General features: G+C 38.3%; 2 protein-coding genes and 1 long non-coding RNA gene across 12 annotated transcripts; all 3 read right to left on the bottom strand.

The window, feature by feature from the left end:
- Positions 1-39,912: 39,912 nt before the first annotated feature.
- On the bottom strand, positions 39,913-84,666 carry FMR1NB (FMR1 neighbor). 9 transcript variants are annotated; one of them, XM_031944434.1, is made up of 5 exons: positions 82,052-82,292; positions 70,085-70,195; positions 68,311-68,454; positions 65,700-65,796; positions 39,913-40,681 (listed from the first exon to the last, which is right to left on the bottom strand). In XM_031944434.1, exons 1-5 carry the CDS (start codon positions 82,170-82,172, stop codon positions 40,630-40,632), a joined length of 525 nt encoding a protein of 174 aa, XP_031800294.1. In that variant the 5' UTR covers positions 82,173-82,292; the 3' UTR covers positions 39,913-40,629. The 9 variants fall into 9 exon arrangements, with proteins under 9 accessions (XP_031800294.1, XP_031800301.1, XP_031800297.1 ...); XM_031944437.1 differs by lacking the exons at positions 39,913-40,681; positions 82,052-82,292 and adding exons at positions 61,335-61,506; positions 84,460-84,666 and having other exon boundaries at positions 65,688-65,796; XM_031944432.1 differs by lacking the exon at positions 39,913-40,681 and adding an exon at positions 61,335-61,506 and having other exon boundaries at positions 65,688-65,796; positions 82,052-82,289.
- Positions 84,667-86,079: 1,413 nt separating this feature from the next.
- LOC116420326 lies at positions 86,080-87,832 on the bottom strand. The gene is made up of 3 exons (XR_004230617.1): positions 87,208-87,832; positions 87,004-87,032; positions 86,080-86,255 (listed from the first exon to the last, which is right to left on the bottom strand). It is a non-coding gene; the product is annotated as an uncharacterized LOC116420326 (long non-coding RNA).
- Positions 87,833-94,139: 6,307 nt separating this feature from the next.
- Positions 94,140-153,113, bottom strand: FMR1 (FMRP translational regulator 1). Of its 2 annotated transcripts, none has more exons than XM_012553278.3 (15): positions 153,062-153,113; positions 132,795-132,847; positions 127,745-127,838; positions 124,280-124,351; positions 123,828-123,976; positions 120,652-120,745; positions 120,449-120,565; positions 118,523-118,693; positions 118,351-118,429; positions 114,246-114,355; positions 106,469-106,555; positions 102,180-102,375; positions 99,857-100,036; positions 97,949-98,031; positions 94,140-96,091 (listed from the first exon to the last, which is right to left on the bottom strand). In XM_012553278.3, the coding sequence occupies exons 4-15, from the start codon at positions 124,292-124,294 to the stop codon at positions 95,930-95,932; spliced, it is 1,443 nt and encodes a 480-aa protein (XP_012408732.2). In that variant the 5' UTR covers positions 124,295-124,351; positions 127,745-127,838; positions 132,795-132,847; positions 153,062-153,113; the 3' UTR covers positions 94,140-95,929. The 2 variants fall into 2 exon arrangements, with proteins under 2 accessions (XP_012408732.2, XP_012408733.2); XM_012553279.3 differs by having other exon boundaries at positions 94,140-96,040.
- Between the last annotated feature and the right edge of the window lie 114,429 nt (positions 153,114-267,542).

The raw sequence follows: 267,542 nt of genomic DNA, 5'->3' as shown, positions 1-267,542 counted from the left end.
AATTGAAGGATTGGAACAAAATTTCCTACACATTAGATAATTTTTTTTAATGCACAAGTTTTTTTTCTCCCTTCTCTAGAAGTTTAAGTACTTTCTCTTTTCTTTCTTTGTATTAGAATTTTCCAAAACTGAAAGGACAATGAAATCTCCTGTCACTATTGTATCTTCTTATAGTTTGGTTAATTTTTTCTTTATGAATTTAGGAACTGAGACCTTTGGAGCATATGTTTAATACTGAAAGTATCAGAAAAAAACATAAAGAAGCATTTAAAACATAAAAAGGGATAAGAAAGGAAACTATATTATCCTGAAATGAACCATAGGTAACAAATCAATATCAGAAAGAACTTGCAGAAATTATATTGAATTCTCCTCCAATTTGCATTGTTATACCCAAAGGATACAATAATTATGAATGGCAGTCAACTATCTCAGGACCACCAAAGCCTGTCAAGGAAGGAAGGGTTTTCTTATTTTATATTGTCTCCTCACCATACTACCCATTTAAATGCTTACCTGACTAAGCTACATTTTGGACAACACTCTATCACTACAATTGTAACAGCCAAAAACTGATCTGTTTGAACATTCTCAGGCAAACTCGGACAGACTCTAGGACCACTAAATCATACAGAAAGATCCCTGCAAGCCACATACTGACTTAGAAAGTCACATATCACCAGGGTCTCATGTCTGACACCTCTGATCTAAGGGATAATTGGACTCCAGCCCTAACCATTTCTAAGGTTTCTGCTTTCCATCTGCTCACTTCTCACAAGTAGCAACCCTGCTGACCTCTTGGTGGGAGGTATTGCCACATGACCAATAAAACAGAACATGAGAATGGCCATTATAGCAGACTAAGAGGTATGTGACATAGCAACCTACTATTAATGATTCTGGACATCTACAAGCATATTCACCAAGCACGTCAATAGCCCTTCCTTCTAATTCTTGTTTATTATTATTTTGAACCATTTTGTGACAATATATTGTCCTTTATTTTCATTATTTTTTAGTTTCCTTTCCCCTTTTCAGCTTCATTAACTTGAAAACTGTTTCCTTCCAAGCAGACAAGAGTTTTTTATTTATTTTTCCAGTGCAAAAAAATGTTGGCTATGTAATAGTATAGACAGCTTTGGCACAGTTTTTTATTCATGTGTAGTTTTTTATTTCCTTTTATATAGTTTTTGGGAAACAAAACAAATTCAAAATTGTGTTTTGTTTCCACTTCAATGTGCTATTTAGGTTGTTTTTTTTGTTGTTGTTGTTCTGAAATGTTTAATGGTAAGTTCGTGCAACCAAGAAAAATTATTGTACAAAAGTTCAAAAAGTTTAAAATCACTGTACATTACTAAAATTCTGTTTATCATCATTCTTCTCTCTCCCACAAAAAAAGTTATTGGGCTGGACAAAATAATAAATTTTCTGACTTATTTAAAATGCTTGTAAATTTCTTAAGGGCTTGCCACTTTTGACTGGGAATCCATTGATACACATTTGTATTATGAAAGCACTCAATAAAACACTGTGACTGATTTTAAAAACCCACTTATGGCATCTTCTAAATTGAACTGCTATATACATAGTATGTATAAATATACATATAAACACACATATATGTGTGGAGATATATGTGTGTATACATATTTTATTAGCATGTGGAACTTTTACAAAAACTGACTATATAGTAGAGAACAGAGATAGTGCAAAATATGTAAAAAAGCAAAAATAGTAAACATATCCTTTAAATATCCTGAGGGGGGGAAATCTTATTCCTACAACTATATATAAAAATAGACAAAGAAAATTAATGAATTGAATAGCTTTTTAAAAATTAGAAAGCCAAAAAATAAATGCAAAAATAAGTACAAAGGAAGAGATATTAAAAATTAGAGGAGAAACAGGTTGACTGCAACATCCCCCACCTTTAGAAATGATAAATAAAAATGAAAATTGACTCTTTGAAAAGACGAATAAAACTTATGTCTTTAGCAAACATGATTAAAAATAAAAGGGCAGAAAATCAAATGAACAAAACAACATGTGAACAAGGTATGTATTAATTAAGTATAATTATATAGCTCTTAACAAAACAGAACACAAAAGAAATATTTTCAAAAATATAAGATACCCAAAGTGACAGAAAAAACAAGTAGAGATCATAAGGAACCCATTCTCAGAAAAGGAAATTGAATTAGATAATGGGATAACCAAAGGGGAACCCCCCCCCAGGTTGACAGAGTCACAAAAGAATTCTATCAAACTTTTTTTTAATTATATGAATAAGATACAAATCAGTCTCAAAACATGAGCAAGAAAGCAGACTACTAAATTGCTTTTATGATTCAAATGCAGGTAGTCCTAGTATGTAAATAAAGGAAGGATAAAGCACAAAAGGACTATATCAATAATGAATACTGACTAAACTATTTTAAATAAATTATGTCTAACAGGCTATAGCAAATCATCAAAGAAATCATTCAATATGACCAAGATGCATTTATACCAGGGATGCAAGAACATGAAGAAAACAATTAACATTAGTCCTGTTAAAAAACAAAATATCCCCAAACCATATGATTATTCCAATACATGCAGAAAAAAGTTGATAAAGTACAAAAGTCATTTAGCTAACAATCCCACACACATCCACAAACCTGTAAGTTCTGTGCCTATACACAGAAGAATCTTCTGTGAATCACAAAAAGTATATATCTAAAAAACAACCAAAAGCAAATATCATATACAATAAGGAAACACTAGAATTTTTCCCAACAAACACAGCAAAAACCCAAGGATTTCCAGTGTTCCCACTGTTATTTGATATAATTCCAGAAATGCTGGCAACAGCAATCAGAGAAAGAAATTTAAGTTATAAACCTAGGCAAGGAGGTTTGAAAAAAAGCATACTTCAACAATCCTAGGAAATCAAGAAAGACTAATCTAGATAATAGCTTCAACAAAGTTGCAGGTTATAAAATTAACTTCAAAAGTCAATTATATTTCTATATGAAAACAACAAAATCGAAGAGACAATAATATAAAGGGAAATTTCATGCCATATAATTACAAAATTAATAAATACATGGGGATCAACATACCAAAGCATGCAAAACATTTATATAGATTGCCAAGTGTTTTTTAGAAATAACTTAAACAGGTAGACAACTATTCGGTGTTCATTGATGAGCTGTGCCAATGTAATAAAAATGACAATGCTGCCAGCATTAATTTATACCTTTTTAGCTATGCCAATTGTATTATCAAAGGGATAATTTACAGAACCTGATAAAATAATAGCAAAATTCATTTGGAAGTGTGAAAGATCTGGACTATCAAGAGAAATCATGAAAAGAGGTTAGGATGAAGGAAGAAGTCAAACTACATTATAAACTACAAACTATATGGAGATTTACAAATGTCAAGTTATATTTCAATAGCAGCAGTCATCAAAACCATCGGGTATTGGTTAAAAATAGAGAGGTGGATCAATGGAATAAACTAGAAAAGGGAGAATCAGAAACAATGGGACTCAATAACCTAGTGCTCAATGAACTGGAAAACATAAATTACCTAGGAAAGGCCTACCTATTTGAGAAAAAGTCTGGCAGAAAATAGGCTTACACCAATACCTCAGAGTATATTCCACAATATGTTCTGAAGAACTATATGACTTTAATATTAATTATCACACTATTAAAAATGGAAGAAAAACAGATCAAACAACATTTCTCAATGCTTTTGAGTAGATGCATTCTTAAATATACAAGAAATAGAAGGAATTACAAAAAGTAAAAGAGATAACTTTGATTATATGAAACTGAAATCTATCTATACAAACAATTAATGCCCTTAGAATAAGAAAGAAGCCAGTCTAATGAAAAAAAAAATTCTTTGTATCTCTGAAAACTATGTGGTCCTCCAGCTATATAAATGATTAGCAGAAAAATATAAAACCAAAATCATCCCCCCCCCAAATAAGTAGTCAAACTATAAGAATGTTCTCAAAAGAATGACAAATTAGTAACAAACGACACAAAAAATGCTACAAATCACTAATGACATATACAAAATATTTATAGATCACTTTTTGTGAAATGAAAAAAAATTGAAACAAAGTAGATGCCTCTAGGTAAAGAAATGGCTAAATTATGGTACCTAAATTTGACAGAATAATACTCTGATGTAAGAAAGTGAGTTTGAGTAATATAGTAAAACATGGTAAAATCTATACCAATTTAGTCACAAAACAAGAGTGAAGAAAACAATATACATAACAACTACAACACAGGGAAAGATTTTACATGCACATGCACACACACAAAAGTGAATATTGAAAAATTATAAAGAAAAAGCCTCGCTCAAAAAAAAGAGTATGAGAAGATACTCCTATTCCATCTCATCAAGACACACATTTTGAGATTTTTCCAAAGTATTCATCAATGACGTTTATTTTTTTCTTTAAAAATGCTTGTTATTATGGAATATGACTCTCAGAAGGGGAGGGGAAAGAAACCAGGGAAAATTAAGGTGATGTAAAAAATAAAATACAACAATAATAATTTATCTTGAAGAGAGAATGGAAGTGGGAAGAGAGTATACTAATGTAAGCAAAGACAAAAACTAGAAAAAAGGCAGAGAGTATTTGGGTGACAAGCAGCAGAAAAAAACAAAAGCGACAACACAGTATTGATCAAGGCTTCTTAAACTTTTTCCGTTTTGACCTGATAAATTTTACATGGTCCCAAATATAGAGGAATATAAAATAGGAATACAAACCAAACATTTACTGATAATAAATCATAATTTTGTGACTCCCCCACATTCAGTTATATGACCCCATATGGGGTCACAACATACAGTTTAAGAAACTTCAGTATAAATCACTTGTCCAAAAAGGAAAAATGAAACTACAAAACCAGCAGAGAAATGGGGACACTAAATTTGGGGGCATCAGCTAAAATTCCTTGTCGTTCTATCCAAAACAGGGCAAGTGAAGAAAAAGAATTCTTGACTTGGCTTACTGGTTAGCCTTCAAAATGTAGAAGATGGAAAAAGGGCTATTATCCTGGAATCCATTGCTCCATTGATAGTTGACAAAATAGAAATAACAACAGAAATAACAAAAATATAAATAACAAAAAGCATGAAATTTAGGAAGCATGATGGGCACTTACATTAAAGATGTAGGGTCTAGTCCTCCAGGCCTCGTGCCTGATCACCTGGTAGCCACCTGGGACCCCAGGCTAGCTGGATTCAGCTAGGCTGGGCCTCAACAATTAACCACTGGCCAGTCAGCCAGTCAGCTATGTCCAAGTGCTGCTCAAACTGGACTGGCCTGTGCTGGGCCAAGAAATATCCCTCCTGCCAAGGACTCAGCTGCTCATGCGAGAGCTGAAGGATCGTTGGGGAGGAATGCTGATAATTGCTCCCCCCCCCCCCATTCTCATTTTACATATTACAGACCTGTTCTCACCAAACTGCAAATTAAAAAGAAATGAAAAAGGTTCCAAAGGAGAAAAGTATTAAAAACTAACTGGGAAAAAACCCGACAGATTTTCAGGAAATAGAAGAGGGGATGCAGGAGGGAAGAGAAAAAGAAGAGAGAGAGAAAGAGAAAGAAAGAAACAGGAGAGAGACAGAGACAAAGACAGAGAGAGACAGAGACAGAAGAAGGGAGAAGGGGAGAGAGGGAAAGGGAGAAGGAAAAGGAGAGGAAGAGGGAGAGGAGGAGGGGGAGAGGGAGAGGGAGAGGGAGAGATGGAAATAGGGAAAAGGAGAGAGAAGAGGAAGGAAAAGAAGGAAGAAAGAGAAGAGAGCAAAGAGAGGTGAAAGAGAAGAGAGACAAAAGGAGAGGAAAAAAGAGAAGAGAGAGGAAAGAAAAGAGAAGAGAAAGGACAGAAGGAAGAAAAGAGAAGAGAAAATAGAAAGTAAAGGAAAGAGAATAGAGAAAGAAAGAGAGTGAAAGAGAAAAGAAAGCGAGAGAAGAAAGGAAAGAAGCAAGGGAGGAAGGAGAAAGTGAAGCAGAGAATAGAGAGCAAAGAAAAGAGATTAAAGAACAGAAGAGAGAGGAAAGAGAAAAGAAAAGAGAGAAAAGAGAAGGGACAGGAAAGAGAGAAGAGAGAGGAAAGAAAAGAGAAGTCACATGACAAGAGATAAGAAAGAAAAAAGGAGAGAGGGAAGGAAAGAAAAGAGAGAGAAAAGAAAATAGAAGAGAGGAGAGATGAAAGGAGGGAGAAAAGAGAAGAAAGAGAAGGAAAGAAAGAAGCAAGGAAGGAGGGAGGAAGCGAGGGAGAGAAGAGAGAAGACAAGACAGACAAGAGGAAAGAGAAGACATGAGAGAGGAAAGAAAAAGGAGAGAGAACAGAGAAAAGAGAAAGAGAAGAGAGAGAAGAAAAAAAAGAGAAAAGAAAGAAAGAGGAGAGAGGAAATACAGAGAACAGAATTGAAGAGAGAGAGGGAAGAAAGGCAAACAGAAGAGAGAAGAGAGGAGATGAAAGAAGAGAAGAGAGAAGGAAGCAAAAAGAATAATGAAGAGAGAGGGGGAAAAGACATGAAAGAGAAGAGAAAGAAGAAAAAGAGGAGAGAGAATAGAAGAGAGAGGGAAGGAAAGAGAAGAGAAATGAATGAAGAGAGAAAAAGAGAGGAAAGAAAAAAGAGAAGAGAACAGAGAAGAGAGAAAGAAAAGAGAACAGAAAGAGGAGAAAAGAAAGGAAGAGAGAAAAAGAAAAAAGAAGAGAGAAGAGTGAGTTAAGAAAAGAGAAGCAAAAAGAGAATAGAGTGGAAAGTGAAGAGACAGAAAATAGAGGAGAGATAAGATAAAAGAAAGAAGATAGAGGAAAGAAAAGAGGAGAGAGAAAGAGAACAGAGGAAAAGAAAGAGAATAGAGAAAAGAGAGGGGAAAACAGCAGAGAGAGGAAAGAAATGAAAAGTGAAAAGAGAGGAAAGAAAAGAGGAGAAAAAAGTAAAGAGAGAAAACAGGATAAAGACAAAAGAGAGAAAAAAGAAAAAGGAGAGCAAAGAAGAAAGCAAAAAAGAGAAGAGAGGAAAGAAAAGAGATGAAAGAGAAGAGAGGAAAAAGAGAAGAGAGAGGAAAGAGAAGAGAGAGGAAAGGAAAGGACAGTCATGTAGTGGGTGAGAACTCTGAAAAGGTATACTTGAATCACAGCATGGTACTTATGGCTGCGCATGCTTAATGTAATGTAGTGAGATACTGAAGGATTTAAAGGCTGAGGGAGGGACAAAAAGTTCTCTGAGCCTCAACACTCTTACTCACAGCTCTCTGCCAGAGAAGACTTCAGGCTCCCTAGTTCAGAGTCCAGACTCCATATTTGACCAGTTACATATGGTCTCTCCTGCCTCCTTCATTTCTCCACTTGAAGACCAAGGACTTTTCCTGGTCCCAAGATGTTCTAGAGAGCTAGCCCGGACAGTACAAAGTCAGAAGAAAAGAGAGAGGAGAGAGGAAAGGTAAAAGAAGAAGAGAGAGGAAAGGAAAGAAAAGTGAAAAGAGAGAAGAAGGAATATAGAGAAGAGAGAAGAAAGAGAAGAGAGGAAAGAAAAGAGAAAAAAGAAGAAAGGAACAAAGGAAAGAAAAGAAAAGAAACAAAAGAAAAGAAAGAAGAGAGAAGAGAAGAGATAGGAAAGAAAAGAGGAGAGAGAAGAAAGCAAGGAGAGAATTGTGAAGAGAGAGAAAAGAGATGAAAGAGAAGAGAGAAAAAAGGAGAGAGAGGAGAAGGGAAAGGAAAGAGAAGAGATAGGAAAGAAGAGAGAAGAGGAAAAAACAAGAAGAGAGAAAACAGAGAAGAAAAAAGAAAAGAGAAGAAAAGAAAGAGAAAAAAGAAAGAAAGAAAAGAGAAGAGAGCAAAGAGAAGAGAAAAGAGTATAGAAGAGAGAGAAGAGAAAATAGAAGAAAGAAACAAAAGAGGAAAGAGAAGAGAGAAAAAGGAAAGAAATGAGAAGAGAGGGAAAATAAGAAAAGAGAAAAACGAGAAAAGAAAAGAGAAGAGAGGAAATAAATGAGAAGAGAGAAGAAAGTGAAGAGAGAATAGCAAAGAAAGAGGAAAGAAAAGAGAAGCAAGGAAAGAAATGAGAATAAATAAGAGAGGAAAGAAAAGAAAAGAGAGGAAAGAAAAGAGGAGACAGAGGAAAGAAAGAGAAGAGAGAAGAAAGCAAAGACAATGAAAGAAAAGAGAAGAAAGGGAGAGAGAAGAGAGGAAGGAATAAAGAAGAGAGAAGAAAGAGAAAAGTGGAAAGGAAAGAGAAAAAGAGAAGAAAGGAACAAAGGAAAGAAAAGAGAAGGGACAAGAGAGAGGAAAGAAGAGAGAAGAGAAGAGAGGAAAGAAAAAAGAAGTCAGAAGAGAAGAGAGAGGGGAGAAGAAAGGAAAGAAAAGAAAGAAGAGAGAGGAAAGAAAAGAGAGGAAAGAGAAGAGAAAAAAAAAGAGGAGAGAGGGGAGGCAGAAGAGACAAGAGCAGAAAGAAATGAGAAGAGAAGAGAGAAGAAAGAAAAGAGAAGCAAGGAAAGATATAGAATAAAGGAAGAAATAAAGAAATGAGAATAAATAAGAGAGGAAAGGAAAGAGAGGAGCAAAAAGGAAGAGAAGAGAGGAAAGAAAAGAGAAGAAAGAAGAAAACGAAGAGAGAAAAGGAAAGAGAATAGATAAGAGAGAGGAAGGAATAGAGAAGAGAGGAAAGAAAAGAGAAGAAAGGAACAAAGGAAAGAAAAGAGGAGACAAGAAAGAAGAGAGGAGAGAGAAGAGAGGAAAGAAAAGAGGAGAGAAGAAAGTTAGGAGAGAATTGTGAAGAGAGAGAAAAAAGATGAAAGAGTAGAGAGAAAAAGAGGAAAGAGAGGAGAATTGAGAGGAAAGGAAAGAAAAGAAATAAGAGAGAGGAAAGAAGAGAGAAGAGGAGAGGAAAGAAATGGAAAGAGAAAAGAAAGAGTAGAAAAGAGAGGAAATAAGAGAAAAGAAAGGATGAAAGAAAAGAGAAGAATGAAAAGAAAAGTGAAGAGACAGCAAAGAAAAGAGAAGAAAGAAAGAAATGAGAGAAAAGAGAAGAAAAACAAGAGAGGAAAGAAATGAGAAGAGAGAAAGGGAGGAAAGAAAAGAGAAGAGAAAGGTAATAAGAGAGAAGAAAGTGAAGAGAGAATAGCAAAGAAAGGGGAAAGAAGAGAGAAGAGAGTAAAAGAAAAGGGAAGACAGAAGAAAGCAAAGAGAGAAGAAAAAGGAAAGAAAAGAGAGAAGAGAGAGCAAAGAAAAGAGGAGAGGAAAGTAGGGAGAAGAGAGGACAGAAGAGAGAAGAGGAAAGAAAAGAAAAGGAATACAGAAGAAAGAAAAGAGAAAAGAGAAAGGAAAATAGTGGAAAGAGAACAGAAGAGAAAAGAAAGAAAAGAAAAGAGTTAAGAGAGAGAAGATAGAGTAATAAAAGAGGAGAGAGAAAGAGAAGAGAGAAAAAAGAAAATAGAAAGAGAGGAAATAAAGAAGAGAAAAGAGAGAGGAAAGAAAAGAAAGAAGAAAGTGAAGAGCGAAAAGCAAAGAGAGAGGAAAGAAAAGAGAGAAGAAAACAAAAAGAGAAGAGAGGAAAGAAAGGAGAAGAAGAGAAGAGAGAGAAAAGAAAAGATAAGAAAGAAGAAAGAGAAAAGAAAGTGAAGAGAGAAGAGCAAAGCTAGAGAAAAGAAAAGAGAGGAGAGAAGAGAGAAGAAAGCAAAGAAAAGAGATGAAAAAGAAGAGGAGAGAAAAAGAGGAGAGAGGAAAAAATAGAAGAGAGAGGAAAGAGAAGAAGAGAGGAAAGAAGAGAGAAGAGAAGAGAGCACAAAGAAAAGAGAAGAGAGAAAAGAAAAGAGAAGACAGAAGAGAAAGGAAAGAAGAAAGAAGAGAAAGAAAAGAAAAGAGAAGGGAGAAGAAAGAAGACAGAAGAGAAGAAAGAAAAGAGAGGGGGGAAAGAGAAAAGAAAAGATAAGAAAAAAGAGGAGAGAGAAAAGAAAAGATGAGAGAATTGTGAAGAGAGGAAAGAGATGAAAGAAGATAGAGAAAAAAGGATAGAGGAGAGAGGAAAGAGAAGAGAGAAGAAAAGAGAGAGGAAAGAAGAGAGGAGAGGAAGAAAAAGAGAACACAGAGAAGAGGAGAGAGAACAGAGAAGAGAAAAGAAAGGAGGAGAGAAAAGAGTAGAAAAGAGTGAACAAAGAAAAGAGAAGAGAGAGCAAAAAAAGGAAGAAAGTGGAAAGAGAAGAGAGGGAAAATGAGAAGAGAGAATAACAGAAAGAGGAAAGAAAAGAGAAGAGACAAAAGGAAAGAAGAGAGAAAAAAGCAGAGCGGAAACAAGAGAGAAGAGAGAGGAAAGAAAAGAGAAGAGAAAGCAAAAAGAAAAGAAAGGAAAGCAAAGAGACAAAAGAGAGAGAGAACAGGGGGAAAAAGGAGATAGGAAAGAGGAAAGGAAAGAGAAGAAAGAAGAGAAATGAAAAAGTAGAGACAAAAGAAGAGAGAAAAAAGAGGAGAGAGAATAGAAGAGAGAAAATAGAAAAAAGAGGAGGGAGAGGAGAGAGAAGAGACAGGAAAGGGAAGAGAAGAAAAAGGAAAGAAGAGAAGAGAGAGAGGAAAGAGAAAAGAGAGGAAAGAAAGGAGAAGAGAGAGGAAGGAATAGAGAAGAGAGAAGAAGAAAAAGAGAAGAGAGGAGAGAAGAGGAAGGAAAGAAGAGAAAGGAAAGAAAAGAGAAGAGAAGAAAGCAAGGAGAGAATTGTGAACAGAAAAGAAAGGAAAAGGATAAATGAAAAGAGACAGAAGAGAGAAAAAAGGGAGAGAGAAGTGAGAAGAAAGGAAAGAGAAGAGAAGAAAGAGGAAAGAAAAGAGAAGAAAGAAGAGAAGAGAGGAAAGAGAAGAGAGAAAAGATCGAGAAAAAGAGGAGACAGAAGAGAGAGGAGAGAGAAGAAAGAAAAGGGAAAGGAGAGGAAAGAAGAGAGAAGAGAAAAGAGAAGAAAGAGGAAAGAAAAGAGAATAGAGAAGAGGAGAGAGAGAAAAGAAGAAAGAAAGAGAGAAAGATTGAACAAAGAAAAGAGAGAAGAGAAAGCAAAAACGAAAAGGGAGTGAAAAGAGAAAAAGAGAAGAGGAGAGAGGAGAGAAGAAAGAGAAGACAGAGAAATGAAAAGCAAAAAGAGAAAAGGGGGGAAGAAAAGAGAAGAAAAGAAAAAGGAGGAGAGAATAGAAGAAAGGAGATGAAAGAGAAGAGAGAGAAAAGAGGAGAGAAAGGAAAGAGAAAAGAAGAGAGCAAAGAAAAGAGAAGAGACCAAAGAAGAGAAAAGAGAGGAAACAAAGGAGAGGAGAGAAAAGATAGAGGAAAGAAAACATGAGAGAGAAGAAAGAGAAGAGGAAAGAAAAGAGAACAAGAAAGAGAAGAGAGAAGCAAATGAAAAGAGAATAGCAAAGTGAGAGAAAAGAGAAAAAAGAGGGGAAAAGAGAGAAGAGAATAGAGAAAAAAAGAGAGAGAAGGAAGGAAAGAAAAGAGGAGAGAGAAGAAAGAAAAGAGAAGAAAAAGAATAGAATAAAGGAAAGAAGATAGAAAAAAGAAGAGAGAAGAGAGAGAAAAGCAAAAAGGAGAAGAAAAAAGAAAAGAGAAGAGAAAGGAAAGAAAAGGACAAAAGAGAAGAGAGAAAAAAGAGGAGCGAGAAGAAAAGAGAGGATAGAGGAGAGAAGAGAGGAGAGGGAAAATTAAAGAGAGAATAGAAGAGAAAGAAAATTAAAGAGAAGACAAGGGAAAGAAAAGAAAAGAGAAAGGAAAAAGAAAAGGGAAAGGAAAGAAGAGAGAAGAGAGAGGAAAGAAGAGAGAAGAGAGAGGAAAGAAGAGAGGAGAGGAAAAAAAGGAGAGAAAAAAGGAGAGAGAAGATAAGAGACAGAGGAAATAAAAGAGAAGATAAGAGAAGAAGAAAAGAGAAGAGAGAAGAAGAGAGAGGAAAGAAAAGAGAAGAGAGAACAGAGAGGAAAGAAGGGAGAGGAGACAAGAAAGAGAAGAGGAAAAAAAAGAAAAATAAGAGAGAAGAGAGGAAAGAAAAGATGAAATAAAAGAGAAAGAAGAGAAGAAAAAGAAGAGAGAAGAGAGAGGAAAGGACAGAGAACTTCTATTCTCAGAAAAGAGAGTAGAGAGGAAAGAAACGAGAGGAATGTGGAAAGAGAAGAGAGCAAAGAGGAGAAAAGTGGAAAAAAAGAAAGAGAAGAGAGGAAAGAAAAGAGGAGAGAGACAAGATAGAGGAGTGTGGAAAGAGAAGAAAGCAAAGAGAGGGGAAAAAGTGAAAAAAGAAAGAAGAGAGGAAAGAAAAGATGAAAGAGAAGAGAGAAAACAGAGGAGAGAGAACGGAAGAGAGGAGAGGAAAGGGAAGCAAGAAGAAATAAAAGCGAGAGAAGAGAGGAAAGATAAGAGAGGAAAGGAAAGAAAAGAGGAGAGGAAAGAAAAGAGGAGAGGAAAGAAAAGAGAAGGGAGAGGAAAGAAAAGATGAGAAAAGAGAGAAGAAACAAGAGAAGAGAGAAGAGGAAATAAAGGACAAGAGAGGAGGAAAGAGAGGAGAGCAGAAAGATGAGAAAAGAAGAAAAAAGAAGCGAAAAGGAAGAGCAAGTGATGATGAACAGCCGCCGCGGGGGCGGCTGTGAGCTAAAGGGCCGTGGCCCCTCCTCCCTCAGGGAACCAACGGCCGTTCCATTGGAGAAACAACGGTCGCTCCCTGGAGCTGCGCTGGCAAGCGCGCGCACGCCCTCCCAGAGGGAGGGCAATCTCGTTACGGCTTCAGGTGGAAGCCAGGTGTCAATCAAGGGGCGGGAGGAACGCCTCGGGCACGTGTGGGCGGGGCGAGAGGTGGGCTGGCCCTGCGACCGCTCCCCTGCAAGACCTCCCTCCCTTTCAGAAACGCTGGGGACCCGGGCCGAGAGGATGCTCCTAACGGAGCCTGAACTAGCGCCGAAAACCTTGCTTTGAGCTCGGAGGAAGGGACGCTCGGGCGCTCCACCTTCCTCCGGTGACCCGGGCTCGGAGACTGGGGGCCGGGAGGGGGGACTCTGGGGGTTCCTTCCGACACCACCCCCTCTATTTTAGGAACTGCGATTCCTTTAGCGCCTCGAGGTCCATTGGTAATAGCGACTGACCTCGAGCTGGCCATGGGCTTTTTCTTCTATTCTGATACAAAGCTTTTGACATACGTCATCTCATCTGACTCGGCCGAGAAGCCCGGGGAGTAGGCACTGCAGACAGCATCCCTCTCGCGGCAAATTAAGTGATTTTCCCATGACCATATATCCAGTAAAGAGGATCAGAAGGTCACCATTTGAAAGCTTGAAGGTACCTTAGAGGTCATTTTACACATCAAGAATCTGAGGCCCAGAGAGTTCAAGTGACTTGGCCAGTGTCACACAGTAAAGCAACCTAGATTGTCAGGTTCGGGTTGCTTTCCCCTAAGCTACTCTACAGCTGGTTTCCTGTAGGAGCAAATTAAGGACCCGTAGATAGTTAGGGGGTTAAAAATGGGTCAGAAAATAAGGCCTTTAAGATTAAGGACCTGGGATTATTATTTAGGTTTCAGAAAAACAGCCTGAGAAAGAATCGAATTGGCTCAAAGGAGATAAAGAGTAACTAAATCAAGGAGAATCAACTTATTCTTCATAGTTATTTGGGACAAAACATGTGGGAGTAGCGGAGAGGAAGAGCTTTAAACTACACCAAGGACTTTTAAGGTCCAGCCAAGGACGTTGGGGTACATTTTTATTTTCATATTGTGAAGTGGAGGCTGAGGAAGATGATAATTACTATCCTCCTACAGGAATGTTAAATCACCATGAATCAATGCCAAGGAAAGATGGCCACGCTGAGCCACCCGGTGTATCATGTTAAGGGTTATTTATGAGTCAATGAAGGGAAATCTGGAAATGTGTTTCCCATTCTTAGCTCTCCCTCAAAAGGTATATTTGTACATCAAATCAAACAAAAAATAAATTTCTGCCTATAGTTTTGTATTCATAACAGCTATTGTGGAAATACATTTTACATGATGGTACATGTTTAACTTCTCAGATTGCTTGCTATCTTGGGAGGGGAGGAGAAAGGAAGAGAGAAAAATTTGGAACTTAAAATCTTTCACATTTTGAATGTTGAAAACTGTCTTCACGTGTAATTGGAGAAATAAAACACTATTAAAATTTCAAAAGAAAAAAAAAAAACATGAAAAAAAAGCATGGTAGGTTCCACTCCATATCCTATTGAATTTAGCTTGTAAACCATTTATAAATCCATCACTGGAAGTTTGGAAGTTACCATAAGTGCCAAGGTGAAGATGGGCTGGTTTGTGACTATGGTGGCTCGGAAAGCTGATTGATGGCACCGTAACTCATCAACCTGGTCTATACCACACGCTTTATGAAATCTGGATTGCTGAACAAGGAACCAAATAATCCCGTTAAAGGTCAGAAGAATGCTGTGAAGGGACTGTGATCACATTCTTGGCTTGGGAATTGAAACTGTGTTTAGGCAGCAGCAGGTGGGCCGGTATAAAATAAAATCATTAGGTAAAGATTTTTAAAGAAATATTTCAGAGAATACCTGCTAATCAAGTGTGAACTGATGTGCTCTAGAGAAAAGAGCTGGGCTTTTTTGTTGGAAGAGTCAGGTGGAGAATGGCAGTGGTAAATAGAATAGGAAAATGAATCTCATTTGAGGTTTTGATACAGTCTTTTCAGGCCTTATCTCAATTTCTGCAAATATGCCTGGTGAAACAGCTGTGTCGAAGGATAGCTCCTATCAGCATCCTCCAAGTGAATGTTCACTATGACTTGATTACAGTCAGTTTTTATCCAAGAGGCTTATAGGTAAGGGGACTGGGGAACTCTGCAAATTGCAGTACAAGTCCAGGCTACCAATGGGTTAATCGTCTACCTCAATCCAAATAAGGGATTGTTGATCTAAGACTGGGGGGACCTTACAGGCTATTGAGTCCAAGCTTCTCAGTTTACAGAAAAGGAAATTAAGGCACAAAGATATTAAGTGATTTACCCAGGTTCACCCAGCCACCTTATATCTAAGGCAGGATTAGAATTCAAGTCTTCCTGACTCCAAGCTCATTACTACCATCTAGCTGCCAGCTCGTAAATGCCCATTTCCCCTGAATCTTTCCAAACAACCCTAAGGAAAACCTGTGACAAATAGGACAAAGGCCATCGGCTTAAAACGATGCAAAGTAAATAAGGAAGAATCCATACCTCTCCTCTTTCTCCCTTCCGCAACAGATACACTAACACCCCTTACCACAGGTTCCCATATCACCAATGGGAGATAAAATACCGGTACCCTCTCTCAGGGCTAAACCCCTGCTGGAACAGTCACCAACTCCCTGCCAGCAGCTAGTGCCATCTGCTGGGCTGCTTCCTCCATTGAGTTGGTATGTGCCACTGCTGTCATCTGCTGGTTTTTTTGCTGAATTGCAATCACTCTTTTCCAGGGGAGACATGAAGAGCTCTCCTGTGTCTGGGCCACATTTCCAGAAACTGTGGCCTCGGGGCTACTTCAATTATTCTCAGAGTCAGACCCCAACCAGGGCAGCAACCAGAAGACACAGCACAAGCCCTAAGATCGTCTAACATTTTGACAAACAACACGTATCCCACCAAGAAGTCCCCTAGAGTGCTTTATTTGGGGGTTGGGGTGGATATATCCTTTTCGATTCCCAGAATGCCACTGGAAGCTAGATCATAGGTGTGCAAATTAATCTCCAACTGCTACTGTACACCACTGGATATATAGGATGAAGGTGGCAAGCTTGGTCCTGAATTCTTACAACATTCTTGCACTCAGATGGCCACCCTCCTTATACTGTTTTTCACATGTCAGTCACAACTGGCACTATTTTGCAATCCACTTATACGGAGAGTGGCAAAGAAGACCTGGTAGTTTTGATACTTGGGTAAGTTGGCTTTTTTTTTGGGGGGGGTGCCAAGAACCAATGATGACAAGAGCATATATAAGAGACTTCAGGATATCAATCTATGGAAATGAAATGAGAGACCCTATAAAACCACTGCTAGGAGCAAGGGAGCAGGGGTAGGAAAGAAATACACAAATGACAATCCCTAAGTGGAAACTGCTAGTCCTTTTGATGTCCCTTTACTTTACCTATTTATTTCTTCTAGCTAAACTTTGCTATTTTTATGCCACTGAAGGTGTACAAGTGATATGAAAGGACTCTAAAATTATGCATCCTGTGCCAGAGCTACAAATAAGTAAATGAGTCCGTGAAACCATATCCATAAGAGAAATTGAGCATGTATAGCCTAGAAGACAGAAGACTCTGGGGAACCTATGCTAGCTATCAGATTTGAAGGGCTGATATATAAACACATATGATTATAAGTGTTCTGTTTGGTCCCTGGAGGACAAAACCAGGAACAATGGTTGGAACCTGCAAAGAGGCGATTTGTGCTCCACATAGAGGAAAACTCACTAACGATTCGAGCTGTCCACAAGTGAAATGGGCTGCCATAAAAAAGGGTGGATTCCCGCTCCTTGGAGGGCTTCAGGTAGAGGCTGGGGGACTACTTTTCAGGAAGTTGTAGTAAGGATTCCTTTCTTGAATGGGTTGAACTAGATGGCCACTAAGATCTCTTGCAATTAAAAATCTGATCTGTTGAAATACTAGGTAATTTGGGGAAGAAAGGCACCATGGGCTTGTGAGAAATAACTCATTTGGACCCTTACTCTATTCCAATTGGTATTAATCAGTTTGATATTTTACATAAAGTATATAGGAATAATTAGATGACACAGACTCTTATAGTAGTTCACTAGGTTATGAGGGGCACTTGCACTTGCACAAACACAAGAATGCTGACAAACAAATCTCCATTCTGATTGCTGAATTCCATATCCAAACCTAATATGGCTAGAATGTCTTGATTCTTTAGAAAGTCTCCCAACTTATTTTAGTACCTCTGGACCGCTCTCTTGTCCAACAAGAGCAGGTGACCATTTTATGACCACTTAGTCAGAGATGTCCTGTGTTTCATCTGAACTGTGGCACACCCTTCCCATGCCTCCCCCCCTCACACCGATATGTCATTTTTGGCCTTCAAGGGTAAAGTCTATCAACCAATGTAATTCTGTAATTTACCACGCCTTTTTTACACATTTGGTTATCAAACCCTAGAAAAACAAGGTGCTGGGGACCATGTATATCTCACATTGTGAGGAAGATCTGAGGTCCCCTTCATTAGAGAGGACCATGACTCTTTAATAAAGTACCCCTACCTCTGTTTTTTCCTTGCAGATTGGGCCACAGGCTTAAAAGAATAAGGGAAGGCTTCATGGATAACAGGTGGTTCTTGAGCCGAATCATAAAGAGAGCAAGGGATTGCAAGGGGTAGAATGGAAGGAATACATTCTCGGCATTGGGGACAACCTCTCCAAGGACACACAGGTGGAAAATGCAATGTTATATGGGAGGGATGGAGAAAAGGTTGGCTTGGAGGCTGTGTGAAGGGTAACAATGTATGATAAAGCTAGAAATGGGTTGGGGCCATGTTATAAAGTGCTTTTAAAGCTAAACAGGAGTTTATATCAGATGTGAGAAGCACTAATTAGTCACTGGAGTTCATTAAATCAAATAGTGACATGGTCAGACCTACAGTTAGGAAAATCATTATGGCAAGCTGTTTTAGAAAGGAGAACGACTCAAAAGAAAGAAACCAATGTAGGAAACTATTTCAATAGTCCAAGTAGTCATCCATGCAACATGGAACTGGGTGAAAAAAAGGAAGTACAGTGGACAGAGCACCAGGCCTGGAGTCGGACATACTCGTCTTTCTGAGTTCAAATGTGACCTCAGACCCTTACTAGATGTGTGACCCTGGGCAAGTCACTTCACCTTGATAGCCTCACTTTCTTTATCTATAAAATGAGCTGGAGAAGAACATGGTAAACCTCACTAGTATTTTTGCCAAGAAAATCTCAAATAGTGTCATGAAGAGTTGGACATAATTAAAAAGCAACTGAAGTATAAACAAGCTTCATAAACAAATTAGAGCAACGTGGAAGAAATTACATCAGATCTATGAATGGGGATAAGTTCATGATGAAACAGGAAACATAAGTTCATAGGGGGTAAAATGAACAATTTTGATTACATAAATTAAAAAAAAACTCATACAAACAAAACCAATGCAGCTAAAATTAGAAAAGGCGGGAGAGGGGTGAATCTTTGCATCAAATTTCTCTGATGAAGAGTCAGCCTAAGAGTTGGAAGGACCTGAGTTCAAGTTCCATATCTGATACATACTAATTTCATGAACAAGTCACTGAATTTCTTAGTGCCCATAGGTACTTTCTAAAACTAACTTACAGATGATTTGCCAGTTATATATATATATATATATATATATATATATATATATATATATATATAATCACACATCTGAAACAAAGTGCTAGCTTAAAGTTTAGAAGGATTAGCTCCAAATCCTGACCCTGATAATAAAGTTTAGAAGGATTAGCTCCAAATTTTGACCCTGATAATAAAGTTTAGAAAGACTAGCTCCAAATCCCAACCCTGACAATTTCTAGCTGCAGCCACTTTATAAACTATTTTGCCTCAGAAAATTCTTGAGGACTCATCTACTAAGAAAGACATAGATAGTTTATGATCTAAACCAATAGTGATTTCACACATTTCGTTTATTCTATATGAGCATCTAAATAGGCAAAAGGCTCAGTGCATTTGGGGTGGGGAGTGTTATGTGAGGTCACTATCTGTGTTCTACTACTGGCTCACCAAGGAAGAAAGAGCAAACAAAAAATAGTCATGATAATGTACCTAATTTCAACTGGAATTTGGACTCAATTCCTGCTTCCCCATTCTCAATTTTCATATGATTTGGCAGTTTCCCCTGTGAGAGGTGGCAGGTACTTGAGGCAGCTGGGTGGGACAATAGATAGAGCTCTGGACCAGGAGTTCAAATCCATCCTCAGACACAATCTCTATTTGCTTCAGTTTCTTCATCTTTATATTGGGGCTAATAACAGCACCCATTTCTCAGAGTTGTTGTGAAGATTAAATGAGATAATAGTTGTAAAAACGTTTCTGGCACATAGAAGGTGCTTAATTATATTTATTCCCTCCTCTGCTGGTAGGACTCAGTGGTTCCCAGAAAGAGCAACATCCTTTAAACTCCCATTCTTCTCCACCTTTCCAAGTAGGAAAAGCACTTCTCTAGTCCAATTAATATCTAATTTAAATAGTTTGGAGTGGGCATGGGGTTATGAAATCAGAAGAAAAACAAACTTTTTTCAAGTTACAGACATGAGAACTCATAAGATCCTCCTTTCCAATTCGATACTATTCATAGGGATTCATCGTTTTTTGGTAAAAGAAAAGGCTAATTATGGAAATGAAATTAATTTCTATAGATGCCCAGCTTCAGCTAGCTGACTTACTAGATAAGGAAAAGGAGGAGAGCACCTGATGGAAGATTTTCACTGGAAAAATAGACTTCTGAGCAATCCTGAATCACTGATTCAGTAGCCAGCTATCAAAACCTCAAACTGGGTAAGTATACCTCTTCAGCTTGGCTTTTTCTGAGCATACATGTGTGGAAGAGCAAATTTCAGCCAGATTCTGAAAGAGTATGCTTTCGTTTTCCTCTCAACTAAGCCCACCAGGAGGTTATTCTTTCTCCCCCCACAGCGTCTTCCCTATAATGATGCTGTTGCCCTTACTCTAACTCTGGTCAGTCTACTAAAGTCCTCTGTGGATCTCACCCACCAATCAATGGCACGCTTAGGCCTCCTGGAATATTCCTTTCATGGATGCTTCCAAATTCTTATCCTTTCTAACTACATGCTCTTCCAACTCTATTTCATATTTGCCACTTCAGGTGCCTATTTTATATCTATTTTGTAAACTCTTCTAAAAAAAACTTTCCTTTTGGTAGAGAATAGCCGCTGTGTATTTGTCACATGTTGATCCTGAACCTGGTCTTGCTTCCTCAACCTCATTGCTGGTTGTTTGACCTTGGGCAAGTTCCTTAATGTCTCTTTGCTTTGGTTTCCTCGACTGTAACAATAGCACCTATTTTTCAGGATTGTTGTGACTTAGCTTAGCATCCCATCCTTAAATACTCCTTGAGAGCAAGGACCATCTGACTTTTCTATTTGTAACCCCAGCACTTAGCACGAGGCTTCGCATGTAGTTGATACATTTTCATTTTTCATTCATTCATTCACACGGTCTACATCCTGCATCTTTACCTTTAGACAGGTGATCTCCTGTATATAGAATACACTCTTTGTGTTTACCTCCTGAGACCTTTAGTTTAAGAACCAGCTCAGACATTAAACCCATACATGAAGCTATTCAGAAATTCCCTTGGTCATTAACATGTTCTTCATCTTAAAATTATCTTGTGTGCATTTTATATTTACTTCTCTGTGTACATATGTTGTCCCCTTCAGGAGATTCTTAAGTTCCTTAAGGGCAGAAACTGTTTTCTCTCTTTTTTTAATACTCAGGGCCTAGCATAGGAAGTGCATAAGAAACATTTGCTGAATTAAATAGTGAGCTACAAAATGCTACATAAATCTGAGTTCTGTTAAATACACAAAGAAACACATTTTACTTTAAAAAGTAGTTTTTTTAGGCCTAGACTTAAAACTTTATTGGGCATATGTGAAAATTCTCGCATGAAACTTGTTCTGTGGATGTGAATTGGAAATTTGATTGCAACTTGTGGTCTTAGAAAATTGCCTAGGATACTAAAAAAACAAAGTGATGTTGTGGTCATAAATCTAGTATGTATAAGAGCTGATCCTGTTGAGTCAGAGGCTGTTCTTCTATACATTGTATCACCTGCTTAGGAGACCTGTTTTACTCCCGCTAACACCAAAGTAAATTGGTGCTCCCTGAGCACAGGCTTCCTAGGCAGTAACAATAGAAAATCCAAAAATCTTACGGGCAATCCAAGTTCTGAACTTAGAAACTGACAAGATAATTTGCAAAATTGAGACTATAAACCCATGGATGATCAAGAATTGACTTTATCTAGAATGGTCTAGTAAGCTTCTGCTGCAGCTAGCCAGAAATAATCTCTCCACTGAAACAATTGATTTTTGATTCAAGTGTGCACCATAAAAAATGGCACCCCACTACTGTCCTAGAAAATCATCAGTGGCTTGATATGATTTATTAAAAAAAATTTTGATCATTTCCATATTATTTCTATCACCTTTCAGATCTCAGCAAGGCCAGTCCCAGTGCACTCAAATCATGGGGGCAGATCCATCCATCATCAATGTTGGGATGTCACCTGAACAAATGTAAATGACAAGTTCTCAGAAATATGGCTTTTCCTTCCTTGCCCCAAATCCTAGGTCTTGATGCCTGACAGTCCCAATATCTCTGGAGGAAGAGGACTTCAAAGGTCCCTTTCCATTCTATATCATACTTATAGTTGCAATTATATTATTAATTATAATGATATAGTTGGAATTATATTTAATTATAGTTGGAAAGATTTGCTAATTGCCCCCATCTGAGAGATGAACTTGTTTAGAGCGGCTAATTCTAACTATGCCTGCTGGGAGTGCAGAGATATTAGAAGGGTAAATCTGAGCAAATTTTCTAGGAATTTTATTTTTAGAATTCGCATTTCCCCAACAGTTAAATTCTTCATTCTATTTCCAAGAAGGATAATGATCCAGAGTCTCTAATCTACCAACAGAAGACTGAGAATCAGACTCTGAGCTACCAATAGATGGCTGAGATATACTAAGTCCCCAGAGGGCAATTCTCTTCGGAATTATGTCCAAGTGGGAGAATGTGGAAATCTGACTCTTGTGTCTACCTAGATATGTACAAGGCCTTTCTCCCACTGAACTATAAATTCCTTGAAGGCAGGAGCTGTTTTCCTATTGTCTTCGCATCCCTAGCGCTGAACCCAGTTCCTGGAACATATAGATGCTTAATAAATATTTGTTGATTGATTTACTTAACCTGAGTCTTGGTTCTTCATCTGTAAAATAAGGTTGGTGTAGGTGATTTCTAAGATCCTTTCTAGCTTTAAATTGATGATTTTTATGGAGCCTCCTTTTCTTTATGTTAAGCTCAGTCTGTGATAAAGTAGCAGCTCAGGGATCCTTTATGCCTGTTTTTGTGATCATGAAATCACATGACAGAGTTGCACAGAGATAGGAGCTTGAAGACCTCTACCATTAGTTGATAGCACTACTTGAACATATTGCTCTCTCCCCCAAAGTTTTGATGCACAAGAAACATCAACATCTGTTTCCCTGCTTGCTGCTGGAATTGCAGCCTCCCACAGCCAAATTGCCTCAGCTTCCACCAAGAAAAAGGCTATTTATTTTATGCAGCCATATGGGCTCTTACTACCATGTTTTCTCATTTGTGGTCTTGTTTGGGGGCTATTTCTTTTAAGAATAAAATTTTCTGACTTCCTAAGTAATCACTTCTGTCAATAACATATTTTTTTGCTTTTGTTTTTGTTTTTAATAATAAAAAAGAAAGATAAGTACTTCATACCATCTCTATGGTGGTAAATACTGCCATGAGAGTGGGGTGAGGAGAGGCGTTCCATCCATCCTTTCACTTTCCTCTTCTCAGCTCTTGCTCCCCCACCTTGGGATGGGCTCCTCTAAAGAGACACTTTTCTAAGAAAACAATTTAATGAACTTTAAAGGACCTATATAGAGTTGCCTAAAGACTTTCATGTGAAGTAACTTCCTCTGGATGAAGCAGTTGGGTCTCTATCTGCAATCCAAATGGATTCCCCCACCCTCCCCATCCCAATCCCCCCAAACACATATACCCACCCACTATCTGCAGAGGTAATGCTTCTCCTATCACTTGTAGCCTGGTTTTCTCTCTCTCTCTCTCTCTCTCTCTCTCTCTCTCTCTCTCTCTCTCTCTCTTTCTCTCCCTCTTTCACACACACACACACACACACACACACACACACACACACACACACATTTCCTGCTGCTTTTGTGATGGTTTCCCCCCAAAATGAAAAAAAGAACAGAAATAGATTACTTTGAGAAAAGGAGGATAGGAAAGAAGGAAAGATTCATAACGGATGACTTTTCTGTAGCACATTAGATATGCACAGTACTAATAGTAGCTCTGGAGGAGAATATAAGCTCTGTTGAGCCAGACACTGAACAGTTTTTGCTTTGTATTCCCTTAGCACCTAGAACAATGCTTGGTTTGTAGCAGGCAGTGAGATGGTTCAGTGGATAGAACTCTGGGCTTAAAATCAGGAAAATCTGAGTTCAAATGTGGCCCCAATAACTTACTAATTATGTAACCCTGGGTGAGTCACTTAACTCGGTTTGCCTCATTTTCCTCATCTGTAAAATGAGCTGGTAAGGGACGGCTAGGTGGCACAGCTGCAACACTGGCCTGGAGTCAGGAGGCCCTGAATTCAAATTTGTTCTCAGATACTTACTAGCTGGGTGACCCTGGGCAAGTTACCCAACCCCAATTGCTTCTAAAAAAGAAAAAGAAATGAACTGGAGAAGGAAATGGCAAACCACTATAGTATCTTTGCTAAGAAAACCCCAAAAGAGATCACAAAGAGCATTGCATTTCATGTTTGACCTATATTGGATTACTCGCTGTCTAGGGGAGGGGGTGGAGGGAAGAGAGGGAAAAAAAAAATGTGGAACACAAGGTTTTGCAAACTTTGTTGAAAATTTTTTTCCAAGTATTTTGAAAATTAAAAGCTATTTAAAAAAAGAGACACAAAGAGAGGGAGGGAGAGCCAATGAGCACTGAACAGTACAATTATTTTTACATATGAGTCTATGAAATTTTTTACTTTTAAAACCCCCCAAAGTGGAGGGACTTCCCTTTGAGGCTGACTACAAAGAGAATCATTTCCTTCCTGGAAGGAGTGGAGTCCAGCCCTTGCTGGACCTGCTCCAGGGATTGGGGCAGAGGCTGCTATGGGGTACTCCTTTACAGCTGAAGGCAGGTTTGGGGCAGGAAGGGGCCATCTGGGCTTCGTTGGAAGGGGATAGGTGATCATACAAGATCATATAGCAGTCTAGTACAGTAGAAAAAGTTAGGAAGACCTGAGTTTAAATGGGTCTCTTACATATACTGAGTGCGTAATTCGGTAAAAGTCACTTCTATTCTTGGTCCTCTAGGAAACTCTTCAAGGCCACAGGTGTCAACCTGCATTGGCAGAGAGAATTTCCTCATTGGGAGCTTCCTTTGGTCGATGCCATCACAGATCTTTCACACGGTCTACAAAATTAGTTTTTGACAGTCAGAACTAGATCGAGCTTTTCTTCTTTGGGTTAAAGCCTACTTTTGCAAAGTACTTTAGAACCTCCTTGGGATTCTATTTCCTCAACTATAAAATGAGAAGCTTAGACTAAGCCTCTGAGCTCCTTCTAGCTCTAAGTCTATGATACAATTGTTATCTTATCTTCAAAATCTCAGCATTTCCCAAATCCTATAAATTCTTTTAAATAACTTCCAAATATCTTCCTCCCTTCACATTATCACAAGGTGCTCTCAATATTGTCCAGGGACTTCTCACCTCACAGACACCCTGCCGACGCCCTCGTCATTGGCTTCCCTGCTTACAATGTCTCTGTCCTTGAATCCCCTTTGCTTTTGTTAAATGATCATCTTTGCCATAACTCAAAATCCTCCAATGGCTCCCTACTGTCTACAGGATCAAGTCAAATTCTTCAATCTGACATTTCACAGACTTTCCCTCCTGGCATTCTTTTCCACCTGTCTCCTGTGATCGTCTCACTCATTCAATTTTTCTTTACTCACTATTCTCAAAATATACCTGCTGTTTGTCTGTCCTTTTACCTTGTGGTAGTTACAACATCCTGCACCTCTCTAAGGCCTTCCCATCCACCCACATTGTAATCATACTAAAATAATCTCTCCATCCATAAACCCCTCCTCAATCTCTCCATGTTGATGAGAGATCCTTCCTCACAACTCCAAAGGGGATCATTTTTTGGGTGAAAAAAGTTGCCCCAGTTCCCTCCTGCCTTGACATCTTTTTTTACTATTGTCGTGAATCCTTAGGCAAATACTTGGCACTGGTTTAACTCTTGGGTATTTCTTTCTTGTTTTTGCAGTAGACTGTAAGCTCCTGGAGAATAGGACCTATTTTATCCCTAATTTTTTTCTTGTGGTTTAGTGTCCAGGAGCAAGTTCCCAGGACACACCCTACATTCATTATAGAAGTTTGAGATTTGATTCATATTTTCAGAGTAACACATTCCTCCCCCCTAGCACACACTTGTCCCCTTCTAGCGGGGCCCAGATGGCTCTCCCTCCCTCCAAACTTGCCTTCTCTTGGACCTTCAGCTGTGGGGGAACAGTGTCTCTCGGTTGCCTCTGCCTCAATCTCTGGAGTGGGTTTGGCGGGGGTTGCCATCCATTCTTTGTCCGTTAGCCTCTAAATTACTTCAGTGAACTTATTTCTTTTCAAACTCACTCACCTGAGGCAGCACAGAAACATTTAAATTTACTTTATCTGCCCAGATCCCATATCTACCCATCAATTCCCTTTCATGACATATTGTCTGCCTTTCAGTTGCCTACTCCAACATAGATCCCCATCATCCCACTCCTGGTATTCTACTTAGCGAGTATTTCTGGCTAATTGAATACCATGTAGTAACATATAAACAAAAGCTATATCTTACACAGAGCAAGTCCTTAATAAATAATTGAAAAATTGAAAAAAACAAAAGAGTTGCAAGTGACTGAATAACAACAAACACAGTAGGTACTTAATAAGTATTCAAATTAAACAATCTCACTTGATTCTCATAATAATGCTGCAGGTAAATCTTTTATTATATTATGATTTTTATAATTTTACAAATGTAGAAGATGCGGCTTAGGGTTAAGTGACTTATCAAGTGCCAGCCAAAGAAGTAGTAAGTGTAGAATGCAGAAGTTGAACTCAGATCTCTATTTCCAGGTTCAGAACTCTTCCCATTATAATAATGACAAATTTATGGAGGACTTTTGACTTTGCAGATAAGTTTACACATATTATCTCATTTAATAACAATATGTTTTTATGTAGCTCTTTAAAGTTTTCGAATTCATTTTACGTATATTGTCTTTTGATTCTCCTAATTCTGTGAGGTAGGTGGCTATTATTGTTCCCATTTCACAAATAAGAAAACTGAGGCTAAGAAAGCTTAAGTGACTTACTCAATATCACAGGGCTAGTCAGTTACTAGTATCTACAGGAACTGAATGAAGGTCTTTCTGACCACAAAAGCATTATTCTACCCTACCATCCCATCTAGTTGCTTATTGGGAGATAGTTATTATTGGTATCATTATCCTCATTTTAGAAATAAGAATACTGAGGTTCAGAGACATTAATTAGGCAGTTATCTCCAAACTGCCCCACGGTAATGTAAGCTTGTGAAGTAAGGCAGGATTTAAATCCTTCCCTCACCCCTATTAAATCCAGTGCCTTCCCTCAATTAATTATTTCCTATTCATCCTGTATATAATGCTTGTTTGTCCATATCTGTTTATTTGTGATCTTCCCCATTAGATTGTTAAGCTCCTTGAGGGTAGTGATATTTTTTTGCCTTTTTGCTCTCCTCGTGCTTAGTATTAGTACCTGGCATATAGTAGGTGCTTAATAAATGTTGACTGAGTAAACCCTCACCTTTCTGACTCCAGAGCCAGAACTCTGTGCATTATAATATGCTTCCATTACAACAACTGTCTATTTATGTAAAAATGCTATTCCTTATTTCAGATGACATGTATCAGTCTGGACCCTATCAAACTTTAGGCGCCATCATTACTAAGAGGCAGAGAGTTTACTCTGGGTTTATTGTATACATGATATGCATGCTTAAATGGTTAACTCCTAGAAGGTAAAGGATGTTGCAACATACTTCAGACTTCATATAGTCTTCAATACATCTCATGATCCAGTAATAAGTACTTTTTATTTTTTCTTGAATTCAAAATATACAAGTGACCAGATCAAGAAAGTATATATTTATATACATATATGTATGTACGTGTATATATATATATATATATAGAAGAAATTATATTCATGAATGTCCCTTTTTTTATTCTTTGTAAATTATTCTTGGGTTATCTGCTGTGACACCTTATTTATTTTATTATTTCCCCCTTTTCATTTCTACTACCACCCCCCCCCCAAGGAAGCTACACTTAAGAAGAGATATATTTATCTATACATATGAAGATATACACACTCAAAAACCCCATATAAACACATCTTTCCTATCCCTACCAATTCCTTAATTAAATTCTGCTCCATAACATGCCTTGCTATGAAGCTTGTGCAGCCTCATGGTCTAGAATAGTCTTCCACATCTTAGTATTATAAATCACCCAATGTTCCTTGTCTTGGTGTCCTCGATGCCACGGCTTCTGTGGCCTGGTGTCCTGTGTGGTCTCGTCATCTCAAACAGTTTGCCACAGTTTGGAGTTCCAGATCACTTGGTGTCCCTTGTCTTAAATTTTGGGAACACGTTGGAGACCCCCATCTTAAGGTTCCAGATCACTTTGGAGACCCCCTCCCCAACTAGGGCTTCTGGATCACTTTGGAAACCCTGGTCTTAATGTTCCAGATCACTTTGGGGACCCCCCATCTAGGGGTTCCAGATCACTTTGGAGACCCGCCCCTGGCTAGGGCTTCTGGATCACATTGGGTTTCGGATCACTTTGGAGACCCCCGTGTTGGGGTTCCAGGCCACCTCCTGCCTACCATCTGGTGTCTTTGTGTCCTGGGTGCCACGGCCTGCTGTCCTGCATCGCCTCGTGACTTTGAAAAGCTAGCTCAAGGGCGTTTCCCTTTCAGACAGGACAAGTGCCAGCCGGGGGTCTTTCTTCATATAGTCTCTTCTGTGAGGAAAACCCCTCTTCTGCCCCAAGGCCTCTAGATTTTTTACCAGTTTGTGTTCAACCTGAGGTAGAAATTTGATCTCATTGTGGGGGAAATCCAGGGAGCTTGGAACTTACCCACCTTCTCCGCCATCTTTCCAGACGCCTCCCCTGGTACTGTGTGACAAAAACCATTTGAGAAACAATAGTCCCTACCCTCCAGGAACTGATTGCTTAAAACCCCAAAGACACTGAAACAATTTAGCAAAATCGTAGTCTATGTCATTTCCCTGTCCCCGCCACCCCCCCTGTACCCCACCCAAAAATACAAAACAAAACAAAAAAACACTTCCCTAAACTGTTGAGGATCCTCTCCTTCCTCAAGGGTAAAAGCCAATCCATCTACATTGCATTTAAAGCTACCTAGAATGGGGCTCAACTATAGCTTCCCAAACTTATTTGATACACACTGCTAATAATAAGAAGGCCTAGTAGGTTCTTTACTAATGTTCAACATTGCTAATCAAAAGAGGACTTGAGAGATCACAGTCCAAGGTCAGATGAGAGACCCGGGGATTCCAGGGTCTCAGTGTCATGTTTGATGGGGCCTGGTATTAGGCGTGGACTCGTGATCTGGGACACTTCTCCACTCTTTGGGGTTGCAGATCCCTTGGTGCTCCCCGTCTGGTGTTTCCAGATCACTTTGGAGAACCCCTGTCTTGTGGATCTAGACCAATTGGAGACCCACGTCTTGGGGTTCCAGTTCACTCTGGAGACCCTTGTCTTGGGGTTCCGGATCACTTTGGAACTTCAAGACAGGGAGTCTCCAGAGTGATCTGGAAGTCCAAGTGATCTGGAACTGTAAGATGGCGGGTCTCCAGATCACTCTGGAGATCCCCCATCTTGGAGTTCCAGATCACTTTGGAGACCTCCGTCTCAGGTGGGGGAGGAGGGGAGAGGGCTGAACTCTGAACTTGAAACAAGGATGCTCACAAGGTACTAAGTGGAATTGAGGAGACAATGGTTATCTAGTTGAGCATGGTTGAGTATGACTGATTTAATCTGATGACAAAGATAATGGCTCCCTAGTGATAGAATAATTGGTTTATACTCTCAGGGTAGAACATATAAGCTAGAAGCCTTAGCCAGGATTCAGTGGGAGAGATTGAGGGAGCCAGAGAAGACGAGCAGAGAGAAGGCTGTAGCCCTTGGACTTAAATCCATTCATCCCATCTCACAGCCCTTGGTGGTGGGCTCTCCTCTGTGTGTTTCTCCACGAAGACCAAGGCCAGACTGAAAGGCTCTCCAGAAAGCTGCCCAGCCCCAGCAAGGAGACAATACAGAATTTGCACCTGACCTCCTGGCTACTCTTCTGGCTATCACTGAACTGAAAGCAAGGCTGCCTCAAAGACCCCCCAGAAACGGAAACAAAGAAGATGACAGGTAAATACTGACATTTCCCTACTGCCTACTGTGTGAACGTCACAGTGCTAAGGGATCTATATTGATTAATATGAATAAGCAGCATTTATGGTACTTATTATGGACCAGCCAGTGTAGAATGGAATTTGCAGAAAGTCATCCAAAATGTTAGCATTTCTATACCTCCTGTGTGCCAGTCACTGGGGAAAGCACTTTCCATTTATTGATCATAGCTGGGATTGATGGCACCTACTATGTGCCAGTAATTGTCCTACTCAATGTGCTTTTATGAATAGGAACAGGTTCCAATTATACTACATACTATGGGCCATTCATTTTAGAAAATCTTTCCAGATTTGGCCCCAATGCTATATAAATTATTTGATAAAATAGGGAATGAAGGAGTCCTACCAAATTCCTTCTATGACACAGACATGGTACTGATACCTAAACCAGGTAGGCTGAAAACAGAGAAAGAAAATTATAGACCAATCTCCCTAATGAATATTGATGCTAAAATCTTAAATAAGATATTAGCAAAAAGACTACAGAAAATCATCTCCAAGATAATACACTATGATCAAGTAGGATTTATACCAGGAATGCAGGGCTGGTTCAATATTAGGAAAACTATCAATATAATTGGCCATGTTAATAACCAAATTAACAAAAACCATATGATCATCTCAATAGATGCAGAAAAAGCATTTGATAAAATCCAACATCCATTCCTATTAAAAACACTTGAGAGTATAGGAATAAATGGACTTTTCCTTAAAATAATCAGCAGCATCTATTTAAAACCATCAGTAAGCATCATATGTAATGGAGACAAACTGCAACCATTCCCAATAAGATCTGGAGTGAAACAAGGTTGCCCACTATCACCGTTACTATTTAATATTGTATTAGAAACGCTAGCTATAGCAATAAGAGCTGAGAAAGAGATTAAAGGAATAAGAATAGGCAATGAGGAAGCCAAATTATCACTCTTTGCCGATGACATGATGGTATACTTAGAGAACCCCAGAGATTCTGCTAAAAAGTTATTAGAAATAATCCACAACTTTAGCAAAGTTGCTGGTTATAAAATAAACCTACATAAGTCATCAGCATTCTTATATATCACTAACAAAATCCAACAGTCAGAGTTACAAAGAGAAATTCCATTTAAAGTAACTACTGATAATATAAAATATTTAGGAATCTATCTGCAAGGAAAATCAGAAACTTTATAGAGCAAAATTACAGACCACTTTTCACACAAATTAAGTCTGATCTAACCAATTGAAAAATATTAAATGCTCTTGGATAGGGCGAGCAAATATAATAAAGATGACAACATTACCTAACTAATCTATTTATTTAGTGCTATACCAATCAGAGTCCCAAAAAGTATTTTACTGACCTAGCAAAAATAACAACAAAAATCATATGGAAAACAAAAGGTCAAGAATTTCAAGGGAATTAATGAAAAAAAAATCAAATGAAGGTGGCTTAGCTGTATCAGATCTAAAATTATATTATAGAGCAGCAGTTACCAAAACTATTTGGTATTGGCTAAGGAATAGATTAGTTGATCAGTGGAATAGATTAGGTTCAAGGGATGAAACAGTCAACAAATATAGCAACCTAGTCTTTGACAAACCCAAAGATCCCAGCTTTTGGGATAAAAACTTACTGTTTGATAAAAATTGCTGGGAAAATTGGAAACTAATATGGCAGAAACTAGGCATTGATTCATACTTAACGCCGTACACCAAGATAAGGTCAAAATGGATTCATGAACTAGGCATAAAGAATGAAATTATTAATAAATTAGAGGAACACAGGATAGTTTACCTCTCAGACCTGTGGAAGGGGAAGGTCTTTATGACCAAAGCAGAACTAGAGATCATTACTGATCACAAAATAGAAAATTTCAATTATACCAAACTGAAAAGTTTTTGTACAAACAAAACTAATGCAGACAAGATTAGAAGGGAAGCAATAAACTGGGAAAATATTTTTACAGTCAAAGGTTCTGATAAAGGCCTCATTTCCAAAATATATAGAGAATTAACTCTAATTTATAAAAAATCAAGCCAATTCTCCAATTAAAAATGGTCAAAGGATATGAACAGACAATTCTCAGATGAAGAAATTGAAACTATTTCTAGTCATATGAAAAGATGCTCCAAGTCATTATTAATCAGAGAAATGAAAATTAAGACAACTCTAAGATACCACTACACACCTGTCAGATTGGCTAAGATGACAGGAAAAAAATAATGATGAGTGTTGGAGGGATGCGAGGAAAACTGGGACATTGATGCATTGTTGGTGGAGTTGTGAACGAATCCAACCATTTTGGAGAGTAGTTTGGAACTATGCTCAAAAAGTTATCAAACTGTGCATACCCTTTGATCCAGCAGTGTTACTACTGGGATTATATCCCAAAGAGATTATAAAGAAGGGAAAGGGACCTGTATGTGCACGAATGTTTGTGGCAGCCCTTTTTGTATTGGCTAGAAACTGGAAACTGAATGGATGTCCATCAGTTGGAGAATGGCTGAATAAATTGTGGTATATGAATATTATGGAATATTACTGTTCTGTAAGAAATGACCAACAGGATGATTTCAGAAAGGCCTGGAGAGACTTACACGAACTGATGCTGAGTGAAATGAGCAGGACCAGGAGATCATTATATACTTCAACAACAATACTATATGATGACCAGTTCTGATGGACCAGGCCATCCTCAGCAACAAGATCAACCAAATCATTTCCAATGGAGCAGTAATGAACTGAACCAGCTATGCCCAGAAAAAGAACTCTGGGAGATGACTAAAAACCATGACATTGAATTCCCAATCCCTATATTTTTGCCCACTTGCATTTTTGATTTCTTTCACAAGCTAATTGTACAATATTTCAGAGTCTGATTCTTTTTGTACAGCAAAATAACGTTTTGGTCATGTATACTTATTGTGTATCTAATTTATATTTTAATATATTTAACATCTACTGGTCATCCTGCCATCTGGGGGAGGGGGTGGGGGGGTAAGAGGTGAAAAATTGGAACAAGAGGTTTGGCAATTGTTAATGCTGTAAAATTACCCATGCATATATCCTGTAAATAAAGGCTATTAAATTAAAAAAAAATCTTTCCAGATATTGATAATAATAGGTAGCATATACCCCTACTACGTTCAAGTTACTCTTGCAAGTAATATGTAGAAATGACTACTCATCCCTAGCCTTTGATGCCCCCTACTGTGTGCCAGGAACCGTGGGAATCCCCCTCTCTCTATTCCCCTAGCTAGGATTTCCATACTGCGAAATGGGCACTTTCACTCTTTTAAGCACTTTCCCCAGATACATAATAGCTAACATTGGCGTCCTGCTGTTGTGGTCAGGGAGCCTTGGGGCTGATCTCTGGCTTTGAGGGGATGAGGATGCTGCCAGGAGACTGAGGGGCAGTTGCTGTTGTCTGTGGTCTCCACAGAGCGGCAGTTGAGGTCTCTCTGGCCTCCCTGACCTCCTCACCCCTTGGGCAGTTGCCCATCTCTAACTCCTCCACAAGGCGGCAGTTGCGGTCTCTCCCACCTCCCCCCTACCCCCGGGGGCAGTTGCCCTCCCCTCCCCTCCCCATAGAGCCGCAGCTGTGTTCAATCACCTCCCCGCTGAGAGGCAGCTGCAGACTCTCTTCCCAGAGAGTCACTTGTGTTCCCTTAGCTCCCCACCGAGAGGCCTTTGCGTTCTCTGGCCTCTCTCCTCTTCTCTCTGCCTCCATTTGATGTCCTTCACAGGCCACAAGCAACACTGACTGCCTCAGGAAAGGCTGCCCCACAACCCCCTCAAGGCTCACACCCCACAGCTGCTGAGCCTCTCAGGGAATTGGCCTGCCCTTTCCCCCAGCCAGGCTCCATAGCATTCATAGCCCTTTTTTTATTTTCCAGGCACTCTTCCCATCATTATATACAACTGACTCCGTGTACCTAGCACTCTATCCTACCTACTATGTGCCAGTAACCCCGTGAAACACTACCCATATATTCCAAGATCTAGACTTTACCTGCTGCCATATTGGTGCCTGTCACTCTTCTCAAGATTTTTCTTAGAGAAATAATAGCTAGCACTGACATCCTGCCCACCGTGTGGCAGTCATTGTGCTACGGGCTTGATATTTTTGAATAATAATAAGTACCACTTATGCTACCTACTCTGTACGGTCGTTCTAGAAGGGGATTCAGAGAAAGTCATAGAAAGTCACCTGCTGTGAGCCATTCACTCTTTCAGACATTTTCAATATTTGATTTTGATTGGGTTTATCACCCGGTGCCAAGAAATTCCGGAAATGGACATTTATTCATACAAATAGTTTACATTTATAACCTACTAATGCCAACATTTTGAATGGACATTCCAATATAAAAAAATATCTAGCATTTGTAGATTTATTTGTGATTGTGCCAAACATTATACAGAAAAGAATAATCATAAGTAGAATCTGATACCACCACTTAGGAAAGGCCCGGACAGTCTCTCTTTTGTAATACCTGATTTATATACACCAAAAGGTGCCTTTCCTTTTAAGCTTTCCAATATATAAAAATGCCTTAATTGAAATACTGCCACTTGTGAAGCATTGTGCTAAGACTTTATACTTTATTAATAATAATAATTAGCATTTAGGGTCCCTACTTTTCCAGCTTTAGAAGGGAATTACGAAATTCATCAAAAGGTTAGCATTTATAACCTGCGGGCCATTCTGCACAAAGCCTTTACAATTGATCATAACGATTGATGGCACCTGCTAGGTGCCAGTAATTTCCTATCATGCAATTCATTCACAGTAAGGTTGCAATGATCCCACCTAGTATGTGCCAGTTATTTTTTTATAGTTTTTTATTTACAAGAATATACATAGGTAATTTTTCACATTGAAGTTGCAAACCTTTTTCAATTTTTCCTCCTTCCCCCGTGTGGCAGGTTCCCAATACATTTAAATATTTAAAGGAGAAGAAAACAATATATTATAATGTCCAAACCATTTTTTACAAAAGATTGGACTTTGAAATGGTATACAATTAACCTGTTGAAGGAAATCAAAAATGGGTACAAAAAGAGGGTTGGGAATTTTGTATCTTCCATGTTTCCCCTGAGTTCTTTCCTGGTGTATGTAGCTGGTTAGTTATTCCTCCTTGGAAATGATTTGATTGATCCCATTGCTGAGGATGGCCCAGTCCATCAGAATTAATAATAGTATTGTTGTTGAAGAAAATGATCTCCAATTCCTATTTCCTGGCATCAGTTCATCTAAGTCTCCAGGCCTCTCTGAAATCCTCCTGCTGGTCATTTCTTACAGAACAATCATATTCCATAATATTCATATACCACAATTTATTCAGCCATTCTCCAGTTGATGGGCATCCGCTCAGTGTCCAGTTTCTGGCCACTACAAAGAGGGCTGCCACAAACATTCTTTGTGCCAGTCATTTTGAAAAAAATCTTTCCAGATATTAATACTAAGGGCTCGCAGTTATAGTCTCTATTACGTTCCAGTCATTGATCCAAGCATTATACACAATTTAGTCATCATAGCTACCATTTTATAGCACCTACGATGGGCCACTCGGCATGTGAAAAACACTATATTAGTAATAGCTGGTAATTTACATGTTGCCAAATATGTGCCTGTCCATAAAGAATGAGATCATAAATAAATTGGAAGAGCATAGGATAGTTTATCTCTCAGATCTGTGGAAGAGGAAGGAATTTATGACCAAAGAAGAACTAGAGATCACTACTGACTACAAAATTGAAAATTTTGATTATATCAAATTGAAAAGTTTTTGTACAAACAAAACTAATGCAGGCAAGATTAGAAGGGAAACAATAAACTGGGAAAATATTTTTACAGTCAAAGGTTCTGATAAAGGTCTCATTTCCAAAATATATAGAGAATTGACTCTAATTTATAAGAAATCAAGCCATTCTCCAATTGATAAATGGTCAAAGGATATGAACAGACAATTTTCAGATGATGAAATTAAAACTATTACTACTCATATGAAAGAGTGTTCCACCAGCTATGCCCAGAGAAAGAACTCTGGGAGATGACTAAAAACCATTACATTGAATTCCCAATCCCTATATTTATGCCCACCTGCATTTTTGATTTCTTTCACAAGCTAATTGTACAATATTTCAGAGTCTGATTCTTTTTATACAGCAAAATAACATTTTGGTCATGTATACTTATTGTGTATCTAATTTATATTTTAATGCATTTAACATCTACTGGTCATCCTGCCATCTAGGGGAGGGGGTGGGGGGTAAGAGGTGAAAAATTGGAACAAGAGGTTTGGCAATTGTTAACGTTGTAAAGTTACCCATGCATATAACCTGTAAATAAAAGGCTACTAAAAAAAAAAATGAGTGTTCCAAATCACTATTGATCAGAGAAATGCAAATTAAGACAACTCTGAGATACCACTATACACCTGTCCGATTGCCCAGAATGACAGGGAAAGATAATGCAGAATGTTGGAGGGGATGTGGGAAAACAGGGACACTGATACATTGTTGGTGGAATTGTGAACATATCCAGCCATTCTGGAGAGCAATTTGGAACTATGCCCAAAAAGTTATCAAACTCTGCATACCCTTTGATCCAGCAGTGTCTCTACTGGGCTTATACACCAAAGAGATACTAAAAAAGGGAAAGGGACCTGTATGTGCCAAAATGTTTGTGGCAGCCCTGTTTGTAGTGGCCAGAAGCTGGAAAATGAATGGATGCCCATCAATTGGAGAATGGTTGAGTAAATTGTGATATATGAATGTTATGGAATATTATTGTTCTGTAAGAAATGACCAGCAGGACGAATACAGAGAGGATTGGTGAGACCTACATGAACTGATGCTGAGCGAAATGAGCAGAACCAGGAAATCATTATATACCTCAACAACGATACTGTATGAGGATGTATTCTGATGGAAGTGGATTTCTTCAACAAAGCCAAGATCTAACTTAGTTTCAATTGATCAAGGATGGACAGAAGCAGCTACACCCAAAAAAGAACACTAGGAAATGAATGTAAACTGCTTGCATTTTTGTTCTTCTTCCCAGGTTATTTATACCTTCTAAATCCAATTCTCCCTGAACAACAAGAAAACTGTTCGGTTCTACACACATATATTGTATCCAAGATCTACTGTAATCTATTTAACACGTATAGGACTGCTTGCCATCTGGGGGAGGGGGTGGAGGGAGGGAGGGGAAAAATTGGAACAGAAGTGAGTGCAAGGGATAATGTTGTAAAAAATTACCCTGGCATGGGTTCTGTCAATAAAAAGTTATTTAATTAAAAAAAAACAAACAAATATGTGCCTGTCACTGTTCAAAGCTCTTTCCATAGGTAAATAAGAGCTGACATTTGCAAACTGCCTACTTTGTGAAAGTCATCGTCCTAAGAACTGCATATTTATTAATAATAATAGTGTATATTATACCTACTATGTGCTAGTCATTGTAGAAAGGAACTCACCAAAATTCATAAAAAGGGTCTGCAGTTACACCACCTTCATGTGTGAAGGTCATTGTACAAGACACTATATTTTTATTGATCATGGCTGGGACTTATGGCACCTACTATGCGCCAACCATTATTCTAGGCAATGTCCGTATATTAATAGTAATACTTTGCATTTCTAACACCTACTATGTGCCAGTAATTGTCCTACTCAATGTAGATTTATGAATAGGAACAGTTTCCAATTATACCACATACTATGTGCCATTCATTTTAGAAAATCTTTCCAGATATTAATAATAATAGCTAGCATATAGCCCCTACTATGTTCCAGTTACTCTTGCAAGTAATAAACAGAAATGAATACTCATCTCTAGCATTTGATACCACCTGCTGTGTGCCAGGAAGCATGTGAAACACTCTCTCTCTATTCCAATAGCTAGTATGTAGAAAGAAGGGGTGAAACTTGCTCTTTTTCATAATTGGCTTACATGATAATATAAAAACATGGAAAAAGGCATGCAGATAGGGGACATCAGTTGAACTTCTTATCTGGAATTTACCAAGGGAAATAGAATATGGATGTAATCTGGAAAAAGCAGTGATAGACAGTTAAGAGGGAGGATAATATCAGGAAGGGAAGAGTCTCAAACAAAATAAACTTCCTGATCCTGAAGGGAAATTGTAAAGTTCTTGGTTCGGTTTGCTTGGAGGGTCTCTGGACAGCCGTCTTTTCAGTTCAGTAATTGTGGTGTTTTTCTTCTTTAGAATAATAATGGTTCTCTCTGTGGGAGCAGCTTTCTTGGGGAGGTTTTCTGGAGGCAGCCTTAGTTTCAGTTAAAAGTAAATAATCACTTAAATGCAGCCAGGTGATAAAAGTTCAAATCTTTTATTGCGTCCTCCAAGATAGTCCAGTTAGTTTTTCTTAGAGGCCCATCTTTCTGCTTGGTTCCAAGAGCTCTTGCAGCTAGCCCTTTGCTTCTGCCTTGGCCTCAACTCCGACTCATGGCAGTCTTCCAACTGACGCTCCTCCACTCTGAATCTTTCAACTGAACTACCTTAACTGGGCCTCTGTCTGCTTCTTATATATGATCTTCTCTGAGAAAGTGGGATTATGGGTTTCCTCCCAGAGTGCTCTCTGGCCCTAAGAACTTCAAGGGAGGTGTGAATTCGGATATCTCATACTAAACCCTGAAATCTCCCAAACGTGTGAACTCCAATGAGTACTTAAATACTTCGTGCTTATATGAGCTCTCTAAAGGTGTGAACACAAGCATTGTTTCTATCAGTTGTACTTAGTACCTTGTTTCTTCTGGCCCGTAACATCTCCTTATAAGATCAAATCAATCATACTGAACCATGCTAAATTAGATAATTATTGTCTCTATCAACTCTGATGACTTAACACTTTGTAAAGATTCCAACCAGTAATCACCACAAGAGTAGTCAGGGGTTAAAGTCCAAATGCTTTATTATCTCTTTCAAAGTCTTGTCTCCTTTCCTGGGGCCTGGTTAGCTTTCTTAAAGGCCTTCGGGAGTCTTGGTTTCAGTGGAGAGGACAGGCCTGCCACCACAGGATGTGAGATGGGATGAATGAATCTGAGTCCAAGGGCTTGTGCTTCAGCCTCCAGCTTCTGTCTGCTCGTCTTCCCTAGCTCTGAATCTGGCTGAGGCTCCCAGTAGTTTATATGCTCTACACTGAGTATAAACCAATCATTATATCACTAGGAAACCAGTATTTGTTGTCAGATTAAATCAGTCATACTGAACTTAGAGAACTATTAATCACTATGTTAAACTAGATAATCATTGTCTCATCAATTCCACTGAGTTAGTACCTTGTAGGAATCCTTGTTTCAAGTTCAGAGTTCTGGCCCATAACAGGAAATTAAATATGGAAGTGCAGAACAGAACTATAATATATGGGAATGCCTCAAATTGCCTCATAGACAACTGGGGAATGAGTGAATAAGCTGCTGTATATGAATGTATGCTGTAAGAAAAAAAACAAAAGAATTATGTTGGAGAATTCTGAGTGGTATGTATTGATGTAGAGTGAAGTGAGCAAAACCCGAGCAACTTACATAAGAGAAGTAACGTTGCAAAGAAAAGCAATGTTAAAAAAATAAAAAACAAAAAACTTAGGCACATACAGCTACTAAGTCTGCCTCCCAAAGAGATCAAAGAAAAAGGTGTGATAGGCACAAGCATATTTAGATGCAGCTCTTTTTGTGATGGCAAAGAATTGAAAATTATGAGGATGCTTATCAATTGGGGAATGGCTGAACAAGTTATCCCATGTGACTGATGGAATACTTTTGTGTTATAAGAAATGAAGAACAGAATGATTTCAGAAGTAACTGGGAAGGCTTATCAACTACTGCAAAGTGAAGTGAGCAGAAACAGAAGAACATCGTACCCAATAACAGCAACATTTTATGATGATCAAATGTGATTGACTTGGCTATTCTGAGCAATACAATAAACCACAATTCTAAAGGAACTGTGATGAAAATCGGTAAGAAAGTACTGATGGTGTCTGAATGCCAAGCAAGGCATATTGTCTGTCTGTCTTTCTGTCTCTGTCTCTCTCTCTCTGTCTCTGTGTGTGTGTGTGTGTGTGTGTGCCTTTCCTTTCTATTTCTCTCTGTGAATTTTTTACAACATGGTTAATATAAAAATGTGTGTTGCGTGACCATATGTACAATCTATATAAAATTTTTTGCCTTCTCATGTGGGAGTTGGGGCAAAGAAGAGAGGAGAAGAATTTGGAACTCTAAAATCAAAAAAGGTATTTATTTTTTCATGAAATTGAAAAAATAAAATAAATTTAAAACATTTTTAAGAAAAACTTAAGTCACTCTGATCAATTCAATGACTGACAATTTCTCCAGAGGACCAATGATGAAGCATGTTACTCAATTTCTGATAGAGATGATGAACACAAGGTATAGAAAGAGATATGCATTTTTGAATATATCTCCTGTGTGTGGATTCATTTTATCTGACTATACCTATTTGTTAAAAAGATGGAAGGAGAAAAAAAAGAGTACAGACCAAAGTATATTTTCTTTTTCTTTATTTTTTTCTCCTTCTTTTACAAGACTAATAGAGACATGTCTTGCTTCATTTGTAACAGAATTCTTTTCTTGCCTTTTCAGTGGGTGAAAGAACAGGAACTGGGAGGGAGAGAATTTAGAATTGAAAATAAAATTTAATTTTTGTTAGAAAAACAAAGTATATATAAGTGGAGTGATTCTTATATGTGTGTTTAATGAGCTCTCCCAATACATCTGATCTTCCCATGAAGGTCTGTAAACATGTGGCCGCAGCATCTGTCTGAGGCTCCATAAAGAACTTCTTTGGTTGGTCATCTGTGACTGCTTCTGGACCAACTAAGACTTACAAAGGAAATCTTTTTCCTTTTTTTCTTCCTAAAGAGTAGAAAATAGCAGGAAAAAGAAAAAGCACCTGGATAACTCTTTGCATTTGCCCAGGTGGCTCCAAATAACTGGATCTTAGGTTCTCAAATGTCTTTTCTGAGTTTGTGGTTCCTTCTGAGCACATGTCAAAGTTCCCAAAATGTACTTTCCATGCAAGCTTGGGGATTCCCAAATCGTGGGAGCAGATCGAAGATTAAAGGAGAGTACCATTCAGTAGCTGTAAGTTTTTTTACCTTCTGGGAAGGGGGAGGAGAGCATGGTATGATGAGCTGTTTGATGATGTGATGAGCTGTTGCTTAATATTTCCGGATTTGATCATGGATTTCCATAAGTACCTCACATCTTATTCATCTTCTGTATTTTTTATGAAAGGTACAAAAACAGCTGTTCTATACCTGAAAAAAAAAAGCAAATGGTATTAATCGAATATTCATGTTTTCATATAGAAAGCTATTTTTGTATTCTCTTAAGCATATAGACATGCTTTTTGGGGGGTGTTTTAAGTTCAGAATAATTTTTTAACTATAAAGAATGTAAGATCCTTAAGGTCAGAGACTGTCCTGCTTTTTATATTTAAATTTGTATCCCCAATGGTTAGCAGAGTGCCTGGAATATAGTAAGCATTTAATAAATGCTTTTTCATTCATTCAAATTGAATGTACAATCAACATTCATAGCCCTATCAGATGCACAGTTAAACTTGGATTACTTGGATCAAGATCTCCTGGGAGTAAAATGCATCAAACAGTGTAAGTAACATGAATGTCCTTCAGGAGCTATTATAATTATTGTACACTTCAGGTGGCCTTTCAAAGTAATTACAAAAGGGCCCTAAGTCTGTAGCCCCCTCCTCTGTCTGTGGTGACAATAACAGAATGGCAGAAAAAGTAGGCAGGAGGGTCCTAAGAATCATTATTTTTAGAGCATGTGGCAAAATGAATTTAACTACTGATACTCTAATCCAGTGACCAATGAATGGACACATTACTGGATGGCATAAATCATATGAATGTTGACATTCTCACTAAAAAAAAATGGATCCAGAGGAAAAATGAAGTTTCAATTAAATAGGATAACTCACGTGTTCTCCTTGGAGAGGAAAATAAAGGAGTTAGTGTTTTATCGTGAAGCCAAAGGCAAAGAGAAACATCATTTCATGCAGCAATTGGTCATCACCTATTGCAATCCCCAAGATCAACATTGGCAAAAAGATTATCATTAAAATTATTACGGCTTATGAACTAACATCTCCCACAGAAGATAAGGAGGTAGAAAAAAATCTATGGAGAATTCATTAAGATTTTAAACTGTTAATACAAAGAGATTTCAAATACGGGCACACAGAGGAATTTAGCAAAAAAATATCGTACAAGATAAGGTCAAGATTAAGAAACACAATAGGTCCCAAATCTGTAGACTATACAAAAGCCTCACACATGTATATCCCACATACCTCCTTTCAAGAAGACTACTGAAAAATGCTAAACATGACGAGCACTGAATAACATCACAAAAAATAAAGCTGACTCTCTGAATAGATAGGAAGTTCAACATGATCTTTTTAAACAAGCTGTTAATACAGGAAAATTGTAAATAAATAAAATAACAAGTGACATTGACTATTTCCTCAGAAATTTTATTGGGTCACCACAATGGAGAGGCCAAAAGAACCTAGAAATTGCCTCTGCCAACAAATACTTGATCTCCTTGCTGAGTGGAGATATGGGGCAACCAAGAGAAACAACAGTTTAGAATTCGAATTCATTTGTAAAATTGTATGAAAGAGGATGGTGGACAGTAAGAAGCAAGATTGAGTCATAAAACAGCAAGAAGTGGTAGAGGACAAAACACGTTTCAAAAAGTTAAATATAAATTCAGTATAGCCATATTCCCTCAAGAACATTAAAGATGGAAGTACAGTTACAAGAAATTAAAACAATGAAAAGATCTGTCAAAATTTCTAAAATATATTTTCTCCTTTACTAGTTGTGGATTTGCCACATTTAGATTAATATAATAGTACCCCAGAAGCAGATATGCTCTTAAAGAAAGAACAGCTGTACCAGGATAATTATGTACAGATAGTTTATGCTGAGGGCAACATCATTTTGAGGCCTTTGAAGGAACAATTCAATAATTCAATTTACATACACACACACACACACACACACACACACGTAAAATTAAGCATCTACTTTGTGTCAGGTACTGAAGATAAAGAGAAAAAAAGTGAGATCATCTCTCAAGGAGCCTATATTTTAATGGATCCATTCCCAATAGATCTGAAAGGAAAATATTAAACACTTAGAAAAAAATTATGAACAACACTTCTCCCAAAACTACAATTGAGACCACATCAATAATTGCTGATCCATATGCCTACTTACCCCTCCTTTTAAAATCTTTATAAGAAAAATCTACATAAATATCAAAGGCATTTAGTTAAATACAGGAGAAGAGAAGGAACAGGCTTTTGAAAATTACTTTTTACAGTAGATTATCTCTTTAGTCATACAACTGAAAGAAAGAGAATTTAAGATCTCACTGTGTTTACTGTTTGTTGATAATAAAAAGAAGTTGATGGAGTTTAGGAAACATCACTTTTAAGGATTGTAAGATGTTTCCAGTGCCCGTTACAAATAATATACAAAATTCTTTAAAAGATGAAGAACTATGGTACAGTAGAAAGAGAACTGGAATCGGAGAACCTGAATTCAAATTTTACCTGAGATGCTAACTACCTGTTTGACCCTCTGCAAGTCATTTACCCTCCATGATCTTCAATTTCTTCTTCAGTTTAAAAAATGTGAAATTGGACTAAATGGCCTCTAAATCTATGGTCCTGCATAAACAAGAGAAATAACTTTTGGGAATAATCCTTTGATCTTTAACATCGAGAGCCATAAAAGAGAACTTAGCTTCTTAAACTGTAGTTCTCTCAATCCCATATGGTCCTGCATAACCGAAAGTGTGTGTGTGAAGTGCAAAATTGTTATTTATTATCAATAAATGTTTGATTTGGATACCTATTTTTATATACCTATATATCCAGAGTCATGTAAACATTTTTAGATGAAAAGTTGTCTCTAGTGGGAAAAGTTTAAGAAACCCTGAAATAGAAGATGATTGCTGACCAAAGGTGTCTGCCATCATCCTACAGGATGTCTAGTATCGATTCCAAATAGGAGAAGTGAGGTCCTCCAGATGCTCCTGTTTGCAAGGTGACTCAAGTCAATGAAGAATATCCGGCTTCTTCAGTGAGATCCATGATTGTACCATGATTACACCAAGATTAGCTTGGTTATCCACAAGAAAAAATGAACAAAACTGATGGTGGAAAGGGATAGCATTTGAAAAAGCACAGGAGACAGCTATAGCAATTGAGTTTAAATGCTCATTTTGCCACTTACTACTTATGTGATCTTCACCAAATTATTGTTCCTTATCACTGCAAAGTGAAAATTGGATCAGGTGCAAATTCCGGCCACAAATATCCTATTCTAATGCTAAAATGTTTATCGTATGGACTAAGATCTAGTAATAACAATATTGTATGATGACCAACTGTGAATGACTCAGCTATTCTCAGCAAAGACAATGATCCAAGACAATTTTGAGGCTTATGATGAAAAATGCTATCCATGTTCAAAGAAAGAACTGATGGCATCTGAATGCAAATTGAAGCAGACTTTTTAAACGTTACTATTTTTGAGTATCTGGGGTTTGTATTTTCTTTTGCAACATGGCTAATGTGGAAATGTTTTGTGGGACTACAGATATACCATTCTATATCAATTTGCTTGCTTTCTCAATGAGGGGGAAGGGAAAGAGGGAACGGACATTAACATTTTTGTTTACATGTAATGGAGAAAAACAAAAATAAACAACATATGTAAAGTTTTCTAAAAGTATGTACCATTTTCAAAAAGTACCACATATATAAAATGGCATGTGCTTGAAGCAGCATTGTATTTCAGGATGCTGAAATCAAACAAAGAAATCCAGAAAGCAGAAGGGAAAGGCTCAATGGAGAGAGAAACATGAATCATATTAGTGTAGGAGTATACTACAAACAACTTGGACAGAATGCAGCATGGAGGAAAGAAGGGAAGGCACCTGGACAAGCAAAAGAAATGAGACTTGGGGGATGGAGTGAATAAGGTGGGGTAAATGGATACATAGAGACTTGTGCTATCCTTAGGTATCTTTACAATGAGGGAGACTGTCCAGAGACTAGTATTGCTCTGTGATGTCCTGGGGTGGGGAGGGTGGCGTTGAAAATGAATAAGAATCAAAAGTCAGAACCCTACAATATGTTGTTTACAAGAAACACATTTAAAGCAGGGGGATACATATAGAGTAAAGGTAAAAGGCTGGAGCAAAATCTATTATGCTTCAGGTAAAGTCAAAAAAGCAGGGGTAGCCATCCTTATCTCAGATCGAGCAAAAGTAAAAATTGATCTAATTAAAAGAGATAAGGAAGGAAACTACATCCTGCTAAAGGGTAGCATAAACAACGAAGCAATATCAATATTAAACATATATGCACCAAGTGGTATGGCACTCAACTTCCTAAAGGAGAAGTTAAGAGAGTTGCAAGAAGAAATAGACAACAAAACTGTAATAGTAGGAGATCTCAACCTTGCACTCTCAGAATTAGACAAATCAAACCACAAAACAAATAAGAAAGAAATTAAAGAAGTAAATAGAATATTAGAAAAATTAGGTATGTTGGATCTTTGGAGAAAATTGAATGGAGATAGAAGGGAATATACTTTCTTCTCAGCAGTTCATGGAACCTATTCAAAAATTGACCATATATTAGGACATAAAGACCTCAAAATTAAATGCAAGAAAGCAGAAATAGTAAATGCTTTCTTTTCAGATCATGATGCAATAAAAACTACATTCAACAAAAAGTTAGGGGGAAATAGACCAAAAAGTAATTGGAAACTAAACAATCTCATCTTAAAGAATGATTGGGTGAAGCAGCAAATTATAGATACAATTAATAATTTCACTCAAGATAATGACAATGATGAGACATCATACCAAAATTTGTGGGATGCAGCCAAAGCGGTAATAAGAGGGAATTTTATATCCTTAGAGGCTTACTTGAATAAAACAGAGAAAGAAAAGATTAATGAATTGGACTTGCAACTAAAAAAACTAAAAAAAGTCCAAATTAAAAACCCCCAATCAAATGCTAAATTGGAAATTCTAAAATTAAAAGGAGAAATTAAAAATATTGAAAGTAAAAAAACTATTGAACTAATTAATAAAACTAAGAGTTGGTTCTATGAAAAAGCCAATAAAATAGATAAGCCTTTGGTAAATCTGATTAGAAAAAGGAGGGAGGAAAATGAAATTAGTAGTCTTAAAAATGAAAAGGGAGAACTTTCCACCAATGAAGAGGAAATTAGAGAAATAATAAGGAGTTATTTTGCTCAACTTTATGCCAATAAATTTGATAACCTAAGTGAAATGGATGACTACCTCCAAAAATACAGACTTCCCAGACTAACAGAGGAAGAAGTAAATTGCTTGAATAGTCCCATTTCAGAAAAAGAAATAGAACAGGCAATTAAACAACTCCCTAAGAAAAAATCCCCAGGACCAGATGGATTTACATGTGAATTTTACCAAACATTTAAAGAACAATTGGCCCCAATGCTATATAAATTATTTGATAAAATAGGGAATGAAGGAGTCCTACCAAATTCCTTCTATGACACAGACATGGTACTGATACCTAAACCAGGTAGGCTGAAAACAGAGAAAGAAAATTATAGACCAATCTCCCTAATGAATATTGATGCTAAAATCTTAAATAAGATATTAGCAAAAAGACTACAGAAAATCATCTCCAAGATAATACACTATGATCAAGTAGGATTTATACCAGGAATGCAGGGCTGGTTCAATATTAGGAAAACTATCAATATAATTGGCCATGTTAATAACCAAATTAACAAAAACCATATGATCATCTCAATAGATGCAGAAAAAGCATTTGATAAAATCCAACATCCATTCCTATTAAAAACACTTGAGAGTATAGGAATAAATGGACTTTTCCTTAAAATAATCAGCAGCATCTATTTAAAACCATCAGTAAGCATCATATGTAATGGAGACAAACTGCAACCATTCCCAATAAGATCTGGAGTGAAACAAGGTTGCCCACTATCACCGTTACTATTTAATATTGTATTAGAAACGCTAGCTATAGCAATAAGAGCTGAGAAAGAGATTAAAGGAATAAGAATAGGCAATGAGGAAGCCAAATTATCACTCTTTGCCGATGACATGATGGTATACTTAGAGAACCCCAGAGATTCTGCTAAAAAGTTATTAGAAATAATCCACAACTTTAGCAAAGTTGCTGGTTATAAAATAAACCCACATAAGTCATCAGCATTCTTATATATCACTAACAAAATCCAACAGTCAGAGTTACAAAGAGAAATTCCATTTAAAGTAACTACTGATAATATAAAATATTTAGGAATCTATCTGCCAAGGGAAAATCAGAAACTTTATGAGCAAAATTACAGACCACTTTTCACACAAATTAAGTCTGATCTAACCAATTGGAAAAATATTAAATGCTCTTGGATAGGGCGAGCAAATATAATAAAGATGACAATATTACCTAAACTAATCTATTTATTTAGCGCTATACCAATCAGACTCCCAAAAAACTATTTTAATGACCTAGAAAAAATAACAACAAAGTTCATATGGAAAAACAAAAGGTCAAGAATTTCAAGGGAATTAATGAAAAAAAAATCAAATGATGGTGGCTTAGCTGTACCAGATCTAAAATTATATTATAGAGCAGCAGTTACCAAAACTATTTGGTATTGGCTAAGGAATAGATTAGTTGATCAGTGGAATAGATTAGGTTCAAGGGATAAAACAGTCAACAAATATAGCAACCTAGTCTTTGACAAACCCAAAGATCCCAGCTTTTGGGATAAGAACTTACTGTTTGATAAAAATTGCTGGGAAAATTGGAAACTAATATGGCAGAAACTAGGCATTGATCCATACTTAACGCCGTACACCAAGATAAGGTCAAAATGGGTTCATGACCTAGGCATAAAGAATGAAATTATTAATAAATTAGAGGAACATAGGATAGTTTACCTCTCAGACCTGTGGAAGGGGAAGGTCTTTATGACCAAAGCAGAACTAGAGATCATTACTGATCACAAAATAGAAAATTTCGATTATACCAAACTGAAAAGTTTTTGTACAAACAAAACTAATGCAGACAAGATTAGAAGGGAAGCAATAAACTGGGAAAATATTTTTACAGTCAAAGGTTCTGATAAAGGCCTCATTTCCAAAATATATAGAGAATTAACTCTAATTTATAAAAAATCAAGCCATTCTCCAATTGAAAAATGGTCAAAGGATATGAACAGACAATTCTCAGATGAAGAAATTGAAACTATTTCTAGTCATATGAAAAGATGCTCCAAGTCATTATTAATCAGAGAAATGCAAATTAAGACAACTCTAAGATACCACTACACACCTGTCAGATTGGCTAAGATGACAGGAAAAAATAATGTTGAGTGTTGGAGGGGATGCGGGAAAACTGGGACATTGATGCATTGTTGGTGGAGTTGTGAACCAATCCAACCATTTTGGAGAGTAGTTTGGAACTATGCTCAAAAAGTTATCAAACTGTGCATACCCTTTGATCCAGCAGTGTTACTACTGGGATTATATCCCAAAGAGATTATAAAGAAGGGAAAGGGACCTGTATGTGCACGAATGTTTGTGGCAGCCCTTTTTGTAGTGGCTAGAAACTGGAAACTGAATGGATGTCCATCAGTTGGAGAATGGCTGAATAAATTGTGGTATATGAAAATTATGGAATATTACTGTTCTGTAAGAAATGACCAACAGGATGATTTCAGAAAGGCCTGGAGAGACTTACACGAACTGATGCTGAGTGAAATGAGCAGGACCAGGAGATCATTATATACTTCAACAACAATACTAGATGATGACCAGTTCTGATGGATCAGGCCATCCTCAGCAACGAGATCAACCAAATCATTTCTAATGGAGCAGTAATGAACTGAACTAGCTATGCCCAGAAAAAGAACTCTGGGAGATGACTAAAAACCATTACATTGAATTCCCAATCCCTATATTTATGCACACCTGCATTTTTGATTTCCTTCACAAGCTAATTGTACAATAATTCAGAGTCTGATTCTTTTTGTACAGCAAAATAATGTTTTGGTCATGTATACTTATTGTGTATCTAAGTTATATTTTAATATATTTAACATCTACTGGTCATCCTGCCATCTAGGGGAGGGGGTGTGGGGGGGGGGTAAGAGGTGAAAAATTGGAACAAGAGGTTTGGCAATTGTTAATGCTGTAAAGTTACCCATGTATATATCCTGTAAATAAAAGGCTATTAAATAAATAAATAAATAAAAAGAAAATGAATAAGAAAAGAAGCTATGGCAAGGGGACTGTCTCTGTACTGTCACTATTACCTATCTCTCATCCTGCCGATTTGGAGGTGGAAGTGAGCTCAACTTGTTTAACTTTTGCCAGCCCTGAAAACAAGCATTATATCCATGAAGAAACCTTGCCACAATTGACAGAAAACTATGAAAAAAATCTGAGCTTTAATCATGGAAGACAATAGACAACCAACAAAAAACCATGACAAATCTGGGCTTGAATCATGGAAGACAATGAATAATAGCCTAGATTAAATATGAGCTGCAAACATGGGAGAAGGAGGCTATGACGTCAGAAAAAAAGGGGGATGTGATAAGAAGAAGCCAAGCTATGAAGATGAGAAAAGCAAGGCTTCAGGTGCAAAAGAATCCACTTTGTGAGCATGGAATGGATTACTTTCAGGGAATGGAGAAAAGTCAGAGCCGCAGCTGCCCAGACCATTGCTGTGAAATAGTGGCTGTCTTTGTATTCAGCCGGGAGAATAGAAATGTCCTTTTTATTTTAATCCTTTTTTCCAGAAAGCTAAGTTAAAACTTGCTTAATTCCCCTTCCACTCTGCCAGGTGAATGTGGCCTGCCCTTTGAGTTCATCAAGGCTGTGAGGCTGTAAGCGCAGGGGAGAAATCGAGTCAGGCAAGACCTTCAATTATTTCAGGAGGGAAAAAAAATCCTTTTCTAGCTAGGCCCTTTCCTTCATTCTACTTTGCCTAGAGCCCCCTCTTGTGATGAGACATGACAATTGCACCAACATTGACAAGTGGGATCATCAAACTTATCTGCAGCAGATAGGATGAAATAGTCCTGACACAGTTGGGTTTGTTGTTCCAAGTCAATCAGCACTGATTAAGCTCCTACTATGTGCTAGGCATTGGCCTAAGCTGCAAGGTCCCAGACCTGCCGTCTTGTTTTACTTTTTCTAACTCCAGCTCCCAATGATCACCGGATCTATGTTCTACCTCCATTCATCACTCAGTTCAATGCAACAAGCATCTATTGTGTGCCTTCTATGAATAAGGCCCAATACTAAGCATTAAGTCCGCACTGACAAAAATTAATCCATACTTGCCCTAAAGGGATTTATCTTTCATTGTGATAAAAAGTAGACAAATAAATACAAAATACAGACAAAATGTGAAATATATAGGGGGGCAGGCTAGAGAGCAATAACAGTGGAAAAAATCAGGGAAGACTCTTGTAAGAGGTGGCATGGGGAGTGAGCCATATAAGGGAGCAAAAGACAGAGGGCAGAAAAGGAAGCCAAGGAAAGACCTGCTAGGATACACCTGAGCACAAGAGAGGACACACGGATGAGGATCTGGCAAAGGAAGCTGAGAAGGACCGGTCAGACAGGTAGGTGGGGAACCAAGAGGTTAGACTAAATGGTCTCTAAGGTCCCCTCCAATTCTAGATCTACGATATTAAGATTTCAACTGTCTTGTGGGCTGATTAAATTAGGTAGGCAGAATCAGAACAACAATATAAATGGTGACTACAACAATTTAACCAAAAACAACAAGATAAAGTTAAACCCTCAGTAATCATAACAACCAAGCTTGGCCCCCAAAGAGATGAGTAAATGCAGTTTTCCCACAAGGCAATGGTGGAAACGATGGGCACGGAGTTTTGCTCATATTGACGAGATCGATGATAAATCCACCAGAAAATATTTATTAAGCACCTACTATGTGCCAGGCATTGTGCTAAGGATTAGATGTATTGGTTAGTTTGGGGAAACTTATTTCCTTTTGTATTTTAGACTTCGTTTCAACTGATAGCTTACTGAGTAGGGAAAGGGAAGAGACATTTGAAATGATGTGATGTAAACACAAAAGGCAGAAATAAAAATAATATGATTTTCTTAAAAAGAAAAGTCCTATACCTCACACACACCCAACTTGGTTGCAACGTCTTGTTGATTCTAAATCTACAACATTACTTTATTTGACCCCTTCTCTTTACTCACACTGCCACCATCCCAGTTCAGGGCCTCATCATCACTCATCAGGATTACTAAAATGCTCTCTTAATTTGTCTTCCTGCCTCATCTCTTTCTCTCTCTAATCCATTCTTACAATACATGTCAGACCTTATTGTTCTCATGCTCGGGATGTGTCACTATCTCCCTACTACCTCTAGTATAAAACAGAAATTCTGCTGTTTGACATTTTAAATCCTTCATAATCTGGTTCCCATTTATCTTTCTAAACTGACTTTATCTTACTCATATACTCTATATTCCAGACAAAGGGGCCTATTTGTTATTCCCCACACATGATATTTCACCTCCCACCTATGTGCCTTGGTATTTGCTGCCCTCCTGGTGCCTGGATTGTACCTCCTCACCTCCATTTCTTCAAATCCCTAGTTACCCTTAAAACTCAGCTCAATTGCCACCTCCTTCCTCCAGGATTTTTCCAGATTCTCCTGGTTAGTACTTGTCTCCAGCCTCCACCTCCATACCGCCTCCTGAAAAAATACTTGGATAGACGTACAGATAGATATAGATATGAACATAGACATAATATTTACTTATGTGTACATGTAGAATAAAAATTCTCACAAGGGAGATGATTTAGGCCAGTTCCAATGGTCTTGTGATGGAGAGAGCCATCTACATGCAGAGAGAGAACTGTGGAAACTGAGTGTGGAGCACAATATAGCATGTTCGCTCTTTTTGTTGTTTGCTTGCATTTTGTTTTCTTTCTTATTTTTTCCTTTTGATTTGATTTTTCTGGAGCAACATGATATTTGTGGAAAAAGAGAGAGAGGAAGTGCACATGTTCAACATATATTGGATCCCTTGCCGACTAAGGGGGCGGGCAGGGGAAAGAAGGGAAAAATTAAAACACAGGGTTTTGTAGAGGTGAATGCCAAAAATTATCCACGTATATATTTTGAAAATAAAAAGCTTTAATTAAAAAAATAAACAAAAGATACTTAATGTTGTTTGAAAAAGAAAAGAAAAAGTTTTAATTTTAAAAAGTTTTCACAGGAAGAAAGAAGCTCCTCCTTTTTTTGCTTGAATTATGGTGAACTCATGACTGAATATTCAAGTCATGTGCAGGAGCTGAATCATTTCAAAAGCACAGGGCAAGTAATGGGTTTCTTCAAGAAACAGGTATGTAACTGCCATATATAAAGCATTTTAAGGTTTGGAAAATTCTTCACATTCATTATTTCCTTTGAGCTTCGAAATAATCTTATGAGGTTGGTACTTCAGATATTATTTATTCACTTTTTTACAGCTGAGGAAACTGAGACATAGTCCAAGGTCACATGGTGCCTTAGTGTTAGTCACAGGATTCAAACTCATGTCTATCCTGATTCTTATGGGAAGCGACATGGTATGCTGTTCAAAATATTTTGGTTTGAATTCCAGCTCCATCACTTAGAGGATATATAGTGGATAGAGCACCAGGCCTGGAGTCAGGAAGACCTGAGTTCAAATCAGGTCTCAAACACTTGGGCAAATCACTTCACCTCTGTTTTCCTCAGTTTCCCCAACTGTAAAATGGAGATAATAACAGCACCTACTTTCCGGGGCCGTTGTGATGATCAAATGAATAGATATTTGTAACAAGTGCTTAGCTCAGTGCCTGGCATACAGCAGGGGTTTCAAATTGTTTATTTCCTGCAAGATTCAGTTACTATTTCTCTGGCCATGTTTACAAATAGAGGAGACTGGACTTAGGAGATTCCTTTAGCAATTCTAGACCTAGGATCTTATATATCAACCTCTCTATCAACCAACAAGCATTTATTAAGTGATCACAATGTGCCACAGACTCTGCTAGGTGTTGAGATAAGAATCCAGATGCAAAAAAAAAAAAAAATGAAATAGTCCCTGCCCTCATAAGGGAGTTTACATTCTGATAGAAGATAACATATATATAAAACTCCTCTTCCGATAGAAGAGGAGTTAACATGTTCATACAGAAGTATAAATACAGAATAAATAAGGTATTTAAATGCAAGACAGGGAGAGAAGAGAAAGAGAAGGGTTCTGTGAGGTGGAGAGGAAGGAAGGAAGTCATTTCGGGCATAAGGGACAGCCAATGAAAAGGCAAGAAGACAGAAGATGGAGTTCCATGAGTGAAAAACAGAGAAAAAGTTAGTTTGGTTGACTTGCAGAAATCTGAAGGGGATTAATATACAATGAGGCAGAGAGATAAGACTGGGGACTGGTAGTGAAGGTCTTCACAAGTCAAGCAGCTGAGTTTATATTTGATCCTAGAGTCACTGAGGTTATTGAGTAGGGCATGACATGGTCAGATGTGTACTTAAAGAAAATCACTCTGGCAGCTGCGTGGAAAGATTAGATGGGGAGAGATTAGAAGATTAATGTAATAGTCTAAGGAAGGTGTGAGACCATCACTAAAGTGATGAAGAGAAAAGGTTGGATGAGAGATTTTGACAATGAGCCTGACACACACATTGCCAGAGCTAGCTCAGTGCTTGGGAGGCTGCAAGAGGGGAGGTACTAGATTACTTAGCAAACTGAAGGTCCACAGAGCCACTGTGCTGACCTCATTGTTGTATGCTTGGACGATGCACCGGCACCGTGCTGGGAAACACAATCACTTCTTGGGAAGATTCTGAAGATTACCTGGCAGGATAAGGCACCGGACACTGAGGTGCCTTCTTGAGCAGAACTGCCAAGCATTCAAACCTTTCTTCAGGGAGTGCTGCTCCGTTGGGCTGGCCACACTGTTCGAATGCCAAATGTACGCTTGCCAAAAACTATTTCATGGAGAACTCACACAGAGCAAGCCCTTACGAGGCTATCAGAAAAAGTGATACAAGGACACTGTCAAGGTCTCTCAAGAACTTCAGAATCGATTGTATGACATGGGGAACACCAGCACAGGACCGCCCAGCATGGCATGCCCTCATCAGAGAAGGTGCCGTGATCTATGAGTACAGCAGGATTGAAGTAGTCCCCAAAAACATGAGATGTCCAAAGTTAGAGAATCCATCCTGAATGTTCACAGGCACTATTTGTGTCTGACCCGTGCAGAGCAACCTCAGCTCGAATTGGTCATCAGCACAGACACATTAACTCAACTCTAACACAGCCATGTCATGTAGGTCCTCTGGAGACAACAAAGGAGAATCAAAGAGAAAAGGACAGTTGAGAGACCTTTAACAGAGGTAGAAATGCTGAGATTTGGCAATTGACTGGTTATGTGAGTGAAGTAAGAGCTGAGGATATCGGCCTTATGAACGTTGTCGTCCTTAATATTGGAAGAGGACCAAAATGGCATCACTACATTGGATGGATGGATGGATGGACCAATACACTGGGTTGGGTGGGGTTCTTCCTAGCCTAGGAGCCGATTCCCTCACCTACCCCTTGCCAGCCTGTGTTGCCTGTAACATACGGGATCAAAGTAAGAGATAAACATGTCACAAACCATTTCCCTACAGTGCCACCTGGTGGCTTTTCCTTAGAAGACATATAAAGTATTCTGCAATGGAAGATTTTGACAGACTCCCAAATGAATCAGGAGGCTGCTGGTTCAAAGGAATGTTTTTCAGTTTAAATTACCACCGAAGGTCGGGTAATGAAGAAAAAGAATCTTTGAAAATATGTTGTACATTCCTGTCATCTCCCACTGCGGGGACAATTTTGAGTGGACTTTGTGGGTTTAGTGATGTCTATGCAAATATTCTCAGATCTCTAACGTCTCTCCTGAGTAGTCTCCTCTCATCAAATGCCTTTTGGACACCTCAAATTCAAGGTCTAAAACAGAGTTCGTTAAAATATTTTCCCCAAACCCTTTTTTCTCCCCTCCTAGTTGCCCACATGTGCCATGTTGGGGTCATTCTTGACTTCTCATTCTCATTCACCCCATGCGCGCAATCCATTGGCAAATACTGTCATTGCCATCTTTACAACACTCAGATATGTCCTATTGCCTTACCTTATATAGTCATGACCCTCCATCAGGCCTTTGGTACCTCTAGCCTAGGCTGTTGCCTTTCGCATGGTGGTCCTGTCTCAAATCTCTCTCTACTCTAATTTATCCTCCACATAGATGCAAAGATGATCTTTCTATTTTTGGAATACTTATATTAGACATCTCTGTCCCAGTGGTTCCTTATTTTCTCCAGAATCAAGTGCAAACTCCTCTGGCATTCGGAAACTTTAGAACCTAGCCCCTTCCTTCCTTTCCAGTCTTTCCTGCAGGTGCTTCATGATCCAATCCCACTGGCCTACTTGCTGCACTTCAGCTCCCATCTCCATGCTGTCTTCCATACCTGCGGTAGTCTGTCTCAGTGCCTCTGACAACATTCTAGATGTAGTTTGAATCTCTGAGGCCTGTTCTGATCTTTTCCCCATCCCTCCCTACTACTGTGTTCCCCGCTGAAATTACTTTCCATCTATTTTCCATATATTTCCTATGTACCTTTAGTGATGGATATCTTGTTTTCTCTATTAAAAGTATAAGTTTTTTGAAGGAATTATTTTTATTTTCTTTCTTTCTTTCTTTGTTTTCTCCACCCTTTGTATCCCTAATGCTTAACATAGTGCCTGGCCCATAGTAAGCGTTTGGTTGTCAATTGAATGGCCTACTTAACAGCAAACAGAAGTGATAGCTGCAATAATTCTTTCAGAGCCCTATTCTAAGGCAGCAATTGTTTTACAACGTGTGGGAAGCCACAAGTGCTTATGGTAAGCAATGATGTCCTAAAATAGGTACTTCATGACCCATTTCAAAAGAAGATATACAGATGAGTACCAAAAATACACAGGTAACATGGAGACAACATTCACATTCAACTGGGCCGTGAAAAACGCATCCACAAAGATGGCTTAGGAGCCAAAGAGAGTGAGAAGAGAAAGCCCCCTACAGCTCCCAACCAAACGAACCGAAGGCCTGTTGTGGGAGGGCTGCATCTAGACAACACTGCTAGCAAAGTCCTGTCTTGCATTTGGGATCTTGCTTCACATGAAATTGGAGTGTGTCACTGCCATATTCTTGGCCATGGCTGAAGCTAAGGGACAGCCTGTCCCCACAACCTAAGGACAAACGAGGAGGCTACATTCAGCTTGTCATAGCTACCCATTTGTTTCAATTCTGCTTTGTTTATCACAGAGGGCTAAGAAACTGAAATCTGCAATGAATTTCTGGAGGATTTTTCTCTGCCCCAAAAAGAGCACATTTTTGTCATCTTGAAATGATGACTTCCTAATGGACATGAGAAAAGGAGGCATCAAGATAATGGCTCAGGGGCTAACCTGGAAAACTGCAAAAGTAAATTAGGAAAAAGAATTGGTTATGTACTGGCAGGCTAGCTTTGACTAATGTATTGTGGGAGATTACTTACAGGGTGCTGGTCCACAGCAAGGCTTTGGAGAAAAATAACGAGAGTGTTAGCGCTGGAAGGGAACTTAGACAAAGCACAGCTACTGAAAAGCATGCTGGACTGGATTCTAACCTTACTTCTGCTATTTGGCCCTGCTTAAGTCCCTTCAATTCCCAGATCTGAAAAATGGGCCTAATAACCACAGATGATTCACAAAAGGACTTGCCAAATGCAAGATTGGGTGGGGGGGGGGGAGATTCAGGACCTGCCTTTACCACTGTGGTTTCTTAGCTGAATTAAATCTCCTTTTTGGGTCTAAGTTTCCTTCTCTAGATTAGATGACCACTAAGATCCCTTTCTTTTCAAGGTCTGTATCTTTGAGAAATCTAGCTCTCACTCCCTTGTTTTAGAAATGGGGAACATGAAGTCCAAAAAGATAGCTAGTGAGTAGCAGCACTAAAACAAGAATCTCAGGTGATAGTCGATCTTCTGATTTCTAGTCCAGTGTCCTTGCTACACCATCAAAATCAGGACAAAATTTATCTTTCAGTCAGGAAACCTGAGCCTGAGGTCCTTTCAGGTCTCTTGAGTTTAGACAAGGCCAGTCCTAGGAGAAAGGAAGCTTAAAAACAAGTATTTAATAAATTGGGCTCATTGGGAAAGGGAACAGAGTGGGAGAAGAGAGAGAGGACACGAGACTCAAGAGAAATGCCCACTGAAGAAAAGATGCAACAAAGATTTGTCTCTTGGGGGCATTTTCCTTGAGGTATGTTATGGAAAGTTCCAACCACCTCCATGACCCCAGTAAGCCTTGCTCCCTCCCTATTCACAATGCTCTGGACAAAGATTATACAATAGGAGCTTCAAATGTAGCCACTTCTAACTCACATCTATTGTTCCATTACTTTCCAAAGAACTCCCTTGAACCAGTTAGGACACAGGGATTCCTGTTCCCCACAGGACTGATGGAAAACCATGACTGAGTGAATAGAAGCCCTGATCCCAGGAGTAGTTCTGAAATAAAAGATTCAACACAAAGCAGGACCTACTCACCCGCGTTGTTCTCGAGTAGATGTGAAGGCAGCCGTGGGTGGCCACCATTACTGTCACCACTGCAGCTGTAAAAATGGAGCAATCAATGGGCTGGGGCTTTCTTCCTAGATATGTCTTCAGTTAAGTTGTGCTGTCACCAGGGAACAGAAGGTTTGCCTTGGAATGACTGTTGACTCTGGACAGCCTGACTGCAGCCATAGGTGAATGGAACATCTGTGGAGTCTCTGATCTCACTGCAGGTTTGAGGCAATGGATTGGACAGGAGACAAGGGAGAACTTGGGGGTTGGGGAAACAGGTTCAAGTCTTCCTTCTGGTTACAGGCAAGATATGTAAGCTCTCAATATCCCATGAGGGAGAGAAAGAAAATGAGAGAAAGTGGGAGGAAGGAAGGAAGGAAGGAAGGAAGGAAGGAAGGAAGGAAGGAAGGAAGGAAGGAAGGAAAGAATATAAGGGAAGAAGGGAAGGAAGGAGGAAAGAAGGAAGAAAGGAAAGGATACAAGGGAAGGAGGGAGGAAAAGAGGAAAGGAAGGAAGGAATGAATGGAGGGAAGGAGGGAGGAAAGAGAAAGGAAGGAAGGAAGGAGAAAGGAAGAGAGAGAGGAAAGAAGAAAGGAAGAGAAGAAAGGAGGGAAGAAAAAGGAAGGAAAGAAGGAAAAAAGGAAAGAATACAAGGGAAGGAGGGAAGAAAAGAGGGAAGGAAGGAAGGAAGGAAGGAAGGAAGGAAGGAAAGAAGGAAAGAAGGAAGGAAGGAAAGAATACAAGGGAAGAAGGGGAGGAAGGAGGAAAGAAGGAAGAAAGGAAAGGATACAAGGGAAGGAGGGAGGAAAAGAGGAAAGGAAGGAAGGAATGGAGGGAAGGAGGGAGGAAAGATAAAGGAAGGAAGGAAGGAGAAAGGAAGAGAGGAAAGATGAAAGGAAGAGAAGAAAGGAGGGAAGAAAGGAAGGATAAACAGGGAAGGAAGGAAAAATTGACAAGATTCATTGATTTCTTATCTGCATAGCCTGGTGAAAGCACTTCTCATGTTAATTAAAAATGAACAAGTCATTGTCACCCATGGAGTTCTCAGTGGACCCCCTGGTGAGTAGGAAAGATGGCCCCCTGCTGAGTATCAAAGGTGGCCCTGGGTTAAAATGGGGGAAAGTCCCATTATTCCAAAAATGGGATAGAGACTAATGTCTGCATAGTATAATACAATGATCCTGACTTCTCTCTTCATATATATATATATATATATATATATATATATATATATATAGATATTTTTGTTTGTTTTGTTTTTAATGTCTAATTACAGGCATCTAGTTCCCCTTTTCCATGTTACCTGCCATGGGGACTCAATTAGATGATGATTCCCTAAGCCACTGATAGGGTTATGCTCAGGTTAAATTGCCCACTTAAACAGTTACTTGGCCACATTCTTTACCAGCTAAAAACTGTGATTTTAAAAAATCATCCTGGCCCAAATGTCTTAAGACAGGATCTAAACTAATACCTTCCCAACTTCAAGCCTAACATGCTATCGTACCACTTAGCTGTCAAAGGGTTAGAAAGGAAACCAAAGTTATCAAAATATAAAAACAAAAAAAAGTGACCAAGAGCCCATGTTAAGTAGTTCTGCTCTAGAATGGGGAGAGTGCTTGGAAGCACTGAGCATCTGCATCAAAGGAAGAGAGAGGGGGAAGAAAAGGGGAAGGTCATCCCTAAAGATGTGTTTCTGAGAAACTGCATGTGAAACGTTTGCAAATTATACCTGGAGAACCTGATGGTGAATTGTTTGTACAGGTAATACTTGCCTCTTAACCTGCCTTGCACAATCTCCTGCCCGATTCCCCACCAGTTCCTGCCAAGCAATGGGGTTGCTGCCAATGATAGATCACAACATCAAAGACGCAGAGCTGAAAATGACCTTAAAAGTCACTTAGTTCAAGTTTCTCACTTTACAGAGAAGTCAACCAAGTTCCAGAGAGGCCATGCAATTTGCCCCACATAGATATAAAGTGGCAATGTCAGAATCTGAACTCGGGTCCTGTGGATCCTAGTTCAGTTCTATCTACTGCACTATGAAGCATTCCAGGTGAACTCACTACTTCACAAGGCAATCCATTTCCTTCCTCACCACTAGGATTATTCAGCCTTACTCCTTCTTTTTGGTCTGAAACCTGCCTTCTGAGAATGAGCTAGAATTTCTTTTTGCAAGAACACAGGTTAGCTATCATAGCTATCAGATGATCTGGACAATTTAATGTTGACTTGAAAGTTGAAGGCTAGCGTTTTTCCAACTGGATTTGTGTATGTGGAAATGCAGCAGAACTTTCCATTTACTTTTCATGCCATCGCCATATAACAACGTACAACACGATATCCTGTTTAAAACTTAGTTCTCCCAGACAAGTGAGCTAATCTAGAGAACAACTGTGAATACTAAGAAAACAGATTTATCACACACACAATGAAGGAACGATGAATCCAATAAAACTCTCATTTTTCTAGTTAGTTACTGGTTGCCCTCCAGGGCCAAAGAACCAATTCACTCTGTAGCTTTCAATTCTCAAAAAGCAAATATATCGGATGCAACACTCTCCAAAATAAACCAATCTAGTCTCATAGTCTCCTTGAGCGCTGACCAGCAAGTAATGGTTCACAAAATACATTTAGAGCTAAAAGGTATCTTAGAGGTCACTGACTCAGTCTTTAACAGACAAGAAAATCAAAAACCATGAAGCCCAAGTATCTGAGGCAGGATTTGACGCCAAACCTATCTACCACACCATGCTTTTCTTAAATGCTTCAGTCAAGCCACGATTTCTAGCAAAACACCTCAAAAAATAGTGTTCAACACAAGATTTAGCAAAGGTGAATGTTGAAAAGTCTCTTGGCGTGTATTTTGGGAAAAAAGCTATTACTAAAAAAATAAACTACAAAAAATAAAGTATGAAAAAAATAAAATGTTCAATTCCAAAGCAATATTGCCCTGGATCACAGACTAAGGGCCTAGTGATCTCAAGTGTCTCAGATCTCTGTGATCTGTGGTTAGGGCCCATGCTGTCCTCAAGGTCTTATACTCCCATCTAAGACTGGAACAGCATCTCTAAGCATTTCAATAAATATCGATGGTAATATCTGATTGCCTGAATCCCTGTCCAATGATTTGTGGACAGTGTGGCCAACCCCATGTAACAGCTGTAGGAAAAATACCAAGCAAGAAAAACTGTCAACTAATCTCCATTCTCCTTTGGGATAACAATAGATTGTTTTCTCTAGCAAGCTCTCTTCTCCCTTCTGCTCCTAGAGTTCCTAAGACACTTTCTAATCAACCCAATAAAAGGATGTGTCTTGTAAGGGTAATTTAAAACAAAACAAAGAAGCTACCAGAAAAGATTAAATTTCCTACATAGGTTTAGAAAAAGATTACAATGAAATGTGGTTGCTCATTTGGAGAGGGGGAGCCACAGAGCAAGGATCCTATTTCCTCTAGCCCCAAGCAGAGAAAAGGCTCATGTTCATAAAATTACTGAGATTAATCATTTGTTCTTGGACCCTTATTCTGTTCCAATCAGAATTAATCAACTGGAGAAAATTTTATCAAAGTTCGGTATCTGAGGCCCCAGACTTGTAAACTGTAGATTCCAAGTTCATTTGCTTAACTATAGGATGTTGGGTCTTCCACCTTTGTTTTGCCTTGTCACGGTGAACAAGCCCAGCATGACAAGAGATCACAGCTACATGGGAAGTCCTCCAAAATATTTTTGTACCTCTGGATCAATCCTTTCTCAGAGAGAAAAAGGTGACTTTTATGACTACTGTACAGCTGATGAGCACTTACTTAGGTTACTGATTATGATAGTTTCATCCAACTTGTGCTGGGATTCATAATTTAGCCTATGTATTGTATATTAACCGATGAAATTGTTGTTCTATGTTTAACCTGACCGTAACCCTTTGAAAGCATAGCCCTAAAGGCAACTCAGATCATTTGGAAGATCTGAGGTTCACTTCATTAGAAGGGACTATAGACCATTGATTTAGAGCTCTATCTTGGTCTCTCTTATCGTAGGTGGGATCCTTTTAATTCCCACCTAACCCAAACAGCAAAAACGTAGTCCCAATTTGCCTACCACATCATCTTCTCGTAATGGAGCTATGTGTTTTAGATTTATTCAGCTAGACAATGAAGGAGTGACAAATTATTTATATGAGGCAAAAGCCACATATTTTTATTGAACATGCAATCATGGATGTGGTAAAGCAAAGAAAAAAGTTTTTTCTTCTATGATGTTCGACCACATTTAAGTGATTATGGCGTGATCCTCTTGTCTGGGTAGGTCAAATACCAGAAGCCTCTTATAGTATGTGCCTGCCTATAAAAAAAAGAAAGGTCACATTTCAAATGTCAGTTTAGCAAAAGGACTGCGCTAAGACTAGAAATGAACAGGTGCTGTTGATGAGAACTCTGGACCAGCTCAGTTTCAGGAATTACTAAACCAAACCCATCCCATTCCCATTAATCATATGATCGGGTCAGTTCTCCCATACTATTCCATTCCCACAGAATGATATATGTGAAGCTGGAGTCCACGGTTAATCCATGCAAACTGTCTCCAACCACTGAAACAACCTTGACGGAGATTTGGTTTTCTTAGTCTCATTACACACCTTGTCACTCCCTAGATCCTGCTCCTCCTCCCCTGAGAACTTAAAAATTGTGTCCCCCAAAAGCAAGTTGTTCATTCGGTATTTACTTAACAAAATGTCATTCCTACAAATCAAAATGACCTCCAAGGCTATCTCATTCAACCCTCTCTCTTTCCAAAGAGAGAAACTGAGGTTCAGAGAGCTCACAGGCCTTGTTGGAGATCGTGCAGCTCATAAGGGGCAGGACTGGGCTGATAAGCAGGCTCCCTGATCCCCAACTCAGGGCTGCGGTTTGCCAAGGGATCACTCATTTTCTCTCCAAACGCCATCACTGAGATGGCATGGACAAAGGAGGAGAGCCAAGAAACAGAACTTGGGGCAAAAATATCGTGGGAGTATATCTGGAACAAAATGTGGGGAAGGCCTGGTCAAACAAAATGGTTTTTACCTCTGGACTCTTTATGTTGCAGGGCAATTAAATGCACTTTACAAGGACATGTCCGGATGCTTTTTCAGTGCTGGGATTTGGAAGGTGGCATGTTGGTCGCTGCTAGCGTTCCCGTGCTTCCTGTATTACCCAAAGGGCTGCGGTCGTGCACATGGACGAAGAGCTCTCTGCACGCCGATATTCGGGAACAGAACTCTTATGTCAGTGTGTGAGGGCAGTGATAAATGGAGCTGGATTCCTTTGTTAGCAGTTTCACTGGAGGCTGCCGAGATTTTTCTAGCGCCTCACACACTTCCCATTTATCATTTCATCTGATCCTCACAACTGTGCAAGGTACTTACCACAGTGATGAATATTCCCATTTGAGGAAAATGAAACTCAGATGAACAAAGTGACATATCCAGAATGATACAGCTAGTATTAGAATCGGGATTTGAACTCAGCTCTTCGTGCCTCTCAGTCCCGGCCTCATCGCCTAGGCCATGCTGCTGCCTCTTTATGTGACTGGCCTTGCCATTAACTTAGTTCCAAAGTTTATAGAAAAGACAATAGAGGACGTGTCATTTTTACACATTTTTTTTTATACAGTATATTCAGTGGAGAGATGCCTAATGGAGGTGCTTTACTATAAGAATAAGAATCCTAGCGAGTAACTGCCAAGTGTTTTAACTTACAAAGGGCTCTGATGAAAGGTCAAAGTGATTTGACCATTCAGGCCCAGTGCCCAGTCACAGAGAAGCAGTCGAGGCAGAGTTGGGGATGCCTTGCCCTTGAAAAACGGCTGGGTCGAGCACGTACCTCGCGGGGCTAGGCTAACGTTTTGGTCCAACTCTGCCGACCGAGGCATTCCAGCTGGGCCTCCTCCAAGAGGAGGATGGTGAATTACTTTCTAAGAAGGCACAATCCCCCCAGTCTCTGGCATTCAGAATCCCTCATCAATCGCCCTGTTGTCAGGGCTCTACAGTCAGCTGTGAGAGCAGGAATGACTGCGCAGGGCACAGAGGGAGCAAGGACCAGGTTCCCACTCATCGTATGTAAATATTGCAGAGAATGCTATAGGCTAAAGCCAGGCAGCTGGAAGAAGACAGCGGATCAACAAACAAGTGGCCCTATCAACACATGCCAGCCCCACCGAGCTCATACCAGCAGAGGGCAATGAGATCACCACCTGCAGATTCACAGAAAGAGCCAGATCATTGAAGCCATGGAAGAGGAGGAGTCTGCTAACGGAGAAAGCTGGAGAGAAAAGGCTGGGCCGAGGCCAGAGCCTGAAGGGATACCCACACTTTGGGAACAGGTGAAGGAAGAAAAGTGCACAAAAGAACCAGAAAAGGAGCAGCCACAAGGGTGCACTATCATGGAAGCCAAGGTATTGAGAGAGGATAAATAAGGTATTGAAAAGCCAAACAACATGACCACCATTAGACTCAGTAATTAAGGGGTCCTTAGGGAGCCTGAAAAAGAACCCATTTAGCATGAGGAGGGTGAGGGAAACCAGAATAGGAGAGATCGGGGAGGACACAGAAGAGTAAAAACAACAAAAACAACAGTGATGCTAATTATCATGTATACAGTGCTTTAAGGTTTGCAAAGCACTTTATAAATATGATCTCATCAGAGACTCACAACAGTCTTTGGGAGGTAGGTGCCGTTATCATCTCCATTTTACAGTTGAGGAAACTGAGGCAGACAGAGGTGAAATGACCTGTTCAGAGTCATACAGATACTGGATTTCTGAGGTAATATTCCAGCTCAGTTCCTCCTGATTCCAAATCACTTTTTTTCTGGCCATATTTTAGTACTTTAACTATTTGATCCTTAGAACAAAGTTGTGAGGCCTAAATATGATTTTTCTGTCTAGAGATGAACTGAGGTTCAGACCATGAAGTATTTTGTCCAAAGTCACAGAGCTAACAAGTATTGAAAGACAAGATTTGAAGCCAGATCCTTGCTAGCGCTAGAACCTGGATTTGGACCCAGGACTTCTGACTGGGGACTTGGGGTTCTCTCTAATCAGAGCTAATAGTATACCCTCTACCACACTCAAACAGCCTCATGATGGAACCATCTCATAGGGGAAACTGGCCTTTACTTCAGTAACTGAAGTGCCTCGGATGGGGCGAGAAGTCCCACTCTAACAAGTACAGTGTTAGCACAGGCTCCAGTGTACTCAGATTGTGATCAAAACGTCCTTTTACAATATTTCTCTAAAACTAGCACTGTGTTGAGAATTGGGAGGATTTTCTTTTCTTTTCCTGAAAGCTAGATTTAGAAAAACAGAGAGACCTGGAAACTGGAAACCTTTCAGCAGGTGGCTAATGACCAGATCCAGGATTTCCAAAGAACATCTCCGGTCAGATTACAGAGTTCAGCAAAACACACAAACCCGAAGAACACTGCGTCCTATCCCCAAATGCAAAGGATGATGATTTTGAAGGCCATTTTGAGGACTCCTACCAGTGTTGTTTAACCCCCTCTCGGCATTCCCACACTCTAGGAAGACAGGCCCTCTTTGAGCAAGGCAATCTATGGGCTAGAATCTCCAAATCCCTCATGCTGTGTTATACAATTTTCCTAAGTCATCACTAGGCAAGTACCATTATTGGTCAGCTTTGGTGGGTCAGTCCTACTCTGTCTGCTATTTTCTTGCAAGTCTGACAGATCATGTGCAATCTGGACTCATACTGCTTAAAAGGAAAATGGCATGTTTGTCATCTCTCGACTGTTAGTACCGATCTGTCTATTTAGTAGGAATTTAGGAATTCAATCTCCGAGGAAGAAGGCAAAATTCTGGAAAGGCATTTAAGTATATCCAGTCCAAAGTCTGACCATTTACATTTAATAAGCACCTCACTCAAGTAGCCACAAGTAGTATTTTATCAGTGTAAACATGCCGGAGCCCCTTTGGCGAGGAGTTGACCCCCAACATAATCAATGGGGCCACTTCCTCCTCCTCCCCATGATCTTTCTCTACTTTCAGCCTGCTGGGGGTTAGAGAGCTGGGCTGCACTGGGCTAGCTAGCTTTGTGAGTACTTCTGAGCCCAATTAGTGACCAAAGAAGAGCCTCGGGCTCAATTTGAAAATGCGTTATTAGGCCAGATATATGATTAAGATAATGGCACTAAATTTACACAAGCTCCATTTGTTTACATTTGCAAATAGTCCATACTGGCACAATTTCCCCCAAAAAAGAGTTCAGAGTATGAACACAAGGCAGAGGTGAAATAACAGATTACTTCTGCAGCACAGCTACAAACGAGGCTTTTAAAAAGGAGCACGCTTATGCAAGCGTCACAGAAACACTCAAGAGGATTTCAAAAATGCCTCCAAATTGCCTTCCCCATCGACAGAAAAGGAACTAAGACACAATCCCCATGCTTCGGAACCCACAAGTGACTATCTGACAGAAAGCAAACCTCCAGTAGTAGAAAAAGAAGAAATAAATGGAAGATACTTGCATGTTCGCGTACCTTTGCTGACAAAGGATGCAGCAACAAATGGGAAGACATCCGAGCAGAATCAAGCATACAATTCCGATGACAAAAAAGCGAAGGGTCAGTTGGACATCTGTTGGGCAAAGGACAGGATTTATTAACCCCTAGGCAACTCGAGTGAGGCAAAGACGAGCGATCTTTCATCAAATCTTTGGCGAAGATTATTAATTAGGCTCATCCAGCTAGAGGAAAGATCCTTGGTTCATGACAAGAGGTAATTTATACGCGACAAATAGTGCAAAGGGGCTTCTGATATGCAGCTCGAGGCTGCTCTGTAAAAACGTGGCTCACTAAAAATAAGGCTATTTTTGGTCAACAGATTGTGATCCATTGTAGGCATTCCCTCCTAGGGCTACACGTCTGCTTGCTTTGTGGACATATGCTATACATCACAGGGAACTCGAGCAGCTAATTCATCTCCAGTTAACTTGGTAAAGTAATGGCCTCTTAAATGTTGAGTTCAAACTACACCCCATTAAATTAATCGCAGAATCAAGTAGCTGCAGCAGAATATTTCAACTTTCGTTTTTTTAAAAGCACATCCTAAAAGGGCCGGGGAGTTGTCATTCTCAGCAAAACCATACTGACAAATAAATAACAAGATGTGACGGTGTTAAACTCGCAGGACTACATGCTCAGTCAGGAATTGGGACTTGTAGAGTGATTGAGTTAACTTTTTAAAGAAACGATTTCTCACAGGACTTTGTAGTATTAAATCCTCAAGTACTGGGAAATGGCCACGTATTCTCAGAAGCTTGGCCAATACTCTCATGGTGTGATGGAGAGAACAGTGGCCTGGCTGAAAGAGAACCTGGGTTTGAGTCACATACTGGCTGTGTGACCCCTGGTAAATTGCTTCCCCTCTCAGAGGTGAGTCTCCTCATCTATAAAATGTGTACAATGACATCTCACAGGGTGACTGTGGGATTTATCAAGAAATTTATTTTGCAAACCTTAAAGCACTACATAAATGTTAGTTATTGCTATGATGGAAAAATATGCCATTTCAAATTGCTTTTTTTAAAGACTTTTCCTCATTTTATGGGTGGGAGCGCCCCACTCCCCACTGCCAGAACAGCTCTCTCTAATTAAGAAGACGGCCTTTGAGAAGTGCCATGCTAACAAATTCATCACCCAAGATGACTCCGGCATTGAGCTTCTTTGCACCAGGTCAGCCGTGAGCTGCAGTCTGGTACTGGGCCCAAGATAATAACAACAAGAACAATCAATATTTAGATAGTGCTTTCAGGTTTGCAAAGTGCACAATGGGAGGAGCACTCAATTTAGCTTCACAACAACTTTGGGAGATTGTTATCTAAGAGGAAGTGAGGATCAGAGAGTAGTCCAGAGTAGACCAGTCGATCAGAGAGTAGATTAAGTGAGGAGCCCAGCATCACCCAGCTACCAAGTGTGCCAGGCAGGATTGGAATCCGGGTCTCTCCTGACTCTAAATCCAACACTATCCACAACAGTGGAAATTTTCTCAGAGCAGAGCTAATAACAGATGTGCTTGAAGCTGCTCTCTCTGGATTGTCAGGGTCTTGCTCCCCTGGCCTCTCAGAGAACTTTAGTGGAAAAAAATTATATAACCAAAAAACAACTTCTTTCTCCCCTCCAAAAAAACCCAAGAACCCCTATGGAAATATCTAAGTCAACTCTTCCAGATAATGGTGATTGAGGCTTGACATATAGCAACTCAGAAATACAAAACACGTGCAATGTTAATGTATGTAAAAAATGGTAACTCCTATAAGGCAAAATTGGTTCTATTCCTAAAAGCCTAAAATCCTGACACAAAATTATGGGGAAATCCAAAGCAAGAAAAAGGGACTGCTATTAGTATCCATCAGCCACAAAGTCAAGAATGGTGTCTTTCCAGGTTGGAAAAAGCATCCCCTTACTATAGATATGTGCTGAGGGCATTTTAGGGGACAAAACATATAGAACTAGAAGAAGCCTTGGATCGTACTAAGTCCAACCTCCCCAATTTTATAGAGGAACTGAGGCTCGAAGAAGAAAAGTGGCTTGGCCATCGTCACTTGGGCAGCAAAGATTTCGATCCAATGTGTCCTGACTCATTTAAACATCATTCTTGACCTTCTGCCATATTTTGCTTCAGGGGATCCAATGGAGAAGAGACACCTAGCACAAGAACAAATTGTCTCAAGCTAGGAGACTGCACGCACTCCTTACTGAGGTTTCCTGGCAAGATAAAGTATCATCCCAAGTGTCAGGAAGAAGAGAGTGAGAAAAGGAAGAAAGGGATGGAGAGTGAGAGTGAGAGCCAGAGCCAGAGAGATTTGTGATTTCTTTCCAAATCAGAGGAACTTGTTTTATGAACTCATTGCATTAGAAAAATCTCACACACTATTCCTATTGTTACCACTTAATCGACCCAAAATACTGTTTTTGGAGCAATTCCCAGTTTGTACATTAAGAAGGGATTAATAAAAATAGAATGTGCCTGGGACTTGAGGGGAGACTGCAAAATTCTGCCTGGGGCCTCAGAATTTAAACTTTTGCCATGTAAACGGTCTCTGCATTTTTTCCCACCAGATCCATACCAACCATTAGAAGATAAGCTTACTGTCTACTACGGGAGTATAGCATGATGTTGTTTCATCTTTGTCTTTTGAAGAAAAGCAGCAGTTAGATTTCAAACACATGGTCTTATTAAGGTCTTGATTTCCTTGACACGGTTCCACTTGTTCTCCCTCGTTGACTCTACAGGCTTTTAGAGGCAGAAATTCAAGAGAGATTTTTAGCAATGGTTCCATCAATTCCCCATTAATCCCTCATCCCATTCCTTCACCCCATAAGAGTAACTACTATGACCCAAACATCTCCCAGAGCCACAAACAAAGGAAAGTTCACCTCGTCCACTGAAAGAAAACAGCAAAATGATTGCTGAAATGATAGACTAAAAATCAAAAGTAGGCCATCTCAGGTCAGGTTTCTGCTACTAGATGAACTTATAGAAGATTCATGAGTTGTCAACAGATTATGAAAAAACATCTTCCAAAGAATGTCCTGAAAGGTATCTCAGTTTGCAGATTCTGATTTGGCTTCACCAGTAGGAAGAACATCCGGACTCAGAGCAGGCAATTTACAAACACAGCATGTCAAAGGGGAGCTAAAGACAGACCATAAGACCACAGACAGCCCTTCCAAACTGAAGAGATCGATGTCTGCCCAAAGGGAAGAAGGTGGTTTTTCCCAGACTGTCTTTCAGGTCAAGGATGCGATATCTCAACTCTTATCAACATATAATCCTCTGATTGTCAACATTTTCTTAAGATTTGACCTATACAAGACTCTCTGCTTTCCTTGAGATGGAACAGCTAGATTTTATTCTGTCAATGTTAGGCCAGAGAACCAAGTCTGGGGTTCCGGTTGACAGTGGCTGTTTCTGCACACTTCAGAAACAAATATCTTGTGAAAATACCATGATCAGAGCTATTTTTGATGGAGATAGGGCAGAGCCATGTTATCTTCCAGAGAACAATTTACTTGGCCCATGTGATAGTCACGGAAATATAAAATAGCTGCTTCTAAGAACCCGCAAGACTAAATCATTGTATGACCCCAGTTATTACTATCTCTAGCATTGGTGTTACTACAGTAAAAAAAAAATGAGTTTGCTTTTGGCATATATTGCAACCATCCTCCAACTAGGTACTATTGTAGATATTTTATACACTAAGAAACAAGGACACAGATAACATGAAATCTATTAGGCCAAGGTCACAGATTAGGGCAGTGTTTAAATCTGGAGTAGAAACAAAGCAATTGATAGAATGCTCTGTTAACATACTAATAGCTTCCAATTATTTCTGGCATATCTTTGCATAATTTTAAATAACTGATTTATCTTTGTAATTCTTGTGGCAGCATGTATGGCGCTTCTCCTTGAAGGAACACCAAATGTGTTCCGATAGGGGAAATGTCTCATTGTGGTTAATCATTCTCACGGGGCAACTACAGGTCTGAGAAACACATTAAGTACAGTATTACAGAGTGATGCTGGGAGATGGAATCTGACCTTAAAAAAAAAAAAAAAAAAAAAGATCAGCAAGACAGATGGAAAAAACATCTGGTCTAGTCCATAACATGAGGGCTTCCCAACACCTGGCTAAATGCCACAGAAGGCTCATATTTCGCAAAATCTGGGACAATTGACTGAATCTCAGGCTTTGCTCCAAAGGTCAATCATTGGGGAATGACTTAGAGATACTGCCAGACAGCTACAGAAGGGCAAATTTAATTCAGGTCAATTCAGCAATCTAATAAACGTTTTTAACTGCCTGCTCTGTGCTAGGCAAAGGCGGGATAAGAGAGTCCAAATGTTTAAGGACACTTACTTTTCGGATAGAAGAAATGACCTGTATCATCTTGTGGTCCTAATATTGTTTCCGTATCGTGAATAGACTTCGCTTCCCTTTCCAAAATATTATCGAATTGTACAGCCACACCTGAAAGTACTTATGAATTAGGTTATTTGGACCCAAAATAGTCAAGCATTTATTACTTTATAAAGCGTAGAAAGGAATATGATGGGGACAGCTAGATGGTGCAGTGGATAGAGCACTAGCCCTGCAGTCAGGAGGAACCGAGTTTGAGTCACTTAACCCCAATGCTTCACAAAAAAAACAACAAACCTAACCATAAATGGAAAAGATAAGAGATTTCAAATGGGTTTAAGTATACTTTTTCTATCAGTAGGTAGCTATTGTATGAAATTAAAATAACAAACATATTTCCAAATGTATAGGACAGAAGGTAAAATTTACTATTGCTCTTACAATAATTTTAAGGATACATTTTTAAAAGGGAAAGCTGATTCCACAATGATACAAAAAAAAAAAAACCCGATGGCTATACATGCAACATACTTAGGTGTGCAAAGTGCTTTATAGCCATTTTCTTAAACACTATCTTTAATTTACAGTGGAAGAAATGAGGGCCAGAAAAATGAGGTGATATGTGCACATTCAGACAACTAAGTGACAAGGCTAAAAAACTAAAATCGCAAGTTACAAATACTTTTCTTAATCATTTATCAACATTATTCAAAACTTGGGGACATGAGGATCAGAGGATTTTGAGCTATGTGCTTGAGCCGATGGCATTATCAAGTCCAACTGGGCCTTTAAATTTTCAGAGAAGGAAACCGGCCTAGAGAAGTAATGGGATCAGCTCAAAGCCACACAGCTATAAAGCTGGAGAAGAAAAATCTAAATCCAAGTCCCTTGCACCCAAATCCAGAGGCTTCCCCACTCTTCCCTGTTGTTGGCCATCTATGAGTTACAGGAAATCCACATCAGAAATACTCTTGGCAGAAAGATCTGCCTCCTGCCTCAGTGAGAAAAAAACCAGGCCATCCAATTGGAACATATTTCTCTTCCCTCCTCCCCATCAAAAAGCGTGTTTCCACATCCATTCTAGTCTGAGGAAGACATGCTCTTCCTCCTTTACAACACTAATCCCCTTGCTCTGTGCTCTCAACCTCTGCATCCTCCATGCTTGCTCACTTTTCTAGCTTCTTTCATTTATTTTTCTCCACTCTATCTCCTGTGTCTTCACACACAAGATAAGTTTCACTGAAGGGAGGGAAGGTAAAAATTCACAAGCAAATAGTAAGGGAGGGACCCCGAATAACAAAGGATAGACTGACCTTAAAATTTACAAAGCACAGGAGTCTGGGATTACCTAGTGACTAGCCCATGGTCAGACAGTTAATAAGTGTCTGAGACCAGATATGAACTCAGAATATGAGTCTTCCTGACTCCAGGCCTCATACTCTATCCGCTGAAGTGCCATCTAGCTGCCAGTAATATATTATGAACCAGTAAAAATCTATTACGGACTGGGGATGGTCTGATGTAGATAGTCCAATACTCATTTCACTGAAAGATTAAGAAAACCAAGACCAAGAAAAGTGCAGGTCTCACTAGTTGGCAGCAGAGCCCAGTATTAGTTCATTTGATATTTTGAAAGTTTCCGAAAATGGTATTCATTCTACCAAAACTAATCTTCCCCATTTTTACTGTGTAATTCTCATCCCAGCTTTCCATAATTAACCTACACAAGCTCTTCCCTACCATTCTCCATGCTCTTTGTTCTTTTAGTGTCCCAGGCAGAGGGTGCCAATGTGCCACTCAAGTTGACAACCTGCTTGTTGCCTGTCCGTCTCAGGATGAAGCGAGTTCACCTCTTTTTTCAGTTGCTATCTTTTTAAACTACTTATTGTAAGCAATTTGTTGTTGGCAGCATGCCGTAGGCCACTTACATCTTTCTATTGCTCTGTGGATCATTTGTCATTTTCACAATTTTCTGCCTCTGAAGGCCATATAAAATAGTTTAAATCAAATACCTCAAAGAGATTGACAATTTTAGCAGCAATCATATTGGGATCACGGAAAAAAAAATACACTCTACTCTTCCTTACTCCATTGTAGACCCAGTTCATTTAAATGCAGCAAATTTCTGCCCCAAATATAGAGATTGGGCGCTATTCAGAGTAGCTGCTTGTCCATCACACAGTGGGATAGTCTCCTTATTAAACAGTGGCCCACTGAAGAATGTAGAATTGTTTTCTCCTACACTGGGTGGTCCCAGACATTTGTGCTTTGTAAATTCTAAAATCGTATCCTCTACTATCGTATCTAAAATATGCCTTTTGTTTTTGTTCTGCTCCCTCTCTCAATGCTCAGCTGTCAGTTTTTACTCTGGGTAAAAATATGCATTTTCATTGGCATGGGTCTTCCAGCATGAATATCTATCCTGGCCTCTTTCACATTTCTAAGGAGGATCTCTAGGATTCTGGACCTATATTCTGCCAACGGCATTTGGGGAATTTTGCCGTCAACAAAGGGAATCCTTTTAAGGGAAACATCTTTGATTTTGGAGAACACCTTAGGTAAATGTCTCCCTGTTTAGTAGCGGAGGCTCACTGCTCACTTTAAGGTTTGCAAAGCATTTGGCATATATATTATCTCCTTTTAATCGCACTTTGTACTGGGGGCTATCTTTATCCCCATCTCTAGTCATCCTCTACATTTTGCCCCTGTATTAGTTCATCTGATATTTTGAAAGTTTCCGAAAATGGTATTCATTCTCCCAAAACTCTGATGGCTCTGGAGGAGTGAGGCAGGTGACCTTGCACAGCCCTCCCTCACTTAAATCCAATTCATTTACATGTCCTCCCCTAATGTCATGGTCCTCTTCGAGAACAAAGGAGAGACCGATTTTAGGAGTACAGATTTAAAGATGGAGGGGAATCAGTCCAACTCTGATTTTATGGGTAAAGGACATATGTGCAGAGAGATCAAGTGTCTTGTCACACAGTAGTGTATGTCTGAGACAGGACTAGAACCTGGCTCTTATTGACTTCCAAGTTCAGAATTCTTTATAATGCGAGTCACTTGATGCCATAGGATCAGAGTTTTAGAGCTAGAAGGGGTTTCAGGTCATATCACCCAAACCCTTTATTTTGTGAACGTACCATGCATGGATAAGGCAGGCATGTAAAAGAATTATTTTTACAATGGAAGGATGGGGTGAGGGGAGCGGTCAGCACTGGAACCTCAACTGGGTGCAAAAATTCATCTTACCCAACAGAGTAGGATGGAGAGGGGTTAAGAGAAGGTGGGGAAGAGGGGGGAGGAATGTGAGGGAGTATAGATGAATAGCAGTAGTCAGAAGTAAAATAGATTTTTGAGGAGATTAGGTAAGAAAGCTAAGTATAAGATAATTTAAAGGAGGGAAATGTCTGTTTAGGGGTCATGGCTCTAAATACGAATAGAATGAATTTATCCATAAAGTGGAAGAGGATAGTAGAACAGATTAGAAATCAGAGATTAAGAAATGGTGGCAGAGGAGTCCAATACTAACTCTTCCCACTAGGCCAAAACTTACTCAAGTGGTAAGGGTGCTAAGAGAATGAGAAAAGTGGTGAGTAAGCACTCAAGTGGGGCAAAGAATGATAACTGCTCAATTTCATATAACACTTTAAGGTTTGCTGAGAGCTTTATAGTCATTCTCCCATTTCTCCTCTCTTTTTTGAGGTAGTGTCAAAGTGGACAGAAGGCCGATCTTGGAGTCAGGAAGATCCCAATTCCAGGCTTTCTTGGGACATTTAATAGCTATGTGATCCTCTCTGTGTGTTGCCTCTTCTGAAAAATGGAGCTAATAAATGAATCTACTTTATAGGGGGTTTTGAAAATCAAATGAGCTTCTATATGAAAAGTATAAAGCCTAAAAGTGCTAAAAGCTAAAAGTGGAGATTATTCTGCTTCCCATTTCATAGAAAAGTAAGGTTCAGGATAAGTCATAAATATTTTATCTAAAGCAGAATTCAAACTCAGATGACAAATATTCGTTCCAGAGGATTGACAAAAACAAGCAGTGGACCCAAAGTGCAAAATGACACTATGTTGTCAGGCATCATCAATGTGTCGGCTGGTTTACCTAACCTGTTACAAGGGAGGCTTCTACTAGTATTGGGAGGGGACAGTATTAGGGTGGAAAAGCAGTGATCATTTTGTAAAAGTATGAGATGAGAGAGGTCTTGGATAAGGAGATATCCTTAAGAAAAGGAGATTTCCAGAAGGAAAGGTAGGAGAGGAGATAAAAGTCAGCCATGAACAGAGGTGGATGGGAAGAGAGAGGGAAAAATTCAGGGAGAGCTCAGGAAAAGGAATTTTTCTGCAGTGACGGAATTCAGTTCAGTAAAATATTAAAGTTGCCTATTTGTGAGAAATAGGACACACTAAGGAAACCAAGGCCAAAAAAAATATGAATTAGGGGAACAGGAAATAGGATTTAGCTCCTAGAAAAGGTACTTGTTGATTAGAGCAGGGGAAGGCCATGGCCACGAGAAAGGTCCTATGGTGAAGGTAGGTAAGGTGAGGGATTTGAGCCTGGGGAAGTCATTTTATTCTTCCTCATGAGAATTCTTTTGGTGCTGGGGCCAGGTTGTTTGATAGTCATGGTGCTTTGAGGAGCTTATGGTAAGATAAGGTCAGGGATTTGAGGCTGGGGCAGTCATTTTATTCTTCCATCCTCATGAGAATCTTTTTGGTGCTAGGGCCAGGTTGATAGTCATGGTGCTTTAAGGGGCTTATGAAGCAGGTCTCTAATCCCTGGGAGCAACCTATTTAATCTTCTATTGTTCTTGAGGACTAGGTCAAGCCAAACTGGTGGTGACAGGTCACGGGAGAGAAGATTCCTCTCTCCTGGGCATTGGCCTGGTCTAAATATGGAGGCACAACAGGAGCCCTCATGCTGGGTCATAAGGAGGCTTTTTATCTTTATGAATAAAGTGGCAAGTTTCTGTTAACCCTCCAAGTACTTAAGAAATAAATCAGATTTGGGGAGGGAAGTGACCTTAAGAGTTATGTAGACTAATCCCTTCATTTGGGGAACAAGGCAACTGGGGTCCAGAGGGGTTAAATGTTTTGCCCAGGGTCACCCCCAAGTCCTTCAATAGCAAATTCTGTTCTCTTCAGACTGCCTTTATGGTCACTCACTAAGGTTTCCCTACATCACGTTAATGGATTTACTGCTACCTAGCCGGTCAGGGATGAGATTCTTAATCTAGAGGGATAGACTTGAAGTTAGGAAGATTATCTCAGACATTCCCCAGCTGTGTGGCTGGCCACCTTACATTATCTCATTCGACCCGTTTCCTCATCTGTAACGTGTGTGAGGGGTGTCAAAATAAGCACCTACCTCCCAGGGTTGTCCAAAGGACAAGATGAAATGATAATATGTAAAGTGCTTTCCAAATCTTAAAAGTACTCTATAAATGTTAGCTATGATTAGCTATCTACATGCAAATGAAGAGCCTATATTTTTCCTTGGTTGAAATCTTTTGAAGACATCTTGACAATTCGTAAGTACCAATTGTGGTACCTTTAGCAAGTCTCCTTCAAGAGTGTTCTGTCAGGTCCAGAGTCTTTCCCTAGAAACACTGTGAAAGTAGACCACTTAAGACAAAGTGCCATTTTTTTTTGCTTTCAAATATAACCCATTGAATGAGATATAAGAGTCCAAATTTGGTGGTTTCACTGTCAACTAGATGAGTGATAAAAAACAAATAGAAGTGGAGGTCATTAAACCATATACATGAGGTTATCTCCAAATGGCAGACTGACTTTAAAACTACATATTCACATAATTTCTGTTGTATATTTGTTCAATGTTTCTTAATTGCTTAATTAAAATCTAATTTGGCCTACAATAGCCACATGTATATCTCTGATCTAGATCCTCTTGTGTATATTTTGAAAATAAAAAACTATTAAAATTTTTAAATATAAAAATAAAAAAATCACCTAATGAAAAAAGAAAGGTAAAATTCTGTTCTCATTTCTATTTGTTATCTACTTTATCTGTAAAAAATGTTTTTGAATTAAAATACAGCTGAGCCCAAATGTTCTATAGGATTACTTTCTCTTCCATCCTTGTTTGTTCTTCTTATGAAAGGATAAATGTGCCAATATGTAATGCAAATGAACTTGTACTCTTAACTGGTGTTGTCTTAGCTGACATAATTCTCCTTGACAAGTGCTTTCTTGCTGAGGTAGTGCCTAATATTACCTGATATGTCACTATGGTAACCACTTAAAGGCTTTGCCTGCAGAAGGCATGTTTTAGCAGGTTCTGCCAAGATGGCATGATTTTAAATAATAGCCAGCTCTTATGTAGTGCTTAAAGGTTTGCAAAGTGCTTTACATATGTATTATTTCATTTGTTCCAGTCAAATAAAACCTCAGGAAAAAATCATCTATGGTATAAATACAAATGATGCTCCTTTTTTTCTTTAAAAAATGTAAGATCTGCAATACACCTAAACCTAAGCCTAAATGCAATGATCCATCTATAATCCAAAGGACTTGGGGGCAACAGAAACATTTGCTACTCTGAGAAATTGAGGGTTTCAGCTGTTATGATCATGTTTTTAATGCCCACTGATTTTTTTCTGGCCAAGCTCAGCTTGGATTTCTTTGGGATCTGAGCTTAGACAAGGAGGCCAGGGGAATTCTGATATTCCATGTAAAACTGCTAGGGGAAGGAAAAACAAAAAAATATTGTGGGGTCTATAGCGGTCCTCCCTAATTGTGCAGAGGGTATGGGGAAGCAGATACCTTTGGCCAGGAATCTTATTGCCTGTACACCCCTGCGTTCCCAGTTCTACTACCCCTCTGCCACCCTCCCCTTCTCCTTCCCTTCTCCCTGCCTCCTGACCTTATGGCTGGTTATGTTTTTTTTTTTTATTTTGTTACCATTTCTGGACCCATGGACTAAACAACCCTAGAACCTTCCAGCTCTGGAATCTACCTGATGCACGAGCCGCCCTAACTGCCTCAGCAATGGCAACGAACTCTGCTGCCATGGACGTTGGAGAACTCCCCAAGCAGCAGAATTTCCATTCCGCTACATGCCAGCACATAGAATTCTTTCACCCTCTACTTCTTCAGCCACCCCCCACCCCCCACCTCCATCCCCAGGGACAGGCTAGGTTCTTTTTTTACTTTAGCTTTTTACCATTTTAAACCAGATTTGTTTCTTGGACCTCGTTTTCCACACTTTTAAATAAGTAGAACTAGATAATCGGTAGAACTTTCCAGCTCTAAAGTGCTACATGATGCGGAAGGCTTGGCAATCAATCAGAAAAATCGTGACCCATTGATAAGTGTAAACTGAGCTATTTCATACTCATTCTTCTCTGGGAAAACTGTGTAGACTGAAGGGGGGAGGGCGATCAGGAAACAGGGGTCAGTACCACTTATATGAACTACAAGCCCATATTCCCTAGGGTAAGAAGCTCGATCCCTCTCTACTAGTTTAGTTATGAGCCACCTGAGCTTACTTGCCAGCAATGCAGTATGGGGAACCTAAAGCCACCAGAAAGTTGGCGATCAGGCAATGAATCTTTCTTTGCCTGGGCCCAGGGTGTTCACCAGGATCATCACAGGCACACAGCATCCATGTGGTACAGCGGCCAACAACATAGAAGAGCCGCCTCTGGCCGGATGATAGGGCTGGGATGACTCAGGAAGCTCAATGTCCCCAAAGGGAACATGCGCCTGCCCTCCGCCCTCACGAAGCCAACCACAACGTTGATCTCAACCTTCAGGCCCACCCACAGGAGTGAGACCCTCAAGCCCACACACTAAGAGAAGGGGGGGGGGGGGAGAGGGGAAGGGACCCGGCTCCACCCCGTGCGCCAGCAGACCCTGTTCCCTCAGCACTGACAACGCCGTGGCCATTGAAGCCCGAGAACTCCTGAGGAGCCATAAGTTCCACCCCTCTATTAGCCTGGCCATGGCATTCCTTCTCCCATAATGAACTGAATTCTTCCCCCACCTTCTCCCCTGGGGGCTGGCTAGGTTCTTTACTTTAGTTTGTTGCCATATTTAACAAGTTACCCTTCTCTGATCTGGGTTTTCCCCCTCCTAAATAAGGAGATTGGACTCGATAATCTCTATACACCTTCCAGCTCAGAAGGGTTATAATGAGCTAAAAGCCAGAAGGCTCGGCAATCGGAATCGGAGAAATTACCATCCCTAGATAAATGTAAACTGAATTATTTCATACTCATTCTTCTCTGGGAAATCTGGGTAAACTGAAGGGGGGAGGGCGATCAGAAATAGGAGCCAGTACCGCTTAAGAACTTTTACAATTCTTGGACCCTGGGGCAAGCAGCTTGATCCCTCTCTACTTCTTTTAGTATCACCCTCAGAACTATTTTCCAGCAGTGGGGGGGGGGGGGGGGGGGGGGGGGGGAGGAAGGAGGGGCATTCTTGAAACCATCAGAAAGTTAGCAATTGGGCAGGGAGTCCTTCCTTTGCCTGGGCCCAGGGCGCTCACCTGGATCTTCGCAGGCACACGGCATCCATATGGCACAAAGGCCAACAACACAGAAGAGGAGACGCATGTGGACAAGGTAAGGAGACGCGCGCCTTCCCTTCTCCCTCACAAAGGCAACCACCAGGTTGATTTCAACTTTCAGGGCCACCCACTAAGCAGAGTGAGACTTTTGGACCCACCCACCAACCAGAGTGAGACCTTCGGACCCACCCACCAATCAGAGTGAGACCTTCGGACCCACCCACCAATCAGAGTGAGACCCTAGGGCCCGCCCAGTAAGAGGAGTAAAGCCCTTGGGCCCACCCACTAAGAGGAGCAGGACCCTGGCCCACCCGGTGCCAGCGGACAGTCTCTTCAGCACTGACAACAAACTCTGTTGCCATGGAAGCCCAGGACTCCCGGGGAGAAAGACGTTCCACCCCACTATGAGGCTGGCCATAGCATTCCTTCTCCCCCTACTAACTCCTCAACAGCCCCCCTCCCCCAGGGGCTGGATAGCTTCTATGTGTACTTTAGTTTGTTGCCATATTTAACAAGTTACCCTTCTCCAACCCCGGTTTCCTTCTGCCTAAATAAGGAGGTTGAACTCCATAATCTCTAGAACCTTCCATCTCTGAAGGGTTAAAATGACTCTACAAAGCCAGAAGGCTTGGCAATCAATCGGAGAAATTATAACCCCTTGATAAAGCTAAGTCATTCTTCAGGAAAAGTGTTTAGACTGAAGGGAAGGAGGATGATACCACTTAAGAACTACCAACCCGTGGATCGTGGGACAAGCAGCTTGATTGATCCCTCTCTACTATTTTCCATATCACCCCCAGATTACTCTACAGTACTGGGGAGGGACATGGAGCAGAGGTCCTAAAGCCACCAGAAAGTTGGCAATTGGGCAGGGAGTCCTTTCTTTGCCTGGGCCCAGGGCACTCATCTGAATCATTGCAGGCATACAGCATCCACATGGTACACAGGCCAACAATGTAGAAGAGATGACACATCTGGCCAGATGACAGACAGACTGGGACGGCCTAGAAAGCTCAATGTCCCCAAGAGGACACGCACCTGCCCTTCATCCTCACAAAGAGGAGACCAACCGTCAGACCTATGCACTGACAGGAGTGAGACCCTTGGGCCCACCCACTAAGAGGAGTGGGACCCTGGTGCACCCGGTGCGCCAGCGGACCCTCTCCCCTCAGCACTGACAACAAACTCCATTGTCATGGAAGCCGAGAACTCCCGGGATGGCAGAAGTTCCACCCCACTATGAGCCTGGCCAGAGAATTCTATGTCCCTCCACTAACTCCTCAACCGCCCCCCTCCCCCATGGGCTGCCTAGGTTCTTGTTTTACTTTACTTTGTTACTCTTTTTAACTAGTTACACTTCCCGGATCTCGGCTCTGTTGAATAAGTTGAATTAGATGATTGCTAGAACCTTTAAGTTCTAAAGTGCTACATGAGACCGAAGGCTTGGCTATCAGAATAAGAGAAACTATGACCTGAAGATAAATGTAAATATGGACCCTGAGTTAAGAAGTCTGATCCCTCTCTACTACTTCCTGTATCACCCTCTGGGCTACTTTTCAGCAGTGGGGGGAGGAGGAGAGGAGGGGAAGGGGCAGGGAAGGGGCGGGGAAGGGGCGGGGGGGGCGGTCCTAAAGCTACCAGAAAGTTACCAATTGGGCAGAGAGTCCTTTCTTTGCCTGGGGCCAGGGCACTCACCTGGATCTTCGCAGGTACACAGCATCCATATGGCACAAAGGCCAACAACACAGAAGAGGAGACGCATCTGGCCGGATGACAGGCTGGGACAGCGCAGGAAGCTCAATGTCCCCAAGAGAACACGCGGCTGCCCCCTCCCCCCTCACAAAGAGGAGACAGACCCTCAGGCCCACCCACTAAGAGGAGTGAGATCCTTGATCCCACCCACTAAGATGAGTGAGACCCTTGGGCCCATCCACTAAGAGGAGTGGGACCCTGGTGCACCCGGTGCGCCAGCAGACCCTCTCCTCTCAGCACTGACAACAAACGCCGTTGCCATGGAAGCCGAGAACTCCCTTGGCTCCAGCCCTCTATGAGCCTGGCCACAGAATTCCATCTCCCTCTACTAACTCAACCGCTCTCCCTGACCCAGGGGCTGACTAGGTTCTTTTGAACTTTATCATATTTAACAAGTTCACCCTTCTGGACCTTAGTTTTCCCCCTGTTAAAGGACACTGAGTTCGATAATCTCTAGAACCTTCCAGTCTTCAAGGGCTATTATGACCCGAACAGCCCAAAGTTTTGGCAGTCAGAATCAGAAAAATTACGATCCATTGATAAATGCAAACTTAACTGTTCCATATTCATTCTCAGGAAAACTGTGTAGATTGAATGGGGAGGTGGGGGGGAGGGAGATCGGAAAACAGGAGTCAGGACCCCTTAAGAACTACAAGCCCGTGGACCCAGGGTTAAGTAGCTTGTTCCCTCCCCTACTACTTTTGGTATCACCCCCTGGACTTCTTGGGAGCATGGGTGGGGGAGGGCCCGGGAAGCTGGAAATTGGGCAGGGAGTCCTTTCTTTGCCGGGGCCCAGGGCTGACCTGTATCATCGATCTGTATGGCACAAAGGCTAACAACATAGAAGAGGAGACGCATGTGGACGAGAGAAAGGGAAGCGGACACAGGCCTTCCCTTCTCCCTCACGAAGTCAACTACCAGGCTGATCTCAACCTTCAGGCCCACCCACTAAGAGAACTGAGACCCTCAGCCCCAACCACTGACAGGAGTGAGACCCTTGGACCCACCCACTAAGAGGAGCAGGACCAGGGTACAGCCGGTGCGCCAGCGGACCCTCTCCCCTCAGCACTGACAACAAACTCCATTGTCATGGAAGCCGAGAACTCCCGGGATGGCAGAAGTTCCACCCCACTATGAGCCTGGCCAGAGAATTCTATGTCCCTCCACTAACTCCTCAACCGCCCCCCTCCCCCATGGGCTGCCTAGGTTCTTGTTTTACTTTACTTTGTTACTCTTTTTAACTAGTTACACTTCCCGGATCTTGGTTTTCTCCCGGTTAAATAAGGAGATTGAACTAGATGATCGCTAGAACCTCCCAGCTCTGAAGTTCTACATGAAGCCAAGGCTCAGCAACCAGAATCAGAGAAATTACCACCCCTAGATAAATGTAAACCGAACTATTTCACGCTCATTATTCTCTGGGAAAACTCTGTGGACTAAAAGGGGGCAGGGGGATCAGGAAATAGGAGTCAGGACCAGTTAAGAACTTTTACAAGCCCATGGCCCTGAGTTAAGAAGTTTGATCCCTCCACTATTACTTTAGGGATCATCCACAGGACTACTGGCCAGCAGTAGGGAGGGGCGGGGAAGGCAGGGGCGGGAAGGGGAGGTCCTAAACCCACCAGAAAGTTGGCAATTGGACCCGAAGTCCCTTCTTTGCCTGGGCCCCACGTTCTTACCTACATCATCGCAGGCACACAGCATCCGTATGGCACAAAGGCCAAAAACAAAGAAGAGGAGCCGCATATAGACGAGATGCAGGAAAGGAGGCATGGTCCTGCCCTTCTCACTCACTCTCATGACACCAGGTTGACCTCAACCTTCAGGCCTACCCAGTAAGAGGAGACCCTCGGGCCCACCCACTAAGAGAAGTGGGATCTGGGCCCACCCGGTATGCCAGCGGACCCTCCTTATTATGCCAGCCGACAGAAGTTCCTCGGCACTGATAACACCGTTGCCATGGAAAGCCCAAGAACTCCGAAGGTGCCAAAAATTCTATCCTTCTATGAGCCTGGCTGTTGAATTCCATCTCTCTTTATGAATTCCTCACCACCCTACCCACCCCAGGGGCTTGCTAGATTCCTTTTGCATTTTAGTTTACCCTATTTAACAAGTTACACTTCTCCTACGTTAGTTTTCCCCATTAAAGGAGACTGATCTTGATAATCTCTAGAACCTTCCAGTTTTCAAGTGCTATTATGAGCCGAACAGCCCAAAGTCTTGGCAATAAGAATCAGAAAAATTTCGAAACGCTGATAAATGTAAACAAACTATTTCACATTCACTCTCAGGAAAACTGTGTAGACTGAAGAGGGGAGGGCGATCAGGAAACAGAACTACAACCCCGTGGACTCTGGGTTAAGAAGCTTGTTACCTCCTCTACTACTTTCAGTACTCTTTCCAGCATTGGAGGGAGGGGGGATTGGAGGGACATTGAGGGGATGACCTAAGGCCCCTGGAAGCTAAAATCGGGGAGTGATTCCTTTCTTTGCCTGACCCCTGTGCGCTCACCTGTATCATCGCAGGCACACAGCATCCATATGGCACAAAGGCCAACAAACATAGAAGATCTCAAACATCAGACCCACCCACCAAGAGGAGTGAGACAGGGGCCTATCCAGGGCACCGACCGACTCTCCTCGGCATTGATAAACTCCATTGCCACAGAAGCCCAAGAAGTCCTGAGGTGCCAGATGTTCCACCCAGCTAAGAGCCCTGCCAGAGAATTCCTCCTCTAGTAACTCAACCATCCCTCCTCTCCCAGGGGCTGCATAGGTTCTTTTACTTTGTTACCCTTTTTAACTAATTACCCTTCCCAGAGCTTGGTTTTCTCCGGGTTAAATAAGGAGATTGAACTAGATAATCGCTAGAACCTTCCAGCTCTGAAGCACCACATGAAGCCAAGGCTCGGCAATCAGAATCAGAGAAATTATGACGCGTTGATAAATGTAAACCGAACTATTTCACACTCATTATTCTTTGGGAAATTCTGTAGACTGAAAGGAAGGAGGGTGATCAGGAAACAGTTGCAGTATCACTTAAGAACTAAAGCCAGTGGACCCTGAGTTAAGAAGTCTGATCCCTCTCTACTACTTCCTGTATCACCCTCTGGGCTACTTTTCAGCAGTGGGGGGAGGAGGAGAGGAGGGGGAGAGGAGGGGAAGGGGCGGGGAAGGGGCGGGGGGGGCGGTCCTAAAGCTACCAGAAAGTTACCAATTGGGCAGAGAGTCCTTTCTTTGCCTGGGGCCAGGGCACTCACCTGGATCTTCGCAGGTACACAGCATCCATATGGCACAAAGGCCAACAACACAGAAGAGGAGACGCATCTGGTTGGACGACAGGCTGGGACAGCGCAGGAAGCTCAATGTCCCCAAGAGAACACGCGGCTGCCCCCTCCCCCCTCACAAAGAGGAGACAGACCCTCAGGCCCACCCACTAAGAGGAGTGAGACCCTCGGGCCCATCCATTAAGAGGAGTGGGACCCTGGTGCACCCGGTGCTCCAGCAGACCCTCTCCTCTCAGCACTGACAACAAACGCCGTTGCCATGGAAGCCGAGAACTCCCTTGGCTCCAGCCCTCTATGAGCCTGGCCACAGAATTCCATCTCCCTCTACTAACTCAACCGCTCTCCCTGACCCAGGGGCTGACTAGGTTCTTTTGAACTTTACCATATTTAACAAGTTCACCCTTCTGGATCTTAGTTTTCCCCGTTAAAGGACACTGAGTTCGATAATCTCTAGAACCTTCCAGTCTTCAAGGGCTATTATGACCCGAACAGCCCAAAGTTTTGGCAGTCAGAATCAAAAAAATTACGATCCATTGATAAATGCAAACTTAACTGTTCCATATTCATTCTCAGGAAAACTGTGTAGATTGAATGGGGAGGTGGGGGGAGGGAGATCAGAAAACAGGAGTCAGGACCCCTTAAGAACTACAAGCCCGTGGACCCAGGGTTAAGTAGCTTGTTCCCTCCCCTACTACTTTTGGTATCACCCCCTGGACTTCTTGGGAGCATGGGTGGGGGAGGGCCCGGGAAGCTGGAAATTGGGCAGGGAGTCCTTTCTTTGCCGGGGCCCAGGGCGCTAACCTGTATCATCGCAGGCACACAGCATCCGTATGGCACAAAAGCCAATAACATAGAAGAGGAGACGCATGTGGACAAGAGGCAGGGAAGCAGACACAGGCCTTCCCTTCTCCTTCACAAAGTCAACCACCAGGTTGATCTCAACCTTCTGGCCCACCCACTAAGAGAACTGAGACCCTTGAGCCCACCCACTAAGAGGTCCTGGGTCTACCCGGTACACCAGTGGACCCTCTCTCCTCAGCACTGACAACAAACTCCGTCACCATGGAAGCCTTAGAACTCCTGAGGTGGCAGGAGTTCTGCCCCTCTATGAGCCTGGCCATAAAATTCCTCCACTACTAACTCCTCAACTGGCCCTTTCCTCCAAGGGTTTTACTATTTCTTGTTTTTACTTCATTACCCTTTTTAACTAATCCTTCCTGGACCTCGGTTTTCCCTTTGTTAAATAAGGACACTGAACTAGATGATCACTAGAACCTTCCAGTTTTGAAGTACTACATGAATCCAAGGCTCGGCAATCAGAATCAGAGAAATTATGGCCCGTTGATAAATGTAAACTGAACTATTTTACACTCATTATTCTCTAGGAAAACTCTGTAGACTGAAAGGGGAGAGGGTGATCAGAAAACAGGAGTCAGCATCACTTAAGAACTACAAGCCCGTGGATCCTGGGTTAAGTAGTTTGATTCCTCCCTTACTACTTTCCGTAGTACAGGATTTCTTTTGCTGGTCTTCTTGCCAGCGTCAAGATGGGAGGTGTTGGAGGGGTGTGGAGGGGAGGTCCTAAGGGCCCTGGAAGCTGGAAATTGGGCAGAGAGGATTTTCTTTGAGTGGGCCCTGTGCGCTCAACTGTATCATCCCAGGCACACAGCATCCGTATGGCACAAAGGCCAACAACATAGAAGAGGAGAAGCATATGGACAAGAGTCAGGGAAGGGGACGTGTGTGTGCCCTTCTCCCTCACCCTCATTAAGTTAATTACCAGGTTGATCTCAAACTTCAGGCCTACTCACTACCAGTAATGTGACCCTAGAGCTCACCCACTAGGAGTAAGACAGAGGTCCATTCAGTGCGCCAGCCAACACTGTTCTCAGCACTGACAACAATTGCCGCTACAGGGAAGCTCAAGAACACCCAAGGTCGCAGATGTTCCACCCAGCTATGAGGCTGGCTATACCATTTCCTCCTATACTAACTCCTCAACTATCCCTCCTCTCCCAGGGGCTGCATAGGTTCTTTTACTTTGTTACCCTTTTTAACTAATTACCCTTCCCAGAGCTTGGTTTTCTCCGGGTTAAATAAGGAGATTGAACTAGATAATCGCTAGAACCTTCCAGCTCTGAAGCACCACATGAAGCCAAGGCTCGGCAATCAGAATCAGAGAAATTATGACGCGTTGATAAATGTAAACCAAACTATTTCACACTCATTATTCTTTGGGAAATTCTGTAGACTGATAGGAAGGAGGGTGATCAGGAAACAGTTGCAGTATCACTTAAGAACTAAAGCCAGTGGACCCTGAGTTAAGAAGTCTGATCCCTCTCTACTACTTCCTGTATCACCCTCTGGACTACTTTTCAGCAGTGGGGGGAGGAGGAGAGGAGGGGAAGGGGCAGGGAAGGGGCGGGGAAGGGGCGGGGGGGGCGGTCCTAAAGCTACCAGAAAGTTACCAATTGGGCAGAGAGTCCTTTCTTTGCCTGGGGCCAGGGCACTCACCTGGATCTTCGCAGGTACACAGCATCCATATGGCACAAAGGCCAACAACACAGAAGAGGAGACGCATCTGGCCGGATGACAGGCTGGGACGGCCCAGGAAGCTCAATGTCCCCAAGAGAACACGCGCCTGCCCCCTCCCCTCTTACAAAGAGGAGACAGACCCTCAGGCCCACCCACTAAGAGGAGTGAGACCCTCGGGCCCATCCATTAAGAGGAGTGGGACCCTGGTGCACCCGGTGCTCCAGCAGACCCTCTCCTCTCAGCACTGACAACAAACGCCGTTGCCATGGAAGCCGAGAACTCCCTTGGCTCCAGCCCTCTATGAGCCTGGCCACAGAATTCCATCTCCCTCTACTAACTCAACCGCTCTCCCTGACCCAGGGGCTGACTAGGTTCTTTTGAACTTTACCATATTTAACAAGTTCACCCTTCTGGACCTTAGTTTTCCCCCTGTTAAAGGACACTGAGTTCGATAATCTCTAGAACCTTCCAGTCTTCAAGGGCTATTATGACCCGAACAGCCCAAAGTTTTGGCAGTCAGAATCAGAAAAATTACGATCCATTGATAAATGCAAACTTAACTGTTCCATATTCATTCTCAGGAAAACTGTGTAGATTGAATGGGGAGGTGGGGGGGAGGGAGATCGGAAAACAGGAGTCAGGACCCCTTAAGAACTACAAGCCCGTGGACCCAGGGTTAAGTAGCTTGTTCCCTCCCCTACTACTTTTGGTATCACCCCCTGGACTTCTTGGGAGCATGGGTGGGGGAGGGCCCGGGAAGCTGGAAATTGGGCAGGGAGTCCTTTCTTTGCCGGGGCCCAGGGCGCTGACCTGTATCATCGATCTGTATGGCACAAAGGCTAACAACATAGAAGAGGAGACGCATGTGGACGAGAGAAAGGGAAGCGGACACAGGCCTTCCCTTCTCCCTCACGAAGTCAACTACCAGGCTGATCTCAACCTTCAGGCCCACCCACTAAGAGAACTGAGACCCTCAGCCCCAACCACTGACAGGAGTGAGACCCTTGGACCCACCCACTAAGAGGAGCAGGACCAGGGTACAGCCGGTGCGCCAGCGGACCCTCTCCCCTCAGCACTGACAACAAACTCCATTGTCATGGAAGCCGAGAACTCCCGGGATGGCAGAAGTTCCACCCCACTATGAGCCTGGCCAGAGAATTCTATGTCCCTCCACTAACTCCTCAACCGCCCCCCTCCCCCATGGGCTGCCTAGGTTCTTGTTTTACTTTACTTTGTTACTCTTTTTAATTAGTTACACTTCCCGGATCTTGGTTTTCTCCCGGTTAAATAAGGAGATTGAACTAGATGATCGCTAGAACCTCCCAGCTCTGAAGTTCTTCATGAAGCCAAGGCTCAGCAACCAGAATCAGAGAAATTACCACCCCTAGATAAATGTAAACCGAACTATTTCACGCTCATTATTCTCTGGGAAAACTCTGTGGACTAAAAGGGGGCAGGGGGATCAGGAAATAGGAGTCAGGACCAGTTAAGAACTTTTACAAGCCCATGGCCCTGAGTTAAGAAGTTTGATCCCTCCACTATTACTTTAGGGATCATCCACAGGACTACTGGCCAACAGTAGGGAGGGGCGGGGAAGGGAGGGGCGGGTACATATATACTCATTCTTCTCAGAGAAAACTGTGTAGACTTGAAGGGGGTGAAGGTGATCATGATGGTGTGTGTGTGTGAAAAACTGTGTTCACTTTTGATCTCTAAAATTAACACTCTGAAATTCTGTTCCCTTTGATTCCTAGCCTCCCAGATTCCAGTCTATGAGAGTGTTTCTTAGGCTGGGCCATATCTAAGACAAATCACCTCCATTGATAGCCCAATTTCCATTCAAATTCAGGCTGAAATGGCCTTCAAAGTTATTTCAATTGGGAGACCCTTGTCTGATCAGTTCAAACTGCCCCGAAGCCCCTGCCAAGATCTGCTCATAAAATAGATTTCTGCTCTCTTTGCAGAATGTCCAAAGTCTGCCAGGACTTCTGCCCACAGTGGAGAGACCCTCTTCTCAGCAAAAAACTTTTTGTTATTTCTCTGCCAGGACTTTGCCAGTGAAGAAGTCAATCTTTCTAGCAAAGCTGACTTCTCATCCAACAATAAACTTCCATTTTTGCCACCTAAAACTCTTCGGGTTCCTGAGTTCTTTCACAAAGGACCTGTGCTGACCAAAAGGAGATTCCCACAACTCTCTGACTGCCACTAGAACCCCAGTCATTCAGGAAACAGGAGTCAGGACCACATAAGAACCACTAGCCCGTGGAACCTGGGGCAAGCAGCTTGATCCCTTTCTACTCATTTCCATATCATGCCCTGGACTACTCGCCAGCAGTGGTGAGCAGAGGTCCTAAAGCCACCAGAAAGTTGGCAATTGGGCAGGGCCCAATTCTTTGCCTGGGCCCAGGGCACTCACCTGGATCGTCACAGGCACACAGCATCCATGTGGCACAAAGGCCAACAACATAGAAAAGGAGCCGAATCTGGCCAGATGGCATTTCCAGGAAGCTCAATGTCCCCAAAGGGACATTCACCTGTCCTTCGAAGTCAAGGTTGGTCTCAGCCTTCAGGCCCACCCACTGAGAAGAACAGGACCTTGGCCCTCCTGGTGTGCCAACGGACCCTCTCCTAAGCACTGACAACAAATGCCATTGCCACATGGAAACAGAGAACTCCCCAGGTGGTAGATGTCCTCCTCCCCCATCCTGGCCATAGCATTCCTTCTCCCCCTACTAACTCAACTACCTGTCTCCCCCATGGGCTGGCTAGGTTTTTTGTACTTTAGTTTGTTGCCACATTTAACAAGTTACCCTTTTCAAACTTCAATTTTCCCTCTCCTAAATAAGGAGACTGACCTCAATAATCTCTAGAGGAGCTCTAAAGTACTATAATGAGGTTAAAAGTGGGAAGGCTTTGCATTCAGAATAATTTATCTATTTAACCCTCCTCACAGGTAAAACTGTGTAGACTGAAGGGGGAGGGACGATCAGGATACAGGAGTTAGTACCACTTAAGAACCATAAGCCCATGAACCCTAAATTAAGAAGATTGATACCTCTGTATTAGTTTCAATTACGGCCCCCAGGGTTACTTGCCTGCAAGGGGATGTGGAAAAAAAAAAAAGTTGGCAATTGGGGCAGTGATTCCTTTCTTTGCCTGGGCCCAGGGCTCTCACCTGAATCATCACGGGCACACAGTATCCACATGGCACAGAGGCCAACAACGTAGAAGAGGAGCTACACATGAAGGAGCTGCGGGGAAGGGGACATGCACCTGCCCCTACCCTTACAAAGTTTAATACCAGGTTGATCTCAATCTTTCAGGCCCACCCACTGAAAGGTGTGAGGGTTTCACACCTATCTACTTGTTTCAGCATCAGTCTGGAGCTACTTGCCAGCAGAGCAGAAGGGGAAGAAGAAATCCTAAAGCTAAGGGAGACTGGGAACTGGGCAGACAGCCCTTTGTTTGCCTGGGCCAAAGAAGCTCACCTGAACTGCAGTAGGAGCAGAGCATCCAAATGGCACAAAGGCCAACATAGAAGTGGAGATGCATCTGGAGGAAGTAGAGGCAGGGAGAGCCCTCAATGATCAATTCCAGACATCAATCACCAAGTGCATCTCAAAGATCAGGACTACCCAATGTCTGGGCGGACTCTATCTGCCTCAGCACTGACTATAAACTCCTTTGACTGGCAAGTTGAACTCCCGAGGCCTCACAATTTTCAATCCTTTTATGCACCTAGCCGTAGAGTTTCCCTGCAATCAACCCCCTTTCCACCTCTTCCTCCTCCTGCAGCAGCAAAGCACTCTAATGGGCAGAACTTATAGAGGCGTGATTTAATTCATGTGCGTGTGCACTGGATTCCTCCGTGCAAGAGGCTTAGGCCATGTTAGCAGTGGGCTAATCCCTTTACGGGAAATAAATGTATTTACTTAAACTGCCAATGGTTATTTGATGTGTGAGGAAAAAGTCCCACCAATATATGGGTGATCTAGTCCAGACTTCCATGCAGGCCCAACACTGGACCTAAAGAATTCTCATTCTGGGCAGATTCAAGGCTCTTAATCTGGAGTACACAAATTTAAAATTAAAATACCCACACATTAATGAAATCTTTAATATGTACCACCATCCCGATGTGTTATCTTTGTGTTTTATTTTTAGACATTTAAAAATATTTTTCTGAGAAGGGGTCCACCGGTATCACCAGAGACTGCCCAGAACCCAACACTGCTTAGGAATCTCTGGCTTGTAAACAGAGCACAGATGTGAAGACAGGTTCAAATTAAGGCTCATGCACTTAGTGGTTGTGTGATGCTAAAGCATATTTTCTTCCTTTTTAACAACTGTCATAATTGGGTGGTTTGAAGGACTAGATGAGGTAACGTAGGACAAATAAACCACATTTGTTAAAACGTAAGCTCCTTGAGAGTATCCTTTGTATTTATATAGTCATTACCTGGCCATGCCTGGCAAATGGCCAACACTGCTTGTTAACTAATGACTTTGGAATTGACTTTAGCCCCAGACAAACAGGATTAGATAGGCAGATCTATTCTGCATACATAAAAAATGCATTTCAAAGATACATGTAGATGCACATTTTAGTCAACTGGGACGTGTTCAATAGAAAGAACACTGGCTTTGAAATCCGAAGCAATGGCTTTGAATTCAACTCTGCTAACTGTGTAGTTTCTTTTCTCCAAGATACCTTTCACCATTAAATCCTACAAATCCACAATCTTACCAGTGCTTAAAAACACATTAGAAATAAACCTACCTTTTAAAAAAACTATCTAGAACACCATTGCCCCTAAGAGAAAGGGAAATATTTATAGCACCTGAGGGAATGAGCTCAAAATCCAAATTTTAAGGGAGTTTAAGGGAACAATCTTTTGTCACCCAAGCTTTATTAATTGAAGAGTAGTTAACGTGAAGGTTCTTTTAGAGAGAAGTAGATCACTAAAAAGTTTATACCGGTAGGGACTATTTCCCCTGCTCCTAGTTGGCACTGGGCAGAAAACAGAGATGTTTCAGTTCAATATGATGTTGACAGTTCAATGTGAAACTCAAAAACAGGTTTAAGTGTAGTAGGTTTAATCCTTAAGTTCACCTTTCATTACCTTTGTTATTTCAAATAGTTCCTCTTGGCCTTTGTTTCCCTCTACTGTAAATAAGAGGGTTGAACTAGATCAATCATGAGTGCCCCAAATCAAGAAGTGATTTTGAGAGAAAAACAAAAAATATAAGGGATAGAGAGCAGTTAAAAACTTTAGCTTCCCATTGATGATCAAAGTGGGCTACATTCAAAGGCAGATACAATTCTGAAGGATAGCAGAAGTTACAAGTCTTTAGATGAAATCAATTTTATGATTGGTTCAGAACACAGATGAACAAGTATTCTGTGGAAATCAGTATTCATGGTGCACAACAATATAATGAAAAATTACAATTACTAAACCTACGGCTTGAATGTATCCTAAGGGGTCAGTCTCCGATCATCTAAGATCATACTAATGGCCATACAGGATACCAATCCACTTGGTACAGTGCTCAGCACACAAAAGGTACAAAAATATTTATCTTGATTTGATCTTTTTGGCTGTTTTAACTTTGATAATAATAGGACTCTTCCCTTTGTACCATTATAGATAACAGAGCTAAAGGGAACTTTAGAATCCAATCTCTTTGTTTCACAGATGAAGAAACAAAAGAGCAACATGGGTGAAACCTATATGAGGATGAGGTCTGAGAGTGACAGTCAAGTTCTTTTGGCTGCCAGAGCAATGGCCTTTGAAAGTCATCAGTAAATCTTTGGAGAACATTTTAAACCCCATTCAGATTGTGAACTACTCAAGTGCTAAACCACTCTCTTACTTGTGGAAATACAATATACTGACCCCAGGAGGCACTCAGTATCATTAATAGCTAAGTAGTGGAAATCTGATTTGTTTTTTAAAGAATACATGAAAGCTATGTAAGACTACTCTCTTGGCTCACCACTTAAAGGGGAAATTATAAAATTGAGAATGAAGGTCCTGTAATAAATAGTGGGATTTAAGACTGATTCTAATCTAATGAAAAAATGAACATGCCAGTTCTTATTAAATTAAATAAGAATTCCTGCCTTTCTGTTTTGTGGTATAGGCCTATTCTTTTAAATATTAAAAGTGACAGAAGATCTATGTACTAACATGCAGTGACAAGAAACATTGCTCAGGATCTGTCCTGGTTTTTCTGTATATATATTTTCTTCCCTCCTCCTATTCTAAGAGTAAACAAAAGTTGAGATCCTTAATAAAACTATACAGCATGTTATTTAGTAGCTTCCAAGTATTGAAGCTTAATATTTTTAACCACCCAAGTAATAAAAAAAATTTGAATGCTCAGAATTTTTCACAAAAGTTGTGCTGGAGATGTGACTATAGGTACCTGAGTTTCATTAAAGATACTTAGATCCTAAAAGGACATTTAGACTTTCCCTCCCAGGAAGCTGTCAGGTTATTTCCATGACATCCACTCTTTCACCAAAGCAATTTTGGTCTCCAATGACATAGTTCTTGAAAGTTCTGGTTGTTGGAGTGAAAAAGATGTGTAGGTTATGACCATGAGATAGAAACCAATCTGAGGTTAAAATCTAATAAATGCTATTATGTCAAATTCTACTGAATTGACCCAGACCCATCATTAAATGAGAAAATGAAATTGTAGTGAGCATAGTACGTCTGTATTGATTATATATTTTAAAGGCAAATCATCCTAATTATCGTAAAGTGTTTGGATTATACAAGCTGGATGCATACAAGTCTGTTTAATTATAAGCTAAATAAAGCATTTTTGAAGGAAAACTGAAAATGTTGCTTGTCAATTATGTGGTATGACACTCAGCTAAGCAATTTTAAACAGATGGGATTCATGCCAAATTGCAATAGTACTAACCTATCTTATTGGCTATTGAGCATGCCTAACTCCCCTTTAAAGCATTTTAATGCTTTTAAGAGTTAACAGACAGCTCAAAAGGGAGACAGATCTTCCGATAAACCTGAACAAATTCCAAACAAGTAAATACAAGAACGCAAACTACATGATGAATGGTGTTTCTTGGTCCAACATCTATGCAACCTGGATTTCCTTGGAATTCTTAGTTCCTTTTAGGTTTAAACAATGAGCTGCAGGACCAGATGCTCTGCCTATCATCTTTGCACAAAGACTTCACTTTTCAGGACCAAGGTGTATATAGGACAGAAATGATCTGCAATTCTTGCCAACACACCAAGATAAGGACACAAAGATCTGTGAAATATATACACTATCCCACATACAAAAAAATTTCTAATAATTCTCCCACCAAAACTGTGAATTTGAACATATGCTCAAAATTAAGATTTAAAACCAAGAATCAAGCATCTGTCAGACTTGTTTTTGCTTTGTTCTAAACAAGATTTTTTTAATAAAATTTTAAAGATTTACAATTCCCATATTTTTGAAATTATTAAATAAGCCTTAAAAAAATCAGGATTTTGAACTAAAACACAAACATTTAATTTTTGCACACAAATATTGTAAAAATTAGTCTTGGCCCCAACTCCATCTGAAAACAATGATGTGGGATAAACCAAATTACATTTTAATAATCGTTCACATTCAAGCTAATTAGTGCCTTGCTAAGCTCTCAGCCTCTGAATATAAATTTAAAAAATACATAGTGAATGTTAGAATACCACCACCATGTGTTTTGTACCATTTTGCCACTGATTTCTCATGTTCTTGAACACAATGCCAAACTCCCAGAAACTGGTAGATTAAGTGATGACTTCCTATGAGCTGTGAAATAAGCAATAGTTAAGAGTTAAGTGTGATGACAGAATATACTTTTTACTAGCTTTGTTTTCCTTTTGTTGAAGTTGTTTTAAAGCAATCATTTGTAAGGATTGCATCAACATCAGTTAGCAGAGGAAGACCAAACTTTATTGAAACTGCTTGCATACAAAATATATTGCACTATAATCAAACAAATGTCAACATAAAATCCAATCTGTTGCAGCTAATATGTACAGAGAATATTGCCCAAGAGCAGTTACATTACAAGGTCAGTCTACCTTGGTTAATTATCTACAGTATTTTAACCAAACAGCTTACAGATGATGTGTGCAAGGTACCAGTTTTTGTTTTCTCAAAAGCTATACATTCCCAAAATAAATAACTAAAATCAACAATAATGTTTGGCAAGATTTTAAAGACATTTTAATATTTGTTAAACCATGTGCAGTTTCTTGTGATTTTTATATGCTTACTTGTATGCAAGGAAAAGTAACAGTGAAAAGAAAAGCAAAGATAAATGAAACTCACAAAATACATCAGAGGCAGGTTTGGTTTGTATAGTTCAGTACATAAATCAGTGGCACCCCCCACTGGAGTAATTTTTAAAGAAAAATAGAAAATTTTAAAATGAAAGTCCTTAAGAGTTTTTCCCCAGTAAACATCATTCATAATCTTAAAGGGGGGGAAAAAAGCAAAAATTCCCCATCCCCACCCCCATTCCATAATTGTCTATTACTTGTTATCAAATTGTAGAATGCCTTCTGATTCTTCTTTCAAATCAGGTTGTGAACTTCAAATTTAACAATTTAACCTGCCTCCAATGTTACAAAGTTGGATACCTGTGCTTCACATATCAATCACAAAGGACATCACCTTCCTATACCTCCCCTGAGATAAGTTTGAAGTTAAAATCATGAAAAACAAGTCGATATTTTGTGGAAAGATGAAATTATGACTATTTACTCAACATTTTTATCTGGCCAAATAAGCATGTTATACTAGCTTGCAACTAGGAAGATTTGTTCCCAAAGAAATTTTTCTCTTTCAAAATGGAAAGAGTGATTTCTTATCCCACGTGTAAAGAAAAATTACACTTTTCAACACTGTCAATCTTCAGTGCAAAAACCCAAAACAAAAAACCCCTATTCTTTATACTGCCTAACCTGATGTTTAAGTAAGGAAAAAAAGTATGGAAAGCATGCATTCTTCTATAAAGTACTAAATGTCTGAACAGGGTTTGCTACATATATTTTACATTTAGTGTTTCCAACTTCTCTTCCCTGATTTCTGCTTCCAAATAAAATATTCCTACCTGCCAAGATATAAAAAAGGCACAGATCATACAACTTTTTTTTTGCTAATGAAAATGATAATTGTTACATCACACATTTTGAGGTCCACTAAGATACTGGAAAAAGTGGACCAAAACGTGAACTGACACAGGACATGAAACGACAGAGCATTTCATAAGGACTTTGAAGTTTGATTGAAAACAGAAGCCTAATTTGATTATCACAAACACTATTTATTCAGAAAAAAAGAATAAATTTAGCAGTGATTGACCCAATGCAGGAGAAGTCCAAATGAACAGAAAGTATACTAGTGCACAACTTGATATTTTTAGAAAACAAAACAAAAATTTTTTTTGAAGTACACAATATGTACTTGAAAGCATATTTTAGAAGTCCAAGATATTCTTAAGTAAATGTTTGTATAAGTTCTTATCCTGAAAACAGTTGCTTACAGCCAATAATAAAAAAACAAACAAACAAAAAAGGCTAACAGAACTTTTGTCTTCATTTCATGCCCTGCGCCATCTTGCCTACTAATTTGTCTTTGGCCTAACAAAGTTTCTCTAATGTGGAATAAGAATTACTGAAACAGTATAGGAAATATGACTCAAGAACTATGCAGTTTAGGGTACTCCATTCACCAGCGGTTGCTGCCCATCCACGCTGTCTGATTTTTCCTTCTTCTGATTACGCTCTTTACCCGTGCGCAGCCGACTACCTTCGTTTGACGTATTCTGTAATGTTTTAGTGTGGACACTTCTTTCATTATTGTAGTCAATTCTGATCTAAAACGAGTCACATTTGTTATGTAATGCATATCCCAACATAATTCCCAATTTGCCTGCCAAGGAGTCTAAGCCTGAAACATAAATACTGTGTATTAAAGCAAAGTGGTGAGGGAGACAAAAGAATTAGGTTGTAATTGGGACTCTGGTTCCTAAAGTGTGGACACTTTAGACTTTGAGTAGCACTAAACCCCAGGAGGTTTGTTTGACCAACCATGGGCAAATTTTTTCATTTGTAAAGGACCAGATTCTGGTGACCCCACTATGGCACTCTACCCTCTAATCATGAGATCCAAATTCAACATCCATCTGATTTTACCCTCATATTACAAGACAAATTCTACTAGATTTTCAACACTCAAACTTTTCGTATCATTTACTTGTGGAGGTTTAAGTTGTTAACCAAAATCCCTCTTCCAGCTATTTTCTTTTCATATGTGAACAGTAGCCAGTGCCCAAGTGAAACACGCTGGTAGAACTAATTCTGACAAGGTTGAATGAATGCTGTGGAAGAATAGCAGAGTGAAGAATATCAGTGGTTAAGAACATCAGTTCTTAGAGAGAGAAAAGAAGAGGAAACAAGAAATGGTAGTCCCACTCTTGGGCTACAGAATGCCTTTTCAGGCCTGGAACTAAAGAGGTCTCTAAAGACAGACAAGATGCTAGCACCCAGCTCAGTAATAGCCTACATAACGAGAAATCATGGGAGGCTGAGAAGTATAAAATAATGTCCTTTCTGTCATGGTGAAAATGGCTACTGGTAGAACACAATCTTTCTTTCTGCTCTTCATTCCCTAAGGTGTTTTTTTTCCCTTTCATTTTTCTGATCAATGAGCACCCACAACTTTGCCCTCCACTTACTTAACTAAGCACTGTTAAAACCTGTTAGAGCTCCCCTGAGCTAGAGCCTGTTACATCCCAGAGAGGCATATACCACAAAAACATCAAACACACTCCAGAAAAGCATGATTCTGGAGCATAGTCATTCTCAATGGATATGGTAAATTATGCCAGTGGAAGCTCCAGGCTGTTGCATTTTTAGTTCACATCTTTTTTCCTAGTCGTGCAAAAATATATAAAACTTTTGTAGGGTGAGACAAGCTTTAGACTACATTAAGTATTAAAGGGGATTATGCAGTAACAAATCATTTCAGTCAGAGGCCAAGTGCCAGTGATGAAACCATGTAGTCCCTTACAACTGACAAGCCTGCTGTTTTAATTCTTGCTGCTCTTTTCCCCCCCAAAAGGAAGTAACATAAACATTATTACTAGTCCTAAACATAAACATTTTGGCTTCCATGTCTTTGATCTCTACAGTATTAACAATGATCAATAGAAGCACGGATTGATACGATTCTTGAAAAGGATGGAAAACATATTTCAGTGAAGTAAACCTAATTTATCTTCTCTTTTTGCTATATCAGTAAAAAAATAGATTTATAGGTGATGCCAAAAACAATTACTGGAGCCCATTTGGGAATTTGAGTGTCTTTAGAACAAGGAGTTGAATCCAATAACGAAGATTCATAAAGGACCTAGTGTTATATATTCTGGTCATCAAAAGTCTTATTTCTTTATTACTGAGCTACAGAAGGATTATAGACTGTCAAATATTTATATAAGCACCTAGTAATTTCTCTGCAAAAATCCTCACATTTTTCTATTCTTGTCAAGAAGGAATAAAAATGCCAATATAGAGTTTAAAAAGAATCATACTAGGTCATATATGAACTAAAATTTATACTCTTATACTCTGGATGTATTTATCATATAATGTGAGTTAGGTGCATTTTTATAAAATCTCTTGTGACTTAATTCAAAAATTAAATAGAAATAAAAATAAGACACATAATTTACCTGAAGTGATCCATCTGCAGTTCTTCCTTTAGCGTCTCTTACATTCCGCTGCCGATTATCTGTTCTAGACTGATCATCATTTCCTACAAAGAATTTTTTTAGTTTCAGCATTGAATCTGGTTAAGAAATGATTAAAGTTTTTTTTTTAAAAATCATTTGCACTCTGTAATTTAAAGTTCAATTAATATTTGCACAGCCCATTCCATCATAATTGCTAAAAAAACAAAAATAACAACAACAAAAAAACCCCCCAAAACCAACCCTCCCAAAATTTAAAGTAAAAGAATAACTTATCAGGCTAAGAAGAAATTGTGCCAGATACAAGAGGCAGGTTTAAGAGATTAACTATGAAATATTGGCAATGGGAAGGTCAAATCACTTTTTGGCTCACCTTAAGCTAAGTATGAGAGAAGAGACATGACTATCTCACAACTTCCTCCCAACCCTTCAAAATGTAGAAAAAAGTTTACCCACTTTTAAAGGTTCCCCCAAATTGTAAATCACTCCTCATAGATTTCCTTTATATCTAAATCAAAATGAGTGCTCATCCTTAAGCACTGTTTATGACCGTACCCTAGAGCAAAAGGGATGAAAAAACCATGGGCAATAAGTAAAAGAACAAAACCACCCTCCAAACTGGTTAAAACAAAATACATCTCATTCTGATTTTTTTTTTTTTTTTTTTTTTTTGGCTAAAATGTAGATAGCACTTACTATGTGCCAGGTACGGTGCTATATGCTTCATACAGGTTATCTCATTTGATACTCACAACACTAGGAGGAGGCAGGCGCTATTATTATCCCCATTTTATAGATGAGGAAACTGAAGCAAACAGAAGTGACGTTACTTGCCCATGGTCACAAAGCTAGTAAGTGTCTGAAGCGGACTTGAACTCAGTTCTTCCTTACTCCAGGCCTGGCGCCACCTAGCTCTCTCATTTCAACTTAATTACACTTAGTACCTTGGAAAAGAGTAAAAATAACCTCAAAAGAAAAAGCATTATCAATTCCTGCCATAATTCTATAGGAGTCAATACAGAAAGCTAATATAACTACAAGATAACTGATACGAATGAATGGCTAATTTTTTTCTGTATTTGACAGTAGACAACAACTAGAATAAATGGCATTTAGACAATATCTTACATTTCATTAAGTTTTTCTCTCTAGCAGCAATATTTTCTTCTTTCAAAAGAAAAATCATTATCTTTAGAACCCCCCAAGACCCCAAGTAAAATCATTATCTTTAGAACCCCCAAGACCCTAGAGTAAAATCATTACCTTTAAATCCACCATGACATCGTAGTAAAATCATTACCTTCAGAACCCCAGGACCCAGAGTAAAATCATTGCCTTTAGACCCCCCCCCAGAACCCCTGAGTAAAATCATTACCTTTAGAATCGCCAGGACCTCATAGTAAAATCATTACCTTTAGACCCCTAGGACCCCAGAGTAAAATCATTACCTTTAGAACACCCAAAACCCCAAAGTAAAATCATTACCTTTAGACCCCCCCAGGACCCCAAAGTAAAATCATTACCTTTAGACCCCCCAGGGCCCCAAAGTAAAATCATTACCTTTAGAACCGCCACAACCTCGTAGTAAAATCGTTACCTTTAGAACTGCCAGGACCCCAGAGTAAAATTCTTACCTTTAGAACTGCCAGGAACTCAGAGTAAAATCCTTACCTTTAGAACCTCCAGGGCCCCAGAGTAAAATCATTATGTTTAGAACCCCCACAATCCCAGAATCAAATAATTACCTTTAACCCCCCCACAACTCCAAAGTAAAATCATGACCTTAAGAACCACCATGACCCTGTAGTAAAACCATTACCTTTGGAAACGCCATGACCCCGGAGCAAAACCATTACCTTTAGAATCGCCATCTCATAGTAAAATCATTACCTTTAAAACCGCCACGACCTCTTCCTCCTTGTCCTCGGCCGCCACCTCCGCGTCTTCGTCCATCTCCTCTACGTAAGTAGTTGTCCCTTTCTTCCTCTGCTGGGGCCAAAGACCAATCACTGAGTTCATCTCGGTGGTCAGATTCTGTTTCAGAAGCATTTGATGCTTCAGAATTAGTTCCTATCAAGAGTTAAAAGCCATATACAATTGTTCATTTTTAAAAAACACTACCAAATTAACAACCTTGGAGAAAAATTCCAGCTATCAATTGAATGCCTTTCTCCTCTTGATAAGTCAATTACAGAGTAGACAGAATTTATTTTCTGTTTACTTTGTACTAAGTTTTTTTTTTCAATTGAATATGACTCAGGGGCTTCATGAAACATAATGGTTTGAGTTTATGGACAGTTTTAGTACTTATTTTTATAAAAAAACAATTGTTCAATAACCTTCAACTCTTTCCTTTGCAATGCAAAGCACAGTAATATTTTTAAATCTGAGTGATTCTACACTCAAACATATGAGTTCATATTGTAAGAAAAAATGGTCTTTAACAGCTAACCAAATAAAAACTTGAATAATAAATCCTTTGGGAACAAAACTCCCTTTAACAAAAGAGGAATAGGTGAAATACTGCTCACCTTAGCAGTAGGTCAGGGAATTAAGAGGAAGTAATGGTCCCATCTCAAGGCTTTTGGTGGTGATACCAGGGCCCGATCCCATTTAAGGTAAAGATTGTTTACCTGTCTTTCATTCAGCTATGTCATACTCTGTGAGCATATCTGAAGCATATATTTTTTTCTACTCACCTTTTACACATTTTTTTCATTCCTTTTTACTCTGAAGCATAGTCATAGGCAATACCTTGGAATAATCAAGGAGTGGGGAAGTTCACAAGAGACCTTTTCTTTGCTGAGCAGAAGCCTCGTCTTGAAAGAGGTGAGAACATACTGTAGAAGTGAAAGGGCCTGGAACCTTCCTCAGTTGAAGACCATTTGGTAATGTATGATAAGAGGGAATTTAAGTCCTAGAATTGCTATCTACATTCCTTCTATCTAAGTAGCACTTTTTGACAAAAAAAAAGTATGCCATGAAAAACCATCTTTTCTATTAATATTGTCAATAACTAATCGAACCTGCCTGGATCAAGCTTGGCGGAGAGGAGGAAGGAAGGAACCAACCACAGTGAACAAGCTATGTTGAAACACAGTAAAAGCTGCCAGCTGAGTCCATTTGCTAGCAGCAATGCCTAATAATGCTCTTAGGCCCCAAAAGAAGAAGGAGTCAATCAGTCAAGAAAGGGAAATGATCCCTTCCCTCCCACCACCAGCATATTCCCAACCTGTCTAAAGCTCCAACTACCATACCCAGTGCCAACCTTCAAACTCATTGTCTACTATTCCACCATTACAGTTTCAATCCTTTGGGTCTTAAAGAGTTCAGTTATTATTAAAATGTAAATAAGTAAATATGAAGGGTTAAATTTTAAGCAGTTATCACCTAACACCAAGGCTATTACTTAATACTTTCACAGGCACTACTTTGCAAACAAAAGAGAATGATAACTGGGGCACGGAATAGGCATGGCTGGGGTGGGGGGGAGCCAAGAAAAAATGAAAGGGCTAAATTAGGAGAATAAAAAAGACATAAAAGTCAAATATGACCTACTTAATTTGGCTTAGGGACAACCTAAGTACCTTGCTAGAACATGCAGCACGTGAATTCTAGCTTGCTGACTCATTAAAGGAATCACTATGTTTGGATCCATAATGCCTCTGACCATGTACTACCAGCACATATCTGACAAAACAACATCCCTGGTAACCAAAGTACAAATTCTATTTAGATGAAACTTAAAAAAAGAGGCAGTTTTACAAAAGACATATAACTGGCCTAGGGGGTCAAGAAAATCAGAAGTCAAAACCAAACTCAAACACATACTAACTAGTATCACAATGACAGAATCACTGACCCAGGCAATTCTCTAAAAGCAGGCAGTTATAGGCAAGGCCATTCATATGAGTTGCTAGAGGGATTCTTTATACCGATGAAATAACAGGTCAAGATGAAAACAAAAATTTCCAAAATAAGATAATCTGTTACAAGTTCACAAGACATCTGGGAGGCTTTAATATACACATTCTTTATACTCACTCTATGGACTAAATGTGTCCCTCAGACTTTTACTGTAAATAGTTATGTTTTGTGGCAAAATCATGGAATCATGGGGGGTAAGAGAGAGAATATCCAATGCATGTTAATAATTAGAAGCTGTAAGATCATGAGGAGAAACAATAACTCAGCAATATTCTTCTTCTTATACCTGAAGCATATCCAGGACCACGTCTACCATGTCCTCTATTTCTGTAAGGCCTACTACCTCGGCCAAGTCCCGGGCCATCGTCAGTCATGTAGCCTTTATCCTTATCTGCACGATTTGGTGGTGGTCTAGAACTTGCACCAATCTGTCGCAACTGCTCATCAATCTGCAGCCTCTCCAAACGCAGTTGGTCTACTTCCTGTATAAAATACAGGAAATAACAGTTAAAAAATAACCCTTATAATGGACTATATCAACAACCAAGCTAACAGAAACCATACAATTATGTCAATAAATGCAGAAAAAGCATGACAAAATCCAATACCCATTCCTATTAAAAACACTAGAGTGCATAGGAATAAATAAAGTTTTCCTTAAAATTATCAGTAGCATCTATTTAAAACAATCAGCAAGCATTATATGTAATGGGGATAAAATAAAAGCATTCCCAATAAGATCAGGGGTGAAACAAGGGTGTCCACTATCACCATTACTATTCAATATTGTATTAGAAATGCTATCTTTGGCAATAAGAGAAGAAAAAGAAATTAAAAGAATTAGAGTAGGTAAGGAGGAAACCAAATTATCACTCTGCAGATGATACGATGTGTATACTTAGAGAATCCCTTAAAGAACTACTAGGAACAATTCACAACTTTAGCAAAGTTGTAGGATATAAAATTAACCCACATAAATCAGCATTTCTATGTTGCCAACAAAGTTCAGATAGAAAGAGAAATTCCATTTAAGATAACTGTAAATGATATAAAATATTTGGGAGTCTACTTGCCAAGAAAAAGCCAGGACTATGAGAGCACAATTATAAAACATTTTATACACAAATATAATTAGATCTAAACAACTGGAAGAATATCAAGTGCTCATAGGTAGGCCGAGGTAATATAATAAAAATGACAATCCTACCTAAATTAATCTACTCATTTAGTGCCATACCAAACTCCCAAGAAATTATTTTACAGAGCTAAAAATTATAATAACAAAGCATATCTGGAAGAACAAAAGGTCAAGAATTTGAAGAGAATTAATGGAAAAAATGCAAATGAAAGGCCTAGCTGTACTAGACCTAAAACAATATTATAAAGCAGCAGTCACCAAAATCATTTTGTACTGGCTCAGAGAGAGAGTGGTCGATCAGTGGAATAGGTTAGGCTTATGGGACAAAATAGTCAATGACTATGGCAATCTAAGGTCTGATAAACCCGAAGACCCCAGCTTTTGGGAATGACAGAAAATGTTGGGAAAATTGAAAACTAGTATGGCAGAACCTAGGCAATGACCAATACATAACACCCTATACCAAGGTAATGTCGAAATGGATTCATAATTTAGACATAAAGGATGATACCATAAACGAATTAGGAAAACAAAGAGATATTCTATCTCTCAGATTCGTGCAGAGGGAAGAAATTGGTGGCCAAAGAAGAAATGGAGAATATTATGAAAAACAAAAAGAATAAGTTTGATTATATTAAAAAGTTTTGGTACAAAACCAATGTAGACAAGATTAGAAGGGAAGCAGAAAACTGGAAAATGTTTATGTCCAAGGGTTCAGATGAAGCCCTCATTTCTAAAATGTTTAGAAAAACGGACTCAAATTTGTAAGAATTCAAGCCATTCTCCAATTAGTAAACAGTCAAAGGATATGAACAGATAATTTTCAGATAAAGAGATTAAAAGCATTTATTGTTATATGAAAAAATGCTCTAAATCACTATTAATCAGAAACGCAAATTAAAGACAACTCTGAGGTACCACTACACTTCTCAGGTTGGCTAAGATGACAGGAAAAGATAATGATGAATGGTTGGAGGGAATGTTGGAAAACTGGGTCACTAATCCATTGCTGGTAGAACTTTGAAGAGATCCAACCATTCTGGAGAGAAATTTGGAACTATGCCCAAAGGGCTATCAAATTATGTGCATACCCTTTGATCCAGCAGCGTTCTCTACTGGGTCTGTATCCCAAAGAGATAACAAAAAAAGGAAAAGAACCCATGCATGCAAAAGTATGTGTAGCAGTCCTTTTTGTAGTGGCAAGGAACTTAAAACTGTGTGGATGCCTATCAGTTGGGGAATGGTTGAATAAGTTATAGTATATGAACGATATGGAATATTATTGTTCTACAAGAAACAATCAGCAGGATGATTTCTGAGAGGCCTGGAGAGACTTACAGGAACTGATGCTGAGTGAAATGAGCAGAACCAGGAGATCATTGTACAGAGTGGCAACAAATTATGTTATGTTCAATGGTGATGGACTTGGTTTTTTTCAACCATGAAGTGATTCAAGCAAATCCAATTGACTTGTGATGGCGAGAGCCATCTCCATCCAGAAAGAAGATTCAATGTGGATTACAACAGAGTATTTGCATCTTTTTGTTGTAGTTTGCTTGGTCTTTTTTTCCTTTCTCATTTTTCCCTTTTTGATCTGATTTTTTAATGCAGCATGATAAATATGGAAATATGTAAAGAAGAATTGCAAATGTTTAACATACTGGACTGCTTGTTGTCAAGGGTGGTGAGGAAAGGGAGGGAGAAAAACTTGGAACACAAGTTTTTTCAAATGTGAATGTTGAAAACTATCTTTGCATGTATTTTAAAAATTAAAAGCTAGTTTTAAAAAGAAAAAATTAAGCAAAAACCCATACATTTAACATTTAAAAGATACAAAAAGAAAAAATAAGAAAAAACCCTTACATTTAACATTTATAAGATAATATTTAAAAGAAAAGCTCTCATTTTAGTTTCAAATTTACTATCATAAAGTAGAGGCAGGGGAAAGAATATTCTGATTAACAAACAACTTACCAGTACCAAGATTATCAATTTTTTTTTTTTGCAGAATCAGAATACAAGAAATCAATTCTGACATCAGAATGCTACAGAATTTTTTCTAATCCTTTAGATTTTTATGACTCTCAATTAGCTTAGGATCATAATTATATTTACAAAATTATTATACCTGTTAGACAAGTATACTGGTCAGTCAAGACACAGCACAATTTTAACTAATTTTTAACCTTTGCTCTCCCAATTTCAATATCTCACTTATCAAAAAACAGCAGGGCCATATCCATAGTCATAAATAGTTGGAAAGATGGTATGTCTCTTTCATCTGAGGACTATGTTCAGAGAAAGTTCATCAACCGCAGGAATGCCTCACATGAAGGGATTATGACATACACATACACACACACACATGCGCGCACACACAACCTCATCAAAACACCTAGGAAGGAAAAAATTGAATTTCTATCAACAAAGAGCATAATGCACACACATGAAGTCCTTGAAGTATACTGAAGTTTGCAGAATGTTTAAAAATTCATCTCTAAGTGGCAATTTGCTAAAATGGCACAATTTCACAGAACAAATATTTGGGGCTACAAAGGACCTCACAAGATCAGCTGACCAATCTTTAATTAGAAACAGAATAGGCCCCAAAATAACTTCTCTAGTCAAACAGCAAGTTCTGGGAGAAGAACCTACAATTCCAGACATCCAGTATTCCAATATCAAGCCACCTCCAAATCCTTGCAGTCTAGGTTACAATTCTGAATAGTCAATACTGATACAAATTAGCCAACAATAGAGCAAAGTTTATCAATTGTCTCTGTGAAATTCCCTCTACCAAGGCAGACTGAACTTTATCTATAATTAAAAGTTTTAGACAATAATGCAAATTTAATTAACAATAAAAATACTAAAAACCATCAAAATATTTATTTATGTAAAGTACAAGTGTCTTATATCTTGTGTAAGAGAAAGTGTAGAGACTACAAAAGACATACATGCTTTAAAAACAAGGGCTTTACTGCTCACCTATCAGTAAAAAGGTCGAATATCGTAAACGTGGAACAATGCATAGTCAACTATGATGATTTTGCTTTAATGTTTTACTTTTTAATAAATGAGGGAACATTTGGTAGTTGGGAAGGTGTATCTGAGAATGTGATATAAAACAAAATGCACCAAAAAACTTTTAAAAGGTTAATGTTAAATTAAATTATGTTGAAGTTGCTTTGAGCAAGAGAAACAGTGATTTTGGAGACCAAGGTATCATAAAGCCGTAATATGTAGCCTTGAAAAACCACCAAAGTAAGAAAAGAACCTTTCTCCCTACCCCTCAAACAATTGAGGATTGTCTAAATCAAGCAGAGGAGGCAACCAAGATAGTCAAGCAAGGAGTTGTCAAAAGAATTATGATGGGATACAGGTGGACAGTTTTAAGCAAGACAAGTTCTAAATGTTAAAACTCTTTCTCTGCTTACCTTTAAGTAATTAAGATGATAATCCAGAAGAACTGTTGCATTGGTGATGCTGTCCTTGGTTCCAACAAAGACAAATGGTACCATTCCCTGAAAAACAAATTGCAGTAACAAAAGCATTTGTAAAATTCTTTTAAGTTTCAAACCCAATTGGTCCATTTCACACAAATAATGACTATACATTCATATTAATACAGTATTCCTTCTATTTGATAAACTTGAGGCGAATTACGATAAATAAACATAAGTACCCTGTACTCATGAAGCCACAAGCCAGTATTATTGAAAAACTACTAAAATGATTAAGGTTTGTATATTGGTTTAAACTATACACACACATACTACAAAATACATAAATGATATAAAATTAAAATTATGTAAGCACATTAAGTTGAGTTTCATTAATGAACATTTTAAAAGGATTATTGAAAGCTACAATTTCTCACCTAGATAATTTTCACTTTTGATATTAACAAAAAAATTTAGTTCAAATTTAGATTGTTTGTACATTAAAAGTAAAACACAATCAAAGAAACGAGCAAAAGATTCCCAGGCTTCTTTATAAGACCTAGCTTGATCAATTCCCCCCAGCACCTAGTCACTCATGCACCCCACGATTACTTCGCATCTATTTAGTATTTACCTGGATGCGCACATATTAGGCACCTTGTAGGCAGAGGCTATTTCGTTTTTGCCCTTGTCTTTGTGTCCCAATTTCCTAGCACAGTGCCTGGCACATAGTTGGTGCTTAATAAATGAAATCCTTAATAATGGGACAGCCATTATAACAGAGATTATAAAACACAGTAACTCACAAAGATTGTATTTCTGTTTTTAAGGTATAAAAGGATGAAATATCAAAGAAAAATATAACGTCAGAGCCTTCACACAAAGATAGACCCAAGAAAATCATAGCTCTTTTAAAAATATTTCTAATCAGTCAGTAGAAATTGGTAAAAATAAAAGAAAAACACAAAACATTTCATTTTATCATTGACATCTTTTTTCTTAAACTTGAAGTTTAAAAAGTTCTAACTGATCGAGACAGAATGGCATTTATGCAAACTAACTGACAAAGGTGAAGCTCCATGCAAGTAATGCAATTCTTTAACGCAGAAATCCAAGACTACTGAAAATGACAAGGAATGGAAAAGACGGGAGGGTATTATTAGCACTGGTGTCAATAATGTCAGACAACAGGAAAATATAAGGCACTGTGAACATTCCCTTAGCTGTTGTATACCTCAGGTACCATCCACAGCAAAAGTCACATGCCTGCAACTAATCTCACTTGTTGCATTCAAGATTACAGGAAAGATTGACACAAGGAAGACTTTTAAATGTCTGATGCCCATAACAGGTAACTACAGAGCAGGAAATTAAGAAGCCATTTGTGCCTCACTATCTGATAATCATGGCTGAAACTATTACTTGAAAACCCAGGGGTGGGGCAACTACAGGGACAGGAGCTACACAATAAATTGTTCAAGGAAAGCAATTAGAAAAACCAACATTTTTCAGTTCTGCAGAACTAATAATCTTCTTTATCAGCATCATTTCTGTTCCACATTCAAAAACAAATATACAAAAATAGACTTTTACATTATTTCCAAAATGCCCTCTAAAAATCTAATAACATTCTCTGGGGCAAGAGATAACAAATGTAACTAAAACCTTAGTCTACAAATATGGTATATAGCCTTGAATCAAAGAATTGAAAAGCACTAAGCAAGAATGTATAAAGGCTGAAATTAAGGTTCCCCAAGTGGGGCACAGTAAAGGCAGCAAACATCATCCTGTCAAAATCAAATACTTTCATCTTCTCTCTAATCACAAAAGCAGCTAGACTCCTCAAATTAACCTCATGCCTTCTCACATGCTCCACATGTTGGGTACAGACTTTGTTGGACTAGATAATTTGAAGTCCCTTTCAGCTTTAAAGGTATGACCCCTTATTAATGAAATTTTCTAATTTTGAAGTGATTTTCAGTTTACAAAGCACTTTCCGCCTCAGTAACTTGGCAGAAGTGAATTATATCAGTGTTCTGAAATAACTGCTTTAATCACTATCTATGACGTGAGGAATTGGAGCTAATGGGCAAAGTGTCACTGAATTACAAACAAGCAAATGTTGGTCCAATTTTCCAAAAAGGAAAGAAGTTGGATATTTCAAACAATAGGCTAATGAGCTTTATTATCAAGTCCTGGTAAAAACTAACCTATTAAAAAGAAATGGCTTATGAACCCTTGAAAAGGTCACTAAAAGCCACATGGGGCATTAATAAAAATGGCAAACGAAGTTCATTTCCTTTAGGAAAAGGTAGAATACCATGAATCTAGAAGAAAAAAATGTCAAAATATGTCATAACATCTTCATGAATAGGATGCAGAGATTTGAAATGGATGACAATATAGTTAGGTTGATTCAGAAGTAAATGACAGATGTCAACCTGAAGCAATGTCTCTGAAGCTGTACCATAAGTCTCTGTTCTACATCCTGAAATGATCAATATTTTTATCAATGACTTGGATAAAATCATATTTTAATTGACACAAAACTGAGACAACTAGCAAGCTATCAAAAAGAAATCAATACAAAAAATATGAAAGGTCTATAAAATGAAAATCTAAAAAAAATAAAATTTGAGTTTAAAAATGGCAAGTCTTTGCCTTGAATCAATAAATTCAAATTACACAAGTGTAAAATATAGGAGACATGGTAAGGAAGATTGTCTAAAAAAAGACCAAGGAACTCAGAGTGCTGATATACTCCTGTATTCCTTGCTGTCAGAAAAGCAAGTTGGTTGGTGGGGTTCAGGAGTTCTGAGCTGCATAAAGATAAAACTAGTCAGTTGTCTACCCATATCCACACCAGCATGTTGAGGCCCTGGGAGCAGAAGTCAGTCAGGATGCATATGAAAAACAGAGGAGGTTTAAGCTTCTGTAACAACGAATATTAGAGCAGGCCCAGGAATAGCTGCCGCAAAACTTCCAGCTTGGGTGAGACAGGACATCTGTCCACCAAAAAAACAAAACAAAAAACCAAAAAACCCCAAACCAACCTCTAGGGGTTATAGCTGACCTCAAGCTCAATGTAAATGAGAAGTGTAATAATACAGATAAAAGAGCTGAAGAGATTTGGAATTATTCAATAGAGCCCAGAAAAGAGTAAAAGTGCCAGTCCCACTGTGCTATGACCTGGTCAGACTTGTGGGTGCCACAGAAACTGGAATGTATGAAGAGGATGACCACAATTGGTGATTGGTTGAAAGAATGGAGAATGTTTAACTTCAAAAAATGATGACTGTGGGAAGGGAGAAGAGTCTTCAAATATTTACAAGGCTATCAATTAAACTTCTTGTGCTTGACACTGAAAAGACCAGAGAAAACCAATGGTAGTAGTGACAAAGACAAAATTTCAAACTCAGAAAAAACTTCCCCAATAATTATTTGTCCCAAAATGTTATGTGTGCCTCAAGGAGTAGATTGTTTCCCCAAAAGAGGAGGCTTTTCAAGTAGAAGCTAGATGATCACTTCTAAGAAAAAATGTAGAAAGAACTTAAGATTCGATAAGAGTCAGAGGAAACTCTGAAGTCCTTTCAAATCTAAATATGCTATGATTCTTTAAAAAAAAAACATTTTTCTAGAAAATACCCATTCTGTAAGGATGTCATTTAGATCACACTTTAAGATTTATGAAATACTTAGCTTATCCTCACGACAGCCCTAAGAAACAAATATATCATATATTATCTCTATTTCACAGATAAGGAAACTGAGGTTTCATGAACTTAAAATGACTTGCATCATTAAAATCTCACATTTCAGCTGCAACATTACCTCCTACATCAAGTCTTTTTTCTTTATCAGCAGCCTCTACCCCCACAACTATCAGTGCCCTCCTTATCCACCTTGTATTTATTGTATTATATTTATATTATATATATATCATACTATATTATATTTATATGCAGCTAAGTTAATCGTCCATGGTCACACAGGTGTCAGAAGCAAGATTCACGTCCAAACAGCTCTTGCCTCCAGGTTCATTCCATCACACCTCAATGGTTAACTTAACTAAGGAATATTAAGTGACCTCCCAATACATTACCAAGAATTAAAAAGCAAAATATGTAAATAAAAAAAACTATCATAGAAATTTGGTAACTGGGCCATCTTATAGAAAGCATAGTTAAAGGAAAGTTAATAATATGATGACAAATCAACATAAAATGATGGTGGATTTTTTTTCAAGTCCAGAAAAGAGAAATGACATAGGATCTATTTTTATCAGTTCCTAAAGGAATACTATTCCTTACTTGTTGGGGTATGTACTTTGGGTACCTTTCCCCTCAAGGCTCACCAAATAATTGAACAAGTAAATAATGAAATTCCTCAAAACATTTCTAGCTCTATACAATTTCAGGCTAAAATACATTCTCCTCTTGAGCACACCCAAATTTATTTACTATCCTCTCTCTTGGGAGCTACAAAGAATGATACAATAAACTTATACCTTATAAATTGTGTGGGTAGATATATTGTTTATACAGCACATTACACCTATCATCTCACTTGAGACTAAGATAGACAACAGAAATTGTATTATCTATATTTTAAAAGTAGAAAATAGGCAAGTCAAAAGTCTTCTTTATACTGCTTTTTGACAATCGTCCCCTCTCTCCCCAGAGTACAGTCATTTGTTTTCAACCTCACAGTCAAACATACCAGTTATACTTCTTTTCCAAATGCACTCAATTTTTAATTTATTTTAAAATTAATTTTATTTATTTCATTTAACCAAAAAAAATCTTTTTTCTATCATCTTCCTCCTACCTTTTTTCCCTACCGAAAAATAAAAACAGAAAACAAAGCCCTTGCAACAAATATATGCAGAATTAAGCAAAACAATTTGGTTATTTTCAACAATTATGCCTCCATCTGCACCCTGAGTTTATTCTGTCTCTTTCAGGTAGTAGAAGTGACTTAGCAGGTTTTGCCAAGAGTCCTTTGGAACTGTAATTATTAAAACAGTTCAAATCAGAATTCTTAAGTCTTTCAAAGTTGTCTTTAAAATGCTGTTATTTAGATTATTCCCTATTTTTTTTAAAGACAATTTTTCTGGAATTTCCCTCTTTGTAGTTACCCAATCCATTAGAGAACTATCATTATCAATGGCACTCTGTTGACTCAGGCTTACCCTACAAATATCACACCTCTTTACAATCAATGAGAATCAACCCCTTCACTGAAGAATTCCCTCCCATCCGTCTGTCTGTCTGTCTGTCTTTCTGTCTGTCTCTCTCTCTCTCACACACACACACACACACACACACACACACACACACACACACAGTTCATTCAGGCAACAATTCGAGGGATTTCTTTAAATATTATCATTGCTGGTATGTCTAAACAAATGCACTTCTTCCCACTCTCATTCTCCCCTGCACTCCAATTCTAATCACCATCAGTATAAGGAGGTTTGTGCTCTTAACCATCACTCATTCCTCCCTTTAGAGCCCAGAACAGGTGACCAAGAAGGCAAGAAAAACACTTTTTCTAATGGAACTGTTTCCTTCCTCAGTTCTCACAATGAAATTCATTACTTGTTCCTACTGGTTTACTCATTAATTATTGATCTAATTCATTATTATGCTGAGCTTTTTAAAATTGAGTTTTTACATAATAAAGATAAAACCACAGAATAGACAAAAAGTAGGTTTTAAGAAAGAAGGGAAATAGGGAGAAAAGACATATTATTAACAATAACCTGGCTTCTATATCCAAGTCATTCAAATTTAAGGCTGTAAGGCAAACCTTTATTAAGTGAAGTTAACACCAGAAATAAATAAAAAAGGTTCCTAATATATTGGAGGAGATCTGGAATAGATATAGAATCAAGCAAATTCTCCTAGATGATGCCAACAAACCATTTAACAGTCTTCAAAAGATAAATAATCATATGATTTACCTCAAAAGGTAGGTGCCTAAAGAATTAAAGTATTACAAAAGTCTAAATTCCAAGAAATAAATACATTCCTAATGCTAGTTTCTACTGGAATATTTCCAAAAAAGAAAATGGTATATTTTTCACAGTAAGTACCCCAAGAGAGTAAAGGTTACAGCTTCAACTGTTTTAATTCTTCAAAAGAATAACCAAAAAATAAAGTAGGAGCCATATCTATTGTGAGAATTACAATATAATATGTCCTCCCCAGATTGTGGTTGTCCTTTATATATCCTTGTGGTCCAGCGCATACACAACATACACATATGGTATACGCACGCACACACACTTGCATTCGGACCAAAAAAGGGAAACACACACACATACACACAAAAAGTTAAATGTAGTTTCAACAAGGGTGATTGATTTCCTACCTGCCAAGACTTGATTTCAGGTTTCTGCGATTCCCCTGCTACAATTGATGAAACCACTAACACCTAAAGCAGTGTAAGGAATGCAAGTGTTAGTGATATCATTAACTATAACAAAAGATACACAGAATCCTGAACTCAAGACTTTTTTTTCATTTTGTTTTTTTTTTTTTTAAATACACACGGTTTAATTTTTTTTTAAAAGACAGCCCACGTATTTATAAAACTAAATGAGTTTGTAAACTGGTGATAAGGTACTTACTGGCACACCTAAAATTCACAGCTTGTTTGGAGATCATTAAAATGTTTTATCTTACTAAGGGTACAAAATATTAAACGGGCATTATGACAATTTATTCTCAAAAGAAAAACTTGCCCATTAAGCTCAACCCAGCAGCTTATTATTCGTAGCATTAAGATTTGTCACTGTGAATCAACTGTGAAGTAGCTATTATTTTCTAGTTTGTGAAACTTCATAAGCTGGTGATCAGATGAGAAACATGACATGAAGAGTATGAGGGCCCACCAGAGAGGACTGTAAGCCTCTTTTCATTAAAGTTCATCTAACTGAAATGGAAGGGATTTGTTCTTCCTTTTTTAAAGTTTAATTCAAAGTGACAAATATTTCTTACCCTTTGGACTTTTGTACTGCTGGACTGAGAAAAATGAGTGTAGTTTTCCTTTAAATCTAAGTATTTCTTTTCTTCTGAGGAATTAGATCCAACCCTTGAATTATTGGAAGGTAGGGGATTTTGTGGTATAATTTCCTTGGCAAAGAAAATAAAAAAATAAGAGAGAGAAAAAGCACCAACATTTAAGATCTTATTGAAATCTAACATCAAAATAATGGTTTAGTTTTTAAAAATGAACAACAGTTTTTAGCATGCATCATTATAAATTAATGTGAAAGCAGAAAATGATTTAGTTATATGAATTATTATATATCATTTAACAAGCAAGATGAAATATTATAATTAATTTTACCTTGAAATATTTTTTTCACAGTAAAACAATTTCAATACTTAAGAAGTTAGGGTTTTTTTAGGTCCTTAAGTAAAAACATTGTTATACATACAATAGAAAGAAAAACAATATGCTTTTTGAGTAAGAAAACATGTTTGCAAAATGTTAGCGAAAATGAAATTAAGGGCTATAAAATATAACTTAAAGAGCTAAAGAGAAGAGAAATTAATATGCAAAATATAAATCTAAAGTATAAGATACTATTAAAAATATTAAGCAAAAGTCAGAAAAAGCAATAAATTTCACATCTTAATTTTTTTTTGCAGTTAAAAAAATAATTTTAACCTGGAACACAAAATGCACATTAGACCCATACAACCTCACAGTGGCCTTATAAAATTATTATAATAACTAAAATATGTAAGCAAAACATTACCTCTTCTTGTGGAATATTTTTATCATTTTCAGCCTCAATTCTCACTCTTACAACACCTGACTTGTCCACAATCTCTTGAATCAGTTTTCCATTTTTTCCTATTACTTTGCCTATGGGTGAAATAAAGAATGAATCATGTTGAGTTAAGAAATATTCTGTATTTAATTACTTAGTTATGTCTATGGCTTATTTGTTATATTAACTGCAAAAGAATCCTGACTCAATAAATTAATTTTACATAAAAAAGAGTAAACCTTATTCATTCCTTGGTCCTGAATCAGTTGTTCAGCTTAATCTACACTTGTTCATAAAATGGGAAAATTGTTTTCAGACCAAGTGTTATTGTGCAGCCTATCTTTTGCATAAGTACAAAAAGGGGCTATCTCAGAAATAAATTCACAATCTGGATTTCCAAATATTGTCTGCTATCTAAATTTAAATCATTTGCCTGTGATCACTTTTTTAAATTATATACAAAATTATACATTTAAATAATGGCTTGAAGAAATTTGCCACAGAGTCAGACCTTTAAGGTCTATTTTTTTATTTGTGACCCCTTTTTGCCCAAAAGAATTTTATGTGATCCCAAGTCTATAGGTATATATAGTAGGTATACCAATCAACCATAATTTCACTGATAACAAATCATAATTTCACCACTCCCACATTCAGTTATAAGACCCCATATGGGGACGCAGTTCAAGTTTAAAAAGCTTTGCTGTAAGGGACCTAAGGAGCCCCCTGGTCCAGCCCATACTTGACCAAGAACTTGTTCTTTAATATCTCCAACAAGTAGCCATCCTTCCTTGACTTTAGTAGTTCAGTTGAAGGGAATCCCACTTCTTCAAGCCCATTCAAGTTTCCTACTCTAGTTGGTAAGAAATTTTCTCTTATACCAAGCATTTGAAAGTTGATCCATTATGTCTACTTCTGCATACAGAGTTAATTCTACATTTAATAGGTACCACTATAAGTCTGTGGTTTCAAAAGGTATGGAAACTCCTTACCCTACTCTTAGAAAGCAAGTTGGCATAGAGCATATGTGAGCTGACCTGTATCACACGCTCATGTGACACTGGTGATGTGACAACGCAGGTCTTTCTGACTCTAAATGCACCACTCAATGCATTACAGCAATCTGTCCTTTTATGGTTACTTCTAAGTTATCATGTCAACATACTAAAAATAACAGTAGTTTACAGGTACAGTTACTGTGTTTTCATTGAAAATGACAATGGCGATAATGGTAACACTAAGAGACTTTTTTATAAAGCATCTATTAATATACTAAGCACTTTACAAATATTCTTTTAGATCTTCACAACAACCTTGAGTGGTGTTGGGAGATGGGCGTTGTTATTATTCCCATTTTACAGATGAGGAAACTGAGGCTAAGAGAAGTTAGTTACTTGCCCAGGATCACACAGCCAATGTATATCAGACCACAAAGCCATCTCTTTGCTCTATGACTACACCAGAGTAGTATTAAACAGATTAAACATGTGGTTCACAACACACTTCAGTATGGTCCAAACCACATTAAAATGTCATTGGGAAGTATTTAGCAAAATAAATATAAATGCAATAAAACAGAGAAAACAATATATCTTGAATCTAAACCAACCTATAGCTCACAGGGATCCTTATGTACGAATAAGAGGCCCCTGTTTCTATTTGAACCCAAATGACTAAACTAACTTACACTACCCTCTTGGCAGAACCATGCTGTGGAATGAACACTGAATTTGGAATCAGAAGACTCAGATTCAAATCCTGATTATGCCAATTTAATATCTCTGTCATCTGGGGAAAGAGTTTACAAACAAGCAGAGAGTTATTGTGAAAAATCCTCAAACAAGCATCTAGGCTATTGAAATGGTATTGAAATGTAATGTTCAGTAATATTTGTTTAAATGACAAAATCATATTTGAGCAATTATTGGATTACAGATTAAAATTTGATTCTTCCCCCTCTTGTGTCCCCCTATGTGTGTCATATATTTTACCTGAGAAATTAAGATTTTCAATGCTGCTGTGCATTACTTTCATAGTGTTTAATGAAGGCATTATTCTTTTTAAAAAATTGTTACCAATGTTATACAAGCTTAAAAGTTTTCACAGATCACTTATAGATAACAAACATCACAATCCTGAATGCATTCAAGTACTTCCCTCAAGTCCTATATATTTTTCCTAAAGAACAAGAATTATGAAAACCTCTAACCAAGAGGCTAAATGTGGTCACAGGTTTGATATTATTTACCCGACAGGGTGAAAATAATTTCTACCCTAAGGATACATTCTGTTTCTCCCATTCTAATTAGAGTCTCTAAAAGTAGACAATCACCCTCTTGCTCTGTCAACTAGCCCCAGGATATATACCACATCCCACGCTGCCACTATTCCTCAGCAAAATTTCAATTCTTCTCTTCAAATATCCATTTCCTCCCTTGACTTAAGAGAAGTGTGGGTTTTCTTCACCAACAAACATTTAACCTTTTCTTACAGTTTGCTCTCTATTCATGTCATTTATAGCTTCTTAGGGTATACAAATTTACACTTAAATTTTAAAGTGAAGTAATGTAGTAAAAAGAAGAAAAGAGCAACTTTGGCAATATTTTCCATTAAATTCTTGGGTAATTTATAAACACCAAGCAGCATGTGATATTAACCAAAGCTAATGAAAGAAATCAATTGTTCAAGAATAAAGGGGAAACCCTCCCCCAAACAAGAATGAGTCAAATTTCAAGAAATATGTAAGATAATTATTAAAAATTTCCATAAAATATTTGATCACTTAATCATAAATCATCCTGTCAGATTTAGAAAGAGAATTGGCCACATCACAACTCCCTCCCACACTGATTTGTCTGCCAATTGTAACATAAAGAATACTTTATGATGATTGCTAACATTCACAAGACAAACCAAAGCTTTTAACAAAGAACTATTGTACTTGAAAACTAAAAGCTATCAAGTTGATTTTACTCAGCAGGTGTCTCCAGAAAAACTATTCATCTAGGCTTCTCTATTCTCCTTGTAAGAAAAAAGGAAAACTTCTAGTTAATAAAGATCATGGGTACCAGTTTTAGGTGTGAGATTATTTCTACATCTCAGCTAACTGCCTACAATGACACTGCTTTGCTGATGTGGACACAAGCCTTTAGAATATGAATTATATATAAAGGAAGCATAAAAAACTTCTTAAAAATGCTACACTCAAAAGTTCCATTTTTAGATTTTTCTTCTTCCTTTCACTTTTTCTTTTAAAGTAAAATGTGTTCATAACTATTGCTGCTCAGAATAGTGAGAACTATACAATCTCAGGACCCTAGTCAACTCAGGATGAAGAATAACTCTGAATTGAAAGAGGTTCCTTTGTGTAACTATTCAAAGGCCTGAGAATGATTGTTTTACTTTATTATCATTTAGGTCTGGTACTGAATCTAGCCCTTTTAAAGCTTCAAAGCTAAATGACACATTTTTATTCTATAAAAGATAAAATAAAGCCTCATGATACCAACACATTTTATCTCATGAAACTGTGTAAGTTGACAAGAAGGTATCCATTGGGCTTAAAGAGGTTGTTTCCTTACCTAGGAGTTCACTCTGCCAATGAGATTTCAGGGCCAGTCTCCTCCTAGTCATCCTTTTACTCAGACTACACAGTGGTATGAAAAGGAGCTCTGGCAGATAGGCTAAGTAGTGTTTGCTCTTGGGTACTACTTCTTTAGAACTATCAAGAAATCTTGTGCAAATCACTTTCCCAATTTGTATTTGCTTGTAAATACACCTAATATATACCTGACATAAATACTGTAAACATATAAAATTGCTTGGCACAAATATTATAGAACTTAGACACTTTCTATGCTGTAAAAATAGTTTAGTAATTTAACAAGTCATAGAAAACCAATTCTGATGATATTTTAAGCTCATTAAAGCACAACTCCATTCATATGATTCAGTTTTCAAACAGACCTTAGATATCCATTCCACCATACAGATTCTAACTCATCCATACTTACCAATGGTTTATTTGCATACATCTTGCAAGGCACTTAGTAGTCTAATACTTCACAATGGTCATACTACCAGGACATACCTACTAGGTTCCTTGGAACTTGGATTACATCTTCTGCAAACTCAAGATAACCTCTGGCTTTTTTCACTGCATCCTGATCCTAAGATATAGCAGACATCAAGTTTGAACATATCAAGTAGATACAATGCAGATTTTTATTTTAAAAACAAAAAGTAGACTACTTGTTATCTACCTCTCCGTAAATATGAAATGTACAAGTATCTTCATCTAAATCAATAGCAGTGACTCCAGGTACTTTTCTAGCTTGCTGAATATTAGCACCGTGAGTGCCAATTGCTAGACCCATCAAATCCTCACGGACAATAAACTGTTCATGAAATCTTGAAGCAAGCTGTCTTGAACTCTGTAAAGAAATGCAAGGGGCAGTTAATCTGGCTTTAAAATTTAAAAATTTGTATTTAGACCACCTCTAATTTAAACAGGTATGCAAAATCTAAAACACCATTTTTTATGAAATGGGAATCCAAACTATGATTAAGAATTTTTATCAAAATGAACAATATTACTCATAGCACTAATATGCACTTAGCTTACTAAATGATCTTTTCTATTAGATGCATTATTACAAGCATGGGGGGGGGGTTTGGGGGGGAAGGGAAATGACAAATTCCAAGGTAGGCTTTTTGTAACTTTATCTCACAATTCTGTCATAATTAATAAAATTAAGATTAAAGTCTTTCAATGGTTAATAAGAAAATTAAATCAAGTTGGAAGGCTAATTGCAGGCAATAGTGGGCCTCTTTAACCACAATTAATTACAAAAACTTATCGCAATTCTAGCATATTCTTAAAAGAAAATTAAGCATATCTGGTGTACATTTTTTAAATGTGAACTATGTGAAAGCTTATAGTCTTTTACAGAAGAGAAGGGAAACAGACACAAGTGCATTTTTATATGCTGGACACAAAAGATAACAAGCAGCAAATGAAATAATCGCTTAAGTACAAATTAACAATTCAAGTATCCATTTTTCATTAGACCAGAAGATATTTATACAGGTATCAAAGAAGCTCAAATCACACCAAAAATCTTAATATCCTACAACTTCTTGAAGTGGGAAGAGGCTCAAAAAAAGAAACAAGTAAAAAATGAATAAGAAACTTGCTGAAGGTCAGTAATGGAGCCCAGACAACACCCCAGGGTTCTTACTCCCAGTTCAGTGTTCTTTCTGCCAACAAAGGGTAGAATTGGAAACATGTCATTTCAGAAGATGTTTACATTTTTAAAACTCACAGAAACATGGTATAGATTTCCTCTATCACTCAAACGACAACTACTCTGACCTAAATGTTATGTGGTAACATTTTTCAAAACCCATAAAATTAGTCAAACAAGGAAATCAATTGAAACAATATCAAAATCAACTAGTTGAAGTTTCCACAAAATTCTATGTACATGTTGACAGAGAAAGACAACCATTGTTTGATTTATTTTTCTGCAATTCTCAACAGGACATAAAAATTTTAAGAAAAAGTCATGGAAGAAGTCAGGCCTCTCATTCAATGTGGTCTCACCTCACAATGCCTCACCTGTCTTTTTCACTGGTTTTTCATTTGCATGGGATTCGCCCATCCACCATCAAGTGAAATGATTAATAATCAGAAATCCGAAAATTCAATACTCATTGATTTCACCTGACATAAAAGCCTCTACAAATTCCCTCAGAATCTATAAAAATGTAGATGGCAGTACTATCATTGAAAATATATTAATGGATGTCAATACAAATTACTAAAGGAATAATTAAGTAACATCTACTTTTAACAAATAAGATAGTAAATTAGGAAAATATTCTAAGACAGAAGTCTAAAGGCAGATTTAAATAGAAATAAAAACAGACAAAGGAATATCTTAGATATAAAGCTCACTCAAGTTATGAAAAACCTAATCTGATACCTCAAAAGACATGCAAACTCAAACCTACTTATCTATTTAATACAGCTTTAATTTTCCTAGGCAAAAATCCTTGGTAGAAATGAATCAAATAAATCTACCTCTTTACACACACACACACACACACACACACACACACACACACACACACACACAGCATTTCTAGGACTAATCATTCAAGTGACAGAGGGAAGAGCAATTTACCTCCAGTTGTTTACTAGCTTCTTCGTTTCTCAGTATCAGAGACAACTTAGTTCGAAGACTTCGAAAGTGCATATCAATCAGCATATTTGCCCTCTTTGTTGTTACATCACTGATAGACTAGAATTAAAATCCATAAAATAATTATTAAAATAAATACAATGAATTTAAATGAGTTAAAAATGGGAAAAGGTAAACTCACTTACCAAGATGATAAGCTGATAATTTTCAGGATCATATGTTACAGAAAAAGCCCCAACTGCTTTTTTGAAGTCCTTATGTGATGATTCTTTGGCACACCTAGTAATAAAAATACCATCTATTATACTTTTAAGTTGATTTCTAGAGCTAGCAATCATTGGTATGCATTTAAACATATTAATGTATGGATTCCTAATTCTTGCCTTGAACTACATATCAAGACTGAAGGCTGCAAGTATATTTCTATTTAAAACTCAATGTACTTGTTATTCACAAAAGCCCAGAATCCTGAGCTAGAAGTGATTTCATGGGCCAATCAGACCAATGCATCCCTGAATATTGATCCCCTCCATAACATTACCAACCCTGGTCTGCTAGCCTTAGCTTTAAGGCCTCTAAATGTGTTTTCCCCTCTAAGATTATTTAGATCTCTAACAGCAATATTTTCTATTTATCAATGTATAAACATGTTGTTTTCTATATTAGAATATACCCCTTTAGGATAAGGGCTATTTCTATTTTCTTTTGTTTCCTCAGCAATATGCACAGTGCCTTGCACAAAGTGAATGAAAATGCCTACTGAACTAACCTCCCAGTTCAGGCTATTCCACTTCTGGAAAGTTCTGTCAATGAATTCTCTCTTACATTCAACCCAAAATCTGCTTTTACACCCCCAGATACTGCTTCTAGTAGGGAGGCTGAGCACAAATCTTCTTTATATGACAGCCCTTCAAACACTTGAAACAGATAACAAATCCAAAGCCATTTTCTCTCTTGTCCAGGTCAAACATTCCTGGTTCCTTGAGCTAACCTTGATTTGGCATGATTTTGAGTCCTTTCATAAGACTCTCTGGCTTATCAATGACCTGAAAATGTAACATTTAGATCCTCCACATAATCAACTGAGTAAGGCAATTCCTTGAGAGGAGTTTTCACTTGCCGTAGTTTCTATGGGTGGGAGGAGGAAAAGAAAACAACTATACCTAATAAGAGCTGCCTAGTTGGCTTCATTGCAACCAATTTGTTCATCTAAGTGGATGTAATGTGACTACATTTAACATGCAGTTCCACGACCAGAATAACTGGTTTTGTTATAACTTTTGCTGTTTCATTACTATTGACAAGTCATTTTTTGTGTTAATGAGACCAAAATCAGGATGAAGTAAGCATGAAAGGAAAAAAATGATCCTTATTTCAAATCATACAGGCAAAAAACTTGGTTGGATTTTCCCATCAGTTCACTTTTTTAAGGACAGAATTTAGATTCCTCAGCAAGATTCCCTTAGGTGAAATTTTGAGTTGTAACATTTGCATGCTCACCTCTCTGTTTTAAATCAGTTCAGAAATCCTTAATTTGAAGGTATTTGCCTGGCCTTAAGGTGTTTCTATGCCAATAAACAGGCAGAATGAAGTTTTATTCATCTGTGAAAGCTCTTAAGATTAGGCAACAGATACTGAACCATAGAATGTACAACTGTTGTGCCTTAAGCTACTTTATAAACCCACCAGAATTAGGGAGTACCTTCTATTTTCCTCAATTATATTTCTTGATCCCAAGAAACATAATTCTGCGACTGCCTTCCTTTGAAAATCTTAGTCTTTTTATTTAAATGCATGAACAAAATGAAAAATTCACAATCTGACTTCTTGTGTGGGGAGAAGGAAACTATGAAGAAAATAAGTACATAAAACATGACTTCCATGCACAAAGGCTATTTATAGTTTTTCACACTGTAACTTGAACAGAGCAGGTACTCAAATATATTTAATCAATCTGAATTCAGAAATTACACATGGAAATTTTCTTCAACAGTAATTTGTTTTTATGTTTTCAATTTCCCAATATGCTAGCCGAGATATTCTCTAGCCAATATAGTGATTCAACCTTATCAGGTCTCTCTATTCTGCTGCTTCTGAATACTAATTCTGAAATATGACAATTTTTCAAAGATGCAAACTCTAGTTCACTGGGGGAAATGAATGCATTTTCAGTCCCTATAACTGGCCACACAGTCTGCGATTAAGTTTTTAATAATTCCTAGTTTCATACTGACAAATTATTTTCCCATCCATTAAAATATTTCAAGGTTTACTTTTTATAAGAACATCAAAGTAGTGTAGAAAATAACTGTTTTACAAGAGAACATTATACACAGCAACAAGATTATATAAGCATCAACAGTGATGAATGTGGCTCTTTTCAACAATAAGGTGATTCAAGGCAATTCCAATAGGCTTGTGATGGAGTCATCTGCATCCAGAGAGAGGACTGTAGGGACTGAATGTGGATCAAAGCATAGGATTTTCACCTTTTTTGTTGTTGTTTGCGTGTTAATTTTTTCCTTTCTCATTTTTTCCCTTTTGATTTGATTTTTCTTGAGCAGCATGATATATGTGGAAATATGTTTAGAAGAACTGTACATGTGTAATCTATATTGGATTATTTGATATCTAGGGGAAGGAGGAGGAAGGGAGGGAGAAAAATGGGGAAGACAGGGTTTTTGCAAGGACGGATACTGAAAACTATCTTTCCATGTATTTTGAAAAATCAAAAGCTATTACTAAAAAAGAAAAAAGAAAATAACTGGTTTACTTACTATTCAGATAGGATAAAAGGTTTGACTTTTCAGGAGATCAGAGAATTAATAGCTGGAATGGACCTTAGAGATGTCAGATCAATCCTCCCATAGAATCGGTAAAGCAAAAAGCTAGGCCACTTGCACTTTATTTCCCCTTCTACAATTTTCTTTAATTTTATAATGCTTCAGACTGGTGTTAATATTGCTAACAATTTACTCAAAAAACAAGATTATAATGTTATATTCCACATTTCAAATTCAGTAGTCTCAGATATTTGTGTGATAGAAGCAAGTATTATATGGAAGAATAACAATTCTTTCTACATGTCATCATAATCAAATTTGAAGGCAAACCATTCAATTCTTTCCCCAACTTTCTGACAATATTCCTAGTTAATATCAAATAAATTCATGAACTATATTTATGATCTTTTTTGCAAAGAAGCAGAAAACATTTGCTGTCACATCAAATTAATAAACTGTTTCAAGTAATTTTATGTACTTTTGAACCAAACACACACGCACATATAAAATATGCATTACATGTATGTATATATGCATGTATGTATGGCATTTTCTGGACGTGATAGCCTCACACTTACATTTGCCGTAAATCCTCTGGCACTTCCAGTTTGATCTTGTGGAAAGTATCTTTTGTTGCCGGTTTGTTTGGATTCACAGATCTTAAACGCTCAATTGTGACAATTTCATTGTAAGTGGCATCACAGGCTGCATATTCTATTACATAAAACTAGGAGGGGGGAGAAAAAGTTACAACAATCATCCTTAGGCATCAGTTTAAAAAATAAGAGACATTGATTTTGCCTATGGAAATCAAGACAAAAGCAGTGAAAAGAAAGAATTTGAGTGGGAAAAGAATCAGATCAAGCTTAAAAACTTTAAGAACAAATAAATCAAACACTTAAAATTCTAAAAGCATCTAACTCAAAAATACTTTGCAATCAGGTAGGTCTGTGAGAGGTAAGAAACAAATATTCACCAAAGCTGACATCAAAGAACAATGGAAGAATGCAGATGACAAGGGCCATCCTACCTCGCCCTTGATCATGCGTACTTTAGCCAACCACCAGCAACATGGCTCTTTTTCATTGGCCCTGGAGTAAACCTATGTGTAAAGATGAACACAAGGCTGATTAACCTGATAAACAGCACTTTAAAATCCGCATAAAGACTTCAAAAATCAAAGAAAACATGACCACTCATTGTTTCAAATTTCTTAGATTTAACAGCCAAACCCTAGTATGCACAGTAAAAATCTTCAAAATGTTCCTTTGATTAAATGAAAGCTCTCTTGGGGGAGAGACCGTCTCCTTTCATTCTTCTGTATCCTTCTAAGGTGCTCAGTAATATACTAAGAACTTCCTAAATGCTCAATAAATATTGATTAGCCATGTAAAAATCTGTATATAATCGAAAATGGTTTTCTTCACATGATAACACAAAGTGTCTTAAAAACATCAACAACTCACGATGTCTTATAATATTACTATGGAGGGGACAGTGAGGCTGGTGCTCTTGCCCAGCCGCCCTCACTCAAATCCAAGTCACTCGCAAGTCATGGCATCACCTGCCTGATGTCCCGAGCCTCTTCGAGAATGAAGGAGAAACCACACCATCAATAAAGAGCTGAAACTCAAACATTAGCATACACCTCCACTTGCGCTACTGGCTAGAAGCACAGATATCCCAATAACAGCATGATTTGGCTGCAAATTACACATCCGCACATATATAATGCCACGGTTGCTCTTACAGACCAATCCAATATTGTGAAATATTTTGTTTTGTGAACCAGCTGCTCAGCAGGCCCTCATGATATCAACTAGGGCTAATGGCTCATGAGACAGTCGAGCCTACTGGCTTTGTAAAGAGAAAAATATATTCCATCTTGTTGATACATAGTTGGTCAAAATTGGAATTAGGCTAAGATGTGTCTCAGCTACAGATTGACAAGCACTGGCAATAAAAAAATCCATTATTCTTTGTTAGAACACAAATTTAGGGGCCACTGAGAATAAGTCAGCAACAGCATTTTCCTATGGGGGAGGAAGCAGACTGTCACATACACTAAAAAGGAGAATCAGCAAACTCCAAAGGTGCCAGCTATCCACTTCCAACTCCCCTATTCTTCAAAATTCAGACACGGAGATGAAGTGACTTGCCCATGGTCACACAGTGAATGAATGACAGAAAAAGGACTGTTACCCAAGTCTCAGGACAGCCAATTTAGTTCTTTTTCTATCACAATACAATGACTTAAAAGTTGTTGAAGTGTAACCTGAGGCACTGGTGATGTCTACATCACGACATATTTTAAGTTCTACAAAGAATACACAGGAAATGGGAACATTTTCAAGACTGAACGAAAGCATTCTCACAAATATGCTCCAGTTGAGGGTTTTAAATCCTTTGTGAATATACATTAGGTCACACATAATTAAAATCATCTCATACATCTTCAGCCCCAGGCACCCACCCACCTACCTATTCATTTGACTTCTCCCCAAGGATTTAGGAGGTGGCAGGGCAGGTAGAACTACATCAGTAACATCTCTCACCGCTCCAAGCAAAGGCCAAAAAGATACTTACTTGAAAAAGAGAATAAATACCTAATGCCGAATGTCTCAAATGTACAGATGCCTTCCACCTATAGTCATTATTTAAACATGTATTGAAAATGAACTATGGTTCAGGACCATGTGCTGGGCAGTTATAAAGGTGACAAAAATGAATGAGAAAGGATTCTTTCCCCCAAAGGACTTCAAAAAGCTCAGAATGCCAAGTTGGAAGATGAGCCCACATCTGAAAAACAAACCCTTCTCCAGCATTCCTGGCAAGTGACCATCTAGTCCCAGTGCTTGGACCCACCTCTGGTGAAGAACCAACCCACCATTTCCCAAGGTAGCCATTTCCCTTTCAGATAGTTCTAAATATGGCCAAGAGTTGTTTTTCCCTGATATCAAGCTAAATTTGCCTCTTTACAATTTCCATCCCCAAACTTGGGAGGACAGCTACCATATCCTCACATGGCATAACCTTGAAACTGTTCACCATCCTGATAGGCCTCCTTTGGAGGCAATCTATGTTGTGGCTGTTCAGCTTAAAATGTGGCACTCATAACTAAAGTACTCCTATTCTTTGTGGTGTGCTACTGAGCATTTAGAAAGCAAAGGTATTTTCAAAATGTAACAAAGCAAATGCCTCCTGGAATTTCGTTTAGACTTTTCTCTTGACCCTGAAAAAAAAAAATCTGTCTTGCATTATACCTTCCTTCAGACAGGATGTGACCGGAGCAGACTACAGCAGCAGCATGATCACCCCCACTGTTCTATATGCTGCGCTTCTCTTAAAGCAGACCAAAATAGTACTACCATATCTTACTGAAGTCATAGCCAGTGCAGTTTGGAGAGTGAGGGAAATGACAAATATACTCTAATCTGTAATATAATCTAGAATTTAAAGGGCAAGAAGAAAGTACCAAATGTGACAGGAATTTCAAGAGGGAGATTAACCAGTCAACAAGTATTTATTAAATACCTACTCTGTGTTGGATACTATAAATACAATTATACAATCACAAATACAACTGGTTTAGTGATTTACTATATCTGATTTTATCCCAAGAGTTCAATGACTAGAAATGATTATTTCAGAGCACAAGTTGTACCGTAGAAATAGCAGGGCTCTCTCAACATTGTGTACATCACATTTTTGTAAACTGGATAATTTCAAATGCACTAAGGGAACTTACTATTTATAAAGGAATCCTACAATAATTTACATTTAGTCCAGAATCTTTGTGTAAAATTAACATCATTTGGAAAACTGGGATTCATATACCGAACTTGCTTAACATGGCAAGAGAAAAGTAAAATAAGCTATCATTTTAACAAAGTGATTATTTTCACTACATACAAAAAACCAGAAAGAATCAAGAAGGTTACATGATAAGGCTACCAGTTTTGCCTTGGGAAGGTTTCAAAGCCTAATGGTGTTTTGTAGCTTCAGAACTAACTCCATGACATAGGTGTTCTAACCCATAGCTTCTTAAACTGTGGATCATGCCCCCATATGGGATCTAATTGTTAGGGTCACAAAACTATGATTTATTATTGGTAAATATTTGATTTCCACACCTATTCTATATATCTATATACCCAGAGTCCCATAAAAAGTTTCTTGGGCAAAAAAAAAGGAGTCACAAGTACAAAATGTTTAACTCACATACTCCTAAAAATTGAGGAAAGGAGAAAATAGAGCTGCTGTGGCAGGACCAGAGTAACAGAAAAGTAACAGAAGATTAGGCATTCTAGGCACTGTTCTCACACACACACAAATTTTAGAGATTGGAACTTTTCATAAAATGTCACTGTGAACTGAGGAGAAAATACATAATGTTTAAAGAGAATTTAAAGAAAAGACAAAAACCTAAGAAGCCAGAGATCTTATAGTTAGCATCATTAACTCCCTCATACTTAAATGAGAGCAGGGAACTTACCTCAACCTCATCACTTTCATTGATATCTTTATTATAACCTGTAGGAGGTGGGAACCTCACATCATGGAATGGAATTTGTCTCTCTGGCTGCCAGCTGCAAAAAAAGGAAAAAAAAATCTATTCATTCAAATGTTCTTCTCACTTAAATCAAATAGTGACCATTTCCCACTGTGTACGTAATTTTCTAATAAAAATAAGCAATAATTGGTTAAGTGTAATCCTTTAATCTTTTTCTAGTATGAAAGAAAGCAGGTGTTTTTTTTTTTTTAATTATCAATTTTATGCTAAAAGGGCAGTGGAAAGACACTCCAATGAAGAAGGCATGCAGCACAATAGCCTTTTAGTTCCAACTAGAGTATTTTTCCTAACCACAACAAAGCAGCATGACAATTTTTTTAAATAATTTTTTCCAATGATTTCATCCCCTCAAGTTCTAAACCAAGGACAAAGCACAAATTTCCTCCAAAATTTGAATTAAAGAAGTTAGTAAATATCAGTACGAGTGTTAGTAATAGCAGGCACACGTCTGACCTTCCAAAGAACCTTAACCACATTCCAACAAAGACAGAAACAAGTGCTAAATGCCCTAACCAAGCAAATTGGGGCAGTTGGCACATTAGGAACTTAAAACTCACTTTTCCCCCTTAATTTTTAGGTCCCACGAGGTCAAGCCTTGCCATGGATTCCTAGCTGATGTTCAGTACATCGTTTTAGCATGCACTGTGCTGGTGAGGTCGTATCAGCCACAGAAATCCGATGAAGAGAGAGCCTATAGGAGTTAGGTAAGTGGCGTGTTTTTGGTTTTTTGGTTTTTTGGTTTCTTTTTTAAAACAATAAGTGATTTTGCAAAGTTTATATTTTTTTTAATTAAAAAGTATGAAGCATAGAAAAATAAACTTTGCAAAAACAACATACGGGTTCCACTGGGAAAGTGGCCAAATCTAAGTTTGGGTGCTGATGGTAAGCAATGCTAGTATTTTTTCCTTCAAGTAGAGACACTATAAAGAATTAGGGATCAGTGAGCCAACAGATATCTTGCAATAAAATCCCATCAATTGAGAACGTATTGTAACTTGATCATAGCCACAGCTAAAGAAAAGTTTATCTTGACACTATGAAGAAGTAACTACATGTGTTCTGAGGGCTAACCCACTAATTTCTGCAATTAAGATTAGCATTTAATCTAAAATAATGAGGTTTTGTTGCAAATTAACGTGCTAATACTTTCAATCTCTTAAAATTGTGTTGCTTCCAAACGGATAAAATACTGATTTTTCAAACAGATTAGCTTATGTGGATAGAATTGATATAAAGTTTGCTAGGACGGAAGGTAACACAAAAAACTATATCTAAAGAAAACATTACTAGACATCTAAAACACTAGTTATCAGGATATTTCTTCAAGCTAGAGGTAAAAATAGAACATTATAGAGCCTAAAAATCAAATGTATTTATGTTAAACTTGTTTTTATAGAAAAAGTATATTAAAGACAAGGAAGAGAACACTTCATCAGGAACTACTCAATAACAACAATATAGTTAATCACCACATACACACACACACACACACACACACACAAAATCACAAACATGTCATGGACACCAATTTAAAATATCAAGAATTGGCTGTCATTTCAAGTTATTAGGATGATTAAGACACAAATACTACTTTCTGCAGATATAGTTGCTGCAGAAGATAATGAGCCTGATGACTCAAGGTAAAACTGAGATAATTTTAACATCATGTAGTAGTGATTGGGGAAAAAAAGAAAAGAATTGACACAACCACAGCAACGAATACATTCACTGGCTAGAATTCTGAATTTATAATAATGAATGAGTTTTTGGTCAGTATTTAATAATGAATATTTTAGATTGAGTGACTTGGAATAAGAGAAGGAAATTCAAAAGTAGTCAGGAAAAAAAAAAAAAGCCCCATGTATGGCAAATACAGACATGGTTTTGTTTAGTTGTAGGAAACAAGTAAGGTGAATCTTTAAAAAATTACTTACCAAGGGACCTAAGACTCCTTTGTGTAGGGACAAATTGGAATATGCAGAAGTTTTCTGATATATTACCAATATTACTAGAAAGAGAATTGAGTTTCAAAGATTTTCATACGATCCATAGTAAGCAGGCTTGATGGAGACACATTAGGCTAACAAAGGACTAGGCAACTTCTGATCTGTATATCACTGAAGAGCAATCCAACTGCCCAGTTGCCATCCAAATCCTTTCTCTTTTTGTTCAAGTTCTCCCTAGATACTGCCACAGGTCTGTCCAAAGCACCTAAGGATGATGCTTATCCCTGCTTATGGCACAAAGATGTGCCAACTCCTGGTCTTGTATTGTTGGTTTTCTAAAGAAATTAACAAGCTAGAGATCTTACAGGTAACATCTTTCACTCCCTCTCATACTTAAGTAAGAGCAGGGAACTTACCCCAATCCTCATCAGTTTCATTGATATCTTTATTATAACCTGTAGGAGGCGGGAATCTCACATCACAGAATGGAATTTGTCTAGCTTCAATGTGGTATTTTGTACCCTATTTATATAAACTATAACATATCCTCACTGTTTAAAGATTCAATAGGCAACATAATTCATACTGAAATATTTTCCCTGATATTTAAATGTTTTTATGACAAAAACCTACTTCAACTACTTTTAAAAAATCAATTAGTTTTCCCCCCCCTTACTTCCCAATTTCAACACTAAAATCTTGAAACAACCACAGCTCATGAGACTAGAGATGGAAGTATTTCCCTGTCTAACAGCAGAAAGTAGACATTAACATTTACTATGATATAATTATCAATCCAAGAATAAAAGCACATTTTAGATAATCTAAACCTGTGAATTAACTAGATCTCCCAATACTCTGCAATTTATGATCTTTTGAGAGTTTTCAGGCTCAGAGGGACATGAAATGACTTGTCCAGGATAATAAAAATAGTTTGTCACAGATCAAACTTGAACCTGGATATTCTTCACTCCAAAGCAAACTCTTGTAGAGATCGATTAAGATATGCTTCCATTCAAGGATTTATAAGACAACCAAACACTTGGTTTGAGGGTTAACCTGCCAAACTTTACACATATTTGACTTTCTTCTCATGCTTTATTCTTTTCTTAACAATTACTCTAAAAGTTCTCTTCCAGACACCCAATGGAACATAATATTAACTTAATATGCTAATAACATATATGTATGTATATTTATGACAGCCTACAATGAGAATAAATAGCACATTATTAAATATATCCCAGACTGAGAGAAAAGGTATCAACAAAGGAGTAACTCAGGAAAGGTCTCATGAAGAAGGAGATGCTTGAGGAGCATCTTGAATGATTCTCTGAGGCAGAATTGAGGACAGGGTGAATTGCAGGCATGAGGAACAACCAATAAAAGGCAAAGAGACTGGGAATGGAAAGTGAGACAACTGAGATCTAGACAAGTAAAATAATGCATTCAAGATCATACAGGCAGTCAAAAATAGGACTGGAACTTGAGGTATCCAAAAAGTTGGAGTCCTTTTCTCTACCTAACCTGTCAGAGATCTCTGGCTCTCTATGTTACACTAAAAACTACACATCTTAAACTAAGGTATAGAAAAAGAAGCATGCTCACTTTCCTGTACAGAAAGCAACACTGAAATATATGTAGCAATCAATCAACAATCATTAATAAATGCCTCCTTTGTACTAGGTACTGAGCTCTAGATGATAGGGATACAAAGACAAAAGCAAAATGTGCCTATCTTCAAAGGGCTTATATTAGAATATAGGGGAGACAACACACATACATACATACAGGATATTTATAAAGTGATGAAGGATGTGGGGGAAGGTGGGTGATTGGCAGACAACTAACAATGAGAAATCAGGAAAAATCTCTAAGTAATTAAAGGAAGTGAGGTAGAATATTCTAGACACGGGAAACAGTTTGCCAAAGGTAGGAAAGTGAGAGGGAAGGTATCCTGAGAAGGAAAAGTGAGTCAATGTGAACAAAATATGGAGTGTATGATGGAGATGCATATATAATCAAGCCTGGAGATAATGCTTGAGCCAGATTACCAAGAGCTTTATATTTCAAAGAGAAGACTTTATATCTTATCCTAGAGACAATAGATAGTGAGCTATGGAAGTTTCTTAAGAAACTTAGTGCAGGGGCACATATTGATTTTATGTGAAAAATGAAGGTATGAAGGAGTCAAATCATTCCAAGGGGCTGAATACTTAAATGTGCTCCTGTAACCTTTGGGCCAATATCATAAATGGATATTATTTTTTTTTTGCTGAGGCAATTGGGATTAAGTGATTCTAGTGACTTAAGCCCAGAGTCACACAGCCAGGAAGTGTTATGTGTCTGAGGCCACATTTGAACACAGGTCCTCCTGACTTCAGGGCTGGTTCTCTATCTACTGCACCAATTAGCTGCCCCATGAATATTCTTTAAAAAGCATACAAATTGGAAGGGGGAGTATTTGTACAATTGTAATAGATAGAAAATCAGGACATTAAAAAAAAAAACTGTTGACAACACATTTAAATCTCAAAGTTTCTGGATTGTACAAAATTTAGTTCAGGAAATTGCTACTAAACCTGATTCCAATTATAATACTCTTAACACTTAAAAATATATAAGAACTTTTGGAAATGTACTAAAACTATAATTATATGAATTCAAAACTTAAGCACTGAAATATCATTCTCTTTTTAATAAACTGCTAATTCTTTTAACCAGGACAAAAAAAATCATGAAAAATTTTGCTGACTCATATTGCCACATCCCATCATGATAAGCTTGTATGTAAGAACTTTTCTTTATGAAATTAAAAAAACAATCATTTTTAACATAAGCAACAGTTTTTAAAAGGTAGTCAAAAGTGCTGTATGACCATTTACATAAAAGCTGTCATACAACCATGGTCTTATATTAAAGTTACACAAACTTTAAAAATATATAAAATTTTTAAGTGATATTTCAAGTACAATCAGGATTTGACTCTTTAAAAACTTCACTATATCACACCTCCAAGGACTTACTTGTTTTCAAATGCAACCGTTATCGAATCTTCATGTACATCTTTTACAAATGCCTGTTGAAAAAAGAAAAAGAAAAACACAATAATTAACTCAAAGTCCAATTAAGTTCTACTCCTATGTTTCCTCTTGACATGAAAATAACATTGGATTATAATGCAATGGGATAAAGGCAGCACTCAAACAGCTTAAATTATGGATTTATATAAAGTAATTTTAAATTCATTCCTATAATTATATAGATCATTTAACAATTTTATACTCTTTAAAATTATGTCAAAGAATATTTAATACATTTGGGCTTCACACTAAAATTTGCCATTCAGAAAGATGAAAACTTATAAGACTAGAAATAATGAAAAGCAAGTCTATTTCCTCTAGGCTCATATAAATTTATATTAACAATTCAGATCTCCTACAGATGATTTCATGTTCCTTCTCTGTCAAACAAGTAGAAAGTTGATCAAATACATTTTTAAATTCTAAATACTGAAATGCATAATGTGATTTTAATAAATTATTTGCCTTGGTGATCACACAGTAAATTATATTCTAATATAAGAAACTGGGTTTAATCTGCTAATCTCATCAGCCCTTTGGGGTTAAAAAAGTACACTGTGATGGCTTTGGTTCAATATATCTAAGTCTAAAGAAGTAATTCTTCAAACTTCCAAAAACAATAATATAAACAAAAAGCATTTAATAAATTATCAACACCATAAGTGTGCTAATCACTATACTGTCTATAATGTTGGTAACCTGGAAAATGTAATTTCATTTCATTGGTTACTTAAAAGAATTTACAAAGATGTTAGGAGGGGACAGAATAGCCTCCAAATATGTTTGGACCCAGACTTTACTCCATATCACCACAATACACTCTTAAATGGATGAACTAAATTTTTTTTTTATAAAGCAAGTTATACAAGAAAAAATAATTAAATGGAAACAAGAATATATTTGCCTTAACTATAGAGAGGGATTTTTTTTTAGCACTCAAATAAAAAGAAATCATTTGACAATTCACTTAGTGATAGAGATAAAATGATTTTATACAACAAAAGGCATTGTTTTTTAAATGAAAAGAAAGCAGATTAAAAAGAATTTCAATTAAAAATCTGAAATACAGAGAATGTTAAATATGAATAAGTTATAAAGTTCAATGTTATGCAGAACCAAGAACTCTAAAAGACATTGATCGGCAAGATTCACTTCTGACCAACAATGATCAAATCTAAGCAGGAGTTTTTCATCACCCTTTTCCGACTGTCCTGGATTCCTCTGGCAGTCTGGTGAAATCTATGGATTTCATATATAAAATGCGATACACAAGATTACAAAGGAAGCCAACTATACTGAAATTCATTCTTGAAAATATGGTAAAAAACAAGTTCACAAACAACCCCCAGGTTAAGAATGTCTGGTTATGGACAACTTGAGAAGAAAAATGCAATCTTAACAGCAAGCTAAAAAGATGTCTGAACTCTGTCCAACAATCAGAAAAGTGAAATTAAGTCAACTTTCAGACACTACTTTTTACCCACCCAAATAGAAATTTAATTTAACAAGCATTTATTATTTACCTACTAAGAACAAATGCATTTAAGTCCCGAGGACCTACAGAAGAGAAAAATGTGAGAATTGTAGGAACCTTGATAATAAACCCTATGTATACAAAAAGGATTCCCATTAATATACACTAACAAATGTTCAACTCAGACTCTACTTCTTAAAATGAGGTTTCAAATTCCAACCGTGTCATACACAACCCTCAATAAACTCCAGGGGCTTCCCAAGACCTCCCAAATTAAATGTAAACTCCTTTGGCATTCAAAGCTCTTCATAATCTAGTCCCACCCATCCAGGGAGTCTGGCTTCCAGGCACTGTACCCCTAAGCTCCTAAACTTGTCTAGGGCTGCCTCTCATGCCTGGAATACTTTCCCTTCCTCCTCTCCAACTATTGACCTCCCTGGCTTCCCAACTAAAATCCTATTTTCTATATACTTCCCACTTTTCCCTAAGTTTCTTAATTCTAGAGTCTCCCCTCTGTTGTTTCCCATTTATCTGGATTATAGTTTCTTTATACATATCTGTTTATTATCTCTCCCATTAGATTTGTGAGTTCCTTAAAGGCAGGGGCTGTCTTCTGTTTCTCTTTGTATCTCTTAGAGCACAGCGTCTGGCCCATAGTAGGTACTTAATAAATGTTTACAAAACTGATTGCTGTAAGACCAACAATATGCTCTGGACTCAGCTCATTCTACTTATGAACAGCAGTAATTATTAGGAAGTTCTTCCTGACATCAAACCAAATGTGCCTTTCTAACCGCTGCCCATTATTTCTAGTTCTGAGGCCAAATAGAATCTCTCCTCCACAAAACAGCCCTTCCTTCAAGTAAATACCTGAAGGTTTCTATCAAGTTACCTCTGACTCTTTTCTTTTCCAAGATAAACAATTCAAATAAAATAGTCTCCACACTCAAGGAGTTTGTATTTTGAAGAGATACAACGTGCACAAGTAAGAAGTATTAAAAAATGTACAATGTGTAGTTTTGGGGGAGAAGCTTCAACACTGGTGGGGAAATTGCTTCAATGTAGGTAGCAACACTTGAACTAATCCCTGAAGAGCTATGAATTCCAAGAAATGGAAGTACATAAAGAGCACATTCTAGGCATGAAGGGCAGCCTGTGCACTAGTCCTGACATAGGCAAGGGATGGAATGCCATTTACAGAGAATAACAAGTAGGCCAGTTTGGCTGAAAGAAAATGTATATTCTGGGAGTAACTGTAAAATTAAGTCTGGAAAGATAGACGGGAGCCAGATTGGGATGTGCTTTTAAAAACCAAACAGGATTCTGCATTTGATCCTAAAAAAAATTGGGGGCCACTGAAAAGTTTCTTCAGCAGCAAAACGAAGGGGCCAGACTCGTGCTCTGGCCAAGTGTTTGGGTGCCACAATCTACACTGGAACCATTCCTCAACACCGTTTAAGCTGCTTCTACCACAAACTACATAGCAAACATTTTTATATTTCTTACCTGTGTGCATGCAGCATGCTCTTGACTTTCAGAATATCATTTGTGTGCTATGTGAAAAACCAACTAGAAAGAAGAAAGTTTGAAAGTAGGGAGACTAGAAAATTACAGCCATGTAGAAGAGGGCTGAGATCAGAGTGGTGGTCATACAGGTTGGTTACCCTGATGACCAGGGTAAAAAGAGATGTTACAGGATAGAATGAATTGGGCTGGGTAATGGATGGATTGGAGGCAGAGGAAAGAGGAGAGTTCAGTATGACTCTAAGGGTGCAAAATGAGGCAACTAGAAAGATGATAATTAAGAATGAGCAAGAATAAGCCTAGATTAATTTCCCTGCAAACACATTAAGATTATAAAAGCAAAAATAGCTCTTTAAAAAAAAGAATAACTGTAAAAAGAATTCATAAAATATTTTTAAAGTTTGATTATAATAAAACTCTTAAAGTAGTGGTGAAAAAAATGTGTCACAAATTACTGAAAACTAAAAAAGGGGCAGAAGAAATTCGTCATAACAAAAAGGTCTTTAAGCAGTTGAAAACATAACCAAACCAAATATAAAGGAATGAATAAAACCTTAAAATGATCAGGTAAGCCACTAAATTATTAAGATCATACTTCTTACTTGAATGTTTTTAGTTGTTTTGTTTTTTTTTTAACCTTCAAAGAAAAATGTGATGTTTAACATATATTGGTTTACATGTCATCTAGGGTAAGAAGTAGGGAAAAGGGGGGAAAATTGGAACACAAGGTTTTTCAAAGGTCAATGTTGAAAAAATTATCCTTGTATATGTTTTGAAAATAAACTTCAACAAAAAAGAAAAATGTGAGAAAAAGACAATCCATGGATAAGAAAAACTGAATACCCAGAAATTATTCACTGGACAATTCAACTTTAATAAGCAAGACTCACCTTGACCCTTTTACTGTATCTCTCCCCCAAAAGATTAAGTTTTCATTCAAATAAGGAGATACGTGTGTCAAATAAAGAGAACTTGATTATTTCTAAAATATCAATGATGAGTGCTGCTAATAGATAATGGGCATTTACAGGTGTGACAGGCTTCCACTGGGAAGTTCAATACTAGTTCAATGACCTACAATGAACTATTAATCACTTTTGAGCTGAGGTCAATAGAGAAGTGAAAAAACGGCATTGCTCTGGCTAAAATCCTCACAGGCTCCTTTACAACCATGCTAGACCCCATTAGGGTACATAATTTTAAAGAGAAGAATTCCTGGAAAGAAGCCTCCTCTCGAATATATTATAATATAGATAAAGGCATACTTTACTTAAAACAATCTTATACCAGAGTTCATTGCAGATGACTTCTGAGCTCACATTTCTCTCATTTGAATGAAGAGTCTTTAAACCCATGTAAAAGTTTAGCATGTACAAAAAAGCACCTCTTTGCTTTCTGTGCAGAAGTGGAGCACTATGATATGATACATTGAAAATGTCTGACTTTTTTTGATGTGTAGGTTAGCTTTCCCATACTGTGTTTTCCCTTCTGTTTTATTCTTTTTTTTTAAGGGAGAAGAAGGGAGGGGGAGGAATTAGGAAATATAACATGTAAAAACAACAAAAAGCATCAATAAAAATATTTTATAAAAGAAACCATTTGTAACATATAGTCCAACATAATAGTAAGATAAGTCTTTTCTATGACCCTCTTGGGGACATGTACAACATTTACCTCAGTTCAAGATTGAGTGATGTAAACTTGGCACTGACAAGGACAAATTCAACCCTGTACAGCTTAATTTTAACTCCGCCTCCATGGATAGTCATGGGGAATTTAAAATTGCTTTAGCTAAAGAGAACAGATGGAAGATACCATACACTTCTATTCACTCATCACTCCCTTGCAGTATAACTTCATTTGCTTCAACAGCAAAAGCTTGCAATGGCTTCAGAGACCAATTGAATAGCTACTAGAAAAGGGCATGTTGGTTTTCCATTTGCTAGGCATTCGTATTACTCATTATCATTAAGAGGAAGACAACAGTAAAAAAAAAAAAAAAAAGTTTTGAAAGTAGTGGGACACTTACAAACAGACCTTTCCCCAAACTAATTTTTATACAGTTGGGCTGAAGAAAGGACTTGAAATTAAAACTTGATTTTAAATATTGCCTCACACACACTCTGTGATCCATGGGCAAGTCAGTGTCCTAAAATCCTCCAGGATTAAAAGGTCACAGAGGATTTGTCAATCTACATTAGTGGAGGGAATTTCCACACCATAAAAATCTCAAATGGATGGTATCATGGTTTGGGAAAATAACAACAACAACAATAAGGGAGATAAGAGAGTAGCTTTAACAAAGCAGGAAAAGTGCACTGTGTAGATTTAGGATAAATATGAACTGCCTTTTCATCACTCACTAGTCTAAGTTGTAACAAGTACTTCTGAGAAGGTATTCCTCCACCATAATACAGGACCAGGTAGCTCATTTACTGAACTAGTTAGTGACTTTTTATACTTGGTATAAAGTTTTTTAGCTGAAATAACATTCTATATTTAAAAACCTACCCAAGTAAACCTAGCATTTCTAAAGGCAGTATCAAAACTATATATGATTCCTTGGAAAAAGAAAGTTTTTGCTAAGCAGAGAAACTTGTTAAACATGAGAAAAATCCCCAGAAAAACTGAACTTACAAGTTAACCTAGAAGAAAAAGGAGAATTCAAAAGGCACACAGGATCTAATTAAAAGGACAGGAAAATAAAACAAAACTCTAGGTTAGCTTTGAACATTTTTTATCCTCATTACAAACGAGTTTCAACAATTAAGTCAGTTTATAAACCCTAATATGAAATCATGTAACCACACTTCTTTTTTTTAAATCAACAATTCAATAGTGTCAAAACTATTATCACTAGCAGCAATACAAAACAATGGCAATCTTACTATGGAAAAAATTCTGTCATGAATCAGTGTGGTTTACTATCAGAGATGACCCATTTACATAAGGAAGCATTATTTTAAAAATGAATTTAAAATGGAGACTTGAAAATGACATCCTCAACAATGAGTAGGTCAAAGTAAAAATTAGAGACAATAACTTTGTGAAAAGCGATGGTAATGATGAGATCAAAATTTCTGGGACACAGCTAAAACAGTCCTCATAAATGAGTGAAATAGAAAAAGATTAATTAATTAAATATGCAATAAAAAAATCAGAAAACCAACAAACCCAAAATAAGCACACAGAGGAAATATCAAAAATTAGAGAAAAGTATACACTAGAAAACAAAGAAAACAGAACTGATAAAACTAAAAGCTGATTTCCTGAAGATTAACAAAATTATTAAACCTTTGGTCAAACTGATTAAAAACAGGTAGGAAAGTCAAAGACAATGAAAAATGAAAAAAGTGAAGCTTAAAAAAAATTAACAGAATGATAAGCACCTACAATACAGGTATAGGTCAGCAGAATCAAAAACCTGAAAGAAAAATAGGGATACCTACAAGAATTTAAAATGTTCAAGAGAACTTATTCTTATTTCAAAAAAGGAAACTGAATTATTCAAGAATGCCCGAGAGGGGAACCCCTGTCCAAATAGATTTATAGAATACTATTTTTTCAAAACTGAGAAAGTAATTCTACGAAATTCTTTTCCTAAGACAGGCAGCGTTAATAACTAAGCCAGGGAAAGATAATGCCAAGAAAAAGAACTACAGACCAATAGCAATTAGAAGCATCAATTCAAAAATTTCTAACAAAATGCCAACTAAGACAATACAGGAATATATTCAAAAAAGTATTCATTATGATCAGATGGGATTAATATCAAGTATGCAGGAGTAAACAATAAGAAAGCAACAAAATGAAATCATGTTAAGAAATTTTTAAAATCCCTATTTCTTTCCAAGATGACCTTTTATGAATATTTAATCTATGCTCAAAGAAATTCAGAAAACTATTATGTAATTCATAAATCTAAATGTAACTCTCCAGAGCAAAAAAAAAAAAAGTTAGAAGCATCACAGGATCTGCAGCTAAGATTTAAAAAAATAAAACCATACTAGATTGAGACATTCAATCAAGTTTTTGTTTTTTATTTTCTTGCTCATGGCCAATATATGAGATTATATGCCCTATACAGCAAATAGCATTCCAAGAACTGATTATTCTACCTCATAATTGTCAAAGGAAACCATTTCACAAATCTTAAAGTACTTTAGAAATATAAATTATTCCATACAAGTAATTTTTGAAATCAAGGAAGATGGCTACTTAAATAAAAGCTAAAGTTCAAATACACTAAAAAAAAAAAGGAATCAGAGGTAACACACGTCAGCCTCAGAATCAGAAGGGCCAGAAAGCATCCTCTATCTCTTGACATATACTATGTGACCTTGAGCAACTAGTGTCACCTCTCAGTGTCCCCCAGTAACTAATTTCCTAATTTCCTAAGATGGTGAAGTACACAAAGATGTTTAAAATGTGCGGTATAGAAGGATGTTCGTCCTAATACCACTGAAATATAGGTAAATTTTTTTAAAAATGAAATATGAACTTAAAGAATTATAGCACAGAAAGGAGGGAGCAGGTAAAAGCAGAAAATTTTGAGGACTGGTCTGGTTAAGTGTAAGGATATTAGCACTAGGAATAAAGGTTTGTTTCTAAGGAATAGCACTTACAGAAAGATGGTCTGAAATGAAGACAGTACTGTTCAGAGTTCAGCACCTAGCACAGTGATTGGCATATTAGCAGGTATTTAATGTTTATTGGTTGCCTCTACTGGATAGATAAATATACAATGGCCATAATATGACAGGAAGGGGCTATGCTTTATTAAAGCCCCAAAAGTCAAGTGCAGTCATAATCATATTTCCAATGTTTGTTCACTCAAAGAGCAGTAATAATATTCATTGTAATATATAAATCAGCTTCAGAAATTTATAGTGTATTATAGGTTACTACTCATTATCAAGAAATACTAGCCACTGTGCCAAGCACATAGTAGGTACTTAAAAACATTTGTTGATAGTGGAAAGACAAGGGTAAAAATGAAAACTCTAGATAAGCAATAGTTTACACCTCAGAATTTATGTGGTAAATGCTCTTAAAGAACAGAACATGGTTCCAGTACACTATGGCCAGTATGTAAATATGCAATAACTAATTAAGATACATGACTATCCTAACAAATAAAAGTGAAAAGAAAATATAAAAAGGAAAGGACTGCTTGGATTTTACACTGCTATCCATTTATAAGTTTCAGATAATCAACTGGTGATAGCATTTCCTCCTATATACCCGTAGTGGCAGAAGCAAAAATAGCAATCCTAAATAAGCTTTTAAAATGATGTCAAATTAAATTTAGCTTATTGAAAAAGCCATCAAGATCAAAAAGTTAATTGAATTTTTTGTTAAAACTCTAAAATGTAGCCTTTAAAAGGCTTTCCACCACCAAGATGTTTTTTAATAATGTTAAGATCACACAAAATTCTCCAATAATGTTTTAATACAATTATTACCTCTAATTATTAACTTCAAACCAAGTATAAAACATGTATATGCATGCTTACAAAAAGTTCTTGTCAACTTCACAAAAAAATAACTTACCAAGGTCAAATCAAAAGAGGGATCCTTTATCAAGCGTGAAGCTCAGGGGGCAGCTAGTTGGTGCAGTAGATAAAGCATTACCCATAGCAGTCTGATAAAACTATGGACCACTTCTCCAAATATTTTATAATTCACAACAAACTACAAAGACTACAAAGGAAGCTAATTACATTAAAAGGCAATTATCAAAAAATATTTTATAAACAATCTCACAGACCCCAGATTAAGAACCCCCAAAGAAGATAGTTACATAAAGAGTAGTTCTCATGTGGAGAAACAGGGACAAAGACTTCAATAGGTGGTGATCTGTACTAACTGAGCAAAAAAAAAAAAAAAAAAAAAAGTCCATTAAAGTATGGAACGCAAGCAACTGAAGCTAAACTCTTTTTATCTTATATAATGGAGCTATTCCAGTAGAGCTGAATATCTAAAGAACATGAGAAATCTCATGCAGTTTTAAAGTAAACATCTCTTTAGCAAGTTCATTTATATGTATTTAAGTTTATGAATGTAATTATGCTTTGGAAGGGGGTCTCATTTTCTTCCCCAGGGAAACGAATCTCTACAATTAATTGTTAATAGACTTGGATCAATATACAAAAATAACCTAATAAATAGTACACACCAATAGATAGCCTTCAAAAAAATTAGTATTATAGATATGTTATATGGCACTTTTTTATTTATTTACAAGGCTACATTAATACTACCAATATTAGAAAGAAAAAGCTAAGGAATCAAATACTTGCAGCTAGAGAAAACATCAAAGCCTCGTTCAGAAAGAAAAACAGAAGAAAGTTAGTAGCATCGGATGAGTGAATATATTTTAAAAATTAACATGCAATTCAGAGAAAGAACGATGGAAACTTGACTTTGGATGGAAGCACATACTGTTTTCGTCCTTTTTTTGGGGGGGGGTGCTTTTTATTTCTCATGGTTTTTCCCTTTTCTGCTTTTTCTTTTACAATAGGACTAATACAAAAAGATGTTTAAAATAACTGTGCTGTATAAAATTTCAGATTGTTTGCTCTCTTGAGGAGAGGTAGAAGGGAGAAAAATATATGGAACTCAAAATCTTACAAAAATGCATAGTGAAACTCTTTACATATAATTGGAAACATAAAACAGTATTGAAATTTAGAAAAAAAAAAGTTAATACGAAAAATAAAAGCACTAAATTGTGTCACCAAATCCTAAATTGTACTTCAACAGTAAGGCCACTGGAGATTAGTGGTCATCAATTAAGTACAATTAAGAGAATGAGACTTTTTTATTTTAGGTGGAGAATTTCATCTTTTTTCCCCTTTGTATATAACCTGTCAACTAGGTGCTTATGAGCAATGAAATGACCAAAAGCACCAAGATGCCCAAATGCCAAATTCACTGAAAATCATGTGCTACAAAATCATCAGACATACACTGTTTTACAGCCCACCAACCTATAACAAAAAGCCAATGAGATTTGACATCCCAAGTTAGGTTTCCTCATTCAGAGCTCTAGCTCCTTCCCCGAGGAACTCACAGCATTAACACTCCTTTGCTCTTTCCCCGTGTATTTTCCCTGCTTCCTAAGCTATCAGACTTCAAAGTGAACAAAAGGTAACCTGTGATATTACTTGTAATAATCACTGCTACACATATGATATTGGCTTCAGAAATGACCCATTATCCTGATTCTCCACCCTACCCCCCTCAACTCTTAAATTAATCTTTCTTTCTTACTGTCCAAGTTACCTGTGCTCTCTTCCCTCTCTGAACTTTCTAACAATACTTTTATCTTGACATCACTTATATTGTGTGTGTGTGTGTGTGTGTGTGTGTATGTATGAATAAAATTTCCTCCTTAGAATGCAAGCTCCTTGAAGGGACTATATGGATACATCATATACATACATATATATTATACCAACTTGCATTTTGTTGAATTGTTATCTACCTAATCTTTCCCTTTTAATCTTTCCCATTTTAAGATGGCTCAAAGTTATGATTTGAATCATTTACCATTTAAACCACATTTGGATAAAGGAGAATTCAAGAATTTCCCCCAAAACGTTTGACCTTGAAAGTACCTACAGTCTCCAGATCCAGTCCATTTCAACTACTCATCAGCAATGTCCACACCTTTAACTTTATCAGCACTCAGAACTATTCTACCTCTTAAAAGCTCTAGAAAATTTCCCCTTTTAGATCAGAAATGTATGCCCTTTCGCCTATCAACCTCATAGGCTTTGCAAACAAAAGGCACTAATTAAAAACCTACTGACAGATTACTTGCTACAAATAAAGGAAAAAAGTCAGAAGTTTATTTTGTCACTAAGCTGACCGGCTAGAGAAAGCCTCTAATCCTACATAAAAAAATTCTAGAGATGCCTTTGAAGACTGGGAATGAGAAAAAGCCTTCCCCAATAAACTACTTTCAGTGGGTAGAAAATTAGTCTTCCAGTCAGGGAGATTTGGTTATTCAAACCCCACCTCAGACACATACCAGTTGTATGACCCCCACACAATTCACTTCAGCTGTCAGTGCCCTAGGCAACTAAGACTTGAAGTTATAGAGAGAACCAAGCCGAATTACTAAGAGTTTTCTCACCAGTGAGTGCCTGATACAGTCACTATCCTTATCCCCAAACTGAATATGCATCTATCTTCCTGTCCTTGGCCAAAGGTTCTCTCCATAATAGCTCCACTGGACTTCACCCACTCACTGGATAAAAAAGTCAGTGCTTCCAAGAGACCCTGATAAGTAAGTAGCAGCGAAAAATGGAGAGGAAGTAATAGGTTAAGAATTCTGGGGAAATTTCAAAAGGAGGGAACTTGATTTGAACATTAAAAGAAGCATGGTACCATTATCAACCCAGATGAATAGTAAATGTTTCAACTGAATTGAATTGAATCCTGAGGTGCAAAGATAAGGACAAAGTGTGTTCCAGGCATAGGAGATGGCTTGTGTTAATGTATAGGTCAGATTTAAGGAACAGCAAATAGATCAGTTTTACGAGTACATGCAGCAATGTTAAAAGAGCTGGAAAAGGTAGCTGAGGTTAGCACCAGATTGCAAAGGGGCTTATATGTCAGACTAACAAGTTTGTGTTTTGCCACAGGCTTTTAAGTAGAAGATGGTAACAGGGTCAGATGTATACTTGAAGATTACTTCAATTGCTATGTGAAGGATGTACTGTAGTGGGGAGAGACTACGGACAGAAAAACCAATTAAGAAACCATTAAGGCAGAGTAGGCATTAACTAGTAGCCAAGGATGACATTATTAGAGCTTAATTTTGAAAATAGCAAATTTATTTAAAGGCAATTTTTGTTAAAGAACAGCCTCTTAAATGATGCTAGCTTTCATCTTGGTTGCTTTGGGTGATTAGGGACTACTCTATTTGGAAGACAACCTTTTTCCCAGTGAAAGCAAATATTGCATGAAAGCAGGAAATGAGGAATTACCTCTTAGTGCACTGAAAACAACTCATTATTTTAGCCAGGGAAAGTAAAAAAAAAAAAAAACTAGAATTTGGCAGAACCTGGGATTTTTAGTCTAGTATATACATAAGGAAGGACTTGATAACAGTCTTCCGTGTGTGTGTGTTTGTGTGTGTGTGTTAAAGAGGTGACAGGTTTGTTCTTTTGGGAATTTAGAAGACAATTAAATCAGGAATTGAAGTTGGGAGAAAGATGGATCAAGACTTAATGAAAGGAAAAGAATTCTTAAAATTTAGGGCTATCCAAAAGTCAACTAGGCTATTCTAGGAAGTATAAGTTTCCCATCACTAGGTCCTTCAAACAAAGACTAGATGCCACCTTCTTAGGTGAGTTACAGACAACTGTTGTTCAAGTTTGGGCTAAACTAGAGAGATAGCATCTGAATTTCCTACCATAAAAATCCTCTCTGTAACTTGGTTTTTATATGTCTCCTTCCTGCAAACTCACCATTTTTCCACTTAGCTTGTTTTTAGAGGTACTCAGGTAAGGATTTACAGAGATTAATATATTTTTTAAAAAGCAACCAAAAGGTCATCAATAGTAACCAATCCACGTATTACTTTCTTATTTGTACAAAATCCATTGGCATATGCAGAAAATGTTATTTAACGATCTTAAATGAGGCATAAAACAGGGAAACAGAGGAATAAAACAAGAAGTACATACACTTGTGGAAAGTGTTCCCCACTGTCAGAATATGTGTTGTTCAAATTCCACATAGAACAGAAATTCCCTATAGATAATGAGGTGATTGAGATGCTTATTTGGAGATGACATTGTGCTGATTGCATCAAACCCTGAAACACTGCAGAGCCTCCTCAATGAGATCTGCAGCCACTTGATTGAAATCAGCCTAGTAACCCCCACAGGAAAAGCCAAGTGGATGGAAATTTCATATAGCTCAGATTATGGCATGCAGTTAGACGGCCAATTGAGTCAGTAAATGTATCTTCAACAGGCACTACATATGGACAATGAGCAGCACTCAACTGAAAATGAAGAAGAGAAATAGCTGGATCTCATTTTTTAGTGAAGCTATACAGCTCTAAATCATACAACACTTCAATCTCTGAAAAATCAAAACCATAGGTAAACTAGCAAAAGAAATAAACATAGTGGGAAAACATATGCTACAGCAAATTATCTATGATGGCTTGTATGTAAAAGTGTAAAAGTTGTGTTATTTTTGAAATGTTACATCCTGAAAAAGTAGCAAAGGGTAGTAGATTTTAATTTTAATTTTTTTACACCTCAGATATAGGTAAATGCTACAAGCCAATTATTGTTTTGGTGATGATCTAGACTTAAAGTGATGGAGATGATGTTAACAATGTAGATTAAACTTAAAAGTGTGCTGTATGTTCACCCCCCACAAAACTGGTCGTTAAAACATTTACCAGCACACTACTGGTTACACTGGTGTCCATAAAATATTCAAAGATCCCGAGAAAGGACTCTAGCATGTTTGAAGATTCACGGAAGAGTATGAATAAAAATCACTGAAGATAAGGAAGCACAGATGGACTACATTCTGTACTGGATAAGGGAAAACCCATATCAATGAGATCATAGATTCATTAAAGTGTGGCAAGTTTTGCAAAAAGTAATAAAGAATCAATATTCCTTGCATGTGCAAACACTGATATTGACACACACCCCCCAACATGAGGGCATAAAGTCCACTTCATTATTAAAAGATTATAGATAGTTATACTGCAAGGTGATGAATGATAAAAGAGCCCCATATACACCAAAATATAAGTAAAACTTTTTTTGTAGGCACAAAAAACTGGGGGGTGGTGAGAGGTGAAGCAGATGCCGATCAAGTAGGGAGCAGGTAAACAAACTGTGGAATAGTAATGTAATAGTATATTATTATACTGTATAAAATAATGAACACAGAAGCATAATGAAACTTACATGAAGTGAAGAAAATCGAAATAAAGAAAACTAGGAAAACAATATACATAACCAAAACAAATCAAACTGAATGCTTTGAAATTATAAATGACCATAGTTGGCCCCAAAAAACAGTTATAAAAAGGTACCTCTTTTTCTTCATTTCAAAGGTAGCGAACCCTGCAAATAATGTCAGACTTTATCAATGCATTGGCTAATTTTGCTAAACTGCCCTTTTCATTTTTTATTGTAAGGGAAAGCTCTCTGAGGGAAAAAATGGTAATATCAAAAGATCTCAATAAAATATTTAAAAGCATAAAAAAGTTATAGGCATTAAAATACTAATAAAAAAGAGGATTGCTTCTGTACAAGAAACTGAATCTTCAGATTCAGAATTCTAATGAATTTGGACTAAGATGTAAAGAGTGAAATCTGAGAAAGAATAATGATAAATTTCTATTACATGACAGAAACAGAATATGAAATCAAGAAAGAACTCATATTCCCACTGAAGAGAAAATATATCCAAGTGTATATGCTATGTGACTCCTAGACAGACTTAATCTTTTTGGATTTGAAAAAAAAGATGCAAAGAAGAAAAAAGGCTGAAAATAAAAATGGATATAATACTGAAGCTGGTCAGCTCAAGGAATTGAAGTACAATGCTAAGGAAGCAAATGGGCCAAGCGTGAATTGCCTCCACCCCACGCTTCTTTCATGGGTATACTACATTAATCTTTTTCAAATGAACTGTCTCAAACAGAGGAGGGTGGCTAGACCCAAGGGAAACTTCAATCACCTTAATGCAAAACCAGAGTCATGTCAGGAAAAAAAAAAATCAAAGTACACAATATTATTCCACCATTATCATTACGGTGTCTTCATTTACTAAGAACAATATGTTTAATGCTATAATTTTGTATTCTACAAAGCAGTATCATGTAATAACCTTCATTAGAGACTAATGGGATGGAACTGGAATGGCATTTCTATGTCAGAAAAACTGAGCAGCATTAAAAAGAAAGACTTTATTTTGGTAACTATTTCAATATAATTGGTTTCATTTGTAAAGCTCTTTTACTTTGTGTATTCAAAAATATTATTCTGAGGAAAGGTAAATAGTTTTCACCAAATAGTCAAAAGAAATCCACGATACCAAAAAAATTTAAGAACTCTAGGGTAAGAGGATAAGAACAGAGAACAATAGTTCATACTTCAATAGCACTTCTAAAGAACATAAACTTTGGCTTTCTTCACAGTAACTCTCTGAGACAGGATAATAGGAACATTTTTATTAACCTATTTTAACAAATAAGGAAAAGAGGAAAAGTAACCTGTTGCATTCACACAGCTAATAGCAGAAACAGGTCTTGCACCCACATCTCTGGACTCCAAATTGGGTACTGTCTCTTAGATGAAATCACTATAAAGCAAAGGGGATTTCACAAGACACATAAAAACAAGTCTCACCATTCTATATAATCACACCTTTAGCGTGTATTAAAACATTTTTCAAGAGGATGAACAACTGATAAGGGGAGAATGCAATAAACACAAGGGAATTTCTGACCACAGTTCATTCTCTGGCACAGTCTTACTTAGTGTTTTGTTTTGAAACGAATTCAGTTTTCCATTGCATATTCCAAGGCACACAAAGCAAACCCAAGTTGTCCCTGGACTACCCTCACCCATACAGCCTCCTATGGAAAAATTATTATGAAAGATTTTTAAACTATCTAGTACCACCATCATTATTTCTAATTTAACAACTGCATGCTACAGCAAATTTTGGCAGCAGTGGTACAGTGAAGATGGCGAGATATGCTTATCCTTCTTTCAAGAGCCTAAAAAGAGTACCACAACAAGCCTTCAGATGAAAAATTAAAGGAATGTCAGTATGGTGTGAGTAGTGAGATAAGCAATGGATTGGTCAGGAAACATAGTCTTTCTTCCTACCTCTATGTGGAATAAATTGGATGACAGTACAGAATTTATTTTTACAAATCTAACAGTCTGTGATTCTAAAAGAAAATGTTCAGGATAAAGTTCATATAGTTCATATCTTTCTCCTAGGTAAGAAGTAGAAAAGTGGTTCTAAACAACCAAGTGCTTCATCAATACTTCCAAAGTGCTACAAAGCAAAAGATCCCCTAAATTAAATGCAGTTATTCACTCCGATGAGCAAAGTAGGGTGTATTTGCTGGAATTTAATCAGTTGATACAATATTAAGTCTGGGACAGTGATTGTAGTTCAATTGATACCAAGGTAGTAGGTTCTTATCATTTTTAGGGCAATTACCTTCACAAAAAGAAATGCTAGCTGAGAGTTCCAATTTATATCTAAAACCCTGGTCTTAAACACAGGATATGAGGACACAAAGAAAGCTGTAGGAATAGGCTTGATTTGGTGCAACTCATTGGCACTATTGTAAAAAAAAAAAAAACACAATTCAAAATGTATGCCTTGGTTGGTCAATAGTATTACCTTCATCATATGAAGGGCAACATGTTAATAAAATTAAACGTGATGCCCTAAATTTTGCTAGAATTAGATATATTTTTTCTACTTAATGAAGAAAAGACCACCCTGTTAAGACTTTTAATAGAAAACATTAATAGTATGTTAACTGGCTCTCATTACAATTCATCAGTAGTTTCTAAGGTGACACAGAATTTAAAAAATCCTATAAATGTCTTAATAAAAGTTTATTTTCTTTTGAAAGTCTAAGTAACTTAGTAAATTTTCACTTATATATACCAAATGAAAACTCTATTCCAATAAGCTAAAAAAAAAGTCTTTATTATCAAATACACAGTCCAGTACCAATGAACTTAATTATAATAGTCAACCAATTATCAGACAGTGGCTTTTAAAACAGAGTTCAAAGAATTCTGCTCTTCATCCAAAAAAAAAAAAAATACTCACCATTTCAGCATGGTGTGGGACAGAGTACTAGACAGGGTCAGAAGAAAGCTGGTCCAAAATTTCTGATGTTACCAGTAAGGTGCAGCTGGGCAAGTCACTTAATCTCTGACCCTAAAGAAATGCTTATCAAATTGTACTACTTACCCCACAGAGGTGTGCTGAGCAAATTTGTGAGCCCTAAAATGCTTTCTATCTCTGAGTTGCAAAAACTAAACTAGACTAAAAACAGAAAAACTTAAAATGGAAAAAAGTTGTAGATATGTAGAAGAGTTTTAATCTATTCATGCTCTTTTCAACACTTTAAAAAAGAGGCATTCTTAATTTGGGTCTAAGAACTTGTTTCTATTCATTTAAATAATTATTTCAATATAATTGCTTTTCTTTGTAATCCTATGTTTTATTTAATGCATCTTAAAACATTATGAAAATAATTTACAGGTTTCACCAGATTGCCAAAAGGATTCAAAACACTCAAAAAGTTAAGGACTCTCGTAATTTGGGTAGAAAGCACTGGGGTGAAAAATGCTAACTGAAAATTGTGCATCTTGGTACTTCACTTGATGGATTTCCTCAAGTCAAGGAAAAAAAAAATCATACTATAAGTTAAGATTAAATGGCATCAAACCAACGGGTAATTTTTTTCCTAGCGTAAAGAATAGCCAAGTATAAAAAAAGCTCTCATCACTACAAGATCTAATGATTTAGAAGAAAGGCTAGAGAAAAGCAATATGTAGTTCTTATAGATTACAGCAAGGGCCAGTCATTCAGACTCTCCCTAGCAAGTACTACAGAAAGAATAAACTTGACTTTTACCTGCAAAAACTACATTTATCTTTGAACTATAATCATTATTCAACAGATTTCAGAATTTTCCTTAGAAATATGGGGTGGTTTTGATTATTAAAATTTGAATTCAAACATCACACTGAAATATTCTGTCATTTGGTATTTTTCAAAGGATCTTTTCTTTCATATTTTCTTAAAATATGGAATCCCTATATAAACACAATATATTTTCCAGGACTAGTTCATTTTAAATTAGTTTTTTAAACTTCCTTCCCAATCTTTTGCTTTTTTTTTTTCTTTTTCCCATCTTCCCCCAAAAAGTGGGGAAAGTTCATCTGGGTTTTTTTTTTCTTAATCAAACAGCAATATTCTGATTAATAGAGAAATATCAATTGTTCACCATCATTTACCTATATTTCTCTATTAATACCAATCATTTGGAGTTTAAAGTAAAACTCAAAAAAGGAACACAGAAATTTTTCTATTGTATATTGGAGATCTTCCTCCCTCTGGAACTAGACAAGGCTTTCTTTCCTGCCTCAAAATTAACGTTGGTTAAAAAAAATTCCTAACTAGACATTGTCCAATACATTTATGTTTCAACTGTAAATATCAAAGGCAGGTAACACATTTATTCTCCTTTTTGATCGGGATTGTGTATATTTGCAGTAGATGCTACCCCTGGCAAAATGATGTTCCCTACTACACTGGAGTGAGAAGCAAAGGGCATGCACACTTCTCACAAACTAAAATCCTACTACACAAAGTTTTTCTATACAGAGGAGGAAAAGTTATAGAATACAATACATACTACAATTTGTCTTAATAAAAACCTATATGAAACCGCCACCAAGAGGAACTGTTTAAGAAAGTTAATGGCAAACTGCTGTTTCCTAACGTTTTCTCTCATCGGGATTATTCAATACATTATTAGAGTTTATTCTCAAGACCTCTTTAAGATCCAAATTTAAAACGTATAACTTGTCCAATTATTAATGCAATGATATCACTTTTGAATAACCAAACATAAAACTTCATCCTGTACAGTTCTGAAACTTGTTTGAAAATCAAATCAAAAGGATTAATTTTTTTTTCCTGCGTTTGGATGCTTATTACTCTCATATTGTAAAATCCAAAAGTATGACAATCTGAACTAAAGATAGGATTTAAACTTCAAAAATTACTTGCAAAAAGTGAGGGAGCATTAAACTGGCAATGAGAATTCATTGCCACGGAATACCAGATCAATTAGCAATAATTGTAACAGTGACTTTGATGAAATGAATTACTGAAAAAAAAAAAAAAACCTAAAGATTATTTTTCAACTTGTGTTTTGCTTTCAAAATTTAAGTCAGTCAGCCTATAGTTTTTTTTTAAATAAAAAACTATAACGCCAATAATGCCTATTTTAGAATCCCTGGGGATAATTCGTCCTACCTTCATAAACAGGAATAGATTTCTACTTAGCCATATATTTTGCAATACATCGAGTATTTTGAAACATTTATGATCCAAGAAATTACTTAAGCTTACGTTCCAAAAATTTAGGTCTTGGGGCAAAACAAAGAAGTTGAGTTGTTAAAGTCTTCTGAAGGTGAATCATTATTTTCCCGAATATCCCAATACTTCAGAGAACTTATGGTCTTTTCTGACCAAACCAATGATTTTTAAAGAAGGGACCAATCCAACGCGATCCGAGCAGCATTTATTAAGTACCTGATAAGCACATGGCACCGAGGCTACGAAGAATACAAAATTAACCACTTTTTAAGAAATGTTCTGCCTAGATCTCTTTGTGGCACCTCACTGAGAATGTGAGGTTCTGCAAAACACAAAGAGAGAAGGAGAAATAGCAATAATCAACGATTTCTTACTAACAAGAGCGCTCACTCCAACTCTTTGCTCTCCTCAGCCCGTACTAAGGACCAAAGAAGCTACCTCCGCTTCTCTGCCAGCGGGGCAAAGAGCAGTCCCGCAAAGTGGCCACTAGTCCCCTTCGCACCGAGGCCCAGGCCCGACCGACTCGAGCCCCCTCCCTCGGCGCCCGCCGCCAGCCCGCTCCACCAAAACCACTCACAGCGAGCGCGGCTGCCCAGCCGCCCCGAACCCTTTGGGGCTGGGGGCGGAAGGGGGAGAAGGCGCCAGCATTTCAAGGAAACGGGTCGGACGGACCGACGGACCGGCAGAGGGACGGAGAAAGAGGAGAGGGGAGGAAAGGAAGAGGAAAGAGCGGCGCTCTCGCCTCACTCCCGCGGTTCCCGGGTCCCAGCTTCCCGCTCGCTCTCGCTTTGGGCTCCCTCTGTAGCAGCGGGGAATGAATCGGCACGAGGGACAAAAATCCTCCGGGCCATTCCCACGGGCGTCCGGGGCCTCCGGGAGGCGCGGGGACCGCGCGGCGGCCAGGCCCCGGGCCCCTCCTCCCGCCCTCCCTCAGCCCGTCGGTCCCTCCCCAAAGCATCGGGCAGCCCGCGCCGGGGCCCCAGGAGCCCAGGACACCCAGGGCAGGAGCCCTGTGGTCCCGGAGGGAGCAGAGGTCGGAAAGTGGGGCCTTTCGCCTCATCATTACCTTGTAGAAAGCTCCATTGGAGCCTCGGATTACCACAGCTCCATCTTCCGCGCCCCTTCTAGGATTGGTGACCGGGAGGGGGGGGGGGGGAGGAGGGGGGGAGGAAAGGCCCGCGCCGAATTGGCGATGGCTGGTACGGGGGCCCGAACCCTTGGGGCGCTGGAGCTGAGAGAGGGGGAGGGGGGGGGGCGGGGAGGGGCGGTCAGGGGTGTTTCCCTGGGTTGCAGGGACTCCTTTGGCTGGGTGCTCTTTCCCCGCCGCTTCGTCGTTTCCCTCTCCCGGCCTTCCTTCTATGCTGCTTCCTTTTCACCGGAAAAAAGAAACCGAAAGGGACCCGAGTTGGGGAAGAGCTGGGGGCTTGTCCTTGCCTGAATGTAAACACTGAAATCCCGTCACGTGACCCGGGGCCCTGCCCTCCCTCGCCCCGCCCCGCCCCCGGGGGGCCTTCACTTGGTTTTTCCACCCTTTCCTTTCTTTCTCTTCTCTCTTTTTTTTTTTTTCCTTTTCCCCTTTCCCTCCTTCTTTTTTCCTACACGGGATCGAGGTGAGTTTAGATGAACAGCAAACACGCAGCCCCTTTGGGGAAGGAAAAAATGGAAAAAAGGGGGGGGACGGGCAGCCAGGGGCAATTGGGGACTGAGGAGCCTGACTGTTTAGGAAGGGGGGCCTTTGAGGGTATAGGAGTGTGGCGGGGAGGGAGGGGAGGAGAGCCGAGCTGAGCCAATCAGTGGGGACCTTGAGCCTGCGACGTGGGCCTCCGGCTCCTTCTCAGGGTTGTGTGTGTGTGTGTGTGTGTGTGTGTGTGTGTGTGTGTGTGGTGGTTCTGTGTGTGTGTGTGTGTGTGTGTGTGTTTGGAGGGACTCCCAGTTGGGTTAAGGGAGTGGGCTGCCGGAATTTGAAAGAGGGAAAAGAAAAAGAAAAAAAAAAAAAAGCTTACATGGGTCCCTCTCCATTGGAGGAATCTTTGACCGTTAGAGCTGTCGGTAAGGATTCCCTGGGGCCGCCCCTATCCTAGGTGGTGGGGGGGCGGGCTAGGTTGCTTTTCCTAGAGCCCGTCAACCTGGCTGCCTCCCCTGGGAGGAATTTTTAATTTGTCTCTAGCTCCGTTTTCCTTCCTCCCAAGTCCTGGGGTGTGTGTGTGTGTGTGTTGGGGTTTTAAAGGGGCGTGTTTTTCCAAGTTGAGTTAAAACTAAATGTGACCTACTGAATAAATTACAGTTTCGGATAATAAAAATGTTTGGTGATTTCTCATCAAGTCGACTAGTATTTATTGAACCCCCTTTCATCCAGTGCTGAGTTAGACACACTAAGAGCCAGCTTCTATCGAATGAATTACAGTTTAGGATGCTTTAAAAATTTACTTTTTTCTCATCTATGCCAGTCAACCCATATTTATTGAACACCTTTTCACCCAGTGCTGAGTTAAGCACACTAACTTACATGACTAACCGAATAAATTACAGTTTAGCATGTTTAACATATTTAGTGATTTCTCATCGAGTCTACCAGTATTTATTAACTGCCTTTTTACCCAGTGCTGAGTTAGGCAAACTAACTTACATATTCTACTGAAGAACTCACAGTTCAGGATGCTTAAAATATTTGGCAATTTCTCATCCATTCAACTCGACCAGTATTTATTGAGTGTCTACTGAGTGCCTGGCCCTGTACTGACTACTGGAGGGATGTAAGAACTGTAACACAGGACCCCTGTTCTTGAGTTTTCCATCCAGCGGAGGCAGCAAAGCTAACACAAGAAACAATGAATACATTATTCACTTGAACAAACATTTATCAAGTGCTTACTATGTGCAAGGCCCATATGCGTAGTGCAGAGCACCAAGTACTATAGAAATTCAGGGTAGAGGGAGAACAACATGGGCTGCTGTAGTTGGGAAACACTACATAGAGGTCAGCCGCCTGAATTTCAACTTGAACGGAATTGAAAAATACCGCGTTCCCTCAACCCGTCCAAGTCTTTGCATCTTGTGTAATTCTTGTCCCTATCTTTCCGCAAATAGTCCATGAGAGATCTACCCCCAAACAATAGAGATCTTTCCCTGGTTGTTCTATACTTCCTGGCTGCTGGTCCTCTATTCAGGCGGTATATCTGTTTTTCTTCACTCTGGCTACAGAATTGGCCCTCATCTTTTTCTGATCCTCTTTGTCCTTGATCATGTCTTGTACGCTGCTTTTTAGACACAAATTTTCATTGGAAATATGCTGCAGCCTACGTATACCCACCCACTGTGTGGTTTTCCTCATCTGTAAAGTGAGGCAATTGAAAGAGACAGCCTCTAGAGTCCTCTCCAGTTCTAAATCTATGAGTTTGTAGCTTTGGCCAAATAACTCTGCCAAAAGAATGCTTCTGCAATATTTCAACAAACTGTGATTTCACAGATCACAACCTCTCTCTGACTAAAGAGATGATCCACAAGTTTTGCCATAGGTGAAAACCTCATTGCTGGAAAGCCAGACCTATGCTGAGCCTCCTACCTGGTCAAGAGGAAATAAGAGTCGAGTCCCTCACCCGCCCATATTCAAAGCCTTTGGGGCTTGCTAGGACCAGAGTAACCTGATCTGGCATGACACAGCCTTCTAGAACCCAAGGTAACCTTCACGGGATAGTAAGGCACGTGAGGATGTTGTATGCTGGGCTTTCAAAGACGATCTTTTCAGAAGCAAGCAGTCAAGAATCCTTCAAAGTGCTGCCTTATCTAAGTGCATACAGCAAATTCGGCAAAATGCAGTTTTAACCAATGTGGAAAAGACAGCACGGTGGAGTCTTTGCCTTTCCACTTACTAGTTGGACAACCATAGACAAAACAGCTTAACCTCTCACTCCGTGTCCCACGCGACTCTCTTAAGACTAGAGGTTTCCCAGGAGCACCAAATCTCCCTTGGTTGAGAGAGTTCTGAAAATTGCCTTTCCTCCCCCTCTTTCAAATTAAAACCATGTCTGAAAGAGAGATTAATGTAAAACAGCCCCCAGTCCTTTGAAATGGAGTCAACATAAAATACCATATAATAAATTAAATATTATAAAATAAATTAGGTTTATTAACTGAACTACCCAATAAGTTTATTTATTGTATAAGTAAACTACACCCTATGAGATGATAGAGGAATATGTAAACGGGACAGCTCAAGGAATCATCTTAAAGAGCGGAGAACACATTTTCAGGAAAAGAAGCGATGATCTTATTGAACCACTTCACTTATAACAATGAATAAAATGTGGGTAACAAACCATTAATAATTCAATTCATTCAGATTCAAGCAAACATTTATTAAGCACCAATTGAGTGCCTACAAGGCATAGAGGAAAAAGTCAGAGCCTTCATGGATCAGATAGTGCCGTTCAGGCATGCAACACATACACAGCCGACGAAGAAAATTGATTTCAGGTTTCCCCCACCACATCAGGGACTTTTCAGCAGAAGCTAGACAACCACTTTGCAGTTATGTATTTTTATGAAGAACAGATAGATTTTTGTAAAGTATAGATTTATAAAGTAATAGAGTGTAATAAAGTAATTAAGTATTTTTGTAAAGATTGATAAAGGGATAGAGTAGAAAGTAATAGAGGATTTTTTAAAAAAGGACCGGATGACTACAAAGCTACTAAAGTCTCTTCCTACTCTGATATTATGTGAAAATAATTAAATTTAATTTAAATTAAAAATAATTAAGTGTGGAAAGTCGATGCTTTGGGAAAAAGATAACCTGAGTTTGGAACACAAAGGCCTATCATCGCTACTGTTTAATAGCTATATGGTGTTGGACACATAATTTACTATAACTGAGTCCCAAATTCCTTTCCTGTATAATGACCTATACATTTCCTTCCAGCTTTGGCACTCTGTTATTCTGTGAAGTGTATTAAAAATACACCAAGGAAGAGGTTTTATAAAATTAGAGGAAAAGACCATTAATGAATAAGGATGAGAAATGGCTTCATTATGGAGCTGACAATAATAACAGAGATTTCTATAATCCCTTCAAGTTTGTCAAGCACTTTGCATATATTCTCTCACTTGAGCTTCACAATGACCCTACACAGAAAGTGCTATTATTCTGCTCACTTCACCTTTGAGGAAACTGAAGCAGAGATAAAACGACTTGCCCATGGTTAGAAAGCTAGTAAATGTCTTAGGCAGGATTGGAGTCAACAAGAAGGCCAGTGTTCTATAGACCTCTGCCATGCTGCCTCTCTGTATTTCAATTAGTCTATAAAGGATGTGCCATTCCAACTTACATCCCGTGTCTTGGATGAAGGCAAAAATGGCATTCTTATGAAATTGGCAGGTGACTTCAAGCTGGGAGGGATGTCTAACTGTTGGCAGACAGCCAACACCCAATAAGGATTTAGAGTAAAAAAAAACCAATCCATCAAAATTAATAAAATTCAACTGAACTACTTATTATAATAAGTAAAATAATTATGAGTCAAAAATTATAATGAGTAAGATATGGACAAATAAAAATGATAAATGATTAATTCTAATTCAAAACATTTATTAAGCACCCATTGAATGCAGAACATTAGGCATTAGGGGAGATTTAAAGCTCCCTCTATTAGAGAGAAATGTAAAGCTTTCCATTGGACTATTTAAAAGATCATCCCAATCTTAATGATTCACATTTAGGTAGAGATTTAAGGTTTGCAAAGTATCTTTCTAAAAATGTGAAGTAGATAAACATAAATATTAATAAGCTTATTTTATAAATGAGTAAATTGAGGTTTGTTAAGTTAAATGGCATGCCCATTGCCACGTAGCAACTAGATAATTTTACTGACTTCAAGCCCAGCATTCTTTAAACCATCCTACCTCTCCCAGTATAAGATGAGGTGAGGGGGGAGAGAGGGTGAGGCTAGACAACTGTTCATATGGAAAAGAGCTTGGGGGTTCGGTGGACTGAAATTTCATTATGAGTCAACAGGTAACATGGCAGCCAAAAAACTGATGCAATCTTCAGCTACGTTAAGAGACAGACATAATGTCCAGGAGGAGGAAGGGGATAGTCTTGCCGTACTCGACCCTGGTCAGATCACATCTGGATTATTGTGTGCATTCTAGGCATCATATTTTAAGAGGAACAACGATTGAGAAGGTGGAACATGTCCAGAGGAGGATGACTAGGGTGGAAAAGAGATTGGATACCTTAGAATATGAAGATCTGGCTCAGAAAGTGAAAAAATTACTCTACAAAAAAGTATTTGAAGGGCTGTTTGGGGGGAAATGGATTGTTTCAAAAGACTTATTCATCTTTGACCACAAAGGAAACAAAATAAGCAGACCAATTTGTTTGTAGAAGTTGCAGAGATAGGTTTTTGGCTCAATGGAAAGGCAAACTTCCTGATAATTAAAGCTATCAAGAAGTGAAATGCATTCCCTCAGGGGCAGTACAGTCTTCCCCTCACTATATGTTGTTGAAGGAAGACTTTTTAAGGAATGTTGTTGAAGGGATATGTGTATATATATATATATATATATATATATATATATATATATATGAGGGTGTTTGTGTATACACACATACATTCACACATTGCTATTATTGTTAAATTGTTTTACTTGTGTCCAACTCTTGGTAACCCCATTTGGGGTTTTCTTGCCAAAGATACTGGAGCGCTTTGCCATTTTTTTCTCCAGCTCATTTTACAGATGAAGAAATTAAGACAGGGTGTGCCCAGGGTCACACAGCTAGTAAGTGTCTGAAGTCAGATTTGAACTCAGGAAGAGGAATCTTGTCACTCCAGGCCCAGTAGTAAATACACACACACACACACACACACAAACACACACACACACACACATGCTTGTATCCTTATGGACACATAACGATAATCTATATTCATATTTTATAGAAACCCTGTCATAAACATATACATATATTTATAAAGAGGTCTATCTGTATAAATATATTTAAATATGTACATATTTCTATAAGTAGACATTTATATACATATATGTCTACATATGTACAGAAATGCATGTTTATATGAATATCCATGCATGCATTTATATTAATATATTTATGTAAATATGTATATGCATGTATACTGTATGTGCAAATATGTATCCCTTCAACAACAGCTTTAAATTTGAAATCATTTAGTGAAGGAAAGAATGATAATTTTAATTATTAGGAAGTTTGTTTTTAGACTGAGCCAAAAAGCTGTCTCTCTGCATTTTTTTGCAGATTAATTGGCCTAGTCATGCCTTCTCTAGCCAAATAGAAAAAGTCTTTTAAAACAATTCCTTTTCCCCATAAATAGGCCTGTGGTCTAACCTTTTTATTTTCTCTCTCTCAGTGTATGTCTCTCTGCCTGCCTGCCTATCTGTTTATTGCTGCATATGTTACGTGTATGTATTCTATGTAATATATTTGTAATATATTATATATTAAATCTATTTATAATGTACAATATAATATATATTTGTTATACATATGTATAAAATAATATTATAATATGATCTATTGTGCACATTTTTAATACAATGAATTCTGCATATTTAAAATATATTATATATGCTTATATAAATAACTTTTGGCTGAGGATGAAGCCCAGAAAACAGACTCCCACTCTGAGCTCCAGCTGGCCAGCATTCATCCTGGGGGCAGCCTCATCCCCAGAAAGGAGTGAGGATTTTCTATTATGCTTCAGCTCATTGTGGTCACATTCCACAGTAAAAATCTAGGGAAACTCTCTAAGACAAAGTATGGTTAGTGCTCTTGTCTAGGATGTCCCCAAAAGCAATTAACAAGTCCCCTTACAAAATATTCATTGTACAAAGTCAGTATTGGAAATGAGGTAGCTATTTCTTCTATCATAAAAGAAATATTCAAAAGATTGTAAGTGTACAATAACAAATACTTAAAACAGGAAACAATGCCCATAGCTCTTAGCTCCTATTATACTTTTCAAGGAGGTAAACACAACTTGACGTGAGTGTAAAAAAAAATGTTATTTCACTATCTCAGATCTGTACTGTCCAAGCAACAGACAAGGTCAAAATCTCTTCTCCATCTTGGACACGGGTTTGGCTTTCTTAGTCCTTTCACCTATAGCATCCTTCAAGTTCTTTTTTTTTTTTTTTTGAGGAATGGTGTAGCAATCACATCCTGTGGTGCTGTGTAGACTGCTTCAGTAATTCATAAACACGTGAGCTAGAAACATCCATCTCTCATTTTCGTTATGGGATTGACTGAGTCCGGGGAAAATCCAAAAACCAAAGCAAAAAAAGGCTTCTGGGAACTTGAGGTCCAGTCTCAGGTTATCCTAGGCAAGCATGCATTCTTAGAGGTAGGTAAGTGGTACAACTCCAGTGGGACTTGGAGTAAAGAAAACCTAAATTCAAATCCAACTTTATATTCTTAATAGCTTTGTGATCTTGAGCAACTTACTTAATCACTTTTAGTCTTACTTTCCTCATCTGTTAAATGTGAATAACTACAGACCTTATATCATAGTAAACTCCTCCAGTATCTTTGATGAGAAAACTCCCTGGACAGCATTGGTATGATACAGTTTGTGGGGTTGCAAAGAGTCAATCTTGACTGAAAGATGGAGCAAAATCAGCATCACCATTATTATTATTATTATTACTACTGCTACCTCAGGTGCTTGTCACTGCCAAGGCCACTCCCAGCTCTCTGGAGATCTAAGACCTTGAGTCCCAAGTGACTCACTCAAAAGAAAGGAATAGTTTTTGTGTCTTCTCTCATAGACTGGCGAAGGGGCAGCTCTTCCTGGTTCAGGAGTCAATCATCTTTGACATAGTTCCACAGTTACCGGGACCAAGCACCAGCCATTATTCTTGCATTGGTCCCTCTTTAACAAGGACTCAAGAGTTCATGCTGCAAGAGCTTGCTATAAATAAATTTTATTTATCATTTTGACTTAGAAAACACCAATAAATTTGGTCATTTCAACATACAAAGACAAACAGAAAGGAGAATTTTATATGAAACTCTGAACTTCTGTTATACAGTTTGTTTAAGAGTATATTAAGCATGGTAGTAACAAAATTATCCTTCTTGTCTGTGTTCCTTTCCAAACTTCTTTCTACTTTCTTCTGTGAATTTTTGTTGTTCCATTAAGTGCCTGTTTTCTTTTCTTTTCCTTTATCTTTTTTTATCACTGTCACTATCCCCAAAATTTAAGCACCCCTAATAGAAGCCATGTTTTATAACAAATAAGTATTGTCAAGCAAAACCAATCGTTACATTGGCTATGTCAGAAAATATTTGCCTCATATCTAGTGCATCACCTTTCTGCCAGGAGGGAAGAAATGTGATTCATCATCAGCCTTCTGAACTCAGAGTTCTAAAGATTTTTGATGTTCTTTTCCTTTATGTCACTGTGGTCATTGTGTAAATTCTCCTGAATTTACTTCCTTATGTATCAGTTAATAAGAATCTGTCCAGAATTCTCTGAATCTGTCTCTTTTGTCATTTCTTAAGATGTTATTATCTTCCATTTCATTAATATATTTTGTCAGCCATTCCCCATTTTAAGAGGACCCACTTTGTTTCCAACTCTTCCTAACTGAACACATGGTTCTTTCCCCTCTATATTTGACCTCTTTGACATATATATGCCTGGGAGTGTTATATTTAGGCTAAAGAATATATACAATTTATCTTGATCTATATCTTGTCCTTGGATCCAGTTGAGAGGAGGAGGGAGTAAGGCTGGTGACTGTAACAGCCTCCCTTAAATCTAATTCTCTTGCAAGTCACAGTATCACCTCCCTGATATCATTGCTCTTCTTTGAGAATAAAGGAAAAGCAATAACAAAATTCAGTGACTACGGTTATAGTTTCTAAAAGCTTTATGAAATAGTTGGACCAATTCACAGGTCCACCAATGGTGCCTTAATGTTCCTGTCCTCTAAGCTCTTCCAAAAGTTTCCATTATTCTCTCTTTTGAAATCTTTGCCAATTTAGAGGCATGAAGAAGAATTGCAGAGTTGTATAAATTTTCATTTCTCTAAGTATTATTGATTTAGAAGAGTTTTTAAATGGTTATAAATATTATTCATTTTTTCTTTTGAATGTTACTTTTTTACATCATTTAACCATTTTTCTCTTAGGAAATGGCATGTATTCATATATACATATATTGCATGTATATATTACATATGTGTATATATACACATGCATGTATGTATATATTTGTATATATGTATATGTATTTGTATATATATATATTCCCTATATATTGGTTAGTAGACACTTAGAGAAACAGTGTGATATAGTAAATAGAACAAGTCTTAACACCTAAGTTCCACTTCTGGCACATGTTTGTGGTGTGTTCCCTTGGTAACTACCTTTATCCTTTCGGTTTCTAGAGTGTTCTTTAAGGCTATAAGTTTCAGAGGAGGTACCAATCTATATTAATAGAAATTCTGTATAACAATGGAATTTCAGGTCTAGCCCTTTCAAAACTTATCAGAAAAATTAGCTATAAATGTTATTTTTGTTTTGTTTTGGATTTGGGATCTTTAAAATTTGGTTTTGTTTTTGGGTTGTGGTTGTGGTGATTGTTGTTGAAGTTAGTTATGTTGAAAATATCCCTTTCCAGGACCTGTATGTGCACGAATGTTTGTGGCAGCCCTTTTTGTAGTGGCCAGAAACTGGAAATTGAATGGATGTCCATCAGTTGGAGAATGGCTGAATAAATTGTGGTATATGAATATTATGGAATATTATTGTTCTGTAAGAAATGACCAACAGGATGATTTCAGAAAGGCCCGGGGAGACTGACACGAACTGATGCCGAGTGAAACGAGCAGGACCAGGAGATCATTATATACTTCAACAACAATACTGTATGATGATCAATTCTGATGGACCTGGCCATCCTCAGCAATGAGATGAACCAAATCAGTTCCAATGGAGCAGTAATGAACTGAACCAGCTGCATACATCTAGGGAAAGAACTCTGGGAGATGACTCTGAACCACTACATAGAATTCCCAATCCCTCTATTTTTGTCCACCTGCATTTTTGATTTCCTCACAGGTTAATTGTACACTTTTTCAAAGTCTGACTCTTTTTCTACAGCAAAATAACTGTATGGACATTTATACCTATATTGTATTTAACTTATGCTTTAGCATGTTTAACATGTATTGGTCAACCTGCCATCTGGGGGAGGGGGTGGGGAGAAGGAAGGGAAAAATTGGAACTAAGGGTTTTGCAATTGTCAATGCTGAAAAATTACCCATGCATATAGCTTGTAAATTAAAAGCTATAATAAAAAAAGATTTTCCAAAGAAATTCCAAAATAAAAAAAAAGAAATTAAAACTATTTACAGCCATAAAAAAGAAAATATCCCTTTCCAGACTGGCCTTAATAGTAACAGTGATTTGAAAGACTGAACAAAGGAAGCATTGCTGTCTAGTATGGAATAGCACCAAGTTCATGCAAAGTTCATCCACTTTGATCTAAGCACTATAAATGTGGGAAAACAGGCCACCTAAGTTAATGCTTGTCCTAAAACTATGGATGTAAAATGTGGACCACAAAAAAGAAAAGAAAAAGAAAGAAAAGAATTGAAATGGAAGAAAAATATTAAGACATAGAAGAAAGACCCTCCTCTTAAAAGCATAAGGAAAATCACAATTGAAGACCAACAAAGATGGAAGACCAGAGCCTGAAAGTCCTTAATATCAGATGTCCCAAGATAATCAAGAATAAAAAAATACATATTTCATTGAGGAGAAAGGACCTGATTACTGAAACTTATTATGTACATATCACCGAAGCAGAAAAATCTTATGGCACAGTTTAATTAGGCTTAGAATTGCCATAAGATCTTTGAATATAAAGACAATTTGATTCAGACACTTTACAACTCTGAAAATAGGACTACAAAGTTTACTTTCATAGAAAACAACAAAAAAAATTCAATAGTATCATGTTTCTCAATTTACTTTGAAAGAGTAATAAAAGTCCAAATTTCTACTAAAACCATTACCCCAATAACCAGTTGCATTTAGTAATAGGATTATGAAAAACTAAATGGCTAAATATTGTCCTGTTGCTACTGCAGACATGCATGAAAGATGTAAACTCAGGAATCAGGAAGCTTCCAAAATATTAATATTTTGTTCATGTTTCACAGATCAACATAAGCATTTCTGTAGTAATTTGGTTTTGAAACTAGTAGTTTCATACACAATTGTAAGAACTGAGGGACTCCATTGATTTAGAAACATACTTCACTAAAGTTTCCAAAATAACTTGTAAAGAAAAGAATAGCAGGATTTGGATAAAAGGGATTTGCTTACGTATTCTTTCTTAAGAAATGCTCATTTAAAAAGTTAAAAAAAGATTCCTACCTAAACTCACCCCCAACTGTGAAGTTGTATTCACTGTTCAGTAAGTATTCAACACCTAAATTTAGCAATTCTGAAGCAATCAACAAGCATTTATTAAGGAGTTGCTCTATGCCAAGAACTGTGCTAAAAGCAGGGGACACAAGTACAAAAAATGAAATATTGCTATTTGCATTGTAGTAGTGAAGAGAAAGCCAAACTTGAGTATCTACAAAATAAATATTAAGTTAATAAATACAAATATATGGAGAGCAAATAATTCAATATAATACAACAGAGTTTGAGAGGAAGGATACTAGTAGCAGAGGAGATAAGAAAAGGCTTTATATGGAAGGTCATGTTAAAGCTTCATCTTTTTGTTTTAAGCTTTTTATTTTCAAAACATATGCACAGATAATTTTTCAACATTGAAATAGCTTTGTGTTTCATATTTTCCCCTTCTTCCCCCCATCCCCTCCCCTGGATGGCAAGCAATCCAATATATATTATACATGGTAAAATATATGTTAAATCCAATATGTGTAAACATATTTATACGATTCTCTTGCTGCACGAGAAAAATCAGATCAAAAAGGAAAGAAAATGAGTAAGAAAACAAAACGTAAGCAAATAATAACAAAAGGAATGAGAATGTTATGTTGTGATCCATACTCAGTTCCCACAGTCCTCTCTCTAGGTGTAGCTGGCTCTCTTCATCCCTGAACAATTGGAAATGATTTAAATCATCTCATTGTTGAAGAGAGCCATGTCCATCAGATTGATCATTGTATAATCTTGTAGTTGTCCTGGCAAAATGATCTCCTGGTTCTCTCATTTCACTCAGCATCAGTTGATGTCAGTCTCTCCAGGCCTCTCTGAGATCATCCTACTGATCATTTCTTATACAACAATAATATTCCATAACATTCATATACCACAATTTATTCAGCCATTCTCCAACTGAGAATTGTTTCTAGTTTCTTGCCACTACAAAGAGGGCTGCCATAAAACATTTTTGCACATGTGGGTCCCTTTCCCTCCTTTAAGATCTCTTTGGGATATAAGCTCAATAGAAACACTGCTGGGTCAAAAGGTATGCACAGTTTAATAACTCTTTGGACATAGGGCCCAAATTGCTCTCCAGAATGGCTGGATCTGTTCACAGTTTCACCAACAATGTATCTCTGAAAGCTTCATCTTAAAGGGAAAGAGGAAGTCTGATAGGGTTAAATAAAGAGGGAATGGATTTCAGGTATGGAAGACAGCAACAGCAAATGCATAGAGATAGGAGATGAAGTATTTATGTAGGAGGGGCATAGAGAAGTGATTTACTGAGGTAAAGCCGAGAACAGTAGAAATAAACCAATTCTTCCCCCAAAGAGCACTTACTCATTTTACTGCTATCCCTTTCTCACACACACACATAAATATGTGCACCTACACATATGCCATATAACTGATAAGTAAGATATGTACATGTCTCTCTATGTACTTAATATGATATTGTATATATGCTATAATGTATATATAATATTGTACTATATCAGTATATAAATTCAGTGAGAATAAGGACTATGTCATTTTTCTTTTTACATCTCTAGCATCAAGCACAGTACCTAGCACACAGGAGATGCTAAATAAATGATTGACTGATATGAGAGGAAAGGAGAACATTCCACACAGAGGCAAGAATAAGCAAAAGCACAGAGGTAGGAAAGCACTGGGTGTGTTTGGGAGAGTGTGGCCGAGTTTGGGGGGACTCTATAGTACATAGAAAGGAGAGGTATAAGTTAGGAATAAAAAAGGTATAAAAAAGGCAAGGAATGGCACCCAACTCCGAAGAGTCTTTAATAGAAGGAGAAGGAATAAGAACTTCAGGCAATAGGGACCTTCTGAAGATTTGTAAGCTGCCCTCTTTAAAGGACTTCCATAATCTGGTTTTCACATATGTTATGTGGGAAAATGGGAGAGGGGTTGTTAGAGTAAGGAGATACTTGGGTTTGACTCTCACTTCTGACACTTATTAACTATGCAACTTAACTTCCATCAACTTGTTACTTAATCTGTCTGAACTTCATTTTTTTCACGTGTAAAATGAAAGAATACTATCTGTATCACTGACCTAATAGAGCTGTCACGAGGATGAGAGGAAATAACATTTTTAAGTACTTTGCAGCATTTAATGTGCTATACAAATCTTGGGGTGTCCCTTTTGTAAGAGCATCCCTCCTTAAACAAAGCTCCTAAGTACATTTTAGGAACCTTTTTCTTTGGTTCATCTGATCCTTCCAATGTGGGAACTATTAACTCCAGTATATTGTACACCCCTAAAGGATGGCCAACTTTTCCCCCTTACAAGCATTTTGGCTTTCGGAGCATCAAACACAGAATAGGTTTTATTCATCACAGTAAAGGAACACAAAGAATGTATACCAAAGTTCATACACACTCAAGAAATCCTTTTTCCTTATGTGTTGGGACTTGCACGTTCCCAAAGAAAAACATCCAGTCCCTCAGAATTATAGCCCTAAATGCTATGTATTTCCAACAAGGAAAAAGAACTCTGTGTCACTAGAGAGGTAGGAGAACCTTTCTTTCCCATGGGTTATCCATTTCTGGGCACCTGGCAAGTCCAAATTACTAACAGTATTATCATGGAAAGGGTCCCTCAGACAAGATCTCATTTTTCTCCTACAGGCAGGACCCCGTGATTTTTTTGCTTTTCAGCTGCTCTTTCCTTTTGTCCTTTCTCCAAGACCCTGTAATTCAGGCTTCTTTTCTTCTCTAGTGGACCACACTGATGGTTCTGTTATCCATTTTTGGCAGGTGCTCTCTGTCTCATTACTGTTTACTGCTCTTTCTGCAGATGCTCACCATGGTGCCATGGCTTCTGGTTGCTTAGCCACCATAGCTTTTGCCCTTTCTCATAGGCTATTCATGTTCTCCACTGTTTATTCTCTTCCCTAATAGAGATTAAGGGCTCTTGAGCTGCTGGACCTTGGAGGAATTACAGTGATCTATTTTATAGCTCATTCAGAATGAAATTGCCAGGACTAAAAAGCTTTAGGTCTACTTGAACCTCTGTTCTTTCAGGCATGACCCCAGGTCAGAAATGTTTTTGGAACATTCCAAACATTCTGCTATTTCCTTGCTCTCCCCTCCTACACAAAGGACCTCTTAAAGCAGCTATGGAAACCTTTTCGTTCATCCTACTGAACCCGAAGTTCTGTTTTTCCACTTGAAATAGTTAGGACAAATTGGTCCCACGCTTCTCCTCTCCCCACCCTCCCAGGCAAGATGCTGCCTGCTTGGTCAGCATCTCTTGCTGATTGAAGCTTATAGCTTAGAGATGTTCTTTCTTTATTCCTTCTTCCCACTTATCTTCTCCTTTCCTATTTTCTTTGGTGGCAAATGAGTCAAGCTAAGCGTATTAACCTGGGACCTCCTTAGACCTGCTAGAGCTGGGGACCACTCTTAGCAGTAGGTGCCTAGGACAGATAAAGACATGGGGAGCAATCCCAATCATCACATCAAAGATTTGTGTATCTGTTATGCCCACTAGCGTTCTCGTTATGGTTGTTTCTTTTCCTTAGTTCACATTGGGCACTCTGTGGCACAGTGGATAGAGTACTGGGCTTGGAATCAGGAAGACTCATCTTCATGAGACCACATCTGGTCTCAGATTCTTTCTAGCTATGAGATCCTGGGCAACTCATTTAACCCTATTCACCTTGGTTTCTTCATCTATAAAATGAGCTGGAGAAGGAAATGTCAAGCCACTCCAGCATCTTTTTCAAGAAAATGCCAAAAGGGTCACGAAGAGTTGGATATGACTGAAACGACTGAGATACAAGAACAGCTCACGTTATTCCCTTATGTCTACTCTCCATTCCAGTTAAATAGGACCATCATTTCTCCTCTGTGCATTTTCAACAATTCTTGCTTATACTTAGAAGGCCAATCCATTTCATCTCATCCTGTTGGAATCCTGATCTTTCTTCCAGATTCAGCTCAGGTAACACCTCCTCCATCAAACCTTCCCTGATCCCCCAAGCTGAAAGCTGTCCTCCTCAGAATTGCTTTGCTCTTATCATTTTCTCTTATGTGATATTTATGAACAAGTTGGATCATCCGGGGAACTGTAAGCTCTCTGAGGACAGAGTCTATGTCATCTTTCATTTTTGTATCCCCCATACATGGTATTGTGAAATTAAGCACGAGGTAGTTACTTTATAAACATTTGTTGGACAGAATTAAGTTTCATTTCTAGCAATATGAAGAATGGATTGGAGGAATAGAGAATGAAAGAGGTAATAGTTCTGGGGCAACTATTCCAATAGTCCAGCAGATAGATGGTAAGGAATACATGTATTAGGCTGATGTGACGGACATAAAGTAGGTAGAAACAACAACATAAGAGATGTGATTGTGAAGAATGGAGAGGACTTGGAAACTAGCTGGGTAGTGAGGAGATAAGGAAGAAAATTAAAATCAAAGGTAACAGCAAAGTTGTGGATATAGAGATTGGTCAACACAGATGGGAATGGCGAATTCTGAAACCATAAGCTTAGGGGAAAATAATAAAAGTAGTTATGGCTATATTAAATTTGAAATGCTAGTGAGATGTTTGAGTAGAGGTGTAGTGCAGGTAACTAGAAATGGGAGTTTGGAACTCAGAAGAGAGGTTGGGGTGGAGATGGAGATAGTAATTAAAGCTGTGGAAGGAGATGAAATTGTAAAGGGAGAGTATTCTCCTTACAATGAAGCTTATGGGTAGATTCTTGGTGAACACTCACATGAAGTGATCAGAAAGAGGAGGAATTAATAAAGGACTCAAGATACAGAAAAACAAGAGAGACAGAAGGAGAACAAGATGTCTTTGAAATCAAAGCTGTAGAGATTTTTAAAAAGAGAGAGAAGAAGGTAGTTGAGGAGGCCATCTACTTTAAATGAGAGCTTGGGCTATGGAGAGAGGAAAGAAGAAAATGTTTCTGAGAAGTTGTGTTTGAGACTGAGTGGAGTAAGAGGAAGACCCAGCAACAACAGAACACAACATAGATTAAGGAATTTAAGTAATTTCTAACTACTGAATGGAGAAGGGAAATTTACAAAGCCCTCCAAATTTGTTGGGAAACTCCCTTAAGAATACCCAAATCCTTTTGTTCAGACTCCGTGCATATCACTTTATGATTTGGTGTTCCAACTACATTTGTTGACCAAGAAGGAGTACTCTGATAGGGTAACCCAATAACTCATTATCAAGGCCTATTTAGCCCCTGCTTTCAATCCATTGGCATTCTGATACCAGCCTCTTGGGAATCCAGCTGCTATAAACAGTTTTTTGTGCAATCTGATCACCCCTAGGGGGAACTAATAAAATTGAATTTCCAAATCTTCAAATTAAGGACCCGACCCTCTGTGACATCACAAAAGCGACAAAAATTCCTTGAGACACTGCCTAAGTGGTCTGCTAGTTTTCCACATTTCTCTGTAACATCACTTTTAAGAAAAAGTTAAGTTTCAAAAAACATTCTACAGGACAGCTATACATTCATTTGTGTGATGGAAAGAAACAGCTGTTGCCCTGCTCTGTAACCGCATTATTCCGGTATTTCGGATCTCATAGAATCTCAGTGTAACTGCTTTCCCAAAACAGGTGTTGGCAAAGATATTTATGTTTCTACCTTGTTGAACAACTGCATGGTGTGTTTAGTCCTGGCTCTGGGGTAGAACTCTGAGGCCCTGTTAGTGTGTGGGGAGAGAAATGCCTTGGAGCCAACTTAGTAGCAAGAACCCATTCAGCTAGAAGGTTGCAGAGGAATCTTACTCAACAAGTAAACAACAAAAGTGATGTTCCCACACAACTGACTGCAAAGACTTTTAACTTTTGTGTCTTCTTTGGAAGTCTTCTGAAATCTACAGACTCTTTTCAGAATAATATCTTAAAATTCACAAAAATAAAATATATTGGATTGCAAAGGAAACCAGTTGTATTGAATTAGTTAGCCAAAAAAAAAAAAAAAAAAAAAAACAAGCAAAATAAATGGAAATGGAGGAGCAACAATAACAATAATAATACTAGCCAGGACATACATTTCTGACACTATGGCAGAGGCCCTTTTTCCCCTTGATCTAGTATGTCATAGTCATCTACTAAAAAAAGTCAGACCCCACGTTAAGAACCCGTAAACCACTGGTCTAGAGACAATCTGGTAAAACATGAATATGGTATGGTAGCTCTCAGCCTCCAACCTGTTTTTGTCCCACAGATCCGACTGCCTACCCTTCTCTTCTTCATACATGGACACTGTTTTCACTAGTGGGGCAGTCCTCCCCACCCGCCAAAATTAGCGGGCATAGTACAAAGTCTTCCTTCTTTCTGTCTCTGCCAAGTGGTGCCCAAAACCAGGGGCAGGTGTCCTCTTCAAGGCTACTGGAAACCTGAGGCACAACTCTGGCCTACTCTCTCATGGCAACACGAGAGGAGGCATCCCAAGAACAGTTACACTGGGAATTCAGGAGTACACACCAGGGTTATTCCAGAGAGGTGTATACAACAGAAGGGGAAGAGGTAAAACTGAGGTTTGTGGGGTCATCGAATGGGGGGGGGAAGTCTTTCTCAGCAACATTTAACCATCCATTTAATATGAGTTAGTTATGGGCTAGGTGCTGCACTGGATGTTTAGGTTACAAAGACAGAAATAAAACAGTTCACTCCTTCTGATGGCTTACATTTGGGGGGAGGGAGTGGAGAGACAGATACACACAAGTAAACAAAAATAAATTAAAAGTGTTTTTTGGTGGTGTAGGGAGAACATTAGCAACTGGGAGAATTAAGAAAGGTCTCTTTTAGCATGTGGTACTTGGGCTGATCCTCAAAGAGAAGTAGGGATTTCAAGAGGCAAGGTCATGAGGGAGAGCATTCCAGCTACGGGGAGGGGGGGAAGGAGAGGGAGGGAGAGTGGAAATCTGTATAAAGATGCATGAGATCAGAGATCATGTTAATATCACATTAAGGGCATAGTCAGTAGGGCATTTTGACCAGAAGCTATACTATGAGAGGGGAAAGCATGTGCAATTAGCCAGCAATGATAAGTTGAAACCAGAATGTGATTGAATGTCAATCAGAAGAGTCTGTATTTGCTTCTTAAGCACAATAGCATGATTAAGGCCTTTGTTTTTTAAATATCAGCTTGGCAATTGTGTGGAGAATGGATTGGAGAGGAGAAACACCATCTCAGGGGTTCTTAACCATTTGGGGGGCTCAAATTCCTTGAGCAGCCTGGTGAAACCAATGGATTTTTCTCAATTAAATGCATAAAAATACATAAGCTAATGAAAGAAACTTAGGGACAATGAAAAGAAAGCTGCCATTTCTTCTTTTCTTAAGTTCATAGAGCCCTTCAAGAGCAAAAAGTCTATAGACTTCCAAGGTCAAAAGGTTAAGAAGCCCAGGCAGGGAGACCAATTAGGAAGCTACATAAATAGTCCAGATGGCAGATGATGAGGGTCTAAATTAGGATGGTGGCAGTTTTCAGGAAGAGATGTGATAGAGACATAATGCACTGATTTAGTAACTGATTAAATATGGAGGCTAAAGGAAAAGTGAAGGGTAAAGAATGACTGAAGGGTGGTGAAACATGGTGACTACAAGCAGAGCAGTGCACTCAGCAGAAATAAGAAATTTAGTGAAAAGGATGACAGGGATTGGAGGAGATAAGGAGTCCTTTTTTGGACACCGTGAGTTTGAAATGCTTATGGGACATTCTGATGGATATATCCAATAGACCCCTGGAGATACAAAACGTACCTTTAATGGACAGAGATAAAGAGATAGACAGATGGAGACACAGAGAGAAACAGAGTGGGGGAAGGAGAGGAGAGGAGAGAGAGAGAAAGAGAGAGACAGGCAGATAAGACAGAAAGAGAGCGAGCACATGAGAGCAAAAAGCTGGGTATGGAGATATGTACATTAAGTAGTCATCTGATGAATCCATGAAGAGAGTATGTAGAAAAAAAATTGGAGAGGGATTAAAAAAAATCAATTGATAATTTTTGGTTTGATGTCTCTTAGATTCTTCCTCTTGTCTTCTTCCTGCCCCTTCCTGGAAAGCCAACCCATTTAATAAAAAAAAAAATATTTCTTACAAAAAGAAAGAGAAGATAAAACAATCATCAACAATAATACATTGAAAAAAATCTGAAAAAGCAATGATCAACCTCTGTGGCCCTCTCATCTCTGGATAGGAGTCTAGGTGGGGTGAGGGAGGGAGAAGATGTTTTCTCAAGTCTTTTTCTTTTGGGAGATTTTTGTCAGGAAAACTAAGAGAGAAGACAGTTTCTAGCAGGAGAGGTGGATAACAGCATCTAATGATACTCACAAAGTAGGCCAGAAAGATGAAGCCAGAGAAGAGGCCATTGGATTTGGCAATTAAGAGATCATTGGAGACCGTGGAAAAAGCAGCTCAGGGATGAGGCCAGAAATAAGATCGCAAGGGGATTGAGGAGTGGGAAGAGAGGAAGTCCAGGAGACAAGTACAGGCAACTTTTTCTAGGAATTTGGCAGTGAATGAGAGGAAAGCTTTAAAGTAAGTCTGAGGGAATTGCATAGTCAAGTGAAGGATTTTTAAGGGTGGAGGAAATCTGGGCGTGCTGTAAGCAGCAGAGAAGGGGCTGGCAGATAAAGAGAGTTTATAATAAGAGAGAGGATGAATGATAGGGCAATTTTCTAGAGTTGATTTAAGGAGATGAAGCCAAGATTACAAGTAGAAGGACTGGCCTTGGCAAGAAGATGAACCATTTCTTCCTCAAAGACAAGAGGAAGTCGGGGGAGATAACATCAAGGGATTTGAGGTATAGAATTGGGGAGGAGACTGGCTGGTGGCCTGCATTTTCTTAGGAAAGTACAAGGAAGAGTCCTCTGCCAAAAGGGAGGGGGTCGGGGATAATATAGATGGCTTGAGGAGAGAAATTTTGCAAGGTATATGGGAGTGGGGGTGAGAAAGGGAGCAAATTAGAGTAAAAAATGTTCTTTTTGGAACACAAGGTTTTGCAAGGGTGAATGGTGAAAACTAACTTTGCATGTATTTGGAAAAAACAAAACACTATTAAAAGTTGGGGTATAATCAGTGGGGACCCAACTGAGATGAGATAAGATGAATTTTTAGTGATCATGTTTCAGAGTTATGTGACTTTCTCTGGTGGTATTCAGTGGTTCCTGGGTAGGAGAAGAAAAGGTGGATGGTAAGAATGGTCTTCAATTGGAATGGGTCAGGCGGCAATAGAATGAAGAAGCGGGATATTGAAAGGTAGAAAAATGCATTAAATTGACTCAGTAGAGTAGAGTACTATGATTTCAAAGGGATGGAGTTATGATGAGTGCAAACAAATGTTAAGAGTCAAATGTTACTGAGAGATGAAAGAAAAAGAAGAGTACTGCAGATTAAGAGGTTATTATTGAATTGGGAGAAAGATCATGGAGATGGAATCCAGATCACAAGGAGTTGAGGAGTAAGGATACAGTGAGGAAGCGGAGGTACCAGTTATAAACAGCTTTCCCTAGAACTTTGACAAAGAAGGAACAGAGAGAAATGAACTAAAGCTAGATTGGATAGATGATTTTGGGGAAAGGCTTCTTTGTGTGGGGGGTGGAGGGTGAGGGGGTAAACTGGGAAAACCTAAGTTTATTTGTGTAAGGGATACGCAAAGCAATTGTGTGGGCTCAACATCAGACAGTATTATAAAGGCACTAAACTAACCTTCCTTGACCTTCCTCACCTTGACCTTCATGTCAAGAAATGAGAGGTAAGAGAAATGACACACACTGAGTTCTTCAACAAAGTATTCCAATGGGAAATGACAGCAATTTTGATATGTGGGTTACAGCTTAAAAAAAAATGTTTAAAATTTACACAAAGATATTTATAGGTGCATAAACACACACACACACACACACACACACATACATATACACAAAGCATTTGTTTTCCTCTTTTGTACCTCTGAAGCCTCCTGGGATACCTTGGTGTTTACTGTCTAGATTTCTCTCAAGGACCCGAACTTAAACCAAAACCTATCTGATTCTCATTGGCCAACAACAGGTCCTAGGTCAAGCCCCATTCTTTCATTGTTTGGGTCCTGGTTAACTCAGATTGAATGTCAGTATTAGTCCTTTCTGCTTTGGCCAGAAATCCAGGGTCTTCTCCTCCCAGATTCCTTCATTCTTTTATTTATTTATTTAGATTTTTTGGACAAGGAGAGATTCTTTGCCTCAATTACTACCCAGCCTCAATCATAGAATAGGTTCAGCCTCAGTCAAACCTATTGAAGATCTTAGCTTAAAAAGGCCAAAGTCTCCCATTGCATCCAGAGCCATCTCTAGTCGTCCTTCTCTATGTCTCATCACTGGACTCAGATGGCTCTGGAGGGGAAGGTGAGACAGGTGCCCCTGCACAGCCCTCCCTCCTTTAAATCCAACTCACTTACATGTCATGGTATTACCTCCCTAATGTCATGGAGAATGAAGGACAAACAACAACATATATGTGCATGCATAAGTATTTATATGCATGTGTATAAATACTGTACACATATGCATGTATATACATGTTTAATATTTATAAATGTATTATCTGTGTATATGTACAAATATATTAGCTATAGACACACATATACAACATAATACAAATAAAATGTATTTTATATGCCCTGTGTGTATAGTGTGTGTACACTATATGTGCATGCATATGTATATAAAAATATACAAATGTGCATAGATATTTGTAATATAACATTATCATATAATAATTAATATTATGTGATACATAATTATTATATAATATGACAATAAGTGTGCATGTCTATGCAAATGTACATATATATTTGTGAATTTGTATGTGTTCATGCATGTATGTATACACACAAAGGCATAGACTTATATAGACATACATAAATTTTGTTTGTGGCTTTTTTGTGAGCTTGAGTATTGGGTCAACTTAAAATTATTTCCTTTCATCATTGCACTGAAGTGTTTTCCAAAAAGTTTTTTTTTAAAATATGTATGTATGTATGCGTGTGTGTGTGTGTGTGTGTGTGTGTGCACAGTCCCTCCCTAAGAGAACTGCTTGCTCTGTTACTCCCTGGGTGCTGGATGCTCTCTCTGGCTCATGTGTTCCTTAGCTCCCGGGTGAAAGCTCCTCCTCCTGAGGCTATCACAGCCACCCGACTTGTCAGTGGTCCTTTTTGAAAATGAAGGGTGAACAACAACAACAACAACAACAACAACAATAACAACAACAGCTGCCTGAGAAGAAATGAAGGCATTTATTAGTTTTTTATGAACCTCCCATCTCCCATCTTGATGGGATCAGGGGATATCCTGAGTCACATTCAACACATGGCTGGCTTTCTAGAATAAACATTCCCCCTTGGGAGGGACTGCATGCCAGGAAGGAGCCAGTGGAGAAGGAAGGATTTAAGATGCTGGGAGTAGAGGCAGGGTTAACTGTTAGACCATGGTCCCAGAGGAGGCTGGAAAGAATGGGATCAAGAGGGCAACTACGGGGATTAATGTCTGTTAGGGGCATGGATACCTCTTATGATACCAGGGAAGAAAGTGGGGGGTGGGGGCTGAGAAGTTTGGAAAACTAAGAAGGGAACTTATATTGTATCAGATGGCCTTGATCTCAGTGTAGAATGTGCACTTTGGAGTTTGAGGAGAGAGAAAAAATTGGAACAGTTGTTGCAGGAATGAGATCAGGACTAAAGAATAGTAAGATTCTTGAACAGCAGTGGAGGCCCAGCTGCAGTTATGCTCCATAAATTTGTTACGGTTGAAATCCATTTGATTTTTGTGCTTCTCTTAAGCAGAGTGCAGAGGCCTGGGAAAAAGAGTAGGGATGTCCGATGATGGGAGTCAACCAAGAGTAAAATGCAGTGGGTTAGGAATGCTGGAAAATTAGAGGGACAAGAGGATGGTCCAGGATCATGGGCTTCAGAAACATTCGGGTGGCAAATATGCCATGGGCTGAGAAGGGAAGGAGAGAGCAGAAAAGCAAAGCCTGAGTGGAAAAAGAGAGATGGGTTGACAGACTGGACATCACCATAATGGCAGAGTGAGAAGAAAGCCATTGAGAGAGTGGGAGAGGGCAATACAATGAATCAATTGGGAAACATTGCATGTTTATATCTATAAACATTGATTGTGTCACCTGTGTGCAGAGTTAAAGACACAAAGACAAAAGTGAGATATTCTATGTTCTTAAGGAGTTGACATTCAGCTGACGGATAAGACACGACATGTTCACAGGTAAATAAATATAAGATTTTTAACACGAGTGATTCTGAGCACAGAAAAAAGATGAAGGCCCTCAATATGGGAATAGTCCAAGAATATGAATGAACAGTTTTAGCAGAATTATAAACTCTTACCAAGTACCTGAAAAAGATTCAAAAGCATTAAGTAGGGCAAGGAAAATTAAAACAACCCTGAGCTATCCTATTGTTATGCCATAGTTCTCTTTAACTGTTCTGACTTGGTTTCCCTGAACTAGTTTCCTTTGTCTCAGTTTCCTTAACTGTTTTGTCAAATCCCCTTAGTCGTAAAAACCCACTCTGGTCCATTAAGATTGCGAACAGTTTACTCTAAGGTTATATGTTGTTAGCAAGATAAACAAGAGAGCAGAACTCCTGACCCTCCCCTGTCCTCAGGAATTTACAATATCCCTCTAAAATATTTCAAGATACCTCACTGCCGTCTTTATCTCTGGGTATTCAGACATCCTGTCTCTGGGCTTTTAAGAGTTATGGTCTCCCCCCAACCTGACAGAAGCCTTCCCGCCTTTTTGGGTCTTTGTTTCTAGGGTTATTTAAGAGGATGGCTTTCTCCTATTCATTGCTGGAAAAGCCTGGCTGCTAGATGCAGCAGGCTGGATTCTTTGAGATGACAGTCTCCCCAGTCCTGGGACTAACATGGATTCCTTGGTCCCAGTATGTCTTTATCTGACTGGATAATTGGAGACGAGAGTCCTGTCCAGTCAATTATACTCTCCAATTAATAAAATATTGAAAACTCTCTAATCTCTCTCCTGCCTCAGTTTCTCCGGCATTACACTATAACATACCAAACAAGTAAAGATGCTAAAACATGGGAAAATTTGTTGCATTGGGGCTGGAATCAGGGGTCCTGGATTCAAATGCTGGTGCTGCTATTCTAACCCTTGATTTGGTTCTCCTGAACAAATATATCCTCTTTGTCTACTACATATGAGGCACTGTGCTAGGCATTGGGAGATAGTAAAAACAAAACTAAAACAGTTTTTTCCCCTCAAGAAACTTACATCCTATTGTTTGGGAGGTAAGGCACTGGGGCAAGAGTACAACATATACAATGATTAAAACCTAATTTGAAGAAAGGGAGAACGCTAACAATCCAGAAATGAGGAAAGCCATCTAATAGGAAGTGGCAACTAACCTGAGGCTTGAAGGAAGCTAAAAAGATGGAGGTGAAGAGGGAATGCATCCCAGACACATGAAACAGCATGGGTTCCACATGTGTGGAGGTGGGAGATGGAATGTTAGGTTCTAGAAATAGTGAGTAAGCCAGTTTGGATGGAATGTAGAAAATGGGAAATGTCTGAAAGGAAAGTTGGGAGCTTTAAAAGCCAGACCAATGATTCTGTATTGTGTCTTAGTGGTTAGTGAGAGCCACAGAACTCTTTTCAACAAGGAGGCGATTCAAAACAATTCGAATGGCCTTGTGATGGAAAATGCCATCTGCATACAAAGAGAGAATTATGGAGACTGAATGTAGATTGAAGCTTAGTATTTTCTCGTTTTGTTGTTGTTTGTTTGCTTGTTTTTGTTTCTTTCTAGTGTTTTTTTCTCTTTTGGTCTGATTTTTCTTGCACAGCATGATGAATAAGGAAATATGTTTATAAGAACTGAACATGCTTAACCTATATCAGATTGTTTGAAGGGAAAGGGGATAGAGAGGTAAAAAAAATTTGGAACATAAGGTTTTACAAAGGTGAATTTGAAAACTATCTATGCATGCATTTAGAAAAATAAAATACTATTTTAAAAAAAGAGAGAGCCACAGATCACGTTTGAGCAAGGGAGTGACACAGTCAGAATGGTGATTTAGGAATATGAATTCATCAGTTTGTGACACATGAATTAGAATGGTGAGAGACAGCAAACAGGAGGACAAATTAGGAGTCTATTGTAATAGTTCAGTGAGAAAAGATGAGGGCCTTAACTGGGAAGTTGGCCACACAAGAGGAAGAAATAAATATGAGAAAGCACCAGGGACAACAAGACTTAGGAACTGATTGGATGGGGGAGATGGTGACAGGGAGAGGGAAGATTCAAATATGAATTCAAGGTTATGAACCATAAGGACTGTGGTGTCTTCCACAGAAGTAGGGAAGAGGAAGGCTTCTGGGAAAAGATAATGTGTTGTGTTTTGAACATTTTGAATTTGAGATATTGATGCGATGGTCTAATGGAGATGTCCAACAGTAAGAGCCCTTGGGAATGAGGGATTTGAGTTCAAGAGAGAGATTTAGAGCTGAATATAGATTCCAGAGTGGTTTAGATTCAGGGGACAGCAAAAGATATGAGGACAATGTGATTGCTTAGAGTCCCCATCTGGGAGCTTATTCAGTAGGAATAAATACTCCAGCCCTAGGACCTACGCAGTGACTGGGTTTTGAGACTTTCTCTTTATGGAACATACTGCTCTTTTCTATGCTGTCACTGACATCATTTACCAATGAGTATTGAGGTAGGTAAGAGCCTTTGGTAACAATCAGGCTACTGCCCCAGTATCTGCTCTTTCACTGAAATCAAGAGTCCTAGGCCTACTGTGGGACTAACTTAAGAGACTTCTTTGCCTTGGAATTGATTGTTCTGGTCCTATAGTCTATTTTATTGGGCTTGTTCAAAAGGTCTATAATAATAATAATATAAAAAAACTATTACTGTATCTATTATTAGTCTGGTGGGGTTTTTTTGTTTGTTTGCTTTACAAAATCATCATATAACAACTTTAGACCTAGAAAGGACCCTAAAGGCCAATGATTCCAAATTCTTGACTTTTTTTTAATGAAAAAAAAATTTCAATCAACAAGCATTTACTTTTCCCCTCCAACTTTTCTGCCATAAAATAAGAAAAACAAAACCCTTGTAACAAATATGCATAGTCAAGCAAAACAAATTTCTATACTGTGGTCAAAAATGTATCTCTCATTCTGTATATTTACTCTATCCCATCTTTGTCAAGAAGTGAGCATCATTGGTCCCCTAGAATCACGGTTGATCATTGCATTGGTTGGAGTACTCATATCTTTCAAAATTGTTCATTTTTATAGCATTAATATAATAGAAAGTGTTCTTGTTCTGTTAACTTCACATCAGTTCACATAAGTCTTCCCAGGTTTTTCTGAAACCTTATCAATTCTTATAGTATAATTGTATTCTATTAAAATCACATACCCTAACTTGTTCTGTCATTCCCCAATTAATGGTTATGTCCTCAATTTCCAATTCGTTGACACCATAAAAAACACTCCTATAAATATTTTTGTACATGTAGATCCTTTTCCTTTTTCTTCCATCTCTTTGGGATAAAGACCCAGTAGTGGTATTCCTGGGTCATAGTTTTATAAACCTTTGGGCATAGATTCAAATTGTTCTCCAAAATGGTTAGACCAGTTCACAACTTCTCCAGCAGTGATCACACTCTTTTAATTTATGCCAATATTTTACAGTTTTCATTTTGATATCTCATATTTAATACAACCACCCTACAATTAGGAAGTATAGAAAATGTTTTATAGCTATAGATGCTGAGGGAGGTTACGTTGATAATCTAGAGTCACATAGCCCATAAACATCAGAGCCAGGATTTAAATCTACATCTCCCAATTCCCAAATCATCATGCTTTTGTATGCTTTCTCACTGCTTTCATGAAATGAGAAATTCATGTGACTATTTCAGAAAGACTGGTTTTTGAAAAAAAACCTTTATAATTATGGAAATAAATGTAAAAATGATAAATATTACTTTCAGAAATATGAATGTTTCTAACCAAAATGGTCTACGATAGTCTCCATAACAAATCCACCAGGATATACTCTACAGTCCTGTTCCCAAGAATGGAAATAGGTAATATGGTACTTTTGAAATGAATAATTTCCTTTTTGTGACCTTGGGAATTGTTAGATCTTGTTCGGAAAGATTTTTCAATTCCATCTCGAAATAAATTCACTTTCTCTAGAAGTGATAGCCTAGGTGAAACTCAAAACTCTCTGTTCATTCGGTATCAAACTCAAATACCTCATTATTTTCAATATAAATACCTAAATGTTTAGGTCAAGGAGATGAACTTGGGAGCTGGAGAACTGTCTGTTGAATACTTGTTTGCCAACTATCACAACATTGTAATTTTTTTTTACAATTTAAGAGATTGTTAAATATAGCTATGTTATTAGAAAGACAAAAAGCTATCTTTTGGGGGGCAATTAAAAATTTTGGTCCTTAAAGTTGCTCCACTTACCTGATGAAAGCTAGATTCCTTTGGAGGACAGGTAATTCTTTATGAAGGGAAGAGACCATCATTAAGCCTGAATCATTCTGACATTTACCTTCTTAAGTCAAGAGAGTGAGGTCAGCCATTAAAATTCTTTTCAAGCATAATTCTAGGAGTCTAAGGAGTGGCTGAATGGCTGAACTGAGAGTCAAAAAGATCTTCATTCAAAGTCCATCACTGATTGGCAAAGTAGACAAAAACATAAAAAGATAAATGTTGAAGGAGCTATGGGGAAGCCAGGTACATTAATGACTCATTCATGGAACTGTAAATTGGCACAGCCATTCGAGAAAAAAATTTGTAACTTTGCCTCCAAAGTAACTGAGCTATGCATATCCTTTAACACAACTATTAGGTAGGTCTATACCCCAAAGAGATTAAAAGAGGAAAAGGACACACACACACACACACACACACACGCACACAGAAACACCATTTGTAGCAGTTCTTTTCATGGTGACAAAAAACTAGGAACTAAGGGAGTTCCTATCAACTGGGGACTGACTGAACAAATTATGTTATATGAATGTAATGGAATTGTGGCATACGAATATGAATGTAATGGGTTATTATTGAGCCACATGAAATAACAAAAGGGATAGTTTCAGAGAAACCTGGAAAGATTTGTATGAAATGATGCAAAAAAAAAGTAAGAAGAACAAGGAGAACAATTCCTAGAATAACAATAACGTTGTCAATAAAAGAACTGCTTCCAAAATTTTCTGAGTAACATAATCAACTATAATTGCAGAGTACCCAGGATACTGGATACTTATCTTCTGACAGAGATGGGAAGAACTAAAGGGCACATATTGAATGAGACATATTTGGGGGGGAGCATGGACAATTCTTTGTCTTCATAAATTTATTTTTATTTTTTCAATATATATTTATGAGAAGTAAGAGCGAGAGAAAATAGCTTTTCATTCATTGAAAAAATTATATGGAATCAAAAGTAATTACAGCTGATAATTAGCTAGATGATCTTGGGAAAGCAATTTCTTATTTTTCTTCATTGTTTTGTGTATCTGAAAAGTGAGGGGATTGAACTTGGTGGCTTTTAAGGTTTCTTCTAACTCTAAGGATATGATTCTCTGAAATGATCTCTGTCTCTGTCTATCTCTTTCTCTCTCTCTCTCTCTCTCTCTCTCTCTCTCTCTCTCTCTTTCCTTCTTTCTACTAAAACTATTCTTCATCTTCAGTATTACTTCCAATCTCTCCATTATTCCCTCATCATCATATTTACTCCAGTCTATCTTTCCTCTTTTCACCATCTTAACACTGACTTTCTCTTACTGTACTCTCACATAACAGTATTACTATAATGAGTGTGAACAAGAGTATTGTATGAAAGCATGAAAGGTAAGATATGTCAAGTTGTGAAGAGCCTTAGGTTACAAAAGGAGGAGCTGATGTGATTCGATATGTAAGAGGGAGCCCACTGGAGTTTGTGGAATAAGAGGTCGACATGGTCACATTTGAGCTTTAGCAAAAGTCATTTTGGTAATTAAGTGGATGATGGATTGGAGCAGAGAAAACAATTTAGAAACTATTGTGATAGTCAAGGAATAAGAGCGAGGGAATGAATTAAGGTGGTAATCAGGTAAATAGAAAGAAGGCAGAATTGAGACATGGAGTAGAAGTGAATCAACAAGACTGGTGATTTGGGATTTAGGTAAATCATTGAAAGCTTGGAAGAAAATGGAAAAATTCAGGAGGGAATACCCTATTCCAGGGTTTTTGTGACTGTATCTTTCTTCCAGAAAAGTAAAATAAACATGTTTACTATGTTATCAGAATTCTCTTTTTTTTATTTTTCCCTTTTGTTATTGGCCTTCATCGCATAGCAGATAGGGGAGGCTGAAGACAAAGGGACAAATAACTATTCAAAAGGGCTGTGGCCTTGAAAAGCTAGGGAGGCAGTGTTTGGAGCTTCCAAATGAAGAAAAGTTACAGAATTTCACAGTTTAGTTATACTGTTATTGTTTAGTTGTTTTCAGTCATGGTCAATTCTTCATGACCGCATTTGGAGTCCCACTTTCTTGGCAGAGATATTGGGGAGGTTTGCCATTTCCTTCTCCAGCTCATTTTGCAGATGAGGAAACTGAGGACCACAGGGTGAAGTGACTTGCAACTGGTCTTCAATGACTTTGGAGGAGAAAATGAGGCTGAGATACTTTGCACAGCTCTGCCTTACTTAAATTCAATTCACATGCAAGTCAAGACATCATCCCATGATGTCATTGGTCTTCTCTGAGAAAGGACAAACAACAACATTTTAACACTATAGTTAACTAGATTAATGGGGCATTGTCCTCTATACTTAGTTCTGTTTTTCTTTAATAATAATAACAGCTCACATTTCTGTAGAGCTTAAAAATTTCCAAAGCATTTCATATACATTATCTCACTTGATCCTCACATAACCCTTTGAAGTAAGTGCTATTATTACCCTTTTTTTTTTCACAGAAGAGGAAATAACAATAACAATAATAATTTTGTTGTTCAGTAGTATCCAACTTTTCATGACCTCATTGGGAATTTTTTCTTGGCAAAGACTCTGGAGCGGTTTGCCATTTCCTTCTCCAGCTCATTTGATGGATGAGGAACCTGAGGCAAAAAGGGCTAAGTGACCTGCCCAGGGTCATACAGCTAGTATGAGTATGAGACTGGATTGGAACTCAGAAAGAAAAATCTTCCTGATTCCAAGCCCAGTGCTCTATCCACTGTGTCATCTAGCTGCCCATTAATGCAAATATCTAACATTTATATGGGACTTCAAGATTTACAATATACTTATCCTTGATAGACATCTCTATCTACATTTATATCTATATGTATCTTGCATTTGATCTTTATGACAACCCTGTGAGATAGGTGCTATTATTATTCTTTTTTTTTATAGAAGAGAAAACAAGTTCAGAGTCGTTATGTCATTTGCCTGGGAACACAGTAAAATATAAAAAGCAGGGTTTAGACATACATGTTTCTGACTACAGATCCAGCACACTGTCCACTATGCCTCATTGTCTCCTCCCTTGTGCTCCTCCCATTTAAGTTTCACCAAACCCCAACTCTCAATTACCCTTAGTATGTAAGCTCTCTTTCTCTCTACCCCAATTTACAAGCCTCCTCAACTCCACTGGGGAAAATCATACTGCAAATGAGAGGTACGCGGTAAATACTTATTGCTGAATCTACACTGGCTTCTCACAGCTCTCTGAAAAATCTTTGACTTTTCCTCTAACTACTCTGTGACACATTCAGGGAAGCCACTCTTAACAAACCTCTTCTCTCCTTAGACTCCTATCCCACCTCCTCCCCCTTCTCTTAGCCAAAGGCCATATAAGCTCATACTTTACTGACAAAATCAAAATTATTCTTTATGTACTCCTTTCTGATAGCATACCTAAAGACCCTTGGACTTCATCATATGGTCTCTGAGGAAGAGCTGGCTTTCCTCCTTGCCAAATCCAAACTCTCTAACTTGTGCCCTTGACTCCATTTCCCCTCGTCTATCTGAAAGCTTGGCTGTTTTATCAGTCCTTTCTCTTACCTGCCATCTCTCCTTCTCCACTGGCTTCCTCCTTGCTACTTAGAAGCATTCTGAAGTTTCCTCCATCATCAATCAAAATCCCTTCACTTTACCGGGTCTTCTCTCAGCTAATCCCCTCTCCACTTCACATCCAGATTCCTTAAACTACCTCCACTTGTTATCTCCGAGTTCTTATTCTCAAACCATTTCCATTTGGCTTCTGATTGCACTATTTGACTGTAACTGCCCTCTTTAAGGGTGTCAATGCCCTATACAAGTGTGGTCCTATGGGGCTGGGCAGGTGCTCTAGCCTTTGGAGGATGGATGTAAGCCCTTTCTGTGGGACACATACTCTAACCGACTTCATGCTATAGGACATCTGTGACCTAATAACTCCTGATTGGCCCATTGGTTCTTATGAGTTGGGTTTCATCAAAGGTGATGGGCAACTGAGGAAGGAACAGCTTTAGAAAAGTGAACTCTCAGATCAGAGAAGAGGGGGATAGCATTAAACTTCAGAAAAGAGTAGATGCTGCACCCGATGGAAGCTCTGTGAGGACTCTGCTTGCAGGTCGTGCATTGTCAGGAGCTGTGAATGGCCCTTTGTCATATGTATATCTAACATGTATGGCTTGTGGCCATTGCACTCTGGGTTTAGATCCACTCTTCCCACAGGTGCTATTTGCATTTGTGAGACAATGAGCCCCAAGTTTATGGGGAGATGTTTGGTACCAAATATGCTTACTATGTCCCCTGCATAAATAAATACCTTTGCTAGGAGCTAATTAGCTCTATTAGCTGATTGTTAATGGGAAGCATACCTGTGGAGGTTTAAGAGTCATAATAGCAGGAGAAACTACCCACAAGGTTACCCTTAAAACCCAAAGTAGTAGCCACCCCTCCTAGTAGTTGTATTGCAAGTTCAGGGAAATGGTCCAGAAGATCTATTTATACAATTATCATTTAATCTCTACCCAAGAAGCTTCAGTAGCTTCCTGTTGCCTCTAGGACAAACTACTACCTCTTCTCTTTGGTATTTAAATCCCCTTCATGGTCTGGTTCCAACCTGTCTTTCTAGACAGTCTTCCTAGAACTCCCTCTCATACCCTTTGTAGTCCAGTCACGCTGGCCTACTTACCATTGCCTGTGTATGACATTCTGTCTCTCACTTTGGTGCCTTTGCACGAGCTGTCTCACATGCTTAAAATGTTTTTTTCTCTTCACTTTTAGCCTCTTGCAATCCCCAATTTCTTTAGAAATCAAGCGTCACTTCCCACATAAAGTCTTTTCTGGCACTCTTCCCTCCCCTCCCCAGTTCCTTTGTATTTATTTTATATTTTTTATCTTGGTACAAATTGCCTCTGTTGGATAGAAAATAGATACTTTTAGGACAGAAGCTGTTTCAATATTATCTTTGGATGCTCAGAGACTAGCAGAGGGCCTGGCATATGGTAGACACTTAATAAATGCTCGCAGAATTGAATTAGGTTACTCAGGTCCAGATGGGTTCTGCAGGCAACAGGATGATAGGGGGTAGATAGTGAGTGGTACCTCAAACTTCTTCAATGGTGCTGAAACACATCCTAGAAATGCTATATGCTTCCTCAGCAGACAGGGAGCACTGGTGGTCAAGCTCTGTTGGAGTAAGCCCTTAGTCCCTGGTACCATTAAGAAGCATCTGAGTACCCCTACCCCAAACCCCAATCACTGATGCTCACCGAGGTCTCACTTCAGCCAGGCTGTCTATCAATGAAGTCCAATGAGCAAAAACAGCATTTCTAGCTGCTATCTTTGCTCAAAGTACAGGCTGTTCTCTCATTTAGGGGGAAGGTTAAAGGGCTTTGAGATATCTTTCCTCTCTCAAGGTTCCTGGAAAGAAATGGAAAAGAATCATAAAAATTACAAAAAGAATAACAAAGGATCTGAAGAGGAAAAGAGGAATTGAATTCCAAACTTGTGTTAGGGAGTTGGAGGGTAAAAGAATGTAATGAAGTTAAGAAAAGGAAGGAGAAAGACCATGGAATAACTGTAGCTAAACAAATAGCTATGAGACTCCTCTTAGGGTGAGAGGTTGGACCGGTGGTGGCTGGGAACTCCCTCCTGAGGAGTTCTGAGACATTAACAAGAGAGAGATCTACATCCAGGAACGGAGAGGAAACGTCCTAAGATTAGCCACATTGGATGACTATTTACCTCTTCTGCTGTTTCACATAAAAGCTGGGATCTAGAAAGCCTTGAGAAGGCTGATGAGGTCCTGGGCAAGAAAAGTGAGGAAATCAGGACCACAGGTAATCCTTAAATCAACCTTACCCATAAAAGGCAAAGGCTTCAGACAGGCAGATTTACATTCTTTTTCTTTATTAAAGCTTTTTATTTTTCAATCTATATGCATGGATATTTCTTCAACATTAACCCTTGCAGAGAACCTTGTATTCCAATTTTCCCCACCCTTCCCTCACCTCCTCCCTCAGATGGCAAGTAGACTAATATATGTTAAACATGGTAGAAATATATGGTAAATCCAATATATGCATTCCTTTCCTCACAGGTGGCAGCAGTCATTTCTGTCCAGCTCATCTTCTTGCGTGGATTCATGAGTATACTTCTAGTATTTATTCACAAGAAAAATAGATAAATTGAGAAACATCAGAGTAATATGCATTCAATTTCAATTTATTTATACAATTATCTTGCTGCACAAGAAAAATCAAATCAAACCAGAAAAAAATGAGAAATAAAACAAAGTGAAAGCAAACAGCAACAGAAAGAGTAAGAATACTATGTTGTGATCCACATTTAGTCCCCACAGTCCTCTCTCTGGGTACAGATGACTCTCTTCAACACAAGGCCATTGGAACTGGTCTGAATCATTTCACTGGTGAAGAGAGCCACTTCCATCAGAATTGATCATCGTGTAATCTTGTTGTTGCCATATACAATGATCTCCTGGTTCTGCTCATTTCATTTAGCATCACTTCATTCTAGTCTCTCCAGGCCTCTCTGAAATCATTCTGCTGATCATTTATTATAGAACAATAATATTCCATAGCATTCATACACCATAACTTGTTCAGCCATTCTCCAACTGATGAGCATCCCCTTAGTTTCTTGCCACTATAAATAGAGCTGCCACAAACATTTTTGCACATATGGGTCCCTTTCCCTCCTTTAAGATCTCTTTGGGATATAAGCCCTGGAGTAACACTGCTGGGGCAAAGTGTCTGCACAGTTGGATAACTCTTTGGGCATGGGCCCAAATTGCCCTCCACATGGTTGGACCAGTTCACAACTCCACAAGAATGTATTAATGTCCCAGTTTTCCTACAGCCCCTCCAACATTCATCATTATCTTTTCCTGTCATCTTAGCCATCTGAGAGGTATACCTCAGGGTTGTCTTACTTTGTCTTTCTCTTATCAATAATGATTTAGAATACCTTTTCATAGGACTAGAAATAGTTTCAATTTCTTTATCTGAAAATCGTCTATTCATATTCTTTCACCATTTCTCAATTGGAGAATGGCTTGAATTCTTATAAATGTGAGTCAATTCTCTATGTATTTTAGAAATGAGGCTTTTATCAGAACCCTTGAATGTACAAATGTTTTCCCTGTTTATTGCTTCCTTTGTAATCTTGGAAGCAGACTAAATTGAACAAGACTCTCAAGTGAAAAGGAAGAGAAAAGGAGAAAAATATCTACATATAATGATGCTTTTCTATGCGCTGGAAAACATGGCAGAATCATAGAATCTCAAGACTGGAAAGGACCACAGAAGCTGCCTAATCCCACCCATACTTGATCATGCTTTCCCTCTACAACGTGGCCATGTGGTCTTTGGAACTTTGCCTGTAGACCTCCGGTGAGGGTGGGGGTGGGGATCTGCCATCTCTCAAGGCAGCTAGTTACTCTTATGGCTCAGACAATTAGGAATTTTTTCCCTGAGAGCAAGCAAGGTGGGTTTACTGCTGGCTCCTTTTTATGGATTTCTGAGCATCTCTACTATTAGTCTTCTTGTAAGTATTCTCTGTGGTATACATGGGCACTTTTTACCTTCCTCCTTAGTGAGGTAAAGTGAAAAGAGTAGACAGATGGATAGTTACTGTGAGAGTGGAGAGAAGGTGCCCAAAGAGCAGAGGAGCAGGAGAACATCGGAAAGTTGGGATTTTGAAACTCCTGAAGATAAGCAAATAAATACAAAGTAATGAGGGGAGTGGAGAACAAACAACTGGGAGCTTCAGGAAAGGCCTCTAGGAGGAGGAGGTGGCCTCTGAATTAGGCCTTGAAAGAAGCCAGATTTTCCAAGAGGCAGCCCCAAGTACAGAGAGCCTGCCAGGAATGGGGGGGGGGGGAAAGAGCTTGTGCACAGTCCCAGAAGTGGGAAAGAGAATGTCAGATAGGGATGGCATAGTGGGAAGAGCCACAAGGCCAGTTTGGCTGGAACAGGGAGTACAGGGAGAGGGAGTATTATGACATCCATCTGGAAAGATAGTCTTAAGTCTGCCTGGAAGGTACCTCAAATGCGAAACAGAGAACTCTAGAGATAATTCTTTTAGAGGCAATAGAAATAAACTAATGATTCTCAAGCAGAGGAATGACATTGTCAACACTGGGCTTTAGGAATATCAATTAGGCAGCTATTTGGAGGGTGAATTGGAGAAGGAAGGTGATACGTGCAGCTAGATCAAGAAGGATGCTATTGCAACAGTCCAGGAAAGACTAGGGTGGTGGCTGTCCAAGGGCAGTGAAGTGGAACCACTGAAGAATGAATGGTGTTATCCTTCTCTTCTTCCACAAAGACCTCAGTCATAACCACTCAACTTTCCCACAGATACACCGCCTGCATCTGAAAGACAGCCAGAGAAATAATACCAGGAGAAGCAAAGAATCTTAAATTACATCCTTTCCCTTCATCAGAAAAAGGACCTTTAGCTTGGGAGGGGGGAGGATTCCTTTCCTAGCAGGTGGCAGCAGTCATTTCTGTCCAGCTTATCTCTTTGCATGGATTCATGATGTACTTCTAGTATTTACAAGAAAAACAGACAAATTGAGAAAGAAAACACCAGAGTAAGTTAAGTAGAAGTGATTATAAAAGAAATCTACCATGGCCATGGATTGGATTCATGAGAGGCCCTAACATTTCTTAAGCTCCTCTACAGTTCTCTCAGCTTAGTTTCTACCAACCTAGTGCTGTATAAGCTAGAGCATCTGGACCCATTCGGGCACACAGAGAACTAGGCTGAAAGGAACTAGAAACTGACTGGATGCCCCTAAGTTGGGAAATGGCTGAATAAGTTATGGTATATGAAGGTACTGGATTAATATTGTTCTAGGAAAAATGATCAGCAGGCTGATTTCAGAAAAGCCTGGAACTGATGCTGAGTGAAGTGAGCAGAACCAAGAGAATATTGTACACAGTAGCAAGATTATGTGATGATCAACTGTGATGGACTTGGCTCTTTTTAACAATGAGGTGATTCAAGGCAGTTCTAATAGACTTGTAATGGAAAGTGCCATCCACATTTAGAGAAAGAACTATGAAGACTGAATGTGGATCAAAGCATAGTATTTTCATCTTTTTGTTGTTGTTGTTTGTTCGCTTGTTTTTTTTTTCTTTTTTTCTCATGTTTTTTTTCCCTTTTGATTTTTTTTTTTTTTTGCTCAGCATGACAAATATGGAAATATGTTTAGAGGAATTACACATGTTTACCCTATGGCAGATTGCTTGCTGTCTAGTGAAGGGGTAGAAAGGAGAAGAGAAAGACAAATTTGGAACACAAGGTTTTGTGAAGGCGAATGTTGAAAACTATCTTTGCATGTATTTGGAAAAATAAAATACCATTTAAAAAGAGAGAACTGGCTCAAAGGATCATAGGATTTAAAACTCGAAGCAACCTTTAAAGTTCTCTCAGTTTATTTCCTCATTTTATAGAGGAAGATTCTGAAGCCCAGAGGTTAAAATAACTTACCAAGGTCACTTATAGCTTGGTGAAGTTGTTACATTGGACCTGAAGGAAGAATTGGGTTTGAATCACTGTCTTCCTCTACTCCCTTCTCTGTCTTTTCCCCCCTCGCCTCTACCAACTCTAATGGTGTGATTCTGGATTTCTGAGCTACTCAAGCAGTCTTAATTTCCTCACCTTCAAAGTGATACCTATCTCACTGGATTGGCATAAAGATTGAACTGGAGAGAGAGACCAGATCTAGTATTTTACTGGGATAGAGAAAGGGGAAAGGTGCTCAAGGAAGAAGAATACTTTTTGTCAGCGCAGGGCAACACCTCAGCAACTTATAGTTCAGGTACTTAGGACACTGATGGACTTGGACTTGGAAGATCCAAGGTTCTTTCCTGCTCTAAATCCTTGACGCTGTGAAAAATGGTTTGCAAACCTTAAAATGCAATGTAAATGCTAGATAACAGCAGGTCAGACTGGGATTTAAGCCCATATCCTTTGCTTTCAAGTCCCAATACTCTTCTCACTATATAGCATGTTGATATTGTTGTTGCTGTGTTGTTCACTTATGTTCAACTTCATGATCCCATGGAGCATGGCATGCCAGGTTCTTCTGTTCTCTACTATCTTCAAAGTCTGTCTAAGCGCATGTTCATTGTTTTCATTACTATCTCTCCTTCTCATCCTCTTTTGTGCCCCCCCCCCTTTTTGGCTTCAGTCTTTCCCCAGCATCAAGGTCTTTTCCAGTGAGTCCCATCTTCTCATTATGTGGCCAGAATATTTAAGCTCCAGTTTCAGTATTTGACTTTCCAGTGAAGAGAAGAAATTTGTATTGAGTGATTTGATCTCCTTTCTGTATCATAAGTCTTCTCTAGCATCGTAATTCGAAGACATTTAGTTCAATTCTCACATCCATACATTGCAACTGGAAAAGCCATAGACTCTATGGACCTTTGTTGGCAAGGTGATGTCTCTGCCTTTTATGATGTTGCCCAGATTTACTATATACCAGATTTTTCTTCCAAGGAGAAAGTATCTTTTAATTTCATGGCTGCAGTTGCTATCTGCAGTGATCTTTGATCCCAAGAATATAAAATCTGACATTGCTTTTAACATTTGCCATCTCTGATTACCCTCACACTTATTATGGGTTTCAGTAACCTAGGTAAGCTGGGAAAAGTTCATTTATCGAACAATCATCCCTCACCTCTAACATTACCCCCTTACCCTGACCCCAGCTAATAGTGATAAAAATCCTTTGGAGAGAGAGGTAAGATATGGTTTCAATCAATGGTATCAAACTAAATAGTATTCCTGATAACCACAATGACTTCAAAACTCACAAATTAACATTATCTTTGCTGTATTCTATTTTTTTCTTTTATTAAACATTCTCCAATTAGATTGTAATCTTGTTCAGGCCAGATTCAGAGAATTTGGGGGCTCATGAGTTTGACACCTCTGGTCTAGAAGAAAAAAAGGTTGGTTTTGGACATGCTGAGTTGGAAATGTTCTTGGGACTTCTAGATTGAAATGCTGAATAAGCTATCAGTGATGTGGGACTGAAGCTCAGAGGAGAGACAGGACCGGATATATAGATTTGAGCAACATCTGCATAGACATAACAGCCCATGAGAGCTGATGCATTTGCCCGAATTTGCAGTTAGAGGGCTTGATATTGATGAAGACCCAACAAAGGGAACTGAGAAGTCAGATATATTGAAGAGAGCAATGTTAAGAACACTCAGAGTGGAAAGTCCATCCAAGGAGGAGAGTTTGGATCAAAGGCTACAGAGAGGTAAAGAAGGATGAAGATTGAGAAGCATCTGATTTGGCCATTTAAAGATCATTGCTAACTTTGGAGAGGGCCCTTTCAATTCAGTGATGAGGTCTGAAGACAGACTGTGGAGGAGGAAGGAATGAATGAGAAAAGAGAAAGTTGAGGCAGTGAGTAGAGATACCTTTTTCAAGTTTAGCTGAAAAAAGGGAGTAAAGATGGGGAATGGCAGGGTCTACCTACTGTTGATTTTCAAAATACTATAAGTCTTTGTGTGAAGTAAGAATCCCCCACAAAGCACTGCTTCCAACTGGGATGGGACTGTCTACCAGTCTATTATTGGTCTCAGAAACTCCCTTTCTTCCTGCTCCAGCTGGTAGTTTCTCATCAAAGAGGTTGTCCTAGAGCATGTTTTAACACTGAAGAATGCTGAGATGTGAGGGTGGATGATGGGTATAGAACATTACTTATATTTTCAGATTTGGTCGATGTATTGGTTAGTTTTGTTGAACTGTTTCTTTGCTTTCTCTTTTATTCTTTGTTTTAAGAGAAGACCATCTGGGGAGGGAAGTTATATTTGAAAATGAAGATATAAAAAAAATAGAACAATCAAACATTTAAAAATTCATTTAAAAAGCCACGTCGGGGTATCCCACAGCCCAAATGGAATATGACACGATATTCATGTTAACTAGAGCATGTCAGTAAAACTGTGTTCTATTCATTCCCTTCATGGATACAAAATCATAGGTGGGACAGGCAGTGTTGACAGGTGCTCTCAAAGACTTAGCTTAAATACTTCCAGTGATCCAGAGCCCAGAACTTTGCAGGACAACCCAGCTCACCAGGCAATGGCTCAGGCTATTTATTTGTCCTGATATTTGCATAAATCTGCCTTTCTCTCTGTTAGCCATTGCTCCTAGTTACCATTTCCACAAGCATTTATTTAGTATCTACTATGTGCTAGGCATATATTACCCCCTGGAGATGAGAAGTTTAAGAAATGATTTTCTTTCATAGAACCTGCCATCTACTGAGGAAAACCTGAGTGCGAATACTGATTCTGATGCTTCTCACCTGCTTACTTTGGGCAAGGTATCTAACCTGGGGTTTCAGTTTCCTCCCCTGTAAAATAGGGGAATTGTACTAGATGGTCTCTGTAACCAGCTTTTGATGAGCCATTGTACACATACACGTGCTATTATACACATACAAATATGTTTATATTATTCATGTATTTATGTGTATAACCTTTATATGATATAGAGATAGACATACCTGTCTACAAAGACATATATATAATATATACACACATTAATATAATATATAATTATATATAAATATATTATTATTAATATAATATAGAATGTGATAATGTATATAATATATACACATATACATATATTGCACACATATATATGCATACTTGGGGAAGAGAGATGGACAAGATCTGTTTTGTGGCCCACGACAGAGAAAAAGTAAAGAACACCTAGACTAGATGTTCTCATCTTTTTGGATTGATAGCACTTCCCTTTGAATACATTGGGCACAGGTCTTGTTCTTGTATATGCCTGTTGTCATTTGAGGCCAGTAAAACCTATTCCACACCAGATCTAGAATTTTCTCTTGCCCTGAGTGTCCCAAATCACCACGTGGGGATTTCCTAGCCACAGGTCAGCAGGGAAGAACAAATTGCCTTCTCATAACTCATTTGCCTTGCTCAGAACCAGTACTGCACAGCCAAGCTCCCATTGTTATCACTAATGCAATGAGAGGTATGCACTAGGGGAAGCTGAATGTGACTTTTTGAGGATCACATCCCTGTGCTTAGAGCCCAGTGTCAATATTTGACTTTTATCTTATAGCTGGGTGCACTGCTAACTGTCCATCTTCAATCTGTTTAGAGAAGAAAGCTACAAAATTCACTTCTACCAAGGAAACTTCCTCTAGAGAGTGGGCCCCATCCTCTGTGATGTTTTCCAATGTAAGGGCCCTGCTCCCTGCTTCCCTCCATCCAAGAAGTTTTTATTCAGTTTTTATTCATGTGACAGATAATGTGCTAGATGCTGGGGATCCAAAGATAATCATAACAGCCCCTGCCCTTAAGGAGCTTCAGTCTATTCAGGGGAAAAGAACATCTTTACAACCGAGTAAATACAAATCATATACAAAAGCATTCGATGCCATCAATCAACTTCATCTACTCCATAATTTCTCATGTAGGAGGCCTATGGGGCAGAGAATCTGAGTCCACATTGGTTCTTCCTAGGTTGGGGATGGCCAAGAAATAAGTGTAGTCAAAGGTACCAACTATCCCATGTATCACTTGTCAGAATTGTAGTCTATCTGTACTTGGAATCAAGCTCCACACAGGATTTCAAAGTCAGGAATGCCAATCTATGGAGAGTGTAAGGAATCTCTTTGCTTGTGAATCCCTTACTGGTAAATGGGACATCTGGGGGGGGGGCAATAAATAGAGTGCTGGGCCTGAAGTCAGGAACACTTAAGTTTAAATTTGCCTCAGATACTTATTTAGATGGGAGATGATGCATTTAAGTCATTTGATTTCTCTCAGCTTCAGTTTCCTTATCTGTCAATTTGAAATAAAAATGTCATCTACCTCATAGAGTTGTGAAGATCAAATGAGATAACATATAGCAAACACTACAAAGTTTAAAAACCATGCAACAGTATCATTGTTGTTATTGTTATTACAAATGAATTTTCTTAATCATGATAACCCTTATACAAGATGTCCCTGCCAGACTATCTAGGATGGAGTCAATGTGAAACAAAGGATTTATTTGGAACAAAAACCAAAAGCGTGCATGAGGTTCCTTAACAAATCATTCAGATCCTTTCATACATTTCATGCCAGTGATCTTGAAAAAAGGTACAGAAAGATCTAGTCCAGATTGTCCCCATCTGTCTTTCTGCTTGAGCTTTCTTCTAGATATATATTCATGGAAGAAAATAAAAAACTTTACGTGATGGCATTTGGGATCCAAACTTAGTATTCCATGGGTATAGAGAACCCACAGTGAGGAAACTTTGGTTCTCCTAATATACAGATTGGCTCAGCAATTTCTCTTAGAGAGATGCCTGGGGAAACTGAGAGTGGCCCTAGAATCAGGAGGACCTGAGGCCAAATCCTGCCTCAGATGCTTGACATTTACTAGTTGTGTGACCCTGGACTTAACTCCACTTAACCTCAACAGAAAGAAAGAGAAAGAAAGAAAGAAAGGAAGGAAGAAAGAAAGAAAGAAAGAAAGAAAGAAGGAAAAAAAGAAAAAGAAAGAAAGAAAGAAAGAAAGAGAGAGAGAGGAAGAGAGAGAGAAAGAGAGAAAGAGAGGAAGGACGGAAGGAAGGATGGAAAGAAGGAAGGAAGGAAGGAAGGAAGGAAGGAAGGAAGGAAGGAAGGAAGGAAGGAAGGAAGGAAGGAAGGAAGGAAAGAAGGAAGGAAGGAAGGAAGGAAAGAAGGAAGGAAGGAAGGAAGGAAGGAAGGAAGGAAGGAAGGAAGGAAGGAAGGAAGGAAGGAAGGAAGGAAGGAAGGAAGAAATAGACTCACCATCCCATTGAGTACTGGGCTTGGCATCAGGATGACCTGAGTTTGAATTCAGCATCAGATACTTACTAGCTGTGTGACCCTGGACATGCCCTGTTTGCTTGAATCCCATTGTAGAGACGACAGCCATATTCACCTCATCTTCTACTGGGGGGAAATTGATCATTTCCACTATGTCCAGTACTGAGAATTTCTGACAGCCCACAGCCCATGTAGGGCTACTTGAACTGCATTCACCTTACTCCTCTTATTAAGTTAACAGTCCCCACACATCCTAATCTCCCTATTTTTTTTCTTTATAGTACTGGACAAAGAATGCAAACTACAGGATTTCATGATGATGCTGTTGATTAATATTTTTCAGCTAGTTCCTAAAGCCCTTAAGAATTGTGAGCAATGTTTATGGAATACAATACACATTTCTAAGTACCTCAGATTCTGACATCTTATACTACAAGGAAGTCACGCAGGTTGTGAGAGCCAAGAATTTATGTTAACTACACTTGCTACCTCTCTATCTTCCCCTTCTTTATCCCATTTTCCCTTTTTTCTCTTACATTCTATTTCCTTTGCTTTTTCTGTCTCTGTTCTGTTCTTTAAAGATAGCTCCAATTTTTACTTCTTTCTGTAAATGAGTGAATGAAATAGATTATAACTCCTTAAGAGTACAGACTGCCTTTTCTCTCTTTTTGTATCCCTAGCACTTAGCACAATGTCTGGCTATATATATTAGGTACTTAATAAATGTTTATTGATTGGATGAATTCATTAAGTATTTAATAAATATCTAGAAACGAGCTTTCAAATACAAAAGCAATGACCGTCCCTGTTCTCAAAGGAGCTTATATTCTAATGGAGGATAAACACATAAGAGAGTAAGTAATACAGAGCCCAAAAGTTACTAGAGATGTTATTGGATCTGATGAGAGAAGACTAACATACATCCCATCACCCTGTTCACTCTGGAACTGGAAGAGGAAGGGGGCAAAGCAAAGGGTGTTCCAACAGCAACTGCACTGAGTGGCTCTGTGAAGAGGCTGTGGAGGAGGCAACTGGAGAAGATGAAGTGAGATGATACATAATTCTGGATTTTTTGAAATAGTGGACCAGGAGAGGTAATCACCAGTCAGATAGAGGGATATTCTTCCAGTTCATGGTATCTAATGCAGATGGAGTATACCACTGACCAAGAGGTCTTAATCATAGCAGCTCTTCCTACCACACTGATACAGGATGAAAGAGCTACCAGTAACCTTGGGGTACTGAAAGAGCAGGTCTTTGGTTCAGTAAGCATTCACTGAACACCTATCGTGTGCCAGGCATACAAAGACCAACCTTAAGGAACTTATATGATGCAGAAGAAACAACATGTACACTTACAAGTGAATATAATTTTTGATTTGTTTAGCCTCATAGGGAACTTTGTGGTGAGGAAACTTCCATTACTAATGCAGGGAAGCAAGTGTTCTGCAATTATTGTCTTGGAGCGTTGCCTGGGTCACTGAGAGTTTAAGTGGCTTGTCCAAGATCACACACATAGCTACTATTTATAAGAGATGAAAAAAAGGTGGTCTTCCCTGCCACCCAGGCAAGCTTTTTTTGGGCTTTGTTGACTAAAATTTGTGAAAATATATGAAACATACCAATTACTTTTTTCAAAGCTTTTTTCTCTTTTTTTATTATAGCTTTTTATTTACAAAACATATGCATGGGTAATTTTTCAGCATTGACAGTTGTAAATCCTTTTGTTGCAACTTTTCTTCTCCTTCCCCTGATCCTCTCCCCTAGATGACAGGTAGACCAATACATGTTAAATATGTTAATGTATATGTTAAATCCAATATATGTATTCATATCCATACAATTATTTTGCTGTAGAAGAAAAATTGGAACAAGAAGAAAAAAAAACTGAGAAAGCAAACAACAACAGAAAGAGTGAGAATGCTATGTTGTGTTCCACACTCAGTTCCCACAGGCCTCTCTCTGGATGTAGATGGCTCTCTTCATCACTGAACAAGTGGAACTGGTTTGAATCATCTCAATGTTGAAGAGAGCCACGTCCATCAGAATTGGTCATCCTATAATCTTCTCGCCATGTACAATGATCTCCTGGTCCTGCTCATTTCACTCAGCATCAGTTTGTGTAAGTGTCTCCAGGCCTTTCTGAAATCATCCTGCTGGTCATTTCTTACAGAACAATAATATTCCATAATATTTATATACCACAATTTATTCAGCCATTCTCCAATTGATGGGCAGCCACTCAGTTTCCAGTTTCTGGCCACTACAAAGAGGGCTGCCACAAACATTCTTGCACACATAGGTCCCTTTCCCTTCTTTAAGATCTCTTTGGGATACAGACCCCAGGAATGGCACTGCTGGGTCAAAGGGTATTCACAGTTTAATAACTCTTTGGGCATAGTTCCAAATTGCTCTCCAGAATGGTTGAATCAGTTCACAATTTCACCAACAATGTATTAGTGTCCCAGTTTTCCCACATCCCCTGCAACATTCATCATTAACTTTTCCTGTCATCTTAGCCAGTCTGACAGGTGTGTAGTGGCATACCAATTAATTGTTAGTGAGGAGGAGAAGATGGAGAATTTTTGCATCCCTGGGATTTAGTACAGTGCCTGGCACATAGCAAGCACTTACAAATTTTTGCTTTATTGACCTAGGTGGGGAGAGGATCAGAAGAGGTTTCATGTAAATGTACCACTGTGACAGTGTTCAAAAAAGGAAAGAAACAAGCATTAATTAACTGCAGCTACATGGCACAGTGGACAGAGCACCAGACTTGGAGTCAGGAGGACCTAAGTTCAAATCCAGTCTCAGACACTTGATACTTACTTAGCTGCGTGACCCTAGACAAATCACTTAACTCCAATTGCCTCACCAAAAAAAGAGTGCCAATGATGTGATAAGCACTGTCCTAAGTGCTTTATAAGTATTATCTCAATGGACCTATCCTGTGAGATCGGTGTAATAGCATTTTACAATTGAGGAAACTGAGGCAGACAGAAATTAAGTGATTTGCTCAAGGTCATACTTAGACTGAGATCTTCCTGACCTCCTGACTTTATCCACTGTGTCGCCTAGCTTCATGAGTGACCGGATTTTTCAGAAAGAACAAAAGCTGTTATTGGTTGCTAGCATATTAAGCAGCATGAATGATAGTCAATGGATTTAGGTGGATTGGATTGTTTGCAAAGCACATATGAGGCCTAGGGCACCCTGAGGGATGTCCCAAGACATTACTCGGGTTCCCCAAAAGAGGTTTTGCTTAATGAGCTTGTCTCTGTATCTTCTGAGCAGAGATAAGGCAGTTGGGGGGGGGGTTGGGTGAGGGATCCCTATATGGCAACACTTCCCTTCCATGGTTGCTCCATGCCTTTTGACAGTACCATATGATACTGTCAAACCATTGGTATGATACCATACCATTTCCTGGTGCACTTTTTCCTGTAAGAACTGAGTCTCTGAGGAGATTAATTTTAGTGCCATCAAGCCTACAATACAATCCCTTTGTAAGGATGGGTTTGAAACCACCCCAGCCCTATTTTAGCTTTGATTCCTTAATTATATCTCAGTCAGTCATAGGCTTTAGCCTAAGTGCAAAAAGTCCTTCAAAAGGAATGATGTTGTACAGAAATCTGTTCAGAAAGGCCAGGGAAAATTGGCCATGCCCCAAGGGTCATCTATAAATTAGCAAGCTAATTAGAACCAGATTCTTTGGAAAGGTTGGATTATGCTAGGAGTTCACTTAATCCCTTGAGCCAGAATTACTTGGAAAGGAAGGAGAGGACTTGGCACTGACCTTGGCCTACTTCTCCCCCCAACCCCTATTTGGCCAGTAGGCTTTGTGAGTTTTGAAAGATCCAAAGGATTTTGGACTTCCTATCTTCCCATCTGTGTCTTAGTCCTATTCCTTGATCGACTGACAGCAATGTCTGCATCAGGAGCCAAGGACAGATGGATGAAGATCCCCCTGTGTATAAGGGGAGCTTCTTGAGTATCTCATGAATGGAAGAAAAGGACTTTAAGCAATCAGGGGCTCAGAGTACTTCTTGCTATATGTGTTCTCTTTAAACTTGAGCCCATTTACCCCTAGACTCTGTATGTTTCTGGTATACAAGGACATTCTGTACCAACACTATTATTCTACTACCCCCTAAGAGGCTTAGTTAAGGCTAGTAGACTAAGGCTTTGTGCTTAGCATAGTGCCTAGCACATAGTAGGTATTTACTGATTAAGTTGACTCTCTGCTGATAATTTTGGGGGATAGCATATTTGTGAAGACTTGAGCTGGTGACATTAGAGAATCATCTCTAACTCCTCAAAGGCACCACTAGAACCTCAAGGGGGACATGTAGCTTGGATATAGAACTAAGATTTATCTGTGAGAGTGGGATGGGGATAAGAATCTTCAGCACTTATATGGGCTATACCTTCTGTTCTGCCCTGAACACCAGATCCATGTTAAGGGTTCAAAGAGAATTCTTCACTAACTGAAAAGATTCTAAACCTACAGAAACATCTCTAGCATTTCCTTTCAGGTATGGAGGCTGTTGCTCATGTTGGTGGCACTAAGAAAAGCTCCTTCAGCTTTCTGGACAGATTTAACAGGCGCCAAGTGCAGATGTAGCCCAGAGACCCAGGGAGGTGCAGGATTTCTGTACTGGGGGAATGTACTGGAAGGCTCTTAGCCAAAATATAGCAGCATCAGCTATACTCTATCCTGGTTCAGAAACCAGTGAATCAGCAGACTAGATGTGAGACATGCAAGCAAATACAAAAGGCAAATAGTGAGCCCCTGAACCCAAGCATAACATGGGACTTGGCCACACCCACTCAGTACAGGAAGGAAGTCAGCAGCACTGACTCAGGGCAGTGTGAGGAAGCTTGGGACAATCTCCCCTTTGCCTAAGAGCAGATCCCAACCTTTAAAAATGAGCAAAAAGGCAAAAATAACTCTGACTAGAGATAGCTTTTATAGAGACAGAGAAGAACAGACTTCAAACCATGAGGACACTAAAGGCAAATCACATCCAGATGAAGCCCCCAAAGGTGATATGAGTTGATCCCCATCTCACAAGGCTGTCTTGCAAGAATTCAAAAAGGATCTTCAAAGAGAGTTAGAAGAAAAATGGGGAAAGGAAATGAGAAAATTGCAAGAGGGTATGGAAAAGGAAACAGAAATTAACTGAAGAAAACTTAAAAAATAGGTTTGACGAAATGAAAAAGCATATAACTCCTTACAAAATAGATTTGATTAAATGGAAAAAGAAACCAACTCATTGAAAAACAGAATTTGTGAAATGGAAAAACTATGGTTGATATTTGAATTGTTTCTTTCAGGATCCTTGGAGTTTTCATGTTGGAATCTCTTTCAGGAGGTGATCAATGAATTCTTTCACTTTAAAGGATTGAAGGGCCTGCAGTCTTATATTCTAAAAGGGACCATATTTGGATCATAAAAGGAATTTGGTAGGACTTCTCTCCCTGTTTTTTCAAATAGTTTGCATAGTATTGGAGTTAATTGTTCTTTAAATGTTTGGTAGAATTCACATGTAAATCCATCTGGTCCTGGGGATTTTTTCTTGGGGAGTTAATTAATAGCTTATTCTAATTCTTTTTCTAAAATGGGACGACTTAAGTAATTTATTTTCTTCTCTGTTAATCTGGGTAATCCAGATTTTTGTCAGTATTCCTCCATTTCACTTAGATTATCAGATTTATTGACATATGGTTGGGCAAAATAACTACTAATTATTGCTCTAACTTCCTCTTCATTGGCACAAAGTTTTCCCTTTTCATTTTTGATACTAACAATTTGTTTTTCTTCTTTCCTTTTTCTAATCAAATTAACTAAAGGTTTGTCTATTTTGATTTCTTTTCATAAAACCAGCTCTTGTTTTTATTTATTAATTCAATAGTTTTGTTCCTTATATTTTATTAATTTCCCCTTTTATTTTCAGAATTTCAAAATTGCATTTAATTGGAAGTTTTAAATTTGTTTCTAGCTTTTTTAGTTGAATGCCCAAATCATTGATCTTCTCCTTCTCTATTTTATGTAATTAAGCATCTACAGATATAAAAATTCCCCTAAGAACTGCTTTGGTTGCATCCCATAAATTTTGGTATGTTGTCTCATTAATGTCATTCTCTTAGATGAAATTATCGATTGTATCTATCATTTTTGTTTCACCCACTCATTCTTTAGGATTAGATTATTTAGTTTTCAATTAATTTTTGGTCTATTTTCCCCTGGCCTTTGATTTCATGTAATTTTTTATTGAATCATAATCTGAAAAAAATGTATTTACTATTTCTGCCTTTCTGCATTTGATTTTTTTGGGTTTTATGCCCTAATACATGGTCAATTTTTGACTAGGTTCCATGTACTGCAAAGAAAAAAATATATTCCTTTCTTTCTCCAATTTTCTCCAAAGGTTTATTATACATAAATTTTCCAGAATTCTATTTATCTCCTTAACTACTTTCTTATTTATTTTGTGGCTTAATTTATTTAGTTCTGAGAGAGCAAGGCTAAGATTCTCCACTGGTATGGTTTGCTGTCTAATTCTACTTGAGGCTCTTTTAACTTCTCTAGGAATTTGGATGCTATATCCCTTAGTGCATAGATGTTTAATATTGATATTACTTCATTATCTATGGTACTATTTAGCAAGATGTAGTTTCCTTCCTTATCTCTTTTACTTACATCCATTTTTGCTTTTTCTGAGATCAGGATCACCACCCCTGCTTTTTTTACTTCACCTAAAGCATAATTGATTCTGCTCCAGCCTTTTACCTTTACTCTGAATGTATCACTCTGCTTTAAATGTATTTCTTGTAAAGAACATATTGTAGGATTCTGGTTTTTAATTCAGTCTGCTACCCACTTCTGTTTTATGGGAGAGTTCATTCCATTCACATTGATTCACTGTTAAAATTATTAACTCTATATTTCTCACCATCTTGTTTTCCCCAAGTTGTACTTTTCTTTTTCCTTTCCCCCTTTCCCTCCTCTCCAGTATTTTGCTTCTGACTACCACCTCCCTCAAACAGCCCTCCCCTTTTACAGCCCTTCCCCCTTTCTTATACCTTTCCCCTCCTACTTCTCTATAGGGTGAGATAAGTTTCTCGGTGGAGCTAAATATGTCTGATAGTCTCTCTTTGAGCCAAATCTGATGAGAGTAAGATTCTTACAATGCTCATCCTCCTCCTTTCTTTCCCTCAATTGCAATAGATCTTTTTTGCCACCTCATGAGATGTAATTTACTTCATTTTAATTCCATTTTCCTGTTCTTCCATCAGAATCCCATTTCCTCCTCTAGTTTCTTTATATCATTACAATAAAATCAAATTATACCTGCACCCCCTAAGGATACTTATAACAAAGATACAGATCTCAACATCTCAGATTTCACTATATGATCTTCTCATATAGAGATGTAAATATTTTAACCTTTAAAAGAAAGTTATTTTTTCTTCCATTTTTTACCTTTTTATGCTTCTCTTGAGTTTTATATTTGAAGATCAAATTTTCTGTTCAGCTCTGGTCTTTTCATCAAGAATAAATGAAAACCATTGAATAGCCATCTTTTCCCCTGAAAGATAATGCTTAATTTTGTTGGTTGATTCTTGGCTATAATCCAGTTCCTTTGCTTTTTGGAATATCAGATTCCAGGCCGTTTGATCCTTTAAAGTGGAAGCTGCTAGGTCCTAGGTAATCTGGATTATGGCTCCTTGACATTTGAATTGTTTCTTTCAGCTTGCTTGTAATATTTTCTCCTTGATCTGATAATTCTGAAATTTAGCTACAATGTTTTTTGGAGTTTTCATTTTGGGGTCTATTTCAGGAAGTAATTGGTGAATTTTTTCAATGGCTATTTTACCCACTAGTTCTAGGACTTCAGGGCAGTTTTCCTTGATGATTTCCTGAAAGATGATGTCTAGGCTCTTTTTTCCATCATGGTTTTCAGGTAGTCCAAATATTCTTAGATTTTCTCTTCTAGATCTATTTTCCAGGTCAGTTGTTTTCCCAATAAGGATTTAACATTTTCTTCTTTTTTTTTTTCATTTTTTTGGTTTTGTTTGACTGATTCTTGAAGTCTCATTGAATCATTCACTTTCATTTGTTTGATTCCAACTTTTAGTGAATTATTTTCTTCAGTTAGTTTTTTTAATGTGCTTTTGCATTTGGCCAATTAAATTTTTAAATGAGTTGATTTGTTCATTTTTTTTCCATTTCACAAATATTCCGTTTTTCAATGAGTTGGTTTCTTTTTCCATTTAGTCACATCTATTTTGTAAAGAGTTATGTGCTTTTTCCATTTCACTAAATCTATTTTTCAAGGAGTTTTCTTCGATTAATTTCTGTGTTTCCTTTTCCATATCCTCTTGCAATGTTCGCATTTCCTTTCCTCATTTTCTTCTAATTCTCTTTTAAGATCCTTTTTGAATTCTTCCAAGACAGCCTTGTATGATGGGGACCAACTCATATCACCTTTGGGGGCTTCATCTGGATGTGATTTTCCTTTAGTATTCTCAGGATTTGAGGTCTGTTCTCTGTCCCCATAAAAGCTATCTTTGATCAGAGAGAGTCCTTTTTGCTCATTTTTAAAGGTTGAGGTCTGCTCTTAGAGCAAAGGGCAAGCTTCCTCTGCAGGCCACAGTAGGTTTACGCTGTCCTATGCTGTCCTGTGTCAGTGCTGTTGACTTCCCTACTGTGCTGAGTGGGCTTAGCCAAGTTCTCTGTTACTCTGGGGTTCAAAAGCTCACTATTTGCTTTTTGTATTTCCATTGAATTTTCACATTTCATCTTCTGATCCACTGGCTGCTGATCAGTACAGAATAGCCAACACTACTGTATTTTGGCAAAGAACCCCCCCTCCCCCAGATTCCCTGGAGGGCAGTGTCCCTTGGTCCTTGCAATGTACCTGTACTAGGCCACCTCCTGCTCCCCCCTTGCCCAATTGAAGCAGACTTTTTCTGTATTTTTCCAAAATATATTCTGTTGGAAATTTGTTACACTCCAAATATTTGTGGGTTCTGTCACTCCAAAACCAGTTCAGAGACTTGATCTGGTGTTGATCTGAGGGATGCCAAGAAGAAGAGCTCAGATAAAGACCTGTCTACTCTTTGTCATCTTATTGCCACCCCCAATCATCATATAATCTTGCTGTTGCTGTGTACAATGTTCTCCTGGTTCTGCTCATTTCACTGAGCATCAGTTCATGTAACTCTCTCCAGGCCTCCCCTACTAATCGTTTCTTATAGAACAATAATATTCCATAACATCCATATACCATAACTTATCAGTCATTCCCCAACTGATGGGCATCCACTCAGTTTCCGATTCCTTGCCACTACAAAAAGGCTGTCACAAACATTTTTGCACATGGGTCCCCTTCCTTTTTTATGATCCCTTTGGGATACAGACCTAGTAGAGACACTGAATCAAAGGGTGTGCACAATTTGGTAGCCCTTGGGGCATAATTCCAAATTACTCTCCAGAATGGTCTGACTAGTTCACCACTCTTTGTTCTCTGTATTTTGAAAATGTTTTCTTCTGCACAACTCAAACATGATTAATTTTTAATACAGTGACATCTATTAAAATGGACTTAAATATTTGTATATTAATTATGTCCAGGTGATTCATTTAATCATTTAACAAGCCTACAGTGTGCCAGGCACTGTGTTAAGAACTTGGAACACAAAGAAAGGCAAAATCCCAATTGCTACCTTCAAGGAGCTCACATTTTAAAGGGGGACACAACAAATATGCACATACAGAACTCTAGGAATTTTCTTTGGCTGTTCCACATGGCTGGGATTCTCTCTCTTCTTCTCCCCCCATTTCTTGACAATTTTATGTATTTATTTTTAACATTCATTTTTTAAAATTTTGGGTTAAAAATTTCCCCTTTCATTTTAGCCCACCCCAGCACCATTGAGAAGACAAGCAATATGATGTCAATTATGCACATGAAGTTGAAAGCTGTCCCTTCTCATCTCTGCCTTCTGATTTCCTTAATTTTCTTCAAGGCCTTTCTTGAAGCCTTTCCCAGTCCATCTTAAGTACAGCACTTTCCCTCTGTTGATTATCTCCTATTTATGCCATATATAGCTTGTTTGTATGCATTTGTTTACATGTGTTCTTCTTCATTAGACTGGGTGATCCTTGAGAGTAGAAACAATTGTCTTCTGCCTTTCTTTGCTGGCACTTAACACAGGACCTGGTACATAGTAGGTACTTAATAAATATTTATTGGCTGACTGCTTGAGCAGATATATACAGAGAAGATGATGTTAATCATAAAGTGAAAGGCATAAATAACTGGGGGCTGGGTGAAGGGGAACACAGAAAGACCTTCAGTAGGAGGTGGGATTTTATCTGAGTCTTGAAGAAACCGAGAGACCTGAAACAGACATGAGGAGGCAGAACATTCCAAGCACTGGGGGAGAGCAAATGCAAAGGGATAAAGAGAGATAATGGCATGTCGTGTTCAAAAAAACCTTAATTTCTAGATGACAGAATGTATGGAAGAGTAAAGAAGTAAAGTTTAAGTTCAAAATGAAGAGTAAAACCTAAGTAGGATAAAATGTTCAAAAGATATGAAGTTATGAAGAGCTTTCGTTACCAAGCAGTTTATATTTAATCCTGGAATAATGGAGAGCCATTTGAGCTCATTGAGCAGGGGTGGTGTATATGTATGTATGAATGTATGCATATGTGTGCATGCATATATATGTGTGTATGTGACATGGAGAACATGGTATAACATGGTCATACCAAAGCTTTAGAAAATTCACCTTGGCAGCTACGTAGAAGGTGGATTAGAATGAAGAGAAATTTGAGACAGTGAGACAAGTTAAAAGGCCAAGTGATGAGGGCCTGAATTAAGGTTGCCACTATATGAGGATTGGAAAGGGACACACAGAAAAAATGATATGGAGGTAGAAATGAAAGATCGGACAATGTATTGGCTATGTGGGGTGAGAGAGAGTCAACAAGATTGTGTATCCGGGATGTTGTCCCACAGGGTAACCCTATGACTAAAACTGCACAAGATTTTGTTAGGATATTTTACAAATCTGTTAAAGTACACGTTTCCAATTCTGAAAATGTATATTAAGGTAGTTGTCATGCAGGAATTAATTTCCTCCTGTTCAGCTTTGATTTCAGGATGCTAGTAAGTCTTCTAATATATTCAACTAAAACATTTTCTTCATGCTTCATGTGTCTTGCCTGAAGGGAGAGAAAGGTACTTCATAGATGTTGTCTTCATCCATTGGTTCAATGTGACCTCTGGATTCATTCTTAAGGCCTTCAGCCTCCATCTTTTCTTATTGTACAGATACAATTTTATCAAACAATAACCTAAAGTAGCAATAGTTAAATACCATTGGGTTTACTGAATGCTGTTTATCACTGGTTGGAGTCTATGAAACTTCACAACCTGAAAAGAGAAATAAAAAATATTTTCCCATAGGCAAAGAAACATGAGGAAAGTAATCCAGCAAGCAAAAGCATAGCAGGAATTCTAAATTTCTCCAATCAGAGATTGAAAGCCTGTATATATGTATATGATGGTAAATATCTATGTATAGGTATATGTGTGTGTAAATATATCTGTGCTTAATTGTAACCTTCATGGGGCAGTGGGAGGAGGAAAGGGGAAAAAAGAATAAGGTAAAATGTGCACAGCAGAGAACAAAGGAAAACCTACAAGGGAGCAAAGAAAAGTTGGACAACTCTGAACACAATGCATAGTATTTATTATACAGGCTTTTTTTGTAATGGAAATTTATCATCTCATATTTTGAACCCCCTCCTATTTTCCATTCTGTAGATGGCAATGTTCCGTTTTCTTTTTCTGTTTTTTTTCCTTTTCCTTTTTTGTATTTGAGTTATAAACAAATAAATTGAAAAAAAATTGATAAAAAGAGACACAAGTCCAGGGGGGAATGCTTGGATGTTTGTTGTCCATATGTAAAACTATTTTCTATTTAAAATATTCTATCAATAAAATAATGTAAAGAAAAAAATCACATAAAGTTATATTTTCAGAGAGATAGTTTAAACTTATTATGGGGCTTTGTTTGCTGAATTGATAGTAAGTTGCTCTCTACACCCTTGGTATTTTGGGGCATATGCATTTACATTTTATTCCTCAGCATTAAAGTTATTATCTCTTCTAAATAGAACTAAGCATGAATTCCATTTTAAAGGAAGGACCAAAATGTACTATTAATCACTCATTTGATATACCTGGATGATATCTATATTGTTCCATTAAAAATTACATTAAATAACTCCATTTTGGGAGATCCTTTTGTGATGATCTCAAAATGTCATCTAGACTGGTGATTGGATTTGACTAGAAATTCCCTTATGTATGTCAGCTGTGTCAAGCTTCTGGTTGCTAGGAGGCTTTGGCAGGAAATTGCTTATTGTCAAAGACATTTGAGTAGAGGGGCATCATAGCCTAAGAGAAGACAGAAATGTTGGTGTAAAGGAGTATGGCCTTCCTCAAGAGCCTTCAGAGAGATAAAAAGGTAGTTTGCTATAAGAATTTGCCCTAATAAAGATAATACTGAATGTTGGAGGGGATGTGGGAAAACTGGGACACTGATTCACTGTTGGTAGAATTGTGAATAAATCCAGCCATTCTGGAGAGCGATTTGGAACTATGCTGAAAAAGTTATCAAACTGTGCATACCCTTTGACCCAGCAGTGTTACTACTGAGCTTATATCCCAAAGAGATACTAAAGAAGGGAAAGGGACCCACATGGGCAAAAATGTTTGTGGCAGCCCTCTTTGTAGTGGCAAGGAACTGGAAACTGAGTGGATGCCCATCAATTGGAAAATGAATAAATTGTGGTATATGAATGCTTTGGAATATTATTGTTCTGTAAGAAATGACCAGCAGGATGATTTCAGAAAGGCCTGGAGAGACTTAGATGAACTGATGCTGAGTGAAATGAGCAGGACCAGGAGATCATTATATACTCCAACATCAATACTATATGATGAACAATTCTGATGGACGTGGCCCTCTTCAGCAATGAGATGAAGCAAATTAGTTCCAATAGAGCAGAAATGAACTGAACCAGCTACACCCAGGGAAAGAACTCTAGGAGATGACTAGGAACCACTCCATAGAATTCCCAATCCCTCTATTTTTGTCCACCTGCATTTTTTGATTTCCTTCACAGGCTAATTATACACTATTTCAAATTCTGATTCTTTTTGTACAGCAAAATAACTGTATGGACATGTATACTTATATTGTATTTAAGTTATACTTTAACATATTTAACATGTATTGGTCAACCTGCCATCTGGGGGAAGGGGGGGGAAGGAGGGGAAAAATTTCAACAAAAGGTTTTTCAACTGTCAATGTTGAAAAAGTACCCATGCATATATCTTATAAATAAAAAGCTATAATAAAAAAAAGAATTTGCCCTAAGCTCTATGAGCAAGAACCACAAAGAACTGAAGACTAAAGAACTTGCTACCAGGAATAATAAAAGGCAAGGAATCCAGAGAAAAAGCCCCAGGTTTGTCTTTGTTCAAGATTTATATCTGATACCCCCTAGTGAGTAGCACAAAAATTTGTCTTTGTTCCTATGAAGTTTAATCTATTTATTGGTCACTGGGATGAAGGCATGAATGGAGTGTTTATCATATTTTCATATTGTTTTCATAATAGTTTTCATAATAGTTTCAATATTAACCTAAACAACAATGAGGTGATTCTAGCCATTTCCCAATAGACTTGTGATGGAGAGAGTCATTTGTATCCAGAGAGAGGACTATGAGGATTGAATGTGGATTACAACATAGTATTTTTCACCTTTTTTGTTGTTGTTTGTTTGCTCTTTTTTTCTTTTCCGTTTTCCCCCTTTTGTTCTGATTTTTAATTTAATTTTTATTTTAAAAATAATTTTAATAATTTTACTAATTTTGCTAAATTTTTAAAAATAATTTCTATTTTAAAATAGAATGACAATGTTCTGGACAAATTATGGTTGATTCCATGACTGAGAAATGTATTCTTCCAGGAATTCTATATAAGTAATTAGACTTAGGAAATAGGAAAAAATCCAATACAATAATATTCTAATCTTCAACTATTATAAAGACATTTTAACAATATGTAGTTGCATGATTTATTTTTAGGAATGTGTAGTAATTATCTAACATGTTGGAGAAGAATAATGCAGATTATTTTTTCTTTAGTTTTGGAGCAAATTTAATTTTTCAATTATAGTTACCTTAGGTTAATTTTTTCTCAATAAAAATATTTTTTAATAATAGCTTTTGGTTTTCAAAATACATGCAAAGAGGGTTGAATAAATCCAAAAAGTACCATGGTTTGATTTCAAGGGATATGTAATAGAGTAATCATAGGGTAAAAAATATGGCTTGCCTTTGGGGGTCTTTAGATTTTCAATAATTTTTGATACTAACTTATGTTTTCTCTGGTTTTCCCACTTCTCCAGCTTTAGTTTCCAAACTGGGATCTTGTACCAAGGCAAGGCTCTATGAAGCCTGCTATACATTTGCCTGGAATGGTTGACCCTACTTGGTTTCACCCTTCATCTCCTGAGTTCTTATGCTGACCTCTACTTTGTCGGGTTAAGACTCTGGGTTTCTGAGGTTCAGAATACTGGATTTCCAGGGGCCTCTATGGCAGTTTAGGAAAAAAATGGTGGCTACCTTAGAACTCCATTACCTGGGATGTCTCACTTTGAACTCTGTAGGACCTTGTGGGTCAAACCCTTCTGCCACTTCCTGGGTCTTCCAAAGTCCCTACTCTGTGGCTTTCTCAAGGATAACCTTTGATCTTGCTGACTCTGGTGCCAGCTTCTGCCCCTGGTTGCCCTGAAGACCATCCTGTGCTGGCAATGGCTTACATCTGTGGTTTCTGGCTGATTTTTTCTGCAGTTTGGATGTGGAAGAAGTCACAGTAGCTTCTCACTGAAAATTATTTGGTCTTATAGGAACTTTTGTGTTGTGTTAGAGTAGTTACATGGAATTAAGTAATCTGCAGGCAGCTGTCTTGGAAGGAAGGTCCTCATCACTTCATGCTTGGACTATTGCAGTAGAACTTTGGGTTGGTCTGTCTCCATTCCAATTCACCTGACCATGCCTTCCTTTCCTCAGTTAGCTCCTAACTGTAGTATCAAATATAATTACATGTTTATCTCATCCTTTTAAATTTCCATTTTATGGAAATTTTATGATGTTCACACTTATTAGTAGACTAATTTTGTGTCCAATGTATTTTTAAAAGTGTGTATGAGGTTACTTAAAAGCTTTTTACTGAAAAGAGTATGCAACCAAAAAAGTACGGAGGCCACTACATTTGTTCATATTTTCTTGCTATGTAACATTGCCTTCACTTGTTCAACTAAAAAGCAAATAGAAATGATCATTTTTGCATTTTGCAAAAAGCAAGTAGACTTATGAATATGGTTACACATTTGTGAAATTATTTTTCCTATTCTAGCCCTAAGTCATAAATGAAAAACTAATTCAGGCTTCTCTCTCCCACATTATCCAGTCTCTTTTATGTTAGTTTCATATTTTCTCAGACTAGAGATAATGTCCAAAGATAAAAACTTCTATGTTTCTTTGGGCAGCCAAAGTCCCAGGTAATAATCCTTTTACTGGAATTACTGTACTTCTCTTTTTGATCTTCCTAAATTAAGTGAAATGATCCATGAGTTCCATTTAAGCCATTTTCTCCATTTTCTTCCTTGTCCTTTTCTAAACAATTTGTTAAAGATCTGGCCCATCTGAAACTAAGAGCTATTTTTTCTTATTTATCTTCCTGGGAAGGAGGGAAAGGACAAAAAAAAAAAATTTAACATATGTTAAATTGACATTGTCTTCCATTAAAGTGCTAATTCTTTAATCTGATACTATTTTTGGAATAATGAACAATTCTACATTTAGTAAAAGTCATATCTTTGCTCTTATCAATGTGGATTCTCTACAAATGGTCCCACTTTATTTGAAAATTTTACTGTAGCAAAAAGTAAAGAAATCTACATTAAATGGTGGAACCTGAAGTGCTTAATTCAATTGACAAATTACATTTGAATATTTACCTTTTGATGGTATTACCCAAAATGACTAACAACAAAGTTAAAAAAAAAGAACAAAATAGTAATCTGGATCATATTACAACTTATTTTTCATTAAATTCAATAATTTAGATAATGGATAAATAAAATATTTGCTACAATTACATGCATTGGCACTTTATGTTTGCTAGTGATCGAACATTTCCCCATACATATTTCCAACAGTGCCAGTTTTAAAGTAAAAAACAAAATATATATGACTTTTTATCTAAGAAGCTAAGGAAAAATAGTTAAAGACTACCACTACTCAAGATATTAAAAGCATTCTAAGCTCTATATCTATATCTCATTTTTTTGCATCTAGATTTCCAAAGCAAATGAATAATGGAAACCATGAATAGCAGTAGTAAGCATTTATATACGTCAACTCCCAAAGGGCCATCCCAATACAGATATGCTGAATTGGCTTATAAGGACCATGGAACATGCTCAGAGTTGCCCTTTGTGGTTCTTGTTGACTATGTGGGTACTGGAGGGCCTGCTTCTGCATACAGGTGACTCGGGACTAAAGTGCTCTGAGATGATGCAAGAGTCCCCCTTGTTGGTTGTGGAGCTGAAAGACCTGGTAGTCTAGTGGATGTTCAAAAAGGCATCTCACCATCTTCAGTGTTCTTTCCTTTTCCATCTGTGAATGTGGTTAGAATTATTTCAAGTTGCTTCTCCAGAGGGTAGGTAGGGAAAGACGGGGCTCATGCTATCATCCACCCTGGCCCCCATGCAGCCATGAGCACATGATGTCTAAACCGTGTGTCCTGCCTAGGCACGACCGAACTTGGGTTGAGCTTGTTTTGTGCATTTCCTGATCTTAGGTGAGTGAGATGAACCTGCTCAAGCTTGAAAGCAACCTTTGGAAGTTTGGGAGATTGACAGATTTGGAGGTCTTGGATCTTACTAGGTCGAAGCTGAATGGCAGGAGGGGAGAAGTTCTAGTGTTCTTGGATAGGATGGCTACTGACTTGAGGCCCTAGTCTGGACTTTTAATTAGCAAAATTTACCAGATGTTCAGACCTTACAGAGTCTTGGTGACATGTAAAAAGCCTAATTAGCAATGCTACAAACTGCCTTATGTTCAATGAAGTTTAAACATCAGCCTCTTTGGAGGTTGTAACAATTACAATTTGTTTCAGAGTTCTGTTTTCAGAAATATTGTCCATGTTATACTGTGTTCTATGTTTAGCATTTCTTATGTGGCTTGGACTAAATGACCTGTCTCCTACCTGACTCATACTGAGTGCCTTGAGTTTTGAGGAAACCTAAGCCATGCTCCATAACCTAAACTATAGGGGAACTTGTTCCTGGGGCACTGAATCTGGGGGTCTCACGGTGCAGCTCCTAGGGATGAGGTAGCAGTGGCTCTGAAGCCACTCGGCCTTGGGAGTGATGTAGTTGGAAATGATGTACTTCTTTCCCTAGGTTATCCTGCCCCAGTTTACTCTATATGACCAGGATGCTATGGCTACAAATATTGGCAGAGACACAGAAAGACAGAGAGACAGAGACAGAGATGGCTGGCAGATAACAGCCAGATAACAGGGCAGTAAGAACAGAGCTTCTGAAACTAAGAGCAACAAAATGGGGTGCTTAAAGATGAAGCAGGCTCAGAACAAAATTGGCTATCCGTTACTTGATCTAATGACGTTTCAGGCCTAAAAACACACCTCTGGAAGGTCCCCCCCCCATGAGTTCTGCCCAGAGAATTATGGGTACAACGCCTGTGTGCAAAATCATAACCAGACCACTTCTAAACACCATCTCTAAGACATAAAATTAGCGTATCAAGACATGAAGCATCTGGCTTCCCTAACTTTTGTCTATAAATTTATCTTTCCTACTTCTGGCTCGTTGCAGAACTTCTTTTGGAACTTAGCCAGCTTTAATTAGCATTGCAATGATAATAAACTTTGCCCCTTGACTTGGATGGGCTCCTGCCAATTCTTTGGAGCCATCTTGCTACTCAGGTCTAGAATCCTGACCTTTTGGGGGTCTCCCTTGGGTCCTAACATTCTGATGAAGCCAGGAGTGTGAGAACAGTGGGGGCCTAATCCTTGGGTTAGAAGTAGGCTTCCAGGGCCGGACACTGTGTGAAACAAGATGCCTGGACACAGAGCAGGGAGTGGGTGCGATCCCTCAGCCTCTGGCCACCCTGCAGCTGTTACTCAGTGATAAATCACATATATACTACCTACAGACAAAGGTTCGGATAAGTTCAGTGGATTGGTAACTAGTCACACAGCCAGAAGGTTGCAGGATTACCAAAACCCACCTCTTCCAGTCTGATTTCTATTATCTCACACTGGTCAGTTGAGACAAGAAGGCTCATTTTCTTGAAATATTCAGCTCAAATATCTTGGGCCTTCAAATTGTTTCACTTAATTTGCTCCCTCCCTGTCTCTGTCTCTGTCTCTGTTTCTCTTTACCTGTGTCTTTGTCTCTCTTGCTGTTTCTTTCTCTTTGTGTCTCTCTCTGTCTCTGTCTCTGTTTCTCTGTCTCTGTCTCTTTGTCTCTCTCTATCTCTCTGTCTTTCTCTGTGTCTTTGTCTCTATCTCTTTGCCTCTGTCTTTCTGTGTCTTTGTCTCTGTCATCTCTCTCTTTGTCTCTTTGTCTCTCTTTCTCTGTCTCTTTCTCTCTTTTTCTGTCTCTGTGTGTGTGTGTATGAGAGAGAGACAGAGAGAGACAAAGACAGAGAGAGAGAGAGAGAGAGAGAGAGAGAGCCACCAGAACTAGGACAGCAGTCAAGTGAGCTGCTGCTTAAACCTGCCTAGCAGAGGATTGGCCCGTCAGCCAAGATACCACATCCTGCTGGGAGTGATTATGCATCACTGATGCCATACCCTAAAGAGAACTTAGTACTCCTCGAAAGGACAAAAAAGAATTCTAGAAACAGGAGTTAAGAGGTACTACCTTGGCCTTGAGGGCAGTGGTGGTGCAATGGATAGAAAGCAGGACCCTAAGTCACAAAGAACTGAATTCAAACTCAGCCTCAGATACAAACTGAGTGACTCAGGACAAATGACTTTACCTCTGTTTGTCTTCATTTCCCCAAATGTAAAATAGGACTAATAATAGCATCTACCTTGCAATGTTGTGAGGATCAAATGAGATAATATTCCTTTCCTTGTCTTTAATATGTATCTTTGTAATTTAGACTTGAGGGCTGTCCACCCAGAGATCTTGTATGTGAAAGATTGGGGAGACAGGGAACACTCTAATTTAATTTGTACCATAAAGCTTGAGCCCACTCTTCTTAAGGACTGAATATGTGCAACAGAGAGTTTCTCCTTGTTGGGAGAATATTTTATTATTTCTATCTTTGTTATAACTTCTTAGTAAATATTGTTTTGTAAAAGAATATTCATCTCTTGAATTATATTGAGGGACCAAAAAGCAGTAGCCTTCTGGGAATCCAGTCTTCTAGTCTAGATAGTTGAAAGAGTGTGCCAAGAGAGACTATTTCCTCTAGCCTTGTTTGCTTGAGCAAACTGCAAATCTCTCCTCAGTTTCTTCATCTTTATGATAGGGGTGATAATACTTGCAGTGCTTAATTCAAAGAGTTATTGTGATGCTCAAAGGAATAGTTATGAACATTGTTGTTTCCCTTCATTCTGAAAGAGGAACATGACAAATGCTCCCCAAACTACTATGTGTAAGATATGATTCCAAACAATTTCAATAAAGATTGCTCACCAAAAAGTATAGGCTGATTTGAGATGTGGCGTCAACCTGAGTCAGATGGTTAGCTCTAGCTTGGAACTGGGCACAGAGCTTACAACGAGGTCACTGGATGGAAAACTCCTCAGTTTCTTTGGGGTCTGATTTTCAGAATAAGGTTTTCCTGTTTTAGGATGGGGTGGGGAACTTTTATTCTGTCAAGGGTCATTTGGCTATTTATAACATCACTGGTGAAAAATGATCAACTTACAGAATTCAAGCAACGGGAAGTTGTCGTACCTAGCTTTCTGCTCATCATTGCCTTCAGTTGCCTTAGCAAATGACTTTGTGGGCCTTGTATGGCCCACGGACCAGATGCTGCCCACTCTGTTTTGGGGAAAGTAGCTCTGATCTTATTGGTATACTAATCTGGCTCAGTGGAGTTCAAGAAATACCTAATGACTACAGAAGGTCTGGGAAAGGGCAATGAGCCCCAGAACTGTATTTGGAAGAGTAGAGTGGAATCTCGGTTCTGCCATTTACTAGGTGTGTCCCCTTGGGGGCCAGCTTAGTGTTAGAGTTACTTGGTACTTGAGGGGTTTGGGGTATGTCATCTTCCCTTCTTGGGCCCTTGACCTCAGTTTCCTCATCTATGAACCAGATGATCTGGAGGCCCCTTCTAATTTCCCGTGGTCCTCCCCGCCCCCATCAATGCTAACTTAAATCTTTCTGGTTTCCAGGAAGTCTTTCAGAGTTGCTGTGATTGAAAAATCAATCTTTTGAACAATTTGGTAATGAAACTCTCCAAAAGTGGAAGTCAATTCTGACTTTGATTTGACTTACACCGTGGATAATAATGATAACAGTTAGAGTTAGCTGGGTGCTTTAAGGTTGCCAGATATTTGACACACATTATCTCATTCAATCTTCACAACAACCCTCAGAAGGAGGTCTTATCATTATCTTCATGTTCCAACGGAAGAAATGAGCCTAAGCAGTTTTCCAAGGTCATAGAGCAAATGATGTTGGAGACAGGATCCAAAGCCAGATATTTTTGACTTCTGTCCTGTCAACAAGTATTTAATATGCACTTATTATGTTTGAACTTAGGTTAAGATGAGTTCATTAGCTAATAGGAGTGATAACATAACAGTTATGTGCAAAGAAGTTATGTAGATGATAAACAGAAGGTAGCCTCAGGGGGAAGGCCCTAACATTAAGGGGGACCTGGAAAAATCTTATAGGAAGTGGGATTTGAGCCGAGCCTCCGAGGGAGAGACTCCCAGGCATGGGTGACAGCTAGTGAAAACGTATGGTGTTAGAAGATGAAGTATCTTTTAAAAATTTATTTTAATAATACCTTTCTATTTTCAAAATATATGCAAAGATAGTTTTTAACATTCACCTGTGCAAAACCTTGTGTTCCACATTTTTTTCTCCCTTCCCCACCCCCTCCCCTAGACAGTAAGTAATCCAATACATGGCAGTCATGTGCAATTCTTCTAAATATATTTCCATAATTATCACACTGCAGAAGAAAAATCAGATCAAAAAGGAAAAAACTGAGAAAGGAAACAAAATGCAAGCAAACAACAACCAGAAAAGTAAAAATACTATGGTGTGATCCATACTCAGCCCCGATAGTCTCTCTTTGGATGCAGATGGCTCTCTCTATCACAAGTGTATTGGAATGGGTCTGAATCACTGTTTTGTCAAAAAAAAATCCACGTCTATCAGAATGGATCATTGTATAGTCTTCTTGTTGCCGTGATCTCCTGGTTGTACCAATGATCTCCTGGTTCTGCTCACTTCCCTCAGCATCAGTTCATGTAGGTCTCTCCTGGCCTCTATGAAATCATCCTGCTGATCCTTTCTTATAGAATAATAATATTCCACAACATTCATATAGGAGATGAAGTATCTTGTGAGAGAAACAGGAAAAAAGTCAGTGACACTGGAATTAAGGGAATATGGTAGGGAGTAAAATTTAAGACACTGGAAGGGAAGCAGGCCAGCAAGGAATTTTAATGCCAAAGAGAGGATTTGATCTTGGAGGAAAACAAAAGAACTAACTGGCTGACTATTGTAATCCATGGTTGAAGTAACAATGACCTACAACAGTGTTGTGGCAGTGTCAGAGGAGAGAAGGGGGACATACCTGAGAGATGTCGGGAAGGTAGAATTAACAAGATTTGGCAGCATGCTGCCTCTGTGGAAAAAATAAGGGAATAGAAAAGGGCATGGATATGAGAACTTGTGAAATCAATGTGGAGGGAGAAGCCACAGAATATGGTAACTGATGGGATGCAGACAGGGAGGAAGAAGAAAATACTCTGAAATACCCAAAGGCTACAAACATGGGAGATCTAATGAATAATGGAAAAGCAGAAATAATGATGCCAGGAGGAGAAATACATTTAGGAAGAAAGAGGATGAGTAAAGTTTTGGACTTAGGAGCCTAGGAGTTAGCAATAGAAGGGAGTTTAAAGATCATTTGCTCCTTCATTTTACAGATGATGAAACACGATCAGAGAGATGAAATATTTCCAAGGTCATCACAGAAGAGGGGCATGATCAGCAAGAGGGATATGTTATTTCATTAAGTCCCTAAATACTTAGGAAGCACCTACTATGTTCCACACACTGTGCTAAGTACTGAGGATATAAAGATAGGCAAGAGGCAGTCTCTGCCCTCATAGAGCTCAGAGTCTTATGGGGAAGACAAGAAGCAAATGAATATGTGTAAACAAACTACAAACTGGATAAATAGGAAATAATCAATAGAGGAAAGGTACTAGAATGAAGAGGAGTTGGGAAAGGCTTCCTGTACAAGTTGAGATTTTTGCTGGGCCTTAAGGTAGCCAAGGCAGTCAGGAGGTGGACATGAGGAGGAAGAAAGTCCCAGGCACGTTGCTGTGGTTTGTCCTTCGTTCTGGAAGAGGACCATCACATGCGAGTGAGTTGATTTTAAATGTGGGAGAGTTGTGCAATGTCACCTGTCTCACTTACCCCTCAGGAGCTATCTGGGTCCAGTGGCCAGATATAGATCAGGATGATTGGAGATAGCTCTGGATGTGGTGAGAGACCTTGGCCTTTTTAAGTTAAGGTCTTCAACAGGTCTCAGTTGGTCTGAGGCAGCTCCCAATTGGTGATTATGGCTAGGTTAGAAAAGAGGTAAAGAATGGTCAAAAAAGAAAAATCAATCGATTAATCTGGGAAGGGAAGACCCTCGGGATTTCAGGCCAAATCAGAAACAAATGCTATTTGCATTCACTCTGAGGCAATCTGGGCCCAAAGACCAAGTGGGCTTAGGCCTGGGACCGATTGTTGGCCAATCAGTGAGAACCAGAGTGATTTGAGTTTGAGGCACTGCCCTTAAGAAAGAAATCTAGCCAGTAAACCCCAAGATATCTGGAAAAGGTTCAGAGAACAAAACCAAAACCAAAAATCAACCCAGGCCTGAGAGATAGTGGGTGAAAATTCATGGAGTCAGGAAATGAGATGTCTTATTAAAAGGAAGAAGGAGGCCAGTGCACTGGATCACAGAGTATATAGGGGTCAGTAAAATTTAAGGAGATTGGAAATGTTGGGGTGGGGTGGGGTGGATTTGGTTATGAAAAGCTTGGAATGCCAGAAGATTTTATATTTCATGTTGTAGGTAAGAGAATCACTAGAGAGTCCTCTCTTTTGGGGAAATAATGCCTTTTCCTTGAGGATGATCTAAATCTCAGGGCTTTTGTGAAGTCCTGGGTTGTTGATAAATTATTTGTTGGTCAGACAGTGTGGGAATTCAGATGGACTAAGAAAAGGAAAGTGGCACCACATTCCCAGTCTTGGCTCCTGAGAAGTTCTGAATTGAAGGCCTCGACTTTTACTTGCATCAGCCAAAGGGACGATGCCCTACAGAGCCTGAGATCCAGGGCCTCTCATCATTCATCTGTGACTTGAACTCTTTCTATTTGTTCCAATCCTTCTGTGTATAAAATTGCCATGCTGCACTTCAGGTTCTCAGTGACCCCAGGAGATATTATTTCCCAGCACATCTACATTTTGACCATCAATTTCTACTTGCTATTTTGTCCAAAGCATGTGGATCGGCAAAGGAATGATGCTCACTCTGGCTCAGAAGTTCTGTGGAGAGACTTTTTCTCTCATGAGTGATATCTTGGACTTATTTTGTGATATATTTACCTGGCTCTGGAATTCTATTAAGAAGATGTTGACAATCCCAAGACCTGAGATAGAGACTGATCTGTTCAATCGAAGGGAGACTGCGCACTATGGGGTCATTGTCTATACCTACACAATTATCCTATTCTTTGACTCATTCTTCTCTTTAAGAATGGTCAGTCATCCATGTGAATAAAACCTTGTCTGTCATAAAGTATTTTGGTCTATAAGAGTGGGTTTTTTTTTTAACATTTCTTTTATTTAGTGGCTAAACTAGTATCATTCCCACTTTCCTTCCCACCCACCCCACCTCTTTTTTGCTCAATAGGATCTAGGAAGACTATCTTAAAGGATATACCTGGTTACTTATTGTCTGGTGTTTGTGCTGTTATTGTTTTATTTAATCAAATTGCTTAAAAAAGTAGGAAATGTGTATATTCCTTATTCTATTCCCCCTACTCCCTTTATTTCCTGGTTCCAAACATAGCACTGTTGATTTTTTGAGGTATTTTTATAGCAAAGTCTGTGTGTGTGTGTGTGTGTGTGTGTGTGTGTGAAAGAGAGAGAGAGAAAAAAAAAGAGAGAGAGAGAGAGGAGAAAAGGAAGAGAGGGAAAGATTTTGTTTTGCCCATTTCAGATAAAAGTGAACTTAATTGAAGTTCCCACTATCCCCACTATCTTTTGATACCCACTATCCCCACTATCTTTTCCTTAACTTTGTATATTTTTCTTGTACAGGTCAATTATGAAAAATAGAAAGTTACATCATCTTCACTTTCTTTTCTCCACTAGCATGTTCCTTTTACTCTTCTCTTCAAATCCTCAGAATTGAACCACTCTTCCCCCAGGACATCTTTTTGTTATTTAAATCTCTCAATGCTTTTTAAGTATATTAAAGTTTTGAAAAGATAGCTGCTTCATCTCTCCCTGTTATAATGTTAACATTATATCATCATATTTCCCCTTCCAGTTGCTCAAATAAATTTACCTTCCTAGGTTTCTCTTGATTCTTTTGTTTGCATTTTCAAGTTCCTACTCAACTATGCTCTTCATTAAAAACATTCAAAAGTCCTCTCATTCAATAAATATCCATTTTTTCCCCTGTAGGTTTATACTCAGTTTTGCAAAGCAAGAATGTATATCTTTTGCATTTAAAGAAAATTGTTTTATTCCAAGATCTCCTTTCATTCAAAGTAGAAGCTACCAGATATTCTGTGATCATAATTGTGGTTCCTGGAAATAAGAACTATTTCTTTTTTTTACAAAGCAATTGGGGTTAAGAGACTTGCCCAGGGTCACACAGCTAGTAAATGCTAACTGTCTGAGGCTCTGTATTCAGGTCCTCCTGACTTCAGAGCCATCTAGCTGCCCTCAGAACTATTTCTTTATAGATGCTCACATTTTTTTTCTCTCTGATATGGGAACTTTTTTGACCAACATTTCTGGGATTCTTTCTTTTTAAGGTTTGTTTCCAGAGGAGATTGGTGGATCCTCTCTTATACTTTTTTTTTCTACTAGATGTAGGAAGTTTTCACATCTGATTCTTTGAAATATCGTCTCCAGACTTTTTTTTTATCTTTTTAGTCATTGTTTTCAAGGAATCGGATGATTCTTTAATTATCATTCCTTGAATTCTTCAGGTCAGTTGTTTATGATATCTGATAGCTTAGATTTTCTTCTAAATTTTTAATCTTTTGAATTTGTTCTAACATTTTTTGCTAATTCTACTGTGTCACAGGATAATTGGTTTCGGTTAATTCTAGTTTTTGGGGAGTTCATTTCTTGGGCAAGGTTCTCTTCAAAGATATTTCTTCTTTCAATTCTTTCTTCTAGAGATTTTCTTTAATTATTTTTCCTCTCTAGCTTCAAGTAGTCCTTGTGGAAAATATATTTTGCCTTTTGAGTCTCTGCCTGAAGATATTACAAAATTACTCTTGCCTTTGGGAGAATCTTTAGATTTTCAATAATTGTTGATATTGATCATTGTTTTCTTTGATTTACTTATCTCTCCAGTTCCCCCCCCCGAATTATGGCTTAGTTCCTGGGTTAGGTTCTACCTCCCACTGTTCCTTGGGGTAGGGGAGTCATCCCAAGATGGTCTTACCCTGTATTACCTAGATTTCTACACTAACCTTCATATTCCAGAAGTAGGCTGCTCTAGATCTTTGAATTTTAGAGCACTGGATTTTTTCAGCTCTCTCTTGGATCTGAGATGGAATGTTAGGGACCTCATAGACTCTGGAGCTTAGATGTTCCATTTTGAACAATGCATTACTTTGGTGGGCTCCAAAGTCCCCATCTTGGGGCTTTCTGACTTCTATGGATCTTCTTTGGAATGACGTTCTATTCTTGCTGTTCCAGGACATAAAGCTTTAAAGTGATGTGTGTTTCTGAACCATCTTTGATTGTGCTCATTTGTTTGTGTTTATACTGACTTTGCAGGAGGCCCCCTTTCCTATTGCCGGTGAGCTTCTGAATGACTTTTCATGCAAATTCATGGGTGAAAGAAGTCACTCACTCTAGGTTCTCATTGAATTTTTGGATCATTATTTGGTAAAACTGCACAAGAAGCTTGGGACAATGCCCCCTGTATCCCAGGAGCAGAGCTCCATCATAAAAGTCACAAAAGAGGAAAAGAGAGAGAGAAAGAAAATGAGCAAGAAACAGAAAAACCTTAACAATAGCTACTACATTAACAGGAAAGATCAAGACACCAATTCAGACAAGGACAAAATGCCCACAGGAGAAATCTCAGAGAATGATATGAATTGGTTCCAAGCCCAAAAAGGATTCTTGGAAGTACTCAGAAAAATTTTTAACAGGCAAATAGGAGAGGTAGAAGAAAAACTGGAAAAAGAAATGAAAGATATGCAAGAGAGAGTCAACAGCTTGGGAAAGGAAGGACAAAAATTGACTAAAGAAACCAATTACTTACAAAATTCAATTGGCCAAATGCAAAAAAAACACTGAAGAAAACAACTTGAAAGGTAGAATTAATCAAATGAGAAAAGAGTTACAAAAGCTAACTGAAGAAAATCACACATCAAAAACTAGAACCAGGCAAATGAAAGATAATGATTCTATGAGACATCAAGAATAAGTCAAACCAACTAAGAATGAAAAAATGGAAGAAAAGAGCTGACCTGGAAAATAGATCCAGGAGAGACAATTTAAAAATTATTTGTCTACCTGAAGGCCATGACCAAAAAAAGAGCCTAGATAGCATTCTTCAAGAGATCATCAAGGAAAACTGCCCTGATATTTTAGAATCAGAAATTGAAATAGTCATTGAAAGAATCCATCAATCACCTCTGGAAAGAGTTCTCACAAGGAAAACCCCAAGGAACATTGTTCTAAAACTTCAGAACTATAATCTCAAGATAAAAATACTGCAAGCTGCCAGAAAAAAAATCAAGTTTTGAGGAACAACAGTCAGGATTAACTAGGATCTGGCAGCTTGTACAGTAAAGGCTTGGAGGGTGTGGAACACTATATTCCAGAAGGCAAAAGACCTCAGATTACAACCAAGAATCAACTGCTCGGTGAGACTGATCATCATCTTTCAGGGGAGGAGATGGATCTTCAATGAAGTGAGAGACTTTCAATCATTTCTATTGAAAACAAAAACAGAACTAAATAGAAAATAATGATCTTCAAACACAGGACTCAAGAGAAACATAGAAAGGTAAATGGGGGAAATATGCATATATATTATTTAAAGGATTATTATTTAATCAAGTATGAATTTCAAGTGTTTGCTGGAGTAGGTATGTGAAAATTATGCATTTTGAATCTGTTGAGGTAGCTATCTATCTGTAGAGGTCGGCTATCTTGGCCAGAGGGCTAAGGCTCAATTTTCACCTGAGAATTTCATGACAGAATTAGAAGGTGACATTGTGCTGGTGTTTTGTTTACATGTTTGCTACATAATTCAAGCAGTGAAAATTCTTTTGCTAGACTAGAGACTATGTAGAAATGCTTAATTCTGCAAAATAAGCATTTTATCAAAAATGTGCTATTCATGCATTTCCCAGACTTTTTTCATGTTATTTTCCACCCCTACAAATTCCCCTTGGAAAATCTACTTTCTTATGTTATCTAAGATCACAACTGCAGTGATTGCATCATACCACAAGAGGACCTCCAAAGACAGTGTGTATTGCTATTGTGTCAACTATTATGTCATTCGACTCGAATGTAAAGTATAAAAAGTTTGGCTGTCAAGTGCTCCATTTAAAAAAGAATATTTTATTTGAATCTAAAACTAACGTAAATAGGAAGAGCGGTAATGGCATCTATGGGCTACTCTTATATTGTTAATGCTAAACCAATAACAACATTTAGTAAAGATTGGTTTATAAGAGCTTTCATACTTACTGGTCTTCCTTCTATGACATTTCTTGGCTATTCACTATGATATGAAAGCATTGATTTAGGAATAAAACATTTTCTTGCAACTTCTAAATAGCTAGTGATCCAAAGGCCAAAATATATGCCATGAGAATTAGTTAGCTTATACACATTAAGAGTTTAGCTGACTAAGGGAATTCAAAGAAGGGAGAAATCAGGGTTCTGCCTTCAAGGAGCTTCTATTCAAATCGGGAAAACAATAGACAAATAACTATACATATTGTTAGTTGTTGTCCTTGAAGACTACAACTTGGAAAGAGAAGGAATTTGGGAAAGGCTTCCTGCAGAGAGTAACAATTGAACTGAGTCTGGAGGGAAGCTAGGGAAACCAGGAGGAAATTGGAAGGGAGAGCATGCCAGATTAGAAGGAGAGTCAGTGAAAAGTCACAGAACTGGGGGATGGAGTGTCCCGTGCAAGGAAAAAGCTGCTGCTGGACCATAGAGTCTATTTGGATGGGAGTAAAGTATCATAAATCCAGGAAAGTAGGAAGGTTTGTGGTTGGGGAGGGCTTTAGAAACCACAGGATTTTATATTTGGTTCTGGAGGTAATATGCAGCCCCTGGAGTATTCTAAGTAGGGGTGTGACATGGTCAGAACTGCTAGGAAAATCACTTGGTGGCTTAGTGGAACAAGCTCTGGAGTGAGGAGAGATCAGAGATCGGTGCAGAAATAACAACCAGCAGGGCATGGCAGCAGTCCTGGCATGAGGTAATAAAAGCCTCTTCCAGAAGAGCAGATATATAAATGGAGAGAAGAGACGTATAGAAGAGATTTGGGGAAGGGAGAGATGACAACAAGATCAGACGATCTACTAGATATGTGGAGTGCCTATTCGGAAGAATAGGCAACAATACTGAGACTGGAAACTGAAGTGACTTAAAGAGTAGTGGGACCCTCAAAAGTCAGAAGTACTGAAGATACTGAGAACACTTAGAATGGCAAAAGATAATTCTTGCTCTCAAGGAGTTAACAGGGAAAACAAAATGCAAATAATTATGTATGGATAAACTCTATACAAGATAAATTGGAAATAATCAATGGAGGGAAGGCACTAGACTGTGTGTGTGTGTGGGGGGGGATGAGGGATCAAGAAAGTCTTTTTTGCAGAAAGTGGGATTTCACCAGGATCCTGAAGAAAGTCAGGGACTAATGAGTCCCTCCTACTGAGTAGATTATAGTACAGGAATCAGGGTGGTAAAGTGAGAACTCTATTTGCAGTCAGACAACTTGGACTTTGATCTCTGCTACCTCATTTGGTGGAAAAGTTGCCTTTATCTGCATCAGTGGAAGGAAATTTTGTTATTTTCTTCAATGTGGGACTTCCCACACTGAACTCATAGATTTGGACATCATCCTCCCTCCAAGATAAGAAAAGTACAAGAAGTTCTCTTCCTTAACCCTTTTCTAGCTAATAGAACATGTTTCTGTTTGTTTCAGACATACGGTGACTGCTATTTGATGACTGATACTTAAGTATCTTAGAAACCTTTTTAGGCCATCAGTTAGATTAGTGACTTTTTAATTTACTTAGACTAACAAAAGCCACGTCCATATGGATCACCTCTCAAGCACTCTTTTCACTCGAGACAATTTATTCGAATCAGAAGAGAGATCTGGATTTTCATTTGTTCAACATCTGTTTTTAAAGTGTCTAATTTCCATTACAGAAAAGTTTACATATGTACATACATATGTGTGGATGTACATGTACACATATGTGTCACATACAAAAGAATGGCACCTGTCCTCACAGAGCTTACAATCTAGCAGTCATGGGTCAGTGGGATGCCAAAAATGTATAATTACCCATTAACCATAATGCAGTTGAAGAGAACAATATGAGCAAAAGTATAGATGCAAAGAAGTACAGGATATGTGCAAAGGACCACAAAAAATTCTTTCTAGCTCAAAATTATGTAATCTTAAATAGTTTGGTTTTCTTGGAGTCCACAAAGTGTGTGTGTGTGTGTGTGTGTGTGTATGTGTGTACATATATAATTTTTTTTTTTTTTTTTTTTTTTTTTTGCTGAGGCAATTGCGGTTAAGTGACTTGCCCAGAGTCACACAGCTAGGAAGTATTAAGTGTCTGAGACCAGATTTGAACTCAGGTCCTCTTGACTTCAGGGCTGGTGCCCTATCCACTGAACCACCTAGCTGCCCCCTACGGAATATATTTGGAGGGAATTGACAAGAGAGTAGGCTGGAGATGCCAGTTTGTAGAGAACTTTCAATGTTCTGCTAAACAGCATTGACAATAGTGAACATTGGCTCTTGAGCTGAGGAATGATCTAACTGGAACTAGGTATAAGGAGGGTTAATGTTGGAGTTGGGGGAAGAATGAAAGAGGAGAGACCACTTAGGAGCCTGTTGCAATAATCTGGGAGAATGGAAATGAGAGCCAAAAACTTAAGAGACACAAATGAGGTGCTATCTTTTATTTATTATTAAAGGTCATAGTGTCAAAAATATTAATACTAATAATGAACTTGGAGTTTTTAGACTTGTCTGCCAGAAACAATATTATTAAATTTAACATTAATATGTATTCAAGCCATTTCTAGCTGGGAGAGACAGATGTCCAAATTGGCAGAGTCCCCCATGCCCTCTGACATTTCTGTGCCCCAAGAGGATTTTGGGTAACATTTATAGGAATTTTGAACAAGGAAAAAATATAGTCTATGTTAACATTCTATTTCATTCTTCCTAGATCATGCTACTTAAAGAATCAATGGGGCTCCACCTAGGGAACAATATTGAGAATCTAACTTAATAGGAGAGAGAGAAAGAGAGAGTGGGGGGAGAAAGGAAGAGAGAGAGAGAGAGAGAGAGAGAGAGAGAGAGAGAGAGAGAGAGAGAGAGGAGGGAGGGAGATTTTCCCCTTTTTCTTTTTAAAATAGTTTTATTTTTCTGAATACATGTAAAGAGAGTTTTCAACATTCATTTTTGTAAGACTTTTGTTGTTCCAAATTTTTCTCCCTCTCTCTCCCACTTCCTCCTTCCCCAAGACAGCAAGCAATCTGATATAAATTATATGTGTGCAATCCTTTTAAACACATTTCCATGTTGTGCAAGAAAAATCAAGATTGTCTCTTCAATTGAAGAGGGTATTTTCCTGTGCCAAGAGTTCAGTCCCTTCTGGGATGGGAACAAATAGGTACTCTTTGTCAAATTTCTGGTTGCTACCTTTAATCCACTCAACTAATGAAAGACCATTTTTTCCCTTTTTGGCCTACCCTATCACCCATTTTTCAAGGGGTTTTTCTCAAGATACTCGAAAGGGCTTTGGAGAAAAATATTATTTCTTACAATTTCTTGGGAAACCAAATGTTCCCACGATAGCTTGAATGATTTATTCATGCTAGTAGGTGGTAAAATGGAAAGAATATTTGATTTAGGATCAGAAGAACCATAGTTCTTATACTTGATAGCTATGTGACTCAGAGGCAAGTTGTTTAACCCCTATAGATATCAGTTTTTACATCTGTAAAATAGGTATAAGTCCTTTTTCTTCATCCCCAGATTCTGAAACCATAAGCAATAAAGTACCAAAGTAACATGAAAATGATGACTTTAAAATTTGTAATACCAGTATCTATATTTATAGCAGTTCATAGGATATTTGGGGTATCCTTCTGTACCACCAGGAGGCTACAGAATCTTTCTGGAAAAACACTGGCTTCTGATTACCGGCCCCAGAAGTGTGATTGGAGTCTTTACTATGTGTGTCACACTCACGTTGAATATGTATACTGTTTTTAAGTTTTCAAGGTGTATTACCATTTAGGACTTGGGTAGCTAAGTAACAGTGACTAGAGCACAAGACGTGGAATCAGGAAGACCTGGCTTCAAATTCTAACTGTTCCTTAACAACTGGGAGACTCCCCTTCCACCTATCAAGTCATTTCATTACTCTCCAGCCTCAGTTTCCTCATCCATAAAACAGGGCAAATTTATCTTCCCACTGTTGTTATAAGGACCAGATTAGATGCTAACTGAAATTTGATATAACTATCACATAATAATTAATAATAATGACAAAAGTTTCACACCATTACTATAAAGTAATTAGGGCAGGTAGTTTTCTCTCCATTTCACAGATGAGAAAAAATGAAATTGTATAAATAAATAAATACATATTTACATAATTATCTGTGCAATTCTTCTAAACATATTTGGATTTAACATATATTTTGACCATGTTTTACATATATTGGATTACTTGCCATCTAGGGGAGGGAATGTGGGGAAGGGGGGGAATTGGAACATAAGGTTTTGCAAGGGTCAGTGTTGAAAAATTGTCATTTCATATGTTTTGAAAATAAAAACTTCAATAAAAAGAAGAATTGCATATGTTTAACCCATATCAGAATTGCTTGCTGTCTTGGGGAGAGGAAAAGGCGGGAGGGGGGGAAATTAGGAACACAAGGTTATGCAAAGGTGAATGTTGAAAATTATCTTTGCATTATTTAGAAAAGAAAAACACTATAAAAATAAAAAACATAAAAGAGATACTGCAGTCAGTCAGCTAGTCGATAAATGTTTATTAAATTCCTACCATATAGTCTCTGCCCTCAATGAGTTCATAATCTAATGAAGCTAACAATTTATACAGTGCCTCCTATGTGCCAGGCATTGTGCTAAACAATTTGCAAATATCTCATTTGATCCTCACAACAACCTTGTGAGATAGGTGCCATTAGTACTCCTATTTTACAATTAAGGCAACTGAGCCAAAAGAAATTAAATGACTTGCCTGAGATCCCAGAGATTTGAATTTAGGTCTTTCTGACTCAAGGCTTTTTACTCTATCCATCTAGGTGCCCCTTGGTTGGTTGGTTGTCATCCTTCATTCTCGAGGAGGACCAAAATGACATCACTATATTAGAGTCAAGTTACAGGGTGTGCAACTATGGCTGATCAGACCAATACAAGCTCAGAGTGCTCTGCCACAGACTGGGCACAGAGTCCCTATGGACATTTGGGGTGCACTCTCTAATTGTGCACATCTCATGTTTCTTCTGGGCTAGTTCAATTCTGCTTTGCTCATAGAGCAAAGAGCCTTCTCTGATGACAGGGTCCGCCATGCTGGGCGGTCCTGGGCCAGTGTCTCCCAGGTCTCACAATTGATTCTAAAGTTCTTAAAAATTTACATGTGAATTTTACCAAACATTTAAAGAACAATTGGCCCCAATGCTATATAAATTATTTGATAAAATAGGGAATGAAGGCGCCCTACCAAATTCCTTCTATGACACAGACATGGTACTGATACCTAAACCAGGTAGGTTGAAAGCAGAGAAAGAAAATTATAGACCAATCTCCCTAATGAATATTGATGCTAAAATCTTAAATAAGATATTAGCAAAAAGACTACAGAAAATCATCTCCAGAATACACTATGATCAAGTAGGATTTATATACCAGGAATGCAGGGCTGGTTCAATATTAGGAAAACTATCTATATAATTGGCCATGTTAATAACCAAATTAACAAAAACCATATGATCATCTCAATAGATGCAGAAACAGCATTTGACAAAATCCAACATCCATTCCTATTAAAAACACTTGAGAGTATAGGAATATATGGACTTTTTAGAAACGCTAGCTTTGGCAATAAGAGCTGAGATAGAGATAATGGAGACAAACTGCAACCATTCCCAATAAGATCTGGAGTGAAACAAGGTTGCCCACTATCACCGTTACTATTTAATATTGTATTAGAAACGCTAGCTTTGGCAATAAGAGCTGAGATAGAGATGAAAGGAATAAGAATAGGCAATGAGGAAACCAAATTATCACTCTTTGCCGACGACATGATGGTATACTTAGAGAACCCCAGAGATTCTACTAAAAAGTTATTAGAAATAATCCACAACTTTAGCAAAGTTGCTGGTTATAAAATAAACCCACATAAGTCATCAGCATTCTTATATATCACTAACAAAATCCAACAGTCAGAGTTACAAAGAGAAATTCCATTTAAAGTAACTACTGATAATATAAAATATTTAGGAATCTATCTGCCAAGGGAAAATCAGAAACTTTATGAGCAAAATTACAGACCACTTTTCACACAAATTAAGTCTGATCTAACCAATTGGAAAAATATTAAATGCTCTTGGATAGGGCGAGCAAATATAATAAAGATGACAATATTACCTAAACTAATCTATTTATTTAGCGCTATACCAATCAGACTCCCAAAAAACTATTTTAATGACCTAGAAAAAATAACAACAAAATTCATATGGAAAAACAAAAGGTCAAGAATTTCAAGGGAATTAATGAAAAAAAAAATCAAATGAAGGTGGCTTAGCTGTACCAGATCTAAAATTATATTATAGAGCAACAGTTACCAAAACCATTTGGTATTGGCTAAGGAATAGATTAGTTGATCAGTGGAATAGGTTAGGTTCAAGGGATAAAACAGTCAACAACTATAGCAACCTAGTCTTTGACAAACCCAAAGATCCCAGCTTTTGGGATAAGAACTTACTGTTTGATAAAAATTGCTGGGAAAATTGGAAACTAATATGGCAGAAACTAGGCATTGATCCACACTTAATGCCATACACCAAGATAAGGTCAAAATGGGTTCATGACCTAGGCATAAAGAATGAAATTATTAATAAATTAGAGGAACACAGGATAGTTTACCTCTCAGACCTGTGGAAGGGGAAGGAATTTATGACCAAAGAAGAACTAGAGATCATTACTGATCACAAAATAGAAAATTTTGATTATACCAAACTGAAAAGTTTTTGTACAAACTAAAGTTCTTAAAAAAAGACCTTGAGAGTGTCCTTGTATCACTTTTTCTGACCACCTTGTGAGCACTTGCCCAGTGTGAATTCTCCACGAAATAATGTTTTTGGCAGGCGTATATTTGTCATTCGAACAATGTGGGTAGCCCAATGGAGTTGTGCTCTCTGTGGTAGATTTGGAATGCTGGGAGGTTTAGTTCATGAAAGGATTTCAGTTTCTGATAACATATCCTGCTAGATGATTTTCAGAATCTTCCTAACACAAACAGAAGCTATTTGGTTTCCCAACTTGGCCCTAGTGTGCCGTCCAAGCATACAGGTCAGCACTATGGCTCTGTGGACCTTCAGTTTGGTGGTCAGTCTAATGCCTCTCCTCCCCCACACTTTCCTTTGCAGCCTCCCAACCACTGAGCTAGCTCTGACAATGCGTGTTGCAGTCTCATTATCAATGTGGACATCCCTGGGAAGTATACTGCCAAGGTGAGGGAACTTATCCACAGCATTTGGAGCTTCTCCATGTACTGTAACTGATGGTTCCACATATGGATGGTGTGATGCTGGCTCATGGAATATGTGTTTTTTTATGTTAATTGTTAGGCCAAAATTAACAAAAGAGGCAGAGAATTGCTCCATATTTTGTTGCATCTCTGCTTTGGAGGTTGCATTGAGTGCACGTTCATCTGCAAACAAAAAGTTATGACCCAACACTCCTTGCACTTTAGTTTTGGGTCATAAACTTTTCAAGCTGAATTTATGATCAGTCAACAGTGACTTTGCTTCATGTTCTTCCTTATTGAGGGCATTAGACAACACGGAGTATAGGGTGTGTTTACTAGTACCTCTGCTGTGAAGGCTGCCAAAGTGAAGGCTGCTGGTGTGAAGCCCTGTTAAGGGCTTCTTTCCAACTTTGGTATCCATCTGATCTACCTAACTCACAGCTCCAAGAAGCTGCACCACACTCTGGTAAAGCATTTTGTCAGATGGGCTAAACCAGGTTGAAGGTAACCAAAGCGTCTCAAATCCTATGATTAGAATTAGAGTTAGGGGTGTGTCTACCCCAAGCACTTAAAGACTTCCCCGAGTAGAATGGGTAGATGAGAACAATTTAGTCCACTGACCAGGAAGGGGTGAAGAAGGTATTGTGGGGCACTCTGAACTTGGTTATCCATCTAGGACATCAAGGTCATCCACTGCATCTCGAGTCATTACCAATCATCTTGACCCTGTTCTGCCATTGGACAGTGGTGGTTTTAGAAGCGAGAGCAAGGCTGATGATGTTGTGCAAATCTGGCTCACTTGGATCTAATTTACACAACTTCAAAAGACATCACCATACCAAAAAAAAGGTGCTTCTTAAAGTACTATAGAAATGTCATTATTAATACTGCTGATTTCCCCCTTCCAATTGGATTTTAATTTTGGTATTGGTCTTGATGACACAAAACCATAGAATTTTAAAACTGGCAACTTAGAGATCATATAATTCCAATCTGACATGTTATAGATGAGGAAACAAACTCAAGAAAGAAAGTGAAGTGCTCAAAACTCTCTGGGGGCAGTCAGTTAGAAAAAGCCCCCATGTTTTTGGATTCCCATTGCTGTGTTGATTTTTATAATAATAACAATAGTAATAATAATTAGATTAACTAGCATTTATTTAGCATTTTAAGATGTGCAAAGCATCTTACAATTATTATCTCATTTGAGATTGGAAGCAATCCTGTGAGATAGGTGATATTCATTTCCCTATTTTACTGATGAAGGAATTCAAGCACAGATTGCTTAAGTGACTTTCAGCTAGTAAATGTCTAAAGCAGGATTTGAATTCAGATCTTATTGAATCCAAGTCTATACTGCTTCTTCCTGTTGATAATATACCTTTGTTATACAGACTTAGTGGTAGATGGCCATTGGAGAAAACAGAGCTTTCTGAAAACATAATGAATGCAATTATAGATAAATATGGGAAAGAAGAAACAACATTTTTGGTTCAGTGAGTGATGGAGACTTTCCCCAGAAACTACTGGGGCTGTGCTCCATTTCTGGAGTATCCTGCTATCAGCCACATGCCTCCAAGGTAATTAACCTAGCAGAGGGTTAAATTCTATTTTAGGGCAGAGGTTTAAGTGTAATTGTGCAAAGAAGTGATAAAGCCAATTTTAAATCGCTGGAAAACATTTTTCATTTGACTTCATTAATATTAGTTTGTAGCTAAAAAATAAAAAGTGATAAGTTTTAAAAGTAGCTCTCGGTATCTCCTCTTCCCAATCATCACTGGGGTGGGTGAGGGAGTGGAGGACAATAAAATAAAATTGCCATCTATTTGAATTTTATGACATGGCTCTGCCTCTATGTTTAAAAATAAAATTCCATCTACTTAACAATGTAGTTGAATTTCATGGCACAAACAGGGATTGGCTGTATTTGTTAAGTTACCAGTGAAAATTGATCGCCCTCACCGTAAGACAAAGATTTCTATGAGCTTTGGCAATTGACTCAATCCCACCTCTCTCCCATCCTGCTACCGTCCAGTTATTTTCCTCCTTCCTTTTGCTAATGCCTTAAATGTGTAGAAGTCACCTGCTATTTCTACTTTCAGTCTCTCTTTCCTAACTCTCTGAACTCAGGATCCTCTGCCCTCCTTATGGAGAGATTTCCCCAACAACTATTGGGGAATCTTGTATTGAAAACATATCAGGCCTCAAAAACCCTTCATTCAACCCCTTCATTTTACTAAAAAGGAAACAGAAGTCCATAGACATAGAAATGGAAGGGACTTCAAAGCCACTTTCTCCTTTTCGCAGTTTCTTAGTGGAGAGAAATTCTGTTTGGGAAGGATACTTTTAAGGTATTGGCCACAAAATTAAATCGCACTGGAACTGGAACCAGGGAACCTGGATTCAGATCATGGCCCTGCTACCCATTGTCTTGGGATCTTGGATGGGGTATTTTCCTTGCAGAGGAAGAGACTGACCTAGAGATCTCCCAGCTCCACAGTCTTCACTCTGAAATGACTACTTTCCTTGTCCCAGATATTTTCTGTTCATCTACTCCAGTAGAAGGCATTTAAAAACAAAGGTGGCAGTTTTGATCATTAAAAATTAACCAATATTCTTGCAATCCTGTGAGCATAATGCATAATGCTTCTAGAGCAGCTGAGGGTGCTGAGAACTAGTGGACTGGATGGAAGGTTAGTTTTAATGGTCAAAGATGAAAAACTTCACCTGGATTTGGGACCGCAGCTGCATTGCTGTAGAGTCTGAAATCTAACCCTTTGCTGTGGAAAGGATGAAAGTCCTGTGCAAACCACTTTTTCAAAAACCATTTCATTGGATCTTTACAACAGCAGTGAAAGATAAATAATATTATTATTCCTATTTCATAGTTGAGGAAACTGAGGCAAATCCAGATTAAATAACCTGCCCAGGTGGCCCATAGAGATGAAATGATTTAGGATCATAGCATCACAGCTCTAAAGCCATAAGGGATCTTAGAAATTATCTAGTTCAGTCCTCTCATCCTAAAGAGGAAAAAATAGAGGTCTAGAAAGCTGAAGTGGCTTGACATCCTAGATCTAGAGCTGGAAGGGATCTTAAAGGCCATACAGTCTTCTTCTTACATATGGAGAAACTGAGGGCTAGACCTCAGACATCAGCGGCTTGGCCAAGGCCACAAGGCAATAATGAGTCCACGTGTAACTTGCCTCCAAATCCAGTGTTCTTGCTTCTCAATCACACGTCTAGTGCTTGGGAATCCCTAAATGGAGCTGTGACCCCTAAATGCACCAATAAGATTCCAGTTTTGTTTTTTCTTATCACTCGATCCATTCCTTTTGTCTTTGGTGTTTTTCCTTGTTTGTTTCCAACTTTTTATTATAAATTTGAATAACCATCAATGAAGACAAATAAACATCCAAAATAGGGAATAACATCTTAGATAAACCCAGTGGAATTGCTTTTAAAAGTTTTATTATGCTTTTTGCTTTTAACTTTGTAGTAACGATTTCCAGACATACACGTTCCACCTGGTGAGCCTTCCTATAATGCAAAGAAAAGCAGTTAAACAAGACCATCTGGCTTAGTGATTATCTGACAGTATATACAACATCCTTTACCCACAGGCCCCTGGAAATCCAAGGAAAAGAGTTCTGTATAGTGAATCCTCTTCTCTTCTCAAGGGACAAAGATTGGTGATTACAATTATACAACACTGGACTTTTTAAATGTTTACATTATTGGAATCATTGCACACATTACTTTTTATTTTTGTTGATTCATTTCCCATTCCTTAAATGTGGGTGTGTGTTCCTTAAGGCTCTGTTCTCTGTTCTATTTTTAGACCCAATTCCTTGAAAATTTCTTCTACTCTCATAATTTCCTTTTTCATTTCTGTGAAGATTATGCTATTCCTAATTTCTAATCTGAATTCCAGTTCTAATATTTTAATTGTATAACCTGCCTAGCTCAATGTATAAACAAAGCGAAATAATATATTGAACCTGCTTCCTCAACAAACTTCCTCCCCTTTTCTGATTACTGATACCAGTAGTATTTTGCTTTATTGTTGTCATTCAGTTTTTTCAGTCATGTTTGATGCTTCATGCCCCCCCCCTTTTTTTTTGGCAGAGATACTAGAGTGGTTTACCATTTCCTTCTCCAGCTCATTTTACAGATGAGGAAACTGAGGCAAGTGGGTGAAGTGATTTGCTCAGGGTCACAATGCTAGTAAAAGTCTGAAGTTGGATCTTTCTGACTCTAGCCGCAGTACTCTCTGCATTAGCTGCCCCAAGAAGAGGCTATCATTTTAGACTCTTTCTACTCTTCCATGATCATTCAGTCTGTTACTAAGTCCTGTGATTACTTTCTTCAGAACTCTTCCAATTTGGCTTTTTCTTTATTTGGTATATTATTAATTTTTTTCAATGAAAAAAAAACTATTTCTCTTCTTCCACCTCCATTGGAAGAAAACCCCAAACAACTCTGTAATAAACATATATAGTCAAGCAAAACAAATTCCTGTATTAGCTATACATAAAAACACATCTCAAGTTGCTTAGTGAGTCCTGTTGGTCAGGAGGTAGGGAGCATTTCTGGAATCACGGTTGCTCTTTTTGTTGAGCAGAGTTATTAAGACATTCAAAGTTGTTTGTCTTCATAATGTTGTTATTTTATAAATTGTTCTGATCACGACACTCTGGTCCAATTTATACAATTTATACAAGTCTTCTCAGATTTCCCTGAAACCATCATCCTTCTTGCAGCACAGTAGGATGCCACTATATTCTATATACCTTAATTTGTTTTTCCCATTTGATGGGCAACATCTCTGTTCAGTTTCCAATTTTTGCCACTACAAAAGGAGCCACTATAAATATTATTGTTCACATGAGTCTTTTTCTCTTTATTTATTCTCTTTAGGGAACAGGCTTAGTACCTCTGGATCAAAAGGTATGCAGTTTAATAACTTTGGATGCATAGTTTCAAATTGATTTCTAGATTGGTTGCACCAATTTGCAACTTCATGAACAATGCACTAATATACCCATTTTCTCATAGCACCTACATTTGTCATTTTCCAGTTTTGGGGACAACTTTACCAATCTGATAGATATGAAGTAGAATCTCATAGGTTCTTTAATTTTTATTTCTCTATTAGTGAGGCTGTACAGTGGATTCTTCATGAATTACTATCTGTGTGAACCTGGGCACAGTTTACTTATCTGTTTGCCTCAGTTTATTTATCTGTAAAATGAGCTGGAGAAGGAAATGGCAAACTACTTCAGCATCTTTGACCCAAAAACCCCAAATGGGGTCACAAATGAGGGCCCAACAAGAATAACTAGTGATTTGGAACATTTTTATATGGCTAGTGAAACTTTGTTTCTCTTCCTCTAAAAACTTCCTGTTCATATCCTTTGCCCATTTATCAGCTAGGGAATGTGGGCACTTCCTTTCTGTTCCCATCACTGTGTCCTGTGTCCATATTTTGTTTAAAGTATGTCAGTCAAAGAAATGCATCTGACTAGGTGCCTTCCATAATAATAGAAATGTTAAGAAATGCAGAAGATATAGGGAGGAGGGAAGATAATGAGTTCAGTTTTGGACATGTTGAGTTTAAGATACCTATAGGACATTCAGTTCAAAATTCCCAATTAGGCAATTGCAGATACAAATCTGGAGGTCAGGGGTAGACCTGAGAATCATCAGCATCAAGATGATAATTGAATCCATGGAAGTTTATGAGATCACAAAGTGAACTAGCATAGAGAGAGAAAAGAAGAGCGATAAAAGGGTCAAAATAGAGCCTTGGTGAACTCTCAGGTTTAGGAAGTGTGATTTAGATGAAGATCTGGCAAAGAAGACTGAGGTGTGGTCCCATAGGGAGGAGAAAAACCAAGAGAGAGGTGTTAAGAAAATCTAAAGCAAAGAGAGAATCAAGAAGGTGGTGATCAGGTGATTAACATTGTCAAAGGCTGCAGAGTCCATGAGGGATGAGGAATGAAAAAAAAAACATGTTGGATTTTGGAGATTATGCAATCACTGGTGAGGAAATTGTGGGAAGAAAGCAGAATAAGGCAGTATACTACTACCTGTCTCTCGTCAAATAGCATAAAATTTTAGAGCAGCAGAAATAATTAAAAGTCATAGTGAAGAAATTGTCTAACCAACTCTGAGATACCACTACACACCTCTCAGATGGGCTAAGATGACAGGAAAAGTAATGAGGAATGTTGAAGGGGATGTGGGAAAACTGGAATTGTGAATGGAGTCAACCATTCTGAAGAGCAATTTGGAATTATGCCCAAAGAGTTATCAAATGTGCATACCTTTTGACCCAGCAGCATTACTACTGGGGTTATATCCCAAAGAGATCTTAAAAGAGGAAAAAGGACCCACATGTGCAAGAATGTGGCAGCCCTTTCTGTAGTGGCAAGTGGGGCTGCCCATCAGTTGGAGAATGGCTGAACAAGTTAGGGTGTATGAATGTTACGGAATATTATTGTTCTATAAGAAATGATCAGGAGGATGATTTCACAGAGGCCTGGAGAGCTTACATGAACCTATGCTGAGTGACATAAGCAGAACCAGGAGATCATTATATACTTGAACAACAAAATTATGTGATGATCAATTCAGATGGACGCGACTCTTTCCAACAATGAGATGATTGAGGCTAGTTCCAATGATCTTGTGATGGAGAGAGCCATCTACAGCCAGAGAGAGGACTGTGGGAACTGAATGTGGATCACAACATAACACTCTCTCTTTTTAATGCTGTTTGTTCGCTTGCATTTTGTATTCTTACTCATTTACTTTCTTTTTTTTGATCTGATTTCTCTTGTGCAGCAAGATCATTGTATAAATATGTATATTTATATTGCATTTAACATATTTTAATATGTTTAACATAAAAGAGATAAATCATTTTCTGTTCTCAAAAAAAGAAGTTGTCTAACTCAAGACAAGTTGGGAGGGCTTCAGGAAAAAATCTGACCTACCAGGATGGTGGACAGCAGGAACAAAGGTCAACAAACAGTAAACCCTAGAGCAGCTGTATGGGTGAGGCTTCATAAATTTTCATCGCACAGGCTTTATATAGGGGTTAGGCAGCTGAGCAGGGAGGATTGAAGGGGCCCTCTGCTGGCACTGGATGTGGGGCACAGGGTACTGTCTGGGGGACAGGACCATTGGTGCTGGCCGAGAGGTGCGCTGACTGGAAGTGGTCCCAGGATGTGGCTGAAGGGGAGGAGGAGAGAGAACATGCTGTGAATGCTGACCCTGGACCCTGCAGGAGATTGGAATCTCTCATTTTGGTTCGGGGGGCAGAGGGGATGGAGTGACCTGGCACTTGTGGCTGCCTGAGGCAAGAGCATTTGTGGTGGAAAAGACACTGGGGACCCTGGTTTTGCCTCAATGGTGGAGAGGAGTACTTGAGGCCACTTATAAACCAAGGCTTAAGCCAGAGGAACAGTGATCACACCTGGGTTTAAAACAGAGGACACTGGAAGAACCAAGAGTTCTAAGATCTCAAGATAGAGTTCAGAAAACAGCAGCTCGAAAAGCCTGGTCTGAGTAATTATTCCCCACACCCCAGAAACAGAACTCTATTCTAAATATAAAGAAATAAGCAGTTAAGACCAAAAAAAATGAGTAAACAGCAGAGAAAAGAATTTGACTTTAGATAATTACTTTAATGACAGAGAAGACCAGGGTTCAAACCAGAAGATAAGGAAGTCAAAACAGCCATTTGTAAAGTTTGAAAGAAAATTTTAAAAGGGTCATAAACTCAAAAAAACGTTCTTGGAGGACCTTAAAATGGACTTTAAAAATCAAATAAAAGAGGTAAAGGAAAACTTGGGAAATGAAATAAGACTAATGCAAAAAAAATTAAGAAAATTTGAAAAGAAAGTCAAAAAATGGAAAAAGATCCAAAGACTTACTGAAGAAAATTATTCTTTAAAAATTAGAATTGGATGACAAGAAGCTAATGCCTTCATAAGATATCAAAAAAAATAAAATAAAATCAAGAGAATGAAAGCAATTGAACAGAACACAAAATATCTCATTAGAAAAATGTGACCTGCAAAACAGATAAGAAGTGAGATATGAAAAGAATAGTTGAAGTACAAGTCATGATCAATAAAAGACATCTAGATAGTATGGTTCAAGAAATTACTACAGAAAATTGCCTTAAAGTTTTAGAACTAAAGGGTACAAATAGAAATTGAAAAATTCACTGCCTAAAAGAGATATCTGAATGAGAACTCACAAGAATATTATAGATAAGTTTCAAAACTCCCATGTCAAGGAGAAAATATAAACAACTAGAAAGAAATAATTTAAATATTGTGAAGCCATAGTCAGGATAACACAAGATTTAGCAGGTTCTACATTAAAAGACCAAAGGGAGTGGAATATGATATTCCAGGAATTGGATTTGCAACCAAGAATAACAAATCTGAATGTAATCTTGCAAAAGGAAAGAAAAACAAAGGATATTTACTGAACTAAAGAACTTTCAAGCATTCTTGAGGAAAAGGTCATAATTGAAAAGAAAATTTGACTTCCAGTAATCAGCAAAATCATAAGAACGTAAACCTGAAAGTCTAATTATAAGGGATTTAATAAAGTTAAACTGTTTAGTTCTTATATGGGAAAATGATTATTTGTAACTCTTAATATTGTCATTATGAGGATAGCTTGAAAGAGTATATTGAGTAAGCTTGCGATTGAGTTAATTATGTTGGAATGGTCCTAAAAATAAAATTGGAAATCATCTCATCCAAAAGAGGCATGAATGGTAAAATTTATAGTAAAGGAGAGACTGAGATGGAGGGAAGGTAGTAGAGGAATCTTATATTAGTATATATTAATAAAACATATATATTTAGTCAGTATTATAAGTGAGTAATTATCCAACTATCTGGTACTGGCTAAAGAAACAGAATGGTGGATTAGTGGAATAGAGTAGATATACAGTATACAGTGATAAATTATTATAGTAACCTTGTTTGATAAATGTAAAGATTTCAGCTTTTGGGGTAGGAATTTACTGTTTGAGAAAAATTCTTGAGAAAACCGAAAAGCAGTCTTCAAGAAACTAGATATAGACCAATATCTTATACCATTTACCAAGGTAAGGTTAAAGTGGACATGTGGCTACACATAAAGGGAGATAGAAATAAATGGATATGTACCATATTTCCTATCAGATTTATGCATAGGAGAAGAATTTAGGAATAAACAAGAGATAGAAAACGTTGTGGGTTATAACAGGGATAATTTAGATTATGTTAAATTAAAGAGTTTTTGAACAAATAAAACCAATATAGCAAAGATTAGGAGGAAAACAGAAAACTGGGGAAAATTTTTATAGATAGGTTCTCAGCTATAAAAGTCTCACATCTCAACTATATAGGGAACTTTGTCAACTTTATAAGAATATGAATCATTTTCCAACTGAAAATAGTCAAATATATGAACAGGCAGTTTTTGGAGGAAGAAATCTAAACTATTTGTAGTAATATGAAAAAATGATCTTACTCATTATGGATTAGAGAAATGAAGATGAAAACTTTGAGATATAATCTCACACCTATCAGATTGGCTAAAATGATAGAAAAAGAAAATGACAGATGTTGGAGGAGATGTGGAAAAATTGGAACACTCATTATTGAATTGTGAAATGATCCAATCATTTTGGAGAACAATCTGGAATTATGCCCAAAGATTTATAAAACTGTGTATACCCTTTGACCTAATAATACTATTATTAAGTCTGTTCCCAAAGTGAACAGGGAAAAAGGAAAAGAACCTATACGTCTTAAAATATTTATAGCAGCTATTTATGGTAGCAAAGAACTGAAGATTCAAAGGATGCTCATCAATTGGGGAATGACTGAAAAAGTTGTGGTATATGAATATGATGGAAGACTACTGTGCTGTAAGAAATAATGGGCAGGTTGATATTAGGAAAACATGGACAGATTTGCATGAAACAGTGAAGAGGAAAACAAGGAGAACAAAGAGAATGTTGTGTGAAGATTCAAATTAACTACCAAGGACCTATGAAGGAAGAGGCAATTTACCTCCAGAGAAAGAACTGATATATGAAACTATATATTGTACAGTTTCGCATGTGTGTGTCTGTGTCAAATGTTGGCCTTCTCTAGAGGGAGGAAAACAGACTGGAACTCAAATGTAACAAAAAAAATAATATTAAAAAGAAGAGAGCAAAAGGAAAAGAAGTAGAATCACTTCTCTGAGTATAGCTGTAGTAGAATGAAGGAAGAAATAACAAGAAATGAGTAAGTTAATGAACTTGGGAGGATCTAGGAGGGAGTATCAAATATATGTTGATGCTTTCCAGTATAAAAGCAGGATTTGAGGAGGAGAAGGCTGAGCTAGGCACTGAACATTTTTTTTTTGGGGGGGGGAACAAAGGTGGCAGTTTTGATCCTTAAAAATAAACCAATATTCTTGCAATCCTCTAATCATAATGCCATTAGAGTAGCTGAGGGTGCTGAGATAGTGAACTAGATTGGAAGGTTAAATTTTTTAAAAATTTATTTTATTTAAAAAATGAATAAGAAAAAAGAAAAATAGAAAAGGAACACAAAGCAAAATAAAACAAGAGAACATTGTCATGTGCCATGTGCCCAGCAGAATATCACAGAGGATTCAAAATATATAACAATAAATTACTAGTTCAAGAAAGTATATATATATATATATATATATATATATGCGTATATATACATACACACATATATATGTAGAAAAAATTATATTCATGAGTGTCCCTCTTTTCTTTACTTCCTTATAAATTGTTCTTTTGTTTTCTGCTTTGTACCTTTTTGGGGGAAGCAGGAAAGTGTCCTAGAAGTCTATAGGTAACAATTCCCAGAATTCAATTGGGTGATGATTATGGATTGAGTTAATATTAGTAACACAAATTTATTGGGGGAACAAGTTGAACTCATTATTGCAACAGACAAGTTGCAATCTTTATTGAATTTAAAAATTCGATTTAAGAAGAGGATCAAAATGTGCTTTTGTACCATACTCATTTCTAAACCTTTAATTTTCTGTTTAATCAATCAATAAAAATTTATTAAGCACCTACTACCTATCAGGCATTGTGCTAAGTGGTGGGGATGCAAAAAGAAGCAAAAGACAGTTCTAGGAGCTAATGATCTAATGGGAAAGACAATATGCAAAGAAATATATACAAAGGAAGTTCTTTACACAATAAATAAGAAATAATTAAAAGAGAGGAGGCCCTGGAATTAAGAGGGGTTAGAGAAATTTTCCTGTAGAAAGTCAGATTTTAGTTGGAACTTAAAGAACGTCAGGAAAATCAGGAGTCAGCACAAAGGAAGGAGAACATAAGGGAGAGCTAGAGAAAATGCCCAGAATAGAAAGATGGAGTATCTTGTTTGTGGAACAGCCATGAAACCAGTTTCACTGGATTAAAGAGTATATGTGTGTTGGGGAGTAAGGTGTAAGAAGACTGAAAAGGTGGGAGGGGGTCTAGGTTATGAAGTTTTGAATGCTAAACAGAGCATTTTGTATTTGCTCCTGCAGTTTACTGAGTAGTGGGTTGAGGTGACATGGTTTAGGAAAATCACTGTAATGACTGAATGGAGGATGGATTGAAGTGGGGAGAAATTTGTGACCGGCAGACCCACCAACCGACTATTGTGCTAATCAAGGCAGGGGGTAACGGCGGACTGCACCAGAGTGGTGGCAATGTCCAAGGAGACAAAGGGGCAGAGATGTTGCAAAGGTGAAATAAGTAGGCCTTGGCAACAGCTTGGATATGAAGGGGTGAGAGATGGTAAGGAATCCAGGCTGACTTCTAGGTTGCAAGCCTGAGGGACTGGGAGAATGGTGTTACCCTTTACAGTAATAGGAAGGCATAGGGGGGAGAGGGAGGGTTTAGGAGAAAAAACAATGAGTTTGTTTTAGACATATGGAGTTTAAGATATCTCTTGGACAAGATGTCTGTAGTTGGAGATGCTACTTGCTACAGTTTCATATTTATATCTAGATGGATACAGCCACACACAAATATAGACCCACTCTCCAACAAAGTTGTTGGCAACAGTCGCCAACAAGGAATCATTGTTGCCTCAGAGGGGGAGTGGACTTGGGAAACCTCACAAACAGTAGCCTTCTTTATCCTGACTGTGGAGAAAGTGAAAGAGAAGATGATGGTGTTTCATTAGCTTTCAGCTGACAACTTGGGTCTTTATCACTTCATCAAACCTCAGAAGGTTTTGATGGATTAGTGACTGTCTTAACAAGGAGCAAGATATTGTCAGGAAATGGGGTTTTTCATTGTTGTTCTAAATGGTTTTTGTTGTGCTTATTTTATTTTTGTAAATTTGACTGTCTCTTGTAAGAGACAGGTGGGTGGTTCAATGGATAAAATTCCAGGGCCTGGAGTTAGGAGGACCCGAGTTCAAATCGGCTTAAGAGACTTACTGGGACCCTGGACAAGTCACTTTTCCCTGTTTGCCTCAGTTTCCTCATCTATAAAATGAGCTGGAGAAGGAAATGTCCAACCACTTTTATATCTTTTCTAAGAAAATCCCAGTCAGGAAGAGTCAGACATGACTGAAATGAGTGCAACTTCTTTTAACTTGGAATTTAAAACTTCCTCTTCACAAATTACAAGCGAAGAAGGGAATGCATAAGAATAGTATTATGCAGATATGGCATAAATGTGACTTGCCCAGAGTCACAGTTTCTAAGTGTTTGAGGCAGTATTGGAACTCCAAGCCCAATACTAATCTTTTCCCCCCAAAGAGATTATTTTCTCTTTCCATTTCCAAATGGTGCGGGTTCCTTATACTGTGTCTGGGAAGATACAATCATATAGTTTAATGTAATAGAGTGGGAGAAAATTCTTGATTCTCAGGTGTATTTCTTATAACACTTGGATGAAGATACAGGAGACAGGCTTTCAGCAAAGGCACGGAAAAGCCAGGTCCTATTGAGAAGGGACGGAGTAGGCCTCTGGGCTGAGATAAACCATCTCTCTCCTCCTTAGGCATCCCACCTCTACAACAAGGCTAGGGCTACAACACCACTAGGCTTATCCCAATCCATAGCAACATGATAGTGCAGGCAGTTGAGGGCTGCGCCAACACAAATCATCAAACGTGAGCCTCCTAATCACCTACTTTCACCAAGGGACTTCACTCTTATTCTGCCTGAACTCCAATAGTCAGCGTCCTCATACATGTTCCTATTCTCCCTCTTCCTTAGATATTGAACCCTTGGCCACTGAAGAATGATCACATTCTCTTCAATTTCATTTGTCTCATACTCATTCCCAAGCTTCCCAGTTCTCCTTTTGACTCCGGACTTTGACATCATGTCTCAACTGCCGTCTCAGCCTGAAACTTTCTTCAGTATCTGGTACGTCCTCAGCCTGAAACCACCTTCTAGTCCCCAGCCCCTTTGCTTGTTGGAGAGAAGTCCATATACTAAGAAACACTTCTTCCATCGTACCTTAGCAACCATGGAAATGTTTGGACTCCCGGTTGCATATCCTATGCACATCTCTTCTGAAGAGGTCCGTGGCAACTGTTATGCGACTTATATTCTTGCTTTGTTCTTCCAGACACCACAAAGTCAATATAGACAGGTTCCAAAAGTTTGCTAGTGTTTATATTCTCTAAATCTGCTGCATGACTTGGTGGCACTTGTAAACAATCACAAGCCTCTCACTTCTTGGACACATCAGCACCAATTTCAGGCCAACAGAGTCTATTTCTCAGCCACTCTAGGGTCCTCTCTTTCATGGCCATAAAATGATATGTGCTCGGCAGTACCAACTACTTCCCGATACCATGTGTGGGCTCAGTGACAGTCTGGTACAGCGCTCTGTTGTATAGTTCCAGCTTCTGTCATGGTCTCAACATTGCGATGACTTCAAGGGACTGGCACTTGAGGCATTTGGCACGATCATACCACTTCTCGGCTCCTTCGGACGGATCACTTTTAGCAGTCCTTTGTCGGCCATCTGCTCTTTCTCCTAGTCATTCACAAACAATTGAGGCCAATAATGTTGATTCTATGAAGTGAGGCTCTCATATGCTACTGACTACTGTCTGGAGGAAGCCTTAAACTTCTACTTGTACTGCCTTCTTCTTGGAACCCTCCCCTTACTTTAGGTATCACCAGAGTTTTTAAACGGCATTTGAATGTACAGCAATTTTCCTTGGCTAAAAGTGAATGCTGGGGCAGCTAGGTAGCGCAGTGGATAGAGCACCAGCCCTGAAGTCAGGAGGACATGAATTCAAATGCAGTCTCAGACACTTAACACGTTCTAGCTGTGTGACCCTGGGCAAGTCACTTAACCCCAACTACTTAAGCAAAAAAAAATGCTGAATTTATACTCAACTGTTAAAAAAAGTGAATGCTGAATTTTTATTCAGCTGCTAATGCTACCCATTTCTGTCAAGTGGGAACTAACTTGGTGCGGGTAAGAATAAGAGGTAGTGGATTATTGTCAGTTTCCATTTGCAACTTCATTCCAGACACATAGTTTTTAGATTTTTCATTGAGAGCCTACTTCAAAGTCAAGACCTCTGGCTATGGTCACCATCACTGTCTTGATATGAGAGTCTTCCAAAGTCTTCCAACCTGGCATCTATATGTGGGATAAAAAAGGTTTATTGGGGTTTGTGGAGGTCAACACAGCTGCATGACTTAGGAGTCAATGAAGCAAATCTCTGGCGTGAAGTTTGTTCAACACTTTGCCCATTGGACTCCAAAGGCTTTAAAGAGTTTTAAGAAACTTCCTATTTTTTTCCCATTCTCTTCTGTGCTTTTTACATCATGTATGCTTTAACAAAGTCATTCAGTGGCTTACTAATAGCAACGCAGTTTGTGACAAATTTTTAATAACCACCAAATCCTAGAAAAGTTCTGAGACCTCAAAAATTTGAAAAGACACCAAATCAGGGACACGTCTATCTTCCCTGGGTTATTGCCTTGTTGATGTACAATATGGCAGAGTACGGCACTTATTAATTGAGAGCTTCAGTCCAATAAAAATAAGATTTAATATTATTATTTAATAATAATAAATTAATAATCATATTTATTTGATTAGTCTTTCCTTTTGTTCTTCTAGAATCTTCACAAATACAGTGAATACAATACATGTAGACCATCCATGTCCCCATGTTCCATTGGTCATTTGAAAATGGCAGATGACCCCCAAGATGTTTTAGGGAATACGCTAAATCTAGCAAAATTCAACTGGCAGATAAAATCAATCTTCTTGTCTTCCTCAGCCATGGTAATGTGAAAAAAAAGTCTCTGTACAAATGTAATGCTGAAAACCACTAGCTACCAGACATTCTGAACTCTTGGCATGCTGAATTGATATACATACCGTGGAGGATTTTTGTTTCTTCAGAATCTAGTGGTCTATATACACTGGACTGTACTTCATTCTTCAACACTACTGATATAGGTGATATATAGATAACCTATATGATACATCAGTTTATCAGATTGTCTGCTATTCAGATGTGTTTGAGATCTTCCATCCCCAAGTTGTTTTCCTAGATCTTTCCCAGAACAGTTGGGAGCTGGTAAAATGAGTTGTTCCTTGGGTGTAGGCCACGTTTCACTCATGTGGAGAGAACAGGCCTATGCTCTTGCTGAGTTTCTGCCACAACCACTCCTTTCATTCTTTTGCTAGGGATTCTGAGAAATCCCTAAACTCAAATGACTCCAGGTCCACTTCAGAAGTAGGACACTGAAAATGGGCACTGTCAGTCCTGGGCATGGTCTTTCAAGATGCAGTTAACAGATACAAGTCCCAAAGAAGTTCTTATCAATCACAATCAAGTCACCAAAGTTATTATAGGAATCGTAAAGAAGTTCTCACCAATCCTAGTTTTTATACAAAACAAAAAAGGAATTAGAAATAGTCAGCAAGGACTTCTTTCTGTTTCTGCTGCTTCTTTTACTCCTGTGAACCCCAATTCTGATTCAGCTTCTCTTGAGCCTTTTTTTGCTCTGTTAACCCCCTGCCTGACACTTCCATGTGCAAAACTGTGAGAATCTCTCTCCCAGGGCAGGAGAATGGCAGTGTTGTTTATCTGTCAGAGACCACAATTCCTAGGGTTCATTCAGTGAGGTTTCAGAATCTCCTCAGGTCTCCCAGAGTAGTGAAGAAAAGCAATCTTTCCCTTTAAGATCTGCCCCACCCCCTCTTTTATTCACGGCACATTCAAAAAGGCTAGAACAGACTTGTAGACTTCCTGCTCAGCTGTGGTATCGGGGTGTACCTCCCCAGGTTTTACAGAGCAGTGGAGCTGACAAATCCTACGGAAAGACTATTGAATTTCACTTATTGCCTGTGTGACTTAAGGCATAAATCACTTAACCCCCTAAACCTCAGTTTCCTCATAAAGGTAGGCCTTAAAGCTTTGTAGCTGTAAATTTCACCTCCTTGGTCCTCAGGCAGCTCTTAAACACTATGTGATATGTAGGGACTGTGGTTTAGTGAAGAGATTTCCTGCCCTGAACTTCTAGGTAATTGACATAAAAATAAGCAAAGGAATTATGTGCTCTTCTTAGAAAGTTTGGTTTCCCTCTTTTATGTACAAATATCACTTTTTGCAAAGTTTCCCAGGAGAGTTCTGTCCCCACCCACTCCTCCCCCAAGTTTTCAGCTCATTTCAAACCAGACCACATCTTGCTTTTGTAATGAGAAGATTTAAATATTTGGGAAAATTGCCTGCCTAATAAAAATGATAGTGTTTCAGAGTTCCATGTGATATTTTGTTCCTGTTGTTGTCTGAATTTTAGGGAGGAAAAAGTCTTTGCTTTGGGAAAAAAAAATTGAGATTTGTTAGTTTATGGAAAGTCGGTCACATTTTTCAAGCAGCACTTAGAATTGCTTAAACAGAGAGAGCACATTCTTCCAAATCAAATCCATCAAAAACAGACCAGGAAGAAAAACCCAATCCTCTTTGTATCTCAGATCTAAGCAAGGAGCCCCATCTTTTGCCAGCTGACATTTTTTTTGCTTACATCTTTGCTCAGGAAAATCTTTGTTCCTCTCCCAATTCCACATCAAACCTCTTGGGGGCACTGTGACTCCACAGGAGTCATTTTGGAATACATCATGGTCCTTGACTTTTTACAGATGCTAATGATTGACTTGTGCTACTAAAAAAGACCCCCTCCTCCCCAAAAAGCCCCAAACAAAAAACAACATCCTATTTTTCACCATTTCTTTTACCTGAGTTGTATTTTTACTCCCCTCCACCCCAAAAGTCAAGAAACATTAAAAAAAAAATAATCGAGTTTATGGGTAAGTTTTGCTTTAGTTTTTAAAAAAGTCTTCAAAGTAAAAGAAAAAATGAGCTCATTGTGGAAAAATGTGAGCTCTTTATATGGTGAACATCCAAATTGTAAACAATTGCAAATTTCTCTTTCTACCTACAAATGAATCTGGGAATGTGATCTCTGATTCTTTAGGTAATATATTTGAAGTCATGGGGAAGAATTTATAAAATAAGAAATTCATTTTCAGAGCTATACATATATATGTGTATACAGTATATAACTAGGTTATATACAGTTTTCAAAACTGTATATAACCTAGTTATATACTGTATATATTATTTTTGAGTGAAATCCTAAAAAAAAGGATCACTTCATCAAAAGAATTTCTCATTTCATTTATCATATTATATTTAATCTCTTCCTTCTTCCTAAACCTTTTGTGGCAGGGAAGTGATCTGGGGCCTTGAACACTGCAGAGGCTAGGCTCAATCAGTCTCTACCCAGCTGGACAGACCTTAAGTGTAGTCCTAGTGAAGGACCCTCTATTTGTTATACTCAGATCAGCCTAAATTTAAAGAGATTCAGTTCCAGCTTGGCCACCAGAGGTTGAATCTTTTATCCACAGTAATGCATTGTAAGCATCGGCTAAGGTAAAAAGGGAGTCTGTGCCTTTAGAGATGAATGCACACTATCTGAAGTATTGAGTAAGCATTAGCCTAAGTTGCTTTATTTGGCAATTCTATCTCCTAGAGATCTCCAAATCAATATTTTGGTACATCTCTAATAAAAGGAAAATTGATGTGTTCTTTCTAATGAGCATGAGCTGTATAGCCAGGCAGTAGATTCAGGATGGATCTTTAAGAAAAGAAAGAACTTGGTACAAGAGCACTCTATGGCACAAATGGGCTGTGTGACCCTGATAGAGAAACTTCATCTTTTAATGTCCCAATTAAGTTGCAAAGAAGGGAATGAGCTTCTTTACCTGAAGCTCTTTATAGCAACAAAACCTGAGGTCCTATGGACAAAATAAAGGATCACTTTAAGGTACCATATCAGTTCATCAGAAGGGATCATATTATGTTCAGCATAATTTTAATATTAAATATATTTTATGGTTTTCTCATTTTTGAAAATGAACAATCTTTGAATTGTTGAATTGAAATCTGTTGGAGAGAGAGAGAGAGAGAAAGAGAGAGAGAGAGAGGGAGAGAGAGAGAGGGAGAGAGAGAATGAGAGGAAGGGAGGGAGAGACACAGAGAGAGGGGGACAAAGAGAGACAGAGACAGAATGAGACTCAAGGTAATCTTGGGGAGTTGACAGCATCAGTACCTAGATGGGGGAGAGATAAAGATGACCAGGAAAGGCCTTTTGAAGTAGATGGTGCTTGAACTGATTCTTGAAGAAAATTAGGGAGTCTAAGAGACAGAAGTATCATCCCTTTGAGCTTTAAATGTATGATTGTAGACTCACAGGAGGGAAAAAATTAAAGAAAGGGCAGGCAGGATGGGAGGATTCAAAGACAAAGACACGGAGAATACTAATAGGCTACTCTAGAGTAGTGTTAGAGGACTGGAGGATAGTACAAGTTCCTGGATGTGGTGGGCTCTCCATAAGGTTGGGTTGTTTGATTCATGAATAATCCTGAAGGCTTTTCCTTTGCATTTGGTGGTGTAAATATAGAGGGAGGAAAGAAAGATGATCTGTTTACACTAATAGATCTGGGCAAGTAGATAATCAACAAGTATTTATTGAGTGCCCAGTATGTGCCAGATACTAGGCCTTGGTGATACATATGAAGAATGAAACAATCATTGCTCACAAGGGAGTTATATTCCAGTGAGAGAGACATGAAGTACATATATAAACAGATATAGCCCCAGTGCAAAGTGAATAAATACAAATATATGCAATGAAATTGAATACAAGATAATTTTATGAGAGAGGGTAGCAACATTTGAGGGGCTCACACAGGAGATGATACTTGAGCTACATCTGAAAGGAAAGTAACAAGGAGGCAGAGATTAGGTAGAGAGTACATTTTAGGCTTTGCACTCGTTTTAGGCCAGTACAAAGAGGGAGGGAGGAAAGAGATGTTTGGGTCAGGCTGCATAGGGCATTGAACACTAAACAGAGGAGTTTATATTTGATTGTAAAAGCTATTGGAAGCTACAGGAGCTGGTTGAGAAGGGAATCATAGTCAGATCTATGCTTAAAGACAATTCCTTGGGCAACAGTATGAAGGACAAACGGAAGGGTTAATAGACTTGAGGGAAGGAGACCAATTGGGAGGCTGTTATTATTGTGGTCAGTGGGAGATAAGACCCTGAACTGAGAGGGTAGATTGTGAATGGAGAGAAAGAGGCAGGTCTAAGAGGTTTTCTGGAGGAAGAAATAAAGAGATTGGGAAAAGATTGGATATATGGTATAAGGGATAGAGGGGGCCCAGGAAGAAGCCAAGGTAAAAAACCTGTGTCACAAGAAGAGTGGACGTGCCTTTAATGGAAATAGAAAAGTTTGGGAGAGGAGAAGATATGGGGGAAAAGATACTGTAATTACTTGTTTTGTACATCTGGCATTTGAGATCTCTGGGACATTCAGTTTAAAATGTCCAATAGCATGGATACTTATTTTGTATTTAATTTATACTTTAATATATTTACCATGTATTGGTCATCCTGCCATCTAGGGGAGGGGGTGGGGGAGAAGGAGGGGAAAAATTGGAACAAAAGGTTGGCAATTTTAAGAAATTACCCATGCATATAACTTGTAAATAAAAAGCTATTAAGAATTTTAAAAAAGGGGGAGTGCAAAGGATAATGTAAAAAATTACCCAGGCATGGGTTATGTCAATAGAAAGCTATAATTATTAAAAATAAAAAAATAAAAACATTTTTAGGAAAAACAAAGAAATAAAGGTATATTTCTGAACTGTTAAAAAAATTAAATGTCCAATAGGCAGCTGGTGATGGCGGCCTGAAGTTCAGAGCAAACGCTACAGCTAAATATAGATATCTGGAATCATGGCTAGTTCAACCCATAGAAACCAATAAGATCATTGAGAGAAAATATAGAGAGAGGAAAAGAGAAGACCTTAATTAAGGACATCCATGTAAAAGGGGAGATGAGTCAGTGAAGGAGATTGAATATACTCTTTATATATACATATATGTATATGTTCCTATTTATCTATTTATAGTTTACCCAGATTTTGTTGAACCATTTAGAAAAGTCTCATGTGTTATTGTTGTAGAAAGGTTAGAGAGATATGTGCCACAAGATAGGACATTTAGGTTGATTCTGGAATTCTTAAATGGCCAGAACCAAAGAATAGTCATTTATGGTTCAATGTCAGATTGGAGAGTCAGTTGTGAATTTCCCCAGGTAACTGTGCTTGACCCAGTGCTCTTTAATATTTTATTACTAGCATGGATTTATCCAATAGCATGGATAAAGACACAGATGCATGCTTATCAAATTTCCAGTTGACAAAAAGCTGGGAGAGATTAAGACATTTACTGATCATGATTTTAAAAAGATCTTGACAGGTTAGTACCTTGAGTCAAATCTGTTGAAATTCAATAGGGATTAATGTAAATAAATTTGAATGAGCTTTCTTAATCTTTCTTTTGTGTTATGGACTTTTTTTTTTGGTAGTCTGGGGAAGTCTAATACTACTATGGATCATCACCTACATTTATAATCCAAGGAAATGCTAAATTTCAGACGAGGTTAGTCTGGACTCTTTTTTTTTCCTCATCCAAGTTTGGAGATGGCCTGAAATTTATCCGCTGACCCTGCCAGGTTAAGAATCCCTGGCTTAAATGAATTTACAAAGCAGGGTGTAGGCATTTGTAGAAACAGGGGACAGGGTGTCTGACCTTTCTGGATTCTCCACAAAAAATTGCTTCTAGGGGGCATTCAGGGCAAGAGACCATCCTGGGGTGCTTCAAGAAGCAAGGTAATAGGCAGCTAGTCCAGGAAACAGGGTAAGAATTTCATCTCTTCTTAGTTGGTACAGGGAGAATAAGGAAAAGAAATCAATTCAATCAAAATTTTCAAGTCTCCACAATATGCATAAATTGAGGTTAAGGACTAGGCCAACACAGACAGCAGTGGATTGTCACTGCTTTCCTATTTTGGAGCATTCCCTACCGTCTTGATTTTCTCATTAAATAAATCAGACAGACATTGGATTTCTAGGAAGAGGTCCCGTGACTCACATGTCAACTGGATAGTGAGCTATGTGGCCTTTGAGAACAGCTCATTGAACACCATATAGATAATGGGATTCTGAAATTCTCCTGTTTCGGTCTCTTCTCTCAAGCAAATCCCTCTATCATATGCAATTCACAGTGTGTGTACGTGTGCCTACCAATCACTCACTGAGGCATATTCTGCCCAAGCTTGGAATATACTTGCAAAATTTACATTTTCAAAATAGAAGGCTCTGTGGCAACAAAAATGCCATCTTTTACAGCCTACTGTCCATGAAAATATAGATAGTATCACTGGATCAAATTTTACCCTTTGGGGCAGTAAACAATAGAATGAAGTGCTGTACACAATTACCATCCATGTAAATAACTCAAGTGAGTCTGGGATTCAAACAGGAGTTAAATGAGGGAGGGACTGAAAGTGGAAGGCCCATCAATTTGGAGAATGGCTGAATAAATTCTGGTATATGAATGTTATGGAATATTATTGTTCTGTAAGAAATTACCAGCAGGCTTACACGAACTGATGCTGAGTGAAACGAGCAGGGCCAAGAGATCATTATATACTTCAACAATAATACTAGATGATGACCAGTTCTGATGGACTTGGCCATCCTCAGCAATGAGATCAACCAAATCATTTCCAATGGAGCAGTAATGAACTGAACCAGCTACGCCCAGAGAAAGAACTCTGGGAGATGACTAAAAACCATGACATTGAATTCCCAATCCCTATATTTATGCCCACCTGCATTTTTGATTTCCTTCACAAGCTAAATGTACAGTATTTCAGAGTCTGATTCTGTTTGTACAGCAAAATAAGGGTTTGGTCATGAATACTTATTGTGTATCTAATTTATATTTTAATATATTTAACATGTACTGGTCATCCTGTCATCTGGGGGAGGGGGTGGGGGTAAGAGGGGGAAAATTGGAACAAGAGGTTTGGCAATTGTCAATGCTGTAAAGTTACCCATACATATAACCTGTAAATAAAAGGCTATTAAATAAATTTAAAAAAAAGAAAAAAAAATGACCAGCAGGAAGATTTCAGAGAAGCCAGAGAGACTTACATGAACTGATGCTGAGTGAAATGAGCAGGACCAGGAGATCATTATATACTTTAACAATACTATAGGATGATCAATTCTGATGGCCATCTTCAGCAATAAGATGAACCAAATCAGTTCCATTTGTTCAATAATGAATAGAACCAGCTACACCCAGTGAAAGAACTCTGGGAAATGAATGTGAACCACTACATAGCATTTCCAATCCCTCTGTTTTTATCTGCCTGCATTTCTGATTTCCTTCACAGATTAATTGTACATTATTTCAAAGTCCAAGTCCTCTTGTTCAGCAAAATATGGAAATGAATACATATATTGGTAGGGGGGAGGGGAGGAGGGGAAAAATTGGAACAAAAGGTTTTGCAAAGGTCAATGCTGAAAAATTATCCATGCATATATCTTGTAAATAAAAAGCTATAATAAAAAAGAAAGAAAGTGGAAGGCCCGGCAGTCTATTAGAAGAAGAGGAAGCTTCCTTTACTTGCTGGGGGGGGGGGGGGCGGTTCCCAACAACAAGAAGGGGAATGGATTGCTACATGCTGATGTGGGAGGCCAGGGTAGAGTCTGGGAAAAAGGAGGTCCAGCTCACTAGAGACAAAGCTGGGTCAGAAGCAGACCCGAAGCAGCCTGGGCTTGGCAAGCTGGCAAGTGTGTGGAGTGGGTCATGTGATGGTCCAGGCCAGTTGGCGCTGGGAGCATCTCTATTGTTGACTACCCAGAGCTTTGTGCTGGTGCTGTTGCTGCTGCTCTTCTGTAAATAAGTGCAAGACTACAGCAATCGGCTGGGGGGTGCTTAGTCAGTACAGGGGCCATTTCTCAAGGCATATGAAATAACAGGTCAACAACTTAACCTGTCTTGGGCTCAGCTGGAGGCTGTGCACGAAGCAAACCAGAAGGCTCTCCCAGGAGTCAGGGAAAGCTTTCTACGTGACTGGGCTGATCATCTGCTTGAACCCTTCTGAGCCACAGCCCTACCCTGAAGAATGACCTCTACGCAAATCCTGGGACTTGGAATAATAAGTTCCGTGCTGATGCAGGTAAAGGTGGCAAAACATGCAAAGTGCTTGAAAATGGAGCCTTTGGGGGCATTTTTGTGGCACAGGGATCGGAGGCAAAGTGTGAGGAACAGGCTTGCAGTGCCTTTGATAGTTCCTAACCGGCTGATCTTCGGCTAATCATTGAATTGCTGAAAGCTTCTTCCCTCACCTGGAAAATGGGGCCTTTCCCTACCCTTCAACAGGGCTGGGCTTTGACAACCCCCCAGGTGAGTCGTTGCCAGGTGGCTGGTCACGTGGAGGGGCGGAGCCTTTGGGTTGCCTGCGGCCTCGGAAAGGGCTGGCTGGCAAAGGTCTCGCTACTTCACGTGGAAAAACTCTTCCCGCAGCTGCACGAGCTCCTGTTGCCGTTAGCCGGCTGGCGGGAAGAGCACACCACGCATGCTCCGAAGAGTTTCAGGATCTCTTGTTATCGTTTAGAATCTACCTATAAACGTGTTCGGATTCCTCTTTCCTTAAAAAAAATGCGTTTAGCCCTTTTGTCCCCAGTTCTTTACTGCTAAATGTCTTCAAAAAGTTGTTCATATCTGATGCACATCCTCCCCCCTTTTTTCCTATCCATTTTCTCTTCAGTCATTCGAGAAACATTTTGAATATGTTTCTGTTGTCTTTTTCAGGTTTTTTTGTCGTCTTAGTTTTCCTCAGTATCCCTCTCCTGCTCTTCCCATAAATCTCTGCATCATGATAAATAGATTTTTAAACCACCCCCCCCCAAAAAAAAAAAGGAAGAAAAAGGAAAAAAAAATCTGTACAACGGCTGGATACCAAAAAATCAAAAGCAAGTGCGTTGTATAACACCTGTGGGCCTCCTGTCTCTTAGGAAGACCAGGTAGGGCATGTTCTGTCATATTTTTAGTCATATTTGTTCTTTATAATCTACAACATGCCGTTTTGATTTTGTGGGGGATTTGTTTACTTTGTTGTAATCACTGGGTATGTTGTTTCCTTGGCTCTGTTTATTCCCTCTTCATCAGTTTATAAAGATCTTTCCATGCTTCTCTGTATTCATCTAGCTATTCGGGTTCTTCATTTCTTTAAGGGACACTTAAAAGTATTATAATAAAATATAAATCCTTTTTATGCTTTGGTCAATTGATCTTCAGAGGACTTATGTATTTCATGGTTATTCGGAATGGGATTTCCCTTTATATTATCACCTTTTGGGATTTTGTTATTATATAGGAAGGTATTTGGATGAGAGGGGCTATTTTGTCTCCTGCAAATCGAATGAATCCATTAATTGTCTCAATATGTTTGCTGATTCCCTAGGATTTTTCAAGTATACTTTCATATCAGTCAGCAAAAAGGGATAGTTTTATTTCCTTTTTACCTATCTTTCTTTATGCCTTTAATTTCTTTCTCAATCAACATTTATTAAGCAGTACTGTATGCTAGTCACTGTGCTGAGCTCTGAAAATACAAAGAAAGGTAAAAGACACTTTCTGTTCTCAAAGATCTCAGATTCAACTCCTTGCAGGTGAGTATCCAGACCCATGATCCCCACAGAACATCTGCTGAACTCATTGGTTCCAAAGGTATTTGTGCAGTTTTACCAGAACCGTGTCCAGGCATCTGGCCAAAGGGGTCAGTTCCCTGCAATTGCTAACAATGCTGAGTCCAAGGACAAGCCCAGAAAAAAGGAATTTTGAGGCCTGGGGAACCATCCTTTTTGTCTTAGTGCCTGAGGAGGGGACAAGCTTTAGCTGCCTAATCACAGGCAATTTGGAAAGGAGAATTGGCATTGGAGATATGGCAGGCACCTGTCTTCTTTCTCCATAGAGACTTTTGGCATCAGCAATTACTTCCTTCCAGTGCTCTGGGGAGGATGTCAAAAAACCTCAGAAAATGTGATTATGGCCGACTCCCCCCCCCCAAATTAGGGATAGCAATTGGGGAACAGCATCAGTGTTAGAAGAACACTGGATTTTTAGCCAAAGGGATTTGGGCTTTCCTCTTGGCTCAGCCATCCCATTTGTATGACCATAGGCTTATGACCTTGTCCCTCTGAGAATCTCAGTTTTCACATCTGTAAAATAAAAGCATTTCATTAGATCTCTAAGGCTTTTTCTTTTGCTCTAAAATACCATGATTCCTATATATTACTATCAGAGAGGTATCAGTGGAGGGGTGCAGTATGAGATGAGGCTGGAATGGTCGAAGGATGCCTTTGGGATACTCTGGCTTATTGATTATGATGAATATTCTATTCATAGGATTAAATAAAGAATGCCTCCCCTGAGACAGAAATGGAAATATCCAATTGAAAACCTGCATTAATTTGGGGGAGGGAGTGGCTTGAGGGAAATCTGTATTTGCAGAATATATTTACTGAGGCAAAAATGACTAGCGAGGGGTGTATAAATTAACTTTGCATAGTGACAAAGTCTTGCAGGGCTATAAGCAGTGTTTGCCAATGACTCTGTCATCCTTCCAAAAGATTGCATCATCTTAATGGGGATTCTGCTGGGTCAGGACTTCATTGACAGCTTGATGGGGTGAGGGTCAGGGAAGTAGGAGGAATAGCAACATATTCAGAAATAATACTGGGGCTACCATTTATCCTTGAGCATTTTCAAATCATCATAGAAGCAGGCTTTCAGGATACACATACTCACACACGTGTGCCTAGAAATAGGCAAGTTACATAGAAATACTTGTGTGTATAAATATGTGTGTGTGTGTATGTATATATATATATATATATATATATATAGAGAGAGAGAGAGAGAGAGAGAGAGAGAGAGAGAGAGTGTGTGTGTGTGTGTGTGTGTGTGTGTGTTATACACAGAGAGATAAACACACACTGTGATTTCATCATTGTAGAAAATTCCCTGAAACTTATAATCTTAGTACGGGAATTCTTAGCTATTTTGGAATCCTTGGACCCCTTTGGCAGGCTGGTGAAGCCTATGCTCCTTTCTCAGAATCATGTTTCTAATACATAAAATAAAATATGGTGGATTACAGAAGAAACTAATTATTAAAATAGTCATCCAAGTTATTTTCAAAAAGTTCATAGACTCCAGAACTGGAGAGAATTGCCTAGATTGTGTGAGATGACTTGTTTGGGGTGACCAGGCAATGTGAGGCAAAGGTTGAAATTTGAATTCGGTTCTAAAATCCAAGATCACCTGTAGATTTATTGTGCCATGCTGTGTTTACCCTCACCTCTTCTCATCCTGCTCCGTTTCATCACTGTCTCTCTGTCTTTATCTGTTTCTCTCATTCAGTAGAATGTAAGCTCATTGGTAGCAGGGACCTTTTTTCATTTCATTTTGCTTTGTAGGGCCTACTATGTTCGTTGCATATAGTAGGTACTTAAAAATGTTTCTTGTAATGGATTTTTCAGAGAAGCTGCAAAATCCATCTCCTTTGACTCATTCATAGTTAATAAAGATAGTGTGGGCTAGCTGTAGGAACAGAAAAGCATCCTTATTCATGTACCCTAATTGCAGTTTAAAGTATTCTATTATTCCTAACAAAAGACTAAGCTTGTAGTGGGAATTGCTCATTAGATTTTGTCAGGAGCTTCTGAGTTTTGTTGCTAAAGACTTGATACACTTCCCCTTTTATGCAGATATGAGGGACTATGGGTAAACATATTCTTTCAGATGATGCCAGTTGGCTCTGTTAAACTACTTTTCCCTTTCATTTTTGTTCGTTGTTACAATATAAGAAGGAGCTACTGGGTAGGGGGAAGATAATATTGAGAAATGAATGTCTGAAAAAGGTATCAAATAATACATACATACAATTTAATTTTCTTTTTATTATGAATTTAAGCATCAAAAATAGTCATTCATATATATATATATATATAACAGAAAAGATAACTATATATGAAACTATAAACTTTTATTATGTGTAGTTTTTCTTGAATTTTAAATTTAACATAATAATAACAAAACTACCCAGCCTGTGTATTTCCCCCTCTGAATTTCGCCATTCTTTCTTCTATGTATTTTTAAAAAAGTTTCTTTGACATTTTTCTTTTTTTATACTATTCTCACTATTTACCAACTCCCCCTCCCCCAATACTGTTATTCACATTAGAAGACATTATTGATATCCTAAAATTTCATCAAAGTAAGTCACCACATTGACTGTGTCTAAAAATGTCTCTCATTCTGCCTCTCTTGTCCATCACATCTCTGCCAAGAGTCATCATCAGATTTTTGAAGACTGATTGGCCACATCCCTCTGTTATGAAGTTTTTAAAAGAGGTTTTTCCTTTACCTTATTGTGGTCATTGTACAAATTGTTCTCCAGCTTGTGCTCATTTTAATGGGCATCAATTTAGAAGTTGATTCGGCTTTCTTAGAATTCATCTATTTTTTTTTTCATTTCTTCTGGTACAAATATTCTGTTGTGTGTATAGCATAATTTGTTCACCCATTCCTCAACTGGTAGGTATTCCTTTACTTTCCATCCTGTGGTATTATAAAAATAAATTGCCGTGTATATATAGGGGAGGGCAATTGCCCTGGGTCACACAGCTAGTAAGTGTTAAGTGTCTGAGGTCAGATTTGAACTCAACATCCTTTTGACTTCAGGGCCAGTGATCTCTCTACTATAGCACCATCTAGCTGAACTGCCTTAAATCTTTTTGCCTCACAGAGGTAGTTAGGGTGGCTCACTAGGTAGAGTATCAGGCATAGAGTCAGGAAGACTTGAGTTGAAATCCAGTCTCCGACACTGAATTGCTGGGTGACCTTGAACAAGTCACTCAAATGCTTATTTGCTTTAGTTTCCTCATCTGTACAATGGGAATAATAATAGTGGTAGAGTTGCTGTGAGGATCAAATGAAATATTTGTGAAATAGTCTTGTGCCTGATAAACAGTAGGTGCTGCATAAATGCTAGCTGTTATTATATAGGTCTTTTGCTCTCTGTCTTTGCCACTTTCTGACCTGGTAGCTATATTGCTAGGTCAAACGATATGCATGGCTTTGTGACATTTTCAGCAGTGTTTCAGAATGCCTTGCAGATTGATTGGACTAATTCACAATTCTACCAACTGCACATTAGTATGCCTGCCCTCCCACTGCCCCTCCAGACATTTATTTGTCCTGTTTCCCAATCTGATGCACGTAGAGTAGAACCCCCGAGTTATTATAGTTTGATTTTTTCCCCTTATTAGTTATTTGGAAAATAAACGCATACAAACACATAAAAATCCCACCTCTGCTATATGTGTATATATTTAAATGTTCTAAGTATTGTCTATACATATACATATGCACACACATATACACCACACGCACTCACACATATCTACATGTTGATAGTTGCCTATTCTTTCCTGCTTTGTTCATGAGCTTATTTGGGATGAAGTTATCCCATTCTTTGCCATTTATAAGGGAGGCAAAGTTCACCATTGGCAAGGGCCTATACTCGAGTAGACACTTCTTTGCACTAATTGACCTGAAGCTTTGTAACTGCACACCATGAGTTTCTACCTAGAGAAGGATGAAATTTTCAATGACCTGAATTTGAGGACTGGTCTGTTTTTTCATTTTCCTAGGCAGTTTGTGTTCCATGCATGGGAGATTTTGCTGTTGTATACCTCATTTAATTCAGGTGTACCGCCATTGGTGAGATATTTGTAAAGGACAATGCCTGATACCATAGTAGGCACTTAATAAATGCATGTCTTCTTCCCCTCTCCCTTCTCTTAGGGTTACAAAATGCTTTTATCACAATAACTCTGGAAGAGAAATAGTGGCCAAGATTATTATTCCCATTTTGCAAATGAAGAAAAGGAAGCCTAGAGCTTTGTTTAGGGTCATATAGCTAATAAAGTGGCAAAGTGGGTACCAGAGCTGCAATTTTGAGATGCTAAGGCCAGTAGCACCCTTTCCTTTGCACAAAAGTTTGAACAGGTCATCCAAAGTGTTGTGGCTACACTGAAGGAATGGAATAGGGGAAGCCTAGACAACATTGATTTGGATGGGCACAGTGGCATGTCGAGTCAGTGCTCCAGCCCCATCAGGTCCTTGCTTTAGCCTTGATTGTTGGAGGCTGATCAATTTCCATGGATTTCCCCTTTATCTCCCTGGCTGCCACTGATGAAGTAAATTGTCACAGTCTCTGTGATCAGGTGTAAAGTTGCCTTGGTTCATCCAGAAATAGTGGTCTTGTAGCTCTCGGAGTTGAGTTGAACTGACTGCGTAGTCATGAGCTAGAGCAGAAATTTATCTCAGGGCTCTGAGCATGATGGAAGCTGTCATACATTTCTGAGACATTCTCCTTGCTCCTTGTCCTGCACCTTCTCTATCTCTTGCCATATGGCCATCTCCATTCATCTTGATCCATATCTTGGCCACTAAACCCAGAAGGCTTTGAAGGGGAAAGTGAGGCAGATGCCATCACCCAGCCTCCCTCACTTAAATCCAATTCACTTGCCTGTCATGGCCATCACTACCCTGATGTCATGGTCTTCTTTAAGAATGAAGGACAAACAACCATCACCATATACAAACTAATGTTTTTTATAAGACCGCAATTAGCTCAGTGAAATCTGCTGAATGTGTGTTTCTAGACAATAAAATATTTTGTATTATCAGATATTTCATCTGTATTCCATGCTATACAGATCTGAGACTGAGCAAGGAAATTGCTTCCGTACTTGTTAATTACCACATGTCTGTACAAATCATTCCTTTGCTAGCCTGGCCTACCACCTCCCCGGGAATAAAATCAGCTCAGCCTGCACAGTTGCCTTCACCAAGCACATTTAGCTAGTTCTTGGTTGTGGTTTCAGTCCTCTCTTTCTGGGCCTGTGAAAGAAAACCTCAAGGCAATTTTCCATGTGGATCCCCTGGATGATTATCATTCCCTTCACTCCCTAAATATTTCTTTTGGAATCATCATAAAACTGATGGAGTTTTATATTTCGGCAAATGATAATCATGTGCTAGAAGGGCCATTAGGGCTCATCTGGCCCCAACCCCTTATTTTTCAGGAGAGGAAACTGAGACTACAACCCACAGGTGAAATTACTTGCTCTAGAGCCCATTTTGGCACAAAGTTCTTCAGATTCTAAACCCAGTCAGTGCTTTTTCCTCCCTTTCACAGTTTGCTTTAATTCTGTCCCGGTTCCTGCTCTAACTAGGGAGCAACTAAAACCAGTCATGGATGATGGGGATACAGGCTGGGATCCAAACTTTCATTGAGACCCTAGTGTTAGACATCGACTAGAAAAGATATGCTACAGGACTTGGTCGTTCACTGGGTTCAAGTTTTACTTTGTAAGACTTCTACAATGTACCAGAAGGCTTTTTAATGCTGGTCAACTTTTCATCCTCGAGGACATTTTGCCCACAAAGTGCATTCTAACAGGAAGGTTGATTCTGCAGCATTCATGGAGGCCCAAGGATGAACATTTTCATCCCTACAAATGTTCTGCTTTTATGTCAGTCAAGTTTCTATTCTCACTAATTTCACACATATGGCCCCTTTTTTACCTCAACTTCCACATGTATGTGTGTATGTGTATGGGTCTGTATGTGTACATACATATGTGTCTACATACAAGTGAGAGTGAATGAGTATATGGTTAAGACCTATTTCTCTATTACCACTAATTCTATTTTCTTAAATTCCACTTTCAACTTTTATTCCTTTGTGTTCTTTTAGAAATAAATCTGTTAACAGTCTAAAACTGTTTTAGACTGTCTTTTTTTAAACTAATAGTTAACTTCTTGTTTTGAGCCTTTTTCAGATCTCTAGCAGTGATGTAACTCATTTCATTACTTGTGTTTTTATTGGTAGCTATATTACCTTTCTTGTTTTTCTGTTGTTTGGGGGTGTTTAAAAGTTTGAACAATCTGCTCCTGTCTGGTCATTTTTGCAGGGATGCTTTAAATGTCACACTATTATTGCAATTCAAGTTTTTCCTTGATGAATAGGCTCACATTTATAAAGTATGTCATTTTTGGTTGCAATTTGACCTCCTCTATTTTTGGGGAAGATAGTATTCCAATCTTTTCTGTGGTTTCTAGTGGATACAAAATAGTGTTGACTTATTTGATTTTTCCTTTTTTATATATTACTAAAAATGTTTTTTTTTCAATTACATGTAAAAGTAGTTTTTAACATTCTTTTTAAAAAAGTTTGAGTTCCAAATTCTTTTTCCTTCCCTCTTCCCACATTGAGAAGGCAAATAATTTGACATAGGTTATACATGTGCAGTCATGCAAAACATATTTTCATATTAGTCATGTTGTGAAAGTATGTGCCAGATCATAAAAAGCCCCAAGGAAAAATAAAGCTAAAAAGGATGTTTTGTTCTGCATTCATTCTCTCTTAGTTCTTTCCCTGGAGGTGGATAGCATTTTTCAATATAAATCCTTCGGAATTGTCTTGGATCATTATATTGCTGAGAAGAGCTAAGCCATTCACAGTTGGTTAAAATACAAGATTGCTGTTACTTTGTATAAGGTTCTCCTGCTTCTGCTCATTTCACTTTGCATCAGCTTATATAAGTCTTTTCAGGTTTTTCTGAAAGCATCCTGCTCATCACTTCTTCTAGCAAAGTATCATTCCATCAAATCATATACCACAACTTGTTTAGCCCATTCTCAGTTGATGGACCTTCCTTCAGTTTTCACTTTTTTGCCATCACATAAAGAGCTACAAATATTTTTGAACATATAAGTCCTTTTCTTTTTTTTTAATCTTTTTGGGATACCGATCTAATAATAGTATTAGAGTCAAAGGAAATAACTTTGATTTAAACATAAATAAACATAGTTTTATAGTCTTTGGGGCATAGTTCCCAATTGCTCTCTGCTATGTTTGGATCAGTTCAGAATTCCACCAACAATGCTTTTAATGTCCCGTTTTTCCTATATCCCTCCAACATTTGTCATTTTCCTTTTTGTTCATATTGGCCTATCTGATAGGTATGATGAGTACCTCAGAGTTGTTTTAATTTGTACTTCTTTAATCAATAATGATTTAGAGCATTTTTTTTCATATGGCTATAGATAGCTTAGATTTTTTTTCACTGAAAATTGCTTATTTATATCATTTGACCATTTATGAATTGGGGAATGACTTGTATTCTTATAAATCTGACTCAGTCCTCTTTATGAGAAATGAGGTCTTTGCCAAGAAACTTACTGTAAACTTTTTTTTCACAGTTATGGTTACAAACTATTTCTCTTTGTCCTATTTCTCCATGTTTATTCTTCTATTTCTCTCTTTTCACCCTGTTCCTCCTCAAAATTGTTTTTCTTCTCAGTACAGCCTCCTATATCTGCTCTCCCTTCTATTGTCCCTTTCCTTCCATTCCCCTCTTACTTTCCTATAGGGCAGGAGTAGGTAACATCTGACTGGCAAAATCATTTGCTGACACGACTGCAGGCAATTATGAGCTGAAAGCTAGATACAACAACCTCCTACTGCTTGAATTCTACAAATTGATAATTTTGTATGACCTGTGAATGATATTATAAATACCCAAGTTGCCCTTGGACGAAAATAGGTTTCCTACCTGTGTTGTAGGGTAAGACATTTTAATACCCAAGTGAGTATGTATGTTATTCCTTCTTTGAACCAGTTCCAATGAGAGTAAGGTTAAAGTGTTGTCTCTACTCACCCATCTTCCCCTCCAATGTAAAAACTCTTTTGTATAAGATAATTTACCTCATTCCACCTCTGCCTTCCCTATTTTTCCTGTGTCTCCCTCTTTCTCACCCCTTAATTTTATTTAAAAAATATCATCTCTTCACAGTCAATTTACACTCATGCCCTCTGTCTGTGTATATTTTTTCTAAGTGTCATAATAAAGATGCTTAGGAGTGACAAGTATCATTATCCCATGTAGTAATGTAAACAGTTTCACCTTATTGAATCCTTTATGATTTCTCTTTCCTCATTTCTGAAATACATAGAGAGATCTGAGTAAAATTTATAAGAATACAAGTCATTCCCCAAATGATTTCTTTGTCTTTTTTATATCTCTTGAGTCTTATATTTGAAAGTCAATTTTTCTATTCACTTTTGCTCTTTTCATCAACAGTGCTCGAAAGAACTCTATATCACTAAATATCTATTTTCCCCCTGAAGGATTATACTAACTTTTGTTAGGTAAGTTATTCTTGGTTGTAATGCTATCTCCTTTGCCCCTCATATTATTACATGTCCTCTGATCCTTTAATGTAGAAGCTGCTAAATCTTGACTGCATATTTGAATTTTTTTCTGGCTGCTTGCAGTATTTTCTCCTTGACTTGGGAACTCTGGAATCTAACTATAATATTTCTGGGAGTTTTAATTTTGAGATCTCTTTTAGGAGCTGATTGATATATTCTTTCAGTTTATATTTTGCCCTCTAGTTTCAAGATATCAGGGGAGTTTCCTTGGTAATTTCTTGAAATATATCTAGGAGATTTCTTTGATCATGGCTTTTAGGTAGCCTAATGATTCTTTTTGGAGGTGATAGGGGTTAAGTGACTTGCCCAGAGTAATAGAGCTAGTAAATGTCTGAGGCCAAATTTAAACACAGATCCTCCTGACTCTAGGGCTAATGCTCTACACAATAATCCTTAAATCATCTCTTCTTGATTTTCTGGGGCAGTTTTTCTGATGAGGTCTTTCACCTTTTCTTCTGTTTTTTTTTCATTCTTTTGACTTGATTGTATTGTTTACTTATGCTTCATGGAGTCATTAGCTTCTCTTTGCCCAATTCTAACTTTTAAGGAATTATTTTCTTCAGTGAGCTTTTGTACCTCCTTTTCTGTTTGGCCAGTTCTGCTTCTTAAGACGTTCTTCTCTTCAGTGAGTTTTTGTGCCTTTTACAATTTGGGCTTTTGGTTTTTTTAAGGTGTTATTTTCTTCAGTATTTTTTGAGCCTCCTTTACCAAGCTGTTGATATTTTTCCCATTATTTTCTTGCATCATTCTCATTACTTTTTCCTATTTTTGCTCCCTCTCTCTCTTATTTGATTTTTAAAATCTTTTTTTGAGCTTGTCAAAAAATTTTTTTTGGGCCTGAGACTGAATCGCAATTTTGGTTGAGATTTTGGAGGTAGGTATTTTGATTTTTTTGTCTTCTGAATTTGTGTTTTGCTCCTCCCCATTACCATAGCAACTTTCTATAATCAGGTTTTTTGGTGGTTGTTGTTTGCTCATTCTCCCAACCTATTTCTTGACTTTTAAGTCAAAGTAGACACTGCTCTCAAAGTTGAGGGGGGAATTGTCTCAAGCTTTAGGTTGCTGTTGTTTTCAGAACTCTTTCTGGGAGTCTGTAATAAAAAAAAATTTCCAGGAGAGGTGTGGTTACTGCTTTTCTGGCCTGTGCACTGTTTTATGAGTGGCCACTAGCACTGTTTTGTACCCTGGAACTGTGAATAGGGTCCCTGCTTTCCATCATCTGCACACTAGAGTGTCCTAGTATTCCTTCTCACCCTGTCACTGCAACCCTGAACCACATATGATCAGTGCAACATAGTCCCTTTCCAAGTACAAGCAAAGAATTCACTATAATAATAATGATAAAATAATAATAAAAATAAATATAACAATAAACAAGCAAATAAACAGTAAAATAATAATTAGTCCTTCTGACCACTTATCTGACTTCCTTACAAACAGTCTGAGACTTCTAGAAGCTGCTACTTGCTGGTTCAATTGTCCTCAAACCCTGCTGCTGGTTTTCCAGGTGAAGCCTGTGCTGGATTCTATTCCATTCTCACCAGCCCCATAGGTAGAAGAACCAGATCGGAGGACTCCAATCCAATTCAATAAAACAAAGTACTGTGAGACAGCCTTTTCCTACCCTCTGATGGTGCGTTTGTTCCTTGGGCCTGAAGCTATCTTAGTCTCCTCCCATTATGGTATTCATGTATTAATAATAATAATAATAGATAGCATTCATAAAGTACTTTGAAACATGTTTTAGATATTTTATTGCAATTCCCATATAACTCCATCTTCCCCAGAAAAAATATGTTTTACCCAAATGTCTCCCCCTTGGTTTTTGTACCTCTCTAGGTACAGTTGCCTGAATTGTAGTCCCAGTCTTCCTGGTTCCTGAGTGTCCTCTTGTCATCACTGTCTGCTTCTGTGATCATGGCCTGGCCTGATCATCTCATCTGACCTGATCACACTCTAGTTGCTTGTGAGAAGGAACTAGGTCCCAATTCTGGATAGCCAATAGAGGTAAGACATATGATCTAACCTGTGTTTCTGGTACTTTGTTTTATTGAATTGGATTGGATTCCTCCGATCTGGTTCTTCTACCTACAGGGCTGGCACTGATGAGTGAGAAGGCCAACTAGATTTTACCATTATCTCTAGCTAGGTGACTATTATGGGATGAAACACGAGTTGTGAATGTCTTTCATGAGCTCTGTAGTCTAATCAGGAGCACTATCCAGACTGAGAGAGGC

This window comes from Sarcophilus harrisii, chromosome X (assembly GCF_902635505.1).
Source record: "Sarcophilus harrisii chromosome X, mSarHar1.11, whole genome shotgun sequence".
NCBI lineage: Eukaryota > Metazoa > Chordata > Mammalia > Dasyuromorphia > Dasyuridae > Sarcophilus > Sarcophilus harrisii.
The sequence above is the reverse complement of the archived record's forward strand: the minus strand, read 5'-3'. Positions and strand labels throughout refer to the sequence as shown.

Bases quoted from the DNA above. Each gene is read 5' to 3' on its own strand.
- FMR1NB (XM_031944432.1), bottom strand. From the start codon at position 82,172: ATGAGAGTGAGTGAGAAGGGCAGGACCATGCCTCCTTTCCTGCATCTC. The intron at 70,196-82,051 runs GTAAGAACGTGG...AAGTACTTTCAG, and splicing joins GTGTGCCTGCGATGATGTAG to GTGTGGCTGTACAATTCGAT. The intron at 68,455-70,084 runs GTAAGTGTCCTT...TGCCTCTAAAAG, and splicing joins TCATTTCTTCTATCCGAAAA to CCTGTAGAGTCAACGAGGGA.
- FMR1 (XM_012553278.3), bottom strand. The intron at 120,746-123,827 runs GTAAGTGTGAGG...TTTTATTACTAG, and splicing joins CCAGAGGATTTACGGCAAAT to GTGTGCCAAAGAATCATCAC. The intron at 114,356-118,350 runs GTATGTCCTGGT...TTTCACCCATAG, and splicing joins AGTTCCAAGGAACCTAGTAG to GCAAAGTAATAGGAAAAAAT.